Raw genomic sequence first — 288,358 nt, 5'->3', positions numbered from 1 at the left:
AAGCCGAAAACCTGGGATGACTCAAGAAATACTGGAAATCATGGAATAAAGAAGAAAATATAAGAACAAAAACCCAAATAAGTACAGAGTAAGGAACAAAATAAAAGAGACTAAGGAAAAGTGGATGATGAAAACATGCATTGAAGTGAGAGAATTGCAGAAAAAGCATCATCATTATAATTTACATAAATAAGTGAAAGAATTATCTGGAAAATCACGAACAAATGCACCTAACCGATTAATTGACAATAACAATCAACCTATTAATAACCCAATTGAAATAAAACAAGTATGGACTAAATATATTGAAGATCTTTTCATTCACACAAGAACGGAACCAACACAAATTGATAACGAGGAAGCTCCAATAATATTAAAATGCGAAGTCCAACATGCTCTAAACAACTCAAAATCTGGCAGAGCCCCTGGGTCAGATGAAGTTCATATCGAGCTGATTAAACTTATAGACGAAGACAATTTAAGTGCAATAACTATACTCTTTAACAACATATACAAATCTGGTGAGATACCTACAGACTGGCTGCTATCGACCTTTGTTCCGCTACCAAAAATCAAGAACCCCAAACACTGTAATGACTATAGATTAATCAGCTTAATGTCACACTTATTGAAAACATTTTTAAAGATTATACATACAAGAATATTCAGAAAGTGCGAAGCGGATATGAGTAATAGATAGTTTGGCGTTCGTAACGGCTTTGTAACAGTGGAAGCTCTGTATAGTTTTACAACTCTTGTCCAAAAATGTCGAGACCAACAAAAAGATCTTTTCGTTGCGTTTATAGACTATGAGAAAGCTTTCGACAAAGTTAAACATAACATTCTCATGGAATGTCTAAAGAGAAAAAGGCTCGACAAAAATGACATTAACATACGGAGAAATATCTATTGGAACCAACAGGCTGTGGTAACATTAGATGGGAATGACACAGGTGCGCAACACATAAGTAGAGGAGTGATACAGGGCTGTGTACTTTCACCATTACTATTTAATATATATTTCGAAGAGTTATTTACGCAAGCACTTGAAAACTGTACAGAAGGGTTTAAGATAAATGGTGAAAATATAAATAACATCCGTTATGCTGACGATATAGTCATTATCGCTGAAAGTGAGACAGGCCTCCAGACGTTACTAAATACAATTTGTGACACTGAAGAACAGTTTGGTTTAAGAATAAACATAAACATAAAGAAAACAAAAACCATGGTTATCAGTAAGAAAGGCAAAGTCATTACAAGGATCCAGATAAGAAATGAAGATATTGAGCAAGTGGACACAAGTAAATACTTAGGAGTCTGGTTTACGGAATATCTGAATCCGAAATCAGAAATTCGCTCAAGAATAGAGCAATCAAGAGCAGCTTTTTTGAAGATGAGGAAATTTCTGAGTAACCAAAGACTCAATCTGCATTTCCGATATCGGATGGTAAAATATATTTACTCTATTCTTCTTTATGGTGTCAAGGCCTGGACTGTTTAAGTTGACTTAATAAGAAAATTGGAAGCTTTTGAGATGTGGCTTTTTAGGAGAATTTTAAAGATACCATGGACCGATCATATTACGAGCGAAATGGTGTTGCACAGAATGGGAAGAGACAGAGAACTTTTGACCACCATTAAAAGGCGAAAGACAGCATATTTGGGGCACATACTTAGAAATGAAAAGTACGAGTTGTTGCAGCTGATTATGAAGTGTGCAATCAAAGAAAAAAGGGATCCTGATGAACGACAAATATCCTAGCTGAAAAACATTCGCGACTGGACTGGATTAAACACACAGAGGCTCTTAAGAAAAGCAGAAGATAGAGACGAATTTGCAATGGTTATAGCCAACCTTCATTAGTGAAGACGGCACTAGAAAAAGAAAAAGAATGTGTCAGTGATAAATGGATCAGTAACGTCTTCTAACAAATTTAAAAAAGTTTTTCTATTGAGATTTCCTTAAAGAACTAATCCAATAACGTGATTCCCTAAATTTCCAACTCATACATTTAATTTCTGAGGTGTTTGTGTGTGTGTCTCAATGAATAAATTAGGATTACTGTTACTTTAATAACGACAATTATGTCTATTTACTTCACTATATACCATAACAGTACACTCGTCATAAAATCACGTATTGTACATTCGATGTTGGTTGTTATTTATGATTTCACTAAATTCTTCAGAAAATTGAAGCCGAGGATTAGGATCATCTTCGTTTAATTGATAAAGTAATCTTATTTTATAAAGGTGAAATTTATTTAATTTAATAATTTGATAAACATTAGATGCTGATACACCAGATGCACGACATAGTTGTCCGATAGACTGTCAATTATCCATTTGTAAATACCGTTTCAAATGGTTTCATTTCGCAGTCGACGGTCTACTTCGTTCTTTGTGTTGTTAACGTCACCTGTAGCTTCAAGCATATCAGTTAAATGTTTAGCGTATTAGAGACTTACGTTTTTTTCTGGGTGGTTCGTATTAAAGATCCTTGTCGTAGCCTTAGCATACTGATTATTTCCATAATAAAGCTTAACTAATTCAATTCTTTCTTCACTAGAATATCCCGTTTTGTAAGCCTTTACACTATTATCTCTGATTAATTACTTAGTCGATGAGAAATCTCAAATCAAAAGTAACCTGGTAAACACTAGAGAAGATAATTAGGATTCATCATCTTTAAAAAAAATCATATGAAAAAGTGATATTTCTACAAATTAAAAAAAAAAACACAGTATCGTGTTGATATCGTTTTGCAGGTTGATTTAATTATTGTACTGGAGGTCACTAAGAACATTGAATTAGTTACTTTTGTGAAATTTTATGTTTTTCTTATTATTACTGATATTCAACCAATAAATTAGTTAAATTCAATATTACCTTCAAAGTTTTTACGTACATAAAAAAAATAAAGCATCGTGTAGAGAAAAAAATTACCTTTTAAATGATGTACCACTCGAACACACTTGCTATTTAAACAAAAACTAGGGGTTGATGAAGGGCAATGGGGAAGTACATATGAGGTCATGAATTTTGCATAAAAATTCGTTCCCCATTTGGCTTTATCACTACCGGTCAAAGCAATTGTTCGGCGATGAGCGAGCAAGCATCAAATCCTTTCATCCGTCGTTTAATACCCAGTCATTCGTCCAGTCATGTCCTTAATCTACCTTACTTGCTAATCTAATTTTTTTTGGTGCTTGCATTCAAGAGCTTCGTGCGGCGTGCCTCCGGCGCTCTCCTGCATGCGGCTTTTGTTTTATTTTTTTTTTGTTTTTTTTTTTTTGGTGGTTGGTACCCTTTTGTGTTAATTTTTCTATCTACGTCTTAATCTATGGACAGGTATCATCACTATCTGACTCGCTATCCGATTCATCTGAATCTTCATCATTACGAATAATTAAAGGTCTTACTTCATCAATAACTTGTTCTATTTCATATGACTCTAAAATTTTTTTTTTCGGTATGCTCAATACATTTCCGCCATTGTTCCTCATTGACTAGGTTTAGTGCATCTTGCCAGAGTTGTAAAACGCTGGCTTCGTCGGTGGTCTTACATGCATGTTTATCATAGTAGTTTTTAGTGATGCCCCACACCAATTCAATTAAATTGTAATGGCAGTGATATGGTGGTAGTCTTAGGACCTCATGACCATATTTTAGTGCCATTTGGTCAATGACAAATTTTTTCTCAGTAATGTGTTCTTTGCACTTATTTAATAATTCAGCTTTTAAAACTAGATGTTCGTGTTCTATACTTTTCTCCGACAGCCACTTTCTTAAGTCTTCTTTTTTCCAGCTGCTTGTGAGAAACTTTTCCTCCTCTCTGGTGTGATACGAAGCATTGTCTAAGACTGTTAATGACGGATTTTCCAGATTTTTTAATAATTTTTCCTCAAACCAATGTTCAAAAATATCGGCGTCCATATTTCCGTGGTAATCATCAGTTTTTTTTGTCGAAGAAAATATAAGACTAGCATTGGGTATAAAACCTTCCGTATTTCCTGCATGCAATATATATCTTTTGCCATTACTCGCACTGGTACTCGAATAGCATTTGGTAGAATCATCTTGCCAGGATGATTTGGTATTATTTCCTTTCGCAAAAATCCATGTTTCGTCAAGAAACACAAATTGTCCGGCAAATTCGGAATTCTTGTTTTTTAAATAGTTTCTTATAAATTTCCACCTTTTTCCAACAACATTGGACAGCTTGCACAACACTTTACGATTATTGGTTTTTTTTTATCTAAAACCCATAGCTTTTAATACTTTTGATAAACTGGTCAAACCCATATCACAAAGTTCTCTGTCCTTTATTTTTTGAATAAGTGTCTTTCTTATAACATGTTCTTTTGCTTTGTACATGTCATAAATGATATTTCTGATTGAGATTTTAATACCTTGTGGCAAGTCGAGGGTTTTCGGATGCAAACGAATTCTTTTATTATCCTTACTTAATTCCTCCTCACTCATTTGCGAACTCTTTGCAAGGTCCGTTCTGAAATTCCATAAGCTGCACTTGTCCTTTTTTGAACTGTCAGTACTGATGTAATTGGCCCCATGTTGATTTTTTCTAAAGTAAAATAATTTTCCACTTTCAACACAATTCGACGCTCACTCGGAGATAAAAACTTATATTTAGGTGTTCTATCGTTTTCTTGTACGTTATCCATTGTCATTATTGAAAACCGGCGATCGTTGAATACTAATAGCGAGATTTATCGGAGCTCTCTGAATATATACACGAGGGGGCGGGGCCTCGGTGGCAGGGCGCATCGGTCATTGGCCGATGAGTCCGGTCAATGCAGAGCCTCGACTCCGCAGACTGTTTACTATTTTTGCAAATATAACAACTAAAATTATCCAGTTATGCTACCGCAAGGATGCACTCCTCGAGACAATTTTATTTGAAATACAATTATAAAAGTTTTTTCAATAAATTATCATCACAAAGCATTCAATTTGCGTTTTTTCACGATTTAGAAAAAAATTGTTTTGGTAGCGCTGATTTATCCTCAAGTACTACAGCCGACCAGTAGGAGGTTCGGTACCACAAATCAGGTAGAAAAGGAAAGGCATAACAGAGTGGCTGTAACTAGAGTCATAAATTATTTTTCGGGCGTTAATCCGAAATACGACAGGGTAAAACGACTTCACTTTATCTTTATTTGATTTGGAGAGAATAGAAAAAAAAGTCTATTTATTAAAAAAGTTGCACTCAAATTCTACTTAATTACAATAAATTTATTATTTTCTAGCTAAATGAAAGAAAGCTCATATAACAACAGTAAAGAGTAAGTATTATTGTCAATGTAGCTGTTTTCTTATTATCTATTTGTGATTAAGTTTTTTATGTTTATATTTAAAAATAAAGATTCTACTTCACAAATAGAAATTAAAAGCAGTTAAATCTGGCATCTAAGGGTTTTTCAATTAAAAAATTGCATATTATGCAAATCTGCTTGCCCCTCACTGGAATATGCAGCCTCGTCCAATCTTTACAAAGTACGATTTTTATTGTAGATAGGCCTTACACCAATTAAAATATTGGAGTTTAAGGTCGCGATCAATATCCGACAGGCCTGTTGTAAAATGATATGATATAAATGTAAATTATTAGCTTTTAAGAAGCGATGTATTGATGACTTACTTATAGTTAAAGTAATGGAAAATTTTCTGTTGTTAGTTTGAGGATCGGTTTCAGTCCAAGCAAGAGTTTTTGATAATTTTTTCCAAGAGTTATAATTAAGTTGAGCATGTCCTCTGCTATATACGTGATCAGTATAAATAATTTAGTACTAAAATGTTTTTTATCAGGATCTTTATTTGGTATTAAAAGTAAATTATAGATATATCTTCGTCTTCTTCTTTTTTCGTGTATGTAGGCCTTAAAGCCTGTTTCTTATCTTATCGCACCATCTTGTTCTTGGTCTGCCAATACTTTTTCGTCCATTTGGTGACCTATCTCGTGCTATTCGTAGTATTCTATCCACTGGCATTCTAGTAATATGTTCGTTCCACTCTTGTTTCCGTTTTATCACCCATCCATTTATATCTTCTATATTGCATGCTCTTCTTATGTTGTCGCTTCTCTCCCTATCCAACAAACTTTTCCCTGTAAGTGTTTTCATCTCTGGTGTTTCTAGTAGTCATCTCGTTTTAGATGTGTCAGGTCTTTTCTCCGCCGTGCTTGTTAATATAAGTCTAATTGCTGCTTTATAAATTCTTGTTTTTTGTATCTTGTCTTAGATTTTTTTCTTCCAGATTGTGTCATTAAGAGATCTCGCCACTTTACTTGCTTTTAAGCTTTGTTGTCGTACTTTTTCTTCAATATCTCGGTAACTAGTTATATCTATTCCCAGATATCTAAATCTTGCTTTCTGCTTTATTTTTTTTTTCGTCAATTTCGATTTTACATCATAGTGGGTATTTAGATGTTGTCATACATTTGGTTTTTTCTGCTGATATTATCATATTGTATTTCTTGGCTGTTGTATTGAAGATGTGTGTTAAACTTAGGAGCTCGACTTCTGTCTCGGCGATTAATGCGACGTCGTCTGCATAACATAATATTTGGATTTCTTCCCCATTCTGTAACCATGACCTATTCGTACTGCTTATATTATTTCGTTTATTATTATATTAAAGAGAAGTGGACTTAACGAGTCATCCTGTCTGACTCTGCTTTGTACTGGTATATACTGTGTTAGTTTTCCATTTATCTTTGCCTCTATTTGATTATGGAAGTAGATGTTTTTGATAGTTTATATAATATTGATTGGTATTCTTTTTTTATACAGTAGATATAAGACGTCTTCGACTTGGATGCGATCGAAAGTTAGGTCTATAAAACATAGATATGCTGGTTTATTTTAGTCGATGTCCTTTCCTGTGATTTGTCTTCGTAGGAATACGGCGTCTACGCAGGATTTTCCGGATATGAATCCTTGTTGTTTATCTGACAAAGTTATTAATTTATCAATTTTTTTAGTTAAGACTTTTCTGGTAAGCTTAAGTGCGGTGTTCGGTAGATTTATACCTCTATAATTGTTGGGGTCTTCTTTATCTCATTTCCTGAACATTGGTATCATTGTGCTTCTATGTATCATCATTATGTTTCTAAATGCGTCTGTTATCTTGCAGTGCAATATTAGTTTTTGTATAAGTTTTGTCATCTCTAGGGTTATACTTTCTGCTCCGTATTTTAGATGCTCGTTGGTTATTCCGTCTGGTCCTGGTGACTTTTTATTTTTGAGTAAATTTAGGGCTCTCTATTTATTCTCTATTTATCTCTACTTCCTAAAAATTTATATCTATTTCATGTCTTAATTCAGGTACGTTTTTATGTTGATTATTATTTTCCTTTCCTTTAAACAGTTCCATTAGGTATCTTTCCCATTCGTTTACTGGTATGCTATTGTATTTCTTTAATACTGCCATTTTTCCGTTGGTTTCTTATGAATCTCCATATTTGTTTTTGTGTACCGTAGAAGTCGCTTTTCATCCTTTTTATAAACTGTTCCCAGTGTTCATTTTTTGTTCTTCTTACCAACTGCTTTATTTCATTTCGTATTCTTCGATATGGGTGGAACTTATTAGCTTTTAAGAAGCGTCGAATTGATGACATAATTATAGTTAAAGTAATCGACATTTTTAAGACTAGAGTATAGTATATATAAGTATAAGCATTTTTTTTTTAAAAACTCTCAATGTGTTTTTTACTGTAATTTTATTGTAGTTATTAAATGTATTTTCTAACACCTAAGCCTATGCATTTGACATTGTTTGACATCTTTATATGACTTTACAATCATTAGAACTGAAGAAGTGCAGAAATACTGCACGAAACGTTTTCTATTAAAAGATTGAAATAGTTTTTTCATTTTTTTTTCTCCTTGGCCGGTATCCTTATTTACAGTGAGATTTTAATCTCACTCACATTGTGTATTTAAATTTAGACCGTCGTACTTCTTTCAATATATATTTATATATATATATATATATATATATATATATATATATATATATATATATATATATATATATATGTATAAAGCCAATATATGGCGTAGAAGAACAATTCGGTAACCTCTTGTGTTTGGACTAATAATAAACAGAGTATTATAAAATCATTTTAGTCTCCCATGCCTTCATCAGATACCTACTAGGGTTAAATACAAAATCAAACAAACCAAGGCCAACGAATGTTTCCTAAAATTGTTTCCTACTCAATTGGTTAGCTTACAAAAGTACTATCTACTTTGATGACATCCATGATGATTTGGAAAAATAAACTGAATAAATGACAGCTAATTTGACAGACGTAGCTTTACGAATATGGCCGCTATCAACTGTCAAACTTCGGAAGTACTTATTGGAAGACTTGTATGTATCACATTCTAAACTATTTTTTTTTTCTTTTTAGTATTTTTTATGAATACTTCTTTAAAAACAGCATATCTTATATTTTTTACATTTTTCACAAGATTTCGAAAATAATTTAATAAATTAAGATCTACATTGATCTCTTCTCGTAAAAACCACTCAAATAAATAACTTTTAATTTCATTATAAGAATCTCCAGAAATTTTAAAGAAACTTAGTTTCCTAAACTCTTCAGGTTTCTTTAATTAAATGTATAACTTTTATTTACTGTTTGCTTTTGATAAATTGTGATATTTAGGAATTTCTTTTTACTCTTTTTGTTGTGTTGTGTAAATTTTAATTAAGTTTGGTAATATTAAAGTTATTATTTGTCTACCGGTAATTCAAGTTAAAGTTGATTAAATGTAATAAAATGAACTATGCTGTAATAAAGTCGTCCCAGGAGCTCACCTTTAAAATACTGACAATAAATATAGTTTTAAAATCCCTAACTTTACAACTTGTATAGCGTGTCTCAATTGTTTTTATAAACGAGGTAGATAAAATTAAATTATTAGAAAAGTTTGTTTCAAACGCAACAAAAATGAAATACCCTACTCTTCTTATTGTTCTGAAGCTAGATTCTTGTGGCATTTTAAAGTAATTACCATTTAAATGGGAATAAGCCACAACTAAAGGTTAAAGTACGTTTATTGGCGTTTCAATTTCCACTTCGGAAATCGTTCTCAAAATACAAACATTAGTAAATTAAACAAATTTTGTTTTTTGTTTTTTTATCAAAATTTATTTAATTTTCTAATGTTTTTGAGAACGATTTCCGAAGTGGAAATTAAAACATCAATAAACGTACTTTAACCTTTAATTGTGGCTTATTGCCATTTAAATAATAATTACCTAATCCTCCTATTTCTTATTGTCCCATTACAATTACTAATATCATTCCAGTTGCCAGTTCAAGTAGAATTTTTGCTGATGATTTAAAGGAAAGAATGATAAATACCATCAAGCTAACCTACAAAAAGTCCTTTGGAAACTCGAATCATGGACAAATTCTACTGGTCTCTAGTTATGAACCACAAAACAAAAGACTATGATTTTTTGACAAAAACAAAGTTACGTTACACCAAAATTAAAACTGTTTATAACAAAGAAATAAAATATGTTAAAAACACTTAATCACCACAATGCTCTCGTTGACAGCGATATGGTCACACAAAAAATTTCTAATAAACCCAACTTTAGATGTATATGAATTTAGAAAAATATATAAACTAGATACGGCCCGTTCACACCGTTTTACTGGTTCCTTTTTAACGGATACGTAATAAATTTATGCTCTGTACACATAGGCACCGTATAACGTTCAACGGATCCGTCATTACTGGATGCGATGTGAACAGAAAACTCGCAGTGTATACGCCGCTATTCTACAAGGATGGACGCTGTCGTGTTGTATTGGTACTATCGTCGGAGAAGGAAGATTCGACGTTATTAGCAGTATCCACTTATGGCCCAAAGATCTATAAGTTTACTTATGAGTCTGTTACGAGGTGATAAATCGAAATTTTACAATTACTTTCGTATGTCAATGTCTACTTTTGATGAACTTCTCAAACTATTGGAAAAGGATTTAAAAAAGCAAGATACTCGATGGAGGAAAAGTATCTGCCCAGAAGAAAAACTAGCGATATTTTTAAGGTACGTAATTTTATTTTTAAACTCAGACAGATCTACTAACGTAGCATCACTGTATACAGATTGTACTGGCGATAGTGCAGAATCAGTAAGCTGTGGCCTGCTAAAATAGCCCTGGGATTGATAGTGACTAGCACCAGATGTTTGTGTATAGGCTGACCACTCATAAATTGACTGATTGGTTTATCACCCCTGATTGCAATTTTAAAGTTTGGTCATCATCAAGCAAAGCCAAGGACGACAAAATACCTTTGAAGAACGATAAATTGCGATAATCCTGCTCAATATTCTTCGGATTTATCTGATAGTTAATGTAGGACATCCTTTTGGCATCAATTTCTTAAAATTTCTTTTGGCTGGTGCTCTGCGTTTTGGCAGGGGATCTAGATTTTGCCTATCCTTTTGACTGCTATTGTTAAGTTGTGTCATTGTAGTCACACTGTCATCTTCGTTTGTAAGTTCATTCGATGTCGTGGTGTCATCTTCGGTGTGTTCTTCAGTTTGTTTAGCAGACGCTTTCGTGCGTTTCATCGGCAGCAACTACTTTTTTCAAAAATAGCATCTGATTATGGTATTTATAGAGCGTCGTGTTTGCGACAGCGGAACCAGACGTCTTGCAATTCTTTTTTTTTAGTGTTCTTATCCGGGCATCTCTCATTTCTCTTTACTATTTCATAACAAGTTTTCCTAAAACAAGTATAAAACAAATTTATTTTCAGGTATGCAGCATCCAGGTGTTCATTTAAAGATCTTCATTACTTCTATCGCGTTGGTGTTTAGACTGTTATCAACATTATTAAATAAGTTTCAAGATGCATATTGAATAATTTAAGTAAAAAATTTATGCGACTTCCTACGTCAGTCGACGAATGGGAACAGATAGCAAGTGGATTTAATAAAAAAGCTAATTTTTCCCACTGTCTTGGAGCTGTCGACGGCAAACATATCCGACTTAAAAAACCACTAAAGAGCGGTTCACTGTATATCAATTACAAGGATTTTTTCCATCATATTATTAGCGATCATAGACTCCGACTATCGCTTTCTTATGGAAAAGAATGCGATTCATCAATATTCAAGAAGACAACATTTTAGAAAATGATGCTAGACGGCAGTCTACAAATACCAGCACCATTCAACTATCGTTTGACTAGAGCTAGGAGATACGTTGTATGTGCCTTCGGTATCTTAGCTAATAAGTGGACAATATTCCATCGGCCTCTAGACATCGATAAACCAACAGCTGTATAGATTGTTAAGGCATGTACTATTCTACATAACTTTATAAGAGACAAGGAGGGCTCAAACAGTGATAATAACGTATCTTAAGAATTTAGTTACGAAAACCTAACCCATGAAGTAAGAACACGAGGTGGTAATACTGCCAATTTAGTTCGAACATAATTCGTGAACTATTTCATGTCCGAAGCTGGATTAGTTCCATGGCAGGATAAAGCTATTTAGAATATAATTAAATAATAAAACAGACACCTACCAAACTCTTGTCTTTGTTTTTGTTCCATAGCCTCAAAATGCTCCATTAAAATAACGCATATTTCGCGCCAACCTGCAATACTTGCAGTATTGTCTTTATGTTTATCCAGCGTCTTGTCTATTAAATTTTCCCACTCCTTGGTTGACATGGTTGATCTGTGATTATAATAATTATCACACACAATGCACGCACGCGTTCTCTACGAAATAGAAAATACGAGTCAAAACCTGTCGCATCACTCCCTTTCCTACACCCCGCACACACCACCCGTCACGGACACAGTATCTATCCGTTAAAATTCTACGTATCCGTATATTTTTAACTGTTTCGTCGTTCAGTATTCGATGACAAAACGGAATATCATTTTTTAACGGAACGATACGATTTACTGTATACGGAATACTGTGCCATGTGTGAAGTCGCTCATACAACTACATACGCCATCGATGAAAAAAAAACACGTACACGATAAAACGGAACAGTAAAACGGAGACATGTGTGAACAGGCCGTTAGTAACCAAGAGACGTAAAAGATAAACGTGGTAAAATACGAAAATTGTTCGGAAAAACATGAACTACACTACAGAGGTTGCAAAGTTCATAAAGAAATGCAACAAAATACATATTCCATAGAAGAGACAAAACTCAAGCAAATATAAACAAAAAAACACAAAAACCAATAAATTCAGGGTTGACATACGTACAAGCAATATCTCATCAAAGACATGCTACTATTAATATAAATCAGTCAAATTAATCGGTCAGTGGCCAGTACTTTGATCTTACCCGAGTTAAAAGTTATGATCAGAAATCTTATCACACAAATTGGAACAATGATGAATCTGATCACAACAAGTTCACACGCTTGTGAAATAAATAATAACAATATTGATATTTTACTAGTTGCAGTGTGCAATAAAAATAAAAAATCTATTAGACTTATCACTTACATACTACAGCCCATGGGGAACTGAAATTATAATACCTAATTCTATAAAACATTACATACTGAAAGGATGCAAGAAGAAACATATACAAGCTATCTCAGTAGCACTGGAAACTAATACAAGCACACTGATAATATCCACAGTATATATATCATCATCATTTTTGTCTTGACAATCCTCTGTGGATCCTGGACTGCTCTAAGATTAGTCACCATTCTATTCAGTTTCTAGCAACGTGTTCTGATCTCTAGTATCCCTTAGTCGGTCTTAATTCATCTAACCACCTAATTCGTGATCAGCCTCGGCTTTTTCTTTCTATAGGTGTTCCTATCGTTAGCTTTTTAGCAATCATGTTGTCAGACATTCGTATTATATGTCCAGCTCATATAAGTCGCTGTGTTTTCATGAACGTTACACCATCTGGTTCATTAAAGAGTTGGTATAATTCGAAATTATATCTTTTGCACAACTGCACTTGATTGTTTATAGCTCCAAATATTTTGTGAAATATCTTATGCTCGAATATTCCCAGAAGTCTTTTATCCTTCTGTGTAAGAGTCCATGTTTCCGCCCCGTATGTAAGGACCGGCCTCAGCTGTATTTTGTATATAATAATTTTAGTTTTTCTTCAGATATTTCTTTTATTCTCTGATATACCAAACTCATGCATTGATCGGTATAGGACTGTTCTCTTGACACTGTCGTATTCGGCCTTAAAGTCGACGAATAGGTGATGGGTTTTAATGTTAAATTCTAATGTTTTCCGAGTATCTGTCTTATTGAATAAATATGGTCAATTCTTGATTTTTCTGGAGTAAATCCGACCTGGTGTTTTCTAACTATGCCAACTGTGTAAACTTGTAGCCTTTCGTAGAGAATATTTGCTAGTATTTTGTAAACATTTGTTAATAGGGTTATACTTTTGTAGTAACGGGCATATTACACCTTCAGACCATTCACAGAGCATGGTCTCATTTTGCCAGACAAGAAGTAAAAGTTTGTGCAGTGCTTGTAGCAGGGCGTTGCCAACATTCTTGTAGAGCTCACTACAAATTTAATCAGTGTTCCTGGTGTTTTATTATTTTTAAGCTTTTTAATGGATAGTTTCAATGGAAAGTAGTCCCTCGTTTGGGTTGAATAGATTCCAATCATTTTGATCTGCTTCGGTGTTATGTGCTTCTTCGATATAATGGCCGTTAAATGTTACGTTAAAAAATTCAACCCATCGCTTCAAGATTGAGACCGTATCACTTAAAGATATTTTCTTCTCCACCCTTACAGCTCCCTATTCTTGGCTTAAACTCTTTACTTATTTTATTTACATTTCTGTAGAACTTTAGGGTTTCGTTTTAGTTTCTTAGCCATTCCACGTTTTTTAACTGCTTTTCTTGAAATTGCCTTTTTTTCTATGTAACCGTTTTTCTTTTGGGGTCTGGTATTCCTCCTTTGGTATGCTCTATGCTGAGTTGAAAAGAACGAAAAAACTGACATATGATCAATTGATATTAACTTCAAAGAGTAGATGCAAGACGTGTTGGAAGATTGACGAGTCCATGACGAAATTCAAAGGTCGATCGTCACTCAAGTAGTATATGCCGCTAAAACCAGTAAAAAGGGGAATCAAAATGTAGCTTAGGTCAGACTCGTTTACTGGATATACCTACGACTTCAACATTTACACAGGTCGTGAAACTGAATATGTAGAAGGAACTCTTGGGGAACGTGTAGTGAACAAACTTATTTCCACGGCAAAAGAAAGAGATATAACCTTTTGCTTTGATCGCTTTTTTACTTCGGTTCGTCTGTTGGAAAATCTACAGTACGCAGCAATAGTTACCTGTAACCAGAATAGAAAAAACTTAACAAAAATAAAAGATAAATTGCGAAGAGGTGAATGCTTATTTCAGTGCAATGAAAATGGACTAATATTTGTAAAATGGCAGGACACCAAGGAAGTATTGATGCTGAGTAATTGCCATAATGACAATGTTTCATCTATCAATAAAACTATGAGAGATGGCTCGAAAGTAAATGTGCCTTGCCCAGAAATGATAGCGTGCTACAGGAAAATTATGGGTGGGGTTGATCTAGCGAACCAAATGGTGAGATTGTACGACTTAGATCGTAAATCAAACAAATGGTGGAAACAAATAATTTCATCGTTTACTTATGTTGTCAGTTGTAAACTCGTGGATTATTTGTAATGAAAAAATAAGAAAAAAATTCCTCTGATATAATTTCTGGTACTTCTGACAGAAGAAATGATTGCTAAAGGACAAAAAATTTCTGCTATACGACGTTTATTTAAGAAGGGAACAATATCTATAAAAAAAAAACGTTTCGAGAGTGTGTCATTACATCTTCCAATTGAAGGAAGATTGAAGGTGCACTGATAATAAAACACAAACACGTACAAAAACCATTTGCGAAGAATGTGACATTCCTTTATGTAAAAAGTGTTTCGCAGTATATCACCGTCAATAATATTTTGTATTTTTGAGTAATTATTTTATATCTTTGAGTAATAAAGTAATAAAAATATATTAATAATATTTTTATATAGGACTGTTGGTACACATAAGTACCATTACACAAGACTAATGGTACGTATATGTACCACCACCCCATACCAACACCCTAACGTTTTTATTAACATGTTTTGTCAAAAAAGGGTATATTTGTGTATATAAAAATAAAAAACCACAAAAATATGTTTTTAAAACCAGTTAAAAAACCGTCTCGGAAGGGTTAAATTACCTAAGATCAATCAATATGTTTTACCAAATCTAAACTTATTGTTAAGTTTTCTTTACTAAATAACGAGTCTAATAACCTGTTGGTGGATGCGGCAACTTTGCTTTAATAAAAAAATTGTTATTACTTATATTTCATAAAGGTACTAAATAAATTATGACTTTAAATTTTAGTACGCCAATGGCCCTTTGAGGTTAAGGCAAATATAAAAACGAACAATTTGTATATTACAAAAAATTGTTTTGTACCGTTTATAACAAAAAATTAATTTATCAATTTATTTTCCCAAAAAAACTGATACGCCAAAGACAAACCGCTTATGAACAACATTCAATTATTAGGATCAGATTGATCTTAAAACAGCCTATGATGGATTGTATAGCACAACTGTTAGAACTGTAGCAATGATTGAAAACACTCGATCTTACCGTGATGTGGCCAAAATGATAAGTAAATCAAAATACATCGATACATCGTTGTCATGTTACAGATTGGATAAAAATTGGTGATTATGTGGAAAGACGAGGTAGACGTAGAAAACGCTAAGAAACAAGTTTTAAATCTTATTTTCTAAAAAAATCATTAAATCGAAAATTTAAAAATTTCGTCTTATAATGCAGTTAGGCTCTGATCATCCAGAATGTTAAATCGAAAATTAAGTAAATTGGATTTAAATCGAAAAATCGTATCTGTGACTTTTTTTAAAATCGGACAAATAGTCGTTCACTTGATTGCTTGAAAGTAAGATCTGTTAGAGTAAGCGTGGCAATTATTCTACAATCTAAAAACAGCTATCTCCGCGAGATAAAACGGACAATTCATCGTAACAAGAAAATAAACCAGCTTTATTTTAATAGCGATAAAAGTAGTTGTTCAGGCGGATTGGTTAAACAAAAATAAGTGGTGTAAAAAAATTGTAATATTAAATAATTTTAATAAATAATTTTTTACACAAACATATAACATGGAACACAAAAATGCAGTCAGAATTTAATATTCCTTGGATAAAAACACCACCCTCAAAATGTGTTGGAGCCACTATGGGCTGTTGGCCTACAAGATCTGGGTCAAACCTGTCAACTTTAAAATAACATAACCAATAACAACCTCTTTGGTTATACACATTTTTACATACTTTTGTACAAAAATAAGTTGAATAAATTAAAAAGTATAACTGATTTTATTTATTTAGCGTGTGCTAGAGAAATGTTATAAACTACAAATTTTATATATACAGGGTGAGGCACGACAAGTTTTGATGGGAGATACAATTAAGTTAAAAATCTGATATTACGAAGCTGTAGATACGAAGTTGTAGAACGGTATTTCAGCCATACAACAATAAAGAAGATCAAGAAAATATTATTTATTTAAATTCAGAACAACCATCAGTAAAGCCAATAAAACTACTAACGCCAAAAGAACTTAAAAGTTAATGGAGAAATATCCATAATGCATCCCATTAAGGCAGGAATGCAGCAAGGTAGCGTCCTGGAACCTCTATTATCTTTATTATATACAGGTAATAAACATATCAACATAGCTACACACAACTCCAAGACTACTTGAATAAGCTTGAAATCTGACTCCAAGACTACTTGAATAAGCTTGAAATCTGGCTAGAACAATGGAAAATAAAAATAAATAAAAGCAAGTCAACCCACATAACTTTCACTTTACGAAGTAAATCACCACCACCCATATATACCAACAATGAAGAAATACCCAAGAATAAAACAACCAAATACCTTGGACTACATATGGACCAAAGCTTGTATTGAAAAGAACACATCAGCAAAAAAAGAAAACAAATACACTTAAGACAAAAAGAAATCAAGTGGTTAATTGAAAAAAAAAACTCTAGGCTGTCAATAAATAATAAAATTTTAATTTGTAAGTAAAACTGTTCAAACCAATATTATGGCATAGATCTGTGGGGCTGTAGTAGCAAATCCAATATTGCTGTATAGGCCAGAAAATGAAGCATTTTGGCTCGCAATGTTTTCGTCCAGCATGGATTTAATTGAAATGTTCACAGAAGGTAGGGAATAGCCCAACGATCATTTTCTATAATATACTGCTGCACGCTAAAATCTTGAGATTGGTTGCCACCCTATCTCTAAGGTGGGACTTTTTTATTACATTTTAAATATCGAAATCGATTGAAAAAGTAATTCTAAGAAAAAAATGTTCGTCGTAAAACTAATATTTTTCGAGTTTTTTGCGGTTAAAAGTAACAGTTTTTCGACGAAAAAATCGATTTTTAGAGGGTTTGCTGAGAATAACTTGAAATTTATGCATTCAATCAAAAAAACTGTAGATATCAAAATTTGATCTTCTAGGAACACTGTTCAATCGCAAATTAGTCCATTAATTTGTAATCTCACATTAATCTTAATTTCCTGAATTTGTATAGTTTCATCGTGTATAATTGTGAAACATATCAATTAGTAGCTTAATTACAGTTTGTCCAACTTCCTGCAAACTATCGCCTAATATTTTATTGAGCCAGCATTCAAAAATCAATTTACTCGACGACTTTAACATTTTATTTTATTATCGTCGATCGAGAAGAAGCGGACACAGGGAATTAGAAAGAATATTTAAAATTACAATTACATTGAAATTTGTCCATTGGTCCTTCGAGCCGGATCAAAATCCTTTTTTTTTAATTTTTCTACGACCAATACAAACCGAGATACGACACGTTAAAGCTTTTATTCGTCAAATGCATAATTTAAAATATTCAAAGTCAAATAACGGGAAAGGGATTTTTTTATTATTCAAATAGCCCGCTTGGGAGTGTAATACGGCAGTAATACGTTATAATATGTTCCATTTTCTCCATTTAAATATAAGGATAAAAAATAAGAAACATCTGCTCATGTGTCTGCGTGGCGAGTGTACGTTTCGTATAAATAACACGTGCTCTGACAATTTTTGTAGAATTATTCAATTATTTATTATAGTAAATTAATTGGTTAGTTTCTTAGAAAATTAAAAATTTTTTGTAGTGTTGATTTGTATAATTCTTTTGTGAATTTTATAATTTTAGGTACTATTTTTACATATTATTATGGAGTTTTTAGCATATAAAGACTTAACCTATTGTATTAATGGGAATACTATTCCATGTTATATTGGTAAGTTTTAGTTATATTTAGGTGCGTGCTCAGGGGAAGATTGCAAGAAATAGTCCACCAGTTATAGAACATGACGAAGAAGACATCGATCTCGATGAAGATGACTAAAAAACTATTTGTATTGTATTTATATTTGTAAATTCGTGTTTTTACAAATAAGGATAATTCAAATGAATTCGGCAACTTGGAAATAACGTTTTAACAATATGGTGCTTCTGCATACCAATATGGTGCAGTAAGACGTTACCTAGATGAGGGATATCGTGGTAGATGGATTGGACGACAAGGTACGATAGAATGGCCAGCTCGGTTACCGGACTTCACACCATTAGATTTTTTTCTGTGGGGATACTTGAAATCTAAATTTTACGCTACAGTATTGTCTTATCTGTCACAGTGACGCTGTAACGTCATCTATCTCTATTACGTCACCTGTTATGACTAGTTGAGAAGCCTACGTCTGTTTATTACCTCCCTCCAAATTTCACTATTATAACAATAACCATTCAAAAATACGAGGAGGGGAACGAACTTTTGACTAGCACTGCATAGCTTCAACAATGGTGGTTTTAGGGGTTGAAATATTATGATATTATATCCTAAAGCATAAAACAATCATTATTTAACTAATAAAAGCCAAATGTTGACCATATTAAAGTTTAAAATGACATTTTATAATTTTTAACAATTAGGGGTAGTATTTACTCTTATATAACTCAAAGCGTACAACGGCTCAATATAGAAAATGAAGTAGAGGATGAAATGGGCCTAATTCCAAATTTTTGTATAAATCCCAAGTTTTGAAAAGTATGCGAAGTTTTTACAATTTTTTCAGCTTCATTTCCTGGCCTAATAATGGAAAGATGCCAATCAAAAATATTAAGAGCAATTGTTTTTCCACCCTGGTATGTAACGAATCAAAGAATCTATGAGAACCTCAACATCTCAATAGTAAAAGTATCCAGCAAAAGAAATTACAATGCATTCAAATAGTGAACACACACTACAATCCATTAATTTCCGCAATATCTCAACATCAAATTATCAGAAGACTAAATCGACGTTGGCCAACAGGCTAGTAACATAAACACGTGATTCTCTCACTGGAAGGGGCAACGTCACGCCAAAATCAAGAGACTAAACTCATCACATTTACGTATAGAATACATTTTTTATTCTGATTGTTAATTTATTAGTTATAATAAAAAAAAACTTTTGATATTATATTTTAACGTTTCTTAAAATTAATCAATATCCATATTTGTATTTATTGTTTATTTAACAGATTACACATACATATAGTATTTTATTTTGCAGTTTAAAAGAAATTTAAAAATAAACGTTACCTAATGTTTAAAATATCCATAACGAAAAAGATGAAGAACCAAGGAAGGACCAAAACTAACACTGAGTAACGGCAGCTGGTTGACATTGGCAAGCACTCTAATTATTTGCACAACGATGAGGGAGGTAAGGGAGAACAACCTCATTGTATTTGCCGAGATAATATAATATGGCGAGTTCTGTAGAATCAAACGTCCCCAGCCCGTAGCAGATCTTAAATAGTCGAAGAATGATAAAATATCCCACGAGAAATAAGAAAAACATCCCAAAAATGAGAAAAAACAAAAAATACGAGATATAAATTAGGAAGGAGAATGAAAAGTTACTTTTTATAATTGATTATCTTAACATGGGAAAAGAAATGAAAATAATGTGAACTAATGTTTATGACGAGATGATTTTAGGAAGGTATAGAACAGAGTAAAAAAATTGTAAGACTCCAATATCACTTATTTTTTAAATATCCTGTATTGTATTATATACGCACATACTTAGACTATATTTATTTGCTGGTTTAAATTTATTTATAGCCAGTATATTTATTATACAGTGTGTCCAATTGAGTCGGCACCATATGGAAAACTATTTTGAAGTGAATGCTTCTTAGCGCTCGGTATCCTAGTTTAATTGCTTATAGTTTATTTTTATGAACGAGAGAGTAATTAGCATAATTTTAACTGGTAGCTCCGACCACTCCATGGGCGTGCTCAAGATTAATTGAAAAATTACTTTAAATAATTGTAAAAAATAAATGAATTATTTCAGTGTTATTAAGTGTTATGTGTATGTAAACAAAAGTGACTTCTTTTATCACACACTATATTAGAACTGACTGGCCTACATTAAAAAGGGTTTTAAAAAATTCACATTTTTTTTAATTTTTAAAAATTACAAAAGAGAAAAAGAGTTTTTAAAACCGTCTAAGGTATGTTAAATAGATGAATAAAAATATTAATATAAAACTTACAGCTACTTGTTACAAATCCAAATCAGATTCAGAAGATGAACTTTCAGAACCAAGATTTATAATAACTGGCTCGATCATTTTATCAGTAATATTGTCCAGCTTCCACATTTTTTCCTCTTCTTTAATAGTGTGATTTACTGCCTTTTCCCAGTTTCCAGGTTTTACATTATTTACGGCCTCCAAAAACAACTGTTTAACATCATGAATTTTAAAAGTGGTATTTTTTCTTGAAACTTCACTCTTTATCTGTGCCCATACCAGTTCAATCGGGTTTAATTCACAATGATATGGTGGGGATCTAAGTACTGTCATTCCACGATTTTTGGCAATTTCATCAATTTCGTATTTTTTAAATTTTTCTTTATGAAGGCACACAACGAATAAAGTTCCTTTCTTATAGATCCGGGATGGTACGTAATATTTTTTGAACTCAGCCAATTCTGCAAGTCTTTTTTTAACCACTTGGTTGTGGGCAGTCCTTCTATAAGTCTGGAGTGATAACTTGCATTATCCATTACTATTACACAGTTCTTAGGAAGAAGATCTATCATTTGTTCGAACCATTCTTGAAAGACATCAGCGTTCATGTCTTCATGGTAGTCACCGGTACGAGTTGATTCAAAAGTTAATAAACCACCTTCAACAAAACCGTCTAAACTGCCAATGTGTACTATTATCAGCCTGCGTCCCTTTCCTGATGGTGGGTTTAAACCAGTAGATAAGTTATTTACAAAAGCGTGCCTTTGACTTGTAACAGTTTCATCCTGCCAAAATGTATTTGGTGTATGACCCTCGTTGATCCATGTTTCATCAAGATAAAATATTTTTCTTTTTTGGTTTCTCATTTCCTTTATGGTTCTTAGAAAATGTCTTCTCCATATGACAATATCGCTTCTTTTTAATAAAATAGACTTTCTGGGATTCTTTTTCCAGCGGAAGCCTATTTCTTTTAAAAGTTTCCATAACGTACTTCGACTCATTTCTGGGTAATCCTTATCATCTCGAACTGAGACAAAAACTTTATCCAATGTTGGAAATTCTTGTCTAAAGAAGAATTCATGCACTTTCCGTCGAAGTCCTTCTTTAAAATGATATTCTATTTGAAATTTCGGTTTCCCTGGAGCATTACGTGGCGTTTGAAAACTACCACATTTCTCTTCTTTAATAACTCTGTAAATCGTAGATTTCCCAACACCAAGTGTACTGCTACCTAACTCAACGGTCTCATCAACACTTTCACATAAACGTTTGTCTGTAAATGATTTAAAACAATTAAATATTAATGTTTTTTCATTAACTGTTAGAGGACCAATTTTTCGGCGTTTACACGGCACTTCCAAATTTTCCATAACACTAGTATACACAATAAACTGCACCTTGCAACTGAAGTACCTACTTTTAGTGAACTGTTAAGAATTTTGAATACGCCACTTGAACCTTCCTATATACAAAATGGAAAAATCCACTATCACATTTTCTGTGGAATAAGTTTAGAAGGTAATTATCTAGTCAATTACTGTCGTAGATTCCTGGAATTAAAGAATTAAATGTTTGATTGTTGAAACCCTTACTTCGTGGAATGCACTCATTTCAGATAAAATAAAACGTTTTATTTTATCTAAAGAATTAAACTTTATTTTGCAAATAGGCAAAGAATTAAACTTTATTTTGCAAATAGATAAAATAAAACGTTTTATTTTATCTAAAGAATTAAACTTTATTTTGCAAATAGGTAGGTACTTATTAAACTTTTATTGGTTATATATAACCAATAAAATAAACATCTTACATTTCTTGCAAATTCATTAGTACCTGTTAACCTCCATCACTCCGACACTGGCAACCTTATTTAGCGATTAGTAATCCTCACAACTATTGTATTCTATTCTGCTCCAACCTTTATACCGGGTGGTCATACTCAATTTAAAATTGTTTTCTTATATACTTCTGTAAACTTGTTGACAAATATCTGTTTTTCATTGAGTCACCCGTATCAACAGTTTAGGGATTTGCATACATAATTTATTACTCTCTCATACATAAAAATACATTATAGTTGCCAACTACGTAATAGTGTACTTTTTGTCCGCGAGGGCATAAAGTGTACTTTACATATAGAAAACTTTCTGTATAGAAACAGAACAAAATTAATCCATAAATTTTTTAGATTTAAAAATTATCAGACTTAAAAGCAAACATGACTTCTCCATATTTCATAAACCTAGTCATACTGACACGACTATACACAATTCATCATCCTATCCCACACAACATAAACTGGTAGCCTATCATAGTATGTTACATAGATTAACAGAAATTCCGATGTCAAAATACAATTTTGAGACAAAATTAAATATCATTAAGCAAATAGCAGTAAACAATGGATACAACGAACAAATAATTAATAAAATGTTAAATCAAAAACTACACAAGAAAGTTCTGAAATTAGTATTTCCACCACCAGAAAAAAAAAACCTGTTCCTTCTGCTCGATTACATATACAGGCAAAATATCAACAAAAATAGCCAAACACATAAAAAAGAAAGGAATAACACCAGCTTTTAGAATAAATAACAACCTAGGCAAATATATTAAAAACAACCAGAGCCAAAATATAAAACACTTACACAGTGGTGTGTACAAACTTAAATGTGGTGACTGCCCAAAAAATTACATCGGTCAAACTGATAGAAATTTTAATAAATGAATAGCAGAAGATAAAAGGGCTTTCAATAATAGAAAAACAGATTCTACATACGCACTTCACGTTCTAGATCATAATCATTATTTTAATGATTTAAGCTATCCTTGTTAGAATCTATGGAAACCAGCAAATTAAAAAACACAGATATAATTCTGAATGACCAACTTGAGACAAATAGTTCTTCCCTCCTCAACTTATTTCATTAGAGACTATAAAGTGTAAACCCGTGCCAAAAACAGATCACTTGAGAAAGGTAATCAACCGAAATAGCTGTAGTGATAAGAGTTTAAAATAAATTTTGTGAAAGTTTTGAAAGTTTTATTGTTACAGATATATATGCCCTCAGGCGACTTATGTTTGTAAAACCGTCGCCCTCTGGGCATAAACATCTATTTCATACCCTTGGTACATAAATAACTATTATGTCATATTAGTTTATTATTGTATTTTTATTGCTTAGTTACCAACTACGTAATATAAAATTTTATGCCCGCGCGGGCATAAAGTATACTTTATGGCCCGCACGCATATGTTCTACATGGTTTCCTGTCATCCTGTGCTGTAATTTTTTATATTCCTTGCAGGCATCTCTCGACTTATGTGGTAGTAATTTTTACGTTGCTTTTTCCGCTTTTTTTTAAATTTGGTTAGGGATCTCAAAAATATCTTGCATTTTCACAGCTTTAGTTTGACACTTTTGACAGTATTTCCGTAGCGTAGCAGCATAACACGGACGATAGAATGTCTACTAGTAAATATATAGACAAAATGAAATCGAATTTTCAGATTTTTTAGAACATTATTTATTTGTAGATGGCCAGAGGCCCTCGGGTTTGTAACGTCGTCACCCTCTGGGCATAAACATCTATTTAATACCCTTGGTACATAAATAACTATTATAACAACTCGAGAACGACTGGATCGATTACTCTATTTTTTATTTTAAAATTTTTGTAAAAAATAATTTTTTTTTATTTTTAAATGTATATAATATTTTACTTACTTAATCAGTAGACCCATTTGTACCTTTCGGTGTTGGGCATATAATATTTTAAATATAAATAATATATTTACAATCTACTTCACCTATGTAACCAGGTCTTTTGGCCAAGTCCTCTTCAGTCTTCGATCCTCCATTGGTGGCTGATATAATTCACTGATGATTTGGCTATGGTGCGTTAAATTTTGACCTTGTTGGCGTGAAGTGATATGACATCTTTTACGGTTGGTACTCCTGGGTCACATACCAAGGGGCGTTAGCTATCATACGCAGTGTTTTTGATTGAAAGGTCTGCAAATTTTTTGTGTTTGAAGGCTTGCTATAGCCCCAGAGTTCTACGCCGTAAGTCCATATTGGTTTTAGTATGACTTTGTAAAGCAGTATTTTGTTCTCCAATGACAATTGTGACTTTTTGCCAAGTAACCAGTTCATTTGTTTTAATTTTATATTGAGTTGAGTTTTTTAGCTCAAGTCAGCTTTCGGTCCAAATGCAACCCAAGATATTTCACAACGTCTCTAGCAGGAATGGAGGCGTTGTTTAGACTAACTTCTTGTGCATCTTCTGGTTGTAAATGTGATTTTGGCTAATTTTTCGTTATTGACTTTAAATTTCAATTTTGTCAACCAATTCACTAATGTATTTAAGTAATTTTGAAGCTTTTTAGATGCTATGTCTGGGTGTTTGTTTGAAATTAACACGGCTGTATAATCTGCAAAAGTCGCCACTGTGACGTCATCTGTCATAGGTATGTCAGCAGTAAAGATTAGGTACAGGAAGGGTCCGAGGACACTTCTCTGAGGAACTCCGGATTGGATTAAATGATAGACTGAGAAATCGTTATTGTTTTTTACTTGGAACGAACGTTCGTTAATATAGGACTACAGGATAAGGTACATATTGCTAGGCAGTAAAGATTTTAATTTATATAGCAAACCGTTGTGCCAGAGTTGTTGAGGCACACATAGACTTTTCTTCCAAAATTTTTTGATTTTATTTACCATTCTATGACACTGTTGGATTGTTAAATATTTTTGACGGAAACCAAACTGATGTCCGAGTATTATGTTCTCGAGTGGTACAATTTCGCTTATTCTATTTAGCAGGAGTATTTCAAATATCTTAGACATCAAAGGTAGCAAGCTTATCGATTGAGAGGAAGAAGGTTCTGTAGGCAATTTACCTGGCTTTCCAATCATTATAATATGAGCACATTAATTATCTTTAGTGCCTTAGAAAACACCAAACTTCAAGACTACCTTCTCCCACTTTGAAATATAATTCAACCAAAAAATATAATCTTCTCTTCTAGATTATCTAATAATCGCATATGTATATATTTATCCAATAAACAAATAGTGGATTATTTTATGAATAATCATAGTCAAATAGAAATACAAGGTGAAATTGTCAGAGCAAGAAGGTTAGTTACACCAGCGGAACGACTTGTGCTTTCCGGCGTATGCCCTTCAATACCGCACGACTTGCTCATCAATGAGTTACAAAAAATCGGCATAGTTCCTCTCTTCCCCATGACATTCCTCAAAATTCGATCTTCTATGCCTGAGTACAATCACATCCTTAGTTTTCGAAGACGAATCTATATAGTCCTCACAGTCTAACACTACCAGAGTCATTTACTCTTGTTTTTGACAACACGATATATAGAATATGCATTTCTCAAGACAGTTTAGTTCGCTTTAGATGCAAGAAGCTAGGTCACATTGCTTCACAGTGCTCCGAACCACTAACTCAACTAAACTCCAACCAAAAAAAAATTAAGCATCGGTATCCAGCGCAACAAATATATCCTTGCAAGCACCCAATGACACAAATCCTTCTCAGTGTAAACAAATGTCTATTTCTAATATCCCGGAGATACCAAACAAAGTAAATGCATGAAATAAGGACAGTCACATAATTTAGCAACCAAAACGTAACTTTGATGAAATTATTTCCATCTTCAAAAGATCCATCTTCAAAAGAATGTAACATTTTTCTACCACCTAAAGTCCAAGCAAAATCTAAAAAAGCTAAAATTAGTTCAGCAAGCACTTCTGAATGCTCATTTTCTCTCTTACTTGACCCTGCTAAAAACTTCATTGAAAATCACCTTCTACCTTTCCCTCTAAACTTGGATCAACTTAACATGCTCCTAATGAATATCACGGGATCAACAGATCCTATAACCACAATTCAATAATATACCACAGACCTATCAGCTTTGTCCCATATGCTCAGTCAAGTTTACCCCCATTTAAAGGAAAGATCTATAAAACGTAAATTTACGTCCATAAGGAAAAAATCCATAAATATCTTGGCAGTGAGGCATCGGACGCGGAAAGTGACACATCTCAATTAAGCCAACATTAAAATTCAAGGTGTTAAGTGCGTGTAATCGGGAGTGGAATGACTCTAGTTTGAAACTCAACAGTTTGAATCAATAAAAGTGACATTTTTTCATTGAAGTCTATAGCCAGAAGTAGAAGATACCAAACTATTATTACACGTCTACGACTTGAACACTGTAGGTATACTCACGCCTATCTCTTCTCAAATAGTGAACCTCCAAAATGCGAAACATGCAATATAGTAGACAGTATAAAGCACTTCTTGATAGACTGTCCTAAATATGTAAATCAAAGACAGTTTTACAATTTGCCAAATAACCTGAAAGCACTCCTCAACAAAAGTTTAGTTCCGGACAATTTATTAGGTTACTTAAAATGTATAAATATGTTACACAAAATTTAACTTAATTAATTGTTACACATGTTCAATTGTTCACAAATTGTAATTAATTGTTACAATGATTGATTGTTACAAATGTTAAATTTAATATTATTACAAATTACAGAAATGTCGCTAATAACCTTTGGGTGGATGCGACTTTGTCTCTTTAAATAAAAAAAAATAACCTTTTAAACGAACTAGCACATGACCCCATTATTTTATAATCCATAATTTTGCCACTCACTATATAATACACAAACATTTTATTTTGTTTTTTTGTAAATAATGCCTGATAGAACAGATAACAAACCGTCTTTGCACACAAGAATCAGATTATATATTCTTAAACAAAGTCCTCAAGGAATACAGATAAATTTGTGCTACCATATTTTTACAAGTTGTGTGCGAATTTGGTGTAGCAGTGGTAAAAGAATCATTTTAATAATAAAATATATAGTATAGCAGTTAATGTCCACCAAATAATAATAATTAAGGTACGATGATCATAACGTATACCAACCTATAATAGCACTAATCGGCCTTGATAAGAATCAAATTTTCAAAAGACATTCCAAAAGATTGTCTTCTCTTTATATTTCAGAAATTCGTCTTCTTTTTACAATAATTAGCCAAACCATTTGCGCCGGTATATTCTCAAAAGATGACTTCATAGAGCAGTTACTGTTATCTTTTCCAGTTTACTGGAAAGGTGAATTATGCACATTACTGAACTCTCTAATTGAATAAACCTTCTTAGTGTACAGCCATTATTCTTGCTTGATTAAAGAGTATAATTTTCTTACATTTCACGCAAAATTTTAATGATCTTTTAATAAGCGATTTCAATTTTAAATTGAATCTCCTCTGAATTTCCGAATATATTTTTGGCAAAAGCAGGTTTTTACTATAATATGTTTATCATAAAATAATTTAAAATATAAAGATAATAAAAATAAAAAAAAAATGTGTTAGCTCACTCACAATGAACTAGATAGAAATTAAGGAGCCAAGTTTATTGTGAATATTTTTGATCCAAGAAATAAATCATCTCTTTTATATTTTGTGATTATTATATTTTGAGAATTATATTTTATCTTGTTGTTAGTTATACATTTTTATCTTTGACAAATTATGGTAATAAAGAATTGGTTTAAAGAAATTCTCAATATTGTTTTTACTTATAAACCTGCCGATCCACCAAGATACCGAGGATGCACGAAATACCCGTCTCCGTTCTAGAAAACCACCAATGAAAACGGCAAGAATGATACATGAGGAGTTCAACATCACGAATGCATGGTCCCAAGAATGGAACGAATGGCAAAATAACATGCCCTGCATTACCCACAAGCCACCAGGTTTTGATCTCTTACGCAAAACATGGTCCACTCTAAATAGGATCCGAACCAGACATGGCAGATGTGCATACATGCTACATAAATGGGGAAAGAACCCGTCTCCTCAATGTGACTGTGGGGAGAACCAAACCATCGACCACATTATTCAAGAGTGTCCCTCAAGATCCTACAATGGTAGCCCTGAAGACTTCCTGTTTGCAACTTCAGAGTCAATCGATTATATAAATACACTTGATGTTTGTTTGTAACTATTTAAAGTTTGTCAAATACCTATATTACTAGTGTTTGTGTATTTGTTCTAAATGTGTTGTAATTGCCATACGATAAATAAATACTTAAAAAATCAAACAGTACATTTTTATTTTTTTTCCTTTTTGATATCCTGGAATTATATCTAGTCTATCCATAAATTCAGACTTATTTAACAGTTTTTGGGATAATTTCTTGCTTTTAGAAAGGAAATAATTTTAAATTAACCTATTTTAGAGTGTTTTCAAGACTATAAATCAAACAGAAGTAGTGATTGGTAAAGTTGCAAACAACAACTAGGAGCAGTAAATAACCTTTCTGTTAATAATCAGACAACTTGACACCGAAGTGGACCTATTCACAAAACAGAACCAAGAATTAACATGGAACAATACAGTAAGCATCATATCTTGAATAAAAAATTATTTCAAAAACTCAGAAGAGAAAATAAAAAAAAAACACAAATGAATTAATTGGACTTAAACTTAGTGAATTAACGTATGACAAAAGTATTATTTATTATGGAAGGCTACTAAGAAGCTGAATATACCCATCATGCACAACCCTACAATAAGAAATGCAGATGGTAACTAGGCCAAAAACGATGAACAAAGAGCTAAACGTTTTATAGAACATTTAAAAACACATTCCAAGCAAACGAGGGAGATGGCCTTGAGGAACTGATTGATATTTACAAATTCATAGAAGCGGAGATAAATTAAAATATTAATTCTAGAAAATCGCCCAGATTTCATCTGGTCATGTGAGAAATATTAAATATAGCTTCCAAAAAAAGCAATAGTGAAAATGACTTACTTAATACATGCATCATACATACTTAAGCATATGCTGCTAGACTGGCAGACGTTAGAAAGATAGCAAAGCCAGGTAAAGCGCACGATAAAGTTTCATCATATAGACCTATATCTCTATTGCCATATCTAGAAGAAATAAAGCTCATATCACCTCATCAGTTTGGTTTAGGGAAATATATTTGACCTTAGATCAAAAACATAGAATAAGTAATTCAATATAAAGAGCACTGGAAGCAAAAAAAATGTCAGCCTTTTTTCTGGACGCTGCTCAATCTTTCGATAGAGTATAACATAAGGTCCTCATTCATAAACTAAAAAGAGTACTAATAAAACATTGCTCTTAATTATTGAAACGTTATATCTTTAGCAGATTCGTTAGAGTCGAGCAGAAAATGCCTATTCTCAGCTAAAAGTAATCAAAGCGAGAGTACCGCAAGGTAAAGGTAGTGTTTTTAGTACTGAGAAATCTACTCTTCCTATTATATACTTATGGTTTTCCAGACCCTGAAGAAGATATGATAGTCACTTTCACTGACAATCAGGCTATTCTATCAGTTGGAGAAGACCAGCAAGAAGCTACAAGAAAACTGCAGATCTTAGTAAATAAAATCAATTATTGGACAAAAAAATGGGGAAATAAACCTTATATGTCAATTTCACCTATAAATGCCTATCAGACTATTAGAATAGATATCATTTAAATCGCCTGTTTTATTGACTGTAATAAAGCATTTGATAAAGTACGACATAAACAATTAATGAATGTCCTGAAATCAAAGAAGATTAACTACAACGACCTCAGGATTATATCAAATTTATACTATAAACAGCGAGCAAAAGTACGTGTTAACGAACAGCTGTCAGAAGAAATTGAAATTAGATGTGGAGTAAGACAGGAATGCGTATTGTCGCCAATTCTTTTTAATGCCTACTCCGAAGAGGTCCTGAAAAAAGCTCTTGAGTGTGAAACAGCTGGAATAAAGGTAAATGGAGTTCCCATTAACAACATTAGATACGCGGACGACACTGTGATCTAAGCCGAAAACATTGAAGATCTTCAGAGACTGGTGACCAGAATAGCAGAGTATGGAAAAGAGTATGGTCTAACAATGAATATCAAGAAGACGAAATTTATGAGAATATCGAAAACTCAAAGAAATAACGAGAATCTTCTAATAAATGGAACCAACGTCGAACAAGTGGACAAATATGCATACCTGGGAACAATGATTAATTCCACAAATGATTACAATCAGGAGATCAAAATAAGAATAGAAAAGGCTAGAGCAAATTTCAACAAAATGAGAAGAGTGCTATGTACCAGGGATTTAAAACTGGAATTAAGAGTTAGGTTGGCGAGGTGCTATGTTTTGTTGTATATGTATATGTTGGAATGGAATCTTGGACCTTGAATGCTACATCAATGAAAAAACTGGAATCATTTGAGTTGTGGGTATACAGAAGAATTCTGAAAATATCATGGACAGAACACGTCACAAACAAAGAGGTTCTGGGAAGGATGAACAAAGAAATGGAAATTTTAATACAATAAAAACAAGAAAATTAGAATATCTCGGACATATTACACGTGGAGAGAAATACACCTTGCTCCAACTGATTATGCAGGGAAATATCCAAGGAAAGAGAAGCATAGGAAGGCGTAGAATGTCATGGCTGCGCAACCTGAGAGAGTGGTACGGATGTACATCAAATGAACTTTTCAGAGCAGCCGTCTCAAAAGTCCGAATAGCTATGATGATTGCCGACCTCCGCCGCGGAGATGGCTCTTAAAGAAGAAGAAGACATTTAAATTCCTATTGCAGATTCTGCAAAATACCTGGGGTACATTTTAATAAAAGATTGCATTGAAAAGTACATATTCAAAAGAAGATAGAAGAATTAAATATAAAATTTAAAAAGATTTACAATCAAATACTGAGTTCAGGATAGACATATGGCGCACAGCTCTAGGGATATGTTAGTAAAAATAACATTGAAGTAATACAGAGGTTTTAGAATAGGGGACTAAGCAGCGTTGATGCTCCATGGTACGTATAAAATAGCTGCATCCACCGAGATTTGAAGATGGAGAGAGTGGAACAAATAACAGCCAAACATCAACTTCAACATGCAAATATCGATGCCATTCGAGTTCTAGACAACACAGATATAGAAAGAAGGCTCAAAAGGACAAAACACTTTGATAAAGTAAAGTGAAAATGGTGTAAAAGCAAAGTATTGTGCGAGCTTAATATACTAATGTAAAGTGTACATATTACTGTAAGTTACTACCTATAGAAATATTACTGAATGAAACTTCTTCTTCTTCTTCGGCTTTTCCCATTATGAGTTCGCCGTTTTCGTCCTCCACAGCACTCTATTCTCCCAGTCACCTTCTCTGAGGTCTCTATCTATCATAGCATTTCCGACGTGTCTTTTCCATCTTGTAGCAGGTCTTCCTCTCCGTCTCCTTCCCGGCGGGTCCCAGTTTAATATTCTTTTCGGCCACCTATGCTCTGGCATTCTTTGTACATGCCCGTACCACTGCAGGGCTCTGTTTTCCAACTTTTTTGTAATTGAGCATTTTACTTCCATTCTGTTCCATATTTCTTCCGTTCTTATTCTATCCGCTCTTGTGATTTGTAGACATTTTCTCATAAAGTCCAGTTCAACTGTTCTAATTTTATTTCGTATTGTTGTTGTCATTGGCCATACTTCCGCTCCATATAGGGTAATATTCATCACTATGCTTTGAAAGATCCTCTGGATTTACCGATAACGACCCTAGAATATGGAAATGATTTTTGATTAACGAATAGGAAGATGGTCCTCCGAAGAATAGGGGGTTGAGGCGCCGGGCCTGCTACCCGACACTCGGAAAAAGTCATTATGCAAAAACCAATCCAACACAGCCTCGGATTTTGGACGGAAACAAGGATATACGACTTAGGCGAAGAAAAAAAAGGATTGAATGAAACTATAGTTCCTAAAGTGACAACTGAAACAATGTAGGTTAGAATAAAACTGCTCATTGAGCTTCTTGATTAGATTGTAGTACAAAGAACCCTTAGCTTGTTGGTATAAAAATAAGAAAATAAAAAATCTTGGTTTTATCTAAATCTAGATTCATTTATTAGTTTTCTTGGATATTTATTTGGTTTTTATTAAATTAATAATTTTAAAGTAACCTGTTCGACATCTGTCTTCTTGACCTCGTCTTCCAACTTATTTTCGAATTTCACAAGTAACATTATAGAGGAAGATCTCAATATATGATATTTAGTAAACTAATCCAATAAATTTTGTAAGCATCCAGATCAATCAGAAGGACCAAACTTTCCGCAAGACATACACAAAGCCTCGCTAGATGTAGGTAGACAATTGAACTTAGTTTTCTTAGTCTTAGTGCTTATTTTTACGTATGTTTTAGAAAATTTTATTTAAATTAATAATTAATACTACCAGACTCATTTAGTTTTTGTAGTTTTTCTAAATGTAACAATATTATTTGCTTATAGGGGAGCAAAAAAAGGGGGGCTGAACAAGTACTGGCCTTGGAGATGAGGTGAGCAAAAAATTGAAACATTTGCGAAAAGCTACTCGCGTTTTGGTTGGAGAACAAGGTCGTAGCTAAGGATTCCTTTTTTGGGGGGATTAGGAGAACTAGCCAAGAAAAAAATCAAGAAATACTTAGAGAAATGTCCTGGACAAATACTATACAATAAGATTTCTAAACTATTTAAAATTAGGACGCCATTTAAAAAAATCCTCTTATTGCTTAAAAAGACAGGTTTAGGGTTTTTTCTTTTAAAAAAATTTTTAAGGGTGAATATTTTTTTTTAAGAAACATTTTTCTAAACTAGTACTTTAAAGAGAAAAATAGCATGTTTACTTTTGCTACGATTATTATTATATTTTATTATTTTAACTACGCTAATACCTAATCTTAATTTCAGACAAAAACCTTGAGAAGCAAATAGCCTTAGGTTGCTGTCACGTCATCAGCCAGGGGTGTATCAAAGAGTGTATTTAAAGCAAAGATATTATTCTACAAAAGTCGTTAGTTTATTCCACTCCCATCGAAAATTTTGATTTCCTGAGAAATCTAATTTATAGTCAGCTGTGAGAATATAAAAAATACACCAGGAATATTTGCGCAAATACGACAATCAATGAGGCAAAAAGTTGAATCTTGTGTTATGTCTAAGGGAGGTCATTTTGAACATTTATTGTAGCTTTGTGCGTATTTAAAATTATATTAGTGTTACTTTCTGTATTGTTTTTATTTAATGTTATTGTATTAGATGGTTTTTCATAATGTACAAAAGAAATGAAGGATGTTATGATGTTTTATTTTTTTTTATTAAAAACGGCGTACCATATGGAACAAAGAGACGAAATAATTTTTGTCGCAAATTAAACGAGAAATTAAAAGTGATTTTTGATTTAAAACCATTTTTTTCTTTAAAAAATTGAGACCATTACTCGTATGCGCAATGACAAATATAAAATTCTTAGATGTTAACAAATACACAATAATTACCTCTTAAAACTTAATAAATTTTATTTGCGTATTTCAACTGGTTTTAGAGCAATGTTGTTTAAATATCCGCCACGGCTTTGGTGGGTGACGTGCATCTGTAATGTATAATTTTAAATGAGTCTGGTGCATAAATCAGACTAAAAATGACAAGATCTCGGTGACCAGTTTATATCACCTTCCTGGAAGATGATCATACCCTCAATTTGCTTATGCAGAATGTCCAATGTGGCATGCGCCATGTGGCACATAGTTTCGTCCTCTATAATCTTCTGTGGTCCTGTTGAAACTACATTTGGTCGATGATAATCAAAATAACGGTTGACAGTAATTGCCAAGTCAACATTATTCCCAAATAATATAGGCCGATGATGCCGCAAGCCCAAAATCCACACCAAATAATGACTCTTTCAGGATGAATTGAATGGTCCTAGTCCTTTTCTGGATTAGTATTGTCTAAAGTTTAAAAATTCTGCTACTTAGCGTACATATTTATTCAAACATGGGCCTCATTACTAAATATCAAATATTTTATTTCTATTTGAAGATGATTTGAAATTTTGGGTCAGTTTCTAATTGCTCCAAAGCACATACAGGGACCACACACCATTGTCTATGGTCGATTACCTTTAGCTCTTCGGTCAGTTGCATTTTTGTACGTATGTAGGCCTAAGTCACGACGTAAAATTCGACGTGAATGGCCTTCTTGTTAGCGACATAAAATCGACTGCCTCACTTCTGCCTCACTGGATTCTTTTGCACACTCTCATAAACAGCATCGTCAACAATCAGATTTTAGTTGATTGTTTCCTGAACCAGTGGACTAAAATTTATCTACCACACTGCAAGTAGTCGATTATAGCGACTGTAAAATGGGCAAAGCACGCCGAACATTGCTCAAATAGAACTCCAAATTTTATAAAACAATTTTTCGTTGTATGTGTTGCTAAACGTTATATTCATCCATGGTTATTTGGCAATTCGGACTAAATAAATGAGAATCAATTTGACAGTTGTAACTTTAATAATATCGCCGCTCATAACTGTCAAAATCCTGCAGCATAAAAATTATTAATATATTAACTCAAAATACCTATTTAATGATAGTGAAAAATTAATGATAATACAATGTGCCGAAAAATGTTAAAATTAATAAATTAGGTTAACTAAAATCGATCGGAATTTTCTACATTCAAAGGTGGATAGTGGAAAAAATATTTAAGATCTCGTGTACAGATATATTATGATGAATAACTTAGTGTTTCCTTCTCCATTAGCCAACAGATTTTAAAAAGCACTTTGTATGCAAATATTTGCAAATCAGTGCAATAGTTTCTGTTCAAACTATCTAACAAGATATTTATGTATATATCTTATTGAGTGCGCTTATATTGAAAACACCAAGCATTTTCGACGTAGACGAAGTTCGCTCGGCAATAAATTTTCAGCTGACGTGCCTGAAGTTTAACAATTATTTATGTAGCTTCCTATAACCGCCATAAGTATCCAAAATTTTCAACAACAAGAAATATGATCTTTTCACTTCACTGTAATTATTTTTGTTCATCGTACGCTCCCGTTGGGAAATTAATCACAGATTTCTGTAATCAGTTGTAAATACTTAGAAAAGTTTGATGAGTTTTTAGCTGTCTGTTGGGATATAAACTTTTACCTTTTGATCGGAAAAGGTTATTTTCAGCTATATCAGTATATCCTTTAATTGAAAGGACATTAATATATATATATATATATATATATATATATATATATATATATATTGTTTTGGTATCGACCGTATACTAAGGTAGGTGTAGGTAATATGACCATGTACAGTAATATGGCCATCCAACAATATTCTTATTATTTTTATGTTTAAACGGTAGAACTCTTGATATTAGCATAGTAATATACATTTAGTGCCGAAATTGTTAAACAGATGGTGCCACATTCTCTATACGTCAAAAGCATACACCATTGTTGTGAAAACTCGTCATTGCAGAAGCTGGTTATTAATTTCGTAATTTTTAAAAAGGTTGTGAACATAGTGTGAAAGGTTGTTTTGGTAAACTCTCGAAAAATATTTTTAAGTTTCTGTTACTCTCTTCAAAAGCATTTTTACTCTGTAGTTTTTGTGTTTTCTGTTTGTATTCCTTTGAGATTGTGATTCAGTAGTTCCGACTACACTATTTTTCAACCAACTCTCTACTGTAAAACGTCCTAAACCAGTGGTACTTAAAAACATATTTCTACAAACTTTCACTAAACTATTACCATTATGTAACCTATAGATTATTGTGTTTCCACATTTGCTTTCTTCTGCCTCTGTCGTCTTTTTTGAAGGTAGTTGGAGACTAACATGTTCTGACACAAACACTTTCCTTTGGTCCCACGTCATATTCTTCCAAAACCCGGTCAATATTTTGTCTCTAATATCTTCACTAAAAGTATTACAAAACCTCTTCTTGGATTTTAAGCACAATTTTGAGGCACACCTTTCTTCTTTAACTCGAGTTGGACGGGGAACATTTTGTTTGAAGATCTTATTTTTATCACGAGAAAACCCTAAATACACCTCTCCTTTCATTCTTAGTTTTGGGTTTTTTTTTTCACTTATCTGGGTCACCGTTATGTTTTCTTTTTCGACCTTCAGTCATATCGCCCCACTCGGGTTTTTTTGAATTAGAAACTGATGTTTCAACTACATTTCTGCTCTCTAAACTAGTACAAGGCTCTACGATTTTTTGTGTTTTTAAAACAGAATTATCCAGTTTAATTATTAAATCACCATCCTGATTGGAACCACATAGTTCATCACTTGGTTCATTATTAGTCACTATTACTGTTGGAAAATTTTCTATGTCTACACTGGTAAGTTCTGTTGACTTTTGAGTATTCCCATTTACAAATATTTTATTATTACGGAGCCAGGAAATACCTTTTTCATTGACCTGTACCGTGGTTTGATTGGAAATAACATCAGTTAATTCTTTGTCTTGATTTTGTGTACAGATAGGTTTTAATAACACATTGCAGTTAGTCGGGGTCATATGTGGTTCCTCACAAGACTCTAATAATGAGCCTTTGATAGCTTGTATATTTTTTGTGCTCTTGGCAGCATGGTAGGTATTATCCTCAAATAAATAAAACTGGAATTCTTACTCTAATTATGTATCTAAACTGTTTAAAAAAGGTAATTTCCTAAGCCTAACTTATTATAATAAAGGCAGAAGCTGCTAAATGCAATTAAAATAGTAAATTTTTTTTTTGCAATATCTGCTATCTACTAAAACATTTTAGTTTAAATTATATTTATAGTTAATCAAACCTACTTACCCCACAGTCTTTTTAAATGTATACTGAGTTAGTATGTATAATTTCCAGTAGTTAACTAATAGAATACACGATGATTTTCTAACGGACAAAATGTTAACCTATTTAAGTATGTGTCTATGTAATGTGCAGACAGTAGACAAACTGACAGATAGCAGGTATTGCCGCCACTTAATTGATATTTTGTTATGAGTAGGTATTGTTAGACCGTAATAAGTTCCCAGACTTGTATTTAAAAGACAGCAGATTTTGTTACAATAAATGATCCATGTGTACGAAGCACTAGAAGCACTAACAAACGTAGTTTTGAAAAAAATGTCAGTTAGCAGGTATTGTCAGATCGCCGACGATATATAAAAATTGATCAAGATAATTCCAAGAAACCCTTTTATGCAGAGATTTATAGTTATTACTAACTTCGTTTTTAGCATAACGACATATAATATATTATAGCTACTTAAATTTGTGGCAATTAGAGAGTTATTGAAGTGTGCTAAATCTCTGCTAGATCGACTAAATAGTTTGTAAGTTATTCAATTTGTTTATGCCGGAGAACGTATATTTAAATAACTGTAATTGTCCAAACAGTAACTCCAGAGGTTTTTAGCAGATCATAATTATTTGAGACTTGAATTTTAGGATTAAAAAAATTTTAACATTTTATTAAAATTGTTATTTTAAAAACCGAAATAGGGCTGACTTTTAATATTAAGATGATAATAAATAATGTTGTCTTAGACTGTCGTAATATTTTCGCAAAAGCAAATCGCCTATAGCATTCTTAATTTTTAAGAACTCGAAGTAAAATTGTCTGTTCAGGATCTCGTCCTATATATTAGAAAATTCGTTCTGAAAAAGATCACTGAAAAAATTGTCTGCAAAATTGTTCCAATAAACTTTAGTTCGATGTATATCAAGTTGTATGGTATCTCGATTACTTGTCATCTGTGTAGTGCATTAACGGTTTATAATTAAAGTTTATCCACTTGTATAACATTGGAAATGCAACTCATATGGAATAACTTTAATAAGTTGTGCAATTACTTAAATCAAAGCAGACATAGACTGTTTGTGTAACATATACTGACGTAAAGTTATTACATTATGCTTGCAATGTCTGTTTACTTCTTTCTATCCAAATATTAATCGAATCTTCTAAAACGCAGTTCATATTAAATCGAAGTCTATATAAAAACTCTCAACGTATGAAAGTAGTTATATAAAAAAAAATAGTACTCTAGGATTTTTCATGACGTATATCTGCTACCATAGTTCGATTATAAGATATTGATTTTTATAACGTAAAGAGAATAAATAATTGCCTTAATTTCTTAATATTTTTCTTTACAATATCTCCGTTTTTCTCAAAAGTTTATATATATATATATATATATATATATATATATATATATATATATATATATATATATATATATATAAACTTAATTAAAGCTTTAAGCTGTCGGCTAAATAGATTGACACATCCGATTAATCGAAGGGAATCACTTCAATTATTAAGAAGTATTCTAATTGAGAATTCTTACCCATCCTCTCTCATTAATAAATACCTTTAATTACAAAGCTATGGCTCCTCTTTAGATGACATAACCAATGGTGACCAACTTAGAATAATATCTAATAATTCAATTAATAGCATTGTTCTGCCTGATACTGATCTTGGAACTCCTACTACCCATTTACTAAGTTACTGAGAAACTTATTAAACTTTATAAACAAAATAACATACCTGTGAAAATCGCTGTTAAAAATGCTAAGACTGTTAGAAATTTGTTTTCAAAAACTAAAACACCCTTGTCCCTTCTGGAACAAGTTAATACCATTTATCACATACCTTGTGCTGAGTGTGACTCATGTTATATCTGTCAGACTGGGAGATCATTGAAAGGGCGCCTTACTACACATCGTAATGACATTAATTTATCTAAACATACTTGTGCTCTTGCCCAGCATGCTACTGATACCAAGCATAAGATAGACTTTAATGAAGTTAAGATTCTTGGCACAGAACGTAATCTCGTCAAAAGACAGTTTTTGGAATATGTGTTCAATACTTAAACACCCGAATGCTCTTAACAAAAGAACAGACATCAGTAACTTGAGCCAAATATATCATGCTTTAATATTGCAGAATTAGGCTTAATAAGCTATTTACTTTATCATTGTCATTTAAGGTGTACAGGTTTTCCATATTTTCATATTTTCTTATTAAATAATTAAATACATATAAACATATAAATAATAAATTTAAATAAAATAATAAACAAAGAAATATTTCTTACTTATATTAACTTTAACTTATGTAACTTTTGACATAGTCACTAGTTGCATATTCACATATATTTATTAACATATAAAATAATTTTAATATAAAATAGAATACAAGAAATATTTCTTACTTATATTAACTTACACGTATGCAACTTGCATTACTGTTGACCTAGTCTCGTGTTGCATATACACAGATTTGTATTAACTGTTTTTAATCAAATAGTTCAATACAGTTATATAATTGATGTGATTCATAGAATCCTTTTTTTTTTCATTTGCAGCTCCAAGTTATGAACCTTGGACTGTTGAAAATTATAATTGTTCTTCACCTGTGGCTGATTAACCATCCACAACGTTGACGATACAGATATGAGTTTTTGGTTTGACCTCACTTGTTTTGTTTGTTTTTTCTTGGCCAATCAATGGGGGAAATTTGGTGTTATTAGCCACCTTTTCTTTCATTTATTGGTTCCTTACAAGCAGGTTGTCACCCAAACTCATCCTATCGTTTAAATAAACCGCTCTATCATTAGGGTTGGTATTTCACCTTGCTGCTCTGTCATAATTAATGACCTCAAGGTTTTTACTGTCTTTTACGTTGCTTGCGTGATTGTCTTAATTGAACACCATTTTACCGGCAGCATTCAAGAAGCCAGGAGTGGTAATTTCATTATACATTAAATTATTCAATTTCAATATTAATTAATATAATAATGCTACCTAAAGTAAAAATTAAATCATAACTTTTGCTATGTTGTTGAAAGTGCTTCTTTGATTTTCTTAGTTCTTCATTCTCTTTTTTAATGTTTTTTTAACTTATACATTTATATAAAAAAAACAAAACCGCATGTTCTTTTTGCTGTGCTTAGTTTGAACAAATTGTTAACTTATCTAGTTCAATTTATTGTTTATACATCATAATCGTACAATGTCCATTTACTTAAGTGTCTTTGTTATCTACAACTTTGTTATCACTGACTGCTACATATCTTTTTAAGGTAACACATGTAACAACTTTTCCATGCTTGTGTGGTTTTTTCATATTGTTCTTTTTAGATGAACTGATGATGCTTTCTGATTAAAAAAGCAAAACGTCTTCAATAAATAGATGAAGTAGCCATCAACTTTGTCTTTTTTCTCCACCTTTTGACCGAAAAAACCCACCACTCTTCTGAGTAATCCTTAATTTATATATATATATATATATATATATATATATATATATATATACATATATATATATTACATATATATATATATATATATATATATCAAAATATATTTCATTTAATTTAACAAAGCGTAGTGTACTGTTGCATTTTAGAAAAAATCTAATTTTATGTAAAAAATCTAATCTTAATTTTCAGAGTGATTCATCAATTAGTTAAAAAGGTATTTAATTCAAACAACTTTTTGCAATAAAATAAGTCAGAAAAGAATGAGCTTGAATGAAAGATAAAGGACTGAAGTTTTATTGTACAATGTTTGTTCTGTGAAACAGATTGCATTTAAACAGAGTCGTCTACAAAGCTTTAAAATATGAAGGTCCAATTTGTTTAACTTAGAGTAGTGGGGAGAGTACTTTCAAATTCGCGCTATCTCTCCAGTTCTTGTTGATGGATTTTGACATTTCTTTTTTAATTCGTATAAACTCTTTTCGTGCGTTGTACATTGCGAATGTGCCTTTTGTTATTGAATTTGATGGTAAATGAACCATGTAAATTTTAAACAATTTTCGACAAAAAAAATCTGAACGATCTTGCTAGAACGATTTTTATTGGAAACCAGGAATATACCACATTTTTTTATTATTATATAATGGGTTTGGCTTGGCCAATTAGACAGAATATTTGAGTATTTTTTTTTGTATACAATAAATCATTTGGTATTTTGTATACAATAAATCATTCAAACACCTTTATAGAAATTTACTTTATTTACGCCAATTCACAAAAATTGTATAAGAAAGCTGCACTTTTCACCTTTAAAACACATTTTGATTTTTGTCGACAGGGCAATCTTATCAAAAGATATTGAATTTTCAACGTTGAGTTGATATAACTTTTGTTTAAAATTGATTTTGCGAGCGTATCTGACATTGAAAATCACCGGCCGCTTTAAGCGTTGTTTCTGAGAGAACGTTTTATTCTACGCAAAAAGTGCTAATAAACATTATGTTTAAAATTATCCCAGCTACATTTTTTATTTAAAACATTTTTTTCTATCGCGTTCAGATTCTTGGTAAATCGATTTTTCCGTTTTTCCCCACCTGCGAGGGAGATTTTAGGGGAAAGCCTAGTGGTTAACATTTTTACGCATTTTTTGGGTCTTAAATTTGACATTTTCAGCCAAATGCAGCGTGCTTGTATGATAGAGGTCAAATCTCTGACGACTTGACTATACGGGAAGTACTTTAAAATTTGCATTAATAACTATATTTCCAGTTCTTGTTGATGGATTTTGACGTTTCTTTTTTAATTCGTATAAACTCTTTTCGTACATTGCGAATGTGCCTTTTAATGAACTTTGTGTCAAATTAACCATGTAAATTTTAAACAATTTTCGACAAAAAATAATTTGAACGATCTTACTAGAATGATTTTTTTGGAAAACAGGAATATATCGCTTTTTATTATATAATGGGTTTGGCTTAGCCAATTAGCCTGACTATATGTGGTAAATTAACTTATCGGTTTTTATATACAATAAATTTATTGACATATTACATTATAAATGTCAATTATGTTACCAAACATATTTCGCTTGGATCTAAATATATTTTTTTGTTTATTCTTTTTTTTAATTTTATTTTCCATTTTTAAAGGGTTTTCTTTTAATTTATTTTTTTTTATCTAATTTTTATTTTATTTTAATCTTTTTTGATATAGGTATATTCTTTGCTTTAATTCTTTTTTTTTTAATAGATTGCTTAAACTTCAATTTAGAATAAATTGTAAATATAATTGATAAAACTAAAATTCTTCATAATATTTCAATACGATATTATTTACTTAAACCTATAAATATTTATCAAATTACATGTTTGCCATATTTAAGTTATTCTAAATTTAATTGTAAATAATCTATTCCTATGTTTTGTCAACAAAAATTATCCTAAAAATATCATAACAATTTTTTTGCAAAAATTGTTTAAAAAATTTACAAGGTCAATTTAACAATAAATTTATTAACAAACGGCATATTCATAATGTACGCCAAGATTCCATATAGAAATAAACGTCAAAATTTATCAACAAGAACCGGAGATATTTTATAGCTCTAGTTTGAAATTCGTATTTCATTTTTCGATATCGCGGATTTAAATGGACTAACTTATTTTAAAATAATTGTAGGACAACTTTTTTTAAACTTTGTCAGCTTTTAACATAAAAAATAAAATGCTTGCCGGAAAATGGCAAAAAAGTTATTTAAATTCTTTATAAGCAAAAAATTGCAATGTTTTTGCACTCATATTTTGCAATGTTGCAAAGTGGTTTTGTCTAACTTTTTTTAAATTCTTTTTATAGAATAACTCTCTTAGTTATTAATTTTTTTCTCACTTTTTTTCTGTAAAAATTTGTTTGGGATAAACAAATTTCTTTTAACCAACTTTTAACCAAACTTTTTAGCTCAACTTTTAACCTAATTGATGAATCACAACAGTGTTAATACTATAAGTACCCAACTTTGCACGCAACATCAAGGCTGTAGGTTCATGTTTACAATATTTACTAATATTTATTGAAAATTAAGAAATCTTAAGTTTTTATTGTTTTCTAAGCAACAAATTATTAAATCGACATTTAAAAATGGCCGTTTTAAAGCTTTGAACCCGTTTTATCAAATAAATACCTTTAAATTACTTTATTCTGCCAGACGAAAGTTCTTAAAACTGGTGCATTTTTGACCTTAAATTGTTAATAATTTAAGTCCACCGAACCCACTGTAGGAAACATAGAGGTGTTGGTTATTGAGATTTACAAACCTCAAAAAACTTATGTTATTCGGCAAAAAATATTATATACTCCAGTCACTCGGGGTATTCGCCCTCCTATTTTGTTTACTAAACTGATTTCCTTGAAATTTGGTGAGTTGATGGGAAAGTGCCCAAATATTAAAAGTTATATGCCGCCGATGTGTGCTTCCGCCCCAGTGGTGGTTGCCACCCCTTCCCGGGGGTGAAAATTCTTTTGCTTAAAAGTCACGTTTTTTAACGGTTTTTTATGAATAACTCAAAAATAAAGCCTTTGATCGAAAAGGTATATTAAAAAAATGAAGCTTATAAACAAAATTGAGATTCATTGTTTACAAGATATTCTGGATACTATACAAAGTAAGATATAATTTGAAAAGAGACATTTCTTCTTGCGAATATTTCGATTAATGTATTCGTTAAATTGTAAGAAAGGGGTTGATCTATGGGGGTTATTTAGTCAAAATGATAAAAATGTTTTTAAGTAAAAAAGTGACCTTTGACCTTCACGGCTTTTACCGTATACGCATCAGCTTCGCGCCTTGGCGACTGCCTGTGTATTATTTCGCGAAATGTGATTATGGGTGAGTCATGCATTCAATTTTGGGCGCTAACGCATTTGGATTTTTCAAAAAAAGGCAACACGAGTTCGGCTTCATTTTTCCATGTTCATAAGGAATCTCTATAAGAAATCCAATTTCCCAATTTTTACCAATCTCCATAAGAAATTTTAAGGTTCATTCTGCTTATTTTTGGCTGTTTTTTTGATGGTGGTAGAATAGTTAGATCGTAACGTATGATACATCTTTGGAAAGAACAGGAGATAGCGAATAAGTTAAAATAGAAAAAACAAACATGGCGGCAATGTCCAAAATGGCATTACATCATATCTTTGTTATTATTGTTCTGATTGCAGCGTGTGATGCGTTAAATGAAAGGGTTTTTCTTCTTTGTAAGTCAAGTTGTGTACCTGGCGGGAGTGCTTTTGAAGTATTTGTGATATCTTCCCAGAAATATAGGATGGCGATGATCATGTATATGTTTAGTTCTCTCTGCCATACTATGCGTGTTCCTTATAATTGGGGGAGCGAAGCCTGACAATGAGTAAAGATGTTTACCTTTTGTTGGTTTCAGGCAGCCGATAATCAATTTACAAAAAGACGTTTTAAATTAACACTTCAAAAAGTTATAAAAATAACTAAACTGAATATACTGAGTAAGTTACAGTTCTTAGAAGATAGACTCTTCTAAGGAATATTTTAAGGAAGAACGGGCAGTATAATTAACCTTATATCCACCAGAATCAAAATGTATCTTCTACTACATTATATTTTATTTTAGTGTTCTTCATTATATTCAGGAGTTTGACTTTTTTAGAACGCATAATTGTTAAAAAAATTATATTAAATTTTATCGTCTAGTTTGAAAATTTCTAAAAAATTGTTCTTTTTTTAAAATAACGTAAAAACTATAATATAACGTAAAGTAATCGGGTACAAAAATCTAGTTTTTATATCAACGATTAAAATGTATGTCTTGGTGTGAACCCTCTTCCTGTTAGGAGTGCTTCAAACCTTAAATTTTTAAAATTAAAGAATAGTTTGGCTTTTCTAATAAACCTAGCTTTGTAGCCCTTAAAATTACCTTTCAAATGGCTATACGCTTATATGAAAGCTTAAAAATTGACTGACTTGTTGAAGAAAAACCAAAGACCAAAAAATTTTTTTTCGTAGATAATTTTGGAGCATAAGAAATATACTTATTTTGGAGCATCTATAGTGTACATAACAGTTTTGTAGATGGCACTAACAAATAATATTAAGTGCTTTGTACTGTTATTAGCATAGGGGTCGTTTCTAATGTTTAAAAAAGTTGCAACGAAAATAATGTTTCATACGCAAGGAACAAATATTTTTATTAATTTAAATACATAAGTTTAGAATTTTGATGTGTACAAAACTATTTTTTTGTTATCTTTAGGGGTGATTTTTATGGGTTGAAGAGTTTAAACTAAAGAAATATCGTTTCATAATTGAATCGCTTATTTCACAAAAAACCTTAGTTTGGACAATTTCATTCGGACAGTTTGCAGGAGATGAAAAAAAAACGTTTTGAGAGTTTTTCTGAACATTTTGACTAAAAGTGAAGTTTAAAGTTATTAGATTACACCTAATGTAAGAATTTATCAAAAACAAAAGCATTCTAAATCATTACTAAACTCTTAAATAAACTAAATAAAAATACGTAAACGGTTGCGTTTTGATTTAATTTGAGTCTTTTACCATTCTCTAACACGTGTTTATGGGTCTACCCGTCATCAGAGAGACTCGTAAGAAGAAGAGACCAAATCAAAACGTACCCGACTACTATTATAGGAAAAATAATTACCAGAGTATGCTACTAGCGACCTCTAGTGAGGAAAGATGAAGTGAAATGTCGATAGCAATTAAAGTAAACTGTATACCCAAGCTTAATCGAGCCATTTAGAGGGATTGTGGGAATATATTTTGTGTCTTCGTTGGATTTTTCTTAGTTTCTGATGTTTGAATAATAATTTCGTAAAACGGTTCCTTTACCCATTGAAGCAGTGTGGTCAATTTTTTTTTTGCCTCTAGTATTGGAATTGGTTCCTTAAACGCCTTTTGAGTTGGCATTTTAACTGTGACATTGTTTGTTTTTGGAATGGAAACATTAAAGGTACTTCATATCGCACCATTAATGTATTCACTAGCTCGAATACTGCATGGAGCATCAACGCTGTAGACAAAATGATGCAATTTGGAAATTGAGAACGAAATCGTTGGTCCCTTTTTACCTTCTGTATCTCGGTCGACGCACATGCAGACTTATAATACCTAGGCCACCAGTCTTTAAAATTTATAACACTTTCCCTTTTATTTCGTAGAAACTGAATAGGTTTTGGGCATTTGTAGTAACAATGATCTCTGTGTAATTATGGATGTCATAAACTCGGTCAAATTTTCTGAGGTTTCTTTTAATAACCCCAAAAACACGGTCACAGGAAAACAATGAGTGAGTGACCTCGAAGTGGGAAAAATTGTTGATTTTTTTTGTAAATCAGCCTGTATCGGTTAAAGCCAAACACATTCCTGTAACGCAGTGACTTTTGTTTTAACCTGTGCAGTTGTCAGAAAACAGTCATAGTTCTTTTACATCTATTCCAATATATTTTTCAATATAATCCAATAGAAAGCTTCAGACTTTATTCGGGCTTTTTAGTTCTTGTGCTTCGTGGTAAATATAAAGAACGGATTTTCGTGACTTAATATTGGTGATGAAAAAAACATTAAAGGTAAGCTGCGACAGATAAAATAGGTCTTGTATAGGAATTGCAGAAAGTTGAAGGTTTTGCATAAAATCGAAGGCAATTGCTTCTACATCATCTCTTTGAATGCATTCCTCAGCTTGATCATGTAGGGCAGTGTAAATTTTTTTACTTCCGCGACAGTGTACAACTTTTTCGGCAACCGCCACTTTTTTGCTGCTTCACCAAGACTTTTGAAATTAAGCTTCTCACAGACATTGCATATGTCAATTTGTCTTCTTCTTCTTTTTATATAGACATGACTCTGTCTGTTATTCAATGTACCTCCAGTAAGTTGTCATTCCATCGTTTTCGTGGTCTTCCTACTGATCGTCTTCCTATTGGGGAACCGTCTCTTGCCGTCTTTACTACTCTATTTGTTGTCATGCGGCTTATATGGTCGTTCTATTTTACTCTTCTATTTCTTACCTAGTTCTTGATGTTCTCCACCTTGCATCTACGATGTAGGATGTACTTCTAGCTCTGTCCCATGATAGTCATCAATTTTTCGAAGTGTCTTTATCTTTACTGTTTCTAACATCCTTTTTGTCCTCTCTGTGTCAGGTCTTGTTTCTGCGGCGTATGCCATTATTGGTCTGATGACTGTTTTGTAAATTCTGTCTTTCGTTTCTTTCCCGATATTTTTATTTCTACATATTGATTCATTCAGGCAGCCTGCGGCTCTGTTTGCTCTATTCACTTGATCTTCCACTTCCGTTTAATATAACAGACAACTTTTTGTAAGCAGCAACAAGAACGAACAATAGAAACACTATGAATTTTTTAGGTTATGTTAAACGTCGATATGCAAAATGACAACTGACAATTTAGTGCCGAAACAACCTTAGTCCGGGACTAAGGTGGTTTCAGAAATATATGAATATTTTAAATCGACGTAAAATCAACTATGCTTACGGGACTTGGGTGTTTTCTGCATTAAATTGTGTGTAACTCACAGAAATAGGTACATGTTGGTGTTATAAACTCAAAATCGCCAAAATGTGACTTAGGTGCTTTATGAAATAAGCGATTTAATTGAGGAATGAATTTGTAGTTATATAAATGGAAAATTAAACCATTTTAAACTATAAATAGGCTTTTTAAGTATTTGTTTGCATAAAGGGATGCTTTCTAAGGAAAAACTTATAACCAATGAAACATTATTTCACAAGTGATAAATGAATTGTTATTTATTTTAATTTATAATTTAAGCATTTTACATTATAAAAAATTATTTTTTAACGTTATTTGCGTCATCAGCGGTTATTTCTAAGGGTTAAAACTTTGTATTAAAGTACAAATTATCAGTGAATGATTCTAATTGAATCACATTTTAATAAATAAAACGCTTAAATACGTGTTGTCCTATTTTTTCCACAATATTGCATCGACTTTTTGTCATTACTTATTCTAAAAATAAACTGTTTTTGTACTGAAAAAATAACGAAATAGTTATTAGAAGTAGATTCTACTTTTATTACAATATTTTCCACGAGAACGTAACAATGAATGTCCATTATCACCTATAGATTAGTGTCTAGAAACATTTCTATGAGGATTAAAAAACGGCGTCAGAGAATTTTTGTATTATTTATTGAATAAAGAAAATCTATATCGAATCTGTTTAGCATTATAGCTATAGCATTTATTTTAAATTGGTCAGAATTTTTTTGTTTTTAAATGTTTCCCTTTTAGCAAAAATATAAAATAAATATATAAGTTTCATGAAACATGTATGAAATTAATAATATATGCAAATTAAACTTATTCTTCTCTCTAACAGTACAACTTGGGGTAGGTCTTCGAGGACTTTACAATCTGCATCCTCTTGCTGTGCTTCATTATTAGTTTTTTTACTCATTATAATTATATTTAAGTATACGTAAATTTGGTACAACAAAGATATTTGCAGTATGTTTTATATATTGCCGCATAAACAGCAGAAAACCACAGAATTTGCATGGCCAGCAGGTGCTATTTTGGGTTAAATCTCTTTTTTAAAAGCTCAGTTTTATCGAGAAATAGAAAGGACTACAAGAGAATAATACTCCCACTTCTAATATATGGTTCTTAACTTAAAAATAACTTAAAAAAAGTGGATCTATGGAGCGGTGAATCGTAATGGAGTGTTGTGTAGCAGTTTAATTTTCTAGTTTTTAAAATTTTGGTGAGCACTGTACATATATAACTATTAGTAGACTATTTTTATTACGTTCTCATGCAATTAGATTTGTCCGGATGCGATTATTTTTTAGAAGGTTGTAACTTTTCTCACGAAACAAACAGCATACTATGAACGCAGCTGTTTATTCCTTCCCTCAAGTACCTAATAAAGACGTCTATATTACCACTTAATTCTAATTAGTCTGGTGATCACTTATAAAATACCTAAACGCCAATATTTCGCTCTCATCTCGTAGGTTGCCGTCACGATGGTAACTGATGTTAATTAAATAGTTTAATCAGTACAGCGACCATGAACAAAATTGAAGCATTGACAGCAAGGAAAACTAATGAAGAAGTACTAAGAAGCATCAATAAAGATAGAGAACTGCTAAAGACCGTTAAACATTGAAAAATGTCTTATCTGGGACATATAGTAAGGGGAAGTTGATATTAAATATTACAACTGATCCTTAAAGGTAAAATAGAGGGCCGTAGAGGTGTAGGAAGATAACAAGTTTCTTGGTTAAAAAACATTCGTGAATGAACACAGATAACAAATGCAGGACAATTATTCCATATTGCAGAAGATCGAGAAGCCTTCGCACTGGTGATCGCCAACGTCGGATAATTCTGATATGGCACGCGAAGAAGAAGGAGAATCAGTACAGTTTATTAGTCAAAAACCCACGTATGTGGTAAGTTTAATTTTTTTATCCTCATTCGTTTAAATATAAACTTAAACATTTCATATTGGAACTGTTTTGGATGGGTTGGAGTCAATAAAAGGGCTATTGGTTAACTATTTTTTTATTCTCGAGCTTTCAATTGTGTTTACAATTATTATCAAGAGCTAAAAAAGACAAAATACTTACAAGGTTGAACTAAAAAGAAAAAACAATTTTTTTGTTAACTTACCAAATAAAAATTAGGTTAGTAAGTAAAAATTACTGCTTACATCTTCAAAATATTTAATACAAAAATGCTTTAATCTAATAAATGTTTCTCCGAAAATTTTTATAATTTTGAAAACATTTTTTTAATACAAAAATAATTGAATTTATAAATAAGTTCAAATAGCATCCAATTACAAATAGCCTCGATGTCATAAATGCCAACATAAAATTTTTATTTTTGACAATTATATTGCCAAAAGTAAAATTTCGTTTAAACATTCTTTTTTGTTTAGTAACAAAAAGAAGAAGATTTATTCACCGTTGACAGATGTCTGAAAGAATGTAACAGATATATGGAGAATTAAATATGACATTTTACAAGTTTTATATATAAATCATAAAGAAAGAATATAATTATAAATTTTGCTTAAATTTTGAATTTCTGATCTTTTGTTTAAACTATTATCACTTTTGCTAATACAAACCATTTCCAAAAAAGTCCTTTTAAATTTATTACTTTCACTACATAAAATTTTAATGTTATCAAAATCCATAATATGGTCTTTATCGATTACATGTTCTGCCAAAGCACAAGATGGTTTTTTAATTCTGCAATCACTTTTGTGAGAAATAATGCGATTTGAAAGATTTCTTCCGGTCTCACCAACATATTCAGCCTCACACTGAGTACAACTAATGCTGTATACTAAATTCGTTTTTTCAAATTTGTCTATAGGATATTTAGTTTTAGAATATAAAGATGAAATAGTTTTGATGTTCTTTGTTGCTATTTTTATATTGTCAATAACCTTTAGTGTTTGTATTAATTTAGGTGTTAATGATGGTATAAAAGGTAGTGAATGATAATAGATGTTCTGATTGTTAGATACAATGTTTTGAGATTAAGCAAAAAATGGTGTTAAATTATTTATATTACCAATGTTAGAAAAAAGCATCCTATGTAGCATATCTGGAGGATAAGAGTTTTTTTTTCTAATATTGGTAATATAAATAATTTAACACCATTTTTTGACAATTATAGCTTTTGGCTATAATTGTCAAAAATAAAAATTTTATGTTGGCATTTATGACATCGAGGCTATTTGTAATTGGATGCTATTTGAACTTATTTATAAATTCAATTATTTTTGTATTAAAAAAATGTTTTCAAAATTATAAAAATTTTCGGAGAAACATTTATTAGATTAAAGCATTTTTGTATTAAATATTTTGAAGATGTAAGCAGTAATTTTTACTTACTAAACTAATTTTTATTTGGTAAGTTAACAAAAAAATTGTTTTTTCTTTTTAGTTCAACCTTGTAAGTATTTTGTCTTTTTTAGCTCTTGATAATAATTGTAAACACAATTGAAAGCTCGAGAATAAAAAAATAGTTAACCAATAGCCCTTTTATTGACTAAAACCCATCCAAAACAGTTATATATTTGTTCCAAACGAGTCCCAAGTACTTCTTTTTTCTTATATATATATATATATATATATATATATATATATATATATATACCACTATGTTCAGTGATTTGAAACAGTTTGGTGATCAGTGCGTGGCAAAATAAGTAGGACTTATAGGAATCTAAATTAAATGAAATTAAATCGACAGTGAAATTTTGGCACCCAGTAAAGATGAAAAGAGCTCACCGAGTCAGAATTTCTCAACTTCGATTAGGTCATACCAATATTACTCATAAATATCTAATGACTAAAGAAGACATTTCAGTGTGTGAATATTTGTCAAGTCAACATTACTTTTAAACACCTCCTAACAGAATGTGGAAAATATACAGTGAACAGACAAAATACCAATATTTTCAGTGATTTAAAAAGAGTATTAGGTGAACATTTAAATGTCAAAAACTTCGTCAGCTATACGCAATAGTGGCTTAACTCAAAAATTGACAAAATTGAGTTAACATTGCCAGAAGGCTTGAAAAAGCCTTTTTTATGACCTGCAAAACTGGCACAATAATAATAGCAAAAATGTCTGCTAGACATCATTAGTTCCACTATGACATGTTATCGGTTGAGATAAATTATTTCTTGCAGTACTGGTACTTTTTAGTTGCGCAGTGGAAGTCGAACCGTGTCGATATCAAGTTTCTATGCAATACCGGCACTTTTGAGTTGTCACTATAGCAGACAATTTTAGAAATTTTTAAACTGTATCCGTGGGAATTTTGGAGTTGTGTCACATTAAATAAAAGGAATAATTTATTTTTTTTAATGTCAGATCCAAAAGATTATAAGAAAAGAAGTAAATTAATCCTATCTCGAGCAGGAGTAACGCAACTAATAACTAATATCAATATTATTTTAATGTATAATTCCAAATAATCGATTTAGTAGAAAACTTTAGACGATTTTTATAAAGGCTATTCTACATCAGTTATCAATGTAAGCATGCGGTAAAAGGTTAAATATTAATAAAAAAAAAATAAATTTTAGCACACATGCCCTACTTTAACGGTATATAAATATTTAAGTACAAAATAAAGGTAAAAATAAATTTAGGGCCTGCGTAGCGCAAGCGGTAGGATGCTTGCCTCGCATGCCGGTGGTCCGAAGTTCGAATCCTACCGCCGGCAAGAACAACTAGACATTTTTAAAAATGTCTATAGGCCCCAGGTCGACTCAGCCTGAATAAAATGAGTACCTTGGGTAAAACCAGGGGTAATAATAGGCGGTTGAAGCGTAGCACTGGCCATGTTACCTTCCTTGTATACCGTAGGCCCTAGATATAGCAGACTACCCTGCTATACTCCCAAAGCCGCGAAGCGGTATAAAACGGGAGACTATTATATTATTATTATAAATATTTTTTTTTTACATAATTATTTATGTAAGTATGGAAAAAGACTAGCCGCCGCACTGTACCCTAAAGCAGAACCAACCAAAACCTACAAATCTGACCATTTTGGGCTTGAAGTTTTGGGTCCATCAATTGCAATCCACGTAGACTGAAATGTGATGAAAAATTCACATAACAAAAAAGAACACATATCTTGAAAAAATATTGATCAATGGGAAATATAAATGAACAACAAAATTATATTCCAAGATCGATGTCTATAATTAAACCAACATATCGATATGCAGATAAAGGTAACATATCAAGCCATGGTTATAATCATGTATTTTATTTGGAAAACTGTGATCAAAAAATATAAGAATGTGCAAAAGATTTTTTATATTTACCGTAGGAGTTACTAATAGATGTATTTAAACTGTTATTGGGAAGATGGAAAGTGGCTTTATAAGCAACGATCAAAAAGATAAACATAGCATGCATAAAACATTTTGTAATGAAACTATGAACAGGATTCGTAAACACCTTTCTTTAATTCCGACAATGTAGAGCCACTATTTTAAAAGAGTAAAACATTGACAGATCTGTACAATGATAATAAAGCTGATTGCCAAAGAAACAATGATGAATTTGTAAAAATTGGTTTATATCGTACAGATCGTAATATATATTGTACATACGGTATATCGTAAATAATTATAGAGAAAATTAAAAACTCTTCTATGGCGCATTAAAACAGCTCAGACAAAGAAAGAACACATGATGCCGAATATAAAAGACGAGAATGGAAAGGTAATAACAGAAGAAAACCAAATAATGGAAAGATGGAGAGAACATTTCAAAGAGCTAACTCATACAGACGTAGACAACATAGTGGAGATACAAGAAATAAATGAAGAACAAAAAGTAGAACCCATAACAACACAGGAACTAGAAAAGGCAATTGAAAGAGTTAAATTAGGCAAAGCACCAGGCAAGGATCATATCACCCCGGTAATGATAAAATTCATGGGAATAGAGGGAGTGGACAGCATGAAAGAACTAATGAATGATATCATAAAGAGAGCAGAAATACCACAGGACTGGAAGAAAGACATTATACTACCAATACACAAAAAGGGCGACAAAAGAAACTATAATAATTACCGAGGTATTACTATATCAAGTATTCCTGGGAAGGTATTCGCAAGAATAATAGAAACAAGAATAAAAGCCCAAATAGAACCAACTATGGAAGATACACAATGTGGATTCAGGAAGGACAGAAGCACGCAAGACCACATATTCACGATAAGACAAGTAAGTGAGAAAGTAATCAATAAAAATAGAGAAATACATATATGCTTTATCGATCTGGAAAAGGCGTTTGACAGAATACAAAGAAAGGACGTATGGAGCACATTAAAGGAAAGAGGAGTTGACAGGATAACAATTGATGTAATAAATGATATGTACAATAATAATACAAATACGGTGAGAACCAACAACGAGGAATCCGAAGAATTTACTACAAGTCAAGGCGTCAAACAGGGATGCGTGTTGAGCCCACTGCTGTTCTCAATGGTACTGGATGAAGCAATAAAGATAGCCAAGAGAATAATGAGAAAACTAACATTAGGATACTGGCAAATGAAACAGACTCAACTATCAGAGCTTCTATTTGCAGACGACATGGTTTTGATAGCAGAAAACAGAGAAGACCTACAGAACAACCTTGAAATCCTGGAAGAATAACTGTTAAACATAAATATGAAAATAAATACAGAGAAAACAAAAACAATGATAATTTCAAATAAGAGAAAGACACACGCAATACAATTAAACGGAAAACAACTAGAACAAGTGGAACATTTTAAATACCTAGGAGTAATAATTGAATCAAACGGTAAACAAGACATGAAAATAAATGAGAGAATGGGACGAACAGGAAGCTTATTTAACACTATGAAAACAACATTTTTGGGGAAAAAAGAAATACCGGATAAGGTAAAAACATCAGTCGTTAAATCAGTAGTTAGACCTACAATCATGTATAATAGTGAGTAATGGACATTGACTGGGAGACAAAAATCTCGAGTCAATGCTATGGAAATGAGGAAATGCTATGAATTCCTGAGGTAAATAGCAAACAGAAAGAGGACAGACAAATTACGTAACGAAACAATCAGACAAAACCTAAAACTAGAACCAATAAACGAAAAAATAGTAGAGGGGCAACTAAGATGGTTCGGGCACGTGTGTAGAATGTCGAATGAAAGATGATTAACAAAACGAGTGTTTGAAACGAGAGTGCAAGGGAAAATCAAACGAGAAAGACCAAGAGTTAGGTGGGTAGACGAAATCAGAAAAGAAGTTGAGAAGAAAGGATCGACATGGGAAAGTGCTCGAAATCTAACACAAGACCGGAAAGCATGGAGACAGCAACAGTGCAAAACTTAACTCCACCAGCCTTACACCTAACGGTAGAAAGGCTTAGGACTGAGTAAAGTAAGTAAGTGGTTTATATCGTAAATTTTTAATTATGAATTTAACTATGCATTCTTTTCTCCCAAAAAAGATCAATGTCAGTATTATAAATAATACAAAAATTTGAGTAGTGAAGAAAAAATAGCCCTAGAAGATGCTTTTAATAACTGTAATAAAGAGAAACACTTAAGCCGGGAGCTAAAAAACTTGACAAAAAGACTGTAACTAACTTACAAAAAGTTGCTTGTGTTGACTTACAACGACACCAAAAGGAGATGTTTTTGCTTTCTATTATAAATCTAAGCTGTTAACATAGCATTTTTCTATATGTAAACTTCAGAAAAAGCGACTGGAAAATGTGCACAGATCTATTTGGCACGAAGGAGAAGGCAGTAAAGGTGCCATAGAAATGACGTATTTGGAACAAACATCTATAAAAACCGATTCAGAAGATTTTAAATTCATTTCTTACTCAGAAAATTTTGGTGGCCAAGGAAAAAGAAGTACCTGATTTCAATGTATCAGTACGATGTAATTTATTTCAAAGTTTCTTCTATAACTTATCGCTATAGATTGTCGGCCATACTCAAAATGAGAGTGACAACTACCACTCTATAATAAAAAGAAATATCACTAAAGCTTTTAAAAGAGGACCTAATGATCTACCGACTTATTAAGCTTCGCTAATCCGAACTGCTTGTTGTAAACATCCATTCGAAGTACACGAATTACGTCATAATGATTTTTTTGACCTGAAAAAATTAAATACTAAAACAGCGACAATTTTTAATTAAGATGTTCAAGGAAATAGTTTTCATTTCAACGATATCTGTGAAATTCATATAAAAAAAGCTCTGGTACTCACTACTATTTTAAAATTTTATTTGCACAAGAGAAGTACATATCAGTTGATATCACCAAGAAAAAAACAAAAAAAGGTTTAGAAAGCATGAATATTATAGAATTAGAAAAAATTAATATCAATATATATTTTTTTTATTTCTTGTAGTTCTGGTTAATAAACACAATTTTCTCATTCAAGTAACTTGTAGTATTCTTTTTTGAGCCTTTAATTCAGTTGATCGGAATAACAAAAAAATTTGGTTTGTCTTTGCCTTAATTAGTCTTGAAAGACAAAATGTGGATATGCAATAGTGGCACAACCCAAAATAAGGCTTGAATTTAAAAGTCTGTGTTACAATTTATTAAAGGTTGCCTAACGCTCTCCTAAATACACGAAAATTTATTTTTTTCAAAAATCCCAATCCGTATGTAGTAAAACAAATAGGACAAAATTATTGGCACACAAACTTTAATCCGCTATTTTGAATAATTACCCGTTTTGTGTTGTGCCACTGTTGCATACAGCCGACAAATATAATGTAATAACTAATGTCGGTAATGACTCAGGTGTTTAAAGCGACTATTGGTTGTAAAAAAAACTTTAATATTTAATAAATACTATAACAGGAACTTAAAAAGATAAATAAATATTCATATTTAAACATTTTTAAATATTTTCTTATCTTATTAATATTAAAACTTATATTAGAACATTTCCCAGCGGTACTTTTATGACAAGACAAACAGACAATCAGCTAAATTGTAATAATGTTAAAAAAAGAACATTGTTTTAAAGCACGTTTATTGTTTCCGAAATTAATGAAAAATTAAGTTTAGTTTTACAAATAACGCCAACGCAACGCCTACATGAGTTTATATTGGCTTTTGTTCAAACTATTAAATCGATTTTTAAATTAAAGTCGACGGAAAAACTGGTACGGGTTATTAAAATTTAAATTTTGAACGGTTTGCTGCACACAAAATTATTAACCTTTGGGTTATTTAAAATAAGTGAAAAAAATACTTGACGTTGGTAAAAAAAAGCATAGAAAATTAATTTATAATTTTTTATTATAATTCGTTGAATAATAAGGACTATTTAAGTAGATTATTTTTAACTGATAAAACGTCATAGCAACGCCACGTTTCCTACTGACAAAACTCCTTCCTGCCCGTGATTTCTCAGCGACAAAATTATGACAGATCCGTCACGAAGGTGTCTGGTAATTCTATTGTTGTCAGTTTGACAAACGTCATTGAGGCGCAATTAATTTTGGACAAATATAATAAATCCAGACGAAAAATCGTCTGGTTTCGGAAAATGTCCCGTTGATCACGCAGAGGCCAGAAGCTCTATTTGGACCCAATTTTCAGAGTTCCAACGGGTGAGAAATTTTACGCTTGAAAGATGTATGGAACTAGCAAAAATGTTTGAGGATTATGCCTTTAACATGGCAATGGTGAATACTATAAAGAGTCGTCTGTAAAGTCAATATGGAATACTACAGAAAAATGGTACAAGAAAAATATTTTACGAGGTACGGCATAAAAATCGACTCTTTACAGATATATCTTTCAAATTTGCAAGGTTGGCCAGAGACACTAAGCGGAGGTAGCTTCAAAGTGTTCAAGAAAAAAGAAGACTTAGATCAAAAACATTATCCACCAAAAAACTATTAAAAATCATCCACAGCTACGACGAGGAAACTTCCGATTGAGCACAAAAAAAGTTTTCTCACCTTTGCTCATTTGAACTTGCTTGGAGAGGCAATAAGGCCGTAAACTGCATGATTCACTTTTTCCAGACGGAATTTGCTGTTATGGCTGAATTTACGGACCGAATTGAGTACAACAGCAAATTTTACAAAACAAATCAAGGTGGTTCGAAAAGTTTGGCAAGCAGCAAATGGATGATAAGAAATTCATCAAACGAAAATGTACGCCCAGATTATTTTTAAAACTAATGGAAAAAAGGGTACCAAATATTTTATCAGACAGACTTTTTCTTACCGTTCACCCCAACTGGAAGGATGGATCTTGGAAAAACTGTCCACCTGGAATCAACACCGTATCTAAATGGACAAAAATGTCAGCTGGAAAAATTGGAATAGAGACAAAAAAACATAAAATAGCAAACCGTTCTCATCGATCTTCAGCTGTGTCAGCCTTGTTCACGCAAGGTGTTTCTGAACAGGAGTTAATTAAATTAACGGGTCACTCAAATGCAAGCTCTCTAAAATCATATCTGCAACTGGATTCCAGTTACCACCAGAAGTTGATCGAAAATCTCAAAACAACAAATGAAGCTGGACCTTCGAGTTCCCAAATCGGCTGTCCCATAACCGTCATTTTTGTCAAAATCGAGTTTTTTATAAATTTAAAGTTGCTGCGTTTTGTTCTACTTTCTGGTAGTTTTAAAACTAACATTGGACCATAAATAAGGAAAATACAGTAACTGACAGTCGATCGAGGCTTCTCCCGGTACAAAACACAGTAACTAACAAAACCCATTGTTCACGCAAGGTGTTTCTGAACAGGAGTTAATTAAATTAACGGGTCACTCAAATGCAAGCTCTCTAAAATCATATCTGCAACTGGATTTCAGTTACCACCAGAAGTTGATCGAAAATCTCAGAACAACAAATGAAGCTGGATCTTCGAGTTCCTAAATCGTCTGTCCCATTGCAGAATACAGTTACTGTCATTTTTGTCAAAATCGAGTTTTTTATAAATTTGATGTTGCTACGTTTTGCTCTACCCTCTGATTGTTTTAAAACTAATATCGGACCATAAATAAGGAAAATACCGCATACTCAAAATAGAGTAATTGACAGTCGCTCGAGGCTTCTCCCAGTGCAAAACACGGTAACTAACAAAACCCATATCAAAACCAAGTAACTGCTAAGAAGTTACTGGGTTTTGTAATGGTTTTTGTAGTTACTGTGTTTTGATTTGAGAAATCGTCTTCAATTTATGCGGAAAGTCCAAACCCTCCTACTCTATAACCATGATACTATAACAAACAACATGTTTGTTATAATATCATGCTTTATAACTTTGTAACTGTAAACATAGCGTGTTTTTTAAGTTGTTCAAATCTACTCACCAAAGCGATAGGATGCTGCCCCGTGAGACGATGGTAACATGTAGTACGCGAACTAAAAATATTGATTTGCCTTTTCTAGCAGAAAAGGCAAATCTAGAATATAAAAATACTCTACCAAAATAGTAAGTTCGACCAAACGTATATACTCTATGGATTTACAAAAAGTGAATATTTTGCCTATTGTCTCAACGTAAAAGTGCAATTTTTACTAGCCGACTTGTTGTATTTAACCTTACTTTTACTACTTTAAGTAAACAATCTAACAATAACAGCTTCTGTGTAACTTTTTAAACTGTTTGTTCGGGCTGTTAGGCAGTTGTCTTCTGAGATTAGTTCTCGGCGTTTCGCCAACACTAGGGGTTGACATCTTCTGGAGATGTTACTGCTTCGCTTGAAACTGATGGTCAGTTTCAGCGTACAAGCGATTTGGTATCCTTTTTTAGTATTTTATTTTTATTATTTCATTCATAATTAGGTTGAACAACAGAGCCACAAACTTTAAGGTAATGCGAGGGATAGGGAAAAACCCAAAAATTTTGTCAACGATCAAATGAAGAAAACTCGAGTATTTGGGTCACCTGATGAGAGGACTTAAATACGCATTACTTTAAAATATAATGCAACGAAAAATAGAAGGAAAACGGAATCCAGGCCGTAGAAGAATGTCATGGTTGCGTAATTTAAGAGAGTGGTTTGGCTGTAACACTAATGAACTCTTTAGGTCAGCTGTAAACAAGGTCAGGATAGCCTTGATGATTTCCAATCTCCGATATGAGTGGCACAAGAAGAAGAAGAAGAAGAACAGAGGATTTAGAGAATATCCCCGTTTTATACCATTGCCAGCTTCAATAGGGTCAGTAATTTCTTCTTCTACTTATACTCTTATTGTGTTATTTTGGCGTTTTGATTGTTCTTAGAGGTATGTCTCTTGCGTACAATAAGTGGATAACTAATGATTTCTCTTGCACTTGCCTCAGATTATAAATATAGCGTCAGTACACGATCTTCCCGACCTAAAACCTTTTTGTTCTTCTGCTAGTGTTATAATTTCATTCAGTTTATTTGTCATCACTTCTCCCTTTTTGAAGAGAGGTATTAGGATGCTTGATCTACATTCTTGAGGAATACTGTTTTGTTCTATTATTTTTATGATTAGCTGTAATAGTTGTTTGGTCAAATCTGGTCCTCCGTACTCTAGGAGTTCGTTCAGTATTATGTCCTCTCCTGGTGATTTTCTTTTTTTTTTTAATTTCCTTAATGCTTCTTTTACCTCTTCCTCCTTAATATTTATTTTTTTGTTTGTTGTCACCTCTGGTGTTGGTGGTTCATTATCGTCAACTTTAGCAAGTTGAGAGATTGAAAGTAGTCTGTCCTTGTTTCCTTCTGAATGTGTTACGCTGAATGTGAAGCTGTGTCATATTTTTTGAGCGTTTTGTGGTGGGTGTAGAATAGTTCGTCGGTTCGTGACGTATAACACATATTGGAAAGGAGAGGGGTAGGGAATATGTTGAGATAGAAAAACATTGTTTGGCATTGCCAAAAGGGTATTATATTATACCTCCGTTGTTATTGGTCCAATTGAAGCGTGTGATGTGTTAACTGAAAGGGGAGGAAATAACGAATATATTAAGATAGTAATATATACTAAAAAAACAAACAAGGCGACCACCAACAAGGCACTACACAGTATATTCATTATTAATAAACGTATTGCGACATACGGGATCTCATAGGACACTACGGATAAAAATAGAGTAACTGTAAGACAAATTTTAATTTATTGACTTAAAGAAGGCTTCTGGCTGAGTACAAAATAAACAACTGCCCAAATCCAAACATGAGAAATAGCAAATGAAAGGAAAGGATATAACGAATATATTTAGATAGAAAAAAAAACAAGGCGCCTACCAAAAAAGGGCATTACACACCTTCTTCGTTATTAATCAGCGTATAGCGATAAACGAGATATCACATGACACTATGGATGATAGACACACTTCAATAGACACACTATAAAGTCACAATAAATTTGCTTTATTGTGACGTCAAGAAGGCCTCTGACTGAGTACAAACTTAACAACTAGCCGAATCCTAGTATGTGGCACATCAAATAAAACGATGTTAGACATGTGGTAGATATATAATGTCGATAGCGTGTCTCAAAAAGTATGTAATATATATATATATATATATATATATATATATATATATATATATATATGAATTTGAGGCTATTAAAGTTAAAGAACCCTTAAATTTTCGGGACATTAATAAACTCTAACGCTAACGTTAACAAAACATTTTGGAGAAGAGTGGAAAAACTTGAAAATCTTGAGTTTTACCATAACGCTTTAAAACATGAATAATGATATGCTAGAAAACATTATTGATTCTGAAGAAAATAAAAGAGATATTTAATATATTTAAGAAAAAGCTGATGCTTGTGATGAAATTTCAGATTTGGTTCAATAAAACTTTTTGGTTCCACAAATATTTGTTTTTAGATTTTTTCAATAAAAAATTTAGTTTCAAGAAAGATGTGTGTTTTTTTGCATTCATATATTGTTTTTTCTGTTGCAAAATCGGCACTCTCTTAAGTGTTTGAAGCACAACCAGAAATCTCCAAACTTAAATTGTTAATTACTTAAAATTTAATGAAATAATTAGGTTAAATTTGTGAATAACTAAAGCCAATGTACAAATTAATATAAATAACAAAAAAATAAAACTTTATTAAAATTTTATTAAAAAATTCTATTTTTTGAAAAATTTGTCAAAATGGAGATTGCTGGTTTTTCTGCTAGACCCCTCATATTGTGAAATGTAACGGTACTTTACTCTTAAGCGAAATTCATATTTTTTAACATAACCCGTATACTATTGATAAAATTTGATATATGATGATTGTATTTTAGATTTTAGAACATGCATAACTTTTTATGAGGAATAATTTTTTTCGTAAAATTAATAATAAAAAAGTTTTCCATATGGTTCTAACTTAGTGGGACATATGGTATATGAGAGCTTTAATGTTTCAATATTAATTTTTAAAAACGTGTATGTGACACAATTAGGAACAAATATCATTTACTTATACTAATATTTCGTTCCAATAATATTCCAGTGTACATAAATTAACATTTTATCTTAATCCAGTAGGATTAAACCTATATGATAATAGTATTCCTGGTTGAACTTCCTTTGAAATTATTCACTGATAATTTAAATGATATTCATAATGAGTCAAAATTGCTTTTACTCTTTATTGTATTGGTTAAATAAAGATTTATTGTTTTACAAAGTTTAGAATCACCATTATCAGAAAATAAAGTATTCGGCTTTTATTATTATTCTCTTTATATTGCCAAAATATAAAAAATGAAACCGAAAAAATAAATTGTGGCCGAAAAAGTTAAAATGTTTATGGGTTCTCCCAAATCAATAAGGTTATGTTTAGTTTCACCCTTACAATCTGTTACAAAAATATAGGCCTTATAGAGGCATAATTTACATTCTTCTTTTAGTTTACAAAAATAAATTGCTTATATTACCATTCAAGTGTCTAAAATGACAATTTTTATGTTACAAAATACGCTAATTTTAAAAACTATAAGCTAAAGAAATGGAAATTTCCTAGCATGTTTATCGAAATTTAAAAAGTTTTCAGTTATGTTTTCTTCAATTAAATTATTACAGATAAAATAATCTAAAAAAGATAATGTGTTTTATTTTATTAAATCATGTGCGAGTATTCTTAAAAATTGAAAAATATTGCATGTTTGCATGCAATAAAAAAATGTTTTTTGTAAATATAAAACGCATATAATTTACTGCAAATTGACCTCACCTGTATTCGAAAACTCTCTATCTTCGTGATTACATCAGTTTAGGCCATTATAAATAAAATATTTTACCCTAAATTTTACAATTTCATCACCTGTAGCACGAAGGCAGGCAACGCCGATTTTCCATTCAACGCCGCGACGCTAAATCATATCCCGACGTCGTCGGTTACACTATCCTTCCTAAGAACGCGTACAGGATATTTTTTCCACGAATAGGGGGGGAGAGGCGCACGCGCCCTTTTGTCTGTTGAAGTTAAAATGTTTCGTGAAAATAAACCCCATATTTTAAGGGTTAGAGGGAGAAAATTGGCCTAGGTTAGGTTAAAGTTCGATTTGAATGGAAAGGGTGTGAGCGCTTCACGTTTCCTTGCTAAAGAAATATATTCCTGGCATTAACCCCGCTACACAATGAGCTAAATGCCTGGTCTGAGAAATAAAAGAGTTTATAGCGAATAAGACCATACAGAACAAAAGGGACTCTTTTAATCGTATTGCTATTAGGGATCCCGCTGAAAATTATTATGGCACAAGTTATATACAATTAATTCTTTTACAAGGTCAACTTTGACTAATATTTTGTCAGTTAATTAAAATGCAATTCGTATTTTGATTTATATAATACAGAATTTCATTAATTAAGGCGTACTGCATATATACGTTAATTAGATAAATAATAGGTGAAAGGTGAGTGTAAAGAAATCATCATAACTTGGAGAAATTTCCATGTGTGTTATTATTAGTTAGATCTTCTTTTATACAAACTGTATCAACCTTTACCCTCGTTCATTTTTATCACGTAAATTAAAATTAAAACCGGTAATATTAAACGTACTATACAGGAAAATAACAGCTTAAAAGTTCTACGTAAAAAGTTAACGAATGGGAAATGCGAAATACATAAATTAAGAAACAAGCAAAATAAAATAATATCACATAGAGACGAGTTAATTCAGGTCATCGAAGAGTTCTACGAGGAATTATATGGAAATAGACGAGAAGATCAAACAGGAATACAAACAGCTATTCCAAAGAAGATCATGAATCAAGGTTCAAAACTAGTGCCAGAAATAAATGTAGATAAGATTCGACAACCGTTAAGAAAAATTAAAAATAACAAAGCCCCAGGGGAGGATGGAATTGTAATAGAAGCTATCGTAAATGGAGGAGATATGTTATTAAATCAATTAAGGAAACTGTTTAATCTATGTTTGCAGCAAAGAGAGGTGCCCAAAGAATGGAGCAATGCTATAACCATTCCTCTACATAAAAAAGGAGATAGAATGGACCTAGAGAATTATAGACCTATTAGAATATTGAACCACATATACAAGCTCTTCACAAGGTTAGTGACATCAAGATTGGAGAGAAAATTAGATTTCTACCAACCCAGAGAGCAGGCAGGATTCCCATCAAATTATGGTACCAATGATCACCTCCATACAGTAAAGACGCTTATTAAAAAATCTATAGAATACAACAAACCTCTTGTCCTCACTTTCATAGATTTTCATAAAGCTTTCGACACAATCGAAATAGACAGCCTTATAGAAGCAATAAATGACAGTAGGATTGACCATAGGTATAGTGAACTTATTTACAAAAATGCTACTATGACTGTTAAGATACACGATAAAACCCGACCAATAAAAATAAAACGTGGGATAAGGCAAGGAGATATATTGTCATCGAGATTATTCATAACGGCATTAGAGTATGCCTTTAAGATGGTCAATTGGGACCACAGAGGAGTAACAATAGAAGGCGAAAAACTTAACCATCTCCGTTTCGCAGATGACATTGTCCTTATCACAGATGATTTAGGAGAAGCCACAGATATGTTAAATGAATTGGACTTTGCGTGTTCGAAATGAGGCGAAATGGGCCTCAGAATGAATTTGTCCAAAACTAATTTTATGACAAATATGGTCCCCAATAACCATTTAACTATTTAAAACAAAGTGGTGGAGCTGGTGGAAAAATATACGTATTTGGGTCACCAAATAAGAATTAGCAGGGATAACCAAACATGCGAAATCCAAAGACGAATTACTTTAGCGTGGGCAGCCTTTGGAAAACTGTGAGACACATGTAGGGCCAACATACCAATTAGCATCCAAAGAAAAGTATTTGACCAATGCGTATTACCGGTCATGACCTATCGGTATGGGGCGGAAACTATGACTCTAACCAAGACTGCGGCTTCGAAATTGAGAGTGGCACAGAGACGAATGGAACGATCTATACTGGGAGTGACGTTGCGGGACCGAATAAGAAACGAAGATCTGCGAAGAAGGACGAGTACTGCTGATGTTGTGGAACGCATAGCGGAACTTAAATGGAATTGGGCAGGCCATGTAGCGAGAATGCATGACTCACGATGGACGAGTAAAATTACACATTGGAGGCCAAGAGCAGACAAACGTAGTAGAGGAAGACCACCTACACGTTGGGCTGACGACATCAGACGTATCACGAAAAATTGGCAACAAAGAGCACAAAATCGTAAAGAATGGAGACGTATAAGGGAGGCCTATGTCCAGCAGTTTACGTGGTTAATGAAGGCTGGATGGTGATGATGATGATGATGATGATGATGAAATTAAAATCATCATCACGTAGCGCTACAACCCTGGGTGGGTCTTGGCTGACTGTACAACTTTTTTCCAATTTGTTCGGTCTTCCATCAACCTAGGGTCAAATGGAATATTCATTTTCCAGAGATCTGCTTGGATGTTATCTCTCCATCGCATTCTGGGACGTCCGAGTGGTCTTTTGCCTGTGGGAATCTCCTCCCATACCAGTTTTACAAGTCTCTCGTTATGCAGTCTGTGCACGTGGCCTGTCCATCTTAGTCGCTGTGATTTAATTTCTTGGACAATATCGGCGTCATTGTAGACTGCTTTTAATTTGATATTGGTTCTGATCTTATATTGGTTTGTGGTGATGTCATGGTGAGGTCCGAATATTTTTCTAAGTATTTTTCGTTCAAATCGTCTGAGCTTTTCTTCGTTTGCTTTGATCATAGTCCACGTTTCGCATCCGTATGTTATTACAGGTCTGACGATGGATTTATAGATTTTTATTTTTGAACTTCTTGTCAGATTTTTTGATTTTATGAGCTTATCCAGTGCGAATAGACAGCGGTTTGCAGATTGGATTCTGTCTTTTATTTCTTCAGTAACATCGTTGTCAGCTGTGATTACGGCCCCCAGATACTAAAAACGTTGTACTCTTTCGAAATTGAAGGTGTTGACCGTCACATTTTGTCCTATTCTGTCTCTTCGTGTCGTTCTATTTATACACATATGATGAAATTAATATGACTAGCGACAACTTGAATTGCTTCATCGTTCTAATTTTGCATTAAAATCCTATTATTATAAATGGTCAGCTCTTAATTCGTCCCAGCAGGTACTGGGGGATCAAATACTTCGATCGTCTTCCCAAATGTCGAATACTATGGTATCTTCGGAAAGTTAAACCTTAGGATTCAAAATTTTTCTTCTTCTTCTTTAGGTGCCGTCTTCTTAGCGAAGGTTGGCGATGACCTCTGCAAAGTCTTCCCTATTTTGGGCTTTCCTTATTAAACTTTAAAAGTCTAATCCTGTCCAATCTTTGATGTTGCGCGTATTTTATTAATGGACATCCCATAAAGTCAGTAACCTCCCATATTAAACTTAAAGTGATAATTAATAGTGGCTTAAATTGGTCTGGTCACATAGTGTCGATGTGTACACGTGCAAATTTAAAACTGTTTCAGATCCTTAAATATTTTACACGTATATCTTTTACCTCTGTTAGTAAACTTTACTCTCCATGACTCATTTAAGGGTGACCGAATTATGTGCTTCTCTATTTTGAAATATAATTTTGGGAATCTTAATGCCATATTTACTTTAAATCAAGACAAAAGATTAAAGAGGACATCATTACACATTAAAGAGAGAAGAGGCGACAGCAAGGTCCAGGTTGCCAAACAGATTATTTAAAATCTGGAATAATTTTGATCAAGACACATTAGCGGCTACTATTGTTAAGATTTTTAAAAATAGACGTGATAGTTTTATATTTCATTTATATTTTTGATGTACTTAATTGTAACTCTATAATCGTTATTAGTTTTATAATGATATTTTTCTTTGTTTTTGGGCATAATAGGAGCTTGCTTTTCTCTCCTTATTTGTTTATTACTCATAATACTAATGATAATAATAATATGCAATTTGCGATTTTTAAAATGGTCAAAACGTCGAGACTATGGGCCAAAATGACATGTATAAATATCTAGGAGTAAAGCTAGCGCGGAAAATTGACCATAAACAAATGAAAATCGAATTAACTTCAGAGTAAAAATTTGTTTAAGGTATTAAACACCTACGCATTTTCGAAGCTTAGCTACTCATTTGGCACTATTAAGTGGACTTAAACAGATATAGAAACTCTTCAGCGAAAAGTACGAACACACCTCACAAAGGCATAAAAATACCATCCTTGCAGTACAGTAGAAAGAACAACATTGCCGCGGTATTCATGAGGACGAGAACTTACGGATATAAGAGAGCAATTATAAAAACAGATTACTAATTTAAGAACTTATTTTCAGGTGCAGGCGAAGACATCTACTCTACATCGCGCGATTTGTGCAGTTGATGACACAACACCGATCAAACTGAGGAAACAAGAAATGCGCATAAACCATCTTATGAAGAACGAAAGAATGCGCATCTGGATGGGTAAACCTCTATACGGGCGACATCCCAATGAAGTCAGTCAAGACTATGTCGACAATATAGTGTCGAACTCTTGGTTGACACCAGGAAAGATGTTCGCTGAAACAGAAGGTTTATTACTTGCCATTCAGGATCAGGTTATACTAACCAAAAATTACCTGAAATATATCATCAAACACCCTCAGGTCCAAAACGTCAAATGCCGATATGGATGTCAAGCTCAAGAAACCATTCAACATCTTACCAGAGCTGCCAGGCATTTGCTACAGCTGAATATAAAGAACGGCATGACAAAATAGGGAAAATCTTTCATCAAGAGATGGAGGATCTTTTAATCTGGGACTTCTACAAACAAACTATCTCCCATATTATCAATATGTTTCTGAGAATATGCTTGAGAATGACAATTACAAGCTATACTGGAATCGCACTGTGCTCACAGACCAAACTGTTGCACATAATAGACCCGATCTGGTGCTTGTTAATAAACTAACAAGACAAATAACACTAATCGATGTGGCGATACCTAATAACAATAATCTGCGTGTTAAGTACAACGAAAAGATCGCCAAATACTGAGATCTCGAAATACAAATAAAGAGACAATGGAGAGCGGAAAGTACCCAGACAATACTTATTACTCTTTCTACCACTGGAGTCATTTCGAAGAACCTCCTAGAAAACATAAATTGCTCGGTCTTAATAAACATCTATATAAGATCACGCAGAACGCTGTGCTACTTTCGACGTCCAGATGCGTGCGAAAATTTTTGAGAGATACACCGACGTACCAAGTCACCTAGGACTTGGATAACATGGAAAGATTCCCACCAGAGCTTAATCCTTTTGATACCGATGAGGTATCTGGGATGAGTGAATTTTCCCCTTAAAGGGAGTGTGAACATTATGGCTGAATCTGGATAATAATATTGCAAGGTGCATAGAATTTCCACGTAGTAACTCAATCGCAAGCCGAGTGATTCTTCTCATCTTTGATGATTTAACACCTGTCATGAACTGAAGGCCGTTTTTAAAAGTTTTTGGCATAATAAAACTCTAGAACACTATTGGCAATAAGAAATACTCTGGGTCAGACGTTGCTGTAGATCTCTACTAGGTCTATAAGCTGGACACTCGACATCCACCATATCTTGAAAATCTTTTTCTACATCATTGCCTCCGTTGTGTTATTTCTCACGGGATTTGGTCCCAATCTGAACTTTACCATCTATTCACGCACTCGTCATAGATGCGCCAGACTGGAATTATCCATAATGATAATAGAAAAGTGTGTGTGTGTGTGTCCCGGGAGCCGGGTTAATAGGCTTGTGTGACAATATACTCAAAAGCTTGGAGCTAGGGTTAGTACGCATGTAACGACCTCATTAATTTGTATAATCTTACTTGCAACAATGTTAGTTAATGAAATTCAGTTTTTGCTTTTCGGGGTATGTGTTCGAGTATGTTTAAGAATCTCGTGAAGAAAAGCACTAATAAGATTATTTGAATAGAATAGAGACAATGCGTTTGTCCAAGTACATACCAAGTTTTTCTTGAACATAACTGAATCAATATTAAATAAATTTTAAGTGAAGCGACGAGAGCTCTGGGGTACTTCTTAAAGAGCCATAACCTCTCTCTTGGTACAAAAGTAGAAATGCTGCGATGATACGTTTTTTCTATCCTTTTTTATGTTGATGAATCGTGGATCTTAAACAAAGATATGTGCAGAAGATTTAAAGCGTTCGAGTGTGGCTATATCGGAGAATACTTAAGATCCCGTTAACCGACCAAGTCACAAATGAAGAAGGCCTCAGAAGAATCAAGAAAAACCGAGAGGTACTAGTCACCATCTGTGGCGCACACAGGGGAAAGTTTTGGGGGTTAAACCCTCCCCCCAGGGCATATAAAGTAAAAAATATATAAAGAATAGTAGGAAAATATAACTTGTCATTCACACACAATCCAAAAATCCAAAATGCTAATTGAATAATTAAATTACCACTTTAAATATGTAGAACACAATAATTATTGTATAAATACACAATAATTAATAATATTTTTCATTATATTTAGATGTAGATACCTAATATTAGTCTTATGACAAAAGTAGACAGAACGAGTCTGTTGCGAGTAGCATGCGCCTACAGGGTTGTATCTGCGGCGACCTTGTGGACTATCACGGGTTGTGTTCCTCTGCATGTGTTAGCAGTAGAAAAGAGACATCTCTATGAGACAAGAGGGCATTTGACAACAGCTATAAAAAAAAGAAGAAAGGGAAAGATCAATGGAAAGATGGCAAGAAGAGTGGAACAACAAGGAAGATGTTGCGCAGTGGACCAATATGCCGAGCCTAAGGGACTGGGTAGATTGACTGTTTTAGGGAGTATTTTCATAGGTTCAGAAAGACAGATACAGATAAATGCCTATACTCCGAATATTCCGACATTGTTACTCACACAATGCTGGAGTGCAATAGATGTACAGTGTAGAGAAACAGAATGTACAAAGAAATAGGTATGAACCCTGTGACTGTAAGAGAGATGATCGTGAAGATGACGGAAAGTACGGAGGGATGGAATAGTGTTCAACATCCGAGCAGTCATTAAAAAGATAGAAGAAGAAGAGAAACACCAACCGGGCCAACGACAGAGATAAAATCTAATTACTATTTTAATGGGAATAAGCCGCAATTGAAGGTTAAAATAAGTTTATTGACGTGTACACGTGATAGTTCAGCGTGTGGCAATATTGTTTAAACTGTTGCCGCTTTTTTAAAGTAAGAATTTTGTTTATGTTTTGATTTCTTACACAATTTGGTTATAATATATTATATATTAATAAAATGTATTTATAAATACATATTAAATTTAAATTAATAGCTTTAAAAACTAGTTATTGTTGTGTACTGTGATTGTGCTATGCCAAAACAACTAAATAGTCTATAGAAAGCTCATAAGTTTTCATATAAGATAGATTATTTTGAACAAGAAATAATGGCGGGACGTTTTTACTATTAATGCTCTAAAAGAGGTAAGTTTAAAATTTAGAATGTATAATTTTGTATTAAAAATGTTTTCTTATGTATTTTAGTGTGTTGCAGTAGTCTTAAAACTAAGTGTATTTACTGGTTATATGACAGTTTGACAAATAGTTGACATTTTAAAAATTCCTTACTAACTATTCTGGTGTTTTGGCAACGCTGCGCGCTGTAGGCTTCTGACGTCGTAAATCTTGAATGACGTGCAATCATTTTTATCTGAAAAATTCTCTACTTAAAAATCGGAAATAGACTATTAGAGCCAATAAAAGTAACTAAAGGACTAAAACAAGGATGCAGTATGTCACCCTTACTGTTTAATTTATATATTGAGGCAGCCCTCCAAAAAACTGGAAAAACCACTGCCAGGGAATTGGAATCCCCATAGAAATTGACGTTCTGTTCTCAAGCTTAAGCTCAAGTTCTGTAGCTCAAGATTCTTATGATCTAGAATTTATGATAAAGCGTCTATATAAAGAATATATAAAATGGGGGTTACAAGTGAGCATGAAGAAAACAGAATATATAGTTATCAATTCAGATGCAAGGTTTGAAGTGTTTATAGACGAAGACGTGGAATTCAAACAAGTGGAAAAATTTAAATATTTAAGTTCACTCATTGCTAAGATCGGCTTGGGAGAAACCGAAATTAAACACCGAATTAATCAGAAACGTTAAATTGTAGGATATCTGAACTCCTTATGGTGGGATCGCAACATTTCCAAAATGAACAAACAAAGAATAGGCCAAACCATGGTTGAATCAGTTCTTCTGGCTTCATGGCTCTGAAGTATGGAAAATTAATGCAGACTTGAAGAGAAGATTGTTGGAAGTTGAAATGGATTATTTGAGAAGAAGCACTAGAACATCAAGGCAGGAAGGGAAGACCAACGAATCTATAAGAAATAACATGAATGATACCGAAACGGTTATTGACAGAATAGAAAGAAGAGGTTCAAAATGGTTTGGACACCTATTGAGAATGTCTGACAAACGTTAGTCCCAAAAACTTCACAAATGGAAGCCTCTTGGAAGAAGAAAAAGAGGTAGACCTCGACGCTCATGAAATGAAGGAATTAGAAAAGCGATGAAATCGAGAAGTTTGGAGGAGGAGCATGCCTTGGACCGGGAGGGAGGAGAATGGGAATACGGCGACAGCCGTCTCCAAAATGTATTGTATTTACAAGTTGGATTAATGTCAAACGTCAATAAACTTATTTTAACCTTCAATTGTGGCTTATTCCCATTAAAATAGTAAGAACTTTAAAATGCCACAAGAAAATAGCTTCAGAACGATAGATAAGATCTATCGAGAGCGGGTGGTTTTAGTTGGTAGGCAGCATAATAGATACCTGAATCTTTGGCACTGTTATCTTTAGTACTTTAAATTAAACTAAAACCAAAATTTTAGGGACTCAAAATGGAGGTAGCATAAAAATTTCAAACCCTCCCCCCCCTCCGCAGACAAATTCTGGGTGCGCCACTGGACACCATCAAATATCAAAAGCTACAATACTTCTAACACATAATTTAAACTGAATCCAGATATACTCTCCTACAAGCCATAGGTACTAAAAAAAAATATTTGAAAAACGAGGTCCAGAAAGAAGAACATCCTGGTTAGAGAACCTCTAGAGAATGTTTAACCAGTGCGTTTTACCGGTTCTTACATATGGTGCAGAAATACTGACTCTAACAAAAAGAACAATAGATAAAATAAGAGTAACACAACGCGCTATGGAAAGATCAATATTAGGTATTACCATCAGAGATAAAGTACCAAACCTAGAAATAAGAAGAAGAACAGGAGTCACAGATTCAGTGGAAAAAATAGCCATGGCTAAATGGGCTTGGGCCGGACATGTTGCCAGATTAACGGATGACAGATGGACCAGAAAGATTCTGGAATAGCGACCAAAGCAAGAGGCATATCGAAGCAGAGGACGACCCCCGACTAGATGGACGGATGATATCAAGCGCATCACCACAAACTGGATGCAAGAAGCACAAGAGAGGAATAGCTGGAAAATTTTACGGGAGGCCTACGTTCAGCAGTGGACAAATATAGGCTAATTGATGATATGTATTTTGTGTTTGTACAACTGAGAACAAGAGCATTAATATGTTACGTGTTTTTAATATTGCTATATCGAATGGAAATTTTTGGAAACTTAAACAAGAAAATATAAACAGATTACAGGTATTTTAAATATATTATTAAATAAGCATGTTGAAGATATCATATGGACTGAGAAAAAATCCAATATCGAGGTAAAGAAAAAAAATGGAAAAAGAGAACGTATTAATGAACATAATTAAAACAAGAAAAATAGGAACATTATTGGATTTTATAAATAAGATTCAGTTATTTATGGTTAAGATGTATTTTAAAATAATAAATACGCGATATCAGAATATACAATATTTGTAGTAGACCTACTATTATGTTTGGCATAGAAACAGAAAAAGTCACAATAAAATTAAGACTATGTTACGAATAGTAAAATGGAAAATATAGAAATAACATGATTGGTTTAGTATAGATGTATATAAAAGTGGAGGAATAAGTTTTACTGATATTCGCGCAAAATTAAAAAGTGCACGTATTGAAAGCCACCGAAAAAGTGAAGAGACAATTGACAATCTACCTCCTAAGGAACGTTACAGTGTCAAATCGATATTACAAGATTTAAAAGACAAACAAGAATAATAAAAAGAGAGAATATATGCTTAGATTTACCACCTACATATCGCAGTCGGTAGCAGAACAAAAGTTAAAAGGTCGCGGGTTTAAGTTTCGCTGGACACGAAATTCTTCCGTTAAAAGAAATTCTTATCTCCTTTGGGTCAGTAGATATTCGCTCGAAGCTCTCAAGTTATTTGGATATTATAAGCATTTCTTTGAAAAAACATGCCGCTGACTTTACATAAGGCATTATTCTAGAGACACACACTACAAAAAAATGATTGAAAAGATGCAAAGGAGTTAAAAATCTCAAGTTTAAATCTATTTTCAATAACCTCACAGAATTGTATTTTCATATTTAAATAACTAGTAAAGCTTTTTACTGTGAAGTCGTACACATTTTGAAGTATATAGGTCATCCACATGGCGATTAAAACAAATGTATTATATACAAAAGAAAGGTGAAAGAAAATCGTTATCGGTGCCCATAGAAACGATTTTTTAAAGATTGAAATCATTGACTCGTTTAATACGGTAATAAAAAAAACGTGGGCGATTAAAAAGCTGTAATTTACAAGTATATATACTACTTAGTGCGGTACAAGCTATTTAAATTTTTAGTAGGAAAAAATTAAAAAATATGGATAAAAAATTTAAATAGAAAATTGAAAAATGAAACAAATGAGCCTCAAACATTTCTGAATTTGAGTAGTAAGGACTACAATTAAGTCGTATACAACATCTCCATTTTATCATGAGAGATTATTGTTATCATTATAAGATTCTCTTGTCTATATCTGTAGATTCTGTAAGTTATACAACTATTTTGATTTTAGTTTGGTTGTTTTACAACAACTAAAAAGAGAGATACAGAATATAAAAAATTTAACAAGTACAAACAATTTAACAAGCAACAAAACGAATGAAGAGACAGAAAGCAGAACGATTTGCAGATCATTTAGAAAGCACGTTCAAACCCAACGACAATATGGTGAAGAACTGAGATGGGAAGAACTATTCCACGCCGAAGATAGAATAACGTTGACATCATTTAGAGAAGTATTAACAGAGATAATATAATAAAATAAGAGAATATAAATCCTAAAAAAGCTCCAGGATATGATCTCGTATCAGGAGAACTATTAAAAAATCTACCAAGAAATCGCCAAAGTTACGCTGACACACCTAATAAATGCTGCTTTTAGATTAAGATATATTTCAAGACTTTGGAAAGTAGCCGAAGTCATTATGATCGCCAAACCAGGTAAACCTCTTAATGAAGTGACATCCTATCGACCGATATCACTCTTTCCGGTGATGTCAAAACTATTTGAAAAACTTCTATAAAAAAGATTCAAACCAATAATAGAAAGAAAAAATCTTGTACCAATTTATCAATTTGTTTCAGAAATAAATATTTCACTATAGATCAAGTTCACAGAATAACGAGTGTAAAAAAAAAGGTCTGCTCTACAATCTTCTTGGACGTAGCACAGGCGTTTGATACAGTCTGGCATGAGGGTCTAAACTATAAATTAAGAACGTTCATGATTAAACAGTATTTACCCATTTTAAAATCATACATTGCAAATAGATATTTCAGAGTGAAACAAGAAGAAGTGTACACCAATTTGAGGGAGATCAAAGCTGGCGTGCCACAAGGGAGTATATTAGGCCCGTCCTATACCTATTGTATACTTGTAACATTCCAGAGCTAGAACGAAACACTATTGCCACCTTCGCGGATGATACAGCCATACTAGCGATAGGAGACACTAGTGAAGAAGCGACTGATGAGTATCAGTAAATACAATACATATCTGGACCAGAAAATGGCGAACAAAATTAAATGAGACTTAATGTGCACAGATTAACTTTACAAATTAAAAAAATAGAAAATTTTCCAGTTAGAATAAGTGATACCCAAGTTCCTTATGCAACATCAGCAAAATACTTGGGCATCACCCTAGACGCGAGGCTGCGCTGGAAAGTGCGTGTCAAAAATAACAGAGGAGAGCTTGGTATTAGATATAAGAAATTGTATTGGCTAATTTGAAAAAATTCATCATTATCCATTCATAATAAATTATTCGTTTACAAGCAAGTACTGAGGCTAGTATGGATATATGGGTGCCAACTCGGGTGCTGTACCAAAACTAGCAATCTACATATCTTCTTCTTCTTCTTCTTTTTATATAGACATGACTCTGTCTGTTTTTTAATGTGCCTCCAGTAATTTGTCGTTCCATCGTTTTTGTGGTCTTCCTACTAATCGTCTTCCTATTGGGGAGATATCTTTTGCCGTCTTTACTACTCTATTTGTTGTCATTCGGCTTATATGACCGTCCCATTCTACTCTTCTATTTCTTACCCAGTTCTTGACGTTCTCCACCTTGCATCTACGTCGTATCTCTGTACTTATACCTCTGTCCCATAGTGTTTTACGATCAATTTTTCTAAGTGTTTTCATCTCTGCTGCTTCTAACATCCTTTTTGTCCTCTCTGTGTCAGGTCTTTTTTCTGCCGCTTATGTCATTATTGATCTGATGACTGTTTTGTAAATTCTGCCTTCCGTTTCTTTCCCGATATTTTTATTTTTCCATATTGTTTCATTTAGGCAGCCTGTGGCTCTGTTTGCTCTATTTATTTAATCTTCCACTTCAGTTTCGAGCTTTCCGTAGCTAGACCATGTGATGCCTAGATATTTAAACTCCATCACTTGTTCTATTATCTGACCTTCCAGCTCCAATTTACATCTTAGTAAATTTGCTGTTGTAACCATGCATTTTGTCTTTTTTGGGGAAATTAACATGTTAAATTTACTGGCGGTTATATTAAATTGGTGCAGCATACGTTGTAAATCATCTTCACTTTGAAAGAATAGTATTGCGTCGTCTGCACAGCAGATTATTTTAAGTCGTTTTTCTCCCATTTGGTATCCTTGTTTAGTTCTTACTTTTTTTATTATGTCATGCATAATCAGGTTGAACAATAGAGGACTCAGGGAAATATATAGGACTCAGGGAAAATTATAGGGAAAATTATTATATATATATATATATATATATATATATATATATACAGAGTATAGTAAAAAACCATGATGTCAGGTCAGAAGTGCACCAGATCATACTTTATATTTACTTGGATTACATATATGCAAAAAGTTTATTATTTTAAAAATTTAATGACTGAGTGTAGATGACAATTGATTGGATTCCGTGCGACGGACAAATTTAGTAGTCTTTCTAATAATACTCTTATATTGAATATGATGAAGATGATCAATTATGCTGTATTACTTGCGCAATTCAGACTGTTTAGGTGGTTGGTAAGAGTCAAATGTATTTGTTAATCTATTTGATATGGCCTTGTTAGTAACTTGGGTATGGGTGTGATAAAATACTACTTTGTCGGTAATTATATTTAATTTATATTTACTTACTCTCTCTAAAGTGCCTTGTATACTGCACACGATCTTTATGGATATAATATACTTAATTAATTAATTCTTTTGTGTTTTATATTAAGACCAAAGGTCTTGCACTTATCGTTTAATTGTTAATAACAAAACAGCAATATTAGTCTCGTTGCGTAAACAGGAATTAAAAGAAAATTGGGAGATTGAATGGAAAGCTTTCTGTAACAGAAGTAACAACCTACATACAAAAATTCACCCTGTTTTACCTATTGCGTCTTTTGCTGCAAGAAGTCATAACATTATAAGAGTATATTCAGTATTTGTTATATACCTTGTTAATCATGCTACTGTGAAAGCCTATCTTCATAAATTTAATTTAAGTGAAACAGAACTTTGCGATTGTAATGATAACACTGACAATATCAATCATTGGATGTTCGGGTGCAGATATGATGTTGCTGCTATTAAGTATCTATTGGAAAATTTGATAAAAGAACAAGTACCTCTTCCTTAAAGTTTATCTTCTATTCTATATAGCTCTCGTCGTAATATTAGGCTTAACCAAATTTTTTGGGGATATTTAAAAAGGAACAAAAGAAAAATTTGGAATGAAATGTGTAATGTGAATGTATAAATCTAGCTTTATTGCCTCTGTTTATCCTTATGTTATATATTTACCTCCTAGCTGTTGCCTGTCTTGTGTTGTACTAAAGTCGCTATGAACGGCACCTTAGCGTGAAAAGTATACCTATATTATGTAATCCCTTGTTGGTTATAAATCTTCACATAAGTTGGTTAGGACCCTAAATGTAATGAATGAAAGTATGGTTTCTTGTCAATCTGCTAATTCTTTTAATACTGATTTTTACAATATATGTTTAATTTACCTCTAGGCGAAGTACTATTTATTTAGCAAATGCAATATAATGTATAAATATATATATATATATATATATATATATATATATATATATATATATATATATATATATATATATAATGTAAAGCCATTAATTAAATAAAAAAAGTAACAATACAAAAGTAAATTTAAATATCTACCTCATAGATAATTTTTTTATGTAAATATTTTGCAAGTACTTATAGATTTCATGCATGTTGTGATTAATAATGTAAATTATATGTAATATTCTTTACCTGTATAAGAAGAGAAGGTAGCATTAAAAAGTTTATTACACCTTTTCGTGTATTTCTAACATAATATCGACCGAAGAGAAATATTGTGCCTTGTACGATATTTTTGATTTGTTTTCTTTCAAATTAAAAAGACATTATCTGGGTATTATCCTTAGGTATATACAAAATTCTTCTAATATAAATTAGGGGTCAATTTTGAGCTTTAAATTTTTGCTGATGTCAATATATTATATATATATATATATATATATATATATATATATATATATATATATATATATATAAATATATATATATATATATATATATATAAATATATATATATATATATATATATATATATATATATATATATATAGGGTAAGTCCGGGAGAGTTGGACCACATTTCTTTGGACGCTCACTAAAATTATATTTGTCAACTTATCAACATTATTATTTAAGCGTTTGGTAAAGAATTTAGTTTTATACCCTTAAGAGCGTACTTTCTAATTGAATATTATTAATAAAGGCTACATTGCATTTTTTCCAAAACTTTTCATGGTCCATCTCACCCGGACGTGTCTGGGTGAGATGAACCAGTAGCTTGGGAGAGAGGGGCCAGGGGTAAAAAGTAGGATCAATGACTACAAAATGAGTAAAAAATATGTATATTTTGCATAATAATAAATGTTACAATAACCAAATAAAAAAACAAACAAGTCTAGTCTTTTGCTTTCTTGACCACAATCTTCCTATTAATGGGAAACTTCCCTTTTTGTGACATTATTTCCCTGGTACCGCAAAAGTCACCTTTTACTTCTAAATCTAGAGCAACCTTCATGAAACCACCGAGAACACTGTACATACTTCACCCAGTCTTCTTTTTTGTAGTTTCATTGTAAGCCTCTCCACATCCCACACATTCATCTTCATCCCATTCTTCTACTGACATACCGTCATCTTGGACTAGATCTGCAGAATCATGTTCTTTCTGAGTCTGAACTTTCAAACTGTGTCACTTTGCCAGATGGTTCCTTTTTTGGCTTGAGAAACTTTTTTTTTGATTCAATTTTTTTCTCAGTTGATTCTATTTTCTTTTTTTTTTGTTTATCTTTCATTGCTTGCTCAACTGCCTTGCTTTCTACAAAAGCAATGATCTGAGCTGAATTTGATACTTTTGAAACAGTCGTCAAACATCTCTTAACGGTTACTTTCTGCGTGAGAGAAGGGATGGGTGATATGTGTTCTAGAAGTTTAGAAGGAGTCATTTTTGATGGTGTAAGGCTACTAGAAGTACTGGGAATACTAGCAAGATTAAATTGTGTTCTTGGTACTGCAGAGGAGACAGAAGAATCAACAGTGTCACTGGTTGGCACACTAGTTACAGCATTGACGTGTTGTCCGATAAGTTCTACATTGGAGGCAACAGGATCAACCTCGCCAGTTGGTGCACTAGCGAGAGTGTGTGCCAATACTTGGACAATGGGCACTGCACTGGAGAAATCGGGCACTAGATAGGCGTAGGCTGGTATTAAAGACATATCTAGAGGGACTATGCCACAAGCTTGAAATCCACTCACACCGTTTTGTACACCTGCAGCTTTGGTCTATGCAGAGTTGAGAAGTTTTCCAAACTGCAGACGATTAATCTTTCTGGATGGATTGTTTGTAATGAAATAATTACAAGCACTATAAAAGTAGGAATTAAGTGATTTGAAAAAGGATCGATCCAAATGTTGTAGCCAGTACGAGGTATGGGGTGTAATGCTCATCAAAATGATTCCTTCTTGCTCCGTGTAAACTAGGACTTCCAAGGAACTGGTGTGTGAAGTGTGACCATCAAGTAAGAAAAGTACTTTCCCGGCTGGTTTTATAGGTTGGAAATGACTTTTTAACCAGTGCAGAAAAATTTCACTAGTGAGATAAGAAGATTTTTGTGACATTTTTACAACTGAGCCAGGAGGCATCCCGTCCATGAACTAAACTTTCAAGATCTTTCCCTTCATTATACAGTATGGGGGAAGAAATGTACCTTCAGCGCTAGCACACGGTAGAGCAGAAACGGTTTCACCCTTTTTCCCTGACGTAATGGAAGTTACATTTTTGGAACCTTTAATGGCAACAACATTTCCTGGCTTGTTGTTCAGTTGAAGCCCGGTTTCGTTCATGTTAAAAATGTGCCCAGGCTTTTCAACCAAATTGTTTTCCAAAATAACACTTTCGAGTAACTTAAAGTACTCTTCCACAAACCTCGTGTTCATTCCTTTAACTCGGAATACAGATACACCTTCTGATTTTCTAATAGTAAGAGTAGGATTTCTTAAAAGAAAAGAGTTTAGCCAATCATAACCAACTTTTCTAGTTTCCTTGTTAAATTTGTGAGGTAAACTGTCCTTCGTAAAATTTTGTTTTTTAATCGTTCTTTTAAGAGTGCTCTTAGGAATTTAATAAGCTTTAGCAGCAGCATTGACACCCATTTCTTTATTTTTACCCTCTACTGGTATCCTTTCTTACGTAGTTAGTTGGTTTTCTGAAACAGAAAAATACCAGCTACTTAGTTAGTAATTACACTATAATAAGTCGTTTTAATAAAAGTCACATTTAAAAACGTTGGTACTGGTCCATCTCTCCCGTATTAAAATACGAGGCCCATCTCTACCAAAACGTACTGGTCCATCTCTCCCAAAAGTCCGAGTGAGATGGACCACCTCATGTTAGGTTACTACCTCAGGTTACTGCCTACATGTTTATTGACATCGCTACAAGAATCCTACGTAGGTATCACTTAACTTAAACTGAAAACTAAAACTATGTTACTACGTTAAAAAACTTTTGAACTTACCAAAACAGACAATGACGTTTTTCTCGACAAATATTAACAACAATACCACACAACTAACAGCATGTCTTCACTGTAACTGAAGCATACTCACAACAAACGATGGTAGCGCTCGAGCGTCACAGTTCGGAAATAATAGACTGGTCCATCTCTACCGGACTTACCCTATATAATATATATATATATATATATATATATATATATATATATATATATATATATATATATATATATATATATATATATATATATATATATATATATATATATATATATATATATATATATATATATATATATATATATATATATATATATATATATATATATATATATTATGATTTGGAAATTTTAACATTTTATATGTTTAATTGATTTATGACTTAGGCTTAATTTGGCAAAAACAAATAAATTTTTATTAAAATTTGATCTCACAGCTCCTTTTATCCTCAATTATAATAAGTGGCTTCAAAGTATTCTTTGAGGAAAGGACAGACAATAGGAAAATAAATTAAACCAAATTATTTTGTGATACTAAACTATTAAATAATTTATTAAAAAAGAATCAAATAAAATTTTTTAAGCCAGACAATTTTACAATTAATCAAAATCATATATCATATCCGTATAATTAAAATTAAAAATTCATTAAAATTCTTATACAAATTATCAATAATTGTTTGGACTTGTATTAAAATAAAAGATCTCTTTTCTGTGTTTTTTTTTTTTAATTAAATCATGACAAAGAATTTTCTTTCAAGAAATATTACTATTTTAATTCTTTTATCTGAATTAAAAGATTATATTTATTGTGAAATGAAATCACTGAATAAAATATTAAAAAACCAAATTAATTATATATCTATTTATACCTTCATAATAGTTTTCGATTTCTTCATCGCTATGGCTCGTCGTGAGTGCATATACTTGGATAATTTTAATAGAGCGTCTCTCGTTCAGTTTTAATATGAGGTACACAACTCTTGAGCTTACACTCTCTATTTTTATAATTTTATCTTATCGTTTTTTATCTTATTTTTATAATCGTATCGTTTTCTTCAATGGAATGTAGCAAATGCCCTGATTTTAAAACTAATTGGTTTTTTCCTTTTCTTTGCGGAGGAAATTTACTTTGCCTGAAAGAAGCACTAACTATAAAAGAATGAGCAAGAGAAATCTCCGATAAAACTTTAATCAAGTTGGTTGATATTTCATTGTTTTTTGTTGTTTTTTTTTTGGTTGTTTTTTTAATAATTTATTATATGGCTTATTTCTTATCTTTGAATATAAGCGTCTACAATTTTCCATGCGTTTGGCTTTTGCAATGATGATAAGCAAATAGTAATGCCAACCATTGGAAACTTGCGAATTCAACTTTTCCATATTTTACGTATGGATAATTATTCGGGCGTCCGAAAACCTTTATCGTTGTATATTTACAAACCTCATAAAAAAACCAAAATATTTTGTTTTTTTTTAATGTATTCAGTCTTAGTGGGAAGTTCTTCGAAAGACAATAAGAGCTTAACGCTTGTGTTGGTTAAATGTAGTTTATTGCCTTTAAAATATCCGGTTTCTAAAAGATATCGACTGTTTGAGTTATTGGTTAATATAACTCTTAGTGGGATTAAAAAATTTAAATTTATCGATGGTTCCAAAGTATCTTTCTTAATGAAATTAATATGGGACTAGAAAAGACTTTTAGATTTGCAAATTTTGATGGACTGCTTGCCTGTGAGTATTTTAGCGTTTTCTACTTCATTTTTGTTTGAAATGGTAATTGGATTTTTTAAGCTAACGTTGCTTCTGATGTTCTTTGTACTTATATTTGACTCAGACGAAGGCGTTGGTTCTTTTTAATAGATCGACGCAAATTCTCGCATTCGCTGACGATATAGTTATAGTGGGCAGAAGTATGAGAGACATGGTGCAGTGTTTTACAAGGCTTGCGGACGCAGCAAGTGAATTAGGACTTGTGGTAAACGAGGAAAAAACCAAATATATGTTGGTTTCTAAAAACCCTCGAAATATCCAACAAAGAATTCAAATTAACAACCATACCTTTGAGCAAGTCAAAGAATTTGCATATCTTGGATCGCTAGTAAACGCAACAAACACGACAAGCGACGAAATAAAAAGACGCATAGCAATAGCAAACAGAACTGTTCACGGCCTCCAGAGACATTTAAAAAATAAAAATATAAAACGTGCACTAAAGCTTAATATATACACCAGTTTGATATATGGGGCTGAAACGTGGATCTTATCTCAAAATGATAAAAGACTTCTTGGTATTTTTGAGAGAAAAATTCTTAGAAAGATTTTTGGGGGCGTAAATGAAAATGGGCTATGGCGTCGAAGATACAACTTTGAACTGTATCAGTTATACACCGATCCAGATATTGTGAAATTCGTTAAAGTGCAGAGACTTAGATGGGCTGGACACATTGCTAGGATGTCAGATCACGAATACACGAAGAGATTAACATTTTCAAAACCAGAGGGCACAAGAAGCAGAGGACGACCACGAATGAGATGGATTGATGATGTGGAAGAAGACCTACAGATTCTAGGGGTTAGAAGATAGAGGGAAGTTGCCAGGAATCGACAGGAGTGGCGACTTCTTTGTGAGCAGGCCAAGATCCACAACGGATTGTCGAGCCACTTATGATGATGAAGGCGTTGGTTCGAAATATGGGGATTCTATAGGCCATTTAAGATTTACACCAGGTAGCCAAATTTCACTATTAAATAATAAGTCAACGAAAATTTTAGATTTTATACCTATTTTAAATGAAGAACCACGCGCTCTGTCGGTATCTTTAATAAACACATAGCGTCTAATATATTCCTTAATATCTTGTTTTTTTTTAATATAGTGAACCACTTGTAAAGGGGTGGATAATATGGTTAAGTTGCTAATAACTACATAATGACAATTATCTTCCGTAATTTTTAACTTTTGGTCTGGACTTGAGGGTCTTTAGTTTGGGTACCTGAGGTGGCATAAAATTTATTTTTTTTTAGTACCTATTTTTTCGTTGGTATAGTAGATAATTTGTTGGTAAGATTACTCAAAAGATCAGATATTGCACTGATGTTTGAAGAGATCCTTAGTTGAATTTGGGTCTTGGACTTAAACCTTGAGAGTGACACCTGAATAGCCGCAGAAAACTGACGATATATTAAAAATATCTTGTTTCATCTATTTTATAGATTTTAAAACATTTTCAGGATTTAGCAGGTTATTTGTTTTATGGATCTCGTCAATTTTTTTGTAATATAATCCAGTTTTCCATCATTTTTTGTTAATAGATCGTATGTCTTCAAGAAAACAGGCAAATTAGGTAAGTTAGTTTTTAGTTACTTAAATTAAGATTTCTAAGTTCTCAAAAGCATTTGATTTTTTGATAAATTGCATATTTTTTTATTTAAATATCTTAAGCTTGGCGAGTCACATAATGTACAAGAGAATCTTACAAAAAAATTGTTATTACATTTTTGTCAAAATGCATTTATTAGGAATTGATTATAGTGAAGTGTTAATGGGTGAATATTAAACAGGATTGAAGGTATTATTAACTTTGGGTATATGGATTCTCTCTAAGCTTGTCAAGGGCCGTTACTGTACACTAATGTATTAACAAAGTTTAATATTATAAGCCGCAAATATCTAATTTTTTGGTTAAAAAATTTATATATACTTTATTATTTAGCTGTTAAAAGGGTACTAGAATATTATGTAGAAAATTCAGTTCAGAAACGTCTTCTGTCCTTTATGTATCTTGCCTCTTGTCCTACAAAAAACAAACAATATTTTGATCTTTTCTCCGAAAAAAGTATTTAAGTATATGATACAAGGCAGGCATAATTACCCGTTTTGTCTTAATAAATGGGCATTCACCATTAGAACAGAAAATGAAATCGGCGGTATGGCTGCTAAAAATACTTGCCGCATTATCAGAGATAGTAATATTGTAGCAGCTAATAATATATTTTGAAACACGAGTGAAAATTGGTGGAAAGCAGAATATTGCCAATAAATCAAATAGTCACTATTGTACTATTATACTTCTTTAAAATTAATTTATTCAAATATTAAACTATAATATTAATAATATATCTATCAAATAAACTTGATAGACCTCATGCTGTACAGAAAACAATAATTGCCTAAACAATATTCTTTACACTGCCACTGTTTTTGTGACTATGCCAAAGCTTTTGATTGTGTAAATCAAGACATTTTGATTAAAAAAAATAAATTTCTACGGAATTCGAGGTATTTCTTTGAATCGGTTCCAATCTTAGTTGAGGAATAGAAAACAACTAGTTAGAGCAAATGATACTGACTCTAGTCACAAAAGCATTGTATGTGAAGTACCACAAGGTTCAGTATTAGGTCCTGTACTTTTCTTATCTTTCTAAATGAGATCACTAACTTAAAAATCGATGGAAATTTTTTTCTTTTTGCTGATGATACCGGTATTAACTGGATTTCCAATCCAGTTTCAACCCCCAGAAGTGTTAGTGCATTTTTTTTTTTTTAGTGAAATCCAGGTAACTTTTTCTGTTTCAATTTTGAAATAACGACAGACATTTTTTTTTAATAATAATTGCTTTCATAACAATTTAAATGTTGGTAATTAATATTGTAGATCTTTTGACGGCTAGTTTTATCATGTTTGACATTAGTTTGTTGTGTTTTTTAAAAAAGGTTAACCTCTTTATGAGAGTTTTATTTAAAAAGATAATTCTTTACTTGTAATAACTTTTTATTTGCCACACTTTATAGCCCAGTAACATTTGTAAGTTTTTGTAGCATCTCCCGAGTTTGTAAAAGGATAATGACATATAAGTTTTCTTTGTTATCTTTGGTATAAATCTCTGTAACTATTAATATAGTATTTTTGTGCCATCTGTATTTTTGTATCTGTTTGTGGTGTCAACAATAACTGTTTACTTTATTTCTCCGAACCATTTTCTCTTTTTATTTTAGAAAAGTCCCCTAACCATTTTTGTATTTCTAATAATTATTTTAATAGTTACAACTAGTTGTTGTAATCGTTTTAATTTGACACCTCGAAGCGGCGTCCATATTAAATTGCTAGACGTCCTTCCTGTTGTTTTTTTTGTCCGTTTGTTCCAAGAGACTTATGTCAGTACCCTTTTGTTTCATTTTTGTATACCCTTTTGTTTCATTTTTGTAGTTGCCCCAATCCAACCCCATTGCCATTCAACTTATCCACGACCCAGCTCTCCAAACAAACCCTGAGTGCCGTTCGCACAGTATCGTTTATTTTGATTGCCCTATCTCCACTCCAGTAACTTCTGTCCCAATTTTCATCCCCTTACAGTAATACCCTATGAGGTAGGCAAAATATTACGTTACAATGCAATTTGCAATTTAGTTAAATTTTCCAATGGATTGTATATTTTATTATCTTTTATTTTTTGATATTTATGTAATTTTAGTTAATTTTAATTGTTATTCTTATTTTTTTGACTTTTTTTAAGGTTGGTCCATAAAATTGTACAATTTTCAGTGACAATAAAGCATACTTCTATTATATTCTAGAGGGGTTGATGCGGTTAAAAAACATGTAATTTTAATTACGGTCAATACCTTATTTCCAAAATATAAAATATTCATTTCCTAAAAAATGTACAAAATGTTTAAGCAGCGCTATCATTCGTTTCTGTTTTTGACGGGTCATTTTTAACATGATTTATTGTGTAGTGTATTCTGGCTAACTAAATAGGGCTAAAATAATGAGATTTATTATGCTTGAAGCTTAGTGTATAGTCTATTCTAATTTTAGTCTTAATTCATCCAGTACAATGAAGAACTCCCAGTTGGTTCGTTCTAATTATTTTGTTGCTGCATTTTGTGAACTAAATATGATGTTAAAATACGTCTTTCTAAATTACTACAGTTAAAGTCTAAAGTTAAATTAAAAATATTTTTTTACACACTTAAATATACTATAAATTAAATGTTGTCTTTTTAAATTTTTCGGCAATAATGGACCGTGTACACAATTTATAAAGAGAAATGGCTTTCAACAAGTGTTTATATTCACAAATGTGTGGGAAGCGGTTACATATCGCTGAAATAACTCGTCAAATGCGTTGTGATATTGACTAAATCTACGTTTTTATGATCGTTAGAATTATCACAATGGGTGATATCGATCAACATTAACACATCAGCAGAGAGAAAAAAGTATCCAAAGAATTATCAACCAATAAACAACGTTATTTGGATGTAGTGTTTTATTTTAAAAAAAGTGATGATTTGGTAAAAACTAAATTACCTTGAATGTATAAAAATAAAATATTTATTTAAATATACTTAAAATTATGGTTTCTAATAACATAAAGTATTCTTCTTTTAGCTCCATAGCCATGTGCGAATTTTGCCCTGTATAACAATTTTGCTCTATTTCTTACAATTATTCGACTTTATTTTCTAGTTCCGGACTTACAAAATTGTGGTTTATTTTTGGTGGTTTTGATTCTGCGGTATTTTTTGTGTTTCGCCCATTGCTCATTTGGTTAACTGTATAGCTGGTTCCTAAAAAAACTGATACGGCTCTAAGTAAGATTTGATCATTTTGAGTAGTGTATTTGATTGCTCTGACATTATATTATATTTATTATGACAGACAAATAATAAAATAAACAAACAAACAACAAACAATTGATTACATATTATGTTAATTCATAAATTTTAATAATTATTAAGGTCTCAATTTTTTATATTATTTTCAATTCTTGCATTTTATAAAGAGTATATAAATGATAGTTTTTACATAAAATAGGGTAGTTGTCATTATTTTTATTAATATTAAGGAATAACAAACGACTTAACTCAACAATATATTAAAGCAAGAATTGTAACTCTAGAGAGGAAGCGAGGGTCTGGAACCAAAACTATACTAAGTTTAGGTATGTAAAAATAAAATCAATATTTTGTAATATCTCCATCAACATTAATAACAGCTTGTAGTCTTTGGTCCATCTGCGTGAGAGGTACTATGAACTTGTCTTCTTCAGAGAGCTCTTCGAAAACCAGTTGTACACCGTGCCACAGCTCTTCAGCAAATTGAGGTATAAAATGACCGATACAATTGTTTTATAATAACCCTCCATATATTCTTGATTGGGTTTAAATCTGAACAGTAGCTAGGCCATGGTAAGGTTTCGATGTTGTTATTCTGAAGCCACAGGTTAATTATATTTGCAGTATGAACAGGACAATTATCTTGTTGGAAGATAAAATTATTTTCTGGATACAACTGTTCTACACTGGGAAACATGATGTTTTCTAGAATATTTAGATAAGTCTGCCCAGCAAACCTACCATCAATGCGCCATACCATTCCCATTCCTCTAGATAAAATCTATCCCCATACATTGACGCTAAAATGATTAGCTGCTTGATATCTATCAACATAAAGAGGATTAAATCTGTTATTATCAGGTCTGTACACCCCAATTTTGCCCTTTTTAGAAGATTGAATTTTTTTTTTTTTCTTATCTGTAAATATTAACTATAACATAATTCTTGCAGTTTTTGCATCTTCAAAAGGATTCTCTTCTAATCTCTCTAAAAGCGTACGATCTTCATGAGCGGTAGATATTTTTGGTTTTCCAGAACCTTGCTTTCTTTCGAGAGTTTCTTGTTCTCTCCATCTTTTATTAATATTAAAAACTGTTGTTCTGCTTACGTTAGAATGGTTTGCTACGGCAGATAGTGACCAACCTTCTTCTAATTACGTTACAATTCTTGCTTATAGTTCTTTGCTAGCATGTGGAACCATGTTTTGAGGTTTTAACAGAATAAGTTATCTGACAAAAACAAAAAGAGAAACCAAACCATTTCTACCTAGCGAAACCGAATTTAAATTTTTACCACTGTGTTTCCTAAAATTTGCGAAACAAACAGCTGGATAAATTACTTGGCAAGGGAATCTAAAATTGCATTCCACATGCCATTCATCCTGGTCAAAATTCGTAGTGAATTCAGTTTCTGGTACTCCAAACGAAGTAAGTAATAAAACAAAACAAAGTAAGTAATACCGTCATTATGTTATTTGACAAACTTTAAGATTTGGCAGTGACAGTGACAGTATGTAAATAATAAGTATTTATCTTTTAAAATACACTGCTTAATTTTCTACAAAATACGCTTTAAGAGACCTATCAGTTTTTTTAGGAACCAACTGTATCTAGTCAAAATATTTTATCAATAGGTAAATAAAAGAAAAATAAAATACTTAAAATCAATTTAATAATAACTTGAGTGTCTGATATAGTTTCAAGCTAATAGTTTTGAGTGCTAACAATTTATTGTCCAGCGTCAAGTCCCCAATGAGGATATTTATATACATACAATTTCCAAAAAATAATTCCAAAATGTCCATATTTCTCTTTACAAATATCTTAAATACTATTTATGACGAGTAGCTCTATTAGACACCAAACTCAGTAAAATGTCAATAAATAACCAAAATTAACTTCTATTTAATCTTCTATATAGTGTGTTCCAACAAAAATTTTACGCAATAAAGATAATTTTGGATTTAACTAATTTATTGGTTGGACATTAGTAATAACAAAAAACATAAAATTTTACCAAATTAACCAATTAAATGTTCGAAATAACCTACTGTGACATCCATACAATAATACAGTCTATTTTCAAAACCTCTTCGTACACTTGCAAATACCTCCGGTGTCAATAATATGCATTCTGTCAAAATTATGTGTCGCAACTCTGTAAGATCTGCAGAAGGAGCAGCGTATATTTTTTATTTTAGGTATCTCCAAAAAAATATTCAAAGGCGAAAGATCCGGTGATCTGGCCAGCCAATCTGTTTGACCCCTTCTACCAATCCAACGCCAAGGAAAACGTTGATTCAATTCTTTTTTTTTTTTTTATTAAGAAGAAACATTGCCGCATCCACCAAAAGGTTATTAGCAGCATTATTCAGTAAACAAAACTTTAAATCTGATACAAAATATTAATTGACTTTAATTTAAGTTCAATTTAATTTTAAGTTTTTTACGTAAGTTTTTTACGTGACAGTTTTCTCCTAATAAATCTGGTAGAGTATTTGGTATATTGTTTATTGACCGTTCTCTATGGTAATTTGGACACTCAATTAACAAATGGACGACGGTAAGAGGCGTAACACATAGGTCGTACAGCGGGCGTTCACTGGCCGAAAGTAAATACGAGTGTGTTATCTTAGTGTGTCCTATACGTAGGCGTGTTAGAACCGTTTGAATAAACCGTGTACTAGAACTAGTTTTCCACTGTCGTGTATCTGGTTTTAGCGATCTCAATTTAGATTGCGATAAAAACCATTCGCGCTGCCACTGACTAAGCGATGATTTAATATTTACCGAAGATGATATTTACCGAAAAGGAACATACTAACCCTTACACGAAATAGCGACCACGTCTTTGACTAACATGTTTATTTAGCTGGTAACCTGGAACTGGCTCGCTACATCATATTTGGTGGATGCGCGAAATAATTTTCGGGATTCGGGTCATTTTTTGGTGGATGCGTCGTAGCTTCGTGGTCGAATCGTAACTGAAACATTATGGTGACGTATCAAAAGGGTTATTATGCGTGTCAGTTTTGAACCGTGTACCGTACAGTACAGTTCAGAATTCAATATTTTAAATTATTTATTAGGAACAAACACGTTAATGGCAATGTTTAAAACCCTAAACATTCCTAATGCAACAATTAATTAATGTATGACTTATCTAAGAGATCATCCCACGGAATAAATTGAGGCTAAATATTCATTCATAACCATAACCCAATAATAAATAAGCTAGCCACTGCAACGTATTTGGTGGATGCGCCCAAGTTATACACGCGCGGTAGCGTGCCTAGTGGGAATAGGATGCAAGATTATTGTGCAATACAGGTACTACGGGAAGAGTAAAGTCCCATGTTATGGCTAACGTGCCACCTTCATCCAGAGGGACTCATCGAGAAAATGGTTCTGCCTATAATAGAATAGTTATCAATACATACTAACGGTTGGTTGTCAAGTAGTCTAGTGCTGGTGCTCCTCAGATGTTAACCATGTAGAGGGATCTTGTGTACAATTGATTCACGTTGACATGGCCGTTAAGTGAGAATGTAGACTAAAAACGATCCCGCCCACTGTCCAAGAGCTGATTGTCAACACCAGAAGCTTACGGCAGGTCTGATCCCAAACCAGAAGATCACGTGGTGTATAGTATTCTTAGTTGCTTATTGAAATGCAATTTAAGTAATTATAATGCCATCTTGTATCGGCAAATGAGCAGATACACGGAAGGGTGTGAACATAAGAAAGTGTAATCTGTTGAGACTGGATCGGTGGATATGCCAGCAAATTAAAAATACTTGAGCTGACTGTAACTATCCCGAAGACTACGGAGATACTGGTCGGGTTAATGATATTAGTTGCTAAGATTTCCCATAAAGACTCTAGTATCCGAGCTGAAAGGTCTCTTAAGACTAAAAATCTTTATAACGACACATATACCGTATATTTGTATACGTAAATAAGCTAATGCATGGAATCAAATATCTAATGATAAAACTCGTAGTCATTACGAAAAATCTTCACTGTCTACCACATTTTATTACTGCTTGTTTCGTATTGGTTAATTTTTAGTATATACTCTTAAAGTGTTATAATTTATGATCCACGTTTCATTTTTTAAATAAAGCTTTATTTCCAATACATTAATGTATGCTATAAATATTATATTATTCATCTAAATTTTTAGGTCGATATTGTCATTAGTTAAATTATATGAAAAGTTCGTACCAACGCTCGTAGCTTAGTATTAAGGGTCGTTTATTTGAATTTCAAAGCTTCCTTTTATCGCTATAATTGATTATTGTCGTATTAAGCAAAGCAAATAATATTTTAGAGTTACACATTTAAAAAAGAATCTTTTTTAAAAACCATCTTAAAAGCATAAAAAAAATTGTCTATATTAAAAAGAAAAAAATTTCAGAATAATGGCTGATATATTGGTACCAGAAACCCAAAATAAAATTATATTTGCAGACAGCTTAAATAATTATAGGTTAAAATAGAATATACAAAGTGCGATGAGTGCGAAATAAAACCCCAGATGTTCAAAAGTTTCACATTTTCCATAAGAAAAATGACATAATTACAAGAATTATAACTGAAGCAGCAAATAGAACTATAGTTGTCCCTTGATAATCCGACAGGTATGGTACCAAAGGGGTGTCGGATTACCAAAAGAGTGTCGGATTACCAAAAGTGTCCGAATTACCGAAAGTGATTATATATTTGGCATTGTTTTGCTAGTATTCCAGCTTGCATCTTTTTATTCTATTGACCAGTTGTGTTGTTTGGTTCATGCGTCTAAGGACCTTCTCACTTCTAATTCTGTCGATCCGGTTTATTCGTAGTAGTTTGTATAACCATCTCTTAAAGGCTTCCAAGCGTTTAAGCATCGCTTTACTTAGAGTCTGCTATAACTATACTGCTGGTATAAATAAAATAAAATGAGCTAAAGGTTGTGTTCGTATCCAGGCTCTCATACCACCGCTTACGATACATTTTGGTACCCCTAAGATCAGCTATTTAGTAGCGGGCTCCTCTTTAAACAAATTTATTAGTTCTTTTCTTATCTTATACTCATTTATGACCTGTGACTTACGAGTATATCAGTATATTATTGTTAATCTAATGAGTTTTTCTCGGCATTCTCACACTATTTTAAAGATTACCTTGAGAAAACTAATACGTGATTTTGTACACAAAATATATGTATGATTTTAACGTTAACCCAATATATTATTATCCATATTGTTTTTGTTACTGATTACTTGTAAAATTTATTTTTTGCTTGTATTAAATAATTCCAAGCTAAAGAAAAATGGAAATAGGAAAAGCAATTTTAATTAAGTATGTATATTTTGTGCATATTTGATAATTTTTATATACCTAATACATTACACCCCCAATTTTTATTTTGTTATTGTAGATAATCCAATGTAAAATAAATACCTTGCAGAGCTTTTTTCTTTTTAGAATATGACTAAAGAATTCACACGTGTTATGAGTAGTCAGTTGGGTAGTACACATATTTTAAAAATATCAAAAACGTGAACATTTTTACAATTTGCCCTTTTGCAATCAGGCGTGTTGTAAACCGCCAAGTCGTGTTAAGCGTACTCTAAAAGCTTTATTTAACAGCTAGTTATATTCATGTCATATTTCATGCTGCACATGGCATGATCTTAGATCTCGAGGTAAATTTGTAGTTTTATAGTGATATATAATAAACAGTAAAACGTATTCAAGTGTAACATATCAATGGAAATTTGCAATGGACTTCTAGTCAATAAACTAAGAAATAGTAAAAAGCTTCTAAAAGTGTTTTCTTGTATAAAAATATGTTTGTATGGGATTAGGTCACAATTAATTTTATTGAAAATTGTATTTTATAATTGTTGTTTGATATTTGGATTTACATTCACACAAAAAGATTATTTTAAAAATGTGAGCTATTATTATAACTAAAAATTGCTTAGCGGTTATGCTTTTCAAACTGATAGGTAACTTAGTTATAGTAACGGCGCCTAGTGTAAAGTACGGGGTTACACACATATTATATATAAGATATAAAAATAGATAACACCGTAGGCTTCCATTTGAGCCCTATTTCTATGGGAAAAATTATAAAAATTAAAAGACCTTATTAAAAAATTACAATAAATAATGTATTTTATTAACTTAAAATTATAATGTAGTTTTTAAATGTTACAATCAAAATTTGTTTTGAAAGTCAAGTCGTTTATCTTTTTTTGAGATAAATTCTTCAATGACTAATTCAATAAAATTTGAAATTTTTCGAATCATTATTTTTTTATATAAACAGCTAAAACAATCCAGATAAAAACAGCTAAATCGATATGTGGAACCACAAGTAATAACAACAGAGGGAAATGAACATCTTGGTGGAACGATGAAGTGAAAAGAGAAATAAAAGAAATGAAGAAATTATGGAAAGAATACATACAAGACAAAACACAACAAAAATATGAAAATTATAAGAGACAAAGAACAAAAGTTAAAGAGATAGTTAAGAAAGAGAAAAAGAAAAGTTGGGAAAAATTCGGGGAAAATGGAAGAAAACAGCACAGTAAACGTAAAATTATTTTACAGAACACTGAAAAACCTAAGAAGCAACAAAGAAACGAAACTGAAACAAATAATGAATAAGGAAGGAACAATAATAAACAACGATAAGACAATAATGGAAAGATGGAGGGAACATTTTAAGCTGATACTGAATGGAAATCAAGCGAATACAATGGCGAAGGAAAGCCATAACAAGAGAGTATCCATGAGAAACACGGAAAATCCAGAAACTATGGAAAAAGCAATAATAAAGATAAAGATTGGAAAAGCACCAGGACGCGATGAATTAGCACCAGAAATGATGAAATACATAGGAGTAAAAGCAAAAGAAAAATTGTTATACATATATAACAAAATATGGAAGAGAAAAATAATACCCAGAGAATGGACAAATGCAGTAATTATACCTATGTACAAGAAAGGAAACACAAGAGACTGTAGGAACTATAGAGGTATATCACTACTATGTGTAGCAGCAAAACTTTACGAAACCATAATAGAAAGGAAAATTAGAAAATAAATAGAACATAAATTAGAGGATGTACAAAGTGGATTCAGGAAAGGACACAACACACAAGACCATATATTCACCATGCAATAAGTAATAGAAAAAGCCTTAAAGGAAAATAAAGAAATATATCTGAGCTTTATAGACATGGAAAAAGCATTCGACTCAATCAAAAGAAAAGATATAAGGGAAAGCCTAAAGAAGAAACAAGTAAGTGAAGAACTGATAGAAGCAACAAAGAGTATATACATTAAAACAACAAATACAGTAAGAATGTTAAATATACAGTCAGAACCAACAAAATATCAACAAAGAGCAAGATGACAATATACAAAACAATATATAGACCTACAGTGACATATGAAGCAGAAAATTGGATATTTAACAAAAGACATCAGAGCAGAATCCAGGCAGCAGAGATGAAATACCTCAGAAGAACTGATAAGTAGTTGAAGAATTAAAATTATTTTAGAAAAATCTTCTTGCAAATTATTTTCAGTCAAAAATTTAAGTAAGTGGACAGCTCCGGAAAGTTTTTTTAAATCTAAAATTCTATAAATAATTTTAATGTCAATTTATGAAAATTTAAGTTCTATATTTTAAAACTCTTCACAGAAAATAACTTTGCTGTTTCCAAGTGTCCTGTAAACAAAAACTTTCTTTTAATTACAGATAGAATAGTATTACAAACTTCCTTAGCTTAAATAATAATAGTGGAGATATAAGAATTTCTGGCATCATTCTTCCGTCTTTTTCTTTCGCTGATGGATATATCAAGAAGTTTTACACCTCTTTCTATGCAGTGCCAAAAAAATGGATGCATTGGATAGATGATTTTCTGACAGATCGATATTACAAAGTTAGAGTTGGCGAATCTTTCTCACAGCACAGGTTAGTGGAAAGTGGAGTGCCTCAGGGTTCCGTCCTTGAACCTCTGCTATTTACGGTTTACACCAGCGATGTTCCTTATTATGTCTCCAGTAAAATATCGTTATATGCTGATGTTACGAATATTTGTTATTTTTATACAATGTATTTAGTTAATTTTAAGTTCTATCATGTTACCCAAAATTTCCCGTTGCTACTGTTCGATAGACTATGTCAAATAGAATAAAAACGTCAGAAAATAAACGTGTCACCGATTAGGGAAAAATTTAAATAATTTTAGCAGACAGCAAGAGAACAGTAAGTAATGGGAATTAATTAATTTTTTATATTGTTAATTTTATATATTGTAGGAATTTGAGTTGGTTTTCGCAAATAAAAACAGTAAACTACAAATCCGTCAATTGCTGGCTGTACAATAAAGATAAATTCCCAACAGCTGATGACACAAAAATATATGCCAATCCAATCACAAACCAGCTAACCCTCCAAAAGGACTCTATTTTAACTTGGTGTTCCCAGTGGTTCCCAGGTGTTCCCAGTGCTTCGAATTGGTAAAAATAAAACACTTGTGCCGTACTTTGTTAACGGGCAGCGATTAGATTCTGTGTTTTTGTATAACAATCTTGGTGTTATCATAAACAGAAGCCTAACTTGGTCCGACCATATTACCTCTATTTGTAAACGTGCGAACTCCAGACTGTATCTTATTCGGAGGTGTTTTTCGAGAGTTTCAATGCAATCATTCTGTAAACTTTACACTCTGTACGTAAGACCCATACTTGAATACGCTGGACCAACGTGGTATCCTGATCTGGTTAGAGACAAGACTATGTTGGAAAACGTACAAAGAAAAGCCACTCGAATTTCTTTGGGACCGAGAAGACCTTCTTATGCAGAAAGACTTAGTATGGCTAACCTAACTTCTTTTGAACTTCGCCGACAACGTGGAGACTTAATTACAACTTCTAAAATACTAAAATTCAATTTTGGAAATCTCAATGAAATGTTTACCGTTAATCAAGATGAACGCCTCAGAGGTCATCAGTTCAAACTGAAGAAAGAAAATTTTTCTACAACATCAAGGCAGAACTTTTTACCAAATAGAGTTTTTGAGTGCTGGAATAACCTTAACGATAACATTGTCTCTGCTTCCCCTACCAACTCGTTCAAAAACAGACTTGACCGTTTTACATTATAGTTAAAATATTGTTTTTCTTTTAAACCAAAAATTGTAATTTTATTTCTTTTATTTTTAATTTTTGTTTTTTACTAATAGGTTATTAATGAAATTTCTTTGTTTTTGGGCATAATAGGGACTTAGTTCCTCTGCCCTCGCTTATGTATAATAATAATAATAATAATTTCTGTTGAAGTATGTCTGTGCTCTTCCTCCACAGAGAATAAGGCTCGACAAAGTGCTGAAATCTGGACCAGGAAGAGACTTATAAGTATCGAATTTTTACTAGGTCTGTTTACCAGCGGACTTTTTAATAGTATTGCAAATTACGAAGCATAGAGTGGCCGGAGTTTTTCAGCGCTGTAAAAGTCATGGAGCTGACGTGTCGATTGACACTTTCGTTAACTAGAAGCAGTTTTAGAAAATCTTACATTTACTTTGATAAGCGACTGGTTTTAAAAACTTTCATAAACCGGCTGAATCCTGTGGAATCTCATTATAGGAGAGGTATACCTTCGAAGTGAATTGAATATTGCCAAATTGTCTTGTACAATGCATCAGTAACGGTAGGACTGAAAGTAAAGGATCCTACTTCCGGTACATTTTTGGTGCGGAAATCTAGTTCCAACTACCATATAGACGTAAGTATTAACCACTTTTTGAATTTAACAGTTAAAATTTTACTCTTTTGTTTTCAGTTTTTAAGTGGTTATACCTTTAGGTTCTTCACTAATGATGATCTGATAGCATCGAAACGTTCTGAAAACTTATAAATCCAAGCTTTCAAAAAAAACTTCAAGTTTCAAAAAACTTCAAGTTTTTTGAAACTATGGTATACAGCCAACAACTGGGAATTTTCATTTTATTTTAAATTACAATATTTTTATTCTTGACCTATGTGTAAAATTGGAAATAAAATTGGAAATAAAAGTTCGTTTACTAAAATGCTACGTATTCTCCGTTCTTTTATATGGCGTGGAGTCATGGACCTTAACTGAAGCATCACTGAAGAGACTCGAAACATTTGAGATGTGGTGCTATAGACGCATGTTGTGGATTTCTTGGATAGACAGAGTTACCAACGAACAAGTACTACATAGAATGGGTAAAGAGCGCGAACTAGTCATAACCATAAAACGTCGCAAACCTAGAATACCTGGGTCATATATTGCGCAATGAACAACGATACAACCTACTTCGGACCATACTTCAAGGTAAAGTGCATGGGAAAAGAGGTCCAGGACGAAGGAAAATATCCTGGCTGCATAACCTGCGAAAATGGTTTAACTTAACCACTACCGGACTTTTCAGGGCAGCAGACAACAAAGTCAGAATAGTTAGTGTCCAACATCCGTAACAGATAGGCACCATAAAAAGAAGATGTGTAAAATTGGAAATTATTCTCCGCGATTCCAGAATTGATAAAGATTGGGAAATGTCCCATTGAAACTTTTAAGTTTTTAGATATTCAACCTTACAATCTCCTCACCATTCTTTGAAAGTTCTGTTTGTTCCCCAAACACGTCCATATTATCTTTATTATTTCAAGGCATTTCTTATTCTTGTTTGAAGTGTAAAAATTTAAAAAATATCACAAATGTGCATCATAAACTTCGGCAATACAAGTACAAGACACTTATGATGCTTTTACCTTCTTCCTGACTTTTAAATGGTTATTAAATAAATGTTTCTCACTATATTAGATTTTATTGCATTAAATTTTCAAAAACTTTTCGGTTTATATCTAGATTACAATTTACATTTTAAGTGTTACTATAAAACTCACATATTTATTTCTATTAAATCAGTATGCATTTATGTATAGTATATTGTCATCCCTCTGTTTCTATCCATTCCTGACGTCCTGTCACGAATAAAACGGTTTTTATGTTAACGTTAAATTAAATTTTTATTGCCGACCAAATTTAACATTCTATGAATATTTTACATAACGAAGAGAGTGGCTACAGGCTAAATCAATAATAAGTATGCAAGGAAATGACTTCTTAGTGGAATGGTAATAAATAATGAATCAATTTTCTATTTATGGCATAATGGTTTTTATAATTCTCTCAAGTATCTTCAAGACAGAGTTCATTAAAATGATAAATCTAAAACTGCTAAATTTATGGTAGCTGTGTGCTTTCCACTGTGTATTGATTTGTCGATTATTACAGCGTTTTTGGATATCTCTACACACTCATTGCAATAAATTTTTGTATTTATTATGTATCTATCTAATAATGTTTTAAAAGTTTTAAAATTAATAATCTAGGTTTTTGCACATTTATATAAACTTGCTCTATTGCAGTGTACAACGAAATTGGCTAATAATAAAAAAGACATCCTAGATGGCTCTAGGTAAATAAATGTTATTAATAATAATATTTAATAGCAAAGCTTATTAATTACATGCCTCAGATTAGAAAATCAACACCTAATACTAATATAGTACGTCCATTCTATCTTTTTCCGTGCGTCATAATTCATTTTCAAACAATTTAAATCAAAATATTAAATTAAACGTACGTCGATGTGTAGATAATTATCATAGATACCCACTACTGTCAATGTAATAATTACGAAATGGCTATTGTCTTAGTGGATGTATTTTATAAAGTTAAATTTAGTAAATATATTATTTATTATAATTTTTGTGTATGTATTTGAATTAGTATTCGTCGGGAATAGGATTAATAAAAATATGATAAAAAGAAGATTAAAAAGTAATCTTAATATTATTTGTACAATCTGCCACAATAATTAATTGTGTATCAATTTTATTCTATTATCACATAGCAGCAGTGTCGAACGCGGTTATGATTTGGCTGGGTGACCGCTACGGAGCCACGTAGCTGTGGAACACCTCCTGTTGTTGCCTTACTTTTTTTTTAATTCTTGGTATTTTTTTAAAAACTTTTTTACAAAATTTTAAGTATTAAAATTGGTTTAATATTAAAAAAAAATACAAATAAACTATTTAAAATATATTTATTTTGTTGAAATCATATAATAGAAGTATAAATTCTTACGTGCATACTAAGTACACACACTCTTTTTTTTATTGAAGTGTTTATTCTTTTTCACTATTGAGGAGATTTATGGACTCGACATTAAACAGCTTGAATCTCATACTGACTATTACTAGTATAAACATAAATATAGAACGGTAATAAGTAAATTAAAAAAAAGTCACAGGGTGAATTACATAAAAAACAATTAATATTTCCTACCTGTTTTTAGGGAAACAGTGACATAAGTGCAATTTTTTTACAAATTGAGTTATCAATAATACAATCTTACCAATACTCGTCTTTGTCCGGGGACCATTGCAGCTAGTGTTTAGAAGGGGTAAAAGATGTTTAGAATGTCTCTTCTTTTTGACATCTGAAATCCAAAAATCATTTAGTAATAATAAATGTACAATAGGAATATTCTTAGATATCCATTCAGCATATGATAATGTTAGTATTGACAAACTGTACTCTACATTAATACATTTGGATATACCACATGATTTCTTCTTCTTTAGGTACCGTCTCCTCTAAGGAGGTTTATAATCATCACAGCTATTTTCACTTTTGAGATTGCAGCTCTGAACAAGTCGACGGAACTGCAATTATACCACTTTCTCAAGGAGATGCGTCTTCTTCCAATACTTCGTTTTCGCTGTATTTTTCCCTGCATTATGGTTTGTAGCAACACATATTTATCCCCTCTCATAACGTGGCCGAGATATTGTAACTTTCTTATCTTAATCGTATTTATGATTTCAATTTCCTTTGTCATCTTTCTGAGGACCTCAACATTTGTTATTCGGTCTACCCAACTTATTTTTAATATTCTTCGGTAGGTCCACATATCGAATGCTTTAAGTCGATCGCTCACCTCTTTCTTTAAGTTCCAGGCTTCCACCCCATACAGCAGCACCGAAAACACATATGAACGTAATATTCTTATTTTGAGTTGCAAACTAAGGTCTCTACTGCATAATACTTTTCTCATCTTATTAAATGTTGCTCTAGCTTGTCCAATTCTCATTTTTATTTCTTCTGTATACTCGTTATTTTCATTAATAATTGTACCAAGATATCTGTGTTTTTTTACTTTTTCTATTGGAACCCCTTTTATGTTTAAAATGTCTTGTTGTTGTGTTTTGGAAATTGTCATGAATTCTGTTTTATTAGCATTAAGTTTTAGTCCGCATTCATCACTAGCATTTACTACATTATCTAAAAGTATCTGTAGATCTTGTATATTCTCTGCAATTAGTATAGTATCATCGGCATATCTGATATTGTTGATGGGTCTGCCGTTGACTTTTATTCCAATTGCTACATTTTCGAGTGTATCGATTATTTCTTCCGAATATGGATTGAATAATAAGGAGGAGAGTATGCAACCTTGCCTTACGCCTCTTTTTATCTCTACTTCCTCCGAAAGTTCTTTGCCTACTCTGACTTTTACTGTTTGGTTAAAGTAGAGATGAGTTAATATTCTTAAGTCTTTATTGTCAATGTGGTTATCTTTAAGTAACTGTATAAGATGGTTGTGTCGGACCTTATCGAACGCCTTATTGTAATCAATAAAACAAACATACAGTGGTTGGTTTACATCGATATATCTTTGCATCAGGACGTTAAATCCATGCCGCTCGTGTACCTATGGCATTCCTAAATCCAAGTTGGGTTTCAGTGATGTCTTGTTCCACTTTTCTGAAAATTCTTAAATGGATCATTTTTAAGAATATTTTTATTGTGGGACTCATTGGACTAATTATACGGTGGTCATTACTTTCCTTTGCATTAGGTTTTTTTGGTTTTTTTTTTTTGGTTTTAGCTAAAACTACATGATTTAGCGAACCTCATATATGACTTTTTAAAATGCAGAGAACTGTTTATCAAAGGTAACTCTGGGTTAGTACATGACCCAAATACCACTAGCACTAGACTCACACAAGTATTACCATTAAGTCCAATGCTATTTAACATATATACCTACTCATTACACGATGTGTTCCCAAAAAATGTTAAAGTAATACAGTATGCTGACGATTTTGTAATTCTAGTCAAGAAAGTGAACGTAAAAAATATGATATCAAAAATAAACAAATATTTAGCCAATCTTGAGGCCTAGCTGGACCATCATAATTTGAACATCTCTGTGAGCAAATCTAAAGCTATCTTGTTTACAAGGGGTAATACCAAAATAATGTGGAACATGTGGGGCAGTGATAAAAAAATATTAAAATTGATCCATAAAGCACTGATCCTAAGTCATTTGAACTATGAGGGTCAATTCCTATCTACATGCCTTAAATATATATTGAAGAAACTAGATTAGATGCACTACCAAAGTATCCGGATTATCACAGGATGCATGAAGTCAACTTCAATCCAAGCCTTATTATCAACTGCAATTAAAATACAGGAGAGAATGGCTCACAACAAAAGTTTTGCTAAAAATCCTAAGTGTTAAAGACAACCCTGTCATTCAATCAATCGTTGAATTACAAGCACTTTGTAATATGGACAATAAATACTGGAGAAATAAGGTAAAACCCATATTGATAACAACTCTTAGAAAAATCCAACCTTATTTATAGAACCTATATTCCCGTAAACTTCTTCCTTGCTATGAATATAAACTGGAACTCCAACTTCAACCAGTAGGAATTCTGAATGAAAACATTACAAAAAATGAATTCAACTTTATGGATTTTGTGAACTTATTTAAAAAATTCCATTCGTACAAAAAATTCACAAAATACACACAATGGGAAATGCATGATTTGGAGTTTTTTTCTTTTCTGACTCCAAAAGTGTACTACAAACAATCAAAAAAACAGAGTTTTCTAAAGACACAGGTTTCTAACATATATCTTATTTAACGAAAAGAGGAATTATCCTAGCAAGGAACAATAATATCAAAATCTTACTAGTATGAATCCCAGGACACACTGGTATTACTGGAAACTGCAAGGCCGACCAACCAATAGATTTGGTCTTACTGAGCAGCTGAATGGTACGAAGGATATGGCACAAGTAATTCATTCTATTACAAAATTATTAAACAAATCCACACTCTACCATGGTTCAATAAATTCGCATATAAAGGTAGGAGACATTTAACTACGATCATCCGTATGAGAACCGATCATTGCCCATCCTCTCTTCAACTATTTAGAATTGAAGTCAAAGATTATCCTTATTGCGAATGTGGTCAAGTGGGAGGCTTAAACCATATTTTCTTAGAATGTCGCTTAAATCAAAACCCACATTTCGACTTGTATGCCCAATTAGCTAAAACTAAACTTCCCACTCCCATAAATATTTGCACAATCCTTACAAATATTAATGAAAATACAATAAACACCTTATGCAACTTTATTTCTACATTCAATATTAAATTATAAACTATGATCTTCCTTCTTTCAGTCCTGGGTGCTTCCATTTTATCCGTCGGTAGTATTTCTGGTGTGTGCAAAGCTTGGAGGCTACTCCCGAGCGAGAAAAGTTTGTTGTGTTGTCTTACTAAAATTTTAGCCTAAGAAGAATATAAAAAAAATACCAATACAGGTATACATGTAGAATAACCCAAGACAAACAAAGAAAAATAGAAGGAAGAATATAAGTGTAGGTAGACACTGATTGCTGAAGCAAGACAAAAAGTGTCTACCCTCTAAGTAAACTGGGTAAATTATCAATGACATAGCGCAAAAAAAGAAGAAGAAGAAGAACGTTTATAGGTTAAAGACAATTTTTACAACTTTTAATTATGAGTTTTAGATTGGAATTCGAACTGACAAAAAATAAAAAATGTTATTATCATTACAATTAATTGTAGTTTAATCCCTTCCGAAAAATATCTGTACTAACATGATTTTGTTATGTCGGTCGTCAAGCAGTAATAAAATACTCATGTTATTTCGAGGTTAATGGTATGTTCAAAAATTGCATCTAGTAATTTTCTTATTCAAAATACTTCCGTCACGTTTAAATTTCTTATGTATTGGGAAACTGCATCCTATTCGATGCTCTAAATAAATATATGCATGAGATTCGGAACAAAATCAGCAAATCGTTAAATTTTATTGATCTAAAAATGTCGTTCGAGATATTCACAAACTACTTAGGCAGTTTGACAAGACATTACATCTTGTAAATCAAGTTGCTTAAACAACAGGAAACAGTTTTATTGTATAATACTGGTAGATAGAGTAGATTTAAAATTTAAAAATGTGCATACCTTTATACGAGGGTGCCAATAAAGCATATTTTTGTGCAACATAGAGTTTAGCAGTTTTCTTTTGGGCTGATACTCCTCTAAGAACATTTGCATACAGTAAGTTGCATCGAAAACATACCGGAAGGCTTTATATTATGATAAAAATCGGAAAAACAAAATACATCAAGTTGGAAAATCGGAAAAACCTTTAACACATCAAAATTTTTATTGGGCAGATGATAATCTTAGTACAGTCTTTCTCTTGTTGCTATATTCTGTATATAACCTCATAAATGCTCTTTTCGTTATTTCTTTTCCTTCTGCCTTGTTATTTTTCTGCAGCTTGATTGCCCTTTTTACCTCTTCTGTCGTTGGCGGTTTTTTTATCTCATTCTATTCATTTTCTGCTTCTTTAAATAGCTCATGTTCTGGGTGCTATACATCATCATTCTGGGAGTTGTCGGTCAGCAGTTTTCCGTCAGAAGGAATATTTTTTCCGGCTGTCCCATGGCAAAACACAGTAATTGCATTTTTACAACAATGGAGAAAATTCGATTTTTATAAAATATACAGAAAGCCATAAGAAATTATTAAATAAATTTAAACACAAACTTGAGGTGTGTTAGACAACCACTAGGGGAACGACGGGTAATAGCGAACAGCGGGTGATTGTGAACATCACAGAATACATGCGTACGTCATCTGTATCATTCCGTTGTAAACTTCATTTCGTGCTTCCTACTAGTCTGCACGTGGTGGCATAGATACACAGTTGCCCCGTATTTGTGGAATTTTTTACAGCGATTTATTTGTTCTTGGTGCTTGCACTACAATTTTAGCAATTCAGAAAATAAGGTATGTACCTAAACACTTGATGGTTTAATTTAAATTGTTAGAGTTAGTTAACTTACTATTATTTAACCTATAAAATTGTCCTATTACGGAGAAGTTAAATGCATTTATATTATGATTGTTTTGTTTCTTCATATTCATTTCCAAATCGGGTAATCACGAACAGATGTTCGCGATTACCCGCCAAGTGTTCGCGTTTACTCTTTTAATAATTTGGCTTAGATTCTTTACATTTTTGCTTTTCTTTTGCTTATTTAACAATTTGTATCTTTTTCAGATGCCTTTTAAACGGAAACGAAGTACCAACAAATTTTCATGGACTGATGATCAAATGAAAGCTGCTCTAAAGGCAATTGAAGAAAGACGTTATGGCCTAAGGGAAGCTGCACGCCAATTTAATATACCTGTTACAACATTACAAAACATAGTCTCTAGAGGCTTTTACAAAGGCAGGCTGGGTGCAAACACTCTCTTTTCAAATGAACAGGAAGAAGAAATGAGTCGTCATTTACTAACGTTATCTAAAATATTTTATGGATTAACCCCAATTCAGTTGCGAAAAGAGGCCTTCGCCTATGCAGAGAAATTAAACTTAAAACATAGTTTCAACAGAGAAAAACAAGAAGCAGGTAAAGACTGGTTATATGGATTCATGTCAAGGCATCCTGAGTTAAGTTTTCGTAAACCTGAAACAACAAGTCTTAATCGCATTCAAGGTTTCAATAAGGATCAAGTCTCAAGGTTTTATGACAATTTGGGTAAGCTGTACGATGAATACAAGTTTCCACCTACTCGAATATTTAATGTCGATGAGACATTACAACGTAAATAGGCCTAATCGGATCATTGGACCTAGAGGCCAAAAACAAGTTGGAGCCGTTACAAGTTTAGAAAGAGGCAAGAACGTGACGGTATGCTGTTGTATGAGTGCCAGCGGATCTTTTACACCTCCACTATTCATATATCCAAGACTGAGAAGAAATCCTGCTTTAGAAAAGGATGGGCCTCCAGGTTCTTTGTACTCCTGTTCAAAAAGCGGTTGGATGAACGAAGAAGTGTTCCTGTTTTGGATTCAACATTTTGCGAAAACCAATAAACCTACAAGATCCCATTTTACTGGTGCTGGACAATCACTCCAGTCAATTGCTCTATTGCAATTTATAATTTTTGCAAAGAAAATGGTATCATTATGCTGTCAATACCTCCACATACCTCGCATCGTCTGCAACCACTAGACGTTAGCTTTTTCTCATCATTGAAGCGAGCATATGACGTTGAATGTGATTCGTTTTTAAAATCTCAACCCTATGAGAAAATTGAAATGTGCCATATAAGCACTTTATTCTCAAAGGCGTATACTAGAGTTGCAAGCATATACAAAGCTGCAAACGGTTTTGAGAAGACCGGAATTTTTCCATTCAACCGAAATACATTTAATGAAGAAGACTTTTACAGTTCAAACGATAATCAAACTCAACAAAATAATAGCCAAGAAGGTCTTTCACAAACTATTCAAGAATATTTACTGGAACCCCAACCAGGCCCTTCCAAAGAAAAACAAAAGATATCTGTTCAGAAGAAGGGTGGAAGAAAAAAACAAAGATCCGAAATATTAACCTCAACGCCTTTGAAATTAGAACTCGAACAAAAGGAGCTTAGAAGGAAACAAAAAATGGAAACAGAAATTGAAAAACAAAAAATTTTAAAAAAGAAAAATAAAACTGCAAAGAGAAAAGTACTACAATCTTTAAGCGAAGAGGAAGATTCGACATCATATAAAGATGATGAATCTGATGACAATGACGATATTAATACCGACGATTGTAATGAAGGAGAATCTTGTTTAATTTGTGGTGAGTTCGGGAAAAGCGAACTTTGGTTCCGTTGCATTATATGTGGTGGATGGGTGCATAAATTATGCAGCGGCTCGGACACACCGGACAACTATAAATGTGATTTTTGTTAATAGGTAATACTGTTCGCCATTACCCTTCTCATGTTTATTATTACCCGACATTTCGGGTAACAGCGAACATTTCGTGAAAATTTTTAATTGAGTTTTTTTATTATTAAAATTTTTATTTTTGATTATCTAATAACAAAAATTAATAGCTGTATTACTGTTAGCCACTCTGTAGTGGTTTCCGAGTTTTCAACATTTTTATATTTCAAATAAACAATTATTTTCCTTAAGTGTTCGTAATTACCCGTCGTTCCCCTATTCACGTTTTTTTAAATATTATCCGGCGAGTAATCCGCCTTAGTAGTAGATATCGCAAGTGAAAACTAATTTTGCATAGATTTTAAAAAAAATTAAAATTTATTTTTAAATAACAAAACACAGTATTTGCCTTTACTAATTTTTGCATATTTTAAAAAAAAAATTAAAATAAATTTTTTCATAACAAAACAGAGTAATTGCCTTTGCTATGTTTTGTAATTAGTACATACTTAAAAAATACTCCATTCTGGAGAACAGTAAGTGCTGTAAGTGTGTTTTGCAAAAATAAATAAAAGAAACTATATGATAAAACAATATTTATATTTTAATAAAATACAGAATATAAAATACAAACGTGCCAATGTAAAAACTGTGAATAAAAATTAGGAACTAACAAAAAAAACAACCTGTACTTAAAACAAAAACAAATAATATTACTAAAATGACAAAAGGAACGAACTAGACAAATACATCGGTTTGGTAACAGCAGAAAACAAAACAATAGAAACGAAATAAGGAAACGAACCGATATATTTTATTTAAATATTGGAATCTATGACATCCATTTGTTCATGCCCGACCAAGTCTAAAGATGTTTCTGTCTAGTAGGCTTTGCCAAAAGAACTTTCGGTTTTCCAGCATATTATTGGTTTTTTAAAATGAGTGCCTTTTTGTCGCTTCAGATTCCAAGAATATTTAAAGTTTTAGACGTAAACATGCTTGGACATTGTTTTTTTTTGTAAAAAATCTAATTCCTGATAATCGTCCTCAACATCGGTTTTATATTTTATACAATTACTTCCTCGTGTTAAAAGAACTTCTACCAGATTTTGTAATAGAAAACCCTTTAAAGGATCCTCTAGTTTCTTATTTGTTGTCCTTTTTTTATTTTGCCACAAGTGAAACTCTTTTAACTCAAGTACCTTTACATTTTTTCTATAGTTATTTACAAATTCAGTCAGTTAATGAAAATCATAGATATTTCTGTTTCTTAGTATTTTTTGCTCGATATTGCCATGAATTCCATTAGCAGACAGTACGTATGGCCCTTTGTAAGAAATCTTATAACGACTTCCTGTGGTCCGGAAGAACGATTGACTTCAGTTATCAAGGAAGTATATAGAACCCAATTTTTATTCTAGGATGTACAGTTATCTGCCCAGAATACAAAATGGGAGACATCTCTTTCTTTTCTTATTACTTCTAATAAAGCGTCAACAATCGACTCAGCTAAAGCTCTATACCAGAGTACACAGAAGCTGTTATTTTTAGATTGTTTACTTAAAGTAGCAGACGTAAAGTTAAATACAACAAGTCGGCTAGTAAAAATTGCACTTTAACTTTGAGGCATATTAGGCAAAATAATCACTTTTTGTAAATCCATAGAGTATATACGACGAAGTTTCGTCGAACTTGCTATTTGGATAGAGTCTTTTTTATATTCTAGATTTGCCTTTTCTGCTTTAGTACGGTGGGAATTTACCTGATCTTGAATTTTATCGTCTTCTTTATGTTCCAACGTGTTCTTTAACATTTTGCACTCTTCACAGATATCCGATTTGGGTTAGCAAAGTGAAATATTCATTTCCTTTAAAACTCGACGGTATACTTCGATTTTACAAACAGAGGGATGTTTTGTTACAAAATCATCAAACGTTTTCTTATATGTCAAGTCTTTCTGTAAATACCTAACATGAAGGGCATTTTTTCTACGATAATGACTCACTGATGGCTTAAATGACTCAATATGGTCCTTTATTATTTCTCAATTGGATTGCTTACGGCAGCCACCCCTATGTTCCTTAATCTGATCTCCACAAAGTCCTTTTTTAATTACTGCTACTAATTTGGTGTTATTACAGAATCTTTGGTATACCCTAAGGTATTCAAAAAAGTATGTCTGCATACTTTGCAAGTTGACGCTACGTGTGGGCGATAATTACCAAAGAGATTGGCAATTTTAACGAAAGACACTCATTTCTCTATGGCTCCTTCTTAAGATACAATGTATGAATGAAAGGTCTTTTCTTTGCAACAATGTAAACGTTTATTGTTTGATAGCGTATGTGTTTTGTACGCAAATTCTTGGCTAACTATACGGGAGAATTAAAATTAACAAAAAGTCTCTTAATATTTTAACAATGTTTATATACAGTTGCAAAACTGCAACACTCATCTCTTTATGTTGAACTCTTCTGATGTTTTATTTTCGACTGATACAATGGATTTTTGTTGTAGTTCTACCTACCCGTACTATTTACAAATTTCATCGGTTGTGTTTTTTTAAGACGTGGCCTAAATTTCACTAAAACCGGAAAAAAAATAATTAAATTTGGCACCTATGTAATTCAATTCTTCACGGCACACGTTCATGTATAACAATAATTTATTAAGATTTAATGGAAATATATATTTTATGCTCTAATTTAATCAGTAGTATATTGTATTATTTAATATGAACATTACGTGAACACGAATGTCCGGCAAAATCGCGTGATACGAAAGATAAACACCTCCAAAGCTTGCGGCTATTAAGTTGGTTATACTTATCGTTTAACTAACATACACTTTAGAAATATATTTTAATATATCCTGATATTGCAGTTGATTCTTTATCAGTATAAAATATTAAGAATTAATAAAGATAGCGTGAATAATTGAAAAGTACTATTATTTAAAAAAAATATATTTTATTCAAATGCGGTTGTTTCCCATCGACATTTAGAATTTTATACAAAGTGAACTAAAACTATGGGAATGTATAATTATCGGTTAAATGAATGGTTTCAATTACACAAAAACAGATACCTACACCTATTTTGCAATATGAGGATTTGCAATTGAATCGCTTATTTCAAAATCAACCTAAGTCACATTTTGGCGATTTTGAGTTTTTTAACACAAACATGTATTTCTGTGGGTTGCACACAATTTATTGCAGAATACACTTAAATCAGAACAGCAATGTAACCGGAGTGGATCATTACCAAAGATAATCAATCAGGGATCTGAAATTTTACCGGACGTAACACCCAATGAAGTTCGAAGGTCAGTGCAAGAAATGAAAAACAAAAAGTCCCCCGGAGGCGATGAAATAGTGGCAGATGCCTTGAAAGTGGCTGGAAAAAGATTATGGCAGATCCTTGCCAAACTATTCACTAGATGTTTGCAGGAAGCAATAACACCAACCCAGTGGTATAACGCAGAAATTATCATACTTCATAAAAAAGGGGAAGCTACCGACCTCATACAGGCCCATAAGTCTACTTTCACATATTTATAAACTATTTACAAAAATAATTACAAAACGACTAGAAAATAAATTGGAATTTTATCAGCCCATAGAACAGGCGGGTTTTCGAAAAGTCTATGGAACAAACGATCACCTACTGGTAATAAAAAAATCTTGAGAAAGAAAGAAAAATGCACTGAATATAATAAACCACTAGTTTTAATATTTGTCGACTATGAAAAGGCATTCGACACCGTAAATCAACAAAAAATGTTGGAAGCCTTGACAGAATGCCGAATTGACTATCGGTATATAAATATATGATATAATGATAATAACGAAATAATTATGGGTACAGAAGACAAACTAGAGAGATGAAAAGAATACATACAAACTCTTTTTGACGACGATAGACCTTGTTCTCCACCATCCACAGATAATCGAATAAATGAAAAAGGCCCAGAAATAACCAAAGAAGAAGTGATTCATGCAGTAAAATCTCAGAAAGATGGAAAAGCCACCGGTCCAGACAATATCAATGTCGAAATACTTAAACTAATTGCAGATAACGAAAGTAAAAGCCTAGATTTAATAACAGTACTATTCAATAAGATATATGACACAGGTAAAATACCAACAGACTGGCTAAAATCAACATTCGTAGCATTACCAAAAAAATCGAATTCCTCACAATGCGATGATTATCGAATATTAAGCTTGATGTCTCATGTCCTTAAAACTTTTCTCAGAATTATCCATACACGAATTTACAAGAAGTGCGAGTTCCAGATGAGTGACACTCAATTCGGATTTCGAAACGGATTGGGAACACGAGAGGCTATTTTTGCTTTAAATGTGTTAACGCAACGATGCAGAGACATGAATGTGGATGTATATGCATGTTTTATTGACTATCGAAAAGCATTTGACTGCGTTAACCATCAAAAGATGATCGAAATTCTGAGAACAACTGGAGTTGACGAACAAGACTTGCGAATTATCTCAAAACTATACTGGCACCAAACGGCAACAATTGAAATAGAGCACACAACATCCGAAGACATACAAATCCGACGAGGAGTGAGACAGGGTTGCGTCTTATCACCGCTACTCTTTAATTTGTATTCGGAGTCTATATTCAGAGAAGCATTAGACGAGGTCCAAGGCGGAATTAAGATTAACGGAATCAGCATAGACAACATCAGATATGCTGATGATACCGTCTTAATAGCAAGCAACGCACAAGAACTACAAAATATAATAAATGCGGTAGTTCACCACAGCGAAATGTTAGGTTTACATCTAAACGTTTCCAAAACTAAAACTTTAGTATTTTCAAAGACACCAATAAACGTACAGGTGTATGCCAAGGGTCAAATAATAGAACAGGTAAATTCCATAAAATATTTGGGAACAAATATCAATAGTCAGTGTAATCCAAAAAAAGAAATCCTGTCAAGAATCGAACAAGCAAGGAAAACATTCATGAGCATTAAAACATTTTTTACAAGATCAGACCTTAGTCTACAGCTTAGAATCCGAATGATCAGATGTTACGTTTTTTCTGTCTTACTGTATGGCTGTAAAAGTTGGACAATGGACTCCGAAGTAGAAAAAAGAATAGATGCCTTTGAGATGTATATATACAGACGAATGTTGAGGATTCCATGGGTACAAAGAGTTACTAATGTTGAGGTACTTCGTCGCATGTGTAAACAAAAAGAATTACTAAGAATAATCAAAGAGAGGAAAATGCAATACTTGGGTCATGTGCTGAGAGGCGAAAGATATGAATTACTTCAAGTTATACTGGAAGGAAAAGTACAGGCCAAAAGATCAGTAGGAAGACGCCAGAACTCGTGGCTGAAAGACCTGAGGAGATGGTTCGACCGCTCATCCGCAGAGATCTTTCGCGCATCAGTTTCCAAAACTACAATTGCCATTTGGATCGCCAACCTGCGAAAGGAGACGGCGCAATGAGAAGAAGAAAATATAAATATAATTAAACACATATACCAAAACTCAACAGCCAGTGTTAGAGTGGGTGATCGTCAAACCCAGAAATTCCCGATACAACGTGGAGTACGCCAGGGGGACACCATATCGCCGAAACTGTTCACTACGCTTTTGGAATATATATGTAAAAGGGCACAACTGACCGACAAGGGCATAAACATAAACGGAGAAAAGCTTAGCCATCTAAGGTTTGCAGATGATATTGTACTAATAGCTGATAGGATAGATGAGGCCAAAGAACTTTTAAATCAGCTCTACCTTTCCTCGCTAGAAGGGGGATTGAAAATAAATATATCTAAAACCCAGATGATGACAAATCTTGTAGTCAGCAAAGATATATGCCTAGGAACAAGATCCATAGACCAGGTAATGGCCTATAAATGCCTAGGTCATGAGATTCGCATAGGAAAAGATAACCAAACCGTTGAGCTTCTCCGTCGTATAAGACTGACTTGGGCAGCCTTCGGCAAGCTAAACAATATTTTCAAATCGTCTGATATACCAATATGCCTTAAAAGAAAAACGTTTAATCAGTGTGTTTTGCCAGTGTTAACTTACGGTGCGGAAACGTTGACCATGATAAGGAGAACAGATTAAAAGATCCGTGTATGTCAAAGTTCGATGGAGCGTGCTATGTTGGGCGTTTCACTACGAGACAAGATCCCAAATCGCCAGCTACCACAAAGAACAGGAGTGGCTGATGCAGTAGAGAGAGTAGCAACACTGAAATGGAACTGGGCAGGTCACGTGGCTTGAATGACAGATAATAGATGGACAAAGAGGATACTGGAATGGAGACCAAGAGATGATGCCTACCGAAGCAGAGGTCGTCCACCAACACGTTGGACTGACCATCTAAAACGTTGTCATAGGAATTGGATGCAAGAGGCACAAGATCGAAATAGATGGAAAATTATGAGGGAGATCTATGTCCAGCAGTGGATAAGTGAAGATTGAATGATGATGATGACACCTAAATCCCGTAAGCATAGTTCATTTTATATCGATTTAAAATATTCATATATTTCTGAAACCACCTTAGTCCCGGCTAAGGTTGTTTCTGCACTAAATTGTCAGTTGTCATTTTGCATATCGACGTTTACCATAACCTATAAAATTCATAGTATTTCTATTGTTTATTCTTATTGCTGCCCAAAAAAGGTTGGCTGTATATTGGAAGAAAAACGTTTATATTTTAATATTATTATTAACAACGATCAACCAACCACCAGCGCAGAAAACGCTAAGGATGGAGAGCCTGCTACTAAAAGGCATAAGGAAATTAGGAAATCGGATGAATATCAGCGTAATGTTATTAGAAACTCTGGAGTTAAAGGGCAAACATATATTAGCTATAAAAATAAGGCCATGGAATCAAAGCAAATAGGACCTCAGTGCAAGTAAGACAATAAAAATATAATATTTTTGAGTTTGTAAAATAAATTTTTTAGGTGTCTACTCAAATGTTTTTAAAAAGTGAACGAAGATCAATCGAACATTATTTTTGATAAATTTTACGGTATGGCAACAAAAAACAAACAGGATATATATCTACAAGGATTAATAGAAGTAATGTAGGTGTCTAGAAGAAGAAAACGTAATGAAGAAGGTAAAGATACGACAAGCTCTTTGTTAATGTTGATCAGACTAAAAAAAAAGATATGCGAAGGTGCTTTTATAAGTATTTACGCCATTGGAAGAGAAAGGATAAAGAGAATTAAAAGACTTGTAGTATGTGGTGTGATCATCATCATCATCACTGGCTCGACAACCCTTTTTGGGTCTTGGCCTGTTCCAGGATTCTTCTTCATTCTGATCTGTTTAGTACTTTTTTTCTCCAGTTTTTTATTTTTAAGGTTGTTATATCATTTTCTATTTGTTCTAAGTATCTCAGTTTCGGTCTTCCTCTTGTTCTTTTTCCTACTGGCATCTGTTTGAATATTTTGTTTGGTGTTTCGCCTTCTTCCATTCTTTCTACATGTCCTATCCAACGCAGCCGTCCTATTTTAATGAATGTTATAATATCCGGATCCTGGTATATTTTGTATAGTTCAGAGTTGTATCGTCTTCGCCATATTCCGTTTTCTTTTGTGCCCTTATATATGTGTCGCAAGATTTTTCTTTCGAAGGTGGCTAACAACGTTTCCTCTCTTTTAGTGAGTGTCCAGGTTTCTGAGCCATATGTGAGTACCGGTCTTATTAGGGTTTTATATATTTGGCATTTTGTCTTTCTTGTGACGTTATCTGATCTTAGGTGTCTAATTAAGCCATGGTAACATTTATTTGCAAAAAATATTCGCCTCTTCACTTCCTCCGTAACGTTATTATCAGACGTGACTAAGGATCCCAAGTATATAAAGTTTTTTACCCCCTCTATATTGTATTCTCCTATTCTTATATTTTGTGGCTGCCTTATTTCTGCGTTTTTACTTACCTGCATATATTTTGTTTTGGTCTGATTGATTTTAAGACCACTATTTTGTGCAGCTCGTTCTATTTGGTTGTATGCCTCTATCATTTCTCTTCTTGATCTTGCGATTATGTCAACATCATCTGCAAATGCTAGTATTTGCACGCTTTTATTAATGATTGTTCCTCGTGTATTGACTGTTGTGTCCCTCAGTATTTTCTCTGAGAAAATACTGAGTATATGGTATAATACCTACAGATAAAAGGGAAAAAATATAAAAGGAAACATTATTGATGCTGGAACTAGGGAACTTATCCGTAGCCACATAACTACATTTCCAGTCAAAGAGTCTCATTACTCTCAATAAAAATTAAAAGCCCTAGTCTTGGTGAAGCAGCAAAAAAAGTAACGGTTGCCGAAAAAGTCGGACACTGCCGCCGAAGTAAAAAATTTTACACTGCTCTACGTGATCAAGCTGAGGAATGCATTTAAAGAGATGAAGTGGAAGCAATCGCCTTCGATTTCATGCAGAACCTCCAACTTCCTGGAATTCCTGTATAAGACCTATTTTATCTGTCGCAGCTTACCGTTAATGTTTTTTGCATCACCAATATTAAGTCACGAAAATCCGTTTTTTATATTTACCACGAAGCAGAAGCACGAAAAAGCCCGAATGAAGTCTGCAGTTTTTTATTAGATTATATTGAAAAATGTACTGGAATAAATGTAAAAGAACTATGCTTGTTATCTGACAACTGCCCAGGTCAAAACAAAAGCCACTGAGTTACAAGAATGTCTTTGGCTTTAACCGATACAGGCAGTTTTCAACAATTTTTCCCGCTTCGAGGTCACTCATTTCTTCCCTGTGACCGTGTTTTTGGGGTTATTAAAAGAAACCTCAGAAAATTTGACCGTTTATGACATCCATAAGTACACGGAGATCATTGTTACCGCAAGTGCCCAAAACATATTCACGGTCTGTGAAATTAAAAGGGAAAGTATTATAAATTGTAAAGACTGGTGGCATAGGTATTAAAAGTCTGCATGTGCGTCGACCAAGACACAGAAGTTAAGAAGGAACCAACGAATTTCGTTCTCAATTTCCAAATTGCATCATTTTGTCTACAGCGTTGATGCTTCCGGCAGTATTCGAGCTAGTGAATACATTAATGGTGCGATATGGAGTACCTTCAATGTTTCCATTCTAAAAACAAACAATGTCACAGTTAAAACGCCAATTCAAAAGGCATATAAAGACCCAATTCCAATACTAGAGGCCAAAAAAGAAAAGTTGACCACACTGCTTCAATGGGTGGAGGAACCGTTCAAACTATTTTACTAAAATATTAATCAAACATCAGCCACTAACAAAAATACAAGGAAGTCACAAAATAAACTGTATGATTTTAAAATTGTTTAGTAATAAATATTTTTGTTTTGAAATCTGACATTTCATTACTGAAACAACCTAAGTCCATTTTAAAAATGTTTATTTAAAGAGTTTAGTATCGATTTAGAATGCTTTTGTTTTGGATAAATTCTTACATTAGGTATAATCTAATAACTTCAAACTTTATTTTTAGTGAAAATAGAACAGAGTATTTTATGCTCGAATATTCCCAAAAGTCTTTCATTATTCTGCGTTTCCATGTTTCTGTCCCATATATGAGGACCGGCCTCGACAGTGTTTTGTTTATAATAATTTTAGTTTTTCTCTGGATGTTTCTTAAGTGGAATTATTTTTGAAATCCATAGTATGCCACATTTGTAAGGTTTATTCGTCTTTTAATTTCTTAGCTTGTTTTGTTGGTAGTAGTCGTAGTTGATGACTAGACCGAGCAGTTTCGCCGACGTTTGCAATGCTATGCGTATGCTAAGATTTGTATCGCTCTATTGTAAATAGGTAAAAATATATCATATAAAACAAAGCTTGAAATATTAATTTTTAAAATTTTATAGTCGTTTATATATTTAGTATTTCTTGTTATTATTATTCTTTTTATGTAGAGAGAGTCAATTTTTCAATGTGCCTTTAGCAAAATCTCGTTCCATCGTTTATGTATTCTTTCTACTGATCGCCTTCTTATTGAGGAACTGTCTCTTGCCGTCTTTTACTCTTCTTCTTCTTCTTAAAGTGCCCTCTCCTCAATGGAGGTTGGCTACTACAATTTTAAACTCTTCTCTATCTTCAGCTGTTCTTATTAGCTGTTCAAAATTTAGCCCTGTCCATTGTCGGATGTTTCTGAGCCACGATAGTCTTTTCCTTCCTAGGCCTCTCTTTCCCTCGATTTTTCCTTTCACTATAAGTTAGGCATATTGGTACTTATTATTTCTCAGTATGTGGCCTAAGTATGATGTTTTTCTAACTTTTACTGCGTTAAAAAATTCTCTTTCCTTGCCTATTCTATGCAGCACTTCTTCGTTTGAGGTATGCGATGTCCATGAAATTTTGAGTATTCTCCGGTAGATCCACATTTCAAAGGCCTCCAATTTATTTACGGTTGATGTTTTAAGGGTCCACGTTTCAACTGCATATAGAAGAGTCGACCAGACGTAACATTTTGATAAACGTAGTCGAATTTCGAGTTTTACTCGAGAATCACAAAGCAGTTTTTTTATTTTTTCGAAAGATTTTCTGGCCTGTTCTATTCTCGATCTTATTTCTAGATCAGGATTTAGGCTGCTATCGATCCAACATCCCAGGTAGTTAAATCTATTGACCTGTTCTAAAATGTGCCCATTTATTGTGCAAGGTTGAGGTACGTTTTGGTTTTTTCGGATTGACATCACTTTGGTTTTTTTAATGTTTATTTTCATACCAAATTGCTCACAGGTCGAGTTGGTCTTGTCGATGAGTCGTTGTAGACCTAAGTCGGAATCCGCAATTAACACTGTATCATCGGCGTATCTGATACTGTTGATATTTACGCCATTCACCTTGACTCCATCCTTGGAATCCTCCAATGCTTCTTTAAATAGAAACTCGGAGTAAAGATTAAACAGCAGAGGCGACAGAACACATCCTTGTCTAACTCCCCTCCTAATTTCTAGTTCTGCGGATGTGGAACCTTCGATCCTAACTCTGGCGTTTTGGTTCCAGTACAAGTTTTTTTAAGAATTTTTCCATCTAAACCGACATCTTGCAAACGTTCTAATAGTAGGTCGTGTCTTACTTTATCAAATGCTTTTTCGAAGTCTATAAAGCATATAAATATATCTTTCTGTTGGTCGTAGCATTTTTGGGCGAGAACTATAATAGTAAACTGAACAGGGCTTCTCTCGTTCCCATGCCGGCTCTGAATCCAAACTGATCGTCTCCGATGATTGTTTCGCACTTTCTATAGATACGATTATGTACGATTTTTAGTAGGACTTTTACTGCATGACTCATAAGGCTTATCAGACGTTTTAATTTTAACGTTTCTGGGTATATTCCGTCTGGACCAGGGCTTTTATTTGTTTTAAGATGATTAATTGCATTTATGATTTCAGATTTCAGAATTGTTGGCCCTTCGTTTTTATTTTCCAATCTTGGTTCTTCTCGTATGTCGTGAAAAAGAATTTTAATATAGTTTTCCCATTCTTTCAGTTTATCTTCCGTTGATTCTAGCAGTTTGCCATCCGTGTTCAGCATGGTGTGAAAAGTCGTTCTCTTGGTAGTCGATGTAAACTCTTTTACCTTTTTATGTAAATTAAAAAAATCGTGCCTTTGTTGTAGTTCTTCTATTTCCACGCATTTTGTTTCCAGCCATTTCTCTTTTGCTTCGGTTATTTATTTCGAATTATTCTATTTAGTCTTTTGTATTCTCCGTCTTTGTCATTTTTTCCTTTAGATTCTCTTCGTTTGTTCATTAATTGTAAAATCTCTTCTGTCATCCATTCCTGTTTGTTATTTTTAGGTGTTACTTTTAGATGTTTTTCCGTTACATTGTTCATTTGTTCTTTAATAGTTTTCCACTAGTCTTTTACTCTATTTGTTGCTATTTGGCTTACATGATCGTTCCATTCTACTCTTCTATCTCTTACTCACTTCTTGATATTCTCTATCTTGCATCTACGTCGTATATCTGCACTTCTAGCTCTGTCCCATAATGTTTTACTATCAATTTTTCCAAGTGTTTGTTATCTCTGCTGTTTCTAACCTTCTTTTTGTCCTCTCTGTGCCAGGTCGTGTTTCTGCTGGGTATGTCATCATTGGTCTGATGACTGTTTGTAGATTCTGCCTTTACTTTCCAGATATTTTTATTTATCCATAGTGTTTCATTCAGCAACCTGCGGCTCTGTTTGCTTTATTTACTTGATCTTCTACTTCTGTTTCGAGCTTTCCGTAGCTAGGTAATGTGATGTTTAGATATTTAAACTCCATCACTTGTTCTACTATCTAACCTTCCAGCTCCAATTAACATCTTAGTAAATTGGCTGTTATAACCATGCATTTTGTGTTTTTTGGGGAAATTAACATGTTAAATTTTCTTGCGGTTATATTAAATTGGTGCAGCATACTGTTACGATAAATATGACTTATATTTAACCTGTAAACATGTTATTATTTTAAACAAGAATTCTCTCGTAGGTTCTACGAGCCGCTATAAAACCGGTCTTCTTTCCATGCCATTCTAGAAGGGTCAAAACAGGTCGCCGGAATTCCAGAACAACGGTTATATATATATATATATATATATATATATATATATATATATATATATATATATATATATATATATATATATATATATATATGTATATATATATATATATATATATATATATATATAGAGGGATTTTCATTGTGTTAGTCAGTCTGAATAATAATGTCGAGTCGAGTTTTGAAATGTAACGCGCGTATTGTCGGGAATAAAAATTGTAATAAATATTGTAAATAAATTATATAATTATAGTGTGAAATAAATTAATGTAATATTGTAAAAATAAAGACTTTAATAAACTAAGTGTTAGAACATTTTTATAATAACTAAAGTTAATAAATTAGATTAATAAACTCTTAACTGAGAGAGTAGTATTGCGTCGTCTGCATAGCAGATTATTTTAAGCTGTTTTTCTCCCATTTAGTATCCTTTTTTAGTTCTTACTTATTTTATTATTTTATTCATAAACAGGTTAAACAATATAGGACTCAGGGAAACTCTCTGTCTTATCCATTGCCAGCTTCAATAGGGTCAGTTAGTTCTTCTACTTTTACTTTTATTGTGTTGTTTTAGTAGATATTTTCAATCGTTTTAATTATTCTTAGATGTATCTCTCTTGCGTACAATAAGTGGTTCTTTAATTTGACGCGATCAAATGCTTTCTTAAGGTCCACGAAACATAGATATGCCGGTTGTTTTGTATTTAAAAGTGTAAACTTTTTACTCAAAATTAATGAATGTACACTTTCATTATTCAGTATTATTCTTCTTTTTTATTGAAACAAGTGTGCAACAATAAGTTTATTTCAGCTATTAATAATGCATGGTAAGAATTTGTATATTAAATCATTTTTCGACAATGACTCCAAAAGCTCCGTGAATCCACTTTGATTATTTTGACAAATCGTGTATACTTCCGTATTTCGATTAATAATTAATTGTAATTTTTCAAGCTAATTTCTGTTCTTTTATTTTAACTCAAGATATTTCGTTGTCTATATGATTTAAGCTATATATAGCACAAACATTTACTATTTTTTTAATATTTCAAACAATAAGATGGAAATAGACGCAAAATAGATAAAAAATACACTTGGAAATGTTTCAAATCGATCTACAATATTTCAATTTTTTATGGTCTATAATTTTCCTGGCATTGTCGATTGACATTGCAGCTATGGAACTGCATAATCAATAAACTAAATATTTAAAATAAACGTGTGGTTTCAATTATTTCTAGTATTTTTAGCATAATAATTTTAAATTACCGACCACATCATTATTTGATAAACAATGCCTTTGAAACCAAAAAGTGGTTTAATCTATGAGCCTAATAAGAATATTTTTTTTTATTAGAAAAAGATGTCGCATCCACCAAAAGGTTATTAGCGACGGAACAAAATATAAATAACAAAATTAAACACCTACAGATTATACAAAATATTTATGGATCTGAGATCATTCACTATATTGTCACAGGAACAGTTTTGACCTAGAGCCTGTGGTAGAGCGTTTGGGATCTTGTAGCGCTGTCTTTCTTGGTCATATTTACTACAAATTGTTAAAAAGTGTTCGACTGTTAATCGGACGTTACACTGATCACATATAGGTGGATTTTTCTTTGTGAAGAGGTAGGAGTGCGTTAATCTGATATGTCCTAGACGTAAACGCGCAACCGCAATTTGTTCTCGTCTATTGCGCGACGATGGAAACCACTGAGACACATTATTTTTGATTTTATTTAATTGGAATTAGTTTGAGACCACTCATTTCGCCACAAACACAACACTTTATTTTTAAAATAAGCTTTTAAGTCACTGGAAACACACTTGTCTATCGGCTCCGACAAATCACTTAAAATTGCCTCTCGTGCAATCCTGTCAGCTTCTTCATTTCCTGTTATTCCGACGTGTGAGGAAACCCATAAAAACTGGACGCTTCTTCCATGTTCATGAGCTTGGGAAAGCTGGTATTTTAGCAACTTTTCAAAAGGATGTTTCGGAAAAATGTGTTTTAATGAATGTAGAGAGACGTGGCAGTTGCTCTAATAACCTGCAACGGCTATCAGAACTTACTTGTTTGTCACTAGGAAGGTAAACATTGCAGATAGATAATAAACTGGTAGATATGATTCTGATGGCAACGGCCTCCAAATCACTGACTATTGGAATTTGTATCGCCTCGATGGATTTGTTTACTAGTATTGCTACACCACCGCTTGCACGACTTGCATCTGTACGGTCTTTGCGGAAACAAGTAAAATTTTTTGAATTGTACAACTGATTGGTCTTTAAGTTTGTCTCCTGTAGACAAATAATATCTAGAGGATATTCAGATAAAAGAAGCTGTAGCATAGGGAGACGATGGAAGAATCCATCAATGTTCCATTAAAGTATCGAGTTGAATGTTGTTAAGAGATTCGGAGTTAGATGATACTGAACGATTATCTACAGAAGAGTCACTATCTAAGTCAGAAATCTCTTTCCCTAAGTGGGTGTATAGTTTCTTTTGAAGTTTTGTAAACTTGCTTTTTGTAGATCTATCATTTGCATATTGATAGCTGCTTTGTAAAAGACGGAGTAAACCAACCATATCAGTTGTAAATTCTTTAACGACGCTAATAGTGTCGGGGGAGCCTTGGACATTATCAATCAGTAAGGACAATTGGTGGAAATTTAAAAGGAATGGTGGGGTATGATTATCAATGAAATTTTCAAGAGTTTCCCGTGTAGATTGAACTTTAGATGAGCGCGGTTTTTTTGGTTTAGAGAGTTTGGGTTTTGCAAACAGATTTTCTGATGAAATTGCTGAATCTGAGGGAGGCGTGTCGATCTCACCAATACTGCGTTTTATGGAAGAACGTGCGTTTTCGCAATTGCTATTAGAGTTTTCACTTAGATGATGTGGCTTTATTACATTTGGAAGTACTGGAGGTACTGAATTGGTTGTTTCAAAAAATTGTAGTGATGTATCAGTTTTATTAGAAAATATTGCTTCCGAAGTTTGTGAAAACGGTATTGCCGCTGAATGAGGTTGATTAAAAGTGTTGCTTTGAGTAGGAGTATTAGTAGTTTCTTTGTTGTGGAGATTTGTAGGTGTAGGTGATATGCTCGGATTTGATAATGGATAACTTGATGACTGCTGGGTGTTTGGTACCTTGTGTAGTATACTTGTTGAAGCTGTTTGATTTGGTACTTCATTGTTTGACTCAATATGAGTTGATTCCGTTACTGAACTGGTTTTGCATTGAAATGATATGTGTCCTGTATTTTTGCAAATAAAGCAGGTGAGTGTACCTTGAGACAAAAATATGCGGTAAGGTGTTTGGTCGAAATTTATTAGAATAGAATCTGGAATTGGTGATGTTATAAACTTGCCTCCGAAAGCTCAATATGTGACTATATTCGGGAAGAGTCGAGCTAATTTTCAGAAATGTTATTGGGGAAATAAGCTTTAAACCGATATTCTGTAATTCTTCAACTAATACTTGATGAGGAATTGACGGGCAGACTCCAGACAAGACTAGTCTTTCTGCTGGAGAGACAAGTCTTCGTGCTGTTACAACTTCGCCGAGTACTTCTATAGAGCCATGTTGCGTCATGAAGTTATCTACTACGGTTTTGTTTGCCAAATACATGCAGATTCTATTATGAGATAATCTAGATGAAAAAATAATATTTTTTGGGTTGATGATTGTACCCAAAGGAATGAGATAATCCTGCAGTTTAGCATTATCAATACAACTAAATACAATTGCTTGGTTCTTACTCGGAAAAGAATGTGAAGCGGCTGAAGCATAACTGTTTGTGATATTCGAACGTTGATTTACTGGACTGGTTCGATCGGAAGGTGTGTTTACATTGTGTGAAGTCATTTTAAGCTGCGGTGGCGAAGGCCTTACTCCGACTCTGGTAAATGAAAAACCAATCGCATGCTACTATAAGCTACTTAAAGCAGCTAACCTCACAAAATGATTGTACGGTAGTGTATTTTATTATTTGACGTTTTCTTTTCACAATAATAAAATAATAATTACGTATAGATGACTTACATAGTAGTATCTAGTAGATAAACACTTTAATTTTAAAAAACTATTTAATAAAACCACTTGTTTTTATTAAAAACTAGGAGTACGCTATCAGTACAACTTAACCGTACCTTGCCAGGACCGGTCCCTAATAAGAATATTGATATATTAAACTGGAAATATCTGTTTGCATATAAAATTATGTTTTGAACACGCTGATCGCATCGCTTCAATGCTTCAAAATAAAATAGAAAGTAGTGTCGAACTACCAAGAATTTCAGCAGTGCATATGTAAAGATATACAGAGTATACTCTGTACGAGTACTAGAAACCAAATTCGCTAAGCATTTTTGCTTAGTTGAGGTGACATGTCGTGGAATGCAATTTTTAGATTCCCCATGTCTCTATTAACATCTTTATCAACGTCTGTTTTGCCTTGCAATTCTTAGAAAGCACAGATTAAAGCAAAAATCTGAATTTGGTTTCGAAAATTAGTTTACGGCTTTAAGATCTGTTTGCACTGTTAGTGTTAAGATATTAATGTACTCTGATAACAGAGGATTAGAACCGGACAGTGGTAACTTAAAATTCACTATTATGTCAATTAATTTCTGCTTTTTTAGCTTATTTAATTTTGCTGTTAAAACGGCGACTTCACTAACAAACGCCATCTTGACAAACTGAGAAGGTATCAAAAAATTTTTTCCACGTTCTCCAGAAACATCTCAAAAATATAAGAAATTAATTGTGACAATATTAAATGTATAGACTTACTATACTAATTTTTGTTTTCCTTCTTTACATAGCCACACGATATTGTGTAGAAAATATTTACAAATCTAACCATCTCTGACTTACACTCATATTAAAAGTCAGAAACTTTTATTTTATCAGTAGGTATTTAATCTGTCATTAGTATGTAAACAAAAGAAACCTATAATATAGATATATAAAGTAACACGCAAGGTAAGATCAATAATAGATAGCGTCATCATCTAACAAAATACCACAATTAAAACAAAAAACAAAACAAAAAAGGAGTATGGAAGCTTCCAAATATTATTAATATTTTGGTAATTATAGAGCAGACATTTTATATAAATAGATTATAAGTGTACAGTACAACTTCTGTTAACGGACACCTCTCCACAATAACCTCTCTAGAACGGACAGTTTATAGGTCACCGAGCATTTCATATATGAGTAAATAGAAAGACACCTCCGAACAACGGACCCTCTTTACAACGACTCCGGACAAAATTTGCCTTCAGTTTTTCTAAGAAGTTGTAATTTTACCTGCCATTAACGGACAGTCAGGTAAAGGCGATTAAAAGATTAAAATTGGGGCTTCGGAAATCCAAATATGTACATAACTTATTGTAGTCATGACACTAATTATATAAGTAGGTACTTATGGTCATAAAACTAGTTACTTTGGGTACTTTAAGTTTGATTTGGAAAAACTGATTTTAGGATTTATTCATCCTTTGTACACATTTCCAATTTGGTTGCGATATTCTGATCTAAGGGTAACAATGTCTTTGATTAAAAGAAGGTTTTTAAGTTTGGACGAAAAAATATCGGTGATAGAAGCATCTGAAAAAAATAATTATAGTGTGAGTTTTCGCCGAAAAGTTTCAAATCGGAAAAACTCAAGTTAGTGACATTTAAAAAAAAGCCGATTTAAAAAAATGGTAGGTATAGTGAAAGTGGAAATGTTCAACAAAAAAATGAGGATTAAAACTGAAGATGTTGCCATTGATATTATAATGTACGATTGATTTTTTAAAGTGAGAAGTAAGAACATTTTATTATCTGGACCGATAATAAAAGAAAGCTTTAGAGGCGGCGAACGTACTCAATTTGAATTTTAAAACTTCTAGTTACAAGTTTTGCTTAAGACATAACATTAAATTTAGAGTAATTTCTGGAGAAGCTATAAATCCTAACATTGACGACGTTTCAGAGTGACAAAGAAAACTGCCAAATTTATTGAGTGGTTATTTACAATTACGGACAAGATTATAATGCAAATTCTTTGGCAAGAAAAGCAAGGCTGGGATGAATCTGTTCCCCAAATCATTTTAACGCAGTGGCAGCATTTCAAGGAGGATTCAGACCAAAACGGAAAAGAAAAATTGGCACCACGTAGTTTCGGAGGACAATCCTGCTGATCATGCTTCTCGTGGAATTAGTGCCCAATTACTCATGTCTTCTGACTTATGGCGGCATGGACCTTCCTGGCTGAAATCAAATGATTATCCTACACAATTTTCTCTTCCAGATGACATTCCGGAGTTAAAAACTACCGAGCTCATTACTTTGTCTGACACATTAGACTTTTCATTAATAAAGCAATTCTCTAGTTTGATTAAGTTAAAGAGATGTACTGCTTACATTTTGAGATTCATTAATAATTGCAAAATAGCCAAGTCTTCCCTTCATGAGAGAGCTTCAGGTGCTTTAACTTCTCAGGAGGTTTCGAACGCTATGTTTTACCTGGTAAGGATAGTTCAGAGTGAATGTTTCTCAGAAGAGAAGAAATTCGCAATTTGACAAAAAATGGGCCTGTAAGCCCAAAAAGCAAACTCATTTCGTTGTAACCATTTCTTGATTCAAATCGAATACTTCGTGTTGGTGGCAGATTAAAAAATTCATCTTATTCTTTTGACAAGAGGCATCCGATTTTGCTGCTATCTAATAAATATTTTACTGACTTAATTCTTTCAGACCTGAACGTTATACTCCATGGTACAATGAATACACAAGGTATGATACATAATGTTCCAAAATCAGTTCGCTTTCGCGCATGACGTAGTCAAGATCGCTTATTCCCGCAACATTTGAATGGAGTTGTATAGGAAAGACTTTTAATTTTAAGTTTTTTTATATAATTTGGCTAATTTAATTATAGTAATTATAAGGAGATGATAAAATTATGTTATTATAATATTTATCCTTTATAAAACATATATATCATTTATAAGACAAGTTTTAATTATCTTTTATTACACGTAGGTACAGGTTAATTAACTTATACTCCAGAGTTCGATATTTCAGATGTTTAAAAAGATACAGAAAAGTGGTAATGGAGGTACACAAAATTTGTACGTATATATACCTACTGAACTAAACACAAAATCAAAATAAATAATGACAAAGTCAACTTTATTTATATCGAATGAGCTAGCTGGCCATCGAATATGAGTGTAGTGAGGGCACACAATATTGCACAACATTTAAAATTACATTTTTGTAATATTCACACATAAAATTATCTTGGTATTGTTTATAATAATGATAACATTGTATATTTTAATAATGATAACATGATTTAACAAAGAAAAATATGTTATATGCTGAGGCTAGTTTCTTACTTAACAAATCGATACGAAAAAACCATTTAAGGTTTCATGACTAATACTAATAATTAATAAAAATAAAGATTTAGACTTACGTCGTTGACCTAGAAGTAGTAAGAAGCTGCTCAACATACTTTTTGGACTCTCTGCGTTGCGTCCTTGTACGCGTTTCTTTTGGTTGGTTAAAAGGGTAGCCGATGTTGATTTAGGCAAATAAAGGCTAGGTACTGCCTCAGGTTTGAGTTTTAGACCCTTTTTAGAAACGTAATTTAAAAGTTCCTGTTGTAGATTTCTTTGGTAATCTTCAGTTTTAAAATGTGTATAACAAATTCTTGCAGTATTACAATTAAAATTATCCTATCTACAACAAGATATAATCCACAGTTTTCTGGTCACGCTATCTTTAGGAAATGTATGAAACCTAAAGATTTTATCTTCATTGTCACTATTGCAACAAGCAATTGCACAGCGTACTTTGAAAAAGGTACAAAACTAGATATACAATGGCAAATAAAAACTTTCAGTTTTACAAAAAAATACTATACAGTATAAATAAATAGTAACTAAACACCATTTGTATAAAGACACATATATAAGCATATATCTAAATTATTTTTCTATTATAAAATAGATGACTCAGTCAGTATTGAGATACTTTAAAATATATTTATTATCTCATAACTTGCAATTTGCAATAGTCACCATTGATAACCGATATTATTGTTGAACTTTTGTTTTTATACAAGCTTTCTGCCTTGCCGGTGTAAAGTCGTCTGAAGTCGATATTTATTGTGTTTTGCGTTTGAACTAATTTGTGTCTTATTTTCATATTATTATATTGTTTGATAAGTAAATTTTGCATATAATAATCGGTAGGTTATAGTAATGTGTATATTTTTTATTTTACTAAATTTCATTATAACTCATCTAAAATACCATATTGAATTCTAAAACAGATTTTTCTCTATTGTACTCTATTTTGTTTTTATTTTAGTAAAACTGCTTGGAAGTGAGTAACAGTGAATCAGAATAAGCAAATCTACTACTATTTACCTACTCACAGTATTTCCTCTGCAGAAAATTTTTAAATTTCAAGGGATTTGCATACAAAAAGAGTACTTATATTATTAGTATATGTATGAAAACAAAAATAAATATTTCGCCTGAATCTCTAGGAGAAGTAAAGGTTTTACGCTACTGAAAATATATTTTTTATTCAATTATAACCAAAACAAAACATTTAAAAAAAAATTAGATCACTTTTTAACCATAATTTCAAAATTAATGTGTACGTTAAGCTGTAATAATGGGTTCGAGGTGGTTCAGGCGATCTTAACTACGTCACACTCCTGGGTCAGCTGTCAAATGTCATGCGCAATATCATACCTTGTGTATTCATTGTACCATGGTTATACTCTATCATGCAGGTCCTCTTCTTCTTTTATCTACAATGCGAAATGAATTTTGGCCTATTTATGGCAAAAATGCAGCCAAGCGTATCGTCCATAAATGTATTAGGTGTTGTCGTGCAAGTCCACCTAAAAATCTGTCTCCAATTATGGGTGATTTACCGAAGGATCGTGTTGATCCATCCCCTCCTTTTTATATCACAGGCGTAGATTACGCGAGTTATTTTTTAGTCAAGGATCGAAAGGGCCGTTGATGCAAACGTTTAGAGGCATATGTAGCCTTATTCGTGTGTTTCACAACTCGTTATGTTCATTTAGAACTCGTATCCGATTTAACTACTCATTCATTTATAGCAGCTTTTAAGCGCTTTGTAAGCAGAAGAGGAAAACTTCTTAAGATGTACTCTGATAATGGAAATAATTTTCAGGGTGCCAATCGTGAACTAAAAGAGTTTTATGATTTTATTAAGACAAATAAACCACCACCAGCTGGCAGAAACCCCAGGTAATATCTGACGGGTCTCCTACGATTCGAATTTTCCAGAAGCAGGTCGAATGAAAAACCAGTCCGGGTGACCTTCTCGTCTGTTCGAAGGGAATTGCCGGAATTCTAGTCTAACGATTGTTTAGTATAAATATAGAGGAACCTTTTATTTAAGTGACAGTTAGTTTTGAATATGAAGTCGAGTTTTTAGTCCGAAATAAATATTGTAAATAAATGATATAAATTAAAGTAGTTGTGTTCTAGTTCTTAGTGATAAGTGAATATTGTAATAAAGAATTTAATAAACTTGTAAGTGTTATAAATGTAGAACCTTTAATAATAAATAAAGACAATAAATTGGCTATTAACGTTGATGAACGTTGGCTATTAACATGGCAATTCTGATCTTGTTTGCGGCGCTTCTGAATAGTTCGACCGATGTGAGCCCGAACCACTTCCTCAGATTTTGGAGCCACGAGTGTCTTCTCCTGCCTGGCCCTCGCTTACTGTCTATTTTTCCCTGGATAATCAATTGCAGTAGACGGTACTAATCGTTTCTCAATATGTGGCCTAGATATTCAAGCTTTCTTTGTTTAATTGTATTCACGATTTCTTTCTCCTTTCCGATTCTTTGGATTACCTCTATGTTGGTGACATGTTCGGTCCAGGATATACGAAGAATGCGTCGGTACACCCACATTTCGAATGCTTCTAGTTTTCTCGTGAGCGTCTCCGTCAGCGTCCAGGCCTCCACGCCATAGAGTAAGATCCGAAAAATGTACCATTTAACTAGACGTAGTTTTAGGGGAAGAGACAAATCCCTGCTTATGAGGAGCTTTTTCATATTGCTAAATGCTGCTCTAGCTCGTTCTATTCTCGCCTTAATTTCTGTGGCCTGTTCCCATTTTGCATTTACGTTGGTGCCAAGGTACACATAAGTTCTTAATCTATTAACCCTAATATTGTTCTGAACCTATTTTGTTGTGGTATTTTGAAGTAATTACTATTTAAATGGGAATAAGCCACAATTAAAGGTTAAAGTAAATTTATTGACGTTTCAATTTCCACTTTGAAAATTGAAACGTCAATAAACTTACTTTAACCTTTAATTGTGGCTTATTCCCATTTAATAGTAATTACTATTAAGACCAATTTTATTTATGATTTTGGTAAATATTTCAAAAACTGTGCTGAGTACGGCTACGTGTCTGAAGTTATTGGTGTCTGATTTTTTCTGCTCTTGTATTCTCATGTATTCTCTCATATTTTATAAGTTTCTGTTTATTATTTTGCTCTTATTATTATCATATCTACACTCCTTTTCTTGACCGAATAGGTACATGCGCTTTATATTTTAATATTATTTTCAGTTTTTATAACTCTTTGGTAATATAAATTTTCTTAGGTTGTCAATTAAAACCAAGAATTCACAATTATATTTAGTCCTCTCATTTTACTAACGATTTTGCTGAATAAATTATTGTAGAACTCAAAAGAGAATAATTTAGCAAATTTTAACGTAGTAATAGATTAGTGTGGAAAAAATCGAAATTTACAAGACTAAATGTAGGTAATAGTAAACTTCGCTGAAGCCCAACCTCTCTTAATATTGATATACATATCATGTTGCGTAGTGCTTTACTTAAAACATTTTTTCTCGAATAAGAAGTCACAGCGACCTCCCGAACTATTTTAACGTTTCCATAATATGGCTAGATTATTAAGTATTACTATATAAAGCTCCTCATAAGCAGGGATTTGTCTCTTCCCCTAAAACTACGTCTAGTTAAATGCTACATTTTTCCGATCTTACTGTATGGTGTGGAGGCCTGGACGCTGACGGAGACGCTCACGAGAAAACTAGAAGCATTCGAAATGTGGGTGTACCGACGCATTCTTCGTATATCCTGGACCGAACATGTCACCAACTCAGAGGTAATCCAAAGAATCGGAAAGGAGAAAGAAATCGTGAACACAATTAAACAAAGAAAGCTTGAATATCTAGGCCACATATTGAGACACGATAAGTACCGTCTACTGCAATTGATTGTCCAGGGAAAAATAGACAGTAAGCGAGGGCCAGGCAGGAGAAGACACTCGTGGCTCCAAAATCTGAGGAAGTGGTTCGGGCTCACATCGGTCGAACTATTCAGAAGCGCCGCAAATAAGATCAGAATTGCCATGTTAATAGCCAACGTTCGCAACGGACAGGGCACTTGAAGAAGAAGAAGATTAAGTGAAGACATAAGGAGAAAAGAAGAAGTGCGAAATAAAAGTCTAACCTGCCTTGTCAACATAAAATTTTTGACAAGTGATAATAATATTGATTTGTTGTCATTGTAGGTTTTAGGTTTGGAAGGAAAACTGATAAATTTAGAACTATTTTAAATAAAAATTTTAATAATTCATTACCATACGTACAGATAGATAGTATATTTTTTTATGGTTCAAGTAAAATGGCTAATTTATCGGAACAATTGGAGAATTTAAAAGAACTGAAAATCCAGGAAAATATTGTCAAATGGCAAGCTGCCGATGATCCTTTAGCCCCCTTATCCAGTGAACAATTGGAAGTGATTTATGAATTGGGAGATCTTATATCAAATAAATCCAAGAAAGTTCCAGAAGTAATAAAACAGGATAAAAATCAACCTGAAACTATACATACCATTAAGGATTTTGTAAAGTGGTCAACATCAGTAGAAAACAATATTAAACATGAAAACCTAAAGAAGTATCAAGATTATTATGAACAGTTGTCTGCCTATAAATCTAATGCTGAAGATCTTCTTAATCTGTCTAATAATGTACTAGATTATCTTAATGACTTAAAGTCAAATTATGTTAGTGTTACAGAAAGGACAAACTATTTGCATGACCTTAGTGAACAATTAATGGCAAACCAAAGAATTTTAAAAGAAAAGAAGCAAGATTTAAGCAACAAATTAAAATATTTTGTTAATTTCACCAAGTGTCAAGATGAAGTTGAGAGAATGAGAAATAAAATGAATAGTGAGGAATGTGTTAAAATTTTAGATGAAGTCGATGAGAGTATAACTTGCTTGAATAATCATTTACATTATAAGGAATCTAGAATATATAAAATGAAATATGAAAGTTTATTGAATAATCTTCTTAATAAAATATATGACTATGTTAATACTGTACTTGTGGAAACAACAAAGCAAGTGGTAGATCCAGATTTCAGCTTTCAATCATCCCAAAATCCTTCCATAAATAACTTAGTAGACTCTGCATTTTCTTTGTACTATGGCAAATTTCAAAGTGTTTCAGTGAAAGTGAAATTTATTTTGAATAACTTAGAAGATAGAGAAGATCAGAATGAACAGTACAAAAATGTCTTGGTGGATTGTAAGAAATCATATTTCACACAAAGATTGCCTATTCTTACTGTAGCTGTATCTAAAGCTTTAAATGAGTTAAAAGAGAAATATCAGAAAGACCATAGTACTTTATTTAGATCATGTAGTCTATTTACCTTTAAGGTCTGCCAAGATGAAGTAATGTGTTATGGTTATTTCTTCTCTAAACCTTCTGAAAATTTGAATGAATATTTGGGAACATTGTGCCAATATCTTTATGACACTCTGAGACCAAATCTTATCACAATCAATCACATAGAAATTTTATGTGAACTATGTAGTATTCTAAATAATGAATTATTAAATGAAAAGGTAGTAGATACAGTAGAACTTACCAAATTTGTTGAAGTGATCAAGCAGCTATGGCAAGATGTTGAAGAAAGGCTTGTATTTAGGACAAATGTATTTTTCCAATATGATCTCCTGAATTATAAGCCTTCACCGGGAGATTTAGCTTATCCAGAAAAATTAGAACAGATTGAAAATATTGCTCTAGAATTAAAAGAGAGATCAGATTCTAGAGCTTCCATTGGATCACTTGAATCCCAAGAAGTTGCTAATATCAACAATCAAATGACACAATTTAGATCATATACAGGTAAGCCCCTGTTTGTTTATAAACTGAAAATATATTTCATATACTGTTCATTCATAATACATATTCCCAACTGTCAACAATTACATGTGAAAACCAAAGAGGGTTGTACGGAGGTGTATCATATGATTTTTAAAAATATTTAGTTCTTGAAACTAAGAATGTAAGAATTTTTTGAAGTTTAACTTAAAGAAAAATGTGCGAAAATAAAATATTCTGAGGATGAAAAGACTTGCATGCACATATCAGCAATGACAGGAAAAGAAGTGTTACATTGTGGTTACAGAAATGTTTCTGGAGAAATTGTCTCCAAAAGTAAAATAAATAGAAGTGAATTTTTCTACAAGATTTGTTAGAGCCAATAATCTAAGATCCTACTGCAGGATCACTATGTTCATAATATAGTTAACTAAAATCACATTTTTTGATACATTTAAAATTAGGAGAATACATTGATAATAAGTTGCCAGTTAAAAAGTAGGCCGCAAATATTTTTAATTCAATTCTTAATAGTAATTCATTGTTGAAAAAAAATTTTGTTGTTCATTTATTTTATAAATAAAATACAATGCTCATGATGTACATATATGCATATTTTTTATATCAAATTAAAGCTAATTTTTTTCTTAATATGATGTTATAAGTTTGTCTGAGAAAAAATGGTCACAAATTAGGGCTGTCAGCTGTTAAAAACGCATGGTATCAAAGATAAAGTAAAAGACAGCTAGCATGGAACACTACTGGTTTGATGTGTTGGTTATGTGAGTTTTTAAAGCATGTGTCGATAGATATATAATAACATACATTTTATCACTTGTCAAACCAGTGAGATTGCACTCTAACTAACTTTATTTTACTTTATCTTTAATACCACACATTTTTAACAGCTGGCAACTCTAATTTGTGACCATTTTTTCTCAGACAGCCTTATATCATTATATTAAGAAAAAAAATAGCTTTAATTTGATATAAAAAACATGTATACATGTCATGAGTAGTGTTGGAAAATTCTCGAGAACGAAAAATCAGAGAATATTATCAATAAGGAGAATTTTCTGAGAATGAACCCTATGACTAGCTTAGGTATATTGTTAAAGATGAAAAAGGGTACTAAGATTCATGAAATTATATACAAAATTATTAGACAAAACAACAGTGCTCTTTATATATAAAGAAATACAAAAACAACAGAAAACATAAATTTATTTGATAAAAAAATTAAATTTTCTTCCTAACAGCAAATAATGGATGTGGTGATCTAAAGTGAATGATCTAATCTGAAAAAGATGATGGATTGGTCTACATCTAACAATTTTAAATTGTGAGCAATAAAAGTACCTTACCAGCTGCAGTAAGCCAGTTTCTTTTAGAGTGGTATATAAAACCATAAGTAGTGAAACTTCTTTCAGCCACTGCACTGGATGAAAGCATGTTTAATATATACACTGCTATTTTACTTAATTTTGTTCCGAAACATGTACCTTTGCACCATATGATTGGGTCTAGTTTTTCAATTGATTTTACAACATATGATTTTTCAAAAAATCCTTTCTTAGACTGATAAAGTGTAAAATCTGTCAATAAGTCATCACCATATTTTAAAGTGGCTGAATTATCTATAAACTCAGTTCCCTCAACTTGTTCTTCTCTGCTTAAATGAAAACCATTAAACTTAGGATCCAATATATTCGCTGCCAAATGAATTGAATGTAATTGCCATTTGTTTCCTTTTAGAGACAAACATTTTTATTGCTTTTTCTTCTTGTTTCCATAATGGACTTAGATAGTTTTTTGTCCATATGATTTTCTAAGTTAAAAAAACACTCAGTTACCTGAGTTAGTCGATGCTTATCTGACTAAAATTTAGAAATATATTTAACAATAGGATTTATGAGATGATATAATTTTGATACTCTTATCCAAAATACTTCCTCGTCCAAAATCAACTTTACAACTCGTTTACTGAGAACATCTTCAACACTCTCACAAACCGCCAAAACTTTTAAAGCATACTTTGTATCAAAGAGACTCTTTAAACTATAAATAATTGATCCCCAACGAGTTTTAACTGGCAGTTTTTAAATAAGTGCTACTTTTGTTTCACTTTTTTCAAGCTGAATTCTTTTAAGTGGCTGACAAAATGTGAGAGTTGTTGATTTCTTTAATGATGACTTTAATTTCTTCTTCTAAAGAAGCCATTGTTTTTGTTTTCAAAATGTCACCATCAACAAATTAAGGATGTGAGCAATACACCCATAAACAGATATATGTTTGTATTTCTCATACATTAGGTTCCTGGCCTTAACCATGGCACTAGCATTATCAGTCACTACAGCTTGAAATTTTTGGGATCCTGTTTCTTCTAAAACTTCACATATTTTTTCAGACATATATTCTGCTGTATGTCAATTAGTGTCTGTAGACAATGTTTTATAAAAAAAACAGAAGATGGATTAGTGATAATAAAGTTTAGTATTGGCTCATTCCTTTAGTTACTCCAACTCCAAGTAATTCCAAACATTACTTTTAGGTTTTGTAGTAAATTTTGCTTTACTTCGATCCATTCTAAATATCTTAGCACCAAAACAATAAATACTTACACTGTACACACCCTAGCTAGTGGTTCGTGGGATTCCCTGGCTAGTTCAATTTTCGGGAATTTTATCTAAAACCGTGTCAGCGTCAGGTGTTTGGTCTTCAAGAATAATTATGTTTGGGATGCAAAAAATATGCTATACTGAATTGGCAAAAACAATAATTTGACCCATATCTACCTAGTTTTTATTTTGTTTCGGTTTTTGTAAATATAGAAAATTCTCGCCGAAAATTTTCTGGCTGAAAATAAATATTCTCGTTCTCGAGAATATTCTTCTCTTACATCACTAGTCCTGAGCAGCATATTTTATTTAAAAAATAAGTGAACAAAATAACATTTTTGTTAAAAAATTAATTACTATTACTTAATTGAATTAAAAATATTGATGGCCACTTTTTGACTGGCAACCAATTATCAATGTGTTCTTATAATTTTAAATATATTTAAAAATGTGAATTTGATTAACTATCGTATAAAAATAGTGATTCTGTATACTTAAAAGCTTGTGATTGACTGGATGATTCTGCAGAATAACCAGAGGATCTTGAATTGAAATGTTGCTAAAAACATGTAAAAAACACAGGTTATCATAGGTTATCCTGGTTATCTTTGGAATGAAGGTGATTTGAAATTTGATGTCAAATACGTTAACCTGAAGTATGAGTTGGTTGATTATACATGCTGATTTTTTAACAAATATTTCAATTTACACAGTAGAATATTTGCAAAACTGTCTGTAGGAGGAAGAAAAATCATGGTAAGCAAGGTATAACCATTACAAAACATTTGGATTACATCTTAGTGACATGCATTTATTTCTTTGGAATTCCCATGGAGCTGCTAAGAAGTACCTAGTAATGAGAAAAAGCACTATGATAGGCGGAGTTTGTTTTCAACCTCTCCATATTGATTTTTTCTTACACCCAATTTTTAGTTATATTGACTTTATTTTTAGGAAATTCATCAGCAGACTTACATGGTATGTGGTATCCTACTGTAAAGCGTACACTAGTTTGCCTATCAAGATTATACTTCTGTCTTGATCGAACTACATTCCAAGGATTAGCACAAGAAGCCATAGTAATATGTATCCAAACTGTCCAAACGGCTGCTGATTTAATATCAGTTCGAAAAACCAAAATTGATGGAGGATTATTTCAGATAAAACATTTATTGATAATTCGAGAACAGATAGCTCCTTTTCAGGTAATACATTTGATCTTTTTTAATATAGAATGGAGTTAACAATAAGAAAATAAAGTATTATTTTAAAAATAATTAATATTCAACATTTTATAGATTCAATCTTGAAAACTATTTTTGAGTCCCTTATTTGTAGTTTAAAAATTAAATATATTAAAATCAGTCCGTGTTCATATTACAAGATCTTAACAAATGTTTACGACTACACGAATTATTCAAATTTTTGAATGTGAATGCTCGCATTTAAAATAATTCATTTATTTTACCTGGCGATCGATAATATGGTACGATCCTATTGTCGAAGCGAGGGTTGGCGCCTCGTTGTGAGCGGCCACTTATAAGTAAGGCTCTTAGAATTTTATTAGATACTTCACAACAATCTCTATAAGCGATCAGTTTGGATTTCAAAACTGTATAAGAATCAAGGAAACCCTCTTCCCACTTCTAGTATTATGCCAAAAGTGTTAAGACCAACAAAAATCCAATAAGTGTTCAGCAGTGTGGTAGATGATAAAAATTGAAGAATAATAAAAAATTTGTATTGGTAAGAAAATGTCAGTATTACTATTACTACTAACGACCAATTATATATTAACAAATTGCTGTTCGGAAGAAGACTAGAAATTCAGCATGAGATACATAGTACTCATTACAGACTTTGACTTCATATCACAAAACATCTTCAAAGTTAAATAATGCAAATATAAAAGAAAAAATATTACTAATACTTGGTCTCCAACCACTCTGAACCAGAGTAGGTTTCTTACCAAAACCAAATTCATGGTTATCAGCCCTGCAAATTTAGATCTCGGGGTGGTCTAATGGCAGAGAATCAACAGATCGAGAGAGTTGACAGATTCAGCTACCTCGGAACTACCCTTAGGTGCAGAATCGAAATTGTACAGTTCTGATTTACCAAGATGAGATCCTTACTGTGCTGAAGTGACCTGAGTTTATATACCAAGTTGGGGATAGTAAGGTGCTACACTATGCGGAGTCAAACCCTGACATAAACTACTGAAAACAAGATTGAAGGCTTCAAGATGTGAATCTACAAGGGTATGTAGAAGATATATTATCTGGACCAAGTCACCAACAACGAAGTCCTACAGCAGAAAAGAAGTGCTTAACTTAGTGAAGCAACTAAAGATTGAGTACTTCGAATTCTTTTTGTATAATAAAAATTTTCATATGCTATTTTGAATGTTTGTATGTACGTTAAAGTGAAGTCACAGGACCTAATTCTTTTTAAAAATTCTTTTAGGTCGATTTTACTGTCAAGGAGACAGCATTAGATTTTACTACAGTGCAAAAGGCTGCAGTCGATCTCATCAATCACCGTAACAAGATATTTACTTTCGGATCAAGTAATGCTTTGTTAGAGTTTCTTTTGGAGGGTGCGCCCAGAGTTAAAGAATATTTGGTGGATTCCAGAAAAGAAATTGATAAACAGTTAAAGCATTCTTGTGAAGTTTTTATTTTACTTGCGACACAACTTCTTGTAGGTAAGCTTAAGTTTTATTACAAATAATAATCTTTTGCAAAAATGTCATATATAGTGTATATATATATATTCAGGGATTCTACAGTATTCACTGCCTTCCCTCGCTCAACCGTTTCTATCTCTCTCTGTTGTCCCATTCTCCATCGTTTAGGCCTCTCTTACTCATGGCGTCGTCTACTTCGTTCTTCCAGGATTTTCGGGGTCGTCCTCTTTTCCTCCTTCCTATGGGGCTCCATTCGGTTATTCTCTTTATCCATCTGCTGTCACTAGTTCTTCTTACACGTCCATACCACTTTAGTCTTTTTTGTTCTATGTATGTTAATGTCTGTTTCTATTGACGTTCTTTGCTTTATTTCGTCATTACTTCTCCTATCCATTCTTGTTACTCTGCAGCATCTTCGCAGGTATTCCATCTCTGTTGCTACTATCTTACTGCTGTTTTTCTGGTTTATGATCCAATTTTCAGCCCCATATGTCATAATACTTCGCACTAATGTTTTATAAATCTGTGTTTTTGTCTTCATATTTAGGTGTCTACCCCACCATACTGAGTTAAGTTGCCGGATTGCTGTTCTTATTTGTCCTAATCTTTGTGTAATTTCTTCCTCTGTTGTTGCCTTTTTCGTGATTATAAACCCCAAGTATTTGAATTTATCCTTTCCTTTGATTGTTACGTTGTCATCAATCTGTAGATCTTCTATGTCTTCTTCACTTGTAGATAGGTACTCTGTTTTCGCGAGGATAATAAGGCCAGCCTTGGTATATTCTTCTTGTAGTTTCTTCATCATGTAGCTCAGGTCGTCTTGGTCTTGTGCAATCACTACTTGATCGTCTGCAAAGCTTAACATATATAGGTATTCGTTCCGTACCGGTACTCCCATGCCTTAGCATTTTCTTTTCCATGTAGTCAAGGCTTTCTCTAAGTATATTTTGAATAGGGTTGGAGATGTGGAACAACCCTGCAGAAGCCCTTTTGTTGTGGTGAAGTCTCCTATGATTCTTGTTCCCATTTTAATGTACACTTTATTTTCTTTATACAGAGCTTTTGTAGCTTCTATGAGTTGCGTCTGTATTTCTAATTTGTACATTGCCTCCCATAGTTCTGACCTTGGTACAGAGTCATACGCCTTTCTCAAGTCCACAAATGCCAAATGTATATCTCTATTTTTTGCTTTTTTCTTTTCCAACAGTTGTTCCAGTGTGTATATGTGGTCTATCACAGCCACCTAAAGCTTACAAGCCGTGAAATAAAAATGGCAACGCCGCATCAGCTGTTAGAAGTAGTCCGACTGTAAAGAGCCCAACAAAATAATAAATAAAAGAGGAACATCATAATATTAGCTATAAAGTTCGAATTAAGTAAAAAAATCGTACAAAATAGTCTGATAAGGTACATATATATCACATCTATTAAAACTGCAAAACATTGAATACAATGAGGTGTAATATTAATAGAATTTAAAAGTAATACAAGTGCATTCAGCTTACATTATTTACATAATTTATGTTAAAAAAAAAAAGAAAATAATCTTTTAATATTTTTGTAAACAACTTGCAGTTTATTGAATTCTAGTATCCCTTGAGCGAATATTATATTTATTAAGAGTGGCTTAAAAAAATGTTATTGAAATTCCAGGTATTTATTTTTTTAAAGTTGAAAGCTTGCGCTTTTTAGATAAACTTTTAGTTAGTTTCTTTGTCATAATTTCATTATTCTTGTTTTTTGTGAAGTTATTTAACAAAGTATTGGAGAAAATCACAGAAATTTTAAAATATAGTTCTCTAACAGCTGTTCCACAAACATATGTTTATGTCCTTCACATAAACAGATACAAGTAATTCCTTCGTAATGTTAATGTTTGAAATAACTTTTATACACTCATCACTGCACTGATTGTCAATATTTAATAAATAAAAACAAATCCTTTCTTCTACAACTTTTGGGCCTTTTCATACTTTAAAGTAGTTGCATAATTTGATTTGCAATTTGGAACACTGCAGTGTCTCGGCATCTGTAATTAAAAAAATATGTTAGAATATCATATTACTACTCCCTGTCCAAAAAATTAACATCGACTTGGGGTTTGTAATTACTAAAGCAGTGTCTGAATTTGTGAATTTAACAGTTTGTACGTATTATTTGTCTGAATAATATATATCTAAATGCTTCATACAATTATTACAATATACGTAAAAAATACATACCTTTTTTTTAATCGAATAATTTACCAATAATACAAGAAATACAAACAAAATTAGCATAGTCTCTCCAAGTAAACACAGGGCTATCGGACCACTATCGGACTACCTCCAACGTTGCCAATTTTCTCACTTCACGGCTTGTAAGCTTTAGGTGGCTGTGGGTCTATGCATGATCTTCCTGCCGTGAAGCCTGCCTGATCCTCCCCGATTTTGCCTTTTATTGCTTGCTCTATCTTTTCTCGCAGTATCTTCCCATATAATCTTCCTATTGATGATATTACGCTTATTCCTCTGTAGTTTTCGCATCGTTTTCTATCTCCTTTCTTAAATATAGATGTCATATATACCTCCGTCCATTCCTTTGGGAGTTGTTCTCCATTTATGGCTTTCTGAAATATCCATTGTATCATCCGGTGTAATTTTTTTGATCCGTATTTTATAAGCTCAGGTGAGATGCCTCCAGGTCCCGGTGCTTTCTTATTTTTGATTGCTTTTATGGCCGTTTTCATTTCCCTATCTGTTATCTCTATTTCTTGTTGTGGGGATCTGCTTCGTCTTCGCATGTTTTCTTTTCCAATGAATTATGGTCTTTATTTTGTTAGCAGTTCCTTGTAATAGTTCCTCCATTCTTTGTCCTGTATATTTCCCAATTTAATTTTTTCTTTTGAGTTTTGTTTCAATCCTCTCAGTACTTTCCATGACTTCGAAGTTCTTGTACCTCCTATGTATGTTTCAATATTTAAGCAGGTTCTTTCCCATTCTTCATTCTTTTGTTGTGTTATTGGTTTTTTCACTTCTCTATCTTTTTCTCTATATTCTTTATAAATTTCTTCATTGTTTGTAGTCAGCCATTTTCTGTATAGTTGTTTTTTTTCTTCAATTACCTATTCTTTTTGTTGGTTCATTTATTTCATAATAGTGCTGTTTATTTGTTTTATGTTCTTTTTCTCCAAGGGCTTCGAATGCTGCTTGTTTTATACTCGCCTTTATATGCTCGTATATTTCTTCGATGTTGCCGTATCTAAATTCTATTAATTTTTGGTCTAGACGTTGTTGGTATAGTTCTCTTATTGATTGTTCTTGGAGTAGTCCTATATTGTATTGTTTTTATCTTATAGTGTTCAACGGTTCTTCTGTAGAAGGTTCTGTAGAACACAGAACCGTTCAACGGTTCTGTGTCTTGTTATGTTTCCAATTAATGCCCATTTTTGCTGTCAGTAGTTTAAGGTCCGTTCCATATTCTGTTCCTCTTCTGACTCGCACATCTTTGATCTTTATTTTGGTATCTTGTTTGTTTATTATGTAGTCTATTATTGATTTCAGCTTTCGTGTTTCTTGCGTCCATGTATATTTATGAATATTTTTATGTCTGAAGAATCCGTTGGTGATTTTTAGGTTGTTTAGTTCGCATAATTCAATCAGACGTTCTCCGTTATCGGTTTGTTCATCCTCTCCAAATCTCCCCACTACTTTATTTTTTTCTTTCCTTCCGGTTCTGCCGTTAAGGTCTCCTGTTATAATTATCTCCACGTTCTTCTTAATTAGCTCTATTTGATGTTGAAGTTGTTCTGTGAAATGTTCTTTTTCTACTCTCAGGGAATCGTCTGTTGGTGCATATACTACGAGTATCACTGTCTCTTTACCGTATATGTCTATATGCATTTTAATTATTCTCTCGTTGATTGATTCCCATGTTCTAACCCTGTTCTTCCACTTATTTTTGATTAGTATTCCCACTCCTGCCTTTGCTCTACATTCTTTATTAACTCCGCTCCAGCAGTGGATATGGTCTTCTATTGTTTCCGTTCCATTTCCTTTCTTTTTGGTTACTGTTGTTACTAGTATGTCGATGTTGCTTTCTCTAAACTCCTTGATCACTTCCGTCGCCTTTTTGTTCCATCCTTGTATATTCCATGTTGCACATATGAATGTTCTATCTTTTCTTCGTTTTGATTTTTGGTTGAGCTTTGATAAGACTGGGTCTTCCGAACTCTTCGTAACATTGCCCCCCCCCCTCCCCGTATCCGATGGAGCTCCCTCTATCACAGGTGTGGATTTCCACCCGGGAATGTGTTTCCGTATTTGGCTTTTTCATCTTGCGATTTTCGTTCTTCTTACCCTTATGTTTTTCTGTGTGTTAGGTTGCTAATTCCTAACGCCACAACCCCCGTTTGGAGGACCTATACTTTAGCCGCCCATTCTGGATCAGACGCTCTTGGTTCTTCCGCCCTCTCGACCATTGTGATTTTTCCAGCCATCCTTTGCTCTCGAGACCGTTGACCGGTTTCATATATAGTTATTTTTTTATATTAATTGTTAAGGATGTCACATCTATGAAACAGGCAATACGGCTTATTGGTAGGTTTTAGTAGGTTATTCGTTGATCACTAGAATTAGAGACAATCAGCCTGTCATCAGTAAATCAAATGTTACGGATCACTTGTCTATTGATATATGTACTTGTCCCAGTATTTTCCACAGGCGCTTTACAAACTTATTGTAGTGTTTAGGTGGAAAATAAAGAAAATAGAATTTCGCAACGTTTAACCTCTAATTCTCCAATACATAAGATATGTGACTTCCTGCAGAAATTTCACTAATGAAAAAATTTACTCAAAGAAAAAAGAAACTCCTTTCAGTCTGGTTAAATATATTTCGTTTTATTTTGTAGGTAGCCTTCTGGATTGGATGACCAAATTTGAAAAAAGTGTACCACAAAACCAAACCAATGTGCAAGATCAAACAATAGCCCAAAAGTCACCCGCGCCCCAAAAGGAATATACGAAGGCCTCGCATATCGCATCTATCGTCAAAGAAATTCAAAAGAACATGAAAACAAAAATCCCACAAATACAAAGGTCTATGCAGCTCTATCTCGCAAATAGAGAAACGGAGTTTATTTTGTTTCGTCCTGTGAAAAATAACGTCATTAACGCTTTCATGCAACTCGACCAGATTCTATTAAAATCCGGCTATAGCAGTGAAGATCAATTGTTAATTGGATGTCCATCTCCCGAACAGATAAACGTTATTATTTGTTCGGTATCCCTAACCGGTGTTCAAGATACCAAGACCACAAATGTCTAGTCATTAAAGGCATGAATTATATAGGTGAATGTTATACTTTTTATTACATTGGTAAGTTTTTTATAATTATGTACAGATTATATATTGTTGAAGACTGAATCGAAGCTTTGTTGTTTGATTCAATGAATTGTATTGATTTATTTTTAGCTGTTTATACAATAAAGAACTGTTTTTGACTTGAACTGCAACTTATTGCGATGCAATGTTTACAATTTAAAAATACAATGCGATTTAGTTTCATCTTTTTGCAAATTTGAAATTTCTTTTCGCATGCAACCTTTAATAGATTTTTTAAAATAAATATTTTAAAGTTTTTTATGAATCAATATTTAATATCAAAGTCAATTCCAAACGAGTCAACAAGCACTGTTTTTTTCTTACTTTTATATATACAGTCGTCTCTATCCTGCCATTATCAGAGCTAGAGAGTTAGAGTAATTTATTTAACTACATAAAAAATACAAATATTGTTTGTAGAAAGGTAAAAAAAAAATACATTTATTTAATAAAGAAATAACATTGTTTATAAAGAAATAAATGCTTTAGAAAATTTATAAATTAATATATATTGCCTATAATTAATTTAGAGCGTATATGTCACTTCTACCGTTGATTGAATAACCCAAATTATTCAATCAACGCTTCTACATATTTCATAATGACATTGCTTCTTTGTATCAAATTGATATGGTAATTTAGGCACTTCAGATAACGAATTTGTATACCTGGGAACGCTCGTCAATACTGAAAATGACACTACCGCAGAATTTGCACGGGTAATAGATGCTATTTTGGGCTAAATCTCCTTTTTAAATCTACATTTATATCAAGAAATACAAAAGTAAAACTCTACAAAACAATAATACGCCCAGTCCTAACACATGGTTGAGAAACCTGGACTTTAACAAAAAGCAATGAAAACATGGTAGGATGTTTCGAAAGAAAAATACTAAGGCGAATCTATGGAGCGGTAAATGAAAATGGTGTCAAGAGAAGACGATACAACTTCGAACTCTATAGAATATACCAGGATCCAGATATCGTAAAACATATTAAGATAGGACGTCTGAGGTGGGTAGGCCATGTAACACGGATGGAGCAAACCGACCCAGCTAGAAAAACGCTCCTTGATAGACCTATTGGTCAAAGAAGAAGAGGAAGACCCAGAACAAGATTCCTAGATAACATCGATGAAGACATGAGAAATATGGAAATACGTGCTTGGCGGAGGAAGGCGATGGATAGGGACGACTGGAGAAAAATTCTTGAGGAGGCTAGGACCCACACAGGGTTGTAAAGCCTAAATGATGATGATGATTTAGGCACTTTTTTATTTGTTTTAGTATTTTTTTGTCAATAAATAGACTTTCTTTGGTCTTTTTTATCCCATTTAGGTATGTGTTCACATGCACTTTATTGTTATTTATGCATATTACTAATCTAACCTAACGTCATGTATGTTTACAAACTGACACTATTTTGCGATAAACAGTCGTATTGATGATTTAAATAGTTTTTTAGTGTTTTGTGGTGGGTATAGAATAGATCGTCGGATCGTAACGTATGATACATCATTGGAAAAGCGAAGGGGTAGCGAATATGTTAAGACAGAAAAAACTGATGATATAGTCGGTTCGCTATTCCCAGTCCGAACTGTCTAGTGAATTTAGTAATTATTTTTTTGCGTTAGTTAGTTACTTTTTGACAGACTAGAAGTGGCTGCAAATTACTATACAACCAAGCACACGTACTTACAGCCAATATTAATAGTAAACAAACTAAATAGTATATAAAATAGAACTTTACGAACTACCGACAATCAATATTTATTTATTTGCACCATATAATAAACAGTTATGTTAAATTATAACAACTAAAATATATCTTTTAAATATATACTACCCAAAATTTTATGGGTTTAGTATACACTTCCACTATTTATAATAATTCTTCTTTTTTCAATGAAAGAAGTCTGTAATAAAAGTTTATTTAAGCTGTTAATACTGTGAGCTAGGAACTTTTGTGTTGTAGGTTTCCAGCTATGAATCTGTCAAAATATGCCTGAGTTGAGCGAATGGACCTTATATTGTAGGTATCATATATCATATATCCGTTGTTATTGGTCCGATTGGAGCGTGTGATGTGTTAATTAAGGAAATAACGAATATATTAGGATAAGAAAAAACAAATAAGACAGCTACCAAAAGGGCATTACACAGTATCTTCAATATTAATGAACGTATAGCAACATAGGAGATATCATAGGACACTATGAATAAAAATATATTTACTGTAAGACAAATTTTGATTTATCGACTTAAAGAAAGCCTCTGGCTGAGTACAAAATAAAAAACTGACCGAATCCTAACATGCAACATAGCAAATGAAGGGGGGGGGGGTATAACGAATATATTAAGATAGAAAAAATAAACAAAGCGACTACCAAAAGGGCGTTACACAGCATTTCGTTATTTCTGAACGTATAGCGATATACAAGATATCACGATATCACTGTGGATGATAATAGACACACTATAAGGTAAAATTTGCTTTATTGACCTGAAGAAGGCTTCTGGCTGAGTACAAAATAAACAACTAGCCGAATCCTAGCATATGACTCATCAAATAAAACGACATGAGACATGTAGTAGATATAATGTATATAGCGTGCCATCATATCCCGAAACGAAATCCGAAGATTTCTAATTGTTGAAACCATATTCAATATAATTCAACCAAATATATATATATATATATATATATATATATATATATATATATATATATATATATACAGGATATAGTAAAAAAAATCAGAAGAGTATCAGATCATACTTTTATTTACTTGGTTTACATGAAAGAAGTTTATTGTTTTAAAAATTTAACGAGTGACTGCAGATTGCCATTTATTGAACCTTCCGTCGCATGCGACAGGCAGAATTTAGTATATAAAAAAAAAGGATATAAAACGTAACTTATAAATATATCAAAAACAAGAACACATTAAACAGAAAAAGAATTATAGCAAAGTTACGGTAAGCAGTTCAGTGGATTCAATTTTTATCTGAAAGACGTAATGTACAGCGATTTGTTCGTAGGTAGTGACAGTTTCGCGTATTATCAAAGTGGAGATTAGACTATGGGCACGTTTTCTGTGAATTTCAGTTAGAACTTGAAATATTAACAGAGTAGGTAGTGGCATAAGTTTGAATTTGATAAAGAAAGGTTGTCAATGTTCTAGATAACTAACTCCTGCTAAAATCCAGACAGCTTTCTTTTACATTCTAAATATTTGGAATTTCACTCTGACCATAGTTTAGGTGAGAGTGGAATAAAGAAAAATATATCATTTTTAATGTTTTAAAGTTGACAACCCTTGCTAGTTGGCGAATAACAGATAGCTTTTTCTTAAGGTGTGAGATATGAGTCGACCAGTTCAGTCGTTTATCTATGGTTATTCCCAATAGTTTCACAGTCTCTTTGGCCTCCTCTCCGTTCGGCTCGCGGAGATAAGAATACGGCCGAGGTCAGAAGGCCTGTCGTAAGAGGCGACTAATGGGTAGGAATTGAGAGGTGGAGAGCCGTCGCTTGAAGTGTCGGGTTTGTAGAAACGGACACGAACGCTTAGGCGTCACGGTCACCGGTCTACACTCCTAGTATCCGAGACGAGACTCTCGTGGGACCACTCTACTCTCATTCCAAGAGAACCAGGCGAGGTTGAACGAGCTGGGCCCGTACACACCTCTCTTGGCCTTGCGTCAAGCGTGGTGTTGGTGTCCCGGCACGTACCCGCCAGGGGATTCAAGAGTGGTAGAGGAGAGATCCTCGGCGGCGACCTGTCTACGTGCGAGGTGGAAATTCCTCTGCCTGCATCACCTATCAGCCTGTGGGAGGGAATAACGGGTAGGTGAAGTAGTCGCAACACAGGTACTACGGGGAAGGTGGAGCCCCACGAAACGTGCCTGGCGTACGTGGCGTGGCACCTTCATTTTGGTGTCGGACTCGTAGAGGCAGTGGATTCGTTAACGGTCGTATAGCCGAAAGGCCAGGTAGACCAGGGTCCTGCCAGTTTTTCAAAAATTGGAGGGCACAAAGCTTTGCAAAGTCTCTTTGTTATCTGGATCATTGTGTAAATTACTTGCAGATATAACCAAATTTTGCGTTTTATCAGAGTTCAGTTTTAGTTTGTTTGCAGAAAACCATATGCTAGATTTAGTAGAAACTTCTTCATGAGACATTTTTTACTTTACCTTATATTCTACTTATATTTTACTTATCATTATTTTTTCCTGATATGACATATATTGTATCATCTGCGAATTGTATGGATTTGTACGGAGATATGAATTTAGATAAATCGTTGACATAAATGATAAATAAAAGAGGTCCTAAGACCGAACCTTGTGGGACTCCGTGTTTTACGGATAGAAAATCGGAGAGATGACCTTTAGACACTACCGCCTGGTGTCTGCCACACAGAAAGAAGTTATATTAAGAGGGATACCTCTGATTCCATAGTAATTTAATTTTTGGAGCAAAATGTGTTAAACGCAGTCTTCGACAAGTCGCAAAGAGAAATTGTGAGTTGCTATAGTAATTATTGGACTCAAAATAGGAATAAAATTGCTGTTTGATAACCTTTTCAATCAATTTCCCAAAAGTAGAAACAATGCTTGTGGGTCTGTAATTGTCAGTTTTTGAGGAATCACCTTTTTTGTAGATAGGTAGTACTTTTGAGTATTCTAGTACTTCTGGAAATACTCCAGTTGATAGAATTAAATTAATAAGATGAGTGAAAGGTGTTAAAATTATTTGGTAAGTTTCTTTTAAAATTTTGTTATTAATTTCGTGAACGTCCATACAATTAGAATTACTAAGAGACTTTATTGTTTGAGAGACCTCTTCTTCCACAACGGGACGAAAAAAAAGGACTTACTCGGAGAAGGATAATTTCTATAATTGAAGAGGACATCGACATTAATAGTGGAAAGAGATGTAATTATATTATCTGCAATTGTAGTAAAAAATTGATTTATTTCGTCTGGATGTAGATCAGGTTGTACCAAACTGGATTTTGTGTTGTTTCTTTCGAAATTTACTATTTTCCAGCAGTCTCTAGGTTTATTATTGGAATTAGTAATAAAATTACAGTAAGCTGTCTTTTTAGCAATTTGTAGTTGACGATTATATTCAAATTTTTGTTTTTTATATACTTTGAACAAATCGGGATCCTTAGTGGCATCTGCAATGTGTTTAATAAGAAAAAGAGTAGATCTGTAAGACCTTAATTCATTAGTAAACCATTGCACGGGTGTTTTCCCAGCAGTTTGTCGTGCTTTTTTTTAGTGGAAAATTCTTTAATATTAAGTTGCGGTAAGAAAGGCCGTCAAAAAATCAGGATCATTATTAACATCATAGAAAAAGTCCATATTTGTACTAGCTAGCGCACGTTTAAGCTTCTGTAAACCAAAAGAAGTAATAAACCGTTGAAATGTTTGATTCTTGTCAACAACTTTATGCTCAAAGTCAATAAATAAAAATTGAGCTCGCTGGTAAGAAAAACAAGGTTCAAATACGCCCACTCTGTAGATATTTTCAGAAAAATTTGTCATAATGTTGTCGATGTAACTACTGGACTGGGATGTGATTCTAGTATAATTGTTTATAGTTACTTTTAGACCAAAAGATGTTAACAGATTTTGATTATGAAAAGAAGAGTCAGATTCAATTTTAAAATTTATAATAAAATCACCAAGTATGCTCAGTTTGTCTGCTTTACTAAACAAGGACGTTATGACATTCTCAAAATTCACCAAAAATAAGTCAAAGTTACCCTTACCCGATCTGTATACAGTTAAAATATTGGTTTTTATTGAAGGTACATAAATTACACAAAACTCTGAACTTTCCTCTACATTATATTTATTTAGATTAAGGAAGAATACATAAGATTTTCTTTTATATAAATTGCAACTCCACCTTGTCAGTCTCTGAGATCCCATCTTTCCATGGCTTCGTTCACTTTATTATTCCGTGGTCTCTGTGGCCTGTCTTTGTTTATTCGCTGGGCTCATTCCTAAACTTTTTATATCCATCTTGTTTGATCTGCTGTTACATAGCAAATTTAAATTTTTTCCTCAAAGAATCGATTGCGACCTGCTAAATACTCCTAGAGTCACTGTTTGGGCAAGTACAGTTGTTTAAATAATCGGTCTCTGGGATAAAGAAATTGCATAACTTATAAATATTTGGTCCATTTGGCTGAAATATTACATGTTCATTATGCAAAAAAAACAGTTACTAACATTTATAAATTACTGCAAAAATAATGATTTTTTGCAATTATTCCGGTCAATTGTGTATGAATTTTATTTAGAAACTCGCAAAATTAAGGGTCTTTGTAAGATCTACAACTTTTATTTGAACCATTTTTTCCTTAAAATGTATGAAATAACGTCTTTTAGACAAAAAATGATTTTTTTATGTTTTTTGTAACTTTTGAAAACAAACAAAGCAAAATGAGCTGCATGTGTTGTAACTTTTGAAAACAAACAAAGCAAAATGAGCTGCATGTGTTCACGGATTATCATCAGCTATTACTCATATACCTTTTAGAACCTTCAAATACCTGTAAAAGTTTTTTACGTGAAATCTCGATGATTTTATTTCACAGCTAGTATTAATTGCGGAAACACCAGAAAAACTGAAATACAAGTTAGAGAAATGGAACCTAGAAGCAAGCAAATACAACTTAAACGTAAACAAAGAGAAGACTCAGACAATGAAAATATCAAGGAAACAAGGGACGGAAGATCAAATAGAAGTAATGATAGACAAAAAAAATAATACAGACAAATTCATACAAATACTTAGGAACAGTAATCAACAACAAAGGAGACATCGAGGACGATCTTAACAACAGAATGGAAAACACAGGAAAACTATTCCAAGCACTAAATAGAGGATTCCTTAATAACAAAGAAATATCAACAAAGACCAAGATGACAATATACAAAACAATATATAGACCTACAGTGACATATGGAGCAGAAAATTGGATATTAAACAAAAGACAGCAGAGCAGAATCCAGGCAGCAGAGATAAATACCTCAGAAGAACGATCGGAGTAAAAAGAACTGATAGAATCAGAAATGAAGAAATAAGAGAAAGACTCAAAATTAAACCGATACTCGACTCAATCAAGGAGAAAAAATTGGCATGGTTCGGACATCTAACCCGGATGGACAATAATAGACAAGTAAAAAGAGTGTGGGACGCCAAACCAATAGGAAAGAACAGAAGAGGAAGACCCATTAAAGAATGGAACAGTGACATCTCGCAGATACTGCAGAGTAAGGGTAAGACTTGGCAGGAAGCAACACAGGTGGCATCCAATAGGAAAGAATGGAGAAAGTTCGTTAAGAGCTAGGACACCTCAGAAGATTGTAAAATATTGTAATTTAATGAATTGTATTATAAACGGCCCAACACCGAAAAGTACAAATGGGTCTACTGATTAAGTATTATAAATTGAACTAGTGGTTGTGATTTGTGACATACGTATTACTTTTTCCAGAGCAATTGAACAGTATACAGGAGAGAGGGTCTCCCGGGCGCAGCCCGTTATTTGTTTTAAAAGGTTCAAACAGCTCCCCCTGAATTCGTACTCTACATTCAACATTTTCAAGTTAGTTTTGTTAAATTTACTATTCCTAGCTCTTTCATTGCTTTGAACATTTCTGTTCTATTCACAGAGTCGTAGGCTGCTTTTTAGTCTATAAATGTGATCCATAATATGTCGGCTTTGGATCCTCAAAAAGTATCGAACATGCACATTCTAACATTCTTTTGCAGCCAAAGCGTACATTGCCAGTTTTTGTGAAGTTAGGTGGACCCATGTTTCCGGTGTGATCTGGGCTGTATGGCATTGTGACACAATAATACATTCTCATATTTACTTGATGAAGATAACAAGCGAATTGATAGATATGAAAAGGGAGGTTACTTTAAAAATATCAAAGCTCCTGACGAATCCTCATTGAAAGTCGTGATCAAACTGACTTTGAACCACGTTTTGACAGCTATACACGCTGTGTGTGGACCTAAGAGGAAAACCTCTTTCATTTTATGTAATTCCCTTAGGATCAAGTTAATGTCGCCCCCTTCTAAGTTATTATTGAACTTATAGTATAAGTACAGGCTACCCAAATCCACTTTGCCTCTCACCTTGAGATGCGCAGTGGTTTTTGATGGGCCCTGTGTAGGAAAAGGCTGTTTTGTCTCAGCGACGAGACAATCGTTTCTGTCTTTGTCGCCCTGCTCACTCTTCTTGATTTGCGCATAACAGCTAAAGTGAAATTGAGTCCGGAGTTATCAATAGATGTTTAATAAAAATGAGCAGTTACTGTTCCATATATTCAGTATTTCTAAAAATAACAAAAAATATCAGGCTTAATAGGTAAATAATTATTATCGTGTTTAATAAAAAAATAAAAGTATGTATATATAGCATTGTACCGATTTAAATATTTTTAAACTAAGTATGAACAACAATACATATATATGATAAATAATATAAGTAATAGTATTTTTAAATAACAAACATTTATAACTTAAAATTATAAAACAAAACAAATTGGAAATTTTACAACTTTGGATCGCGTCATCTAGAGACATGCCTGGAGCTTTTCAATCCATTCTTGTGCGGATGTAGCATCTGTAGCACAAAAATTGTACGTTCGGCGACTAGTACGTAACTGAAATCGAAATAACATTCATTATTTATACTATATTATTAAAATAAACAATTAGATCATCTATTTCGGAGTATCCAAGTGAGGTTTTCCCCAGATAATCGAAAAAAGAATATACTAGGTCACTAAGGGTTTAAATATGTTTTGTGTAACTGCAAGTAAAATAACAACTAGCAAATCTAGACATCCAAGTTTAACTGCATTATAGAGGAAAAAATATATGATATAGAAATTAATATGGGCAATTATCAAAATTTTGGTAATTCTACATTTTTTGAGGTATCGTTCGCGTCATAAAAAACTGGTACAACTTTTATAACCGAAAATCGTGTTTTTTAAGTTTTGTAAGTTGATCTTGTCACATGTGTCATTCTAATTTCTAGGGCAATGGAGCCAGTTCAACGAAAATATTATACCAAACCAGCTAAAAGCCGGGCTGTGGGACAGATCGCAAGTTTTTAGTAAACTAAAAACTAAAACAATATTGAGCATTCTTGATCAGTCAGTCACATTTATATAAAAACATGCATCCTAAAAAATTCTCCTATTAATTTTGTAATTTTCCATCATCTCAATTAAGTACCCATATATTCATTCGTGTTTTATTCTAATTTATGAAAATATTTTAATTCAAAAATAATGATAATAAATCTAGACATGACTTTAAATTATTATGTTTAATTTCGAATCGAGAGTTGTGATTGGTTTCTCGTAAAGTGTAGCACAAACTGTATTGAGTTGTGGAATAAGTAAAATACATTGGAAAAATTAAAAATTTAATTTGAAATAGCTCCATTAATACATCACTTCTTGTAATGTTCTGGCACTGAGTTAATTAAATTTAGTGATAAATTTTCATCTTCGGCCAAGCTTTCCCAGGTTTCTCATTCCGTTCGTTCATTCCCAGTTTCTTAATTTTTGTATTTTTTTATCATAACTGCCAAAACGTTCTCTATTGGAATAATATCTGGACTTTTAGGGGTCCACGGAAGAGCTTCAATGTTATTTTCTATAAGGTAATCCCGTACACGGTGAGCTGAGTGGATTGAACAGTTGTCATGCTGGAAAATAAAATTATTGTTGGAGAAAATTTCCCTAACCGATGGCAACATCACATTATCTAAAATATGTAAATAGCTGCCAGTATTGAATCGTCCTTCAATTCTCCAACACATTCCTAAATCTCCTCTATACATTCAAGCCCAAATATTTATAGAGAACCGTCCGGACTTACCACTTTACGGAATATAGTTTTCTGTTTCTCATTGTTGTTGTTCTCATTCGTCCAAATTATTTGAAAAATTTTATTAAGCATTTACAAAATTAAAGAAAATTGCGAAAATTCAAAAATGTTTGCGATTAAATTAGATTTTAATCCTATAATTTTTTGAACAATTTTTTTAGACATTTATCCTTTGATTTTATTATTCTTATGTTGAAAATGACCTACCCACAAATTTCGTGTCTCAAAAACTATAGAATTACCAAAATTTTGGTGGGGCATATAATATATATAGTTATATGTGGGGCATATAATGAGAGATGTTAAATATAAGATGTTAAGATGGATTTTAATGGGTAGGATACAAGGAAAAAGAAGCATAGGGAGAAAACAAAATTCATGTCTGTGAGATATAAGAGTTCGATTCGGAATTTGAAATGGGCATTTTTACACTTGCTGTAGAGGGACAATTACAAATAAATGACAGGTCAACATCGCGTCGGCACGCTGGAAGCGTATGGCACTTGAAGACGAAGAAAATCTAGACAGCCTTTAAAGATAGTATCAAATAATTTTTCTATTATAACATTTAATAGTAGTACGGAATTTCATATTGGGTTCAGAATTTTTAAAAATAATCTTTTTTGAGAACGATTTCCGGATTGGAAATCGAAACGTCATACTTTAGTTAGTTAACAATGTAATTTTAATTACAATCCATTGTGACTTAATTCCTTTATAAACATAATATTTAAATATTATTTTTGCAATGAATGAATGTGTTTGCTCCTGTCACCCTTTTTTGTTGGAGGACTGTAAAAAGCCAACGGGCGTTTGAGCACTTTCTGTGATGTCCTATCTTTTTTGACGATTGGATCGGCTTTAGGAAAATCACATTAAAAATGACGATTTGAAATTTCTTTATTTAGTTGCGAAAACAACTTGTATCAGCACCCAATAGCACTAAGCGAACGTAAAATTCGTAAAATGTAATTTTTATCGGCTGGAGTGACTGGCTCGATTTCTTTTAGCTAACTGGTGTCGCGTGGCGCCTTATTTTCGTTCCAAAACTACTCTTTACCGCGTGAAAATAAAAAACATGTTTTTAAACGAAGGGGAGCCCACTCAAGGTTAAACAAAAGGTTTTATGACATAATAAATAGTATCTTCCAACGAGGGAAGAGAATATTGAGTGCAGGGAAATTAATATTGATAACGAAGAATGTTTTCTACAAATTAGGATCGTACAGAATGGATGAATAAACTGTATCAAGCAGCAGCTACCAAATAAATTAATATACTTACATCAAAGAAAGACTTATCATCTGTCTTTTTCGGAGGACCAGGCGCTGGTGGTGCTGGATTTACTGATATTACTTCAGCCAGATCTAAAACAATAAAATACTCAGATAAAAACTACAACGTAACTGGAAACATCGAATGTGTTGTATATAGTTTGACCCCAAAAGAGATCTACTGTTTTATTTAAAATGAATTTATCTGTAAACAAGAATTAAGAATTTCTGTACTACGATTGGTTATTAATATCTTTTACCTAGCATGTATGTAAAACTACAATTGCCATTTGGATCGCCAACCTTCGAAAGGAAACGGCGCCATGAGAAGAAGAAAAAGCATGTATGTCTTATGGTTTCGCTTCTTTGTTCTCTGTCTACAGTCAAATATCACAATTGTAGCAAGTGACACACGTTTTAATGATTTTTTGTAAGCCAGTAAAATTGGACGTTTACCCTATAGAAAATAATATTTTTGTTCCGAAAAAAGGAGAGAATTCAATTATTATTTAATAAACAAATTAGTGAATTATTTCCGAATCTGTTTAATCTCTTAAAAATTAACAAAAACCTTCTTCTTCTGACTGTTCAAAGAATTGGGTTCTAAGGAAAATGTAACGTCAGCGTGTATGATTCAACTTAAGTTGTCTGCGATCAACAACGTCATCGCAAATTACGGCGATATAACTGCAAACAACGCCATTGTTCGGGTAGCTATTTTATTATCTATTATATGTACGTAGGTTTCATAAGTGCTCTGACAGGGGTTTTATAAAGCACAGAACAGAATTGTTTGTAGTATTGTTATTAGCGAAGAGGCTTTTACGTTTACTTTTTGTAAATTTTGAGTAATTTAGTTTAATTCAATTCTGTGACAAATAATAAATATGACTGACAGTAGTATAGTGAACCGTATATCAAAAAGAAACGTCACAATTTAACACCCGAAGAAAAACTATGATCGGAAATGTGTTTGAAGGACTTAGAGCCAGAGAACAAAATATGAATTTAAGCGATGCAGTTACATTATGTAGTATTTTGAAAAAAGTTAGTGTGTACAGAGTAATTAAAACAGACGATGAAACAAACGAAAATAATACTTTCAAGGTTTAGACAAGAGAAAGGACACAAATAAAATTGGATGATACAACCAAACAGGCCATTCGTCATGCAGTACATGAATTTTATTTCAAAAAGGAATTACCAACTACTTCGGAAATCGTTCTCAAAATACCGATGAGAACGATTTCCGAAGTGGAAATTGAAACGTCAATAAACGTATTTTAACCTTTAATTGTGGCTTATTCCCATTTAAATAGTAATTAATATTTTTTATATTTCATGGAAATAAACATTCAGTTAAGGTGACCCATTTATTACTAGTACTGTTTCGTACCAAGAATTGTTTAAGTAATTCAGTTTTAAATGTGCTAAAAGTTACTAGACGACCCTTTTTCAATGTCATTAAATCTCATTTGACAATATGAAATAAATTTAATCCTTGAATCAGTCATAAGTTTATTAATTTAAACGGATAAAGGGCTTTTCCTAAAAATATATATTTAACAAGGACTAGTTTTCTTCATCTAAGACATCTATAAAATAGGAAAATAATTTTTATGACAATCAATTCGTTCTAAAATCCTGAATTATATTTTTAATAAAAACCGCACGCCTTTGACTCGTTGATTTCCTTTCCCCTTAAACCTGCAAAGGTCTACATCGAAAAGATGAGCCAGTTTCTACAATTTTGGTACTGTGCTGTAAGAGTGTCTTCTTGTTTCCAGTAGTATTTGGTTGTTCATGTCTTTGGTCTAGTTTCTGCATTAAATGTCTTGATTAGGACTTCTAGATTCTTGATTTAGTCTCAATGCTAATGCTTTTGTAGTTTGTTTTTTGTCGTATTGTATAGTTTCGACATCTTTCCATAAGAAACTCTCATTTTTTAGAGATATACCTGGCGTAGCTATTATAAGATAATAAAATAGATACTTCTACACGAGAACCATATATGCTAGAAAACTTCACCACCTAAAGCTCTGAAAGATGCGGCTTCTTCTTTTGTTTGCGCCTATAGATGTGTAAATATGACCGTGAAATTGATTTTATAAGGTTATTGTTATTTATCAGAAAAAATAAATATTTTCATGGAGCAAATTTGGAAAATCTCTATTGAAATGTATCTGTCGTTAAAAGATAATGCACTGGCAAATGCAAATAATATTGGAAAATCGGTAATTCCAGGCGGTTAATAAGTGAAACTACTACATGAATTGATAATGTATGAAGTAAATTTTACATAACAATTTTGATAGTAAAAATTGTGGGCGAAATTAAACAACTATGCATAAGAATTTTTGAACTGCCACTTTAAATGTCATTACTAGTAAACAAAATTTCTTTGTTATTAATATGTCACCTTTTCGGATTGCCTAAGACTATTAACTATCTTGCTACTCCCACTAACGTTCGTGAATAGGTAAGGAAATGAAATGACCGGAATTGTTGATAGAATTGAATATATTAACTTACCTATGTAACCTTTACAATGGGAATCTTCCATAGCGTCGTAGTATCTCAGCTGATGCTTGATCGAATCCAGTACAAACCAACGTTGTTTCCATCCTTTGAGCAAAGCACCTCGTTTGTAAAGATATCCTTCGTGAGTTCTGTCTTCAGCCACATTTGATGAGAACTGATCGTAGTATTGTTGACTAGATGTTTGTCTAGCGCTTCCTAAAAAGAAAATTACTGATATAAAAGAAGTGTTTAAAACGTACATTTCGATTACATAGAAAGCCTAATAATTTCCTATAACTTAATGAATATTAGGAATGAAAACTCCTTCACTCTAACGTCGAGAACGCGACAGAACCGCACTCACAATTAAAAAGTAGGGTTTAAGGAGATTGGACTGGGAATAAATATACATAAGACAAATACACTTATTTCTTCTTCTAGTTCCATGACCCTTATCGATCTTTGGATATCATGTTGGCTACCATATTCGCTATCGTGACTGTATTGACAGCAGCTCTAAATAATGATGTAGTCAGACAAATACACTAACACAGACTATAGTGAAAATAATTAGAAATCGAATTAAAGTAGATAGAGAACGATGATAACGCAGTGAAGCTTTGTGTATCTATGACGGGTACTGATCTAATTCCAATCAATTCCCCAGTGTTAAAATGGACCCGAAAAAAAGCAGGTGCATGAATAAATGTTTTTTGTATCTGTATCTTGCAAAGTAATGAAAAGGTGGTATCGCGAGTTTAAATGTGGAAGAGAAACCTGTAAAGATAAACATGGCGGAGGTCCATCAATCGTTCAAAAAAATACTAATCATTCTAAAAGATCAAAGGGTTCTCTTTGTGTCAAATTGTAGACGAAACAGACTTTTTATTTCATGTAGTTCAAAATATTACATCTAATGCTTTAAATATGAAGAAACTAACGGCACGGTGGGTTTCGCGAATTTCTTCCGTTGGTCAGAAGCATAAGAGAGGACGTTTGACAACGGCTTTAGACATTTTGCGTGGATAAGAACTTTATTGATCGGTACGTGACAATGGACGAAATATGGGTTAGGTTCAAAATGAGTGGGCGCTTTACCACCCACTCGTCTCAAGAGGTCTATTGTGGCTACACAATATGGGATATTGAAATATGGGTACACAATTATGATCAAGAGGCAAACATTCAGAGCAAGCAATGGAAGCATGATGTTGGTCTCCCCCATTTTCAAGTTAAGAGCTGTGGCGTCAGTCAATAAGGTTATGGTCTCGGTATTCTGGGATGCACAAGGTATATTATTGATTGCTTATTTAGAAAAATAAGCTACTAAAGCTCTTAATATGCGCAACCCATTCCAATTGCGTGAAGTCATAAAAGAAAAATGTGTGCTCTTCCATCAGGATAACTGGCAAACACACAAATTCTTGGCTGCAATGGCTGCTAATCGTGATATAGGTTTCGAAATTGTGAAGTACTCCATATATTTTCCTGATTTTGCAGCAAGACTTAAAGAAAAATGAGAAATTAAGCTGTTTTCAAAACTTACAGAACTCCTTATTGAAAACAATTTCAACCAATGATGTGGTGTATGGTGTCAATGGGTGGTTTCATACAGACAAGCCACGTCCAGGAGCCTACGGCAATGGAACCAATGGAAAAAGTGTATTGACAGGGGGATTATGTTGAAAAATAGGTGTCAACATTTTCTTGTGTCTAGGTAAGGGTGGACCATAGGGATCAACCATCGTATATAAAGGTTTACTTGTCCTATCGTATCATACAGTTTTTTGTTAAATTCTTTTATTGATGTTCTATATTTTAAATGTGATACGCATAATTTTAGTTAATCAAGAGGTCGATATGTGGCAGGGGAAGTATTTGCTTATTACAAGAGTTAAGTGAAATTTTAGCTAGTCAAGTTTTCCAGTTTTTGTTAGCTGTCAGTTTTGTGTTATCGAACGAAGGACGATAAAGTCCGATACCGGTAAATTAGTGTCATATAGATGTTTTTAATGCTTGTGGAAACGATAAGTCTAGCTAGTCAAGATAAGAGTGTCTTGCTCCATCTCTATAACCCTTCTGTAACACTTCCTGCGCCAGGTATCTAGTGCCTCCTGAATGTATATTTTAAATAGAGTTGAGATAATTAGCAACCCTGTCTCAATCCTTAATTCACTCTGAAAAATTCTGATGTCCATGTGCCCACTTTTACCACTGTTATGTTATTTTCAGATATATAAGTAGCTTTCACATATACTTGATTTAATTGCTAATTTTTAAAGCTTCAAATTTTAGTTTTATTACGTGCACATTGTCATTATCATAAGCTTTCTCTAAGTCAACAAAAACAAGATGGGTATTTAGGTTCTTTTCTAGCCACTTTTCAATTTTTTGTCTAATTGAGAACATATTATTAAGTCAGGATCTTCTAGCTCGGAAACCACTCTGTTCTTCAATTCCTTCCAGGTCTTTGTCGATACTTACTTTAATTACATTTCCATATATTCTTCCTATTGATCTCGTCACACTAATCTCACGATAATTCTGGCAATGTTATTTGTTATCTTTTTTTATGTATCGAGCTTATAGATGTTTCTTCTCCTGAGACATTTATTAAACAGTCTCCTTACTTATTAAAAGTTTATTTTTTAAAGGGTTATTTATTATTGACGTCTTCGGTTTCGTATATATTCTAAATTGATAACCTATTGTATTTTGTATGATTATAACTGCGCAGAATAAACAGAAACTCAATTTTTACATTACACAACACAAAATTGTTTTATATAATATCGACTCATTCCTCTTGTTTTTTTTTTCAGATGGTTAAAATCGAAACCCCTCGGTAAGACTGATAATCATGGTAATTTGAAAATTACTGCGCCAAAAGTACAGAAAAGTTGATGATTTACTAAGAAGAAAACAAATTCTAATCAAAATAACATTCTGCATTTCTCAAAATTTATAAATTTTTATTTTACCCATAGTATCAGTATTCTGTTCTGTTTATTCGACATAGTAAATAAAAGTATAGTTTATTAAAAGTATTGTATATTTATATACTTGTAAAATTATTTTAATGTAATAGAAAGTATCAATGTTCTTTGTCAAAAGTTTTATACATATAAAAATTATTGTTTTGTTTATATATGTTATTATGTAAAAATATAGGTTTCATATGTTAAAAAGTCGTTTTCACGAATTATAAAAATATTTACCTCTCAAAATACCAATAAGACATAGTTATCTTCTTTTCTTCTTCATGTGCCATCTCCTCTAAGAAGGTAGGCAACCATCAGAAGTGCAGTTCAAGCTCTCAAATTGTTTAACCAGGAGATGCGTCTTCTTCCGCGACTCCTTCTACCCTGTATTCTTCCTTGCATTATTAATTGCAATAAGATATAACGCTCACCGCTCATAACATGTCCCAGATATTGCAGTTTTCTGACTTTAATTGTATTTAAAACCTCTTTATCTTTTCCCATTCTTCTCAACACCTCGACATTCGTGATTCTATCCACCCAACTTATTCTTAATATCCTTCTGTAGGCCCATAACTCGAAGGCTTCTAATCTGTCCGAAACATCTTTCTTTAATGTCCAAGCCTCCAACCCATAAAATAATACGGAGAACACGTAGCATCTCATAAGCTTTATCTTTAAAGAAATTGAAATGTCCCTGCTGCAGAGTACTTTTTTCAGTTTGTTGAAAGAATTTCTTGCCTGTCCTATTCTTGCCTTAATCTATTCTGTGTACTCATTATTTTCGTTAATTATTGTACCCAGATATTTATATTTTCCAACTTTTTTAACATGTTCTCCATGTATTGTTATGTTTTCTTGGCGCTGTTGGGCTTTTGTAATTACCATAAATTGTGTCTTTTTGTGTTTAGGGACAGTCCGTTTTCTTCACTGACTTCTACAACTCTGTCAACCATTTGTTGTAAATCCTCAAGACATTCCGCTAATAAAATAGTGTCGTCGGCAAACCGTATATTATTCATTGGTCGGCCATTAACTTTTATTCCCATAGTTAGTTCTTCTAGTGCTTCCTGGATTATTTCCTCTGAATACAAATTGAACAAAGTAGGAGACAGGACACAGCCCTGCCTGACGCCCCTCTCAATCTATATTTCATTTGAAAAGACGTTGTTCTCTTTTACCACAGCGATCTACCATAGTTATCTAGTTTATTTTAATATGAATGGTATCAATATCTTTTAATTAATAATTTTCAATGAACAATCACGTTAATAGTTACTGGTTAAAACGTCCAACAAAAAGTTGAACTAAGACTATTAATTAAGCACAGGGGCGGCTCGTGGTAATTTAAAAAGGGTGTTCAATTAAGGCATGTAATTGTAGAAACGCTGAATAAACAATGCCTCGCCCTTTTTCGTCTAAATTTGATATTATTTCCACAAGGAAACTGAATTCCTTTAGTTGGCTGTATACCATGAATCACAAAAATTTTTATTTAAAAAATTCCTTTATAAAAGTTATATTAATATAAACACCTTATTGGGCTACATCACAGAATGTTTTCGGAATAACTATTCCATCATTAGTGCTATCCTAAAATAATTATTACCATTACCAGTATTTATTCATTTTATTTATACAAAACATCCATTCTTTGATTTCATCGATAACACGAGCATTATTAAAGTCTGCAATTGTGGAAATCAATTCCTTTTCTATGCTTAACAAAGCAACTGAATTTAATCTGTTGTGCTGCATTGTATTTATCAGTAAAGATTTCATCCTTTTCAATGTAGAAAATGTTTCACTAAAACATTCGTTCAGGTCTCTATCGATAAGAGGTTGTAAAATTGTCAACACACTTCCCGTTTGTCATAAATAACACACAATTCACTAAGTTTTTCTTTCTAAAAAAAGTTATAGGTTCGCGTAATCATCGCGTAGATATCAAAATCGGTAGGAAAGTCTTTTTCATATTCGTTGAATTTTTCAGAAAAAAAAGTTTTTAGACAAAAGATGTTCTGTAAAATGAAACCCCTCTTTGGCCTAATTAGCTTTATTTGTGCAGAATATGATACTGACTGTGAGCGCTTCTTCGATGGTAATGATGATCTAAGTTACGAATATTTTAAATGGATTTGAAATTTTTTAAAAAGGTTTTCACAATGGGGCATTATTTGAGTGAAAAATGTAGGCCATGGAAGAAAATTGCATTATTTAAATATCCAAGCAACGCCTCTGCTTGGTTTATTGTGGTAAAATCATTCTTACTGCTCTCTAATATACTCTCTAGACATTTTTTTAGAAGCTCTTTGTTTTCAAAAATTGTTCTGACAGTTCGTGTGTTAAAATTCCATCTTGTTGCTGGTGCTGTCGGAACTATTTTTTTTTTCACTATGTCGTCTAGCATGCTAGTTATTTTTACTACTCTTGAAAAAAAAAGGCGTAAATGCATGCAAATTGGCAAAAACTACATTTGTATGAATACGAACAGTTGGCTACATTTGCATGAATACGAACACTTTTCTGTAATAGTAAATTAATAGTTTCAACAACGTCACCTTCCATTCCTGACATTACAGCCCCTCCATCATAGCTTTGACCTACTAACTGAGTTACGGAAATATTAAGCAGTTATAAGTCTTTTCTAATTTCGGTGGCTATATCACTGGTACTATCTGAAACTGGTTCTAAAAATTTCCGAAAACGTTCGTAAAGCTGCTGATTGGTAGAAACATCAATAGTTTCATCACACTGAAGGAATACAAACCGTTCCTCTGAAACCTGTTTTTTCATCTTTTTCTGGCAAACAGTTACATTAGCATCCAATGTATTATTTTGAACTGATTTTGACGTATCTTTAAAAACATTATTTCCCTGGAAATGTTGTATCACAGCCATATCGATTTCTGTTACAAAATCAATGAGGCTCTGTATGTTCCTGTATTTAAGCTTTCTGATGACTCGTCATGTCCCCGCAAAGCTATTTCGAATACGCCACAAAATTTTACACAATCGATAAGACTGGACAAAATGTAACGATTTTTTTAACTTGGTCGTAAAAGTCTTTTATTGATTTTCGATAGCCAGAATCTAATAATTGGTTAACATCAATATTGCCAATATCCGAGAGTTGCAATTCATTTTTTAAAGGAATTTGGGAAGAGCCGTGTTTTTTAATTTTTGTTGATAAGTGAGATAAATCCCGGACGCCCGTTTTTGTCCACTCCGAAGCAGTGGCGCACCGAGGGGGGTTTTAGGGTTAAACCCCCCCAGGACCCTATTCCGACACTGTTACTTACACATTTTAACGACTCAAAATGGAGGTAACACCATAAAAAAAATTTTGGTGACCAACCAAAGCCCCCCCCCCCCAGAGGCAAATTCTAGGTGCGCTACTGCTCCGAAGGAATAGTTTCATTCCTTGAAAACACCGAACATGGAAAACAAAACAAAGAATGTAGTTTATCACTCCCGCACAACCATGAAGTTTTTCTGTATTGTTCAACTTTAAAACAATGTTTAAACTTTTTGTTTCTTATGGCACATTCTTGTACCAAGTTTATCTCCGGCCGAGGTGGTCCATTCTTTTTTATCATCTTCAAAGCTATTTACGTTTTCTGTTATAAACTCCACTAAATAAGGCTCCTTTCTAAAACTACTAATATTGTATTTAAGATGTAACTAAATCCCACAACAGAAAATACCAAACTGTGAATCGAAACGCTCCGGTCTCTTTGTGCAATGCACAAATCCTCACTGTTTTAAATAGGCGAATCGCTGGTCTCGCGGATTTTAAGATCTCTCTTTCTAACTAATGGGTTACTGTCTACTGTCTGGGTCCAATTTTAATTCCGTACTTGGCACGTTCATCCAGCCTCGTAGTGCAAATAAATTTGATTAATAAATAAAGTTATATTTTAATGATACTATGGTATAAGATTTAAAAATATATATATTTGAATAATACTATACTATTTATGAGATTTTAAAAAACTGTATTTTAATGAAATTTTATTGGGTATTCACTGCACAAGTGAACCAATGGAGAAACCGCCCCTGTTAAAGCAGTAGGATAAGGATTTCGCCAAAGTCTTCAAGAGTAAAGTGCTGGAAGAGTTTGGAGGAACATATACGGTAAATAATTGGTGTGAAGCCAACAGCAAAGTTTTGATACTAGTGGGAGAAGAAGTATTAGGAAAAACATCTGGTAAAAGGCCTCCTATGGACAAAGAAACTTAATGCTAGAACGATGAAGTGAAAAAGAATGTTAAAGATAAGAAAAAGGATAGAAAGAGGTATGGGATGTCTAAAACAGGGGCAGATACGGATACTTAGAAGGTAGCAAAGCGAGCTGTAGCTATTGCTAAGAAACAATCGTCTGCAAAGCTGTATGAAGAGTTAGAAACATCCGAAAAGACGCAAAGGCTCTCCAGCATTGCTTAAGTAAGGGACAAGTCATCAAAGAGCTTGGCTCGCGTGGGGCAGATTGAGTGTGCAGAACAGATGTTAAAATAAAGGAAATATATTAAGAGTACTTTAGAAAGTTACTAAATGAAGAACATCAGAGAAGAGACAAAGGATAAGGGGCCCAAATGAGAATATAATACCGGGGATAACGAGAGAGGAGGTTGTCAAGGTTTTAGTATGACTGGTAGGCAGAAGAAATACCCGTGGAGGTTTGGAAGGCTCCAGGAGAGGAAGGAATTGATGTGTTGTGACAAATGATAAGTATGATATATATGAGGAAGAAAGGATGCACAATGCAATGGAGGGAGAGCGAAAAGAATAAAAGTAAACATCCAAACATTAGTGAAAATATGTCCAAAAGTATCCATCATATTTGAATAATCACAATATTACTTATTTGTCAAAATTAAATACAGTCCATCTAATTTACAAACCGTTGCACATCATTATCTACGTCAGAGATCGAAGAAAAAATCCTGAATCCATTTTAAATCAAATAGGTCACATAATTATTATTATACTCTTTACAACGACTATTTAAATTCTTACGTGACATTTTTGAAATAAAACACACTAATTTTGTTCTAAAAAGCACAGATTTTATTAAATAGGTAAAAATATAGAACAAGAGGTATTCACTTTAAAATTTAAAATAATAAAGTACAAAAAGTGTCAACACCGCAACTGTCAAATAAGTGTTACCAATTTATGCCAAAATTTCACCTTCGTTCGATTACAGTTACAGTGTGTTCCGAGCAAATGTTCTTCATGAAAATGCTTTATAATGAATTTATACAAATTAAATGAAACATATTGTTGTCTATTTGTTTAAGTTAACATTAATAGAAATCTTTAAATATTAGTTCTACGCGTATATAATAAAATATGTCTAGTGGCTGTAATGCCAGTGTACTCGGCAAAGTGATTCTAAAAAAGAACACACCTACCGCCTAAATATTTCGTGTTGGTATCATGTGACGTCACGGGCTATGACGCCGATGACGTGCAACGGTTTTTAAATTAGATGGACTGTAAGAATGTACGTTTCTAAAACCACAAATATCTTATTTACATACCTGAACTAACAGAAGCGCTGTCACCCGTATTTCCCGGAGTGTGCGACGTCGTGCTATCGGCAACGGACTTATATTTGGTACAGTTTTTAGGAACACTCTCCATGCATTTTTCGTGACAACTATAGCCACAGTCGATACATCGCATACCAGTCTACAAATAAAACAAAAATGTATTTGTCAAAACGAATGATAGGTACACCGCTTTAGTGATTACGTACCTTAACGGGACCCCAAAGCAAATTTGAGCAAAAATCGCAGTACGTCGGAGTTGTGCAATTGTACCGTTCAAATCTGTGCGGATGAGAATAAATAAGGGAGCTCTCTGTTGCTCCAACCATTTTACCTCTCATTAGTATTTCCAAAGTAGATCTTTTATGAACTAATCTACCATGGGATCTTACTAGGGCAGTGCTAAAGGAAGCATGGCGCTGAAAATAAATATTCATGTAAGTACAGTTAACGTATTATGGTGATGTTTAGTCGCACAGGTTTAAAAAAAAACAGGTAATTATTTTTTCAAGAGAGGGTACGCCTCAAAATGCCCAATTTTTTGTGAACTATGTCGAACAAACTATGACTAGTTTTAGAGGAAATGTGGTTGTACCGACACATTATTAGCGTATTTTGGACCGTCACATGTCACCAAATTGCAGGTATTACACACGGAATTCAAAAAGTAACACAAATACTGAGCACATTTAAACAAAGAAAACTTGAATATCTAGGCAACATATTAAGACACGATACGTACCGCCTACTTCAATCAATTATCCAGGAAAAAATAGATAGTAGGCGAGGGCCAGACAGAAGAAGACACTAGAGACTCCAAAATTTGCGGAAATGGTTCGGTCGAACTATTTAGAAGTGCCATAAGCAAGATGAGAATTTTCCAATTTAATAGAAAACGGACGAGAAAATATCGAGTAAGTTATATAGAAGTAGCTATATTTTGCATCATATTTACTGAACAAGATATTGCAATTTTAGAGGTACCCGAATTCTGCCACAAATATACAGATGCCAACCCTCTGCTAAATACAGATTCACTGTTTGTACTCCGAAACATAAAACAGGTCTATTCAACTTACACTATTCGCGAGTCTGAGAGAAATGATACTTACTGTAAGAGAATCAGTTAGTGGTATTTCAAGTTTATCCCACAAAACCCTCCATTTTTGTGGTAAATGACCCAACTCTGATTCTAATTTATGTATTTCTTCCAGAAGATGACTAAACGCATCTGGAACTGACTTGTGGACATTATCATAGCTAAAAAAATATATGTTTGATTAATTTAATATGTAACTAATATTATAATGAATTTAATATTGTTCCAGTGAATAATTTTGGTCCTGCCTTGAAATATTATTTCTAAATTCTGCTCGGTATTCTTCTATTATTTTATATACGTAGTTATTTTATAATAACAAATATTTAAATATAAAACAAACTTTCCACACGTTTAATAACTAAATATGGCTTACCCAAAAGAAACAATTTTTCTAGATTGCGAAATTCCATCGGCTGCTTCAGCTTCTTCTTCTTGTTGGTAATCCATTTGAATAGTTTCCGGATCATAACTTGGTCCATATCGCAAATCTTCGTCCAAATAATAATTCCAAATTTCTAAACACGGTAGATATGACTGTGGTCTTAGAATCGGGTGTTCAAAATCTGGAGTATACATAAAGTTGAAAAATCTTGGGTTTCTAGCATGATTTTTGTCAATATAATCAAAAACGCTTTGTCCTAAATTACACCCTTGAGAAGAAGACGCAATTCTCCCGCCAGGATAGATGTTCTCGTCGTCGGAAACAGTGTCGACACTTTTATGATGAGAGGTTAGGGAACCGCGCTTATCTTCAACTGCAGCAACACCACTTTCAACCTATAAATAAGACAAAATATATTGTCAAAAAATAATAATTTTAAAGTGATTTAAATTTGTTTTCGACTGCTTAACAACATTTGGTCTTCCCAACAATTCCCATCACTATGGAGACAATCCCTAACGATTCCTATCAAAAAAGGCGATCAATCTCCAAACACGTTAAACTCATTCATGCCAATCTCTCTCACCTGTACATTATGTAAACTTCTAGAAAAAATGGTTAGTAAAAGATTACTTTGGTACCTTGAACAAAATAATATTCTCGACCAAATTCAATCAGGCTTCAGACCAAATCGATACACCATGGACAATCTTCTATTTCTTCAATCCAAAATTGTGCATGCGCTATCGAACAAAAATGAAGTACATAATTGCAATCTACCTTGACATCGAAAGCGCTTTTGACTCTATACCGATTTCTGTGATACTAAACAAACTAAGTCAAACTTTTTCACAGATCGATCCTTTAAAGTAATTACTAACGGCAAAACATCCTTACATCATACAACCGAAAACGGTGTCCCACAAGGGTCTGTTCTAAGCAGCACACTATTTCTCCTTAGTATAAACGATTTAAGTTCCTTCATAAATGATCCTGTACAAAGTGGAATATATTCTGACGACATAATATTATTCTGGCATGGAAAGGTCACATCTACCACAAACACTTTACTACAGAACATGGTAAATAAGATAAACAACTGGGCCAGTCAATCCGGCCTTAACTTATCCAAGTATAAAGTTATTCATTTTACCAGAATACAAAACACGCAATCTCCAACCATTTCTCTGAATGGAAATTTTCTTCAAGTAGTAGATCAAATAAAGTTTCTCGGCATTATTTTTGATAAAAAACTTTCCTGGCCACACATTCGAGAACTTAAGGGCAGCCTTCAAAAAATGAATCTCTTTAAATCACTAGCTCATTATAGTTGGGGAGCCGATCAGGAAACACTACTAAAAATATACCGAGCTCTTATCTGCTCCAAACTTGACGATAGTGTCCTCTACATGTCCTCAAGTAAATCACTACTATGTTCACTAAATATAGTCCAAAATACTTCTCTTCGACTCTGTCTAGGAGCATTCAGATCCAGTCCGATGGAAAGCATTCACAAAGAATCTTTCGAACCTTCAGTTCATCTAAAACGACAGCAACTTCTACTGTTTTTCACTAAAGTTTCAGTAAATCCCACAAACCCCACAAGAAATCTCATCTGTAATAGACAGTTACCAGTTACTAATAATTCTAGAATGGTACCGTCCACTATACAAATGTTAATTCCTTATTTAGATAATATCAATCTGTTGTCCACCACCCCTTTCAGGGTCACTCAAACTCCTCCATGGATATGCAAACTTCCGAATCTTAATATCGAATTATCCGAATATAATAATGAAATATAACCTTCCACAATCAAACAAAGATTCCATGAATACTACATCAATGCAACTTCGATAAGATCCTTTACTCAGACGCATCTAAGAGTGAAAAAAGGTTTTGGTGCTGTTACAACAACTACAACTACTGTCAACTTGAATACTACAAGCTGTGAAAAATCCACTCAAAGACAATAAAACTATAGCAATCTATACTTACTCTTTATCATCGATGCACTCCATAAGAAATTTACATTCTATCCACCCAATAGTTCAAGAAATCCAGAGTATATGTAATCGTCTTCAAACTAATGGAATTACAGTAAGAATTTTGTGGGTCATATCACATATTGGTATCAAAGGTAATTAAAAAGCCAATCTAGCAGCAAAATAAGCCTGTACTCTAAACTCTAAACAAAGATTCAAACATCATCAGATCTAAAAAGAACACTCAAACAAAAAATAATGGTTCTTTGGAATGATCATTGGAAAATAAGCAATACCAAGTTAAGCGTTCTCCAATAAAACATTTTCTACCACCAGCTCCCACCAATGAAAAGAAAAGACAAATCTATTACTGGGAGATTCAGAATAGGGCACACACGCCTTACACATGGACACATAATGAATTTCAGCAATCAGATTTTGTGCCAGTACTGCAACACCACGACCTCCGTAAAACACGTACTTCTTGACTGTTAACACTAACTAACGGCCAGAAATAAATACAATCTTGGTAACAACCCAAAAGACATTCTTCTCGCAAACAGCAGCAACTATAAAAATGTATTATTAACTTTTTAAGAAACACAAAGCTATACAATTTAATTAAAAAAAAATGTATTCCAAAAAGTGTATTGTAGCTAATATTGTCCCCATTGTAAAAGTATTAAAAAAATGTAAATTGTACCTGTGTCAATGACCACTAGCAGTCGAGACACATATTTCAAAATAGAAAAAAATTGTTTTAGTGTATAACAAATGGAAATGTGCATATCTTACCCGTTCTAATTCACAGTCAAAAAGGAAAGTTCTAAATCTACAAGATACTGAGTGGTAGGCGAGAAACTTTAAATAATAATCACTAAATTCAAAAGCCAACGGATACTGCTTTTGGATCTGATGAACGACATCGAGGAACTGAAGAAACGTCGGCGCAAATCCACCAGTTTGGGAATTGGCATTTAAATTACTTCTATGACTAAATCTATGTCCGAAACCTATCCATTCTTTTTCGACCAATACCCGGAAACCTTCCATTGTGCGATATTGAGGATCTAAACAAATTTGAGCTATCGATGAGACTTGTGCGGTTATATCACATCCTTCTTCTAGACAAATTGCTACCGAAGAACCTTGAAGGTCTAGGAGGTCTACTACAGCTCCAGAAAGTTGCATAATGTTCTGGATCTGTTGTAACCATTCGGAATTTTCAATTAACCTACAAAAAACCGATTAACTTTACATATCGATACATCACCTCAATAACGTAACAAGTATAAAATTAGAATATTTAAGAAAACGAAATTTCGTATTTTATATTCTATATATTTTTTCAATTTTCATTTTTTATGAACGAAAATAAGTAATTCAGTTTTATAGGACTGTAGAACAGTTTAGTGCATGAAAATATTTAGATAATATTTGTTTAAACTAACTTAAACTTTAGTGACATTGTTACACTATTAAACTAAACTTTTTTCTTTAATTACGACATTAAGTCTGGTGACTATAGGATTTGAAATAAAATTAACTTGTTAGAAAATTAAACTTTTAATTTGAACCAAAATTAAATAAATACAAATTATTTAGAGTCGGACTCAGGCCCCTCCTCTACTCCATCTTTTTCCGGTAAATGTTGGTAAAATGACCAATAAACTTATCTAATAGCATTTTCCTTACAAAGATCCAGTAGATCTTTCTTTTTATTTTTATCGATTGAAGGGCTTTTTTGAAGGCTGGTTTTAGCTGGATTTCCTTATTTTGTCCTTGGTTCCTAAGTTCTTTATTATTTAGTTTGATGTCAATAGTTTTGAAAGTATCTTGTGCATAAGAAGTTTTATAAAAAATTATAATCGGGTGCATTTTTTCTATTTTGATAATGTTTAAGTGATTCCAAATACTTAACTTTTTCTTTTTCTGTATTTTTACTGAAATTTTTACCCATTTCGCTACTTAGTGACTTTAAATCACAAAAATCTTGAGTGCAAATTTCATTCACATTGTAGGAAATCCCAGTTTTTTTTGCTGATTTGAGTATACTTGCCCATTGTGCAGGGACGTAAATTGGACAACTTTTAATAACACGCTTTTTCTCTCTTTCTATGGTGGGATGCATGCACACCTTCATTTTGTGTGTGAACTTTCTCTAAAAATGTGTGTGTAATTGTCTTGATTTTGTTGACATGCATCACACAGAACAGGTACATACAAACCAAAAATTTATTTTTATTTTGCCCTGCGCAGTTATCAGAGTGCCTATCAAAATAGGCAAGGAACCGCAGTTCTATGGCACAACAGGAAAACACTCACTGCACAATGAAACAAGCGAGAATGGGGAGTTTTTGATAAATTTTGCCACCAGTAAAAACATGGTCATAAGCTCCACATGCTTCCCACATAAAGACATACACAAAATGACGTGGATCTCACCAGATGGAACCACAACCAATCAAATTGACCATGTGATGATAGACAAAAGGGCAGCCAGTAGTATCTCTGATGTGAGAACACGACGAGGAGCATGCTGTGGATCAGACCATCTTTTACTGCAAACCAAATTTAGGTGCAGAGTTAACAGAGAAAGAAACGAAAGACAACAAAGAACAAACAAACTAGACCTGGAAAAACTGAAGACTCAGGAATGTAGAGAGAAGTTCGAGCAAGAAGTCACAAATGAGCTAAGGACACAAGAACTGCACTCCATAGAGAGCAAATGGAATAATATCAAAACAGCAGTGCTGACAGCAGCAGCGTCCACCGTGGGAAACAAGAAAAAGAAGAAAAGAGGAACATGGTTTGATGACGAGTGCAGGCAAGCGATAGAAGAAAGAAACGAAGCGCACAAAATGTACATAACAAGAAGAACACGGGAAAGACGAACATCATTTGAAGTCGCAAGACGGAAAGCAGACAAGATATGCAGAAACAAAAAGAGAGCTTATGAAAATGGACAAATAGAAGAAATGGAACAAAATTTCAAAAAAAAACGAAACTAGAGGAGCTTACGAATACCTAAAAAAGATAAAAAGTGGATATAAACCTCAAACAAGCCTATGCAAAGATGAAAGTGGGCAAATAATCAGTGACCAACAGAAAGTCACAGAAACCTGGAAGCATTATTTTCAGACCCTACTTGGAACACAAGTAGATATGGAAGATGAAATGGGTACGAACCATGTAGAAGAGAACGAAGTTGAAATAGAAGCTCCAACCATAGAGGAAGTTCTCGAAGCTATTAAGGCCCAGAAAAACAATAAAGCCCCGGGAGTTGACGAGATTCCAGCAGAACTGTATAAGGTAGGTGGCAACCACCTATCAAGTCATATCCACGCGCTTATCAAAGAAATATGGCAAGAAGAGAAAATACCCGACGAATGGAAGAAAAGTATAGTATGCCCAATCTATAAAAAAGGAGACAAACTCCAGTGCAAAAACTACCGTGGAATTTCTCTACTATGTACAGCGTATAAAGTCCTCAAGTATATTATAAACCAGCGACTCCAACCACTAGCAGAAAATATTATTGGAGAATATCAGACGGGCTTCAGACGGGGAAGATCGACAATGGATCAAATATTTACAGTCAAGCAGGTCTTGAGCAAATCGTGGGAACACGACATTGATGTTCACAACGTGTTTGTAGACTTCAAACAGGCATACGATTCAGTCAAAAGGGACAGACTATACTATATATTGGCAGAATTAGCAATACCACATAAGCTGATTAGACTCATTAAAGCCACAATGGATGAAACTCAGGCATGTGTACGAATACAAAACAACCGGACAGACTTTTTCAAAATCTCGCAGGGACTAAAGCAGGGAGATGGGCTGGCACCAACATTGTTTAACCTAGCACTGGAGTATGCGGTTAGGCAAATGCAAACTGGACGAGAAAACCTACTGACCAATAAAACGGTTCAACTGGCTGCCTACGCCGATGATATTAATATTATGAGTAGAACATCAACAGGAGCACAGGAAGCATACGCAGAGTTAAAAACACAAACGAAAAGGCTAGGTCTGGAAATTAACACAGAAAAAACAAAAATAATGGTACAGACGAGAAGAAATATAATCCCACAAAACATTATGCATGAAGATGACATTGAAACGGTTGGAAAGTTTACATACCTGGGAGTAGAAATATATGCCGATGGAGCAGAGGATGGAGAAATACGAAAAAGGATAACGCAGGCAAACAAAGCTTATTTTGCCCTCTCCCATATATTTCGGTCTAAAAGTGTCCACCGAAATACAAAGATGAGAATCTATAAAACTTTAATTCGGCCAATAGCATGTTATGGCAGCGAAGCATGGGTCCTGAAAGAAACATCCAAAAACAAACTCGACACATTCGAAAGAAAAGTACTGAGGAGAATACTAGGACCTGTGAGGGAAAACGGAATCTTCAGAATTCGATATAACAACGAGCTCTATCAACTGTATAAGGAAACACCCCTGTCAGACTTCATTAGAATACAAAGATTGCAATGGGCCGGACATGTGATACGAATGGGAGAGGATAGGCTACCAAAACGAGCACTGAACGCCAGAATGCAGGGAAAGAGACCAGTTGGAAAGCCAAGAAAGCGCTGGGAAGACACAGTAAGCAGCGACGCACAAGCACTTTTAGGAGTCCGTGTATGGAGAAGAGCAGACACAGACAGACAAGGGTGGAGGCAAAAAATAAAGGAGGCCAAGGCTCATTTTGGGCTGTAGTGCCGTAGAAGAAGAGTTATCAGAGTAGAAAATGGCACGTTCTCCTTTGCATGCTTCACTTTTCAAAACATTATATATACAGCTACCAATTTCATTGGCCCCCCTCTTTGCAATTCCTTCATGCCAGAAAAAGCGGTATCCAATTTTTGATTTTATGTCAAACACGCTGAAGTTGTAACTAGACAGTCTCCGTTTATAATAGAAACTACTAATTTCACAACAAGGAGTAGGGAGAACAGCTCGAAGATCAAAACACAACACTTGAACGTTTTCAGCTGATTGCAAATCTTGAATCTTTTCTTGTAGGCTTAAATCTTTCTCACTTAAATGCGCTTCATATTTGCTTCTCAGTTCATTTTTCTGTTCATCTTTTCCATTTGTGTAACTAGTGCATAAACTGCATTGGTCTTTTTTGAGAATGTGAGAAACGATGTTAGTCTCCGTATTCAATATTTTTGAATACATAGAAATTTTGGCAATCTGTTTATTATTTAATGTACAGCTTTCCGCGTAAAGGCGATACATAGTAGAAATGTTCAGACTTCCATCTAGATATTCTTTGTTTGTCCGCTCTCGGCAGTAATGTGATTTCTTCCTCGGAAATTAATTGATGTGGTCTCTTATTGCTTGAAGTACTTCTTCTTTGATCCTTTTTTGTTTCCCATGTATTCCTTGTTGATCAGTTAATAAACAGCCTTGCTTATCTTTCTTTTTAGTTGTTGTAAAAATAGTGTAAATATTGTTGATGGCTAATGTATTCTTGAAGAAAGTTTTACATACTTGAATACTTCTTTATCTTCGACTCTGAAAGTATATTTTAGATTTTTAGATCTATTACTACCTTCTTTTGTAGTTCTGTATACTGGCGTTATTTCAGAAATATGTATGTGCATTAATGAAGCCATGAAGCCTCTTTGCCTGTCAATTGAACCCAATTGCCAGTAAGCTTTAAAAATATTTCTACGTTGATCTTCAGATATTTTAGTTGCACATTTCAGTCGGCACTTATCGTTACATGAAGTTAACATTTTTCTTTTTTTAATTTTCTTATTTGCTACCTTGATATACTCTTCTTCCAAATTTCGTTTTCTCTTCTTGATATTTTTTCCCCAGTTTTCAGAATCACTTAATATTTTCCTTTAAATTCACATTTACAATGTTGTCGTCACTGTCTACCTCTGAATTACTAGACATTAAAGGGACATTCCCATCATAATCGGCCGGCGGTACGTGATTTTTATATGCGATGCTGTCGTCACTGTCTTCAACAATACTATTCGTATCACCATACTAGAACAGATAATAAAAATATAATTACTTACGTATAGTAAATTTTATTACAATTTACCAAAATAAAAATCTAATACATACCTGATTACTTTCGTCTGTAGATTTAGTACTATTTATCTCTTGTAAATTATCATCAGGCAATAAACTATTGTCTTCTAAATCAAACAAGTTGTTAGATAAACAATTTAATAATGCCTCCACATTATTATTTCTGATAATTTTTTCGATTACTACATTACCATCAGTATCCGGAGGTGGTCTTGATGATTCTCTCTACAATTTCACATATTTTCAGTGTACGTTTATTATATTCTTAGTTTTTGAATGATAATTTATAACTTTAATTTATAATTTATAAAAAGTAGGGTTATGTTTAATTTTGTTGCATAAAAACTTTCTTACCACTGCATTTTCGTTGATTTCTTGAACGCTGGTTCTTGCCAAATATAATATGAATGCACCACGGGAGTCAAAAGGCTTTTTATTAATGTTAGTTAATTTAAATTCACTCATTTTTAGAGAAAGATATAACAACTAAGAAACCACGTGTCACATTGAAAAATAATACTTCTTGTTCAATACTGTAACAAGTCAAGTTGTTACACTATTGAACTAAAACATTTATAAATTTGGACTTATTTCAGTATTGAAATTGGTAGAGATATGTATTACGAATGCCATGATTGCAATAACTAAAATTTGAATTTCTTTGACTTGTTACGCTATTGAACTGAGGTATCAATATTATGGAAAGCAAATGACAGTTTCGGAATTGTTACTAAGTACTATTGACAGAGTTGCGATATACTTTTAGTATAGGAAGTAAAATTACTACTACAAATATCTTACCTATGAAAACTATGTTCAGGCTCAGCATTTTGAGAACTAGGAATACATGCGCGCATTAACTTCTTAAACGCTGTCTTGGTATGTCTAATATCATAGTATTCAACTGGAATAAATTCAGTTTTGGGTGCCGATTCTATCTTAATTCCTTTCATTTGAGCTTTTTCACCGAGAATATAGAGAGCAGCCTTTTGCAATGTATGAACTCCATCCACGCCAGCTTCGACATCAGCACTGTGGCGTAAGTTTACTTTTCCAGATTGGCCAGGTGCCAATGAAGCTTGAGATGGTTGGCGGCGATCTTTCAGAGAGCCCCATCGGCCAAAATTCTTCGGCCCTTTGCCACCGGACGAACGAGGGAACGCTCTAAACATAAAAAGGTAAATATAAAACTTCTGTATACGCAATAAAATCAAACCAAATAATTACAATATTAAACTTATTTAAATTTACTATTTTTATTGCTGAATACAAGGTTAATGTAAAAAGTTTTCAGCTTATACTACAGAAAATCACTGTGTGTTGTTTCACATACTTGGAAAAATGTATTCCAACAGTAAATTTAATTCATAATGTATAAGGACTCGACACTTACACCAAAGAATATGGACGCATATAGAAGGATGTTTCACTGTTATTTTTGAGCGTCGGCAAAGGTTGATCGCACGTTATGAAAAAGAACAGAATGACAGTGACAGGTGGATCAAGATTTTAGTACCACTAGGGACCGGCCATGTCAACGCTATTATTGCTTCTAAAATATGAAAGAGTGGGGCAACAAATGCAACTTTAGATATTTTTATATGTAGATGCCGCGTGGTCGTAGAATAGGATTAAATTTTTGCGTTTTATAACATTTTTTAAAGAAAATAATATTAAAAATTAATATAATATAATATAATATAATATATAATATTATAATTAATATTATAAATTAATTTTTTTAGAAAAAATATTATGATTTAAATTTTTAATTGAAATATGTACAAATCTACAAATAATATAATTAAAACTCTCTTCTTATAAACTACAAATAAAATTAATTAAAAATCAATCACCGGGAGATAAAGCTCAAAAAATTGTAAGGTATTTCGATAAAAAAACAATTCCTGATCCTGTTAGTACGCTAGAATTGCTTTTTAGCACATGCACCAAACATTACAAACATCATTAATAGAAGACTACAACCTCTCACGGAAAAAAATCATCGGGGAATATCAAGCAGGGTTTAGGCAAAATAGATCTACCATTGACCAACTATTTACAGTTAAACAAATACTAGCCAAAGCATGGGAATATGACATGGACGTTTACAATCTCTTTGTAGATTTTAAACAAGCCTATGATTCAATAGATAGAACAATTCTACCTAATATATTGAAAGAATTTGGCATACCATCAAAATTAATACGACTAGTGCAAATGACAATGACAGAAACAGAAGCACAGGTATGTATTCAGGGACAAATCACTGATGCGTTTACGATAACGCAAGGACTGAAACAAGGCGACGGTCTAGCTCCAACGCTCTTTAATCTTGTTCTTGAATAAATATGTAATTATACGGTTGACGGTGAGCGGAAATAACATACTTACAAACAAGTCTACCCAATTAGCAGCATACGCAGATGATATAAACATAATGAGCAGAACAGTGAATGCAGCGGAAGAAACCTACGTTAAGTTGAAACAGAGTGCAGAAGCAGTAGGGCTAGCAATAAATACAAATAAAACAAAACTACTCATACAAACCAGATCAAATAGACCGGTGCAACAACACTTTATTGACGATATAGAACATGTAAATAGATTCACATACCTAGGAATGGATCTGGTCGCAAGCAATGAAGAAGAACCAGAAATAAATAGAAGGCTTATGCTGGCAAATAAAGTCTATTTCGCGATGGGCCACATATTCAAATCGCGAGACGTACACCGGAAAACAAAACTCCGGGTCTATAAAACAATAATCAGGCCCATAGTACGTTATGGTTGTGAAACATGGGTGGTGACACAGAAATCTGCCAATGCATTAGATGTGTTTGAAAGAAAAATATTACGTGGGATCCTGGGCCCAATAAGTGAAAACAACAACTGGCGAATTAGGTATAATAGAGAAATATACGAGCAATATAGCGAACCAACTCTAGCACAACACACTAAACTGCAGAGATTACGGTGGGCAGGGCACGTGGTCCGCATGCATGAGAATAGAATCCCCAGAAAATTATTAAATGCAAGAATGCAGGGAAAAAGACCTGTTGGAAGACCTAAAAAGAGATGGGAAGACGAAGTCGATGAGGATGCCAGGAACTGCCTGGGAACGCGTTCATGGAAAAGAACAGCGGTAAATCGAGATGATTGGAGAAGCCTGTTGAAGGAGGCCAAGGCCCGATTTGGGCTGTAGTGCCATTGGATGGATGGACATACACCAAAGAATTATTTTTTACAATTTGAAAATTCGAAATTGTGAAGTATAATTTCGGATTTTTAAATTAAAAAATTAATAAGTAAGTCTCAAATAACGCCTCACTAGAGCTCAACAAAAGAAGATAAGAAAAAGGCAAAAATGGCTGCTAGGACATATACCATAGCAAATACTAAGAAATCCAAATCAGCAACACCCGACGATAAAAAGAGACTTCGGGAGAATACCATCACCCCCCTCGTAACAGAGTTGCTAAGAAACCAAGGCGCTCTAACGAGCAGACTAGGTCATAAAGCACCCTGACAAAACTATTCAGAATGGTGGTAGCACACAGACACCATCCTGATACTCAATTAGATCCTGCTCAAGCTAATTTGATCATTAACAAACTGGAGCAAGCACTTGATGAGACTCCTATCTGAGGTCAAAATGAACTTCTGCAGTTCCATAAAACATCGTTTAGGGACCCTGTGGGTGAACTGTGTTAACGAGTATAAAAAAAATGGACGACTATGTGAATGTGAAGTGATAAAGTGGTGAAAACTATTGCGGGCCCGTGGGAGGGAGTAAACTTAAATATAATTATTCCAAATAATATGCACAAGCGCCCAATGGTCCTCACCCGCGTCCCCGAGAAAAAAACTTGAAGAAGAAACTATCAGGACCCGTCTAAAGAGGCAAAATCAAGACTTTAACACAGAAGACTAGTTGGTAAAACAAATTGGGAAGCATGTCAAGCAGACCTGGAATATTGTTTAGGTAAGATGTGGGTAAGAGTAAAGGAACGATAAGGCATACATTGAACGTAGATGTGGTCGTCGTACAATTTCATTGTCATGTCAGCGCTTAAAGATAACTGTCTTTAAGCGCTGTGAGGAATTTCAACGGGAAAGTACCCTGGTGGAATGAACATCTTGCAAATTAAAGGACAGAAGTCAAAATTTTCTAAAAAGTTTGATGAAAAGTTCTTAGAAAATTTAATTTTTGGTTGAAAAATTTTGAATTTGTTTAAAAATACTTCGTAAATTTTTGCGCACGAAAACAGAATAATAAAAAGTTATGTGACGGTTTTTCGTAGTGTTGGTCAAACCTATTTTTAATTCAAAGTTATAAAATATTATTTACATGTAATAAAAAAAATATAATACTTTGAATATTGTAAATATTTAAGTTTTAAAATTAAAAATTTAATATATTAAAAATAAAGATTTTGTTGTGAAAAAAACAAAAAAAAAGACAGCTTGCAAATCAATGGCATCGAAATTTGATTACACGTAGATGCATAAGTTAAATAAATTGCTCCGTTCGTACTCCTTTCCCACTTCCCCCTAACTACATCATTCATGATGGTTTTAAGAAGACGGCCACGGTTTGAGACGAGAGGCTAATTCGCCCAAGTGATGCCGACGTTGCCAAATGGTGATGTGTTGGTCTTCTGTCAGTCACAACCACAAGGCAATGTGAAATGTGAAGGTATGTGATTTAATTTGAAAAAAAAACGACTTTGAAAACTGGAAATGAGAAATCGAACTTGCAAACAATTGCTCTGACATTTTAAAAAGTAAATGTAACAGTACCACTGTAGAAATACTTTATTTTAATTGTAATAGAAGTAAATCAAATATGTTAAAATATTTAACTGAATAATTAAATATTCATAGATTTATTCTTTATAGGTTATGTCCCAAAAAATACAACAAAGATCTAGATTACAAAAGGGTCAAAGATCACGTAAGATAGCAATTCATGTACAAGTACAATTAAAGTAATTATAGGAAACAACACAATTCTTGTAGAATGGCAAAAACATCATTATGGTCATACCAGAGAATTTCTTTAGTCATACTTTTGATTCACAACATATCAATTTAGAAAAGAAAGATAAGAACATAATAGGTTCAAAGCTAATAATCGGAGTCCCACAGCGAAGGTAAAAAAATTGTCTTTCTTTTTTTTCTGACTTACAAAATTCTCTCCGAGTGTATTAAACATTTATTTCTAGTCGTTTTAGAATTCTAGAAACTAAAAAGACATATTGATTCACAAATCAGATTTTTTCCATAAAAAAGAAGAGAGTGCAAGTAAACTCCAGTCTTATGAGATCTACTAAACAAGAACTCGGCGATATTAATGAAAATTTATAACATTCCAATGAAGAATCATTTTTTATATTTAAATCTATATAGCCATCACGACATAAGTATATCAATATTAAATATATATACATTTTCTAAAATGTGGAATTTTTATTGTATTGCAACTTGCAAATTAAAATTTCTTAAATAGAATTGTTGTGTAGTTTTTATGTACGAATGTTGTAATTTAATATACTAATTATATTTTGCAACAGTTGCTTTAAAATAATAAAAAAATGTACAATTAATTCTAGAGTCAAACAGAAACGTTAGGAAAATATTGACCTTTTCCTTATAATAACAAATAATAACATCGTAACCATCAATATAAAAATTTTACAAGTGAAGTTTTGTTTTAAATAAAGTATGTATTCCTTGCTATTAACGAATCAAATACTCAAAGTATTTATTTCTTTTAAAAAATAACTACAAAAATATTTCATTCTTTTATTAACAGGGAAGACTTCATTCAAAACAATGAAGACTTTATTCAAAACAAATCAATATTTTGAATAAAGTCTTCATAAAAAATTTTCATTTTGATGGTTAAGATGTGTTTCCCGAAAGAGGATATACGCGTAATACGCCTCCATTATTTAAAAATCGCGCTAAAATCTAGGTAAAGAAAATCTGGCAACGTCGGCATCGCTTGGGTTAATTAGCTTCTCGTCGGTTTGAGTTTATACAGTCACAACCGTGACCAAATCGCCCATTTGAACTGTCCTTCTATATGCGTCTATATTCATTGCTTACACCAACAATAAAAAATACTTCAGAAAAAAATATGGTGAAGACTCTCGCCTCCCATTCTCATAAAAGTCTGAAACGGATTGTAATCAAATAAAAAGATTGTATAACAATAAAACACTGAAAACCTTTGTTTTCTAACTTCCACAAAATTTATTATAATATCATATCACTACAGCCGTTTCGGCAGAGTGTCTTTCTCAACTGATCTATTTTTGGTATGTGTTTACACTTTATAGTATTTAACTGAATAGGTTGAGGAGGGGAGAACTTTGTCTTAAGTTGATCATTCAAAATTATGTCTGTATTTTTTAATTTGTTAATTTCTATAGATTCTAAAAGATAGCATAAGGAGTATGTATGTAGAATCGGTTTTTCTTTTATTGAAAGCCCTTCTATGTTCTGCTATACGTTTGTTAAAAGTTCTACCAGTTTGACCGATGTAAATTTTTGGGCAGTCGCCACATTTAAGTTTGTATAATTCTGATGTTGTTTAATGTTCTAAACGACAAAATAACGAGAAATGATAAGAATGAGAGGTATGATCAAATGGATCAGTACTAAAAAAAGATTTCTACTAAATTAAGATAAATTTAAAACCTCATGGAATGTACTCACCCCAAAGTTCCGATGGTTTTGTTATAGGCGTTCGATCTCCTCGCAACTTCAGGTGTCATTGTAGCACAAGCTAGTGGATCGTCAGCAGCTAAGAGTAGAGAATTGATACTCAACGAACTGTCTGACATGCCCCATGTAGATCTGTGCGAAAACGTAGGTGTTGCGCAGACAATTGCAGACAGGTATTTTTCCTGTTCAGTTGAAGACGTTGTTTCTGAAACGTAATTATATAAATTATCATATTAAAATTCATTAGAATCCTTATTGCGGATAACTAAGAAAACAAATAGTCCCACAACATTAGCAAATTAACAACGAGGTTTTAAATCTAGAACATCGTTACAGATGCTGAGTTTAATATAAGTCAAATATTAAAAAGATCAATAGAGTAGGTATAGGAAGATAGCATTCCTATGTTTCGTAGCCCTACGGAAAGCCTTTGATAGAATTCAGCTGGAGGATGTTATAGAATTATTGCGTAATAGAGGAATTCCGCAGGACTTAATCAGAACAATGCAGAGATTAGCAGAAAAAAAACACATAATAATAATATCCTATGGTACTTCTGCCAGGGAGGTCCTTTCGGACAGGTTCCTGTGCCATTTGCATCTTTAACCCTGCTTCAAGTAGCTAGTGTCGATGCACACACTTATCATTTATAGAAATGAAAATGTCGTTGTTGGTGCTGAGATTCGAACTAGTGCGCTCTGGCTTATGAAGCCAGTATCTTATTGCTAAGCTACGGCCGTTAACAGAAAAAAAACAATTAAACCGCGAGTAAATGTGGAATTTACAGTTAACAGTGAAATCAGATAAGGTGACAATTAAAACTCCAAGCTGCAAAGCTAATAAAGTAGCATGCTGTCTAAATGACATTATATGGAGAAATAAACATCTCGATATAGATATAAGAACTAGGACGAACAAGACAACAATACACACCATTATTAGAAGACGTACATTGTAGAAACAAGGCTTGATATAAGTAGAAGAAAACGAATAACGAAAAAACACAACATAGATAAAAATACCAAGAAGAATAATCGGCAAATGCGATAGAGAATGAGGTGAAGATATTCGAAGGCAGTGCAAAATAGTTCAGGTTAACAGGTGGGTCAAAAAAGGAAAATAGCTCTAGACAAATCGCCGATAGATCGAAGAACATTGAACGACCTAAAAAATGCTGGTGACTGTTTCGAAGTCACCGAAAATTGAACAGTCATTTTGCCTATTAAGAAGAATGAAACATAAGAAAATTTTAAGTTTGACTGTTCATGAAAACTCAAAGCATAATAAAATTTACAGAAAAAAGTTTTCTCCAATAGAAAAATATCTTAGAATGGGAAAGTAAGAGTAACGGCGCCAAATCCTAACATATTCTCATCATTACATTAACCCATTAATGCCCACCGTATTTTATGTAATAAGCGAGACACTGCTACATATTTCGCCATCTACTAGTCAGAAAAAAAGTAAACATTAGTTGTTTTCCCAATATAGGTTACAGAGTAGATGTTAGAAGGTTACTGTTTACCATAACATTAGAAATTTATAACCGTTTGGTGGTGAAGGGTGATTAGTTTTGTGCTTAGTTTTCTTAGGTTATATTATAGTTCACAGGTTGCATTTTAGGAGAGTTTGTAGGACTTTTTCGACTTATTTTGAAAAATCTTTTGTAGTGTTCAACTAGTAAGGTTTCTAAATATCAAATACTATTGAAATTTATACTGGTGAGTATTTTGAAGGCCTTTGATTCTTGCGTATGATATATAATACGCTGGGCAATCGTGGTAACTAATCAATATTGTTTCTGTTTTAGAAAAAATGATAAAAAATTATGATCCTAATAATCCCAAAGATGCCAAAGGATAAGTGGTTTCACCAGTGTTTTTCCCAATTCCTCAAGAAAAATTCGCCGTTTTGTAAGTTTATTGGTGTTCCATTGGGGATTTATTGATGTCCATAAAACGAACGCGTTGTAGGCAGAAATGTCCAGCATATTATAAAAAACAATCATGGGCCAGCGATTTGTCTTTCTCTTACATGTATATGTACCAACAACTTGATCTAGAGTATCCACTGCTCCCTTACTGGAATTATAATCTAAAATAATTTGGGGCTTTTTGTCATTTGTCAACAACAGTGGTATCTTGCGTGAAGTAAAAATACGAACTATGAACTTCTTTATTCGCAATTTGTGCTGGAAGCTCTGGTTTATTTTTTCTTATAGTCCCCAGCATTGTATTTTTTCTTTTTAGAAGAAGTTGGCCTAACTTGTACGATGTAAAAAAGTTATCGCAAGTAATATTGTGGCCTTTCAAATCATTAGTCAAGTCGCACACCACACGCAGTCCCTGATTTCGTTCTGGCGCGGCACCAGCTTCTTTTCCTGTATAGATCTGCAATTTTAGAGCATAAGAACTTTTGGTGTCACATAAAGCCCAAATTTTTATGCCATATTTCGCTGGCTTGCTTGGAATGTACTGTTTTAAGGGACAGCGACCTCTAAAGGCTTTAATTGCTCGTCGATAGTAACATTTTCATCAGGGTTAAAAAATTTTGGTAGATTTTCCACCCATTTTCCCCAAATTTCACGTATTGCAGCAAGTTTATCTAATCGTCTCCTATCCTGTCTAGTAGTCTTGTTATCAAAACGTATCACTTGCGAAATTTTTGTAAACACTTCAAGGGACATTGTTGCTCGAAATATACTACGACCAGTTTCTTCATTCCACAAACTTTTAGTTGATTCACCATGGGACTTAAAAACTCCAGCTAACAATAAAAGACCAATGTATGCTTGAAAACCAATTTTATCCAAGTCTTTCCAGTTGGTTCCAAAAACACGCTGGCCTTCCATGTTTGTCATATTAATAATTTGGTTTGCAACTATGTCAGAAAAGAGCACGTCAAATGAATTTTTGATATCGAAATTTCGTGCACATGCGTACCTTGTAACTCCTGGAGCATTGTTTATAACATTGGCTGTAGAAAAACGACCGCGTTGATAAGGAGGATCAAGCGACCACTGAATATTACCATCTTTCGAAGGAACTGTTACAGAAGGTTCTACAGGATGTGGTACGTAGAATGGAATAACAGAATCATCACTACTTTCTTCTTCACTCTCACTACTTGTATGGTTTTCTGTTTCTGATATGTATTCATTACTGTCTGACACGTTCGCGAGCTCGCGCAGCTCATTTTCGGTTAGCGTTCTTCGATGCGACATAATCAACATGCAAAAATAGACTGAAATGTATATGAATGGCATGAATGCGCTTGACATATCATCAGTGTCCTACCACTTGTCTATCACCCCCACTTCCTTCTACATGACGTGCCCTTCTACCTGACATCGTCCAGCTACACTTCAAATTTTTTACAAGTTCTAGCTTGCAGAAACTTGTTTTTATTTATAAACTTACATGACTGACAAACACTGTTAGAAAATATAAAACACTGCCAACTAAACATACGTACACAGGAAATTTTTAACGGTTTAAATACGTGGGTCATATTGACCCGAACGTATCATAGGTAACAATTTAATTTTTATCAAAAAAATCAGGAAGTTGAAGTTTTATCTCATATGCAATTGAGAAACCTCAGATTAGGTAATAAAGTCACGGAATACCAAAACGTTACGCCGCGTAATAATTGGTAAAATAAGAAATAATTTTTTTTTTGGTCAAATAGACCCGAACAGCACAGCAGGGTTAATGGTTTAAGAAGGAAATAGTATCTTTCAGTACAAGTAATTGAAAGAGTAAAAATTATCATCATAAAAAATTAAATCTGAATTTTCAAATTAATGTCGACCGTCGACAGGTAAAAAACTCTGTGACTACTATAATAGATATCATCAGTTTATATCGTTACCTGTAGATGCAGCGGGTGTTGGATGGCTCTTCAACATACCCATAACACTTTTACCATGATGACCAGCACCTCTGAGCAGTAACGCTTTGGTTCGTGGATGACGCCAAGTAATACTAGGAATGCGACCTTGTCGGTAACATCGACAGAATCGACGAATGCTTTCGTCGGTAACTGATGCAGGTACCACTAGTAACGCGGGATAACTAAAAAATATTTAAAATAAATAAACTTTCTATAGTTCCCAAGAATTTTTTTAATTATCATTTAAAAATTCAATTTTTTCTGTTCCCAAAATCCGATTAAAATTCAAAATTCATTTTTTACGAATTCCTTACTTTTTCACTTGATGATTTGTCGACGAGATTTTATTAACTATAATTATTATAAATTATAGTTTACAGTTTTTCTACTTAACTAGTTTCTGGTATTGTTTTAGCAGTATATATTACAATAGGTTTTCCTATATATCCTCTTTTTCCTTAATTCTTTGTCTTTTATCTTTTTTCACTTAGGATTATCACAGTCATAGTGTAGTAGCATTTTTAAATTCCGTTCTGTATAAAGTTTTAACGACAGAGTACGACATAAACTGTCATTATATCTACGTAGACTTTAAGACAGCGTACGATACTGTTGACAGACTCCAATCATATTCGGCTATGCTCGAATTTGAAATACTAAAAGGATTGGTAGAATTAATTAAAATGACAATGAAAAAAGTTGAATGTAAAGTGCAAGGGGTGCATCACGAAATTATAGAAACAGGAACAGTTCTGCTACTTAGGGTCACTAGTTGACTGCAAAAACAACAGATCCAAAGAAATGAGAAAAATAATATGCGTGGCTAACCGCTGTTATTTTGGCCTAGGTCCTCAACTAAGATCGAAAAATATGTCAAGACCAGCAAAGTGCAAACTTTATAAAACAATAATACGCCCAGTGCTCATCTACGGAACTGAAGCATGGGCAATGACGACCGAGATGAACAGTTACTACGAATCTTTGAAGATAAGTATTCAGGACCATATATAGCGGAGTTAACGAACAGAGTTTGTGGAGAAGGCGATATAATTTTGAACTCTATAGACTTTTTGGTGATGCAGATATCGTAAAAACCGCCTAAGATGGGTGGGCCACGTTATGGCGATGTATGAAAATGATTCTTCTAAAATAGCCATGCTAAATAGGCCGGTCGGAAGAAGAAGGGGGCGAACTAACCTCAGGAATCTGGACGATGTGCAGAACGATTTAAGAGCTGTAGCGTCAACTGATAATGAGTTTTTCCTTTTAATTCACGTATTTCAAATTCCATTCTGTATAAGATTTTAATCTTCGAAAGAAACACTTGAATTCGTAACGAAAAGACATACTATGAGTGTTTGTTTACACAATTTTAATTGCACCGAATAACGCTTTCCCTGTAATATATGGATCTTAAAAGCGTACATTGAAAGAAACAAAATCGAATCAGGTATTTACATTGAAAAAAGCCGATGCGGCTGTAGATCCAAGGTTGTGGGAATTATCATCGCAGAGACCAATTTTTGAATTCATTCCCGCTTGAGATCTTGAGAAATCAGGTTAAATTCAACGGTGTGCCGCCGTACCGGCGTTTCGTCGGTATGAGCGATGTCTGAGCGGCAAGTAAAAGTTTTTGTCTTCATTCGGCCGCCAGAGATGGGAGTAAAAATGTAAGTTTTTTGTGATTTTATTCTTGAGAATCCTATTATGGTTTCCTTAATATTTCCACCTGCCTATGTGATGTGGAGCTTTATGTTTATTTAATAGATTTAGTAAGCGTCCAGCTCTCAACTTCATACAAGAAGATGTAACATTTAACGCGTTTTATTTTCAAGTTATTATTGATACTCCGTCTACATATTTTTTTCATTCGGAAGAACACTGCTCTAGCTATTTCAATTGCCATTTATATTTGAATCGTGATAATTGATGTTCTCAGATTTTTCTATTTCAATACCGTATACTGAAATGATGTAGTAGCCCACCTTTGTTTCGCTGACTACACCATTTGCAGTCTCCAGTAACACTGTCAATTATTAACTGCAGTTATTCCGCAAAACTAGCAAGCAACATAGTATCACCCGCATATCTCATATCACTAATCTTAATTCCGTTGACCAATAAAAAAGTTACCCATATGGTCCCACATTAAATCTGCACCATATGGAAAACTGTTTTATTTTTAGTTTTATGAAAAAAAGTGATTCCTTATAAAAAGTTCTAAATAATCTTAAACCTAGAATAAAATCATCAGATATTAAATTTTTTTTTAGTCATATACGCGGTTTGTCAAAATATATAAATTTTAGAGTTAACAATATCCACAATTCATAATGAAGCGAAGCTTTTATACTACCGTTGTACTAATTTTTCTTTATAGTAAAATGCAGATCGTCACGACACAAAATAGTTGAAAGAGTCCATTTACTCGAAAAAGTGGAGTCAGTTATACTAATTAGCTACACAACATAGTTGGAAGAGTCCATTTATTTAATGAGGAGAGTCCGTTATACAATATGTCAAAATTTAATTTTGTAAATGACATATTAATATAGTATTAATTCCTTGTCATTTTGAAAATGTCGAATGAACAATATTTATCACCTGTGAAAGATAATACAGTACTGATGATAGTGCTGGAAAAACACGTAAAATCTATAGATGATTCAAATAAACACGAGTCTAAAATGTAAGCATCTTTGAATATTTTCAATAGTTTTAATGAAAAAATTATTAAAACTGGTCATAATTTGTTATTTTGAGTTAAACTTTCTATATTAAATCTAAAAAAAATTATTATTTATTGCAAATTTATCGTTTTTGCATTTGCATATAGCCGCTTAGAGGGCGCCACCAATAAAACCTTCCTACACAAATGTAACCTTCGTGTAGATACGGTGAATTTTTGAAATTAGCAAATCGATCGAAAAATGGATCTTAGCCGAGAACATTTTCGAGCAATAATTTCTTACAATTTTTGGAGAGGATGTTTGAGAGGATGATATCATGAGTGGGATGATTTATAAGCTCAATATGCATGTAAATAATTTACATATACTACAAAACCAGATTTAATCATTATATTCAGTTAATACTATCTTACAAATAGTGACCAAAGGTACTTTCAAAAACGTAATAGTTTCTTGAAATTCTTAAAAAATTATTTTGACGTTCGTAATTTACAAATGTCAGTATGACCGTGTCAGTTATGTCTGCACTTTCGTCCAACGCAAAAGAAGAATGTAAACTCTGTATATTTGACTCTAGTTGTGAAACAAGACAAGAAACTGCTTTTATCAAGACAATTCTAGAAGATTGTTTGGCAGGAGACAAAATGTTACATAATTGGAGCATAAAGATTTTTCGAAACTCGCAATCAGACAATGGTTTGCTACTATTTGCAATATGTTACGACGGCAACAGCCAGTTTTTAATAATAGCTTTGTTGTTAAAAATATTTTGCTGACGTGGCAGTTTTTTACTTAGATCCTGCCTTTTGCTCCCATTCTTCTTCGGTCATAGATTGGTAGCTTGGTAGTTACCTTCAAATGAACAGAACGGTTCGTTTCGAACATAACCGAGCAACAAAAGCATTGTACTCCACATCGCTATGCTACCAATATACAGACACCTACTACGGCACTAAGAATACAGTCAGCATTAGATGTGATAATACCATACTTAGAACGCAATGAGAAGGGAGCCGTTATTCTGTTCTAACTATGCATAATACATTTTGTCCTATGTGCAATTGTACGGGTTACTCAAAACCAAGTCACTGGCCGGACTACTTTACCCATGAGTAGTATAGACAAATCATTAGTTGTAATTTAGTTGAATTTAAATTTAAAAAAAAATTGTTTTTGTACCCTTAAAAAAATATTTTAGTATGCCGTTGAATAGCGAATTAAATTCTCGTTTAAATGAGGTGTCACATTATACCGATTTCTATTCTATAAAAAATTAACGATTACGTCACTACACCTACACCGGTGACATCATACCTACTCATGGGTATTTTATAACAAAAATCGACCTGTTTCGGGATTTCCCTCAAAACTCGACGGTTCTCGAAATAATAACCAATTTTTGAATTCATTCCCGCTTGAGATCTTAGAAATCAGGTTGAATTCAACGGTGTGCCGCCGTACCGGCGTTTCGTCGGTATGAGCGATGTCTGAGAGGCAAGTAAAAGTTTTTGTCTTCATTCGGCCGCCAGAGATGGGAGTAAAAATGTAAGTTTTTTGTGATTTTATTGTTGAGAATCCTATTATGGTTTCCTTAATATTTCCACCTGCCTATGTGATGTAGAGCTTTAAGTTTATTTAATAGATTTAGTAAGCGCCCAGCTCTCAACTTCATACAAGAAGATGTAACATTTAACGCGTTTTATTTTCAAGTTATTATTGATACTCCGTTTACATAATACTTTTTTCATTCGGAAGAACACTGCTCTAGCTATTTCAATTGCCATTTATATTTGAATCGTGATAATTGATGTTCTCAGTTTTTTCTGTTTCAATACCGTATGCTGAAATGATGTAGTAGTCTACCTTTGTTTCGCTGACTACACCATTTGCAGTCTCCAGTAACACTGTCAATTATTAACTGTAATTCTTCCGCAAAACTAGCAAGCAACATATTATCACCCGCATATCTCATATCACTAATCTTAATTCCGTTGACCAATAAAAAAGTTACCCATATGGTCCCATTAAATCTGCACTATATGGAAAACTGTTTTATTTTTAGTTTTATGAAAAAAAGTGATGATTCCTTATAAAAAGTTCTAAATAATCTTAAACCTAGAATACAATCATCAGATATTAAATTTTTTCAGTCATATACGCGGTTTGTCAAAATATATGAATTTTAGAGTTAACAATATCCACAATTCATAATAAAGCGAAGCTTTTATACTACCGTTGTACTAATTTTTCTTTATACTAAAATGCAGATCGTCACGACACAAAATAGTTGAAAGAGTCCATTTACTCGAAAAAGTGGAGTCAGTTATACTAATTAACTACACGACATAGTTGGAAGAGTCTCTTTATTTAATGAGGAGAGTCCGTTATACAATATGTCAAAATTTCAGTTTGTAAATGACATATTAATATAGTATTAATTCCTTGTCATTTTGAAAATGTCGAATGAACAATATTTATCTCCTGTGAAAGATAAATACAGTACTGATGATAGTGCTGGAAAACACGTAAAATCTATAGATGATTCAAATAAACACGAGTCTAAAATGTAAGCATCTTTGAATATTTTCAATAGTTTTAATGAAAAAATTATTAAAGCTGGTCATAATTTGTTATTTTGAGTTAAACTTTCTATATTAAATCTCAAAAAAAACATTATTATTTATTGGAAAATTTATCGTTTTTGCATTTGCATATAGCCGCTTAGAGGGCGCCACCAATAAAACCTTCCTACACAAATGTAACCTCAATCTTTTGTTAACATAAATCGAGATTTCATTGCGATACAAGTCGTGTGTGTAGATACGGTGAATTTATGAAATTAGCAAGTCGGTCGAAAAATGGATCTTAGCCGAGAACATTTTCGAGCAATAATTTCTTACAATTTTTGGAGAGGATTAACCCAATCGCAATGTTTCGCTGAAATGGTTTCTGTGTTTGGGAATGAAGCATCACACCAGTCAACTATTTCCCGCTGGTATTGCGAATTTCAACGTGGCCGTTCCAGTCTCAGCGACGAATCCAGACCAGGTTCACCCAAAACAGCAGTCACACATCAAAACATTGAGGCGGTTCGTCAGCTAATTGAGGATGACCGCCGTGTAACATACCGGTACAATACATAAACATAAAAAATCAATTAATGAGAGTATCAACAGTGCAAAAGATTTTAATGCAAACGGTCCACCACCAAAGACTAGTGCTGAACGGTCCACAGCTTGTAGGGAACGTAAAAACAATTCAATGATAGCATCAATTGTGCAAATGTTAATGTTCAAGAATGTCTCCATATCCCCCGGCATCATGGTCTTTGTTAAGTGTTCTAAGTGCCAGTATGATGGTTGCGTGTTGTCATTAAAATCGATTGTTATTGTCTATGTATTTGTGTTTTAAAGTAAATACGATGGATTGTAGTGCGTTTGGTGAAAAAAGAAAACTAAATCAACAAGAAAAAAGCAGAGAGTGGAAAACCCTATGTTACACAAAAATTTAAGCTGCAAAAACCTGGAAAAGCCGTTCCAAAAAAAAAGGTTAGTATGAGATTTTTAACAAATATTTCGTTTGAATTTTTAGGCCGCACGATAGTCTAACTTATGAATAGCTGCCAGTCCCATTCGATATTACAATCTAAAACTTTTTTTACTGTTAATTTGGTTTTGTTGATATGATATCATGAGATTTTTTTATTTTAGATAACATGCAAATGTAAATTCAGCCGTCTCATGAAATTATTGCAAGTTTTATCAGTCCAACGTAGCCGCCATGGTAGTTACGATGATTTATCAGAAATTAGACGACAGTGTACCGTAGCTTTTTCTATTCCAGATGGGCACGGTAATGTGTAAAGAGTTTGTAAAAAACGTTTTTGGAAATATTTGCTATAATTCTACAAAAGATTACTACGCTTATTAGAAGTAAAAAGGAGGGGCATACAACCTTCAAGGGTAAACTAGGTAAAATTTAAGTACACTCTTCATGATAGATAGCTGGTAAAAGATCACATCAATAGCTTACCGATGGAAGAGAACCACTACAGTCGATCAAAAAATGAAAAAGAGATATTCTTAGAGTATTTAGAGATCTCTAAGATATATCTTAGAGATATTCTCAGATATATCTTAAAGTAAGGACTTTCTTTCAATATTAATAAGCTATTAAACATTTTTAAAATAAAACATCCTGACTGCACCAAAACATACAAATTTTGTAGGAGAGTTTTTATGAAGGATTTTCCGAATCTTTCTTTTAGAATACCTAGAGTTAATACCTACAAGACTTGTGATTTAGTTTTTTTTTAAATGCAAGGACAAAGACCTTAATGTATCCAGAAAAGCGGAGTTGGAATTACATTACTCTTAATGTTATTCAAGAAGACAGTACGAGCAGTACTCTTCCAGGTAGCGATACCTGCACCATTACCATGGATCTACAAAAAGTATTTTCGCTTCCCAAATTGACGTATGTATTACAGCCGCCAATTGTCATGCTACAATTTTGGAATACACGTGTAAGATACGTCAGATGGGATAATGTGCATCTGGCATGAAGGGCAATCGGGTCGCAGTGGGAACCAAATGGCGTTATTTCTTCTACAAGCTTTGAATACAGGACAGCTTTCAACTTATAAGCGAAAACTATGTATACGGAGCGACAACTATGCAGGGCAACTGAAAAACCGAATGTTTATTTTCTCATACATTTTCTCAGTAGCCAATGTACATTTTGATACCATCGATCATAAATTTTTAGTTTCCGGTCATAGCTTTTCATCTTCAGATAGAGCTTTTGCTCTTATTGAGAAACGAGCAGAACGTTCCAAGCTTCAAACAGTAAACGATGTAAAAACTATAATTGCTGCTGCTAGACCTCTAGGTCTTGCAAACTGTTAGATATGGGAGAATGTACTTTTTTGATTTCGATAAAATAGCATCACAATGAATAGATACATCTAAACTTGGCATTACTCAAGTATCGAGGTTATGTGTGACGAAAGAAGAGTCAGGAACAGTATTGTATAAAAAAAATTTCGGGAGAAGTGTCGTGTATTGAAAAAAAGTGCCACTGTCTAAAAGTTAAAGTCGACAGAGCTCTTAACGTTTCCTGGTGTTCAGCAAATAAACGAAAGTAAGAAAAAAACCTAGAATTCATGAACCAGGAAAATAAAGCATTTTTCACAGATTTTTAATCATATATTTCATACACTATTTCGGAGGACTTAGATCATTTCCTTTTTTTCTTCATTTATTGTGAATTACTAAGTTTCTTCAGTTTTGATGTACATTATTTCCGTACTTCTAAATAAAGCAGAATTTCCATAAACAATTATATATTTGTTTTATTTTTTTTTTTTTATTTTTTAAGTTTTCTTTGATTTTTGGTAATTTTTAATTTTGGCACTTAGATTATTTAGCTCGACTACTCTTTGTAGATTGTATTTGTACTACTGTGTACTATTGATTCTACGTACGTACGTACTATTGATTGTATTTAAGGTTTTAGATCATTCAGAACTGTTTATAAAGAATAACTTTCATGATAAAACTAAAAATAAAAATGTTTCTGGTATATGGTACGGACTTAACTGGACACATTGTGTAACAAGTACACTTAATAGGTTATGTAAGAAATACACTTACCTTCTACATACCATATACAAATAATTAACGGAAGTTATTCTAAACTGTTCGGCAACCTTATTGGTAGACGAACCACCATTATTACATATACCCAATCTCTGCCAATCTCTAACATAACTACGCTCTTGTAATCTTTCTAACGTTTTGGCATCTGTGGGAGTTGACGTTATGTTCGGTTGACCGGTTTCGAAGCCGTCCATTGAACCATTGTCATCTAGATTATAGTTATCGGCAAGAGGGAGACTCATTCTACCAGGAGATGTCATATATTTGTTGCCGTTGGTGATGTTTGGTAGTACGTACTTTTGACGTTTTGATGAAGATTTTTGTTTGAATCCAGCTTTCCGCGCAGTTTTGAGAAGCGTCTTCTTGGCAAAACCCTTCAATGTCGCGTTTTTCTCCTAGATAAAATAAAATAGCAAGTTAATAATACTAAATATGTAAAAAATAATATAACTACGTATAAATACGAATATCACAGACAAAACTATTAGACATTGGTTTCTTTTTGTGATGCACAGGACAAACAGGCGGTACTTAATATTTTAACTGATATTAATATTAACAAATATAATGTAATACTATTTAGATTGAGAAAATTTGCTAACAGAACGAGACCCATATAAAGTATTAAATACAGCTGAAGACGCTAAAACTGTTGTCAAAAATTAAGATTAGAGTGCCGGATGTCAGAATTTCCCTGGATCAAACAAAAACACAGCAAGAGTATTTCAAGAAAATCAAATTACAGCTAAACGATATGGTTAAGAAAGGTGATAATGCTAAAACAATCAAATTCATTAATAATAAGCCTACAATAGTCCAAAAACTAGTACGTAGCCTTAGTATATTATTTAGTATTGATGTTCTGTATTTAAATGCACAAAGCTTGTTAAACAAAATGGACCAAATCAAGTTAAATCTGCTGTGTTATTGTCCTAAAATAATAGTGGTTAGCCAAGCTCGAATTACCAAGTCAAAATGAAGATTCTGAAATTTCTTTGTGTGGGTATAAGGTGATACGCTGCAATTCATCTAAACGATCTACAGGAGGTGTTGTACTATAGGTTCAGGAAAACCTTAGTGTAACCGCTAAAACTTTTATTAAAGAAGATAATTTTTTTTGTTTAAATAGATATTGGTTCTTACAAGATTGTTTTGGGCGGCCTGTATCATTTACCTTCTGGTTCTGATGCAGTATTCTTACAGAACTTAGAGCATATTTTTGAGTAACTATTTAAAAGTAATGTCAATTGTATTTTACTTGGTGAGTTTAATTTGGAAGTACTAGCTTCTATACCCAGAAAATTTTGTGAAAAACGCTAAAAACACCAATTAAAAATAATTATCAAAAATCGCCTTATCACATTGAATTTAAGGTTCGGAATCAGTTATGTATTCGAAGATTTCGTCTTTAGTATTCGGCAAATTGTTGAAACTATCGACTCCGAAGAAGTATGGAGTTATGATAATTGACAATTTGTATCCCAGTATTCATGAATCTAGGTTATTGTCAGTGAGTGAACTTTGGCAGTAATGGTTAAGTCATTAGATAATAAGAGTAACATTAATGAAATACTCAACTTCAAAAGGTTAAAACAGTTTTCTGTAACGTGTGGTCACATGATCATGAATTTTATAAATACTTTTCTTAGATCATCCAAAATTACAGATTCCTTATTGCCAGTTCTGAGCAGACCGTTGAATGGCAGCCGAAGAGGATATCCAAGCATCCGAAAGTAACTCAGAGCCTCGCAGCAAGACGGTTCCGCGGGAGGCCAAGGCACGGGACCGAACTCGGATCCATGAAACCCAACTGGTAAGAATTAGACTCATTTCACCTCGCCCAGGCCCGGCACGTCAGCCGTAACCAGCTTCCTCGCCAAGCCCGACAAGCCCCGATCCTCAGAGAAAATCCTTATCCCGAAGTTACGGATACAATTTGCCGACTTCCCTTACCTACATTATTCTATCGACTAGAGGCTCTTCACCTTGGAGACCTGCTGCGAATATGGGTATGAACCGGCGCGAGCCTCCACGTGGCCTTCTACTGGATTTTCAAGGTCCGAGGGGAAGATCCGGACACCACTGCAACTGCGGTGCTCTTCGCGTTCCAAACCATGTCTCCCTGCTAGAGGATTCCGTGGAACTCGAACGCTTATACAGAAAAGAAAACTCTTCGCGGATCTCCCGACGGCGTCTCCAGGTCTTTTGGGTTACCCCGACGAACTCTCTTGCGAGGGCCCGACTTTTTGACGGTTCCGCTGCCGGGTTCCGGAATAGGAACCGGACTCCCTTTCGCCCGACGGGTGTCTTGCCCCTTTATTTATTTTTTTTTTTTTTTCGCTAAAAAATAGCGCCCTCCATCCAGCTTCAATTGTGTGTTAATATGGGTGATCATAGGGAGTTCAACCTCTAGTTTATTTAATAGAACTCTGCGAAGATACGTATATAAGGTTACTTTGACAAACCGACACGTTTAATTTGGCTATATATCGTATTCCCTTCGTTAAATCCTATCACGTGACACCTCGCACGTCCCTATATGTTAATCCGTTTAGGAAAACAACAGTTTTCAAAATGTATGTACAGATATTCAAAATACACTAATTGAAAGGAACGAAATCAGCATACTAAGTGGTCACACTGAAATCTTTAATTGATTTTTTAGATATGTTTAGAAAATGTTCTGACAATTTAAGTTCAAATTTACATTCCACCTTAAGAGCGTAGGCGCAAAATTTCGAGCCAATGCTTTTTAAATGCATTCATTTTTTTTTTAATCCTGAGAAAACTAATAAGTATTTTTGAAAAATTTAAAGGCAGAATTAAAGATTACATTATTACTGAGGGCCGAAAGTCCCTGAAAACTTCTATATTCTTTATTTTAATAAGTTACAGGGGTGAACGAGAAGAGAAAATTTAGTGTAATTTTTAATTTCAAATATCTCATTCAAAAAAACTTTTTGTTTATTCTAAGGGACTTTCGGCCCTCAGTAATAATGCAATCTTTCATTCTGCATTTAAATTTTTCAAAAATATTTATTAGTTTTCTCGGGATTCGAAAAAAATGACAAATACCAAATACAAAACAGATACCTTTTATGACAGGATAAGCCTATCAAGCATTGTCAAGCGAAACATGAAGATTCAGATTTGGTTAACCACTTAATGCATTAACCCGTGTCTGGCATGAAGCGGCTTGCCGGTAAATTCCAAACTTGCCCGTGACTCACACGTTGGACCGTAGCAGCGCTATTCAAACGTTTTATGCCGTTTCTGATCCATTCATGATGAATTGATTATTTATTTTATTTTTTTATTATTGTTATTTTTTTCTAAGAACTGTAATTACTATTTTTTGTCCTTTTCACAGTTTACGTTGAGTTTTAGATGTAGCTGTAATTTAGTCTATGTTCGTTTCTGTCAGGTAGTAGATATGTTTGTGTTACATTTGCAGTTTAGTTCATTTTCATTATCCAAATGTTTTACGATCTTTTCTGACCAATTTTTTGAAATTTTCGATTTTTTTTATTTGGACTCTTACTATAATTCGACGCCCCTGATAGGTTTTTGCTTTTAATTATACATAAATATTAAATTTTCTAAAGTAAAAATACTTATAAAAATATATTTAATTTTCTAAAGTAAAAATACTTATAAAAATATATTTAATTTGCTAAATTAAAAATAGTAAAAAAAATTACAGAGGAATTTGGATATTACGGCCTCGGTAGTTACGTCATCTCGGTTGTAACGTCAATTTTTAATAGGTCCGGTCAAAAACTATTCGATAACATTATTAAAAACCCGGTTTTATCGGCTAAAAATAAAGTAAGTCATAAAATTTTTCGACTGTCGGCTCAATCCTAAAAAACAAGGATAAAATTTTAAAAGCCTTTAATGAGGAGGAAGAAAATGTTAAAAAGATTAGGAAGTGCATTCGTGGTGACGTAGATTCAGCTCTACTCAAATGGTTCAAGCAGTGTCAGAGTTCTGATATTCCGGTATCCGGATCACTTTTAAATGAGAAAGCTACAGAGTTCGGAAAACAGTTTGGTGAATATTTCGCATGCTCTAACAGCTGGCTAGATTGGTTTAAAGCCCGGCACTCAATTTCCTTCGCGAACATTGTTGGAGAGACAAAATGTATGGACGAGAACGTGACAGGTGATCGGTTACAAAACACATGGCTACAACTAAGGCAACCATACAAGGATAAAGATATCTTGAATGGCGATAAAACTTGTGCCTTTTACAAATTAACGCCAGACAAAACTTTAAATTTCAAAAATCAAAAGTGTGTCGGTGGAAAGCTTTCAAAACAAGAGTCACGGCTTTTGTTTGTACAAACATGACAGGTATAGAGATAAGAAAGCTTTTGGTTATTGGGAAAAGTTTACATCCTAGATGTTTCAAAAACAAAAAAACACTGCCTGTAAACTACACAGCCAACAAAAAAGCGAATACTTTTATTTTTGATGAAGAATTGAGAAAGTGGGACAAGGAACTCTCTTCAAAAAAGAAATATTCTTCTCTTAGTTGACAACTGTGCAGCCCATCCCAAGCTTAATTTGACCAATATAACCTAGTTTTCTTACCAGCCAACTGCACGAGTGTCTTGCAGCTTATGAACCAATGAGTCATAAGAAATTTAAAGTGCCATTATCGGAAACAACTTTTGAAAAGGATGATTTTTTGTATTAACAATGGGGAATCCGTGAAAATTACCATCCTTGATGCAGTTCAGTTTTTAGACAATGCGTGGAGTGCGGTTACATTAGTGACAATTTGTAAGTGCTTTCGTCAAGATAAATTTACTGTAGTTTCTCCCAATGTTCAGAATGTTGACGGGGATGGCGAAATGCTTTTGTCAAAGTGGATACAAAAATTTAATGTAAACCGGAGAGTTTGGAACTGATCTTGACTCCTACATTTCAGTAGACGATCAGGTAGAAACATTTCACAAGTTTTAAGTGATAAAGAAATTAAATTGTGCAACAAGTGAAAAATGTGGAAATGGATGTTGATGAAGATAATATAGAAGAAGAAGAAGAAGACGGCGTTGATTGTCCTACAATCCAAGAAGTAATGAGAGCTGCTGAGACCATATCCAGGTTTTACCAGTTCAGAGAGGCATCCCAGGTCACTGTATTTTTCGGAAGAGTTGTGCAGAAAAAAATAAATGACTTTTTTTAGCATTAGAGAACTTTTTCATAAAAAATGTAAGTTTTATATACATGTGAAATCGTAGGCTTCCACGGCCAGAGTCAGAATTATAGTTTATTCGTCTTCCGGGTTTGGACCGTGTCATTTGTGAGTGACCCAAAAGTGGGTTCATCTCGACGTTTCGCTACAATTGTATGTAGCTTCTTCAGGAGAACAAAAAGAAAACAAAAGACAGGAAGATGGGTAGTTAGCAACGGTAACTCAGTTACTCAACGCAACCAGAGGCGAATACTAACTACCAAGATGGGCATTTGGTCACAGTAACTCAACTACTTAACGCAGCCAGAGGTGAAAACCAAATGCCAGGACAGGGATTCACGTCCAACAGCTCAGAACACTAACGCGTCGAGAGGCGGGGAGTGAATCCGACGATTACTCCGCTACCGCTCTATTAAGATACCGCTCTATATAGAGCGGTAGCGGAGTAATCGTCGGATTCACTCCCCGCCTCTCGACGCGTTAGTGTTCTGAGCTGTTGGACGTGAATCCCTGTCCTAGCATTTGGTTTTCACCTCTGGCTGCGTTAAGTAGTTGAGTTACTGTGACCAAATGCCCATCTTGGTAGTTAGTATTCGCCTCTGGTTGCGTTGAGTAACTGAGTTACCGTTGCTAACTACCCATCTTCCTGTCTTTTGTTTTCTTTTTGTTCTCCTGAAGAAGCTACATACAATTGTAGCGAAACGTCGAGATGAACCCACTTTTGGGTCACTCACAAATGACACGGTCCAAACCCGGAAGACGAATAAACTATAATTTATATACATGATATGTTTTATTTCTTAATTGTTTTATCCTAAATGTAGCTGTAAGAAAACTTTGCCTCGTTAAAATGTCATTTTTTTCTACTTTTTTTATAACGTCACTCTGATATAGCGTCATTTTTTACTGGACCCTTGAATGATACTATAACTAAGTTCCACTGTATATATTTTAATACGCCACTGTTACGAAAAATACACTTATTACGCCCCTTAAAATAAAATATTTTTTTATATATTTTTATTCCGTTCCACTCCGCTTCGTGATAATGTGCGTACGGATATAGAAGTTCAATTATCTTCCACACAAAACTCCTAGTTTTGGGCCGTTGTTAAGGAGTAAAAAATAAAAAAATAGAAATTTATATCTGAAAAAATCTGCAGTCCGTAAAAAAATGTTAGAATTTAAAAAAACGAAACGTAACTATATACACTTACTTTATTTTTGTGCAATGGTGTCTGCGTAACGACCACTTGTCCCGTAAAAGCAAAATGATGGAATATATCTGGAGGATGTCTGACTTTGTGTATCAATTTTCGAAGTGTATCTACATTTTCTGCTGTAACTTCTTCGTCAAATGCAAATTTCATTAACTGGAAAGTGCACGAACGCAACTGCAATCCTTCCTGTAGCCACTGGTCAAGATGAGCTAAATACTGTACAGCTACTTTCTTTTCTTTGGTTAACGACGTCACTGGGAAGGAACGTACCACGATTTGTTCACAAGCTGTAAAAATTTACTGGTTTAGAATATTTAAACCCATAATATTTATGTTATACCGTACCAAATGAGTCACATGGAATTCCCTTGAAGATAATACGGTAATTTGTGAGAAATATGGCACCTTCAGCTGGTAGTAAAGGTGGTCCCCCGAGTAGTCCTGTGCCACTGTCCTCTCTTCCGTCAGGAAGAAGATAAACTCTCAGACCTGTAAATAAAATAAACAAGATTAGACAGTTCTAATTCACGACTACAGTCTTGCCAGAATCACAGCTAGAGTTTACAACAAAGGATCCACAGAAGCTGACCAATACACCTACTAGAAAATTGAAAACATCGCTAAATAGTAACCTCCCAACGTCAGTTTAAGATTAGTTAATTATATTCTTCTGCTAAATATGTATTAGTTACCAATGACTTTGATGTCGTAATGATATTTGATGATGAAAAAAGTTCTCTTACCCTCCATTATAGTTTCTTCTCCAACCAGCATGCTTGGTGTCAATATCTTGGGTTTCTGTATCGGAGGCAATCTCTTTGATTCTCTATGAACAGCCTCCAAAGTCTCAATATGCATGTGGACTACGCCAGGTATCATTTGATGCAAGTTACGAATATGCTCTCTAGTTACTCCGCCTTCGTTACAAACTTTGTCGATAAAACGTGACACACTCCTTATGACAGAATTGCCAGTCTCACCGGGATCTTGATCTTCAAAACCTGATTCTGCGTCTATGCTATCACTCTCTGCAAAGCTAAACAAAATCAAAATTATAACATAGATAATACAGTAAACTTCATTTTACCACTCTCTGTAGAGAGTCACCACTCACCAGTTGATGGTTATTGTAGGATTTGTAATTCATAGTGACTTGAAAATTCAGCAAAATGCAAAATAGCTTTTATAACCTCAATATGCATGTAAATAATTCACATATACTACAAAACCAGATTTAATCATTATATTCAGTTAATACTATCTTACAAATATTGAACAAAGGAACTTTCAAAAACGTAATAGTTTCTTGAAATTCTTAAAAAATTATTCTGACGTTCGTAATTTACAAATGTCAGTATGACCGTGTCAGTTATGTCTGCACTTTCGTCCAACGCAAAAGAACAATATAAACTCTGTATCTTTGACTCTAGTTGTGAAACAAGACAAGAAACTGCTTTTATCAAGACAATTCTAGAAGATTGTTTGGCAGGAGACAAAATGTTACATAATTGGAGCATAAAGATTTTTCGAAACTCGCAATCAGACAATGGTTTGCTACTATTTGCAATATGTTACACCGGCAACAGCCAGTTTTTAATAACAGCTTTGTTGTTAAAAATATTTTGCTGACGTGGCAGTTTTTTACTTAGATCCTGCTTTTTGCTCCCGTTCTTCTTCGGTCATAGATTGGTAGCTTGGTAGTTACCTTCAAATGAACAGAACGGTTCGTTTCGAACATAACCGAGCAACAAAAGCATTGTACTCCACATCGCTATGCTACCAATATACAGAAACCTACTACGGCACTAAGAATACAGTCAGCATTAGATGTGATAATACCATACTTAGAACGCAATGAGAAGGGAGCCGTTATTCTGTTCTAACTATGCATAATACATTTTGTCCTATGTGCAATTGTACGGGTTACTCAAAACCAAGTCACTGGCCGGACTACTTTACCCATGAGTAGTATAGACAAATCATTAGTTGTAATTTAGTTGAATTTAAATTTTAAAAAAATTGTTTTTGTACCCTTAAAAAAATATTTTAGTATGTCGTTGAATAGAGAATTAAATTCTCGTTTAAATGAGGTGTCACATTATACCGATTTCTATTTAAAAAAATTAACGATTACGTCACTACACCTACACCGGTGACATCATACCTACTCCATGTACGTTATAACATGGGTATTTTATAACAAAAATCGACCTGCTTCGGGATTTCCCTCAAAACTCGACGGTTCTCGAAATAATGATAATATTCCATAATTTAGCCGTTCACTGTTTAATCATAATTTATCAAGAAATAATCAGGAACCAATCACGAGAAAAGGCTTTTATTTTAAATCTACATCAGCAACTCACAAGATTATGGCTTGAAAAGCGGTTTGTGATGCCGACTTTGCAACGCTCGGTGAAGCTTCTGATTAACGATATAATTCAAAAACGTACTACATGCTACATCTGTCCCTCAAAAAAAAAAAAAAAAGTCACTTCATTGCAATCACTTTTGCAAGCATTTTGCGCATAACACCGTACTCGTTGTTGCGTTTACCTGTGACGTAGATAAATAAATTTTGATTTTTTTGCATATTTTAGGCGTATAAATGTTCCTCTGTTCATTTAAAAAATTAATTAAAATTCCATCTTAATTTTTTGTTTTACTTGTTTGGATTTGAAAAAAAAAAATCGTAAATATTACGAATGGTTAGTGTCCACGGGAATGTAAATTAAGGTTAGTGTTCTAGCGTTAAAAAGCGCACATTTATATTTAAAGGTTGACAGATCTCAGCGTTTTTAATTTTTTTTTAAATAATGACAAACAATTTTATTCCATGAGTGATTTCTACACTATATATTGTTCCTGCATTCAATGTATAAATTTTAAACAAACAATTAATGAAGTATTCATGCATACATAAAACATAATCAACATGCACTACTCTCCAAATATGGCAATTTAATGGTACTACCAGATCTATTAGTATTATCCAAAAATACGTACCTGTTTGCGATGCTATTGCTTATTCGTTCGTCATCGAGTAGATCTTGCTTACTCATCTTATGGCCCATGTCCAATGGAATTAACAAATAAACCATTCTATTAGCGTAATGTATGGCTTGACTGTACATTATGTTTTCTTCGCACGTTATTAGTTCCATCTGTTTAACACTATCTATGGAAGCCCAGATACGCATTTGTTCAGCAGCTATTTCCAGTGTTGTCGGTTCTTGGGCAGGATTAAAGATGGATCTTCGATGCCATAGGCTATCTTTATCTCTAGAAGTCGGACTGAGAAGTTCGCTGTCAAATAACGGTGCTGTAGTGTCGATTCGAGATGCGTATAATGCTTTAATATCTTTCTGGACATCCTGATAAAATGCAGCTTCCCAAAACTGTAAACAAAAAATATTTCCGATAAAAAATTTTTTTTCGTGCAATATTAATTGCTAATGTGCTGAAAAATTGCGTCTTAATTAAAAAAAATTATATAATCTGTGATATTCAAAATGAAACATTAAGTAAAATATACCTAATTAGCTACTCAAGTCTCAGTACTCAGTCAAGCCAGGCCTGATCTATAATTAGAATTATTTAGTTCTTCTTCTTCTTTTTATATGACTCTGTCTGTTTTTCAATGTGCCTCCAGTAGGTTGTCGTTCCATCGTTTTCGTGGTCTTCCTACTGATCGTCTTCCTATTGGGGAACCGTCTCTTGCCGTCTTTACTACTCTATTTCTTGTCATTCGGCTTATATGATCGTTCCATTCTACTCTTCTATTTCTTACCCAGTTCTTGATGTTCTCCACCTTGCATCTACGTCGTATATCTATACTTCTAGCTCTATCCCATAGTGTCTTACCATCAATTTTTCTAAGTGTTTTCATCTCTGCTGTTTCTAACATCCTTTTTGTCCTGTCTGTGCCAGGTCTTGTTTATGCCGCGTATGTCATTATTGGTCTGATGACTATTTTGTAAATTCTGCCTTTCGTTTCTTTCCCGATATTTTTATTTTTCCATATTGTTTCATTTAGGCAGACTGCGGCTCTGTTTGCTCTATTCACTTGATCTTCAACTTCGGTTTCGAGATTTCCGTAGCTAGATAATGTTATGCCTAGATATTTAAACTCCATCGCTTGTTCTATTATCTGACCTTCCAGCTCCAATTTACATCTTAATAAATTTGCTGTTGTAACCATGCATTTTGTCTTTTTTGGGGAAATTAACATGTTAAATTTTCTGGCGGATGTATTAAATTGGTGCAGCATACGTTGTAATTCATCTTCACTTTGAGAGAGTAGTATTGCGTCGTCTGCATAGCAGATTATTTTAAGTTGTTTTTCTCCCATTTGGTATCCTTTTTTAGTTCTTACGTTGTTTATTATTTCGTCCATAATCAGGTTGAACAATAGAGGACTCAGGAAATCTCCCTGTCTTATCCCATTGCCAGCTTCAATAGGGTCGGTTAGTTCTTCTTCTACTTTTACTTTTATTTTGTTGTTTTGGTAGATATTTTCGATCGTTTTGATTATTCCTAGAGGTATCCCTCTTGCATAAAGTAAGTGGATAACGTCTTTTAATTTGACCCGGTCAAATGCCTTTGTAAGGTCCACGAAACAGATATGCCGGTTTGTTGTATTCTAATGATTTCTCTTGCACGTGCCTCATTATAAATATAGCGTCGGTGCATGATCTTCCCGACCTAAAACCTTGTTGTTCTTCTGCTAGTGTTATAATTTTATTCAATTTATTTGTTATCACTTTGGTTGTTAATTTTAGTGTTGTGTTTAATAAATTAATTCCTCTGTAATTTTCCTCTGTAATTATTTAGTGAGATGGGGAAAGTAGCGAACTCATCATAATCATAAAACGACGCAAACTGAAATATCTAAACTATATAATGAGCAATGATTATCGATTTAACCTGACTCAAATCATTCTATAAGGTCAATACGTACTGAGAAAGCAATCCAAGAAAAAGGAAGATAATCCTGAATAAAAATATCCATAATACTAAAATGATTAAACTTTTATAGGAATTTTTAGAGCAGTCAAGTCAGAATAGCCATTATAATATCCAACATCCGTAATGGCTAGGCACTAACGAAGACCATCCAGAATCCAGAAAGGATACAGAAAGGATACATGTGGCAACTACAGGGGAATCTCACTAATCGGTACTACATATAAGATATTAGCTTCAGTTGTACTAAAACGATTACTGCCATATACAGAGGAAATTATTGGCGATTACCAATGCGGCTTTAGGCCTGGAAGATCAACAATCGACCAAATATTTACTATCAGACAAATGCTAGAAAAGTATTGGGAATATAATAAAGAAGTACACCAGATCTTCATAGATTTCAAACAAGCATATGATTCCATAGATCGCTTAAAACTGTGGAGTGCAATGATGGAGTTAGGCGTACCAAAGAAGCTGACCATGATTGCGCGAATGTGTGTCAACAATTCCTTTGCACAAATTAGAATAGGAGGCAAAACTTCAAAGGCTTTCGGCATAAGCACCGGACTCAGACAGGGAGACCCGCTGTCCCCATTACTATTTAACCTAGCATTGGAATATGCAATGCGAAAAATATATACCAGAGTCAAACCAGACATAACTGCCAGAGGAGCAAAGATTATTCTCGCATTTGCATATGATGTAGATGCAGTAGCACAGACAACACTGGAAGTTAAGGATATAGTATCGAACTTTGAAGAAGCAACACTAAGCGTAGGCCTGAAAATAAACGAAGAAAAAACTAAATACATGGTCGTATCAAAAAAGGAACGACAGCGAATAAGACAAAACATTACCATAAACGATCATAATTTTGAGGTGGTCAAAGAATTCAAATACCTAGGAGCAACAATTACCAGTGAAAACACAGGAGAACGGGAGGTTGAAATACGAATACTGGCGGGGAATAAATCATTCTTTGCCATTCAACATCTAATGAGGTCAAAGCTTCTCTCAAGGCGTGCCAAAATCCAAATGTACAAAACCATAATACGACCAGCAGTGACATATGGAAGTGAAACATGGACATTGAGAAAGAAAGAAATCAATAAGCTATTAGTATGGGAACGCAAAATCCTGCGAATTATATATGGTCCTTGCAGGGACAGCGTGACAATTGAATGGAGGAGCAGATACAGCAATGAAATAGAGACTCTCTTCGGGAAAGGAAACATCGTAAGATACATAAAAGCCAATAGATTAAGATGGGCAGGCCACGTGGTACGGAGTGATGACGACAGACTGATTAGCAATGTGTTTTGGGAAAGACCAGATAGTAGAAGATCGACAGGAAGGCCTAGAAAAAGGTGGAAAGACGCAGTCAGGGAAGACCTGGAGAAGATGGAAGTAAGGCCATGGGAAATAATAGCACAGGATCGGAATCAATGGAAGGCAATAGCAAAGGCGGCAAAAACTCACGAAGAGTTGTAAAAGCCAATGATGATGATGACTAAAGAAGACGACATTAGATGATGGTGTCATCATATAATACTTTGTACACTTTCTGTTTTTGTGGGATGTATACAGTGGTGGATATCGAGGGGATTGAAACTTGAATTTCCAACTGCTACTTTTGTATATGAAAAACTGAAAGATTATTGCTCCAAATAGTTGTACGGTACATTTTAGAATGAAACTTAGGGAAAAATTTAATGGTGTGGTCAGAATAGTGCCGCCAGAATTGAAAACTTGTATAGATATACCTGGAAAATATCTTTCATATTTAACATATTAAAATACATATATTATATTAAAAACATTTAACTTCACCAACTCTCAAAAATTATTTTTTTATTAATTTCCTTTTTGATTCATTTTCTTCAATGAATTCATCGGACATGCGATCACTGAGCTAAATGTTAAGCATTCTCCGTTCCATAGCTTTCTGAGTCACTTGGAGTTTGTGGACCATATTGTTGTTAAAAGTTCCATATGTCAGTACTGGCAGCACATTCTGATCGAAAGTTTTTGCCTTTAAAGTATTTGGTACCAAATACTTTTTACCAAATATCCACAACGAAAACTAAATTTCTGTAGTTGGGTGTATACCATGTATCACTTCTTCTTTATGTGCCGTCTTCTACCGAAGGTTGGCGACCATCAAACGATAGGTTTCTCTATTTTGTATCGCATGTATTATGTTCGCAGCTTCTGGTATTTGAAACCATTCTCTCAAGTTTCTCAGCCAGGATTTCTTCTTTCTGCCCAAACCTCTTCTACCTTCAATCTTGCCTTCCACGATAAGCTGTAGCAGACTGTACTTATCATTGCGGAACACATGGCCCAGGTATGAAGCTTTCCTCCTTTTAACAGTTGTTAACAATTCCACCTCTTTACCCATTCGTCTTAATACCTCTGTGTTGGTCAATCTGTCTGTCCAAGGTATTCTCAGTATGCGTCGATGCGGCCACATTTCTAGAGCCTCTAACTTCTTTATAGTTGCTGCTGTTAACGTCCACCCTTCAACTCCGTGAAGTAGCGTAGAGAGTACGTAGCATTTCGTGGCGCGCCATCGGAGGTTAACGCTTAGGTGGCGGTTGGTTAAGAGCTTTCTCATTTTGATGAATTTGGATCTTGCTATTTCAATTCGGATCTTAATCTCTACGTCTGGGTCCCACTTATCATTTACTGTATATCCCAGATATTTAAATCGGTGTACTCTTTCAATACGTTCGGCTTCAATATTCAGGTCGATATGTTGAATGTTCTTTTTACTGATCACCATAAATTTAGTTTTCTTTCTATTGATCTTCAGTCCAAATTGGTTGCCAGTTGTATTTACTCTATTTAGCATCATCTGTAAATCTTCGATGTTATCGGCCAGTATAACAGTATCATCTGCATATCGAAAATTATTTATTGGTACGCCATTAATCTTGATGCCCTCGTTGTACTCTTCCAGTGCCTCTAGAAATATTTATTCCGCAATAAAGTTTCTCCTCGCACCAAAAGGTGCCTATGAACCAAGTTTCAAGATTCTAGGACATTTGTGTCAAGAAACACAAAAGGCATAAAAAAATAAGAAGAAGACTAGGACCTATGCACCGCAAATTCAAAAGGTTGCTTGGTTAGACCATTAGAAATCCATTTATCAAAATTTCAACATCTCTAGGACTTTTCCTTCATGAGTTATCGCACAGACGAATGGACAGACAGACAACGATATGATTCCAACAAGAACCAGTCGGGTCCTTGATAATTAGAAGTTAATAATTTATACACAATGAAAAAGGTCAAAAAATAAATAGATAATTCATTTTTATTACCAAATTACCACTGAGTTGCACGGTTTACACCAAATGTATACAACTTATATTACATTAAATAATTTCACAGTATACATTAATTATGATTTTTTCCGATGGTTTTACAATGACAATTTAAGCGATGTCGACCACGACAAAACTACTTGATGGTCGTAATCGTCTTGCCCGTGAAAGACTCTTGCTACTAGCTATTATATTACATAGTTACTCACCTGTTGATTATTCCAGACGCTATGCTCTTGTATACAAGTATACGCGAACTGAATAATTCCCGTGCACAACTTCCTGCAGATAATTGTCGAAAGAGGTAACAGTGCAGCAGCGACCCCATGTTCGTCCATTGAAGAGTCGTCTTGAAGGGCGCAATTCATTAAACGAATGACCAAATCAAATTGCTGATGTTCGAGCATCGCTTTTGTCCCGCTCACATGGTGGGAGAGTTCATCGCAAAACGCTAACCGTGCTTGTTTTGACTGAAGAGCTCTCAAAACGGCCGGGAAACTTTTTCTTGCGTCGGATATTTTGTTTTCAAAAATAAAGTTGATGCAATTTCTTAGTACCTTAAAACATATATTAAATAAATACCTTTTTGAGAATTATTGATAACTTAGTTACTCATTTTCTAAATATTGCTAATTAGAGCAAGTACATCAACAGTCAAAAATAATTTTTTACTGATAGTAAATGGGGCTACTTATTTCGGAATTTTCAATACGTATATACCACTTGATCAGACTCAGTATAAGAAACTTTATAGGCTAATATAATGATCCGCGAGACTGATTATCCGCGAGTATATACCAGTCATTTTTAATGTGAATGAAAACGTATTTTATAAACTAAATCTAATGTATTATTTTTAGTATAATAGGCAGAAATATATTATTATATTGTTACATTGCAAATGATCAAATCCACTATTTCCGAGGGCAACAGTGGTAGAAGGGGGTGGTTAAAGTGCTTGTTTTATGACTCAGCCTTACTTTGCAGTTCTTTGATCATGTGTTGTAAGTTAATGTTTTATGGTGAGCTACAGCACATTTTTTATTGTTTTTTAACATGTCCGAGAAAAGGAAAACGGTTGTGTTGACGATTAATCAAAAGCTAGAACGTATAAGTAAAATTGAAAACAGTGCTTCCCATAAACTTATGTACCTTCAGTACGATATCGGAGAGTCGACAGTGCAAAATATTTTAAAGCAAAAGCAAAAACTTATTTCATGCTGCAAAAGTAAAACAGTTTTTTGATACAATGAGCTTGGAGGGAAATTTTGATGCATCATCTGGGTTACTGACTTTGAACACCGCCATGGGATGAATGAGATAGTAGCGGTGACCACCACGGATTTGACGAATTTAAAATTGATTTAGAAGAGTTTATTTCTTAAAATGATCTGAGCTACAAACAAATTTATAACGCAGACGAATCAGAGCTCTTCTCGAAATGTCTTCCAACTGGAACGATAGCTTTTGCAAGTGAAAGTAAAACAGGGGGCCATACATCCAGCAAAGAACGGATCACGATTATGTCCTGCAGCAAAGCTACAGGAAAACACAAACTGAAGTTGTCGGGGAGCGATCAGGAAAAAAACCTAGAGCTTTTAAACGCACTGGAGCAGACAAACTACCTGTTGGTTACTTCAACTAAAAGAAAGAGTGGATGGATAAAAAATTTTTCAAGAGTTGTTTGAAGCTAAATTTGTACTAGATGTTACAAAATGTGCAAAAGCAAACAAACTGGAACGCATGTGCTAAGTAGTCACATATGTAATTAAGTAAGTGTGCCTACGCATGACATGTTGGCGATCATCATGGCAATCTTTATCTTGTCCGCACAAATGTTATGTTGAACCAGAATCTGGTTCTTTAATTGGGATGTTCTTCTTACTGGATCTCGCTTTCTCAATATTTTTCCTTGCAGGATGATTTGTAGAAAGGCAGGAAGATTTGTAAAAGGACAGGAAGCTTGAGGGTAGTCAGTAATTCTTGCTTCGTCTTCTTCATTCTTCTGAGGAATTCCTCATATGTGATTCGGTCAGTCCATTGAATCTTAAGTATTCGCCAATATAGCCATATCTCAAATGCTTCCAAACTTATGCACACATCTTCGATCAAAGTTCACGATTCAATAGCATAAAAAAGAACAGAGAAGAAGTAGCATCCCAGCATTCTTAGTTTTATACCAATAGAGAGGTTGCGGCTCTTGAAGAAGGCCCTTATCTGGTTGAAAGTAGATCTAGCTTTTCCACAAGCTTTTCCTTTTTTACAAGAGTTTTGGAAGTCATTCACTATTCTGAAGAATTGTGAAGAACTAGCAGTTGGAGCAAATGAAAAAATTTACTACCTGATCTTACAAGTTTAGTGAACTCAGTTCCTGGGGGAGAGAATGTGAACACCAAAAACTTGTAAGACTGGTTAGACTACGACACTACCAACCCGGGATTTGAGCACCTAGACATCTTAAAAAAATGCAGAGGAGAAGAATAGGAGTTTGCACCTGAGGGACGTGTAACTCACGGAGAAGCCTTGTAGAGAGACTACGGGCTACTCTCTGAAAACTGATGCTGTTTGAGTTCAATGTAGAATTAAAAAACACATTTTTCAATTAAAGAAGCAGAAACGAGTGACATACTATCAAAAAGTGTAAAAAATTTTAGTATACATGAAAATGTTAAATTAAAGCTTAAGGGGAAACATATTTCAGAAAGACGGTATAAGATTTAATTTTAATTACAGGGTATCTGCAAGCCGCTTATACGTATTTCAACCTCTTTAGGTCTCATCAGAACGACATATGCAGTTGCTGCAGGTGATGGAAACATATTTATTTTTTGCTTTCACTTGACTTCCTTTAACCAGTTAGAGTGATTTTAGTTAGAGTTAGAGTTAGTTATTCCTTATCCGTGATTTTCGTTACTCCCAGCAACCGTGCCAAGCAACCCCACGGATAAACAAAAGTTGACTGTATATACGAAAATATAGTATCTTATATTGGGTCTGATAATGGAGTATAAAATAATTTAATGGTTGAGTTTACCGAAAGTACAAGCTGAATATAGCCGCAAATGTCAAAAATATTTCGGGTTGGCAGTATTGGCATGTTTTTATAATGCATAATATGTTGTATGCTTCAAATATAAAGAGATAAAGCTTTTAAAAAGTACATTTTGATTATACTATTTTATGAATTCTGCAATTATTAATTTATATGAAGCAATAACGAGTAAATATTTGTCTCTTTCGAGATTAATTGTAAACATCTGTTATAATCGGGCAACTGCTGATTTGACGATTGCCAAATCTATCCCCTAATCTATCAAAGGGTAATTGCCAAAAAAATTTCTATTAATTAACTGCAATTAATCTACAAAGAAACAAATATTTACTCATTGTTGTTTTATATAAATCAAAAATTGCAGAATTCATAACATAATATAAACAAAATGTACTTTTCTAAAGCTTTATCTTTTTATATTTGTAGCATACAGCATCTACATTATAAATACATGCCAACACTGCTATAGCGAAATTTTGTGTTCCATGTTTGACATTTGCGACTATAATCAGCTTATACTTTCGGTAAACTCAACCAATTTAATATTAAAATAAATAGTTTTTTTGAACAAAACAGGCAAGTATATTTAATTAAAGCAATATGCTTAGCCATATCAATAAGACTTGGTGATAACTACTAATTTATATCCAATATATCGATTTGTAGAGAGTAAAAACAGCAAATCGAAGATTAATAAAAGATGGTATGTATATTCATTTTACAACTGATTCAATGATACACATAGCAAGTATGATACATTTATTTTTAGAAAGGGGCTGTAGTACTGGTATAAACATATATATCTTACCTCTAATCTTCTTGCAGAATTACTAATAATATTTTTGTTATCGCTGATGCTTGATATGTTTGGTCCCATAGGTACAATTCTAGGTTGTATTGGCCTTAAAGATGATAACCTAAAATTAGTAAATCAGTACATCAGCAACAATATTTTGCAAAGCATTGCCTTTACCATCAAAATTTTAAAATGTTTCGCTACATAATAGATTTTTAGCAGTTTCATTTTAAGATTGAAACAACGAGGTAGCCTAATATGGGTTCATTGGCTAATGGAATAGTAGTTTAAATGTTCGCAAAACTATTAAAAACTGTTTGGGATAGTACTGTCGCAGTAACTGTGAAGACGAGTTTAGAGAGAGTGTGAGTATATCAATGACCAAATATAGTTAATGTATGTACACATGAGTAAATGTATATTAGAATGAGGGATATTAAGTATATATAGTATATAATAGTTTTGAATTGAATATAGTAAGTGTTATTATGTTGGTGAAAACTAAAAAAATTTAAATAAAATATGGAAAACAACTTCAAAAAAGAGTGGTAGGTGAATGAGAAGAAGGTGAACAGAAATTAAAGCTATGGGATGATAAATTGTAACTATTATAGGAAAACAGAGGAAATTAAGGGGGAGAGAATTGAAAAATTGTGGTGTAAGAGTAATTTGTAATTCGAAGGGTAGGGTGTGAATTGTTCAATTAATTGGGCATGAGGAGTGGTTATAGACATAGAAGGAAGAAAAATTTTATTGATGAGGAATGTGTGTGATTGGTCTTGATCTGTAAAGATGATAATAAGGATATAGAACGAAAGAATGAAGGTGAAGTTGTTAGTGAATGGACAAAATAATCTCTAAGGGAAATGTGTAGACGTTTATGGATGTTGCACGTCCGGCAGCGGAAAAAAATTGCTAGATGATGACGATATTACATGCATTCGAAAGAAAGGCATTCCACCATATGTAATAACTGACTTAATTGTATGAATTGCACAAGTTTGAAATCTACAATAAAGACAGGTTATTTGAAACTTATTCCTATGTTTGAAAATCCATGTGGTCTATAGTAGATAAAATGTTACATAACTAAACTTACCTTGATTTAATATTATTTTTCGAAAGCCCATCGTCAATAATAACCTGCACTTTTTCTTCTTGAATGGTTGGAAAATGTGGCTGATGAATTCTCGCAAAAGCTCCTTCAGGTGGAACCAAAATCTTCTGAGCGTACGATTGGGGGTTAGGAATCTCATTGGTATATAGTTGAGTGGCTAGTTCCTGAATATGAATGAGGACCAAACGAGGATCTTGTACTTCAGTCTTCAATAATTCATTAAGATTGCTATACAGTTCGTCCCAAATATCACACGGCCTCCACGGTGGTCCTCGTTCAGATACAAAACTAGTAAAAAACATACAATCCAAAACTCTCGTTGTAAAATCACAGTCTTTTAAATTATGTTCACCTAAATAAGCAGCTTTATGGAACGTTATAACTGGTTTTGGATGAATTCGAATGATTGTGAGACAACTACGATATCCTTGTAGTAACTGAGCGAACGTCCTCATGAAAATAGCACGAATTTCTTTATCTAACATGATACACTGAGGAGCGCGAACTGATAATGGTGGAAACGCGTGGTCTGCGAAACTTAGTTCTGGTTGTAATATCAGACTGAGTGCTTCTTGTGTTGTGCTAAGTAGTGGTTCTGGAAGAAGCGGAAGAGAAACTCCGTCTGGAATGGTGATGGATCCTCCGTCGAGATCTGCTACTATCACGTCCATCTAAATAATATTTAAATGTTAAACATCGACTATCCAGTTAAGAAAAATAAATATATCAAACTAAAACATGTGTACATAATGCATGTTAACGTTGTTGCTAACCAATCCCACTTTTTGTCTGGGTATATGCACAATGTAAACATAAAGATTACTATCGCCTAGAAAACCAACAGCTAAATCTTATTATGTCTGAAAATGACGGAGAGATCTATCTAAATATTGCAAAAGTTATTTTGAGATAATTTATGAGCAAAACAGATAACAGAATGGTTCAATAGGTTTAAACATACCAGCACTTCTGTTGACAGTGACCTGCGTTCTGCCCGACCTTCCCAACAATACCGGAAAATCTCGAACTTGTGAGACTTGCGATTGAATAAGTTTCTCGTTTGACTGTTCACGAACTAGAAAGCAACATTGGAATTCCGAAAACTTGGGTTTATAGCGTATTAAGCGAGCATATGAGAATGACTCGTGTGTGTGCTAAATTCATTTCAAACTTGCTCACGGTAGAGCAGAAAAAAATTCGCTTCGAAGTCACTGTGAACAACTGAGATGAAACAATCTACAAAAAAAATTATATATATTTAGGGATTCTACAGTATTCACTGGCTTCCCTCGCTCAACCGTTTCCATATCTCTCTGTTGTTCCATTCTCCATCGTTTAGTCCTCTCTTACTCATGGCGTCGTCTACTTCGTTCCTCCAGGATTTTCGGGGTCGTCCTCTTTTCCTCCACTTTAGTCTTTTTTGTTCTATATATGTTAGTATGTCTGTTTCTATTGATGTTCTTTGCTTTATTTCGTCATTACTTCTCCTATCCATTCTTGTTACTCTGCAGCATCTTCGCAGGCATTCCATCTCTGTTGCTACTATCTTACTGCTGTTTTTCTTGTTTATGATCCAATTTTCAGCCCCATATGTCATAATACTTCGCACTAATGTTTTATAAATCTGCGTTTTTGTCTTCATAAAAAAAAATTAATTTGAAGTTATAAAATTTGCACAAGGTAAGAACAAAACGCTTGAATACTTTGACGAAAGAGGCTAGTTTCTTCGTCACAATAATGCACCATAACATTTATCGAACCTGTGCAATAGTGTTTTGCAAAATACAAGGTTACACAACTTAGCCAGTATCCATAAAGTCCCCGGAATAGAAACTTTTTCATGTTTCCAAAACTAAAAATGACGCTTGAAGAGCAACGTTTTGATGACATAGAAACGATTCGAACGAATGTGGTGATTACAAAACTTAATTTCAAAAGGTAAGTAAAGGTAAAGTTATGAACGAAGATAGGATACTTTTGGAAAATATTTTGTAGGCTAAAAATTCAACAAGTCCATCATGTTGTCTAGCAAATAGCAAAAGAGTTGAAAGCAAACGGTTATGCAATGGAGTGTTTATAGTTTTCATATAAGCCTTCAGGAAAGAAGCAACAGAGTATTATCAGGATAATTCAACCAGAAATTAGTATTGTTAGAAAACTCAAGAATTAACCACGGGAAGGAACAGTCTATATACTCCAGAAAATCCATAGAAGTCAAAGAAAAGAAAGAGTCTTGAGCTGCAGACTCTGTAGCAGAGAATCCGAAACAGTCAACCATACCTTGCATGACAGTGAAGCATTAGATCGAAGACGGCAAACACTTTTTGGAGATAACCAACTGACTCCAAATATATTATGGTACCCATCCACTAGAGCTTTATAAGCTAATAAGGGGTACCAGATTCCTGACACCAGTATCGTGAACGAATAGAAGATTACAATAAGCCAATTGGATGCAGTACCACAGGTTTATAACAGACGGCTTCCATGACGAAAAATAAAATAAAAAAAAGGCTCTTTGATGCGAATGGCATCCGAATTTGGAATGAGTTTGTCGCCAGAACGATCAATCAAAATTGAGATTATTCCTTTTTCTGGCCCAATCAAATAATTCGTTATTCTTCAATTTATGGTTGAATGATTGGCCTTCAGTTTTAAGAACTCAGTTGTCGCCAGAACAAACCTATCTGAACACAGATTATTCTTTCTGGCCCAATTAGAGAATTCGTTATTATTTAATTTTTGATTGGTCTACCGACTCGGAAAGCACTGCGCGCATATGGTCTGTGGACCAATTGACCAATTGACTTATGCTGGAAATGCACATATCGATAAAAATGAAAAATGTATAGAAAGGGTGCATTTTCCAAGCCAAGACAGTCTAGTCTTGCTCCGGCTCCCACGTAGGGTCTCCTATACCCTGGGAGCCCCCTTCACGGGGCTATGCTCCCCACCCGTCCTTGGACTCTTTTGCTTGAACCTTTCTAACAAACTGTGTTTACCAAACAGCCCAATCAAAGGAAACTTCCATTGGGCTGGTCGAAGCCCTCTGCAGAGCACCTAGGGTGCAGATATGGGTTAATTTTTGCCAAAACCTAAACCTTCCTATGATGACACGCATTTCACAGTCTAGGCAGTCGAGTCTTGACTCTTATAAGAGACAGACCTCTTTGGCTAGGTCTCTCCAATTCCACTTGAACTTCAGCGATTTATTCCTCACCTATACCCATTTACAGTACTGGGACTACAGTGAATAGTTAACACAAGGACTTTGCAGTTATTTAAAATAAATGGAGTCGTAAGGAACTTGGAATATTTCGTGAAGGCAGACTTAGTTGAAATAAATAAAAGTCTTTTAAGTGACTTAGGATAAAAATTTATTTAGAAATACTTACCATTTCAGCTACTTCTGACTTCAGCGATGAATGAACCCCCATTATAAATGGCGTGGGCGTAGACAAAACTTCCACCAATGGAGCTGGCAATAACGGTATATATACATGAGTATAACGAAACGGATACATCAATGCTATAAGAGCTCTACATCCTTCAGTTAACCTATTATAACTCTTCGAGTGAAACAGTATTTTGTGCTCAGTCATTATCGCACAGAACAGTTTCAGTACGTTGCTAATTCCCAATTGCTGAAACAGTAAACTCACAGAGGAGTGAGTGACAGGAAGAGACTGCGACAGTGGAGGTTGTAAAGCTTGGCGATCTCCTGCTCCTATACTGAATCTAACTTGGGGCCCACCCGGCGGCGGAACTTGAATACAGCCTAATATATTTCCTACTAAAGTTTCAAGTGGCACTGGCATATTTTCTATATAAACGGAATAAATTATTCCCAGGCAGTTCTGAAATAACCAAAAATTTATGTGTACAAATCCATAAATTAAGATGAAAGCATTAGTAACAAATTAAAATAGGTATTGTAAAATCAAGCAAATAACTTATTGTTATTATAACAATGTTGTGGATTTTATTTATACTTTGCACATACTATAGTTTTTAATCATGTTAATTACTATATACGAGGACGATCCAGAAATAAGTTTCGCACGGGAAGGTTGAAAGAGTAACTTACGTCTCAGAGCAGCTTGTAGTGGTGAAGCCTACGGATTCACTACTACAAGCATTTATAGCCGATGCCAACCGAAGTTGGCATCGGCTATAATCTGAGTTAACATATGTATGATCATAAATTAACCCAGCAACATTTGAATATTAAAGGATCCATGCGTCAACGTGTACGCATAGCAATGCAAGTTTTATCTAACTCCGTAGCAAAAGCCACGAAGCACTGTGGGGAGAAGGGTCGTACGCCGAATGATAGCTTTCGGAAAGAAGCCTCCAATATGGTCCAACTGTTCAACGATTAGTTTGATTTATTTAATTCGCGATCTAAATTTACCCACAATTTCACTGGAAAGAATGCTTTTGGTACAAGTATTCAAACTCAAAAAAATCTACAGAATGAAATGATGATAATCATTCAAAGAATGAGAGTAGGCAGTTACAAAGAATTGATTCGTTTTCAAAAAGGAATTTTGCTGCCAAGTCAATCATTATCAGAAATGTTTGATTATCTAAAAACAAAATATGAGTTGGAGTATTTACTAATTTCCAGGCTAAATCAAAATGTCCTCGAAAATTGTTTTTCGTATATTCGAGGGATGGGATGCAGTAATGATCACCCTTCGCCTCTGGACTTCAAATACCGACTTCGATGGTATATTTTGGGAAAATATTCGGCAGCCATATTTACAGATAACCGAGCTGCCATAAAATCTAGCGAGGCTTGTTTGTTGGACATATTCGAGGATTCTCAAAGTTTGAGTTATAAATTAAATGTCGAAGCAGCAGAAATATGTTTAACTCATAAAATTTTAGCAAACCTAACCAAATTGGAAGAACCAGTGAATGATGAAGAAATTCTTGAACAAGAAATTATAACACCTTCTTTCGTTCAACCATATTATGTCCAACAATTTATAGATGATGAAGCAGAACAGTTGTTGCAAAATTTTTAAATAAAAAAAACAATAAGCCAGGAATCACTAAAATATATAGCATGTTTCGTGGCATTTAAATATAAAAACAAGTACTTTCTAGAAACTTCTACATACGTATAGAGACAAAAAATGCACCTGATTGAATAGATGCTCTTTCTCGAGGTTCTCTCGTGCAACCCAATCATGAGTTATGGGAAGTAGCATTGAAACTCGAGTCTCAGTTTCACAAAATGTATGGAAATTCTTTATCTTCTTAAATGTTAAAGAGTTAAACATTTTTCTCAAATTAGCTGAAAACACGAGGGCCGAAATACAAAATATCACTCTTCGTTATGAGGTTGTCCTGTGTTTTGTCAGAACTAGAACTTATATAAGACTGAGTGCTCTGAATAGGAAAATAAGTTTCAAAAATGCTCAAAGAAACTTGGAGAACTCAAAGAAACTTTTGTATTAATATTTAGTATTACATATTTTTATTTTTATAAAGCACTAAAGGCAGTCGCTATATAGATCGCTTAAAACTGTGGAGTGCAATGATGGAGTTAGGCGTACCAAAGAAGCTGACCATGATTGCGCTAATGTGTGTCAACAATTCCTTTGCACAAATTAGAATAGGAGGCAAAACTTCAAAGGCTTTCGGCATAAGCACCGGACTCAGACAGGGAGACCCGCTGTCCCCATTACTATTTAACCTAGCATTGGAATATGCAATGCGAAAAATCTATACCAGAGTCAAACCAGACATAACTGCCAGAGGAGCAAAGATTATTCTCGCATTTGCAGATGATGTAGATGCAGTAGCACAGACAACACTGGAAGTTAAGGATATAGTATCGAACTTTGAAGAAGCAACACTAAGCGTAGGCCTGAAAATAAACGAAGAAAAAACTAAATACATGGTCGTATCAAAAAAGGAACGACAGCGAATAAGACAAAACATTACCATAAACGATCATAATTTTGAGGTGGTCAAAGAATTAAAATACCTAGGAGCAACAATTACCAGTGAAAACACAGGAGAACGGGAGGTTGAAATACGAATACTGGCGGGGAATAAATCATTCTTTGCCATTCAACATCTAATGAGGTCAAAGCTTCTCTCAAGGCGTGCCAAAATCCAAATGTACAAAACCATAATACGACCAGCAGTGACATATGGAAGTGAAACATGGACATTGAGAAAGAAAGAAATCAATAAGCTATTAGTATGGGAACGCAAAATCCTGCGAATTATATATGGTCCTTGCAGGGACAGCGTGACAAATGAATGGAGGAGCAGATACAACAATGAAATAGAGACTCTCTTCGGGAAAGGAAACATCGTAAGATACATAAAAGCCAATAGATTAAGATGGGCAGGCCACGTGGTACGGAGTGATGACGACAGACTGATTAGCAATGTGTTTTGGGAAAGACCAGATGGTAGAAGATCGACAGGAAGGCCTAGAAAAAGGTGGAAAGACGCAGTCAGGGAAGACCTGGAGAAGATGGAAGTAAGGCCATGGGAAATAATAGCACAGGATCGGAATCAATGGAAGGCAATAGTAAACGCGGCAAAAACTCACGAAGAGTTGTAAAAGCCAATGATGATGATGATGACTAAAGGCAGTCCCAGTATAATACAAAAAATGTATGAATATTATGTAAGAATATACATTAGTGAAAAAACGATAATTTTTATATTAATATCAGCATTTGTCATTTGAATATATAATTTATTAACTTATCGATATTGAACAATTCCGTAAAAAAGCTACTAATATTTGTAAAATTCGTTTTATGTATATCCTACCCAAAAATTAGCTATTATAATTTTAAATAACTGAAAGTTCTGCTTTCAACTACAATGACACCATTAGAACCAGTAGAGGTTTACCCATCGAGTAAGAATCTTTGGAGAAGGCATCACGTGACTAAAAACGACCTCACTTCGGCCATATTGTTATGATCGTTTTGACAGATCGTGTATGATTGTTTACGTTTGTTGTTTTTTGAATATATATTATTGAGTCAGGCCCTGATCCCACCGCCATATTGGTATGATCGTTAGCCACACCTACTGACGCCGTTTTAATACACACGTTAATATGTTGTAGCTTCTCCATATACTCTAACTCGATGGTTTTACCTCGCACGTGACGTCACGCAAAGCGACAGAGATGTTGTCTATATGCGCATTGGCATACCGTGTGTAAGTGTATCGTGGCTCGCGGCTCAGCAGCCGACAGATGTAGATGTTTTTATTGTTGATCCCGCCACCAAGTGCGAGATTTGTTTCGTAATTCCTTTTTTCTACGCGAAAGGGACTCCAAGGATATTCAGAATCTGTTGACAAAGATGTATGCCGTTTAAAGCATTCGATTATGGTGCATGGAGTTTAGCACCGGTCGGAAGGAAGTCCACGATGAAGACCGTCAGTTACATAATGAATATTCTCGAACGGTAAGCAGGATTCATTGTCTACCGTAATTCCCTAAAATTATTTCCTATATAACAACCGGTTATGATGTAGGAGTAGTAGTTTTTAAAGTTTGTAGAATATAATATTTGTACAACGTTTAAATAATCAACGTTTAGTTGATTATTTAAATTACTTTAATTAGGGCATGTTTACAAAATTACCAAATATGTAACTATCGTTAAGTATCAATATTTTGCAAGGATGAGTAGATAGATGCAAAAGAGAATATATGGGGAAACGTTTATATATGGAGGGATTTAATATTGGTATGACGAGAGATACGATCATATTCTTCTTCTTGATGTGCATATCCGTGACGAATGTTGGCGATCATCATGGCAATCTTTATCTTATCTGCAGCAGCGCGGAAAAGCTGCACAGATGTTGTGTTAAACCTGGTTCTGAGGTTCTTTAACCAGGATTTTCTTCCTGGACCTGGAGGCTTATCATAACATATTCTTTGTATTTTTTTGGCTCCTGGTTTTTTTCGAAGTGCAATGAACTCAGACTTCTTCAGACATTCTGTTGTTATTTTTCCAGAGTTGTATATGTTGTGGAACATTTTATTATTATTGCAATTGATTCGTTGTCCATTAGTTTGAATGGTTCGGCTTGTATATTATCGGGGCCTGTTGCTTTGCCATCATTTAGCTGTGTTATTGCAGAATAAACTTCTGTTGTAATTCTTCTTGTCTTTTCACATTATTATTTTACTCTGTTTGTCCAACATGATTTTTCCGTCAGAATACGAACATATACAGAGATATAATTCGGGAAGTTGACGGTATGCAAATTATCGAGCATGTTGGGAATAAAAATTGTCAAAATATAAAAATAAAAAAAAAATTGATAAACCCTAATTAACTTAACAAATTTTAAAAACTTACCCTGAATGTTTCTATATAATCTAATCTTGACACAAGCACCAAACACTTTGGTGCATACATTATACTATGATGGGATATTGCCGGAATTGCTCTAACTAATGGAGATTCTCCTTCTACTGCATCTTCCTCCTAAAAGTAGAAACAAAAATATGACAGTTAACCAAATTTATTCTTACCAAATAGTAGACATACCTCATCGACTGGCTTGCTCGGAGTTATGGAAACAGTCTCATTAAAACACAAACAAGCGCAGTAATGCCTGTTTGCGTCTATATCTGTAAGTACAGATACGAAGAACTTCGGTTCTTGTTTTTCCGATGATAATACCCATCCCTGAGGCTGGCAAAACTAATGAGAAAAATTAGATTAGACATTATATAACATATTCGATTATTTTTTTATCTTATATACTAAAAGGCTAAGCTCTTTTCTTGTGCGCAATACTCCTCCTAAACGGTGATAGATAGGAGAATATTTTTTTCGAATAATTAAACAGATTGTTGAGTAGATTCCCCCTAAGGTTTAAAATTTAAAAAATTCGAACCGGTTTAAAAATGGCGGCCATAAAATGAATTTTTCCTATAGTAAAGTATAGGAATTCAGTATTATACACAATGCAACAACGCGTCAATTCTCGAATGCTGGAATGCACCAACAAGTGTTTCCACTTAAGGAATAGCGATAATGACCACTCAAAATTCGGGATCCTCCTGTCTCAGATTTTAATTTATGGGGTCTGATTTACACTATCTGATGAGTTGGTATTTTTTTATTTTTATGTTTAGTTAGAAAGTATTCTGTTTCCAACAAGTGCAGCGTGTGTGAGGTGTTGTGATTGATATTTAGAGATTTAGACTACGTTTTGAGTTTAATACTTGAAGAATTAAATAATAAGGTAAGCATTACTTTGTTTTTAATTTATTAGTTAGAAATACATTATTAATTTTGTTGAGAATAAGCCACAATTTTAGTTATTAATTAGCCAAATTAGGTTTATTTTAAATAAATAAATAAAAAATAAACTTATTATAAAGTAAAATTGTGGCGTATTCTCAAAAAAGTGGAACAGTAGGCGGTAGTGTAGACTAGCGCTAAGCATCATACTGTTTTCTGTATTTTTTAAATTAAAATAATATTTAAATATAAATTTAGTTAGTTAGTTAGAGTTCTCAAATCGACTTCTTTTTCTTAAACGTGGCATTTTACAATCTAAAATATGCAAAAAAAAAGTTACTTCCGGTTTTACTTCCGTTTTTTATTTAAGAGGGGCGGAGTCTCACAATCATATTGTTTCCGTTTCCTAATGTAAATCTTCCTGAAAATCCTAAAAAACTAATGTATCGATTTTCAATTTAAAAAAATTGGCGTCGATACAGTTTATTTTTAGGATTTTTGGAACATTTACACCAGGCGACGGAAACGATGGATCGTTAGACTCCGCCCCTCTTAAATATCAGCAAAACTTACATCAAAACTCGATGTCGAGTTGGTCCGCTAGTAAATTACATTAAACTATCACTAAAACTGCTCTTTATTTATTTATTAATGGAGGGTAGGGTATTTTTTTGGGTTCTTTTATTTTTTTTTTATTCGATAGTATAATTCTTCATGAGTATCCAGCTAAAATTTCATAGTGATCGAAGCAAAATTGATGCAGTTATAAACATTTAGAAGATAGTGACGTAAGTAAGTGAGTTGTGAGATTGAGATTAATGAGTGAAGTAAGTAAGTGGAGTGAGTAAAGTGAGCGAGCTTGGTGAGTGAGTGAAGTGAGCGAGTTTGGTGAGTGAGTGAGTTGAATAAGGTGAGTGAGCTTCGTCTTCTTCATGTACCGTGTCCTTTCCGAACGTTGGTTACCATCATAGCTATCTTAATTTTATTCACTGCCACCCTAAATAGCATGCTTGTATCAACACCATACCAATCTCGCAAGTTCTTCAACCATGAGGTTCTTCTTCGTTCTGGACTGAGTTTGCCTGCTATTTTTCCTTGTATGATATTTTGTAGCAACCTATATTTGGGACCTCTCATTACATGTCCGAAATATTCCAGCTTTCTCTGCTTGATGCTTTTTATGATCTCAGTAGTCTTGCTGAGACGTTCTAGTATTGTGGAGTTTCGAATTTTCTCCACCCATGAAACTTTTAAAATTGAGGAGCTTTAAAGCAAAACCGAATAAATCCACTAAAACCGATTTTTGGAAAAATAGGATTTTTCTGAGACGCAAAAAGTAAATATTTTTTTGTTTATCTTGTTCGTAAATACTGTTAGAGAAGTCATAATAAAACTTTTGCTACAATATAAATTTAAAAAAGTGATATTTAGTGCCAAAGAAAATTTAAACAAAAGTGGATTTATTTGGTTTTGCTTGAAATAACTGGATTTATTTCATTTTGCTCACAACTTTATTAGCAAGAATTAACAAAAGTATTATTTTTATTAGTAATACAAAAAAAACATATAACATTTGATACACTAATAGCACATCCAACAGTGCATTTAAATATGAAGTGCAAACTCTTCTTCTAGACAGTCACACTCATTTCTTAGCTCTTCTTCTTCCTCAGTATCTTCAACCACTTGATTATTTTCACATAAAAGATTCGTGTACCACAAAAAACTTTCGTCACTTTTCCACTCCTTTCCAAATTGTTTTTCCATAAGTTGTTGAACACTTTTTATCTTCTTTGGTGGAATGGCACTTCGCAGGTTGACTTCGGATAGCAAAAAATTTTTTAAAGACTTTCCCTTTTTGTAAATTGAGCGCCTAAGTTCGGATTGGGCTTCAAATCGATAATGCTGAAAGCATGATATTAAAATTTTAATTTCTTTAGTTTTTTGAATCTGTGTCTTTTCCAGACAGATTCTTTTCAAGTCTGATATTCCAACAATCTTGTTAAGGTAATTTTGTAATTCCTTGATATCAAAAATTTTCCAGTCTTGTCCTAAGACTTTTGCACTTCCGACTTGTGCATAATGACCGATATATTCTTCTTTAGATATAATAGTTGGATTCTTTCTAAATATTTTTTCAAGTCGCCCAAAAACTCTATCTGCTGGCATAAAACTGTGACCTCTTACTGGATAGGTAATACAAACTTTTGTGATATTATCAGGAGAATACTTTAACAACCAAAACATTAACATATGAATCAAATGAGAATTTTTGTTCTGGCCCCCACATCCATCACAGAACAATCTAATCTGAGTTATATTATCCAGTTCCAAAGATTTTAGGTAATCGAACAAAGCAGATGACACTTCTGTAGCGCCCCTCCTAGCCTGATCTTCGGTCCAAATATAAAACGTTGGATTTTTGGAGTTCATACCAACACAGCAAAAAGAATAGAGGCTTATTTGGTGTGAATAAAATGCATCCGAAATTGGCGTGCGTGGTAAGGGTTGAACCTGCTGCAGGTCAAAGCAAAATGTCAGGGAATTTTCTGGCTCTTGTTTAGAAAGCTCGTAAAATGCTTTTGCTCTTTTTTTATGAACTTGATATTCAGTCATATAATTGGTTTTCTCTTTTTCGTCTTTTTCCGATTTAATTAAATGCTTTAGACGAGTGCATTGGGAACAGGTATCAGAAGCTGGAAACGAAAATCCAATGTTAAATTTTGTTAGAAAAACCTTTCTAAACATATGGTAGCCAACTTGGTACTGACTTTCAGCCTGTTCATTATACATACGTTATAACTTTCTAATACTAAGATGGGCAGGTAAATAGATTCTTCGAGATTTTTTTCTATTTTAATGACTTTCGACGCCACGCAATTTACCAACAAATTCGCGTACTGTCTTCCTCTTGTCCAAACTTTTTGTTGAAATATGGTCCCCTCCTCTTCGCTCTTTGGGACAGTCTCCTGAGTCAACAATCTTACATAATGTAAACAATCTGTAGTTTTTAACACCGGTTGCTGCCATGAAAAAAACCCTGCAGACTTTAACTACCCCTGTTGATCTTGTTTTCTTAATTTTTAAAAAGAAGTTTGCTGCCCTTGTTCTTTGTCGGGGATTATCTTTAACATATCTCTTTCTTACGGTACCGGAAACGCTTATCATATGGCAAAGTTTCACATCTTGAATGCTTTTTTCTGGTACACTATACAGCTGACTTCTTATATTCTTAATATCTGATGTTTTAACATTTTGGCATTGGTATGTTTTATTGTCATGTGAGCAAGGACGCTTAAATTTCTTTAAGTCTGGATCTGGATCTTGGTACCTAAAATAAAATACATAAGGTTAAAAAAGAAAAAAAGATAGCGTGGCACTTGCGGAGTGCCGACAGAAGTGAATATTTCTTATAAATTCGATTATATTCGATTCGATCCGATTTGATATTACACATAAATAATAAATTATTTTACCCGTTACTTTTAGGATTAACAAACTTTCAAAGGAATTAGAAATAACGCAAAATAAGCAACGTATGCTTTTTTGATACAAATACAAACATTCTGCAAACTTTCATTCTACGTTTAAATTTTTCAAAAATATTTATTAGTTTTCTCAGAATTCGAAAAAAAAAAGAATAAATTTAAATAACATTGGATCAAGATTTTGCGCCTACCCCCTTAAAAAACCAAAAAATCCAATTACTTAACAACTATTAACTTTACTGGAAAGAGAGAAACAATATCTACTAGTCTACGATTTATAAAAGGATCTTTTGAAAAACCTGCCTCTATCCCAAAATGAGCTATACCTACTAATCTATAAGTACCTTATAATCTTACCTTTCAACTTTTCCTCTTAGCTTTTTCGGGGCTTTTTCCCTTATTCTGCTTCCTTGATTGGCTTCTTCCACAGCTACTGACCCAAAAAATCTTCTTCCATATTCTTTATTTAACAGTACCTCTGTTACCGAAACTTGTATTGAACTATGTATATTAAACCCGATAAAAACAGTTTAAACCAGAAATAATATACACTTAGCCACACCCAGTTCACAGACTACTGACAACCTCTTACTGAACAAAAAACACGCGGTCGCTCCAGTCAATGTGTAAACATGCAGAGGCGAATCAATCAACGACAAAATATCTCTAATACCTCCCTAGTACTATCTATTGTTCGAATGAAACATTTGCATAAGAAGATAAAGTAGGAAATGCGCATTTGTGGATTTATTTGGTTTTGAACAAAAAATGAATTTATTCGGTTTTGCATGCAAACATGAATATCACCATTAAAATTCAGTAGGATTTATTCGTTTTTGCTCTTATATATTTTTATATATGGTGTAATTTAACGAAATGAACCGATATTGGCCACTAACAAAATTTTCGTAAAAAGTGGATTTATTCGGTATTGCTTGAAACCTCCTCAATTATTCTATAGCACCACATTTCGAAAGCCTCAAGGCGATTATAGATCGATTTTATTCACAGTTCAGGACTCGACACCATAAAGTAAGACCGAGAACACGTAGCAGCGGAGTAGGCGGATCCTCAATGCCAATTTTAGGTCTCTGTTACATAACACCTTGGACATCCTTCTAAAAGTCGCTTTAACCTGCTCTATCCTAGATCTAATTTCGCCGTCTTTCTGCGTTACAATTTAATTGTTGTCCACGGCAAACGATTTTATCAACTTGCTCAAGTTTGGTATTATTTACATATACATATATAAATGGTTTTATACGCTGTTATTTACTTATTACGAGTATTTTGGTTTTCCGTATGTTCAGATCCAGACCTGCCCCCCTACAACTCCCAACGACACTATCAGAGTAGTGTTTGCAGATCTTTTTGACTAGAAGCTAGGAGTACTGTATCGTCCGTATATCGCAAATTATTGATGACTTCACCGTTCACAAGTATTCCTTCTTGTTTTTCAGACAGTGATTTTCTGAAAATTCTTTTGGAGTAAACATTGAAAAGCAGGGAAGACAAGAGGCATCCCTGCCGTACTCCTCTTTTAATATTAAGATTCTGTGAATCCACACCATTTACTAAAACTGATGTTGTTTGATTCCAATATAAATTTGTAATTATTCGAACATCTCTGCCGTCCAAGCCAATGTCTTTTAGAGCTTCGATCAATATAGAGTGCTTAACACGTTCAAATGCCTTTTGAAAGTCAATAAAACAACAGTATATGTCTACAGATATATCTCGACATCCTTGAGCAAGTACGTTCATTCCAAACAGTGCCTCTCTCGTTCCAAACCCGTTACAGAAACCAAACTGTGTGTCATCCAGGTATCCCTCGCATCTATTGTAGATAAGTGTAGATAAGGTGAGTGAGCACTCACATAGAAATTGGAATAACCAATAAATAAAAATGCACTCGCGACAGATAACAATCGAATTACTAGACTGGATAAAATGAAAACTATTTTCAAGTCAGTCTTCACTGTATCTCAAAAACTACTTCACTGACTCTTCTCAAATTTTGCACACTTCTTTTATAGATAAATTACTAGGTTGCACCGTCCATATTATTGTTATAATTAATTTTATAATATCAAATTAGTCCAATTTTAAGAAAAATTTTTCGAAAATATAAAAAATTTGTAAATTTTGAAAAAACGATGAAATAAACAATATCTTGACATTGCGACTTAGAGAAACTCATCATCATCATCAGTGGTGCTACAGCTCTAGTTGAGCCTTGACCTTCCCCAGTCTATTTCGCCAGTCGTTTCTGTTCATCGCCAACCGTTGCCAATTTGCCGCGCCGATTTTCCTTGCGTCCTCGTCCACACCGTCCCTCCATCTCAGTCGTGGTCTGCATCTACTCCTATTTCCCACTGGGACCGATAATAGAGTTCGTCTGGGTGGGTAATCTCATGTCCAGCCCATCTAAGCCTACCTATTTTTATGAAGGATATTACATCTCTACCATTTACTATTTTTTTATACTTCTTAGAGAAACTCATAAACTACCGAAATCCTATCCTTAAGGTTCTACCATGCCGTTATATCGTTCTTAATAATCACTCGATCTCAATTAAATTCTCACAGCCAATTGGAAATGATACCAAATGAAAATGAAATATGTAATTATGAGCTTTTGTAAAGATCTTGAAGTCAAAAGAGATGTCGACAAAGTGATCAGAAGCAATAATAATCTCTATATTGAAAAAAGAAGATATTTATAATGATAAAATATTGGGATCCCTATAAAATTTATAACATTGGCAAAAATGACGTTAGAAGAAATACAAATATAGTTTATGTAAATTTAAATAGTCAGAAATCTCAAGATTTTCCAAGAAATCAACGCACGAGTCAAGGAGACCGCTTATTGATACAGTATTCAATTTAGTTTTCTAAAATACTTTATAACGTAGCTAAAAAAATATTCTCCATAATTATGTAAGAATTTTGTTCCAGAAAATAGAAAGATTTATTCATTTTGGGAGATGGTACATCAGTCAATATGGTGGAAGAACAATTAAGAAATGGGCATGGTATAATATAATAAATCAGTATGGTAGCACTCTGAAAAAAAAACTATATATAAATTAGTTCTTCATGCCTAGTTGGTTCAAGATTTACATACATTTGTAATTTCTTTAAGTTCTATTATATTTCAACATCTTTTTCCATCCAGTTTTATTTGTTTCTACCAATTCCCCCAGGTAATATTATTTTAGATACTTCTTTGGCATCCTTTGGATATGCACCCACCAACTCAGTCTTTATATGTATATGAGTCCTAAAATAATCAGGTGTCCAAATATATTCTACAACTCTATGTTCTTTTTACCAATATCACATTCCATACTTTTTTTTGAAACATTTTTCTAAGAACCTCTCCTCCCCGCACTTGAACCATGGTTTGTTATGTTTAACTTGTTGCCAATGCGATAATACTATAGACCTTATTATTTTTTTACAAATATGTAACTTTCAACCTTCTGGATACATTTTTACTTCTTAATAGTTTACTTGGAGCACAGATGCAACTATGGTCATTGTAATGTTCTTTTTGATTTCTTCTTGCATATCAGGCTGATGGTGAATGTAGCCCCTAGATATCCAATTCTACTACCTTCAACATATTTTTCATTCTGCTGTTGTCTGTTGTTGTGTTTATTTGGACAGACATTTTCTTGTCTGTCGATTTCCTATTTTTAGTCTTTACTTTGTTTATATTCATTTTATTTTTGCTTCTCCTTCTAGTATTTTCATTACTGCCTTTAATTCCCATTTTTTTTACTACCTACGACTATAAGATTATCAGCATTTGCTAGTCACTGTTGTTTTCATTGTTACATGGGTCTTAATTTATTAATTTCATCTTCTCTTATGACATATTCAAGAATAATATTGATGAAAAGTGATGACAATATCAGTGTCTTTAATACTCATCTTGAATATGTTCACCGTTTTTGAATGTCAAGTTTTCATTCTTGCTAACTCTTCACTGATGTCCATTTTTTCTTTAGTAAAAAACTATAGAGAATAATTTACCATGGATAGAAGAGATTAATATTTATGAAAGAACATCTTAATAGAATAATCAACAAGTTATTTTCTGACACAAGTCCAAATTAAAGAAGTCCTTTTGTAGCTAAAAATATGCTTGGGAAAGTATATTAGAAGTTTACATCTAAACAGTACTTAAAAGCTGACACTTATAATTATCTTAGTTAGACCTCTGAAATTGTCAATGAATTTATAAAAATAGTTTAAAACAAAATATATATTACCCATTCTATTCCTTCAATAAAGGGAGTGTCTGACCAATCCTTTTCAGGAAATCTTTGTAAAATTAAACCATTACTAATGCCACTTCCTAAAAAAAAAACAATTATAATTGGTAAATGTTCAATATTCAAAAAAGCATTTTCAACATCTCAACCCTCTAACTGTTATAACCATCTGTAGACAGTGTTCACTTTTTTCTAGTTCTCCACAATTGTCAATATCTATAGCTTAAATGGTTTTGTCTTTTTTCAAATGAATTTACAGGTATAAATTGATATGCGTTTGAATACTCTGTCATTCCATTTAGGAGTGACGAGAAGTTATTTGCTGCAATTGGTGAGAATATGATGTTTAAATTAAGTATTGCAATATGATGAGCATTTTTATATGCCAGAAAAAGTAGTTTCTAATTTAGATATGTTGCTGAAAAATTTATAGTAAGTATAAGTATTTAATAATATCTATTTTTCGTATATGTCACTAGTTTTAGAAAAATAAATCAGTAACGATAATTGTTAGCATTACAATTGATAATGGTGTACAGAGGGGTCATAACAGTTTATTTCAAAATAAAATAAAAAAGACAATGAAATTACTTTGTGGCAAAGATTAATTTATAATCTTTCTTAAATAACAATGAAGAAATAGGATAAATATTAGATTCTGTAGAAAATGTTTATTCATCTAAAACTGATGATAATTCTGAATTCTAACAGTAACAGGTTGAACAAAAATGCAACTTCATTTACGCTAATACAGAGCTGATAAATCCCATAAATGGGAAATAAAATTATTTATCCTACGTGATTTATACAGATCTCTTTTCTTTAAGCCCTTTCTATTCGGATTGCATAATATAGGCCTCTCCTAATTCTCGCCATTCATCTCTGTTGTTTGTAAGAGGTTTCCACATTGGCATCCACAGATTAGCAATTTACAATGAAGGTAGTGATAATGTCATCCTACCAGAAAACTCTGGTCTTGGTGCAGCATAAAATACAGCTATTAGTTTGTCTCAGACTATCCCCGACTTCAAAAACTACATTATCTACTTCCATAATTTTTATACTTTGTTGTCACTGATAATGTATCTTTGTGCAAGGGGTAAGTATTTATTTATTGGGACCTATTTGAGCCAATTGAATTAGTAACTATAAATTACCAGCTAATAAAGATAAGCAACTAGCAAAAAAAGAAATTGGATTTACTGTGGAATACATGGGGATGGCATATGGTATTGAACTGAATACGGTGTGTTTAAAAGATGCAAAAATGTATGTCTAGCTTCCACAGCCGTTCAAAAAAACACTTTATCAACAACAAACAAACAAAAAGTTGGTTATGATAGAAAAAAAAGTGGTACATTGATGTGGACTATCCAAAGACCATCAAAGAATTCAACAGCCATGTGACTTGACAGTATAATCGCTGGGTACTTTATTTCCATTACTTATTTCATTTTAACTCCATCTACTGTTGCTGATTTATTATTGTTTGTTTCATGTGTTAAATTGCAGAATGGAACCACCTGTTGAGTATATTGTGATTGGACAAGAAAACCAAATTTGTTAGGAAGTTGTAGGCCTTGTTTTAATGTTACAAATTTATCTATGGATAGATAAATTATTTTAAACAATACATTATCATATAATTAACTGATTTGTCTACAAATAGGTTAACTCAAACAAAACTCAAAATAAATTCATACACCACATTATAGTCAATCTGTCCCTATAAAAGCCAATACCTTTTACAAACTGAGGCAAAGGAGATTAAAGGACAATTTAACTGCTAACTTTATATAAGTTATGAAGTGAGCACACAAGCTTATTAACACCACCAAAGCCTCTACTGTATTGTTACTTGCTGAAAATTGTGCCATAGCATTTAATATAAATCAATGACCAAGTTGTATGAGGCAAATTGAAGTCATCCAAGATACAAGGCTTATAGTGGGTTAGGTGATAAAGTTTATCCAAGTAGTCACTGAAAGTTGTATGACAGGGAAGCTGGGAGTAAAAACTACCCAGTCCTTACAATGAACTGATTTTCCCCTGAAGCAAACAAAAATAAAAAAAACTGTTCAATTTGAGTTAGTAACAGGGGGAGCTTGCTTTTTATGCACCTATATACAACTAGAAGCAATCCTCTAGAATATATTATACTCATTTCACTTGATTTGTGTGTTCTATATACAATGTAGGCATACAAATAAAGCTCAGAGTAATCAGCAGTCAACCAGGTTTGGTTAAGCAATATTATATCATCAAGAGAATAAATGCATTAACAAATAATTCATCTAGCTTGGTACCTAGGCCCCTAGCATTTTGAAAGTAAGCCAATAGATCAGATTTATTTGTAGATCTTTCTTGTATTAACATTTTTTAGGCAATACCCAGCAGTAGTGTGATAAATGTTAGAAACAACTAATACAACAAAAAAACAAGGTCTGGATAATAAAACCAGTATGAAAATATCATTTTCATGGTATTCCTTAATTATATTCCCAGTTTTAATCCCAATCAAAATTGAAGTTGTATATTTGACATATAAATTGGGTTTTTTAATTTTATCAAATAAATTTGAACTTTCCTCATTTTAAAATTGTCTATAGAAAAAAGCTACCATATATTTCCTGTTCGCCATCAATAAAAAACTCATTAATACAATGAATATGTCTATCCAAATCAAAGTGCATATCATTAAATGATCATAGACAAAATCCTTCTTATCTGACAGTTTCTAAATAAAGGAAAAATGGACAAGTCATGTCTACATAGATTTTAATTTCCTATTGCATGCTATATTTAGATCAATCACTTTGATTTATTGTATGCCTGAAACAGTGTGGTTTCTTAAGTTTGTCCAAAGTGAGTTTAGAAACATAGAAAATATTAAAGACATGTTCTTGTTATAACTTAATTTTTGTTGAACCATACTTAAAGGATTTATTTATTTTTTTTTTTGTTATAAAGCCAGCAGAATTACTGGTATATATAAAAATTATACAAGAAAAGAGCATAATTACGAGTTGTATTCTAATTTATGTTGAAATGTATATTTTAAAATATGTATAATACATGGAACAAAAAGAAATAGAAAGTGCAAAAAACTAATAAATTTTGCTTGAAATTTATAAAAATCTTTTGTGCCAATATGAAATGTCAAGAAATATCAAATAAAATTATTGAATTTCTAACTTCTACTATTTCTTGTTGACGACTTAGAGCCCTTTTTCTATTTAACAATTTTGGAGTAAACTAAGACAAAATTGGGTTGTAAATAATAGGTTTTAGCAATTCTTACTTTCTTTTTCGTGGTCGTATCCCACTACAACGAAATAATCGGCCAGTCGTGACATATTACCAAAATGTTCTAAATTCACTTTTAATATTTGGAACCATCTTCCTATTTATTCAATGTCTTCCTTCATGTTAATACTTAATACTGATTTTTTGGACTTGGAACATAACCTCACTGTTATATTTAAGTTAATTTTGATTATGATAAAATCTCATTATTAATTACTTTGTTTCTTAAATTTTGCTGTAATTTTGTTTACTTGAAATAATTAGTTTATTTAACCACGCCCAATTATTTTATTCCAAACAATTTTTGACTTTGATTTGTGCAAATATCTATCAGAACTGACAGCTTGACGCTGGAGGACTTTGTTCCTTCTTGGTTCTTGGTTGAGGTGAGGTCATTTCTTCATTTTGCCCTTAGGGTTTGTAAAATTTTAACGTGACCTTAGTATAATTCACGAATTGAGTTGAACATTAATTTTTTTGTATAAAATGAGTTGTTTATTTCGAAGTTTTATACAAGCTAACGGTTATGAGCAGCCAAATGTAGGCAACACGAATTATTCCTATTTGTTTAAATCTCAAATGACAATGTCCATGTCCATTATGAAATAAGATAGATATTCGGGAAATTGCTGATGCTGATATATTATTTGTGTAGGAAATATTGAATAGATAAAATTTAATTACTCGGTATTATAAATAGAAAAGCACATCTCAAAAATCTCTAAAAAAGAGGAACTTCTCTCGTACAAAGTATCTTTCTCATTTTATTGAAGTTTGTTGGTGCTTTTTCTATTCGAACTTTGATGTCTTTGAAGTAATCGTTTCTGTGAATAATAATTATTGCGCCAAGAGAGTTGTAGTTTTCTACTTGTTCTAATCTAAAGTATTACCATTATCAAGCTTTTATCATTATTTTGGGGTTTCGATATCGTCATAAATTTAGTTTTCTTGATGTTTATTGATATTATAGTCTATATTGTTCTCCATACTCAACTATCTTGTTCATTGGCCTCTGGTGGTGATGGAGCTTGTCCGCCAATCTGACACTATCGTCCGCATACCGCATACCTAATGTTATTGTTAATTGGTGTTCCATTGACCTTTATTCCAGCCGCTTCTCCCTCGAGAGCTTCTTCTTCTTCCTTCTTGTATGTAGGCTTTAAAGCCTGTTTCTTCTTCAATATCAGCCTCCTAAATTGTTTAAATTATCACACCATCTTTTTCTTGGTCTGCCAATGCTTATTCTTCGTCCATTTGGTGACATCTCGTGCTATTCGTACTATCCTATCCTCTGCCTTTTTCTAATTTCTCTCTTTTCATAATTTCTTCATAGTATGCGTTGAACAATAGTGGCGTCAATACACATCCCTGTCGTACTCCCTTTTAATTTTGAACTTTTCTGAAGTGTATTTGTTTTAAGAGTATCCATTCGCTGTGTATGGAGGACTTTACCGAAAGTCTTGTTATAATCTATGAAACAGACCTACATGTTTTGGTTAACATCCAAGCATTTCTGGATTAGTACATTGAATGGAAAGAGAGCTTCTCGGATATCTATGCCTCTACCTCTACGGAATCCAAATTGAGTTTCTTCAATGTACCTACATATTAAGTTTGTGGTAAACTCGTATGTGAATGATCTTTAAGAACATTTTAAATTTGCGATAAATTAGATATAGACTTATGATGGGGTGGCATCTGCACTGGCTTGTCTTTGTTGGTCCATCATGTCCAGTATCTCGTCGGTCATCCAATTATCTTTCTTTCTTATCGGCTCTTTTAACCTCTATTTGAATGAAACGTGGAGACAGTTTTCTAATTTCCACCATTGTTTGTTTATCTCATCTTCAGGTGTTTGTGTCTAATGTATCAAGGTTTTCAGATATTTTCTGTTGGAGTTTCTCTTTTACAGTTTACACCATCTTCCTTCAGTTTTCTAACTTCTAGTTTTGGGTTTCTTTGGAGCTTTCTAATACGTTTAAGCTTAAGCGTGAGTGTTGTAGTTATCGTTTAATGTTATATTATATATATTGTATAAAAGACAATATATAAAAATAACTCAATTCGAAATTATCATTTGTTAATTTATTTTAAATAATTGCCCATTAAAAATAATTCCTGATCATGAAAAAATTAGCGTCCAATAAATGTACATGATTGTTTTGATAAAAAAAATATGGATTAGGTACTTTTTAATCCATTCCTAAAATCATGCAGTATGCAAAACTGAAACATGTGAATGGGACGATCATAACATATGCAATTTACTTGCTACTTAAATGGAATGTGAAAAAAGACTTTGGAAACGTTATAACTATGCCAGATGCCATATGTTTATCTTTATTTTAATGTAACACTATAAAAATATATTTTATCTTTATTTTGATATAAAAGTATAAACTATATAAAAGTAATTTTAATTTGGTTTTAATTCGATTTGCTTTTTTCGTTTTTAGCAGATTAAATTCTATAAATACTACTGAATTACTGGTCGTCTATATCGCATTTGGAATGGTTTCTTCTTTTTCAATGTCAACTATAACCACGGTATTTTAGACTTGACCCAGGGCCAGGATATAGGCAAAGAAGATAGACGCTTATAGAAGACCAGTTCAAATGGGCGATTTGGTTACGGTTTAAGAGGGTGGCTGCATAAACTCACAGCGTGGTGCCGTGGCCGTCGGCTTAAAACTATCTTGAAAATTTCATAATGAAATATGTAGTTAGGGGGAAGTGGGAAAGGAGTACGAACGGGTAACTTTGCATCTACGCCTAAACAAATTTCGATGCCATTGATTTGCAAACTGTCTTTTTTTTTGTTTTTTCACAATAAAATCTTTATTTTCAATATATTAAATTGTTAAATTTTTAATTTTAAAACTTAAAAATGTATGATATTTACAATATTCAAAGTATTTATTTTTTTAATTGTATAACTTTGAATTAAAAATTGGTTTGTTCCAACACAACGAAAAACCGTCACATAACTTTTTATTATACTGTTTTTCTGCCCAGAAATTAACGAAACAATTTTAAAAAATTTCAATTTAAAAAAAAAGTATTCAATGAAACTTTTTACTAAATTATGAAATTTTCCATTTCGCCAAAACTTCCATTTCATCCATAATTTTTCAATAACAACAAAAAGCATTCCTGATTTATTTTTGAAATAACAAAATAAACTTTAACAGTACATTTTAATGAATAGTACCTATATGTGAAAGTTTTTACGCTGTATGGGTACTATTTAATCTTGTTTTAAAATAACAACTAATAGTATCTAAAACATAATTTTCACAATGAATGAATATTGGTGAAATTATTACAACATAGTCTTAAACTGATTTATACTTAAGATTTGTACATATTTCAATTAAAAATTTGAATTATAATAATTTTTCTAAAAAGATTAATTTATTAAAAGTTAAAATAATATTATTTTCTTTAAACAATTTTATAAAACGCAAAAATTTAATCCTATTCTACGACCACGCGGCATCTACATATAAAAATATCTAAAGTTGCATTTATTGCCCCACTCTTTCATATTTTAGAAGCAAACCGCTCCTTAGTGGTACCACGTGCAACACGTGCGTTCCACTCGTCCCACTTTTCTTTATCTATGTCACATCTTTTGCTATGCTCAAAAATAACAGTGAAAAATTCTTCTATAAGCGTCTATATTCTTTGATATAGGTAAACAAATAAAAAATACTCTGTGGGTTCCAGTTTCCAGTTTATCCTTTATTTTGCAGAATAAAAAAGTAAAACATGGACCCGGAAAAGAAAGTTGCAAACACTTTCGTATATTTAGATATACAATTTGATGGACTTAAAGGTTTTATAATAACAATTAAAAAGGTAATAAATTTTAATTAATAGTTTTCCAGCTGGAAGAGTCGTGATAGAATTATACAATGATCAAGTACCAAAGACTGTGGAAAACTTTAGAACTCTATGTACAGGTGAAAAAGGAATTGGTAAAAAGGGAAAGCCGCTTCATTACAAAGGAACAAAGTTTCATAAAGGTATAGTATGGTATAAGAAGCTGATAAATTTAAGATTCATAAAAGGTTTATGTAGCATAAGGAAAGATACCCAAAAACTAATTATAGTACTATTAATTTAATATATATAAACGAGAATGTACCCATCCATGGCTTTACAGCTTAATTCGAACCCTGGACTCCCTCATCAAACCTCTCCATCTGTTATGATCTGTAGCCATTCTCCTCCACGATCGATATATAATAATAATGATACATAATCAATTTATTAATGTTTCTGGTTTGGGTATGCTCTCTCATCTTGGCATCAATCGATGCTACCCCTAATACACTCATTCTTAATTTTATCCTTTTTTGTCACTCCGCTCATCCATGTAATCATTCGTATTTCCGCCACATGCATCCGTTGTTCTTCTTTCTTTTTAACTGTTGTACATTCAGTTCCGTACATCATAGCTTGTCTCATGGTTGTTTCATAGAATTTTTTCTTCAGTTTCATTGGACTTCTTCTGTCACAAATACACCACTCGCCTTCTTCCACTTCATCCATCCAATCCTAATTCTACTGTATGCATCTCCTTCTATTAATCCATTACTCTTTAATACCTTCACTAGATACTGAAAACTATAAATTTAAGATTCATAAAAGGTTTATGTAGCATAAGGAAAGATACCCAAAAACTAATTATAGTACTATTAATTTAATACATATAAACGAGAATGTACCCATCCATGGCTTTACAGCTTAATTCGAACCCTGGACTCCCTCATCAAACCTCTCCATCTGTTATGGTCTGTAGCCATTCTCCTCCACGATGGATATATAATAATAATGATAAATAATCAATTTATTAATGTTTGTATTTTGAGAACAATTTCCGAAGTGTAAATTCAAATGTCAATAAACTTATTTTAAACTTTAATTGTGACTTATTCCCATTAAAATGGTTATTGCTTTAATATGCCACAAGAAAATGGTATTTAACTGTATTAAAATATTTCTTGGATATTAACTGCAAAAAAGAATTTAGTTGCTGGAAGCTCATATAATATCAAATAAAATATTTTTATAACTACAGCTGTGGTTAACTCCCATAAGTGAAATAATTAAAGCATAAAATCTAATATAAAATGGCTTCAGAACCTTAATTTTACCCTTTATATTGTTTTTTAAAATCTATTCTTAAATATTGGCTGTTCAACAATTTTTTTTAACTAATAGATATTTAAATATCACTAATGTAAAAAATTGTGATTTAAACTAACCAGTTATTTTTGTATTGTATAAGTTTTGTGGGTTGATACCAGCCAACTGTATAGTGGGTTGGTTATAGTTTTAGCCTGTCCAATAGAACACTATATATTTTGACTAGGTTACATAGTAATGGAATAAAAGTTAGATTGCCCCCATGGATTCCATGTCCTTATGGATATTAAGAGGTGTAGGTATAATTTTAAAGATTATATTTCAAAATCTGGATGTAAGATGTTGAGGCAGGTCTTGCATACTAGTAAGATTGCTTCTGAAACTAGAATGTGATATTTGCAATGGTATGCAATGCAATGGTATCTGGGACAATGTTCTAATTTAGAAGTGATACAGTGGTACCTATTTTATACCAAAACAGATATCCAGAACAAATAAAATAAAATCTCATCCAAGAAAAGTGAAAAGGTAAAAGTTTGATTTTGTTTTTAGTGGTTTCTATGTGTATGGTTCAGACTGGTGATATTATAAACAACAATGGAACCAGCGGAGAAAGTATATATGGTGAATATTTTGAAGATGAAAATTTTTCTGTAAAGGTAATAGTTTTATTATTTGATTTATGCTTGTTGTGTTAAATTTAGTGGCCGAGACTAGGTGTCAATCAGGATAAATGTTTATTAACTGTCATCATTCAATTGTTGCTTGTCTATTGCTGGACATAGATGTCCCTCATAATTTTCCATCTGTACTAAGTTAAATTATAGTTTTTTTTCCACATCTGTTGAATCATTGATTGATTGATTGATTGATCATCCCACTATTGAATTATTGATTGTACCTCATACTTTTGTCATGATAAGCACCTTGTTCTCACAGTTTCATCTCCAACTAAATGAAAATTTAATGGTTAGAAAATTTATTTTATAATCCTAATGAATCTAACTTACCCAATTTTCACATTTTTTTAGCATGATCAAGAAGGTATTGTAGGTATGGTGAATATGGGACCAAATACAAATCAATCACAGTTTTACATTACAACACAGCCTTGTTTCCACTTGGATAACTCAAACGTAGCATTTGGAAAAGTAGTAAAAGGTTTAAATATACTTGTAGAAATGTCAGATCTACCTCGGGAAAACGACAAACCATTAGGGGTAAGTGATTATTCATTTAGGATCCAAAATTAGTTTTGAATTGGTAATATATATTGATTGAAGTGAAATTATGTTTATAGTTCTTATCTGTTATGTTAGTTCCCACTTTATTAGTCATTTCTTGGACAACTGAGCAAGTTCTTTATTAATGAAAACAAATTTGTTTTCTTTCATATTTTCTAAGGTTCCTTTTCTAAACAAAATGAAAAATACTTAAACCTTTTTTAGGAGTTAATCATAGCTGACTGTGGAGAATTTAAACCCGATGAACCTTGGAATATTACAGAAGATGACGGCACTGAAGATAAATATCCACCTTGGCCTGACGACTGGGAAGAACAAGATGCGGATGCTACTCTAGTGGAACAAACTGTAAATGACATTAAGAGTGCTGGTAACTTCTATTTTAATAAAAAGGATTTTGCGATGGCAGAACGAAAATACGTTAAGTGTATAAGGTATGTAGATTGGTATGTGAATAAGAAAAAAGAACCGACTCTGGACAGAAGTATACGATTAACGTTGACGATGAATTTAGCAAGTGCCCAGTTGAAAAGGAATAAATACAAGGAAACCGCATCTTTGTGTTCGGAGGTTAGTATTGAAATTTGGTCTGAAAATATTATATACTTGTTTTTAACTATATCGTTTATACTTATTTATGACTATATTAAGGTAAATGTTCTAGTACTTAGTTCACATTATAATAATAAAAAAATATTTTTTAGCCCCAAACTGATAATGTTTAACTTTACAAAAAAAAAATGTATATTCAGGTAATTTGATCATTTCTGAATATTCAACAAATTATCGGAAAATTGCCTTATAAAATATTTTTTATAAAATTTAGAAAAATTGTTGACACAACAAAATGAAAAAAAATAGTAATTGACACATTCAAGGATTAATACTGAAACTCAAATAGGTACTGAGAACTTAATTAACAGCTTAACTGCCAGACTTTTTTTCCTTGCATTTCCAAAGAGTCATTTGAGTACCACATGTGGTACTCAGTCCAGAAGATAAGTTCAAATATTGAGCGCCATTTATGGTACTCAGTATAACTTACAAAACTGCATGTCATGTACCTAAGCAGTCACTCAGCTTGTACATTTTATATGGAGAAATTAAAGTTTTGGCCTCAGAAAACCATTCCATGATTTTAGCCCGTAGCTAGATTGATGGTATTATTCCTTTTTATCAAGGTCGTTTATCAAAGTGTAATAAAAACGCTTTTTTAGCTTAAATTTATTTAACAAGTAGCGTAACTCTTAAAAACGGTACAAAAAAATAGTTGTAACTAAAACTTAACATAAATGCTAATAAAGAAAAATTACTGTAGTTTGGCAGCTTGCACCTTCAAAAGCAGTAAGAACACAAATATTTCGCGCAAACAAAACACTTTGTCCACACACGTGGAGTCTCCTTTTGTGCTGCTTGGTAACAATATCCCTATAACATTGGCTGCAGCAGTTTCTTTTTAGACATTTTACTAAATTGTGTAAATTATTAGAAGTCATTACACAATCGCATTTAATAAGCATATCTTTGATAATTTCCTCTCTCAATTGTGTTATTTTTATTGATTTATTTGTCACTTTAGAATAAAGTGACAAGGCATTTACAACAGCACCATTTAGTAAAATATCAAAGGCAACATTTTGGTACCATTTCAATGACCTCCTTGAAAATGAATTATACGAATTCATTTGATCCAATACATCTATGAAGGATTTTCCTGCATTATATTCTACTTCAAACTGCGGTTTAAGTTTGTCTTCTGTTCTTTGTATCACATTTACTATAGAAGGCATATGCTTCGAATTTATAGCAAGCACATCTCGCTGATCCTTCCACTTTAAAAATTTTACATCATATCATTTTGCCTTGCAACAATATAACCTTTTTAGTTTTATTTTAGTAACATCAATTGGATTGCGTTTTCTATTGGCTCGAAGTGCCCCTACTAAAAAGGATTGCCTATCCAATTTTTCTGCCAAAGTGACACTATTATACCAGTTTTCCGTATATAGTGTTCTACCAAAATATAAATATGACTCCATTAATTCCATAACCACTTTCAAGGATACAGATATACCAGGCTGAGCTTCCTTTCCAGCATAAACTTTAGATTGCAAAGTGTAAAAAGGGTCGGTGCACAACTTAACAATTAAAAAAAATTTAATTTATAAGAGTTCAACAAGCATGTTCCACAAATTAGTTCTACTAATAACTTTCGATACCATTTGGTGCCTCTTTTGAGACAATGAGAATATGCTTTTAGTTGATCTGAAAGATCAATATAAGCTTTTGATTTGTTGGTGTCAAAAATTACTGTTGGTTTTTCAATCTCTCGGTGAAGTGCGTATGTAGAATCTGTTTTTCTATTATTGAAAGCCCTTTTGTATTCTGCTGTACATTTGTTAAAAATTCTACCAGTTTGACCGATGTAAGTTTTTGAGCAGTCGCCACAATGCTTTATCTTTTGGCTCTGGTTGTTTTTAATATATTTGCCTAAGTTGTTGTTTGTTCTAAAAGTTGGTGTTATTGTTGTATAGGAAAATACAATACTTTATTAAAATATTTTGCTGATTTTCTTCGGACTCATTTTTCTTTTATGTGGAATTTTGCCTTTTGAAAAGTTACTTTCAAGATGTCATACTTCTTTGCTGTTATTGAAACTAGCTTCCTCAATAGTTTCTTCTGCATGTCAGAACATTTGTTCCTTTGTAGGAGGCACGTGAATGAAATTTGATATTTTAGTAGCTGACATCCACAAAGTTTTAATAGTTGACATATTGTCAACTACTAGATACAGAGAATACATGTACGTGATAATGAAAATGTAGGTATATACACTATATACAAAGAAAATATCAATAAATTATTATGTTTTACATCCTCAGTATAAAATGGTAGTAGTTGACACCTATGTTAACTATTAGTATTTTTTTTGTTTGTGTGTTAGTGTTTGACACCAAGCCTAAATTTAGTTTTGAGGTTTAAACAAACTTATAACATTGAGCAGATTTTACTTTAATATTCATATAATATAGTGATATAACTAAAATAACAATCATTCACAATTTAATCAATAAATAATTTTATTAACTTACGTTCTTACTACTTTTGTTAGAAAACTTCTTCACACAATTCTCTGAAAAAAATTTGGCGGGAATTTTCTGTTTTGAGGAAAAAAGATTCTATAGTACCAGAGAAGATGTATACATGGTCCTAGTTAACTATGATGATATTAGTTACGTTAAAAGTAATTTGAAAAGCTTATTGTTTATGCTTAAAGGGGAAAATGTCAACTACTGGTACAGTGTCATGACTAGTGTATTTACTTTAAAGGTTTTTATACGTTTTTAGTTGATTAAAGAAGACCCGGACAATGGAAAAGTCTATTACCGACGAGCACAAGCGATGATGGGATTAAAAGAATATGATAGAGCTTTAAGGGATTTAAAGACTGCCTTAGGTCTGCATCCAAATGACAAAAACATCATTCAACTATTAAATAATGTTAAAAAAGATAAACTTACTTATCTAAAAAAAGAAAAAGTATTTTTTTCCAAGTTGTTTAATTAGTGTTTTGGAAGTAAAATTTATATATTTTATATTTATCTAATATGAGCGAACTATATCTGCTGGCGTGATCTATTTGTAATAGATGTAATAAATATATTTTTAAACAGTGTTTAATAAAACTTTAAATAAAATAATCTGGTGTTTATATACTTAGATCAAACTGCTTGTTTAGGTTGAATATACACTCTCAGGAGGCAGGAAGGATTAGAAACGAAAGTAGATTATGATATACGAGGGTGGTTTTGTCTTTACTAAGCGTCTCTGGTTTGGGTTTGCTCTCTCATCTTGGCATCAATCGGTGCTATCCCTAATACACTCATTCTTAATTTTATCCTTTTTGTCACTCCGCTCATCCATGTAATCATTCGTATTTCCGCCACATGCATCCGTTGTTCCTCTTTCTTTTTAACTGTTGTACATTCAGTTCCGTACATCATAGCTTGCCTCATGGTTGTTTCATAGAATTTTCCCTTCAGCTTCATTGAACTTCTTCTGTCACAAATACACCACTCGCTTTCTTCCACTTCATCCATCCAATCCTAATTCTACTGTATGCATCTCCATCTATTAACCCATTACTCTTTAATGCATTTCCTAGATACTTAAAACTATTACCACGGATGCGAAAGATAGTTTCTTTTACTCACTGTTTTGGTAATCTCCGCCCACACTGAGGTACCGAGAGAGTAATTGAGTTAGTCTGTATGCCTAAGCTTATTTTCAGTTTGTAGATAATCACGCTGCGATTCAGACAGTATAGACTCTTATTGTAGTGGCAGTATCTAATATTTTACAAAACGTATTTCACAGCATAATTGTCTATCCACCGACAATCATCTTCCACTCTTTCTGTTTCTATGGAGGAATTTTCTCCGGCTCCAAAAGGTAAATTTATTAGTGGCAGGGAAAACGTAAACCAAAGACTCGTCAAACATTAGTTCTAAAATGGAGGAAATTAAATTGAAAAATAAGCCCAAATTTCCTCCAGCAAAGAGAAAACGAGATGTCAGTAAAAGGTTAGTTACAGACGACAGTGAAGAAGAAAATTTGTTTAACAACACTGAAGATGATGATCTGAAAAACTCTCCATGCATATATTGCAACGATCTTTATTCCCACTTCAGGGCTGGGGAAGATTGGGTGTTGTGCAATAATTGTTCTCATTGGACTCACGCTGCTTGTGCTGATGATCTAAAAAAAGTCATTAGTTTTATTTGTGAGCTATGTAAGTAAATATTTTTTTTGAATTAAAAATAATAAAATTTATGTGTAATTATTTTGTTGACATTTTTTTTTTAAATAGAACAATATACATTTAAATAAATAGTATTGTAACCTCGGAAAGCTTTTTTGGATGGTGCTAGAAAGGTCACCAATGGAGACACTTTACACGACAGCCAGATAGTTGGTGGAGAGCGAGTCGTGGGTTCGAAACTAGCTTTTGGAACCGGCGATGGTTCCCACGGACGAAATAAGTAAAGATAGGACAGGATAAGATATATTAGAAAATATACAGAAGTAAACAAAAAGATAGATGGGTAAAATTACCAAAGATAAGATAAGATAGAAAAAGGGCGCCACTTAACTTTTTGAGGTTCAAGGGGAAAATTAAGAAACCTTAGAAACGAAGAGATAAGGAAATATATTTAGGTTCTGAGACCAAATCCAAGGAAAGATCTCTCTTTGAGATCTTTCCTCTCTTGGTCAACCATTTTCCATCCACTCCTGAATGTAGGTCTCTCCCAATTGCTTCCATCTTTCTCTATCTTGCGCCTATCTAATCCACTGTTTGCCTGCCACTGTTCTTATGTCATCTACCCATATTTTTTGAGGTCTTCCCGTGCTTCTTGTTGTCGTCCTTGGTCTCCATTCTAGAATTCTCCGTGTCCACCTGTTGTCATTATATCTGGCTACGTGACCTGCCCAGCGCCATTTCATTTTTGCAATTTCTTCCACAATATCCCTAATCTTCGTTCTACGTCTTATCTCGGTATTTCTAATCTTGTCTCTTAGTGATATTCCAAGCATGATTCGTTCCATTGCTCTTTGCGTTGTTTCTAATTTTTTAGCAGATTTTTTGGTAAGGGCTACTGTCTCCAAGCCGTAAGTACAAACTGGTAGTATGCATGTGTTATACACCTTTTTCTTTAAGTTTACAGGAATGGAGGTGTTTTTCAAGATATATGCTAATTTGCCGAAAGCGCCCCATGCCAGTTGTGTTCTTCTTTTAATTTCAGCATCTTGATTTGGTTTTCCTAGTTTGATAACATGACATAGATATACATAATGTTCAACATTTTCTATGGTATGATTTTGTATTGTTATATTTGTCTGGTCTCGGCTCAGTATTTTTGTTTTGCTGTAGTTCATTTTTAAGCCTACCGCTCCTGAAACTGCATTTAATTGTTGTAACATATCATTTAGTTCTTGGATATTATCGGCTATTAAAACTATGTCATCTGCGAATCGCAAGTGGTTTAAGTATGATCCGTCGACGTTGATACCCTTATTGTTCCATTCTAGTTTCTTAAAAATGTCTTCTAGAGCAAGGGTAAATAGTTTGGGAGAGATGGTGTCTCCTTGTCTTACTCCCCGTTGTAGTATTATGGGATTAGTTTTTGTGCTTTCGTCCAGCTTTATCTGCATGGTGGCATTTTCATATATGTTTTTAATTATGTTAGTGTATCTTGAATCTATACGTGCATTTTCTAGAGATTCAAGCACTGCTCATAATTCGATGGAATCGAATGCTTTATGGAAATCGACGAACGCCATATGAATTGGAACATTATACTCGGTGCATTTTTCTATCAGTGTTCTTACGGTGTGCAAGTGGTCTATGGTACTAAAATGTTTTCTGAATCCAGCCTGCTCGATAGGTTGATAGAAATCGAGCTTATGTGTTAGGCGGTTGGTTATGATTTTAGTTAGTAATTTATATAGATGTGAGAGCAAGGATATTGGTCGGTAATTCTCGATGTTTGCTTTGTCTCCTTTCTTGAATAGTAAAGGAAAGATATCAACAGTTAATTATTAAATAAATTTTGTCAACACACTACATAAACAAATACTAAATATATTATCCACCTACTTACCTTCTTGTTCTTCAAGCGCCCTGTCCGTTGCGAACGTTGGCTATTAACATGGCAATTCTGATCTTGTTTGCGGCGCTTCTGAATAGTTCGACCGATGTGAGCCCGAACCACTTCCTCAGATTTTGGAGCCACGAGTGTCTTCTCCTGCCTGGCCCTGGCTTACTGTTTATTTTTCCCTGGACAATCAATTGCAGTAGACGGTACTTATCGTGTCTCAATATGTGGCCTAGATATTCAAGCTTTCTTTGTTTGATTGTATTCACGATTTCTTTCTCCTTTCCGATTATTTGGATTACCTCTATGTTGGTGACATGTTCGGTCCAGGATATACGAAGAATGCGTCGGTACACCCACATTTCGAATGTTTCTAGTTTTCTCGTGAGCGTCTCCGTCAGCGTCCAGGCCTCCACACCATACAGTAAGATCGGAAAAATGTAGCATTTAACTAGACGTAGTTTTAGGGGAAAAGACAAATCCCTGCTTGTGAGGAGCTTTTTCATATTGCTAAATGCTGCTCTAGCTCGTTCTATTCTCGCCTTAATTTCTGTGGCCTGTTCCCATTTTGCATTTACGTTGGTGCCAAGGTACACATAAGATTCTACATGGTCAATTAGTATGTTACTTATCCGTAACTGTCGAGCAGGCTGTTGACCTACTTACCTACAAAACTTAATCAGCCTGATCTTTCTCCTGGTCGAAGGTATAATAATAATTTAATGTAATAAGCAAATATTCAGAGGTATTATTTTATCAGGAAGCTTATTAGGAGTCGATAAAACAAAATAATATATTCAACAACACAATTAAAGAGGCGGATGACGTAAACACAAGTAAAAAATCGACAGTCAATTAATAAATGGTTGTATACATATGGAAATAAACAGTATTATGATCAAGAACTACCTTTACAGGTACAATATAATAAAATCATGCACAAATTAAATTATCAGCGAAGAGAGTCTCGTAGTATTTAAAAAAATTCAACTAAAGCTGATTATTACGTTAGGAATATCCTACGATTAAGTATTTTCTCGACACTGATTAAAGAAATCTCTCTTCGCTGTTTATGGGCTTATCTAGAGATAACGGGTACAGTAAATTTAAAAATGGATAGCAATTATAGCAAATAAAACAAAGTTAATTAAATTTAAATTCATAAGAATACAAAAAGATTACTAGAATTCTGTAGTATAAAAATAAACCCAACCCGCACTTGATTGTAAGTTAACTGTCTGTCTCGGACTGTTTTTAGTTTCATTAACTGTTCTTACTGAATATTGAATGTTCGTAATTATTATTTGTGAGAAGTTCTTAATAACTGATTGAAAGTTCGTATGAAAGAATTAAATGTTCTTTTAATTGAATTGATAAATCGGTAGTTAACCTTAACTACAGGTAAAGACAATATTATTCGCCCAGATAATTGAAGGTAATATGATTACGATAACTTACAATAAATCTCGATAACTGCTGCACTATTTCACTGATTCTACTATACTTTACTAGAATCAAGCACTGAAGTTAATCAAAATGAAGGTACTTTATAACAATATTTAACCTAATATGGTATTAGATTAATATATTTCAAAGATTTAAGTGTATACACACTTAAAGAAAAAGTTCACAGAGAACGGTAAGATAAGCAAGCGTCTTTACTCGAAGACTGTCCTGCCCAGAGTCTTTTTCGTCCTCTCCAAATTTAACAAGCTTCCAGAAAAAGTGGGATAGTCCCCACTGAAAAATGACAACTTGCCTAAAAGAACGCCAGGCTGTTTCCATCTCTAGGAAGATACCCGAACATAGAACGGTTCTAGGTAAGTAACGGGACTCTTGTAGTTGGAAACCGTGAGAAAATATAGAACCTTTTGAATTAGGTTCTTTCAGAAAGATACTATAAAGAGCGTTTACGATTGTGTTTACACCAAAGTTATCAAAAAGGACCCGCCTGGAACCGAAAAAGGTTAACAAAGCTCTAACATGAAATATTCTACTTCGGCCTCTTTTGATGAGTACGACCATCCGTACTTTGAGAACTCTGTGATAGTCGGTATGTTCCAATAAAATTTGCTAAGGGTGAGCGAGCCCACCCGCAGATCTATTTGCGGATACGGCCATGGGCGTATCAGCAACAGGGGTAAAGGGATTAAAAATTATTTACTATTTTAATTATAAAAAAATTGTTATAGTATAGTTAAGCGTGTATGTCATTTTGTTCATAGCATATGGACAAAAAAGTTTTGGCTAATCTCAGTTTTATTCTCTCTCAATTTACCTAATAATTAATTATTAGTTTCAATAAATAGAGAACCAGTGCTAATTGATGTAGAATCTGACGGTTCTGTGTGTTATTAAGAATGAGCGGTAATCAAATAATAAAACCATATGTCATTTTGTACCTACTTCCCCTACATTATCACCACACCAAAAATGAAAAATATCCTGTGTACTTCACCATCACTACTGATCTCAAACTAAAACTACCGTTTATGAGAGGGGTGTGTTTTGGACACCGCTGATTACTTTGTTGTCAAGTCTTTTAGTTATAAATAAATCGCAATGCGTCAACGAACCCGGAGCGTCAACCAGCGCCGATCTCCCCTAGCCACCCTAAAATATTGTTTAGCTTACCTATAATAACTTTTTAATATCCTGAAACTTTCTATTATTATAACTATTTGCCAACACTGCATACTTGTAGAGACATAAAAAGATGAAAAACTTATCTATGATGTGGGAAACATTTAGTAGCAAAAATCTATAACCAATAGGAACCAATTGTAGGTAGTATATGTCTGGAATTTATATTAACATTTCGTTACACCCTGTAAATATTCAAAAGAATATCTCAGGTAGATTAATTTTTGAGATAAATAACTACATAGATAAAATAAACCGAGATTTTTGTGATTTTTAGCGAACTCAATTATCGTGGCCAGTTTTTCTGCCCTAGGGCACTTCATTTCGTTCTGATACAACGAACGAGATGTTTTTACAAGGTGATAGAATCTGTGAAGAGACGAAGTTGCTTTCGGCCCTCCCTCACCTCAACCCACCGCTCATCTCCGTTCAACCTTTGTTTTGCTCAATACCTATCGCTGCTCTGAGCTTTGCTTTTTTACCTTTAGGCTTTTTTCTTTCTCTCGCTAATGGAGTAATTAGTTTTTTAGTGGAATTGAGGGCTCAGGTTAGGTTAGTGGAACATTATTTTCCTCTCGTAACTCTTAAATTGAAAACATACATTGCGCTGTGTATTGATTTGGTCGATTAGCCCATCGTTGGAAAAGTTCATAAACAGTAGCATGTATCGTAGTTGTATTGTTTTTAAATAATTAATATTTAAACGTTAAGTAAAAGATTAACAAAAATATAAGATTTAAAACAAAAAATAAAAATCTTAAAACATACAAAATTGTATCTATAAATAATGGAAGTGCAAATTTATGAAATTGATAGGTGATATCAAAAATATTGTAACTTCAGTTACAATATTTTTCAATTAAGACTGAAATGACTCCTTGGAAGAATAATTTGGCCATACTATAGTACATTTGCAAATGATTGATAGCACATTTTTTATAGCAAAGGACTAAATACAGGGTTGGTCAATGCAGAAAAAATGTAATAATTGGTACCTTCTTATCTGAATTTTCAATCGACTTTAATATGACCATCCCGACAAACCTTAATACAATACATCAGAAAATGCTAATGAGCAAACCCTAAGGGATTGAGTAATAACTGAACGTCTCAGTGACGAATAATATATAATTACTTTAATATAAAATAACTAAAATGCCAGTATTAGGGGAACTCGGGGTGGAACGGGGTACCTAAGTTTGATAGTAATTTGTGCGATATTTAATGAAACTACACCATTATTTGACAAATCTTATGTTTATTTATTTATTTCTTTACAAGGACAATATAGCTAAAGTTATAAAAAACAAACGTTTCTGGGAAAAATGTGCATTACAAAAATAAAGGGAAATTTCCCATTCTGCCCCACCCCCGGGGCACAATGGGGTGCTCCATACTATAACTAATATCATTGGCAAAGTTCACAGACGAGAATGCTTTCATTATCGTCAGTATCTAAACCAGCACATGCTAGATGTGCCCATTCCTTACAAATGCTACAAGAACACCAGCCTTCATTGGACTTAGAGTAGTAATCATGGCAATACAAGCAGGCCGTATCTTCTTCTTCTGCGCTCTCTTCGGGTTCAGTTTCAGATTTTTTGTTTCTTTGCCTTAGTTTTAACCTGTTTGTTCTTATTTTCTTTCCTTTTTCGTTGAGTTTCAATTTCTCTGGGTTTGTTTTCATCATTTTTAAACATGAATATCTTTTTAATTTTTTTCTCTTTAGTTTCCTTTATAGCTTGCATCTTTTTTAAAGCGTCTTCCAGGTCAACCTTAAAAGGTGAGGCGGTAAGGACAGCAGTCTTTCCACGCTTTTTTACAGCAACCATCTATAAATGTCTGACGAGCATTAATCAGTTTACCTTGCCAAAGTTTTTTATAAAATGCCTTCTCTCCTCAATTTTCTAATTTCCCTTAAATATTGCCCCCTCCAACAAAAATTTTTTTCTTTCTCTATGAGCGCAGATTTTCTATTGTTATTCTCATAAACGAATCCTAATTCACGTAAAGTTTTCCACAATTTCTCTCTTTTAATGTTCGGCAGATTCGTCTTCATTAATGTCTACTAAAAGCTTATCAAAAGTAGGAATCTTTTTTTGTAAATAAAATGAATGAACTTTTCTTCGAATCGATTGTTTCACAGTATCGTCTATATGAATGAGTTTTCTCCCTGTTGACGTTTTAGGTGGTTCTGTAACTTTTTCGTTGCTATAAATACATGTTTCTCCAGCTCCGGTTATATCTGAATACTTAGAAACTAAGGCGTTTATTTTAGGAACAACATAAGTCCAAAATTTTGATTTTGTAGAAAATGAAAAAAAAAAACGCTCTCTCGAGTTTATTTCCATATTTCGAAAAATTTTAAATTGTACAGTGACGAATATAAGTTAAATAAAGGTTTTCTGACTATTATTTCTTAGACAAAATCTCATGATATTAATAAAAAAAAACAAAAATCTTGGACTTATGTTGTTTTTAAAAGAAAGAAAAAATAAAATAAAAGTAATGTTATAAACTTAAGTTTTTATTGAATTTTAAGTCACAAAAAATAATTAGGATTCATCACAACCACTACTGCGGGTAAACCCTGTGTCATGTTGATATCAATAGTCGCCAAAAAACAATACGTTGTCGTACTCTGTCATCGAGTTAGAATCTATGGAGAAGCTATGAGCATATTAACGTGTGTATTCAAAACAGCGTAGGTAGGCGTGGCTAACGATGATACCAATATGGCGGTGGGATCATGGCCGGACTCAATAATATTAAAACTACTATAAAATATAACTATTTATTAAGAAGATTTAATCATAATCTAAAAAAGTGCAATACATTTTTAATAAACTATGATTTATTTATCCCGCGGTAAACACTAAAAACACGATATATTATACATAAAGATAAATTAATACAGTCAAATACTATTAATTTATTCTCTTTGTTTACATATTTGTATACTAACCTGTAGTACGTTATTCCTGAAGTTTTTTTATTAACAATGCTTCTGCTACTGCAACTAATTGAGAACAAGAAACCATTATTATGCACTATCACAATATATTATTACAGTTTCTATAAAAGTATTATAAAACTAAAAATATTCGAAAAACAACAAACGTAAACAAACATATATACGGTCTGTCAAAAGTGTCAAAACAATCTTAACGATATGGCCGAAGTGAGGTCGTTTTTAGATACGTGATGCCCTCTCGATAGATTCTAACTCGATGTACGCTGTCTTCCATTTCAAGGTGTCAATTGTCGTTTTGTATTAACTTTTTTAGCTTGTGGCCTCGGTTCTAGTCAACACCTTCAGACGTGTTGTTTTAGAGAGAGACACACGTCGCTTGATAATTGGAGGCATTGGTTAGAAAGAGACGCAAGTAAAAACTTTAAAAATTTATGTTAGAGTTAGAGTGGTTTGTTTATATGTAAACGTAAACATCTTATCATCTTATAACAACCTATATTAAAATTTTTGAAAAAAAGTTTTAATTTAAAAAAATGAAAGTGAGAGCAAACCACTGGGAGTTATTAGTATGGCGGAAAAAAAACCCGAAATAATTACCAATAAATTTAACGGAGCCGCTGGCAAATCAAGAGGTCATGCCATGTGGCAAACTATTGCCACTCATATATCTTTGGTTAAACGATACAATTCTTTAAACTGAAAATCTGTTAGTTCATTGAAAGGATCACTTTCATCTCTAAGTAAACGCCTATAGCCTCTCCTCTTCCTCAAAAACTAATACGTTCATATTGTTCACAGGCAACATTACCACTCAGTATACCTTACCTACTGAATAAACTACTTTTAAAATAAATTAAATTGCAAAATATTTAGTAACACTAAGACGAAAATGTCACACTAAAATTATAAAGTCTTTTTATAAAGTTTTTAATAAAAAGCGAGTAACCAATAACAATATAGTTTTACAGAGGGAATCTTGAATCTGTATATCTACCTTAACTATCGCCAATATTAGAAACACAAATAACAATGAATGTTTTTGGAGTGAACAATAATATCTCGAAAATATCCGAAGCAAAAGCGACACTGGCACAGAGTACCAAAATAATGAGATGTAGTAATGAAAGTCGCAATGAAATATCCGTTTCTACATGTTGCAAGCAACATGACACAGGGTTCCAGAACCGTTGTCATCTTCATCGATTTCTAAGGCATCATTGCTCTGCAGATTTTGTCGTGTAAAAATGCCTTCATAAAAGCTTCGATTTTTTGCATTTCCTAAATACGGTAAGAGATCCCTTAAATTTTTCAGTTTAACAGATGAAATTGGCACAGCTTGCAAATAACTTGGTGTGAGTTTTATTAAACTAGTTGTTGCTACAATACTTCTGACAATAGAGGATCTCCATGGACCATTGTAGGTATCATTTAACTTCACTACAGCAGTCTCTGCAGTAATTTCGAACATGCGCACTAGTTTTAGAGAAATTGGCGGTTTAGCTGTTTTCAGAAAATATTGATCGGTGGCTAGCTTTATGTCAAAAAACTTTGAGAGGTACATTTTGACTAAGGAACATTTTGAGGGTTTACTTCGTGCTAACAATATCACTTTGTCCCACTCTTCAGGTGTCTCTACTCTTTCCAAATGGCGTTTCTTTTTTTCGATTAGTGCGAAGTCCTGGTCGTTTGGAAGATAGGAATGGTCCCGAACCGGAAACAGGTACTTAATTGTGTCAAAAAGTTTAAGTACATGGACAAGAATAAATAATAAGTGCAACATAACATAATTCTTGTTTTGCCCAGAACATCCATCACTTATTAGTACAAGATTCCTGGTCGTAAAGTTATTATTGTTAATAAAATCGGTTTTTATTATAGAACTAAGAATTAGGCGTGTTATAATCACAGGACTTTACAAACACAACCTATTAATCTCAACAAACATAATTTACAGTCTGCAAAACATGTTCTCCGCTTGGAAATTTTAATCCTTTCACTATTTGTTAAATATGTGTGTCCTATCCTCAAACTTCGTATTGTTATCTGTATTCGGATTGTCTTTAAAGATCCAAAGCTCGTGCCACTTGCCTGGAATATTAGTTTCAATTTTTTATTTGATCTCGTCTTGCAGCTGAATGTTGTAGATGGGTAAGTTGGATGTAGATGCTGTTTTTGCTAAACTGTCAGCCATCTTATTTCTATGGATGCCGATATGATAAGGCACCCATATTATTGTTATTGTAATCTCTCGGAATACGTGGGTATGGATTGATTCTAGTATTTTTGCACTAAATGATGTTGAGATAAAATATTGTCTATCAAGTGAATTGCGAATAAGAAATCAGTGAACCTAACTAATGATTGTTGAACGGAAATTCGAGAGCTTTTGAAATACTGAGTTCCTAGAAAAACACTCTAAAATGGCTCTGGGTGTAAAGGAAACAATTAGGTGGTTCGACGCTTATACATCTCATAAGTCTTTTTCTTGATTTAATCCGGCTCGTTCCTGGCGGTTTCTCAAACTCGTATAATTGGTATCTTTAATTGAAAATTTGCTTAAACTTCTTTTCATATAGACAGGCACATCTAGGGTCTTCTGGTCATACGTTATTTCTCGTAGGAACCTTTTGTCTTGTACTTTAGCAGTGATATATACGAGGATAGATTGATATTAAACTAGCCTTTGATAGATGGCGCTACTTGATGCCGAATTGGTTTCGGTGTTGACATTTGTCATTCATGACATGACGTCTGTCAAAATTTTAAGTTTTAAAAACAATTAGTTTGGTTTTTACAGCCGTCAAAAGCAAGCAAATTTTGTGTTTTCGGAGAAATGGAAAAAGTCGAGTATCGTTCGGTGATTAAGTTCCTCCACAAAAAGGGTAAAACGAATGTGCAAATCAAAGCCGACCTGGTCGAAGTTAATGGTGAAGTTGCACCTTCGTTAGCAACAGTAAAATTTTGGAAAGATGAATTTGTTCGTGGCCGTACGAGTGTTTTCGATGATGAGCGCCCCGGGAGGCCAAATAAAGTCACCACGTCGGAAATGATCAACAAAGTTCATGACATGATTATGGCAGATCGTCGAATTAAGCTCCGCGAGTTAATAGAGGTCCTAAACATTTCCTACGAACGCTTGCACAACATCATTAACCATCATTTGGACATGAAAAAGCTATCCGCGCGATGGGTGCCGCGTTTGCTGACAATCGATCAAATTCAAAAACGTGTGACCACTTCGGAGACGCTGTTGGCGATGATACGGCGCGATCCGAAGGATTTTTTTCGCCGATTTATCACCGTTGATGAAACCTGGGTGCATTATTACACACCGGAAATCAAAAAACAGTCGAAAGAGTGGCGCAAACGCGGCGAAGGGCCGCCGAAGAAGGCAAAGATTGCACATTCGGCCGGCAAAGTGATGGCGACTGTTTTCTGGGATGCGAAGGGCATCATCCACATCGACTACTTGGAAAAAGGAAAAACAATCAATGGTGAATACTACGCAGCATTATTGGATTGATTCGATTCCGAATTGCGTTGAAAACGCCCCGGTTTAGAACGCAAAAAAGTGCTCTTTCACCAAGACCATGCACCGGCTCACCGATCGTCCGTCGCCATGGCAAAATTATACGAATTGGGCTATGAATTGATTGAACACCCACCGTATTCCCCAGATCTTGCCACCAGCGATTTTTTCCTGTTTCCAAACCTAAAAAAATGGCTCGGAGGACGCCGTTTCGCAACAAATGATAAAGTCGTCGCTGAAACTTCGGCCTATTTTGAAGAGCTCGAGCAAAAGTACTATTCGGATGGGATAAAAAAATTGGAACATCGTCTTACTAAGTGTATCGAGCTAAAAGGGGACTATGTTGAGCAATAAATCGATTTAATTCCAAAAAACTTGTTTTTTCTATCAAAGGCTAGTTTTATATAAATCCACCCTCGTATATGTTAGTGAGCGGTTTACGACTCCAAGATAATGGGGTCTGTCAGTATGTTCCAAGTGTTGTTGCTTCCAGAGTACGTTCAGTTTTACAGAACTGACGCTAGATGGGTCTTGAGTTGTATTTGAAATAGGTCGACATTATGTTTAAAGCATCTTTAATTCTCGACTCTTTCTGTACAAAGCTTTTCCTTTTTATAGTGTTACCAAGATCGTCAGCTTAAACAAAGCTCTCAGCTTGGGGGTGCATTGGCTGATTGTTCATATAATGTTAACCGTTTTTCAGCTCTTTTATTCTTCACTTGCCTGGTTCGTCATGATTTGATAGTTTGATGCGTTCCGAGTGGACGCGGCTCTGAAAAGATTTGTAGTTGTTGTGTTGAACCACGTACGTAGATTTTTCAGTCAGGAAATTCTTCGTCTTCCTGGTCCTGGTTTTTCTTCTACTTTTCCATGAATAATTAATTGCAGCAACCCATATCTTTCGCTACTTCTCATGATGTGACCGAGGTATTCAATTTTGGCTGTTTTTATTGTGGTTAACTCAACATTTCGCCACATTTCGAAAGCCTCAATTTTCTTACAGTACAGGAGCAACTTTCAACAGTATAGGAAAGATATAACATCGTAGTAACCTGATTTTTATGGTTACTGATAAATCATGGCATTTGAATAGCTTAGCCATTTTTTGAAATGCAAATCTTGCTTTCTCTATCCTAGATTTTATTTCTAGGGAAATAAAATCTAGGATAGAGAATTAATTTTCATTGACGTTCGTGCCAAGGTGGGTGTATGTTTTTACTCTTTCTATTGGTTGACCATTCACACTGATTCTTTCAATTTACTGTTCCTTCTTAGAGATCATCATACATTTTGTTTTCTTAATGTTCAGTGAAAGTCCATATCTCTGACTCACTTCTGTGATTCTATTCATTAACTCCTGGAGGGCTTCATACATATGTCATACGTCCTTGTCGGACCCAACGTTTGATTTTGATATCATCGCTTTCTCCTGCCTCTGTACGGATAGACGATGTTTGATTCCAATAAAGATTGCCAATAATTCTTAAATCCCAGGTGTTTATTCCAATATTTGTTAATATCTCCATCAGTTTGTCGTGCTTTATTGTATCAAATGCTTTATGGTAAACGATGAAGCATGCATAAATATCGCAATTCACATCTTTACATAATTGAAATAGCACTTGTATGCTAAAGTTAGCCTCTCTCGTACCTACCCACTGTCTTCCGAAAACCAAACTGTGTACGGCTGATTTTTTCTTCGCATAGTCTATATATCTTTTGATCTATGATTTTTAGAAATAACTTTAAAATGTGACTCATTAAGCTGATGGTCCAGAAATCATTGCAGGATACGGATTTTGTTTTCTTTGGTAGAGTAATTAACGTTGACTTCAGCCATGATCTTCGTATTACTCCCTTTAAATTTTATTTTTGTTAGTCGTTGAGTATCGTCGGTGTTAAATAGCGAAACAATATGTCAGGAAGCGCTCCTAGAGCAAAACATTGGTATGAACAATAACGGAGAGTTAATTAATAATATACGATACGCTGATGACACGCTAATAGTAATAGATAACCTTTTTTTTTTTTTTTGGACTGAGGTGGAAAGGTTCTAAACCGACTAGGGAAGATGTCCCTAGTACTGTTGGATTCGATCCGGAAAGGAGCACATGCTAGGACATAGCATCCAGAGTATGGATTATATGCGCCACATGCACCCCTGACCAGTCGCCTACCAACTAAAAACCACCCCTTCTTCGGACAAGGTACCCCCGGACGAGTTCAATCGGTGAACGAAACATTGAGATGCCTTGTGCAGTCTGAAAATTTGGGAGAAAATTGTAAAGGGGTTCTTACCTAAAAACGATAAGAACCACTTAAAATGATATGCAGAGACGGTAATTGTGGGGAAACAAAATATGGGTTCATAAAAAGTGCAGGTGTGTTCAGCCTGACAAGGAAGGAATGTGAATTAAAAGAGGCATGAGGTCGTGAAAACTACGTACGTAATATAATTACAGATCTGGCTGTAAAGGTGCCGTCTATTCCGTCGTGCAGCCGAGCTGTAAAGAACTCATGACAGCGTATTATGTAATTTGTTACCTCAACCACCCTGTTCCTGTCTCGCTCTTTCTAGCGTCTCCTTTTTCTTTATAATTTGCATAATTATGTCGACAGTAACATCGTAGGATTCTTTGTTTTGCGTCGGTTTCTGTATCAGATTGTTGGGCGTTATCGCTCCTAGCCTTGATATTAGATTATTCCGTTCTCTTTGGAAAGTAGTGCAAGCAAAAATGCAGTGTTCTGCGTCGTCTATGACACCACAATCTATACACAAATCATTTGTTGTCTTCTTTATTCTATACGTGTACGACCTAAAGGAGCCATGGCCGGTGAGAAATTGTGTAAAAAAATAATTTAACCTTCTGAACCTACATTTAGACCAAGTTACCACATCAGGGATTAGCATTTTGGTCCATTGTGCCTTCTCCGTAAGTATACATATTATAGTAACAGATAACCTAGCAAATTTACAGTTTTTGATGGAAAACATAAACACCCATACCAAAAAGTATGGTCTAAAACTGAACATCAAAAAGACTAAATTCATGATTGTAACAAAGAAGCTATACACCAATTTGAATTTAACCATAAATAATCAGCCAGTTGAAAGAGTTACGTCCTACAAATATTTAGGGGTTTGCTTCACTGATACTAATGACCAGACAAGAGAAATCAAGAGGCGAATAGAGATAGCGAGACAATCGTTTGTCAAAATGAAAAAGTTCCTATGCAGCCGGGACATAAATATAAACTTAAGAACGAGAATGTTAAGGTGCTATGTTTTCTCCGTTCTGCTGTACGGCATGGAAGCCTGGACACTGAAAAAGATAAACATCAAAAACATTGAGGCATTCGAGATGTGGTGTTACAGGAGAATGTGGAAAATACCATGGACAGAAAGAGTAACAAATCTAGATGTTCTGCTGAAGATGGAGAAGGAATGCGAAGTCATAAAAACCATACAAACGAAAAAACTGGAATATCTGGGCCACATAATGAGAGGAGAAGTACTCTCTGCTTAGACTCATAATCCAAGGAAAAATCTCGAGAAAGAAAAATGTGGGACGTAGGAGGATTTCCTGGTTGCGAAATTTAAGGGAGTGGTACGGGTGCAGTTCAATACAGTTGTTCAGAGCTGCAGCTAACAAAGTAAAGATTGCTGTGATGGTAGCCAACCTCCGATAGGAGACGGTACTGCAAGAAGAGGAAGGTGTTAAATAGCTTTATGAGTTCAGCATATGCATTGTAAGGTCCAGGAGCTTTGCCATTTTTTAGTTGTGATATTGCTTTTTTCACTTCATCTGATGTGATTTTTATCCGTGATGATGTTCCCCTGTTGATCTTGCAGTTTTCTAGCTGTGTTGGATTTTTGAAGACCAGCTGCTTGTTTTATCTTTTTATGCATATTAAATGTATTGTGTTTTTGTTCTAACAACTCTATATCTTCACACTGTATTTTTAACCAATTTTCTTTGGCTTTTAGTATTTCGGTTCTTAATTGTCTCTGAATACTTTTGTACATTATTTTTTTATTCTTTGATTTTCTTCTTTCTTCCATTAGTTGCAGTATATTGTCATTCATCCAACTTTTCCTCTTCTCTTTATTTTCTATTAGATAATCTTCTCTGATCTTGTTAAAGGTTTCACTTATATTCTGGAGTGATTCTTCTGGATCATATGTTTGATCCATGTTACTTAACTTTTCTGAAAGAATCCGTGCGACTGTCTCCTTTGTTTCCTTATCTTTTAGTCTTCTCATATCACATTTTTTGGTACTATTCTTTTTTGTAACCTTTTTAAATCTAAACCTAAATTTACCAATAACAGGAATATGATCTGACGATACGTCGGCTTTGTAATTTAGCCGTATATATTACCAGGCCCTAAGTAAATCGGATGCTAGGATGGCCATGCTACCTTGTGGATTTCTAATCTGCCTGGTTTTTTGTAACAGTTTTCCATCTGTTAGTTGATCTTTTTTTGTCCAATTAGTCGAATTTTTGCAAAAGGACTATCGAATATGCAATATTTATTGAAACTGCAAATTCCTTTAGGATGTAAACAATTATCTCCTAACAACGTTAGAATATTTTAATATAATTTTAAGTTTTTATTTATATAATAACAAGGGATAACCATAAAAAGAGTAAAAAAAGAATAACAAGAAAAAAGTGGAGAAGTAAAGAAAGTGAAGAAAAAAGTTAAATAGTGGATATATCATGGTTCTGTGATAAAGAAAGGAATACCTACCTAAGGTAAGTCTATTATGGAATTTAGAGTGGATATAAATCTTAAAAATTTGAAGGAATCCTAAAACAACATCAGTACAAAAATCTGCTTGACCCACTTCTTAAAAACATTAATAAATTCTGAATATTTTTGATACTTACATAAAAACATAAAATCCATTGCGTGAATTTCCCATAAAATATTAAATTTCATGTGGAAAATTCTAAGCACAAACTGTTTTCTGAGGTGAAGTTAAAAGACGAAAGCGGTAAAGTGAACAAATCCTATTGTAAACTGGGTCCCCGTCAGAGAGTGAACAAGAGAGGCAACCCTTTTCGCACTACCCTCCGTTTTAGGGATTAGTAACTCGGCGAGAGAACTGACGAACTCTTACATTTCTTGGAAAATGTTTTTAATTGACTCTTAAAAATTTTTGCTACGGCAAAGTCTTCAGAAAACTTTGCATTTACTCACCCCTTTTTATATTAGGCAACTTTTTATTGGAAATCAACACCGGTTCTGCTTCACTTCTTATTAACTCTTTAACTTTATACAGAATGATAAAGGGATCGATAATGGTTGATTCAAAATTAATGTGAAAATAAGAGAAAACTGAAATAAATTCATAGAAGTGAGTATTAAAAGATTTAATCTACAGACCTTGGCGATTCTACACAGAAAATGCATACGGCAGACAGTGCAGGCGAATTCAGTTATTGGGGGCATTAAGTTTGGCTTTGTTGTTACGATATGTATAATTATAATATTTCTATGCCACCACATAAACTGTAAACTGTTGTACATTTCGTTGAAATATGCCGTACAGTCGGTTCGCTATATTTACGCGGGTTTCGGATTAACAAAATTATGCTAATGACTCATTGATAACCAGTTGCAGTAAACGACTTCCCAGAAATTTAGGTAAAAACTGCATTAATGGTCATATTTTAAAATACGTTAAAATAACATTAGGGTAGGTATAAATTTGTTACAATATTGCAGTTGAATTGATTCTTTGCCAGCGTTGACATTGTATGTTTGGTGGAAATATATAAAAATGCCTAGACGTGTGTTAGATATAGATAGTCTAATTTGTAGTGTACATAAGTATGTTACGGATGAAAAAGAAAATGGCGGTCCTTTAAAATCGGTAATGTCTGTTCAACAACGCGTATGTGATGCTCTAGGAATTAGTGAAACCAAACTAAGAGGAGTATTACAAAATCGCAATAATGAACGGCCGAAAGAAGATCACCGAAAAACTCGCCTATCATTGAAAACGAAAGATATTCCAGATGGAAAAAAATTTGAAATTCGTGATACCATTTATCGAATGCGAGCCAACAAGGAACATGTGACCTTAAATACAATTCTCTCGGAATTAAAAGATAGAAAATTTGACGAAATTGGCAGAACAAGTCTATGGTAAGTGATACATAATTTGGGTTTCAAATTTCAAAAGGAGGATAACAGAAAAGCCCTTTGTGAAAGAAGTTCTATTGTGCATAAAAGAATTAACTTTCTAAGAAAATATTCTAAATTAAAAGAAGAAAGGGCAAATTTTATATATTTAGACGAAACATGGATATTTTCTAGGGGTGCAACCAAGAGAATATGGCAAGATGATAACGTAAAGTCTATCAAACATACTGATGGAGAAGGGAAGCGACACATAATTTTACATGCAGGAGGGAAATCGGGTTTTATAGAAGGTGCTGATTTAATATTTTCATCTAAATCAAAATCAAGTGACTTTCACGATAATATGAACACAGAAATGTTTGTAAAATGGTTACATGAAAAACTTCTCCCAGGTTTAAGTGAGCCCAGCGTAATTATTTTAGACAATGCACCTTACCATTCTGAAGTATTAAACAAAAGTCCAACGAATTCTTGGACTGTTAATAAAATTAAAGAATGGTTGACAAAGGAACATATACCATTTACACAACATATTTTAAAATCAGAATTATTACGCTTGGCAAATATCCACGCAAAACCAAAAACCTTTGTTGTGGATCAGATTATTGAAAGTTACGGTCATCAAGTTTTACGTCTGCCACCGTATCATTGCCAGTTTAATCCCATCGAATATATATGGAGAATAGCAAAACAATATTATGAGAACCATATTGGGCCTAACGGTTATAGCGACGACGCAGTTCGGGAAACTTGGCGAAAGGCACTTTCAATTGTAACTCCAGAAGTGTGGTGCAACTGTATATTCAAATGCGAGAAACTAATAGAAGATTGGCGGACTCGTGAAAATAAAATAAACGAAATAAGTCCAATCATAATAACAATTAATGGTGATGACAGTGATGATGATGACGATTATGATATTTTTGATGATAATGACTGATTTTCATTTTTGTTGGCAAGTTAAATATTTTTTATTTTTCATTAGAAATTCTTTCCATGGAACAGATATACATAGACCATATTTTCTGTGTGAAGTGTAATATTAAATTATTATTAGGTTTATATTAGCCACATTAGACTCCATTAATGAAGTAATTCTCCTTATTATACTGTCAATTATATAAAAGATTTTCCATTATTATTTAATTAAAAAAAGTTATGGATTATTTTTCATTTCATTTGACCAGTTGATATTTCCCCAAAGAGCAATTTTCCTTTGGTTTAATAGACTTGAACACTTGATTTTACTGTCATAGAGTATGTGGGTTTAAATTATTTTTTTTAATAATTATTGAGGAAATGGTTCCCTTACATGAAGCACAAATCATATCAATTGTAAAGGTGCAAAAATCTAAATCCTATAACAAAATAACCTGCAAGTCACATGACGCTCCTCTACAAAAATTTCTGGGGATCAGGCACTGAAAGGTGCAAAAATCTAAATTCTTAAGACCCGTGACTCCCTCCGACAAAAATTTCTAGATAAAACAAAATTTATGACAAACCTAGTACCAAGCAGAAATATCAATATTAGAGACAACGAAGTAGACAACCAGAAAAAACATCTTTAAAAGCGATGTATCAATTTCTTTAAAATTTAAAACGTAAAACATTTGACCAATGTGTGTTGCCTGTGATGACCTATGGTGCCGAAACTTTGACATTGACAGCTACAACTTCTAAAACTCTGCAAATACCTCAGAGGAAAATGGAAAAGTCAATGCTGAGTTTATCGAAAGAAAATGTCAAGAAATTGGATAAAAAGTACTCAAGATAGAGCACAATGGACAAAAATAAGGGGGGCCTATGTCCAGCAGTGGACGCAAAGTGCTCATGATGATGATGAATTTGATTTGGTTTTAAGTATAAATAATAATCTGCATCCACCAAGATTTGAGGCAGATTAGTTTGGATGTCCAATGAGGGCACTGTTAAGTGACCACAACGTCTTTTAAGTATAGTTTAGTGTTGATAACTCATATTAGCGGTAAGTTTTTCTATTTTTTCTTTATTTGATTGTGAAAATATCTAAATAATATATTTGTAGAGTTTTACCGTAGGGGCGCATCTAGACGCTACACGGTCAATATTTTCAAATCGTTGTTACCTCTCCTGTTTCATTGCTTTTTTGGCTTGAAACGTTGACCAAATAAGATTGGCTTTCCAACTGGCTTTCAAAAAAGTTGTGTATGCCTGTTTTAAGAATCATACTTCACGACACATGGCCTAGAGGTAAAAGAGTTTACGATAGTTGACCTCTGAAGTTCGAGATAAAATTTAAAGAACATTTCATGATACATTTTTGTAGTTATATTAGAAATATATGTATATAATTTATTTTACGACCAAGTGTTAAGTTAATTTATTTACTGTGGATATTAAGTATTTAATTTACGAACCAAAAAGCTTTTTCGATCGAAAAATTGTGGTCCATGGTCATCATTACTCATTTTTCAGTCTTTGAAATAATAATTTATATAGTTTTCTTCAGCTCGTTCTAGTTTGTTGTTTTTTAGCCGTAATTAATAAATACAGCTTTACTTTAATTTTTATTTTTTTTATGATTTTATTTTGTTTACTAATATTTTTTATATTATTAATTGGCACAACTGGCAACGTAAAAATAAAAGAAAATATAGGTAGGTAAGCATGTTAATTTTGCTACATCTGCTATAGCTTTAGTAAGATTCAATGAGGATAAATTTCGTATTGAAAGAGGCGTTCGGCAAAAAGATAACATGTTTCTTAAACATGTTACAACTTTGCTAGAATACGCCTGTAAAAAATATATCGGAAGAGCATGAATCTATATGAAATTTTTTTAAATAATCCTAAGTTTGCAGATGACATCATTTTCATTACAAATTGCTTTGAACAGGCGCAGATAATACTCCAAGAGTTCCATACTGTCACAAAAAGCGTGGATCTTAAAATATATTTTTTAAAAACACAATTTATGATCAATTTAGTCCACAGCAACTATATCTTAGTTAAAGACAGTGACATCGAACGACGAAGATAACCAAACAATCGATCTCAAGAGAAAAATAAACCTAGCCTGGGCTGCATCTGGAAAGATGAAGAATATTTTTAGGATTTAGATGGTACAAAATCGGACTAAGTAGAAAAACATGCGAGAGACCTATGTTAAACAGTGGACGTTGGAGGCTTAGATGATAATATCGATGATTTTTTTGTGCATTATTACTTGTCTTTAACTTTAAAATCTTTTTTCAGCAAAAATTAAAATTACTAATAGGGGAGAGTGAAGCAAAATGTTCCCTATCACATTTTTTTATACTAAAAATGACAAAAAACGCAATAATTAAGTAAAGTTTAATCGAACAATAAGATAAGTGTAGCAAAACATATTTCTTTGAAAAAATTCTACATTTCTTCTATCCTCTATGTTGCCTTGAATTATGAGCTTGAATTTGTCGTATTTTTCTACAAGCATTATCATGTCTGAGATATTGCAGTTTTCTGTCTTTTAAGGTTATTTCAACTTCTTCATTCTTTTCAACATTTTAACGTTGGTACCTTGTTATATCCATGGGATCTTCAGAATATTTCTATACGTCCACATCTCAAAGGATTTAAGTCTTTTGAACTCCTTGATTTAGCGCTCACGATTCACCTCAATCGAATAAGACATTGTATACAAAACATTTAATCAATTGCATATTTCTTCTTCTTCTTCCTCTTTATAAGCAATTCTGCTTTATTATTGGTCTTACACTGACTTTATAAATTCTTGATTTCATCTCAGTGTTTCTGTTTCGTCATATAGTGTTATTAAGGTATCCTGCCAGTCTATTTGCTTTTTGTACTTGGTCTCTCACTTCTTTGTCCAGGTCTCCATAGCTGGACAGTGTAATTCCCAGGTGTTTTATTTTCATTACTTGTTCAATACTGATGCCATCAATTTCTATTTTACATCTGGTTGGTCCTGCTGACTACTATTGTTTTAGTTTTCTGAGATGAAATTGTCATATTAAATTCTTTTGCTCTTATGTTAAATCTGTGGACCAGTTTTTGCAGACTATCTTCATTTTGGGCTATCAATATTGCGTCGTCTGCGTAACAGAGTATTTTTATTTCTTTTTTTCCCATTCTGTATCCTCTTCCTTTGTTAACGCTTTTGATGATTTCATCCATGATTAAATTGAAGAGCATGGGGCTCAATGAGTCCCCTTGTCTTATTCCGCTGCCTATTTCTATAGGTTTTGTAAGTTGTCCATCTATTCTGACTTCCATTTTGTTATTTTGGTAAATGTTTTCGATAGTGTTTATAATATTTAGGGAAACTTCTCTAGTATACAGAAGATGAATTACATCTTTGTGTCTTACTTTGTCAATTTGCATTTTTAAGGTTTATAATAAATCTCTGTTACAAAGAATCTTTTTTCAATTCTAACTTTTATTTTGACAGTTTATCTACTCGGTATTTTCTGCTGTTAGTGTTTCTAGGTACCTGCATTTCTATACTGTACTTCTTCGATTTCTTTGATCTCTTTGATCTTTGATGTTGTGAGAAACTCCATACTTGCGACTACCCCTTAGTCTGTCATTTATTATTTATTTCTAGATTTTCTACATTACGGCTATTATTACGTGGTTATCAGCATACCTAAAAAGTCATTTATTCTTAAACTTACTGTTTCGTGTTATCGCAATCCTATAACAAGATCTACTGTCAATAAATTAGTAAAAAGGTTTGACCAAACTGGTTCAATAAAAGATTTATCCAAATCAGGGCGTATAAAAACTGCATTAACTGAAAACAAATATTTAAATGGTTGTGTGCCCTGTTAAAAAGACGATCCACACTTGAGTACTAGATTCAGGGAATTTGAGATTTCGCAAACATCCGTAATAAAAATTTTACGTGAAAATAAATTCCATCCATGCAAAATTAGATTAGTTTAAGAGTTTGCAGACATAATAATGAAAAAATACTATAAACAAAACGATCCAATTCTTTTAAGTTATCGATGTTTTATTTGAAATACGAAAGCTCATTAGAGTTCCAGAAAAACGTAAGATCTGACAACAACGTAAATATCATCACAATATCGGCCACATCTCAAACCGTTTTCAAAATAATTGAGGCATTCCATACATAAAATTCACTCTGTATATATATATATATATATATATATATATATATATATATATATATAGTTAGTTACGTCTCTGTGTTTGTTGCGGCATGCATCACCTATATATCTGGCTTGGGGTACTGGGATGCAAAGGGGGCGAAAAAGGGGTCGTCGAAGAGACGTAAAATGTCAGTCGGGCGCGAGAGCACGATCACGCTCTTTGGCTGCAGCTGGAAAGTTCTCATGATCTTAACATGACAGCACAACCAGCCATACATAGGTGAGATAAATACGAAATATTCTCACAGGTCATGTTTAGGTGCTGGACTTACTTACGTTCGATATTTCGAAATACACTTTCGAGTTATATTTTAGTAAAATGAGATCTGAAACAAAACTGAGATAAACAACATTGTATTGATGTAAGATGTTTGACAAATTTTAACTACGACTATAAATCATTTAAATAAATAGAAAACAATATAAAGGACAGAATTAAAAAAATAACAAATAAGAAAAACTAGCAGCGGTAAACTAAAAAAACTGTAGCGTAGTGAGATAGCAGAAGATATACTTGGAAATATTTTAGTACCCCAGTTTATCTGTGAAAAAAATCATTGATTTCACGTGAAAATATTATAAAGGTTTTTGGCAGTTCTAATAGGTATATAGGGGATATCTGAAGACTAGAGCGCGGAATATACGGAACATTTTTTTTTAAATATGCGCATATATATGCATCTTTTTTTATGAAAATATGCACAATCCAATATGTAATAAAATTTAATGATTTTGTAGAATAAAATAGGGTGCAAAAAGTACTATGTTCAAAAATTGGTTTTTATTTGGAAAAATATATATAGTAAGTAAGAAAAACATAGTCAGATACAATTATTTGCTATTTTAAAATGGCACAAAAAAGTATTACAATATTATACAATTTCTCGTTTGGAAATACTATAAAAGGCATTTACAACAAGATACTTTTCGAAGTTTTCTAGTAAAAATGATTGTCTTCTATCAGTAAAAATGTATTTAGACATAGAAAAGGTTCTTTCAACGTCTACTGATGTAATTGGACATTGGAATATTGAAGTTTTGGTAGTATATTGTAAGGACATGATACATGTTCGCCAAAAGACTTATTTTCGTAGATATTTTTTGACTATTTTTAAAAATTTAAACCCTTCATTCTTTGTTAAAGTCACTTCCGCTTTGCGCTTTATTTGATCTCCAACTTTACACAGAACGTTGCAATACTTAGCCATAAAAGTTTCAATGGTACTAATGAACTCTCTTAAATTTAACTGTCCACTCTTTAACGATGTGATCATATCTGGTATAGAGCCAAAATTAACTTTAATAAAAAGTAAATCTCTAGCTACGCTCTTCTCGATATGCAGCGCTGTTTTTAAATGCTGATTCACTTGAAACTTTTTTTCACAAACAATTATTTTTGAACAGGCTTTGCAAAAAACTTTTTCTCCACTAAATGCTAACTCGGAAATACCCTTAATACACGCCGCAGTTTTTACTATTTTCGCCATTTTTAAAACCAAACAAAACTCGCTATATATATGTTAACACACAAGACGAAAAAAAGTTACAGATGTACCTAATCCAAATCCAAAAGAATGCCATGTTAAAATGGAACTGGGCAGGACATATAGGAAGAATGGAAGACAACCGTTGGACAAAGCGAATTATTCCATGGCGACCAAGTGCAAAAAAGAGAAGTAGAGGCAGAGCTCAAACCACATGGACTGATGACATCAAGCGAATGGCTGGTCACGCATGGATGCAAAAAATAACGAATAGAAATGAATGGACACACCTGAGGGAGGCTTACATTCGACGACGGATGGAATAGCTGTCGATGATGATGATAATCGTGTGAACTTATTTTCCCTATTTGTTATTTCCGCGTCTTTTTTGTCATCATCAGTCATAATTCTGTACTTGCACTTTTCCTCTGTCTGTCTTGTATAAACTTTCTATGATTGTGATTAATGCTTTAGGTACTTCTAGTTATTCCAGGCATTTCCATACTTTTTTCCTGTCAATCAAATCAAAGGCTGTTTTAGGTAAACAAAAATCAAGTATAGATCTTTTCCTTCTTTAATCTTTCTTGACATTATATATTTATACTTTTTAATATATATATATATATATATATATATATATATATATATATACACCTTCTAGATCCAGATCATCATATATATATATATATATATATATATATATATATATATATATATATATAACTTCGTCTACCTGGGCTCGCTGCTGACCAAAGACAACAATGTCAGCGCGAAGAAATTAAAAGAAGAATAGTGCTTGCCAATAAGTGCTATTATGGCTTGAGGAAATAGATGGCCCCAAAACTACCCAGAAAAATTAAAGTTACCATATATAAAACACTAATAAGACCAGTGTTAACATACGGGTCAGAAACGTGGTCACTTACACAGAACGACCAAGAATTGCTTAAACGTTTCGAGAGAAAAATTCTAAGGAAAATATATGGAGGAGTCCAAGAACAGGGTTTGTGGTGTAGGCACTACAACTTTAAGTTATACGAAGTTTTGGGGAACCTGACGTTGTAAAATGTATTAAATTAGCACGCTTTCGATGGATAGGAATTGTAATTAGGCGAGATGAAGACGCAACGATCGGAAAAACTTTCGACCGAAGAGGACCAGTGGGAAGACGAGCCAGAGGAAGACCAAAACTTAGATATCAAGAAAACATAGAGGATTATCTAAAATCCATCGGAGTTAAAGCATGGACAAGAGTTGCCAGAGACAGGGGCGAATGAAAGATTGTTCTGAAGAAGGCTTTGGCTCATAACGAGCTGTAATGCCACTGATGATGATGATGATATATATATATATATATATATATATATATATATATATATATATATATATATATATATATATATATATATATATATATATGTATATATATACAGGATATCGGTCAAGGCCGATATACTCATTTCAGTGAGATTTTAATCTCACTCACATCGTGTATTTAAATTTAGACGGTCGTACTACTTTCAATATATATATTGTTATGGATCAGTTTATCGATCAGAAATAGAATAAAGAGTTTTTTTTATTATTTTAATATACCGCGGGCATATAAGTTAAAATACAACCCTGTACTTATTTGTAATAGACCATAAGAGAAAACATTGTTCCGTGAAAGACTGAGTGAATAGTGAAAGGACAATTGTCCAATATCAAATCTTCATAATTCATATCCGAAATTGGACAGTATAATTTTATCACCCAGTAGACCGAATGAATCTATTTGTTATTAAATACACACACGTAGTTAATTAGGTTACATACACATTTGGTCAATTATAAATAATAATTTGGACATCAGTCAAAAGTACTGACAAAGCTAAACAATTTACATAAATTAAATACACATATCACGCTAGGTACGCGAAAAATATTGACCCAAATAGAATTTATATAAAACTAATATCTCTTGACTAGAGAAGCATTCAATCAATATTCACTCAACGAACATATAGTCTTCAACGATCAACTTCATCAGTCTCTACTCAAAGTAATCCCGGGTCTACACCCATAGTGTACGTCTCAACAATAAACTCTGCTACTATTATTTGGTGTTTCCATTACAACAGAACGAACATCTTCACTGAGCCAACGAAGGGGAATTTGTTCATGGTCCTATCGAGAAACAGAATACTTCAAGGAAGTTTGAGAGAGCCTATACAGTCCACGCCAGCAACACCCTCAGTAGCAGAGAGAGACCACTAGACCCGGGAGAACGAGAGCAGTACCAAAGCCAAGAGCCATACTAGAGCCGAGAGCAGTACCAGAGCCGAGAGCAGTACCAAAGCCGAGAGCCATACTAGAGCCGAGAGCGGTACTAGAGCCGAGAGCGGTACCAAAGCCGAGAGCCATACTAGAGCCGAGAGCGGTACCAAAGCCGAGAGCCATACTAGAGCCGAGAGCGGTACTAGAGCCGAGAGCGGTACCAAAGCCGAGAGCCATACTAGAGCCGAGAGCGGTACCAGAGCCGAGAGCAGTACCAAAGCCGAGAGCCATACTAGAGCCGAGAGCAGTACCAAAGCCGAGAGCCATACTAGAGCCGCAGAGCAGCCAAAGGACAGGACCGATTGCAGAACCCACCAGAAGCGAGGGATCCTCAACGTCTAAGAACATAAAAAACCGTAAGTTTTTGAATAATTACAAAATCTTCCAACTTTTACAATCTTACAATTTAACAAGTTTTTTTTTTTTATTACAATTTAACAATTTAGAACAACAATCTCCACTCTATCAATCGTATAATAATGTACTTTAGAATGCATACCATTTAAATAATACAGAGAATAGATAAAACAAAAATAAACGTCATTCACAACTATAATTAACTAAACAGTAATTTTGTATGACAATTTGAAAAAAGAAACGTTCATACATATAGCTTGCTTTTAATTACAATTAAATATTTTATTTCGAAAAATTAAAATAATTACGTAGCAAATAATTTCATTTATTTTGATAACAATATATATATATGTATATATATCATTATAAGAGTGTGTGGATTACATCTTGACCTACCTCAATGCAAAGAATAGCACAGCAGGCAAGGTCAAACTCATATTTCGCTAAATTGCACATTCCGATAGAAAAGAAAGTGTTATAATACAGGTATACTTATTTAATACATAACGTACATTTAGTATTGTCTAATATATTTACCGCTGAATGTAAAAATTTTTAAAATAATCATGGAGAGTCTATACGTTAAGCAAGCGGAAATAGGAACAGAAATAGTGAAACTCGTTTCAAATACAAAAAAGGATTCCCAATCTCGGAAAAATCAACAATACATCCGGGATAGACAGGAAAAATTAGAAGAATATTGGGCAAAATTTTTAAATAACCACGAAAAGCTGCTAGAAGGGGGTATAACGAAAGAAAAATATTTTGAAACAAAATACTATGATCAGGTATTTAAGACATACATTGAGGGGAAAACCCTGTTGGAAGAATATGGAAGGGTGCTGAAAAGAGGAAAAGCACCGAAAGTAAAGGAGATACAGATAAGAAAACAAAGAATCGAGGAATTATTACGGCCAGAAAATGAACAAGACTTGCAGGAGGATGAAGAATTGCAGTCAGAGTTAAGAGAATACATGGAAAAGGTGAATACACTAATGATTGAAGCAGCAGTAAATGAGGAACTGGACGCTACAGATATTGGAGAAGTAGAGAGAATAAATCATCTAAAGAGGAAAGTCAGGGAAGTTTTAAAGAAAATAAGGCCAGGAATGCAACGGCCAGAAAGCACACAGAGGAGGGACGGTGTGACATTGCCGCAGGTAAAAATCCCTGTGTATGAAGGCAGATATGAAACGTGGAGAACTTTCCACGATCTGTTTACTAAAGTAATACATGAAAACGACCAGTTATCAAACGCAGAAAAAATGCAGTACCTAAAAACTCAAGTAAGAGGGGAAGCCAACAGAATGATACAACACTTAAACATATCCGAGGCCAACTACGAAGTGGCCTGGAACATGCTAAAAGATAGGTATGAGAACCCAAGGATGATATTGTTTAAATTAATAGACAGGATGCTACTAGCGCAGGAAGTAAAGGAATCTTCTGCTAGAGCATTGAAATCACTACATGACACCTTCCACGAAAGTCTGGAAGCCATAGGAGGGTTAGGAACAGACACGGAAGCGTGGAGCCCATTGATAGCCCGAATTATCATAACGAAATAGGACAATGAAACTAGGAGGCTGTACGAAAACCACATTGGAGACAGTAGAGAGATACCGACGTACAAATCGACACAAACATTCCTACAGCGAAGATTTCAGACACTGGAACTGCTGGAGTCAGAAAAAAGACAAGAGAAGCAAGGAGGATCTCTTAGGAAACCAAGAACACATTGCGTGATATGCAACGGAGATCACGGAGTACCGAACTGCAGAGAATTTCAGGAACTCAATGTAAGAGACCGGAACAGGATGATAAAAGAAAAAGGATTGTGTACAAACTGCCTAGCACATAAAAAAGAAAAACAATGTTATTCACAATATAGGTGCAGACACTGTGGCGGAGACCACCACCATATGTTGCATTATGAAAAAGGAAACACAAGCAACAAAAGAAACTCCAATGAAACGAAACGAGAACAAACACAAGAAAGAAATGGAAGAGATTCAAACAATAGAAGAAACGGGTACCAAGCTGATAGGTACAGAGGAGGAAATAATAATCCATACAACGCCAGAGAACAAAATAACGGAAGGCGAGAAACTACACAAGATACCAATGGGCCTAGGAATAGCAACGACCAGCAAAGAGGGCAGAATTCAGTAAACTGTGCAAGCCATAAGGAAGGTGAAGCATTACTAGCGACAGCTGTGGTACGCATAAGAGATGCGAAAGGAGATTCACACATAATGAGAGCACTAATCGACCAAGGGTCACAATGCGCATTTATAACGGAACAAGCTGCGACGACGCTAGGAACAACAAGGAAGCCCATACAGGCGACCATATCCGGGATAGGCTCGTCAGGAGAAAAAACAGCCAACTGGAGTATGAAACTTTTAATCGAAACTCATTACGAAAGTGACTTCGAGATGGAAATAGAAGCACTAGTACTACCCAAGATAACAAGGAATTTACCGGAAAAGGATATAATTCTACCGGACTATAACGAGAAAAATGCAATACTGGCAGATCCAAGATATTACAAGGTAGGGAAGATAGACTTACTACTAGGAGTAAAAGAATACAGTTACATATTGACAGAAGGGATGCACAGAATAAGTAATGGACTCCTGAGTCAAAACACCAAACTAGGATGGATAGTTTCGGGAATAGCACGAGAAAGGGAGAATATAAAAGCAGAAGTATGCTGTATGATATCAAGACAAGAAATGGACGTACAAATAAAGAACTTCTGGGAATTAGAAGAAGTAAATCAGGATACAAGTTTCTCAGTGGAAGAACAAGAATGTGAAGAACTGTATCGACAGACTGTAAAAAGGAATGAAGAAGGCAAGAAGGGAGATACGAAGTAAAAATTCCGTTTAGGGAAGACGTCGCAAAGTTAGGAGAATCTAAACAGCAAGCATTCGCCAGATTGATGCAACTAGAAAGGAAGTTTGCAAAAGACAAACAGTTAGAAGCGAATTACAGACAATTCATGAAAGATTATGAAAACCAAGGTCATATGGTAATAGCAGAAAACCAGGGAGATGGGTACTACTTACCTCATCATCCAGTGAGAAAAGAGGACAGTACTACAACGAAAATAAGAGCCGTGTTTGACGCATCAAGCAAAAGCTCATCGGCAGTAAGCCTGAATGATATTATGCACACAGGGCCGAAATTACAACAAGACTTGACAAATATACTATTACGATGGAGATCCAATAAGGTAGCATACTCAGCGGATCTGGAAAAAATGTTTAGACAAATCAGAATGGCAGAAGAAGACCAAAAATATCAAAAAATTTTGTGGAGAAAGGACACAAAGGACCACATACAAGAGTATAACTTAACGACGGTGACATACGGCACGGCCGCAGCACCCTTTTTAGCGTTAAGAACAATACAACAATTACAAGAAGACGAAGGAGCGAGGTTCCCGTTGGCATCGAAAATTGTAAAAGAAAACATGTATGTAGACGATATACTAGGAGGAGCTGAGACAGTGCAGGAAGCAGAAACAGCCCAAAAGGAATTAATACAACTGTTCAGAAAAGGAGGTTTCACTCTTAGAAAATGGTTGAGCAACGAAGAAAAAATAATGGAGAACGTACCGGAGGATATGAGGAACGTAGACTCGAAGGCATTCAAACAAGAAGAAGTACGGAAAACGTTAGGAATACACTGGTCACCTAAAGAGGATATAATCACATTCAAAATAGGGATAACGACGGCAAAGAAAATAACGAAAAGACACGTACTGTCAGAAGTAGCAAAACTATACGACCCACTGGGATGGATAGCACCTGTAGTAATTCAGGCGAAAATGTTCATACAGGAATTATGGGAGCAAAAGACCAGTTGGGATAAAGAATTAACTAGCAACCAACAAAGCAGGTGGAATACATACCAGGCGCAATTAGTAAATCTGGAGAAAATAACATTGCCCAGGTGGAACAACTTAAGCAAGATAAACAGAGTAGAACTACATGGATTTGCAGATGCGTCTATGAAAGGATATGGAGCGGTAATCTACTCAAGGGTATTAGGCCCAGAAATTAAAACGAATCTAATGATAGCAAAATCAAAAGTCGCACCATTGAAAGGGAAAACGACGTTACCGAGGCTCGAGCTGTGTGCCGCGGTACTACTAGCAAATTTAATGAAGAAAACCCTACAAGCATTGAACAGGGAAAACATTGAGGTATATGCATGGTCGGACTCAACGATAACCCTGGCTTGGATAAGGGGATCATCAAAAAGGTGGAAAATGTTCGTCGCCAACAGAGTAGAGGAAATAAGACGCGTTATAGGACCGAAAAATTGGCATAAGGTAGATACAAAGGAAAATCCAGCGGACATCCTCTCACGTGGAAGTACCGCATCAGAATTATTAGAAGCAGAGCTATGGTGGAAGGGACCAACTTGGCTGACTAGTAACAAAACTTTAACTCAGGAATCAGAAGAAATACCAGAGACAAATGAGGAGGAAGTCAAAACGAAAATAACGGTGCACACGACAACGATAAAGGAGGACATATGCGAGAGATTCTCAAATTTAGAAAGAATGAGAAGAGTACTTTCATATTGTAGGAGATTTGCAGACAAATGCAGAAAAAAGAAGGACAATGGACAAAGTCAGCTTACAGTCCAAGAATTAGAGGAAACGCTATTAAAGGTGATAAAGCACACACAGCACGCCTACTTCAAACCAGAAATAAATAAGCTGGAGAAGAAACAGCAATTAGACAAGAAAAATAAATTAGCGTCATTGGTACCATTCCTGGATAGACAAGGAATTCTAAGAGTCACCGGAAGACTGAGACACACGAATCTAAAGTACGGAGAAAAACATCCGATAATTTTGCCAAAGGATAGTGCATTAACAAAGTTACTTATAACAGATAGTCACGCAAGAAATCTACATAGCGGATTACAACAAACACTACAGTACATAAAAAGGAAATACTGGATAATCAACGGCAGAAGAACCGTGAAAGATCATCTAGCAAAATGTTTAAGGTGCAGGAGGTATAAAAGCCAAGCAGCACAACAATTAATGGGAGATCTACCGAAAGACAGAGTGAACCCGAGTCATCCCTTTACTAACACAGGGATAGATTATGCCGGGCCAATAAAAATAAGTACCACGAGAGGCAGAGGACAGAGGAGCTATAAGGGCTACATCTCAGTATTTGTGTGTCTGTCAACGAAGGCAGTACACCTTGAGGTAGTAAGCGATATGTCTACGGATGCTTTCATCGCAGCGTTCAAGAGATTTACGGCACGCAGAGGACAGTGCAACAACGTATACAGCGATAACGGAACCACATTCGTAGGAACAGCAAATTTGTTGAAAAAAGAAAATCAAAAAATAGATGACGAGATAAAACAAGGATTACTGGCACTAGGTACCCAGTGGCATGTCATACCTGCATATGCACCACATTTCGGAGGATTATGGGAGAGCGCAGTGCGAATAATGAAATATCACTTGAAAAGAATCATCGGGGAAACAGTTCTAACATATGAAGAATTGAGTACGGTGCTGGCACAAATAGAAGCATGTATGAACTCGAGACCATTATGTGGGTCATCAGAAGACCCTGAAGGGAAAATAGCCCTGACACCAGCTCACTTCCTTATAGGGAGAGAAATTATATCACCAAATCGGGAAGAAGAGCTTACGACTTATTTGAAGATGCCGACGAGGTGGAGATTAGTGGAGAAAATAAAAAGAGACTTCTGGAAAATTTGGAAACAGGAATACCTGCACCAATTACAACAGAGAAATAGATGGCATAAGGCGCACCCTAACATAAAAGAAGAAGAAATAGTTATAATTAAAGAAGAAGATACACCTCCAGGCAGATGGCCATTAGCGAGGGTAACAGAAACACACCCTGGAGCGGAGGGATTAACCAGAGTAGTAACAGTGAGAAAGGCAAACGGGAAACTGACTAAAAGACCCATACATAAGCTAATACGACTGGAAGAAGAGAAACAGGAAAAGCCGAAAAAGGCAGCAGCACTAAGATGGAAGAAAATACTAGTAGCTATAATGTTTTTAACGATGTTAAAACCCATAAAGGCAGAACCGTATAAAATATATAATCCGGTACCAGGATTTTTCACAGAAGACCTTGGAGAGGTCGTCATAGACCGGGGAACATTTCGAATAAAGGTGTTACTCGAAAAAGGAAGAATTCGAACAGAGCACCAACTAATAGGAAATATGATACAAGGCGTACGAGAACTGTGTCATGAGATAAAAATCGTGAATTGTAAGGATATAATAGAGAAGTTAGAGGAAGGACAAAGAAAGGCGGAGTCAGTAAGCGAGGGGTTGACAGTAGAAATAAAAGGAAGGGAAAGAAGAGGAATATTAGGAACAATATTAACCTCAGTATTTGGAGTCAATGACGAAGCCTACAGTAACATTGAAGCATTAGATAATAACCAAAAGGAGCTAATAAAGGGATCACAGCACCAGGCGAAGATAATGTTAGAAACAATAACATCAATCAATCACACAGAGAACAGGATAAACGAGCAAATGAACAAGTTTAACAAAGCACTAATCACAGGTCTACAAGAAATATCTAAAGGACTTAACGAAGTAGAAGACAAAGCACAAAAACTAGAAACCGAATATAGCACGTTACGAATACAAACGATAGCATTACAAGTTATGGACTTCATAAACGAATATACTCAATTTTACGAGGGAATATTAAACCTTCACTATAACCACGGACACTTCATTGATATAGTGAAACCGGGTGAAAAAACCAAATTAATAGGGAAAGCAGGGCAGATACTGCCTCAAGGGGTCGAAATACGACGACAACCCATAATAGAAACAGAAGTCAGTCATGACGACAGATATATAACAGTCATCGGCTACTTCATAGTGACAGGGAAAAATAAGTACAGCATGCTCAAAGTCACGGCCATACCACTTAACGTTGAGGGGTCGGTGTTGCGCACATTTGTCGCCCCAAGGAATCTACTGGTCGTAGATTATAACACACTGCACTACTTCGAATTGACCACGGAAGATAGAGAAAGGTGCTTACTGTTGACAAAGGCGCAGATAGCGTGCTCACCAACGGCTATAAGAAACATGGATACCCAACCAAACTGCATACTAGAAGAAATTTATGAGCGATCTAAGAATAGCACATGTCCAGTGGTAGCCAGGACAATACAGACAGCTCAATGGAGTAAGATGGGTACTCCCAACCTCTGGCTAGTTATCACGCCAGTCACGATACACATATCCATTATTTGCGATGGAAATCGGAGCGAAAGAGTACTGGAACGAGTCACATTCCTGAAGCTTTCACCCAAATGTATCGCCCAAACGAAAAATATTACATTACTCCCCACTAGCAGTGGGGTGGACAGAGCAGTGACGAGTTACCTGAAGTCGCCAATCACTCCCGTGGCCCAACTGGTGGCGAGGACACCCCGCAAGTTTAACACGCCTCTAAACACCTACCTTGACATACCAGGAGGAGAGCTACGTCATGTGTTACTTGAGGAGGAGAGTCTGGAACAAGAAATGACGCATACGCAGTGGCGATCGATTCACGAATCTAATTGGCATTATTTTGTGGCCACCGGGATCATTACTATAATGGTAATAATTGGGATACTCACGTTATGGAAGTACCGTCCTGTTGCACGACTATGTCGTTCAGGGAATCCACAAACTCAGACTAACGAACAGGAAGTACCTGTATTAGTTAGTAATCGGCACAACAATGTACGGTCGACTTCCCAAGTTGACATCCCACTTTCCACATTTTCATCCAATTGCCCTAATTTTAATCTAGAGATAGAGTCGGACATTGATAGCTAGGGTACGGTTGGAAGATTATTGATTATTCTTAAACTATTTATAATTTATCATGTTTGAATTTTACTATGTTATGTAATACTTATATGTAAACTTTGAGTATTGACACTTGGGCCAGATTGCCCGATTCCGCAGTATGTCCAATATCAAATCTTCATAATTCATATCCGAAATTGGACAGTATAATTTTATCACCCAGTAGACCGAATGAATCTATTTGTTATTAAATACACACACGTAGTTAATTAGGTTACATACACATTTGGTCAATTATAAATAATAATTTGGACATCAGTCAAAAGTACTGACAAAGCTAAACAATTTACATAAATTAAATACACATATCACGCTAGGTACGCGAAAAATATTGACCCAAATAGAATTTATATAAAACTAATATCTCTTGACTAGAGAAGCATTCAATCAATATTCACTCAACGAACATATAGTCTTCAACGATCAACTTCATCAGTCTCTACTCAAAGTAATCCCGGGTCTACACCCATAGTGTACGTCTCAACAATAAACTCTGCTACTATTATTTGGTGTTTCCATTACAACAGAACGAACATCTTCACTGAGCCAACGAAGGGGAATTTGTTCAACAATGGAACCTGTATAATTATAGATTTAAGGAATAAACTTTGTAATTGTATTTTGCGGTGGGCATTTTTCGAAAGTAAATAAGAATTAGATTTAGATATGAGATAACAAGAATTTGAAAACTTATTTCTGTTGAAAAAGGTAAAATTGTTAATGGTTTCTGAAAAGTAATTTGAGTGAAAGTAGTTTATTTGTTTTAAATATCATGTTGGAAATTTTCTAAATCGAAAATAAGTGGAAAAGATGAATGCTTATGATTGGTTAAAAAGGAATGGTGGGAATGAGAGAGTTGAGAAGGTTTGTCTGGGAGAGATTGAAAAAATTATTATGTTACCGGCAGACCAGAAGAGAAGACGTGTTTTCGTGTAGTCAATCTGAGTACCAGTGTTTTCATTTGTTAGTGAAAAAGGTGGAAGCTGAGAGCAGATCAAAATCGAGAAGATTAATACCTCTTTTGAATCTGCATAGTCCACGAGACATAATTGAGAAAGAAAGGAGAATTTGTGAATAAAGAGTACCGGTCAAAAGAGGCTTGGGCTTGTGTTTTCGGAGGAGTAGTTTGCTGGTATGCGGTTTGGATCGATGCTGAGAACGGGAAAGATTTGATGGTAGCCGGACATAATCAATCAAGGAAGGAACTGTGGTTTGATCGAGAGGAGACATCATTGGTGAAAAAAAATAGAGGTCAGTCAAATAATTTGAATGAAAGAAAACTTTAAGATATTCTAAAGATAAAATCAAATATAAGCATACGAACTAAGATTCCAAGTTTCAAAGAGTTATTTTTTTGTGAATAAATTATATTTTATATGGTCAATTTTTTAGTAGATATTATTATAAAACAGATCAATAGATAGTTTGTAATTAAAATTAAATTTAGAGTATAGGAGTTTGTTGGGAAAGATAATTGTCCACAAAAGTTACTTATTCAACGTACAATTCACCGTATTGCTTATTGAAAATAAATAATAATTTGTGTGCATATTTATGTTGTTTTAATGTTAGTTCCGTTTCCTGTTCTATCCCGATTATGAGCAACTAGGAGATACTGAACCCACTAGAAGAGATATATAAAGTAAACTGATTAAAGTAAAATTAAGAAGGCACCCTGAGAATTTTTAATAGTAATTGATTTATATGACTCTGCATAAATTAGTGAATTAATTAATTAAATAATTGGATTAATTAAATTAGTGTTAATTAATAATAAAACATCATAAAGCAGATCACAACAATATATATATATATATATATATTGTTATATATATATATATATATATATATATATATATATATATATATATATATATATATATATAGGTATTATATAAAACAGGGAAATTACAACTAACATTGACCTTTTTTCATCACTAGGTGGGAAATCTGTAAAGAAATGCAGGAGGTAAACATTTCCGACAGTGCTAGGTATCTAAACTAAAACCCCTATAGTCATATTTTACTCCTATGTGGCCGGTACCACTTAAACTCCACCGCTCTTATATAGGGCGAAGGGTTGGGATCGTCTGTTAGAACACAATTTCTCCGTGATATCCTTCTTTGGCATGATTGTCAGTCGCTTGCTATCACATATCAGCTTTTGTATTTCGCACTCATGCGACCACCACGTCCACCTCTGCCTAAGCAGATTTTCTCATTCGTTTTCTTTTTTTACGCATACATAATACCGACGGTATTCCAGCCTTATCGCGGCCCTACCTTCTGGTGGAAGGCAGAGCCGCGATAAGCTGTCCCGTGTGCTATTTGTCGTCGTTTGTCTGCACCTCAGTCGACACTCACCTCATTTCACTTGCCCTGTCGCTCTCTCGGGCCTGCCACCATTTCCGCCTCTCTAACTCTCCCATTCATACCTTTCTTTACCCTTGTGTTGTCGACCTCTCCTTATTCCTACCTCTGCGGGTCCAGTACTGTCTCCTCGATAATTGCTATAGCTGCATCTAACTCCCGTTCTTTCATTTCTTTTATCGACAGCACCTTTCTCACGTAGTTGTGGATTTTGTTCCACCATCGCTGATCCATCACCATCTTCTCTACCATCTTTCTCACCGACTCAAACACTCTCTTTAGCTCATTTCTTTCTCTTGCCCATCTAACATACTCCAAAACGGCGTTTTACACAGTGCCCGAAGCCCCAGAATATAGACAATTGTCCAATTCGATCTTTTTGAACCTGTGCAAGTAGCTACGGAAGCTCTCGTGTCCTGTGAGCACCTGCGTCAGATAGTAGTCTAAGCGCCTGTGCCAGCAGTTCAACCAGCTCCGCAGATTCGGTATCAGTCACCTTCGTCCACTGTGTCACATTCTCCGTTGCATCCTACTCCTCCTGCCACAATGATGTGGCCCTTATCTCGCTTCTAACGTTCTACTTCTGTATATTCCTATTTCTCTGCTGAAATATCCTCTCTTTTTCTCTCACCAACACATGTAAGGGGACACAGCTGGTGATCACCCTCAGGGCAGCAGCAGACACACTCCTGTAAGCACTTGCTACCCACAGCAGACTAGTTCTGTACGCGCATACCAAGAGCCTCTTGTATACCTGTGTTTCCATAGTAGCACTCCAGACTGGTAGAGAATGATAGACTGCACAACTACGTGTAGAATTAACATTGATCTAGATATAAAGGATGAAAGAGAGGTAGCAGGAGGTACTCCTGATTACAATGAATTTAATGACGTAGTGGAACGACTAAAAACAAGGAAAGCAACAGAGACGGACGAAATCAATACTAAGTTAATTGGAAGTGGTGGAGAGGACTTAAGGCGACGGATGTATGAGCTACTAACGGATATTTGGGAAAAAGGGTCATACTAAAAGATAGGAGAAAAGGACAAGTAATAAATATCTATAAAAATGGAGAGTCAAAGCACACCAACAATTACAGAGAAATTATGCTGCTGAATACCACATATAAAATATTGTCGACTTAAGAACGGGAAGGTTAACTATGGATATACGCAGTCAATTGAAAAATGCTACTAATATGACATAGATCTACACCTACTGTTTATAGATTTCCACCAGGCCTTTGACTCTGTAAACAGACATCAAATGTTAGTAGCAATTAAAAACATGAATATACCAGTAAAAAAATTGAACTAAAAAATTCGCAATGGAAAACTCGGTAGCAAAGATAACAGAAGATGGTAAAACCGAACATAACATCAATATAGAACTAGGTATAAGTAAAGGAAATCAACTGTCTGCGACACTTTTCAACATAATATTAGATGTAGCAATTAAGAAAATAGGACCATATACATTAATCTCTCAGAGTTACATACAAATTATAGGCTATGCAGAATATCTGGTATTGGTCACAAGAAAAACAATATAATATGTTCTAGAAAGTAGAAAGATTCAAATATTTAGGGGCAATGGTTGATAGTTGGTACTGTTCAATCTGGCTCTGAAAAAAGTAATACGTATGTTACAAAACACAACCATTGGTTCAATATACAGGGTGTTTGGTAGGTCGATGGAAATTTTTTAAGGGATAATAAGGGACGCCATTTGCAAAATTTTTTGCTAATAATGTATCGCTCAAACTGTTAACGTTTCCGAAATAAAGTTAAATTTGTCAATATTTGACAATTCAACGTTTAAAAATTATCTAGGCGTACTACCTCCCTGTTTTACGAATGGAATAAAAATGTAAACCTACAACACTGACTCTTCGCATAAAATTTCCATCAGCTATCGTCATTCTCCGAACGCATAACAAACAAGAAACAATATACCTGCTACGGTATGCTATGGTTCAACAATCACTATCCCAATAGGTGGATCGGACGAACTGGACCGTTTTTGTGGCCTGCTAGATCGTCCGATTTAACACCGTGTGACTACCACATCTAGGGTAGATTCAAAGAACTTGTTTTTCAACTTCCAATCCGAACTAGAGCTTATTTAATGGAAAGGATTATCGAAGCAGCTGACATTATAAGGGCAGAATTGAGGTTAAAAGTAACCACATTAGAAATACGACGCAGGGCAACAGGTGGTTCTCATTTTGAACAACAATGACTGTTTTCTGAAGTTTATGTACATACTTATATTAATATAAGGGGCATATAATAAGGCATAATAAATGTTACAAAAAGCATGATGTATCGTTGTTATGTTTTACCTTTCTTACCCGTTTCATTAATGAAGGTTACTTTAACAATGCATTGATATTCAACGAAGGGTTTTTGCAATCTGAGCAAGTAATACGTAAGGTATTTTGTATGTCAGGGAAGTCTCTCGCTTGGATAATTATTTTTAAAAATAAAATGGATGAGCAGCTTTATTTTCGAATATTGACAAATTTAACTTTATTTCGGAAACCTTAACAGTTTGAGCGATACATTATTAGCAAAAAATTTTGCAAATGGGGTCCCCTATTATCCCTTAAAAAATTTCCATCGACCTACCAAACACCCTGTATAATAAACCAGTGCAAATCCTTGCTTATGCTGATAATATCAATATTGTTGAGAGAACTGGCCTTAAGAGAATCAGCTAAAAAAATGGGTTTAATAATAAACACCAACAAAACGAAGTATATGAAAATAAGCAAGCAACCACAAATCCTACGACCACTTGTTATAGAAACGAAGTCATCGAAGCAGTGAACGAATTTGTATACCTGGGAGCGCTCCTTAACACTGGAAATAATACTACCGCAGAGATAAACCGATAGAGCGTGGAGAAGACGATACAACTTCGAACTTTATAGAATATAGCAGGAACCAGATATCGTAAAACATATTAAGATGGGACGTCTTAGGTGGATGGGACATATAATGTGGATGAAACAAAATGACCCAGCTAGAAAACGCTCCTTGATAGACCCATTGGTCAGAGAAGAAGAGAAAGACCCAGAACAAGGTTCCTTGATAACATCGATGAAGACAGATAATGGAAATACGTGCTTGGCGGAGGAAGGCGATGGATAGGGACAACTAGAGAGAAATTCTTGAGGAGGCTAGGTCCCACGCATGGTTGAAAAGTCAAAATGATGTTGACAGTTGAAATAACAGATCCACTGGAATAAGTAAAAGAACAAGTGCTGGCAATAAAATGTACTGAAAATACCAAATATTACCAAGTGATAGGATCATTGGTGAAAAAAGCAAAATTATGATATACATATCTTCAATTAGACCAGTCATGACTTATGCAACAGAAACAATGTGCCTAACTACTAGAAATAAAGAAAAGATAAAAAATCTAGAAACGAAGATTTTCAGACGTATCCTGGTACCAAAGAAAATAGAAGATGGATAATTTATACGACTATTCAATAACAAAATTAGAACTCAGATGAACGGGGAGGATTCCACACAAAAACTCATTCCACACATAAAGACGCAAACACTGAAATGGTTTGGGCATCTGCAAAGAAGAGCGGAAGAAAATGCTAAAATGAAAGCCAACGACACGAGATCTAGATGAAGACCGAAGTGCAGATGGGAGGATCAGGTCAGGGATGACATTAAAAAGACGAATATCTTTTTATGAATGAATATGAAGATCTCGAAAAAAATTTGACCATTTTTCAAAAGAATGCATCTGCTTATTTTTAAAAATATTCCTCGCAATCTTTTTAAGTCTGGACTGGGTCTAAATCGCGAGTTCATTTTAAACATTATATTGCAGAAAAATTAAGTTTCCATTATTTTAAATCTGATTTTACATATTATGATGAACCATAATTAAAACGTTATTAATTAATAAAATAGTTTCTCATTGAAGAGTTAGAAATCGTTTCCATTAAGAGTTACTTATTCCATTCCACAATCGCTTCAGCAATGCTTACCCTATCCTTAATTAACACATTACTCTTTGCTCTAGAATGAAATGAAGATATATTAGAGCATCAAGATTTATCCTATAGAAAAGCTATGTGTTCATTTGTCACCTGTAGATGATGGTTAAGGTGGTGATGGGGGATGATGAGCAGCAGACAAAGCCTGTAAAGAAGCCCTAGCCTTCATCCACTTACATTTTACACATCCGTGACAGTCGCGTCTCTTCCATTAACGCTGGTAACTGAATCAGTGACGCAGCTCTACAATTTACTTTCCATTTTAGGCCAGAATTTTGATTCAATTACAAATTATAAATGAAGTCGTATTTAAAAAATATTTTTGTAATAAAATTCTGTGAAAACATTTTCAAAAGATATTATTTAGATACTGATAAAAAACTTTTTAATAGAGGACAAATAAATTAGTTTACTTTTACAGTAATTTTGAAAAACGCTTTACAACAAATTATCGTTATTGTTTCAGAGAGAAATACCCCAGTATATAAAACGAAATAGTTGGTACTTACCCCAATATATTAGATATTTATGTACCAAGGGCATTAAGTAAATGTTTATGCCTGAGGGCGACTATCTTACAAACACGAGGGCCTCTAGCTGAGAGAAGACTAGAGGTGACAACACGCAACCCAATCCTCTTTGTATTTTGATATCTCGGGTGTTCTGGTTGTCAACTCCTTCCTTGGCAGTTTGATTCCAATATAGATTAGATATGATTTTCATATCACGACTGACAATATTTTTGTTTTTTAATATTTCTACAAGCTTTCTACGTTTAACCCTATCAAATGCTCTGGGCCAGCCATTCAAGCCAAAGAAAGCATCTATTGTGCCCATACCATTTCTAAAGCCAAATTGTGTGTCACTAATTTCATATTAAAGAGTTTTAACAGTTCCGCTATTATTTTCAAAAATGGTTTAAGTGTGTGACTCATTAAAGCTATTGTTCTATGATCTAAGCAGGATGTTGTACTTGCCTTTTTGGATATTACCACAAAGTTCGATTGTGGCCTTTGTCTGAGGATTATGGCTGTCTGATATATTAGATTAAAGCGTTCAATCATTACATCAATAAAATCTTCATCAATGAGTTTGAATAATTCGATGGAAACATCATCTGGTCCGGTAGCTTTGCCCTCTTTTGTGTTTTTGATGGTCCGATATCCTCTGTGTTTTCTAATGATAGTTCTTCTCTTTCATCATTAAAAATAGCTTTGGATGTAGTTGGTCCAGTGACACAATCTTTCCTTTATATCAGTAATAATATCTCCTTTATTATTTTTAAGGATATTCGCTGTTGTGCTTTTTCTAGAACCCGTCATTTCTTTGACTTTTTTGTGTAAATTAAATCTATCATACTTTTTATCCAGATCTTCTATTTCCTTGCATCTGTCGGAGATCCACCTCTCTTTCTGATGTTTTTCTGAATTTTTTTGTATTTATTCAGGTCTTTTGCTTTATGTTTTCTTCGTTCTTCCATAAGTTCAAAAATGTCTACTGTAATCCAAGGTTTTATTTTTCCCCAAGTGGTTTGAGGGTTTCTTTTCTAACTGACACAGGGGAATGTTGAATTTTTCCCCATTTTTGGTCAATAGTTAGAGTTTCTGCATTATCTTCTTTGATTTTGCTTAAGTTTTCGTTGATTTTAAATTTTGTTTCCGCATATGTGTTGTCTTATTTGAGCAGCCTTGTATCCATGATTTTCTTAGAGCTAGTGTGCTTTACATTCTTTTTGATAATATAATCTATTTGATTTCTGACTATCTTGTTGTTATTGTCAGCTGGTGACCTCCATGTGTATAATCTACGTTTAGGAAATTTGAACAAGGTATTTGCAATTATGAGTTTCTCATTAATACAGAAATCAACCAGCCGATCTCCACATTCATTTCTCTCCCCGAGTCCATATCGCCCCATACAATTCTCCACTTCTCCTTGGCCCACTTTAGCCTTTAAATCTTCCAATATAATATTTATATCATGTCTTTTAGTCAGCTTTAAGACATTGCCAATTTGTTCATAGAAGTTCTCTATGGTGTCTTCATCATCGTCTGCAGTTGATGCATATACTTGGATTATATTTATTTTACGTTTTAAATGAGAGTTAACAGACAGCATCAATACTCGATCAGAGTAGGGGACAAAGTTACAAACAGTTTTTTGAGAATTCTTATCAACTATAATTCCAACTCTCTGCCTGTGATTGGAG

The 288,358-nt window shown here is 33.5% G+C and overlaps 3 protein-coding genes and 1 long non-coding RNA gene across 8 annotated transcripts; 3 read left to right on the top strand and 1 right to left on the bottom strand.

Moving 5' to 3' along the window:
• Positions 1–72,299: 72,299 nt before the first annotated feature.
• Positions 72,300–160,242, top strand: Cog3 (conserved oligomeric Golgi complex subunit 3). 3 transcript variants are annotated; one of them, XR_011951438.1, is made up of 6 exons: positions 72,300–72,304; positions 131,065–132,702; positions 136,251–136,501; positions 137,763–138,003; positions 142,876–143,342; positions 159,904–160,242. XR_011951438.1 is itself a non-coding variant. In XM_072538082.1 (5 exons), exons 2-5 carry the CDS (start codon positions 131,178–131,180, stop codon positions 143,289–143,291), a joined length of 2,433 nt encoding a protein of 810 aa, XP_072394183.1. In that variant the 5' UTR covers positions 72,300–72,304; positions 131,065–131,177; the 3' UTR covers positions 143,292–143,482. The 3 variants fall into 3 exon arrangements, 1 of the variants encoding a protein (XP_072394183.1); XM_072538082.1 differs by lacking the exon at positions 159,904–160,242 and having other exon boundaries at positions 142,876–143,482; XR_011951439.1 differs by lacking the exon at positions 72,300–72,304 and having other exon boundaries at positions 159,904–160,241.
• Sbf (SET domain binding factor) lies at positions 151,701–234,537 on the bottom strand. The gene is made up of 24 exons (XM_072538081.1): positions 234,157–234,537; positions 230,853–230,938; positions 222,380–222,535; positions 222,188–222,316; positions 217,220–217,681; positions 213,807–214,495; positions 212,720–212,828; positions 209,069–209,416; positions 203,569–203,960; positions 201,306–201,598; positions 200,908–201,051; positions 200,560–200,849; positions 194,135–194,535; positions 185,770–185,972; positions 181,888–182,101; positions 175,963–176,325; positions 169,882–170,320; positions 167,093–167,496; positions 166,730–166,877; positions 165,827–166,036; positions 165,609–165,759; positions 157,094–157,297; positions 154,572–154,654; positions 151,701–152,047 (listed from the first exon to the last, which is right to left on the bottom strand). Exons 1-24 carry the CDS (start codon positions 234,209–234,211, stop codon positions 151,958–151,960), a joined length of 6,063 nt encoding a protein of 2,020 aa, XP_072394182.1. The 5' UTR covers positions 234,212–234,537; the 3' UTR covers positions 151,701–151,957.
• On the top strand, positions 179,762–180,507 carry LOC140445759 (uncharacterized). Of its 2 annotated transcripts, none has more exons than XR_011951440.1 (3): positions 179,762–179,860; positions 180,064–180,317; positions 180,399–180,507. It is a non-coding gene; the product is annotated as an uncharacterized lncRNA (long non-coding RNA). The 2 variants fall into 2 exon arrangements; XR_011951441.1 differs by lacking the exon at positions 179,762–179,860 and adding an exon at positions 179,903–179,948.
• Positions 234,538–236,714: 2,177 nt separating the features above from the next.
• Positions 236,715–244,247, top strand: Cyp40 (Cyclophilin 40). Of its 2 annotated transcripts, XM_072538080.1 has the most exons (7): positions 236,715–236,741; positions 237,858–237,999; positions 238,052–238,189; positions 239,868–239,974; positions 240,347–240,535; positions 240,764–241,129; positions 243,908–244,247. In XM_072538080.1, exons 2-7 carry the CDS (start codon positions 237,933–237,935, stop codon positions 244,124–244,126), a joined length of 1,086 nt encoding a protein of 361 aa, XP_072394181.1. In that variant the 5' UTR covers positions 236,715–236,741; positions 237,858–237,932; the 3' UTR covers positions 244,127–244,247. The 2 variants fall into 2 exon arrangements, with proteins under 2 accessions (XP_072394181.1, XP_072394180.1); XM_072538079.1 differs by lacking the exon at positions 236,715–236,741 and having other exon boundaries at positions 237,523–237,999.
• The last annotated feature ends 44,111 nt before the right edge of the window (positions 244,248–288,358 follow it).

Source organism: Diabrotica undecimpunctata, chromosome 7 (genome assembly GCF_040954645.1).
Source record: "Diabrotica undecimpunctata isolate CICGRU chromosome 7, icDiaUnde3, whole genome shotgun sequence".
Classification (NCBI taxonomy): Eukaryota; Metazoa; Arthropoda; class Insecta; order Coleoptera; family Chrysomelidae; genus Diabrotica; species Diabrotica undecimpunctata.
Note: the sequence above shows the minus strand (reverse complement) of the source record. Positions and strands in the feature narration are given on the sequence as shown.

Excerpts from the sequence above, each read along its gene's own strand:
- Cog3 (XM_072538082.1), top strand. The coding sequence starts at position 131,178 with ATGGCTAATTTATCGGAACAATTGGAGAATTTAAAAGAACTGAAAATC. Across the intron at positions 132,703-136,250 it reads ACAATTTAGATCATATACAG|GAAATTCATCAGCAGACTTA; the intron begins GTAAGCCCCTGT and ends CTTTATTTTTAG. Across the intron at positions 138,004-142,875 it reads TGCGACACAACTTCTTGTAG|GTAGCCTTCTGGATTGGATG; the intron begins GTAAGCTTAAGT and ends TTTATTTTGTAG.
- Sbf (XM_072538081.1), bottom strand. The coding sequence starts at position 234,211 with ATGTCACGACTGGCCGATTATTTCGTTGTAGTGGGATACGACCACGAA. Across the intron at positions 222,536-230,852 it reads TTATTGAAGGAATAGAATGG|TTTTGCCAGCCTCAGGGATG; the intron begins GTAATATATATT and ends TTTTCTCATTAG. Across the intron at positions 201,052-201,305 it reads AGAAGAAACTATAATGGAGG|GTCTGAGAGTTTATCTTCTT; the intron begins GTAAGAGAACTT and ends TTTTATTTACAG.
- Cyp40 (XM_072538080.1), top strand. The coding sequence starts at position 237,933 with ATGGACCCGGAAAAGAAAGTTGCAAACACTTTCGTATATTTAGATATA. Across the intron at positions 240,536-240,763 it reads AAAACGACAAACCATTAGGG|GAGTTAATCATAGCTGACTG; the intron begins GTAAGTGATTAT and ends AACCTTTTTTAG. Across the intron at positions 241,130-243,907 it reads CCGCATCTTTGTGTTCGGAG|TTGATTAAAGAAGACCCGGA; the intron begins GTTAGTATTGAA and ends ATACGTTTTTAG.